Here is a 223169-nt window from a genome sequence, read left to right on the forward strand (position 1 = left end):
TTTCAGTTTGTGTTTTCTCCCCCACCAGACTGTAATCTCAAGGGCAAGGACAGTGTCTTTTATTTCTTCTTCCTCTCCTCCTCCTCTTCTTCTTCTTCTTCTCCTCCCCCCCTCCCCTTCTCCCTCCTCCTTCCCCTCTCTCTCTTCCTCCACCACCTTCCCCCCTTCTCCTCCTCCTTCTTCTTTCTCTTCTTCTATGTTAAATAATCTCTACACCCACCGTGGGACTCAAACTCACAACCCTGAGATCAGGAGTTGCATGCTCCACTGATTGAGCCAGCCAGGCACCCCTATTTCTTCTAATTATCCCCTCCTCTTGCTATCCTATTTGTTTTCCCTAATCACACATTTTACCTACTTGCATTTTTTTTTTTGCCATTTTTATTGTATATGTTGTTGTAAGGTACCTCCAAACATTTGCAGTGTAAAAAAAGTATTTCTTCTGTATCTGTCACAAGGATTGTTTTAGCTAAACACACGGTGGGTTGTGAGAACCCACTCAATAGAATAATATAATTGGTTTTGAAACATAGTGGGGCATAAGTGTATGAAATTCAGGCAAATAACAAATACATTTCAGCTCCTTGAGAATCTGAATGGAATTCAGATGGAATCATTGAAGTCTTCTTCCCCCTTTTGATTCAGCCGTGTTGTCTTTTATTATATCCCAGTACCCTGAAAATGACTTAATACAACTAAAACTAAGGAGAGAGAAAAGGCAACAACAACAACCCTCAATGGGTTTTCAGATGGGAATTTAAGAGGAGTAGTTAAGTATATGGAACATCACACCAGACACCAAGCTCCATCACCCAACACCTACTCTAAAGAGAGAGTGAGGGGTTGGGGGGACAGGGATAAACAGGCAGAGATGGAGACACAAGAAGAGAAACAGAGACAGTGAGGTAAGAGAGAAATAATCCAAACCATAGGATTTTTTTTTTTTTAAGAAAAGAAAATAAATGCATTCTCTGGCATAAAGAATTGTTCAGGATCAGAGGGCAAGATTCTGATTTTAAAAGTTTTGAGTCTGCTTTCTTCAGGCCTGAGCCACTGGGTGAATTTAAATGGTGGGAGAGATTATTACAGCTTTGCTTATGGGAAGCATTTCTTTTGAGATACCCTCTTGAAAGCTTCACCCACGTCAGTTTTCTTCCAGGGGCTGACTGATAACATGCCAATCCCACACATCTGTGTCAGTGGGTAAAGAAATCACAGGAAAAGAACAGTTTAGCGTGAAGGGTGACATTCCAGCCCAGCTTTGATTTCTGCACCCATCACCACATCATAGCAATCCCACAATTGCTACCCAGTACAACGTGCAGTGGCACTATATGGGGGACCGCCCTACTGCCATGGGGGCGGGAGCCAGAGCAAGCAGGCGGTTTGTCCTGTTTCCTCACATCTTCAAGAGCCCAGCTCTTCCTCTGCAGACAGGAACAGAGGAACGATTCCTTACTCCTTACCTCAGACTTGCGTCCTTGCAGGTGGCTATTGTATAAAGACTTGGCTGCTTGAGTACCACGGGAACAATATAATATATGAGCCTCCTTTGAGCACTGTGTCTCTTAAATTACCCTCTATGTCCATCTTTACTTACTGTCCACATGTTACGGATCTATCACAGCCCTTAACTCAGGAATTGAAGGGAAGCCCTGGTGCAGCGCGGGGGCTGACTGCTCCCTCCTGGGAATCCCCTTTGGGACAAGGGGCTAGGCAAATCGAGAGCACAGTTGGGTTTGCCAACACTCCTGCCGGACAAACTCAGATAAATTGGTCCCAGGAGAAGCCAATAACTCAAGAGAGGAGGGTTGGAAAAGAAAAGCGAGAAATTTACCTCAGGTGCCAGCAGTTAGGGGAGGTGACAGGCTCTGCCCACAAGATAGACACCTAGAGTTCTACAGGGAGAGATTGCGGGTGAGGGGTACATGCCGGAGAGCAGGCAGAGAACGTCTGATCGTGGGTGGGGGTCCGTATATGTTCAGCGTGTGATCATAGGCAGGGGAGGGGATGTGTGGGGTGTGATCTTACGGCATTCTGTTGTTATCAGAGGGCTTTTCTGGCCTGGCGGTTGGAATGTTCTAGTCACTACAAACACCTTTATCAATGCCACAGGAAAGTGCAATAAGAAATAAACACAGTATGTTGTATTTAGAGCATGCGTTAAGCAGTCTTATGTACTTCAGGTTTCAACTCTTGGGCTTCCTGGTTGAGGAAGAGGGCTTGCTGACACACAGAGGGCTTCAAGAACCAACGTGGCCTCATTCAATATGAAGTAATTTAAAGCCAGCAGCTGTTTCACACATGGGACCCACAAGACATGGTGATGCTGACGTCTGGTATCGTCCAGATACCCACAGAATCTCCCCTCCCCCCAGAACTAAGGTTCCCGATCCAGAATCAGTTCTTAACAGAACCTCTTACTAAACCTTTGTGAGAAAGGAAAAAAGACCAATCAAGACCGCAGGCTATGGCTGAATTAACTTGTATTAAGGAGTGAGCTGGCAGTGGGGCCTCAGTCTTCATGACTTTGTTTCTGCCTTTAGGGAGTTTATTGAATGTGCTTTTGTGATATAATTTATAAGGAAATTGGTTTTACTCAAAAGGACGTTTTTGCTTTATGCCTTGTAGCACCCTCGAGTGCTTAAAAAAAGGGAAAAGGTAATTCCATTAAGCTTTCAATTTTCTCTGGCAAAAGAAATGAACTAGATGTGATTGGAAAGATAAGGCACTGGCCTCCACTTAAACTGACCTTGCTCCAGGGCCTGGGGAATAAGAAGCATGGCCTTTGTTCCACAGGTGTCATTTCATGTTTAATTAGAGGGGCTACAATTCCATTTTTTTCCCCTCTATAAACCCCAACCTCAATCCGCTGAGAAAATGTTCATTAAGTTCCCAGTAGGCAGATCATCTGATCATCATCTTAGCAGCTTTGAGAGTCATGTGTTCATTCTGTGGCCCTTAGTGGGCTCAAGATCAAGGTGAATGTTAAAATCAAGACAGGCTTAGAGGAGACGAGGCCTGCCCTTTGAAGGATGACAGGATCTCTGCTTGTATCGAAGGCACTGGTCCTTTCTGCCACACCAAAAAGCTTCAGTAGGGGGGTGCCTGGGTGCCTAAGTTAGTTAAGCAACTGACTCTTGATTTCGGCTCAGGTCATGATCTCATGGTTCGTGGGATCGAGGCCCAAGCCAGGTTCTGCGCTGACAGCACAGAACCTGCTTGGATTCTCTCCCTTTCCTTCTACCCCTCCCCTGTTTGTGTGTGTGTATGTGTGCACAATAAATAAACATTAAAAAAAGAGTTTTAGTAGGATCTCCTAATTCTCTTCTTTAACTTCTTACTTCGTCTACTTTTTGGGGGGCAAAAGGGGGAAATAACTGATGAGGGACCATAAGGCAAGCTGAGGGTCAAGCCCTACCTAGCAACCCCCCTCCCCAGGTGGGATGTGTGTGATATTCCTCAGACACTCCCGGCTGCCCCAAAACAAAGGAAAGGACAGAAAATAAATGGTTAAACTGATAAAAGCCTCCATCAGTTTACAAATATCTTGGTAAAATTACAAGAAAAGGACAGTCTTATCAATAGCCTAATAATGTCCAGGAACTCCCTACTGTCTTAATGTTAATGCTTTGCTAGAGGGAAAAACAACCTCATCTTGACAATAGCTAGGCCTCCAGTAATCTGTGAGTCTTTAGCATATGGAAATCCCTTTAAGAAACCTCCTCAGGACTTTATTTCCCCTGACTTTAAGACTTTAAGCTTATAACTAATCACTCTTCACAACTCCAGTGTAGCTCTTTCTGCCCAGCGGTCCTGTGCTTGTGCTTTAATAAAATCACCTTTTTGCACCAGAGACATCTTCAAGAATTCTTTCTTTGCTATGGAACCTGGTCTGGATCACCAGGCGGAAGAACCAAGCAGCACTCGGAGATCTTGGAAGGCAGGAGGCTTGTTTCACACCGGCGGGCTCAGAGGAGATCAGTCTCCAGAGGTCTGAGCCCTGAGCGAGAGATCGAGCGAGTGAGTGTAAGCAGAGGGAAAAATTTATAGTGTGTTACTTCCGCATTCCGCATTAGTAATTTGGCCCGTGAGGCAAGCAGAGTAGGAAGAAGAACCTGGAAGGGAAGTCTTCTGTCGGGGGACTGGAATTTCCCTATCAGTCCTGTCAGCCATCTTATAACAGATTTTTCCCTATCATCTTGGCCATCAGCTCCGAACCCCCACCAGCCCAAAACCCCACCAGAAATTACTGAAAATTAAAAGAATAATCTCTATTGCCCAAAGTTAAGATGTTTTCACGTATCTTGGGAAAGTTTCTTTGTTAGAATCCAGTTCTGTGATCCTTAACTTATAAATTGGTGCCTCCAAATGAGAAGTCGGATACAGGATAGCAATGCCACATTGTTTGCTTTTACATTTTGTTTTTGGTCCGAACATTTAAAAATAGTTATTGTCTTAAACTGCACTGTCTAATATGGTAGCCACTAGCCACACGTGGCTACTTAAATTTAAATTTTAACTAGTTAAAATTAAATCAAATTAGAGATTCAATTCCTCACAGTAGCCACTTTTGAAGGGATCAATAGCCACAAGTGGCTAGTGGCTACCATATTGGACAGTGCAGATAAAAAACTGTAAAACTTTCCGTCACTTTCTGGAGCATAAGTTCTATTAGTGCGGATCTAGAAAATATATACTGATGAAGTTTATTATATATATTATATTATATATATTATATTATATATATAATATACATTATATATATATAATATATATAGTATATTATGTATATATATAAAATATATTCAGAACAGCCAAACACTTAAATAACAGTTCAAATGTAATTTTACAGCTGCCATTAGAAACATTTCAGCTATGAGGTCCTGTGATTTAATGGCCAGCTGGGTGTGGCAGACTGATCTCCTTCAATAATGGGTCTTTCAGAGGCTCCACCTTCAAAAAGAATTGAATTCCTTGAAAGGTAAAGTTGAAAATCTGCAGAAAGAGCTGGAGAAAACCTATATAGCTATAGTGTCAGCAAGGACTGTGAATCTTACATCTTGATCAAACACCTTCTGCTCTGGGAGGCAGGTCTTGGTGGGGCTTTTTTTGCTACTCATCCTCTTGCCGGTAGCAGCTCCTCTGAGAGGATTAAGGCTAGAGGCCTCTTGATTCTGCATGATCCAAGAGGAGTGGGTGAGGTCTGTGAGTTCAAGTTTGCCAAGCAGATAATCATTACTCTTGCTCTCTCATCTTGAACCACCTAGATGATGAGCGACATGTTGAATGTCTGAATCTATTTCCATTATGTGTAGGTAGTATGCCTGTCTAGAACTGCTAAGGACTCCTGTGAAAGTTTTCATACCAAGACCACCTGCCTTGTTTCAGACTTATCCTTAGAGGAGATCAAAGTCTGGAAGCCTGCACCATAGCATTTGTCTTTTGTTGAGACTTTCCCTTTGTTTTGCACCACAGCAAGTGTGCTAGTTCTATATCTTGGAAATACATGCGGAAACCCCAGTGGAATCTAATCAATGACTTAGTTGTATATCCAACTTATTTTGTTAGGTCTTTTTCATGGTATCCATTGTACCATAAAACAAGTCCACTGGTTCTCACTTTCTCAAAATAACAGCAGAGGAATAAAAGTCAGTTCTTTGTGGAAAATCAACCTCTGGGCTATACTGGGTTCTTAAAGACAATGTGCTCTGAACAGGAGTGGAATGTGGAATGGCTCTCTCTCGAGATAATTTTTCTGTCTGGTCTTGAACTCAGCAGTAACATGATGAATCATTCTCACTAAAGTGGGTATCCTTTTGCTTTCCAACTTAATTTCAAAGATCTCATTTTCCTAAAAAATTTTTAATGTTTGTCTCTGCCCTTCTTCATTCTCTTTTCCAAATACAGTTGACCCTGACCAACATAGGGGTTAGGTCACCGGTGCCCCATGCAGTCAAAAATTTTGGATCCCCCCAAACTTAAGTACTAAATAGCTTGTTGACCAGAGCCTTACTGATAATGTAGGTAATTAACACATACTTTGTATGTCATGTGTTATATATTGCATTCTTACAATAAAGTAAGCTAGAGAAAATGTTAAGAAAATCACAAGGAAGATGGGGCACCTGGGTGGCTCAGTTGGTTAAGTGGCTCAGTACAGCTCAGGTCAGGATCTCGTAGTTCGTGAGCTCGAACCCTGCGTAAAGCTCTGTGCTGACAGCTCAGAGCCTGGAGCTTGCTTCAGATTCTGTCTCCCTCTCTCTTTGCCCCTTCCCCACTTGCACTCTGTCTCTCTCTCTCTCTAAAAAATAAACATTAAAAAAATCATAAGGAAGAAAAATACGTTCATAGTATTATACTGTATTTATTGAGAAAAATCTGCGTATAAGTGGACGTGCACAGTTCCCACCTGTGTTGTTCAGGGTCAACTGTATATGGCTTCCACTGAAGACTGGAGTTTCAGTTTCTTGTATCTTTCTGAGAGACTTACTATAAGTTAGCATAAGTCCCATCTTCAATGGTGAAGGCAACCAACATTCTATTTCTTATACATCCTTCTAGAGAGCTATATATACACACTATCGATGTACTATATATAGTCTTTCCCCTACTGACTTTTTCCTAAACAGTAGCATACTCTACCTTATCTTTTTCATTTAATGGTATATCTCAGAGATGTTCCCATATCCATGTATAAAAGACTTCCCCATTCTTTTCATGGTTATGTAGTAGTCTGATATTATAGTAAATTTACTATAATTCAACAGTTTCCTATTGACGGACATTTAGGTTGTTTCCAATATTTTCCTATTGTAAATAATACTGCAATGAATATGGTACTGTCATTTTACACTTGATAAATAAATATACCAGAAGACAAATTCTTAGAAGTAGAATGAGTAAATGCATTTGCAATTTTGATATTTTCTAGATTGTTCTCCCTACACATTTTATCAAATTATATTCTCAATAGCAAAATACTAAGTGTTCCTCATTTTGCCAACACAGTGATTTCTAATTTTTTAAAGTTTCCAATTTTATAGGTGAAAAATACTTCACTGTTGTTAATGTGCATCTACATTAGGAATGAATGGAACCTTCATATATATTAGAATTTCTTTTTGATGACTGTCAATTTATGTTATTTACTTTTAAAGCAAGCTCTATACCCAGTGTGGGACCCGAAATCGAGTCACATACTATAGGGGTGTCTGGGTGGCTTAGCCAGTTAAGTGTCCGAATCTTGATTTCGGCTCAGATCATGATCTCATAGTTTGTGGGTTCAAGCCCACAACAGGCTCTGTGCTGACTGTGGAGCCTTCTTGAGATTCTCTCTCTCCCTCTCTCTGCACCGCACTCAAAATAAACTTTAAAAAAAGTCACATACTCTATCGACCAAGCCAGCCAGACCCCCCCAAAGTAGCAATTTATATTGGCATCAGTCATGTTGGTTAAGGGTAAGAGATCACACTTAGAGTGGCTTAAATTCAAGGGACTTAGTCTCACATAAGTTATCTCTGAAGATGGGTAGTTCAGGCTGGCATGAAGGCCACAAGTGTATCAGGGTCTCAAGCTCTTTTTTTTCCTCCTCTATCACATTAAAGTGTGGCTTCCACACTGGGTATTGTCTGTAAGTGATGAATCACGGGAATCTACCCTGAAAACCAAGAGCACACTGTATACACTGTATGTTAGCCACCTTGACAATAAATTGTATTAAAAATAAAATAAAATAAAATGTGGCTTCTATCTTAAAAGTTGAAACTTACGGTTCAACAGTTGCTAGAGTACCAGCCTTCAACTCTACATTGCAGGCTGGAAGAAGGAAAAGCAAAATGGCCAAAGGGTGTGTGCCCTTTTAGGAACTTACCAGAAGTTTCCTTTAACACTTGAACTTGTATTTCAACAACTTAGTCACATGGCTGCATCCACGAAAAACTGGTAATGTAGGTTTTGATTGAGTACATTGCCCAGATATCAGTTAATAAGGAAGAACTGAAAAATGAACATTGGGGGGCACCTGGGTGGCTCAGTAGGTTAAGCATCTGACTTCAGCTCAGGTCATGATCTCACAGTTTGTGGGTTCAAGCCTTGCATCGGGCTTTGTGCTGACAGCTCAGAACCTGGAGTCTGCTTCAGATTCTGTGTCTCCCTCTCTCTCTCTACCCCTCCCCCCGCTCATGCTCTGGCTCTTTCTCTCTCAAAAATGAATAAAGATTTAAAAAAAAAACTTAAAGAAAAATGAACATTGGGAGGTAATTGGCAGTCTCTGTCACAAATCCTTGGTCAATTTTACTTTTGGGCTTTTGTTCTTATTCTTATTGATTTGTGGGAGCTTTTTATATATAAAGGAAACTTTGCTATAGGAGTTACAAGTACCTTTTTTGTCTATTATTTCCTTTTGACTTTGGTTATGGTGTCTTTTTGTGTAGATATTTTTCTGTAGTTGAATGTATCAATGTTTCCTTTTTTATGGCTTCTGGTTTTTGAGTCATATTTAGGAAGGCCTTCTCACTCTGAAATGTCTGATGGTTTTTTCTAGTACTTTTACAAGGATTCAGACCTTGAAAGATTCAACTCAAGGTCAAAGCCTTCTGGAACCAAATTTCTTATTTAAGTTGGAAGCAATAGCAGTGACATCTGGCTCACTGATTACTGGTAGGGATAGTTTTGTTGTCTTTGGAGACTTAACAGTATCACTAAAGTAGTCTTACCATATAATAATAGTATTGAATGATGGCTCAAAGATTAATGTGAATCGCAGGTCCCTTCAACATGATTATTGAATGTCTGGATGACTGCAATGCAATAAGAATTTGCCCTGAATGAGACCAAGGTGGTGTTTCCAAAATGGAAATTGAAGTAGCCAAGCCAGAAAGTTATTAATAGGAAACACGAAAGAAATAAAAGAAACATTCATTTGTAAATCAGAGAGAGAGTCTTTTAAAACTGTCACAGTTCACATTGGCTGGTTACCACTCCAACAGCTTACTGTCTCTGATGATAATTACTCCCGGGAATAGAGCAAAGTCCCATTAGAAACATCCATATACACTGGAGCATATCCCATTATAGCCTGCAGTTCACAGGAGTTAGTGAAGGGCAAGGCCTTCTAAGCCTTGACATTGGCCAATCTCTTTTGTAAATGTTCTCTCCATTACTGTGGTAGCTTGGCAAATTCTTTTTCTTGGAAAGGAATAGTTTCAATAGGATGCTACCTCGATAAGGGCATAATTTAATTGGTTTCAGGTAACTTTAAATTTATTTATTCATGTTGAGAGAGAGAGAGAGAGGACAAGCAGGGCAGGGGCAGAGAGAAGGAGAGACAAAATCCCAAGCAAGCTCTATGCCATCAGCACAGAGCTTGATGCGGGGCTTGAACTCATGAACTATGAGATCATGACCTGGGCTGAGATCAGGAGTCAGATGCTTAACCGACTGTGCCATCCAGGCATCCTGATCCTAGTTAATTTTCTAAAATTCACATGGATACACACAACAACTTAGCCTAACATCTATTATAAGCATTTTCCAAACTTGAATTCTAATGTTGCTTAGAGCTCTGGATTGAAATATTCTGAACTTCTACAGGTATGAAAATTGTCCTATTCTCATCAGGAACAGGAAGTTAAATGCATAACAGCTGGAAACATCACCTTAATTTGCTCCTTCTAAATCTAATTAGACACAGTAAAGGCATTATATGCATGTACTCCAAGAGAATGAGATGAAATATTTGAAACCAGAGATGAAAATGCTGCCGTTTATTACAATAGCACTTTTCAAAACAGTGGCATAGTCTCCTTTGCTCCTCGCCTTCACTCAATGTGGCAGAGAGGGCAGTCACAGGAGGACACTAAGTAATAATTGACTTGCTCAGGTGGTTACAAAGGTAGATTTAGCAAAGCTATGATACAAACTGGAATTCCTGATTTTAATTCTGTTAAGTAATTTGATAATAACTAAGTTAGGTTAGGAAAATATTTTTTTAACATGACCAACACAGTCTCTTTAAACTTACAACTTGCTGGCATTCCATTAAAGTCATGAAGTCTAAAGATGATGTTCCCAAGCTCTGCTGAGACCTATTGGTTATCATATAGTTGGTTATAGGTTTAGTACCTCTTTCTATGGCTAAGATGTATCTTCTAGCAGTCACCAGAGATTTTAGTATCATGAAGGGGGAGAGGGGAGCAGATTATATAGTCCCTGGTAAATCTCCACAAGCTACTTCGTTTTTTAATGTTTATTTATTTATTTTGAGAGAGAGTGTGTGTGAGCAGGAAAGGGGCAGAGAGAGAGAGAACGAGAGAGACTCTCAAGGAGGCTCTGCACTGTCAACGCAGAGCCTGATGTAGGTCTGGATCTCACAACCGACAACTGTGAGATCATGACCTGAGCCGAAATCAAGACGCTTAACAGACCACCATCCAGGCGTCCCTCAACAAGCTGTTTTAAGAAGATTTTAAACTTCTTGGGGAACTAACCAAACAATGTTTGCTAGTTGGAGAGGTAAAATGCTTCATAACCACTGAATTGATTATTGTAGACATCTTCTGTTCGAGGTACATGGAAATAATTTTTATGAAATGAAATTATATATCAAATGTGTCTCAGGTTAAAAAAAGGAGAAAAAAGAAAAATTTTAAGAATTAACACAAGGGACATGTAACGGTTGACCATCAAATTTTAATCTTGAACCTTTTCTCCAGTCTTCAAATTATTAACACGAAGCGGAATGATAAATTGTAATTTTATCATTACCATATCGCTGTGTAACAAGCCCTTGTTACAAAATCTCCACCTACTGTCTCCAAAAAAAACCAATAGAAAACCCATACATTATATTATCTAAGTGATCTATTAACAGATGAAATTTTAACCAACTTCATACCAGGAAACTATTAACAGAGGTACTTCAATCACATAGCTTAAAATATGGAGAAAAGACAGGTAAAAAATTATCTTAAGCTGTAGTAGTCTTTTTACTTTTTAAAATTTTTATAAAATACACTAATTTCCCAAAATAAAGAATATTATGACACATTGGTGTCAACTTACACAGATGAAAGCTGATGTCAGCTTTTTTTCTAACTAAAATTCATTTCACCAAACCTTTATATATTACATGAATATCCAAGTAAAGTATTTTTTTAAAAATTCAACACACAGGAACATAATGTACAGTGTTTTATATATATATATATATATAAAAAAGGTTAATTTAGGAATGATTTCATTTTCAACCACATGATATATCTTTTTAAGACCATGAAACCTCTTGCTATCGCAAGAAGACTTTTCAGTTCATGTTTCCATTTCCCAGTTGTAATTCTTAAAAGTAAAAAATGAAAAAGGTTTTTTATTTGTTTTTCACAAAAAAACTGTAGCAACAATTTCATTCACTACCAGGATGTCTTCCCTCCTTTTGATTTTAGGACTACCCAGACCCATGACCGCTTGGTGCCGGAATGTAATGGGAAGAGGCCAATGACATCAAAGAATGGATATAAAAAGACGGGCTCAGCTGGATCCTGCCGCCGTTGTAAGGTGTGGGCACTTTCACTCGTGAAAGGCCTCCCAGAGCTGCAAGAGAACAGTCACAGGAGCAGTCTCCCGGCTCATCCTTTATATCCATCAGCTGGGAGGACATAAAGGAACATTTTCATTAATGACTTGTCTAATGGCTGATGGATTCCTTAGCCAGGGAGAGAGCGAGTATGCTCAGAGACCTCGGTCAGGAGCAAAAAGAATACTGTTTATTTTACACCTCCTGCATTGGTCACTTCTGAGCGCAAACCAACCTCAACAGGAAATTGCAATGAAATATACACACCATGCACAGTCCCTATTACTGTGGGAATCCAGTAACACATGCAGGATGGTGGGAAAAGAATCACAAGGGATGAATGTAAACTTTTCACAGTGTTTCTTATAGCCTTTGACTTTAGCACGAGTGCACCACTTACCACCACAATCTCACAAACGTTTTATTGTGTCCTGGGCATGCAGATCACTTGGGGTAAAATGGGCGATTACATTTCATAGCCATTCTCAGACAGGAGTACAACTTCAATTTTCCCAATTTCCAACCAATGAATCAGCTGCTTCTGTTATAAAACTAAATACATTTCCGAATACATTTTTGTTTGAGGTTGTGCTTTATTCTTATCACTTCACTGGCTTCATTCTAGGGAAATTAAAAACCCATAAAATTATACTGAAGACTAGGTCTTAAGGGTGATTCCTGACCAAACCAGAAAGACAGGGAATCACTAACTTCTCTTCTCTTGTTTCTGTCTGCCTACCCCAGGCCTTTATTGATATTGATTCAGTTATAGGTTTTAGTTTCCTAAAGAAGAAAACCAAATTAGAGAACTGGCATTTCTGTCTTAAAGAAGTAAAAAGTAACACCGGTGAGGGGAGAAAGGGGGATTCATTCTATGTCGAAAAAAAAAAAAAAATCTCTTGCTCTCAATAGGAGATAATCCAGCTTCTCCTTAGCTATTATTTCATAAATTAATAATTTCTTAAAATCATAATCCAAAGAATTTATCTATTACAAGAAAAATTCAAGTGTAAAAAAGGAAATAAATTAGTTAAGCCTTGTAAACAATTGTCCATTTTAGCTATATATCTTTTTAAAAAGGTTTCTCTGTATAGCAAATCAGACAGTACAAGGCACACCTTACACATCAGAACCCAGAATGATAAGACCCATACGCACGCCTTCTTCACACTGTTGGCTGGCCTAACTGTGCTGAGGGCACTGGGGTCACACACCCATCCTCTGCTCATCTCCTGACCATCTGGAAGTCCAAAATGTGCTCTTTCCATTAAATTGCTTTGTGCTATTTTGTTGTGTGATGTGACTTCAGCCTTCTCAATGTTAGCCTCCTCAGATGTTTTCCACAAAGCTTCCTGGGAAAAGGCCAGTTTTCCCATTACGTTGTAACGTGCCTTTGAACCAGCCATCTTCTCGCTTTTTATGGACAAACACGATATCTCCTTCTTTAAGTTCAAGTTCTGCCTCACTCTGAGGAGGATAGGAAACTACCACCCTGTGCCTAGAAAAGAGAGATATATTTTAGTTAAAGCCACTCAAAGTAGTGAAAAAAAAAAGGTACACTATTGGTCTACAGAGCATTAAACATAAACAGAATAGAAAATAACAGAAGTTTATAACATCTGTAAAACAACTCAAAATACAATGACTCTCTGCTTCGTAGAGACTTGATTTTAATAGAGTTGACATGTGTGTAACAGTCCATTATCGATGAGACTGGTTTATCTGAGTGACCTGTCCAGCAAAAGCTATTCTTGTCCCTTTCCATTGTTTGTATCTTGTCCATACAGAAAATTTTATTCCGTTTCCTAGGAGGAAATGCCCTGTCCTTCCCTCTTCTCCAAGAAGAAAGGAATGAATTCATTTGATTGGTGAGATTAGGAGAAGTGGTTGACTAGATGGATTCAGTCCTCTCTGAACTCCCTGCCTCTAGGCTGAGTGGCTTCTGCTCTGCTTCTGCTTGTAAGCACGGAATGGTCAAGGGCCAGGGGGGTCAGGCCTGCCTTCTAGAAGTGAGTCTGGAAGTCCATCTCTCTGTGTCCCTTACTTTGGGGCTCGACATGGATGAGGCAGCAATTCTAAGGCAGTTCATCTGCCTTACATACCCAAATTCTCCTTCAGGCAGGCTGTCCTACGGTCTAGACAAGGAGGGAAGGACAATGACCACAAATTCAATCCAACACCACCAGTAACGAGGCTGATACCCATTTGTCTGACAACTGTGTCTGTTTCTTTATTGGTTCTCAACTCAGATATTAGTAGGAAAAGGGATAATTATCAGTTAAAACCCCAAGAAGCCTTGTTGGTTTAATATTATCTTCCTTCTTCCTTTCCCCTAGTCTCCTTGTGCAAAATTATGATTAGCTGCCATGAAAGCCAGATGGAGGTTTTGAGCCCCATATTCTTTTATTTTTTCCAGCGTTACTTCACTCCTTTACTCTCTCTTGCCTTTTCCAACCAAGGCAGAGGAAGGGGGGAGGGTGGTATGTGGTAGTCAACCTCCAAGATGACCCCAGTGACCCTTGCCTCCTGGTATTCATACTCTTGTGTAGTCTTCCCCCACAATGCATGGGGATGATCTGTGTAACCAATAAAATACTGTGAAAGTAACTGCGTGATTTCTGAGTCTAGGTCATAAAAGGCCTTGTAGCTTCTACATTAGTTTCTCTTGGATCTCTGAAGAAAATGAGCTGCCGCATTGTGAGAAAACTCAGCATCCCTATAGAGAGGAGAACATGGTGAGTAACCAAAGTTTCTTTCTAAAAACCCAACTAGCCAACAGTGATGTCAGGAAGCCACCTTGGAAGGGACTCCTCTAGCCCTGGTCAAGCCTTTACAGGACTACAGCTGAGGCTGATATCTGGATTGCAACCTCAGGAAATATCCCAAGCCAGAACCACCCAGAAAACCCACTCCCAAGTTCCCAGCCCACAGAAGCTATGGGGAAATAAATGTTTATTGTTGTTTTAGGCCACTCAATTTTGGAGGTAATTTGTTACATAGCAACAGATAACTAAAAAAATGTGAACATATATTTTTCTCCATTTGCTGTTATGCAGTATTCAATCATAAAGGTGATTTTAAGTTTCTACTTTCGTTTGGTTCTTAAAGTCAGAAAATAAGTTCAGAGCCTCACAAGACCCACTCTTGACTGTAAGTAAAGAATGGTATGGCTTAAATAATGATAGTCATAACAAATTCTATAGAACTACCCCTAAACTATGAAACCCATCAGAGACTAGCCCTTTCAGAAGATTGCTAGCTTCATCAATCTCCTCTCATAAAAACTAGAATCCACTCTCATTAAGAAGGACCCCAGCAAGAGCCCCAGACTATTACTCTATAAAAAAAGGCATCTCTGCAAAAGTCAAATGGCTTCCCCAAACAATTCCTGAGCTACTCTGGGTACATGAACCAAATTATCCTCCAAGGTCTGAAACAAAGTATAGCATAGAGGCTAATTTATTTTTTCTTTTTCTTTCTTTCTTTCTTTCTTTCTTTCTTTCTTTCTTTCTTTTTCTTTTTCTTTTTCTTTCTTGTTTGTTTTTGAGAGAGAGAGTGATGGCCCAAGTGAATGAGTGAGGGGCAGAGAGAGAAAGGAGAGAAAGAGAGGGAGAGAGAGAGAGGAGAGAGAGAGAAGCAGGGCTCACCCGAAGGGGGACTTGAACTCATGAACCATGAGATCATGACCTGAGCCAAAGTCAGATGCTTAACTGACTGGGCCACCTTGGTGACTTATTATTTCTAAGAAACGTTCATTTAACTCAAACATGAGTTAACATGTTGAACCCACTGAACCCACCAGGTTCGGGGTTCAATCAAGCATGAACTGAGGGAGGAAGCACAGCCCTGTCCACACAGGTGCTGTGCACTAAGCTTGGGTCTAGGGGCTGACATAGACTTAAAGGTCATTTAGAGCAGTTTAACTTTGGGCTAATTATCTCTGCTCTCTCAGCCTCAGTTTCCTCATCTGTAGGAAAAGGTTGTAGTAACTTAAACAGGTATTACCATGTAATGGAGTAAGGTTATGAATGTGATGCTCTTAAGTGGTTTCTGTTACATAGTTTACACCCAAAATGCAAGCTACCATTGCGATCACGTGGCTCAGGCAATAGCAGGTGGGGGTCTGTGCTTCAAGGAGGTGAAGAATGGACCAGGAAGTCACTGGTCACCTCTATCCAGGAAACAGACTCAGGCCACAGTCTAAAGAACTGCCTGATAATGAGACATGACACTTTAGAATGATAAAGTTAGGTTTTAGAATCTCTTATCTGATATCATTAAAAGCAGGACAAATAATTTCATTATAGACTTATCTGAAGAAGGGTTTCAGATGAAAAGATTTCTCAAGTCTGATGCAAACATGTTAAAAATCCACGTGGAAAGCAATGTAATAAGTTGCCATTTGGGGGAAGTTAAAATTTGAGCAAAGCTTTGTAATTCTGGAAAAAGGCATACAGGTGACTCAAATCATATTCAGAGTAGATCTTTCATGAAATGTATTCCCCATCGGTTCTCTGGGAGATGCCTTAAAGGTGAAATGGAACAAAAATAGTTCTTGAAAAACTTGAAGTGAATTAGATTAATATTTGCATTTTATAAAATGCACTAAACCAATTTCGTCAAAAAATTTTTTGAACTACAACTGCTGCTGGGCTAAGAACATAATCTTCCTGCCAAGTTCCCAGTGGGAGCAAATTTTCATTGCGAAGTTATAAACCTCTGGGGGGCAGAATGAGAAACCCTGTGCATAATGGAAAGTGTGACACAGCCCTGATGTATGAAGGCTACCAGGTGCTGCGGTAACAGACTCTACTTAGAAATCTTCCAGCTCGGATCCTGGCCTCGAGCCTTGTAGTTTGCACACAGATTTCTAACATAGACTCCTAAGGCCAGATTCTGGGCACAAATGGCCAACTATGTCAGGCATGGAAAGTAGAATGTTTACAGACCAACAGACACATATAAGGCACAGCTGCAGAAGCCCTTCACATCTGTTCCTCCACCCTCCGCCTCGCTTGGATTATGCTTATCTGAGTAGGGCTTTTGGGAAATTCTGAACCTCAGGAATCAAAGACCCCTCTCCCATGACATCCATGGGACCTGCTAATAATCCCACTTTCAAAATCTGCACCCCATCTACTCCTCTTCATCGTCACTGCCGCCATCCTGGTGGACAAACTCATGACGTTCACCCGGTCAAATAATCTACCTGCCCTCCCTGCCTGTATTTCTTCCTGCCTCCATTCCATTCTACGCAGATCCAACAGACCCATTTTCTTAACTGGCAACTCTGCTTGTAGTTATCTATCCCTCAAAAATCGTAACTGGCTGCCAACGCCTGTGAGGAAGGTTAATCCTCAGCCTGGCATATAAAGCCCTCAATGATTTGACCCTCATCTCTCTACCTATTGCTGCTATTATCTCCACGAGTGTGCCAAATATGCCTCTACACCTGAATGTGCCCTCCAAATATGGCTTCTACCTCTCCGTTCCTTGGTTCATGTGGTTTCTTCCACTGGGAACTCCCCGTGATGACGCCTCTGCCCATCCACACCTGATTAGCCTCCCACAGCCTGGCTCTAGTTTGCCCCTGCAAAATCTTGTCTAGCCCGTGGCTGGAAGTAATTTCATGCTTGCTCAGGTCCCAGAGGCCTCATGTACATTTCTTACGGCACTTAGCACGGTTTACATTGCACTGTTACCATCTGCATCCCTGTCTCATTCATCTTCCCAGACCATACGCTGCTTGAGGGGGAGAAGATGGTAAATTCATTTTACGTGCCTCATACCACTTAGCATAATTCGTGATAATTCTTTTTTTTCCCATGGTAATTCTGAGTAAGTGTGCTGAATGACAAAAGAAAAGGCACAATGTATAGAAAACTATTTTTAAAAAGATGCAAAGCTCCTTAAAAGGAATGTAATTTGACAAATGCTACAACACGGATGGGCCTTGAGAACATCATGCTAAGTGAAATAAGCCACACACAATAGGACAAATATCATACAATTCCATGTACGAGGCACCCAGAAGAGTCAAACCCACTGAGACAGAAAAGTAGAGTGGTGGTTGTCATGTGCTGCCAGTAGAGGGAATGGGGACTTACTGTTTAACAGGCGCTGAGTTTCAGTTTGGAATAACGCAAAACTTTTGCAAATGCACAGTGGTGATGGTTATTCAACAATGTGAATGTCTTAATGTCACTGAATTTTACCTTAAAAAACGGTAAACTTTATGTATATTTTACCACAATTTTAAAATAAATGAATAGGGGCGCCTGGGTGGCTCAGTCAGTTGAGCGTCCGACTTCGGCTCAGGTCATGATCTCACGGTCTGTGAGTTCGAGCCCCACGTCAGGCTCTGTGCTGACAGCTCAGAGCCTGGAGCCTGCTTCAGATTCTGTGTCTCCCTCTCTCTCTGCCCCTCCCTTGCTCATGCTCTCTCTTTCTCTCTGTCAAAAATAAATAAACATTAAAAAAAATAAATGAATAAATGAGTGAATAAAAAATAATGGAAAGAGTAGGGGAAAATAAAAAGAAAAATGAAAAAACATGGAAAGCTGAGTGGTCACTTGGCTGTTGTAAAAGTATCCCTTTGAACAGAGACCCAGGGGACAGTGTGAGGTGTATAGCAGGGCTCACAGACTTGGCCACGAATGGGTCTCTGCCTGTTGGCAGCTTTGTGACCCTCACTGTCTGTGACAGTCACCAGAATTGAAGAAACAGGCTTGCTATACAAAGAAGCCCCATCCACATCCCACTGCCCATCTTCCCACCTCAGGCTATGGTGTTCCAGCTTCCACCTAAATGAGCACTTGCAATCTTTCATTTGTATAGATTTTCTATTTCCTTTATTTTTCTGGCCTCTCATGCATTCTCTGCAATTCATACATTTTTTGTTTGTTTCTAATCTCTCTTGGTATCAGCCCAAATTGGACCCCCTGTGGCTCTGGGAGGCACTCTATCCGTCACCCTAGTCTGGGTAAGTAACCTTCACTGCTTTCTGCCAGTTGCTACAGCAATCTAATATCCAATTAAGTATTTCACTGGCAAAACCACACTAGCTCGCTTTGTAGCTTTGCTTGAAGTCCAAGTAAATTATGTCCATTGCTTCACCCGGTGGGTTCATTGTCACTGACTCAAATTAATCATGCTGGTGAAACCCGACTGACTTTCTGTAAATCTATCTCTATCCAATTTGTGTGTTTCCAAGTGTTCTAGCTTAATCCCTGATCAAAGATCACAGGTTCTTTTCCAATTTAAGAGATGGGCTTATAGGTATGTGGTTATCAGTTTAATTCCTAAACTTCAAAATACACAGAGATGATGTGCCGTGTCTCCTTAAGCCCTTATCTGTCTATGCTGTTTTAGTAGAAAAAAAAAAAAAGAAAAGCCTGTCACATATACTTTCTTTTACTGCCATTCCTTCTGAAATATTTCTACTTCCTCTTTGCAATTTCCTAATTATTTTTTCTCCATTATCTAAAATAGAGCCAAAAATATCTGTTCTGTTATTTCTGCTGTCATCAATTATACATGTTCTGCCTCCAGGATGTAGCATTTCTTGCTTGTTTTCCTCAGCCTCTCTAACAACACAAAAGAATCCTTTTGTTCCTCAGAGAATTGTCTCAGCTGACACCACAGCCGTCAACACACCTCAAGGTTCATCCCTTCTTACTGTGAGATTGCTTAAGTCCTTGTATCACGTGAATGCTTCTTCCCATTGAAGGGCTGCCCTAGTCACATTCTTTTACTTTAGATTTATGGGACAGAGCCATGGTTTGAGGGGAAATTTTATGCTTGTTCTCGTTATACTCTGCTCTCATACAGCACCAATACAATGCAATGAGAACTACTTCTATGAAATTCTATCAGGAAAAATTCTACCAGAAGAACCCCAGGCTTCTGCACTTTGCCAGAGCAGGAGTTGTTGCTATTTAGGTTGTGAATCAAGGAATCTAAGATCCTGAAATACTTTCTGAATCATAGAGATGTTAAAGTTAATCTTCCCTCCATTTTTAGTACTAAGTACTTTTAATTGTGTTAAAAATTTTGAAATATCAAAACAGGTAATCCCTAAACGGCATACTTGGTAGTTTCCTACTAACCAAAAACTTTCATTCCCAGTGGATAATAGGATGTTTTCCTATACTGTTTCCACACCTTTTTCCTACTGTTTTTATAGCCAGTCGGACCTAAGAACACAAGTTAAATAAATACCATCACCATCAGTGTATGAAGGCAACAGGGTGGTGGAAAGTTGGTCAGGCTGGCTATTATATTTAATATTCTGTTGAACATATGGATTATAAAAATATAAACTTGAGCAGAAATCTTCTCCAAAGACCCCTTTTCTACTTGTAAAAATGGAAATGGTTATATGAAAAACCTGCCAGAGAATTCCAGAGTGCCCATGCCCATCTGTTCCATCATTAAATTCTCCATGTGCCCTATGTGATGTGCATCCCTGGCTCCCTGGACCACCATCACCTGTCTGCATTAGCGATTTCTCCCTTTCAGATGCACTGAACAGCAGGAGCCTGCTGTTAGAAACGAGCTCCTCTAAGAGGAAAGGGCAGGAATGCAGAAGCCACAGAGATTGAGGACATCTGGCAACTGAAAAGGAATGCATAATGGGGGAGGGAGGCAGCCGTGCCAGAGCCAGTGCCTAGGGAGAGGCTGGGCAAAATGAACGATCGCTCAGAACAGTCACACAAACACCACAAATGACAGGGAAAAGAGGAGAGAGACGCAGGGTATGAAGGAAAAACTGCAGATCGATGCCTGGGGGTGGGGACGAAAGAAGGAGCCTTTGTGACCAAAAGAAAGTAAACAAGTCCCTGGACTAACTCCAGGGACAGAAGCCCTATCCCTGGAAAGCGGAGTATTACTGCAGGAAAAAAGGCTGACTCTCAGAATAAAGGATTAAGTGAATGCAGGACAAAATTTCAAAGCTTTACTAAGAGCACAACAGATGAGGGGGAAAGATAGAATGATTTTATTTGTGGGGGAGGAACACTTTTCAGAGTACTGTCTCATTTCAAAACTGGTTTTATAAGGATTAGACCTATGTAAAGCTATTTCACCTCACTAGGAAAATATATAATAAATTGTGTACTTTGTACTTAGTGCACGTAGGCTGTTTAAAGTTTCTTCTTGTCCAGCTTATTTTTTGATAATTCAAATTATACGAATGAAGGCCTCAAATTTTGTGGGTACAGATGTCCATCTGAAATACAGATTTGTAAATTTAAGTCATTGGAATGTGTAACAGTTTATAGTAAGACTTCAAATCAGTAACTGAAAATGAGACCTATACTGCAACACCTCCACAAATCAGAAATTTGATTTATAAAATGCAGGTACAGAAGGAATAAAGCTTATAGAAACAATAAAACAGATGGCACTTTTAAAAACAAATGTTTATATATTTATGCATTATGTGAAAACAGTCCACTATTTTAGTGTGCTTCATGATGTTTTCCTGGCCAACCACCGGTGCTTCATTTCTAATTCATATAATCCTAGCAGATAGTTGTCTTGCTAAATATATAGTTTCTCCTAACATATTCCTAGAACCCCACTGGTTGTATCAAACAGAACTACTCCCATGTGTAATCATGATTCAAGGCCAGAATCAGTAACACAAGGCCCCTCATTCCGAGTGGAACCCAACCAACTCAGTGTCAGGAGGGGGAGTCAGGTCTCTCAGAACTTAGGCATACTCTCCTAGCTCAGGAAGAATAAAAAGAGAATTCTCTTGGTTGGCAGAATTCTCCAGCTGCTTTACAACCAGCAGGTACTTATGTAAATGTTTAATAAAAAAGGCAAAGGATGAAAGGAGGGAGCAAAAGCTGGCGATGGAAGAGAAGCAAGAAGGAAGTAGATGCAAACCAAGTTCCAGGGATTAACACATTTCATCTGGTTACAATTCTGGAGGGGATGTCTGGAGAAAATAAACAAAAAGAGGGCTGGAGGCCTAACCCATGTAAGGAGCACAGCAAATGGTACAAGAAGGCCAGTGCTTGCCTGTTACTACAAATTCAGTTAAAACGAATTTGGAGGATGTGGAAAAGTATCCTCATGTTGGAATAAATATTCCAGCACAAAGCTTGTTTGCATTTCTTCGTTTCTCCGGGAACGACAGCGAACTCACCTCTCACAAACCACAGGCCTAGACTCATTCATGACAGGGCCCAGGGATGAACATGGCTGACGAGGAGGTGGAGCGATGGGTACAGCGGAGTCCAGGGAGCTAGTCTTCCGATGAAGAGCGTCCTGGGCCACAGCAGCAGCCACGGCCACAGCGGGGGCCGGGCAGTCCCCATCGGCAGGGCAGGAGCCGGCCCTGCCGTGGGCGCCCCCTAGAGGCAGCTCAGGTCCCACTGCTCCCTGCAGAGGCAACTCCCCGCCACCCAGCTCCACTTCCAGGGTGGGTGAGGCTGGTGGAGATGCTCGGGGCTTACGTTTAGTGGACGCGCCAGAAAGCAACTTCAACAAACCCTTTTTCTCTTTCTAGGAAAAAAAAAAGTACATTAATTAGAGATGGATGGTACTGTTGTTATTGTAATCGATAGGGTGCTAGTTTTCTATTTTTGGTTTGACTTTTTTTTTTTTTAAGATTTGTATTTTTAAGTAATTTCTACACCCAACGGTGGGGCTCTACCTCACAACCCTGAGATGGGGAGACTCATGCTCTACCGACTGAGCCAGCCAGGTGCCACTGGTTTGGTCTTTTAAGATTCATTTCTATGGATATTTGGTTATTTATGATCTAGCTCCCAATTCCTTCCTGTATGATGTTAACCTGACATTTGGTTGTCTTTCCTCTCCCTTTCTGCCTGCATGTTTGTGCTTGTATGACACCCCACTGTTCATCTTCTACTGAGGCAGAAGAAGTAGATAAAAAAGTAAAGCAAAAAAAAAAAAAAAAACAACAACTCACCAAGTCACATCTCTGGCTTGGTGAAGACAGAAGTAGACATTTTAGGACAAAATGGAAATTTCTGATTATGGATTTAATTTCTTGAGATTATGCCTATACTGCCTCTAATTCTTATGTGCTGAACTAAACATTACTCTCCATCCATAGAGCATTTTACTCTCCATCCATAGACTTGATTCTTATCATTTATGGAGAGTAATGTCTTAATCAGGGTTAAGGACTAAAACAGTTCTCAGATGTCACCACCTTGAGGAAATTTAATAAGCCAATAATGACAGAAGTCAAACCATTTCTATTGTGCAAGAATATCTTGGATTAGAAAGCCAAAACAAAATTTTAAATAAAGCTGCAGTATAATCAAAAACATTTTTATGTCTCTTTGCAAGCAAAAGTAGGAAAAAAATTTTTCCCCAGCATCTTTCTCCACAAAAACCATCTCTAGAATCTCTTGTCTCTTTTGACACTCTTGTTCCTTGGACTGCTAGGAAAACCAGACCTAGAGCTAGGTTTTCTTCATTTCCAAACCCTGTGTCAATATTCTTTCTGACAACCAAGCATAGACAACAATCATTTCACGTTGTTTTACTAAGATGTCAATGACATCACCAAGTCATCTGAATGGAAACATTTCAGAGGGAAATAATTCTTCAGAAAACTATAGGCAATCTGGAATCACTAAGGTCCACTAATAGAGAAATAGAATTATGAGGGGCCCACATGGAGATAGAACCCTGAGGAATTTTTCTTGAGAATATGAGTTAGTTCATACTCCATAAAAATCCTTTGGGGAAAAGGGTCTGAATCCATAAAAACACAGATCCATTAGAGACAGAACGGCAGGAAAAAGGAAGAGACAAAAGTAATGATTTAGCCAGATGACGATAAAGCATTCCAGGGAAAAAGAATCCCAGGAAACTGCAGGCCCCATTTAGAGAATACTGTTCACAGTATGAACCAACCCATGGGTTGGAAATGGGGGACAGGGAAAGATGGTGGGAGCGCTGAAGTCATCTCTGTACAGCTCAACGCAGGCTGCAGATGAGCAGAGCCAGACATTGGATCCACACCCCCCCTTCTCCCCATCCCAGCCTGAGGAAGGTTCTTTGGCATTTTTCTTCAAGGCCTGGCCTTAACTCACCTTGCAGGTTTTTGCTTCATTTATTTAGCTTCTCATTTCCCAAGGGGCTACTAATACATTCCAATAAACGACCCTATAAACTTGGACTACCTGCTTGATGCCCGGACCCCATCCACCCAGTGCCTAATGCAAAGATGCATCTATTGAGCCAAGAGGCCAAGACTGAAAGAGACTGAGATGGGGGAGGAAGGGAGATGATTTAGTGAGCCCCAGGGCTAAAAGAGTAAGAGAGGACATTTTGTAATTCTCAAATCATACAATGTGCGGTGAAGTGGGCCGAACAAACACCTGCCAAAGCCACAGCTATACTTCTTTAAGAGAGCCTGAGGTCTGGAGGGCCGAAAAATGAGCTGAGAAAAAATAACGTCTACACTTCTATGGGGGCAGTCAGCCACAACTTCCAGCTATTCCTGCCATGATGGAAGAAAGCATGCTCTAATCCCTGGACCCCCACAGATCCACTGAGAACATCAAGTCCAGCGGTAAATTACAATCTCAGCAAGCCACAGCTACAGATGTTTCTTAAAAGCTCAGTTCTGGGCACTCAGAAAAATTCAGTTAACTGAATGGCGCTCAGGGAACAGCCTCTAAAGTGATTAAGAAGAAAGATGACTTGGTTCATCTAAAATGATTAAACACATTAAATACAGCTTGCTTTAATGACTTCTAAGAGATATGTTATCTTCATCAGCTGATGCCGACTACCCACTGAGCAGAAGGCAGAGGATTAGGTGTTGTGACAGGGTGTGGGGGTACGGGGTGGGGGTACTAACAAGGAAAAGATGCTGCCCTAGTTCCACCCAAGTGTGCTTTTAATACCATATTTTCATGTTTTCTATGTTAGCAGAACAGTGTGCTGCTGGAGAGAGATAATTCTGCAAACACAGACACTTACCATCTAAGGGTGCCTTTGTTTTATTCAGAATCCAACAGCAGAAATGAAAATTATAGATGAATTAATAAGGACTACACTTCAGCAATTTTTCAAATGTAGTGTTAGCATGCATGAAAAAGGGACATATCTTTGAACATGAACCTTAATAATTCTTCTCCTGTGGGTTTTTCAAGAAATTATTCCTAGATGGAATAATGTTTTTATACCCATAATCTTCTCTTCAGAAGATCAACTATTTGGTTCAGAAAATAATTGCCAGATGATGAGAAAGAGTAATTTCTACACGTAAAAATAATTTCTGAACATCACTAAATAGCTTTCCATTAGTCATATCATGGAGGATGAATACAAAATGGGAAACCTCGAGTTCTCCTTCTCAAGCAAAAATAAATTTGATTTGAACAACTCACGAAGCTGAAAACATTCTACCCACTGAATCTTCTTTATTCCTCTCCTTGCCTTCAGATGTACAAAGAAAGAAGCAAAAGATAAATACTCTTCTGGGACACTGTCATCAAATATCTACAGTCATATTCCCAACAATCAGTCACTATTCTTAGATAAGGCATCTCCAAAGCTTAATTCATATGATTGTCTAATAATAATCACTCACTCTTTCAACAAATATTAACTGAATGTCAAATATGAACCAACAACGTGTGAGGTTCTGGGAATACAAGAGTGAATAAGACAATAAGGGGTTCACATTCTCTAGCAGAGACATAGACATGGCTATAAAACAGGTGCTCTGCAGAAAAATAAAGCAGGGTAAGAGGAGAGTGAATGACCAGGGGTGCTGAGACAGGGAGCTCAGGAAGGGCTTTTAAATTTTTTTAATTTTTATTTTCAAATTATTATTATTTTTTAAGTAGGTACCACACCCAACATGGGGCTTGAACTCAAAACCCTGAGATCAAGTCACTTGCAGTACCGACTGAGCCAGCCAGGCACCCAGGAAAGCCTTCTTTAAAGAAGTGAATGGTGGGGCGCCTAGGTGGCTCAGTCGGTTAAGCATCTGACTCCAGCTCAGGTCATGATCTCGCAGTTTGTGAGTTCAAGCCCCGCATCGGGCTCTGTGCTGGAAGCTCAGAGTCTGGAGCCTGCTTCAGATTCTGTGTCTCCCTCTCTCTCTGCCCCTCCCCCACTCACACTCTGTCTCTCTCTCTCTCTCTCAAAAATAAATAAACATTAAAAAAATAATAAAGAAGTGAATGGAGACGGGGAAAGGCCATGTGAAATTTGATGATCAAACACCACTGGGTTCAAGAATCTTGTTAAATGCTTTTATAAAGATTTCCCCATTTATTCCTCACACTCACCTGATGCGACAGGAATCAGTAGTATTCCCATTGCCATGATTCTCTACACTTGCCTACAATCATACTGCTAGTAAGGGGTGGAAGTGGGATAATCCGGCCTTTGCTCTTCTCTTCTGAGAGTTCGGCACAGGCAACAACTCTAGAAGCACATCTACTCCATGGAGTGATAAGAGCAGATATGTTTGCTTACGGGTTGCACAACCTAAGAGTCACTCTGAAACTGTGTGCACATCTGCACTGTCCACAGCTGGTCTGGATCCCAGCTGCTGGCACGGGCAGGAATGTGACTCCGATCACTTAACATGGACAATAACTTCTCTGTGAGAAAATGAAATGGCAAAGCTCACAGACCAACTTGGTTTGGACAGTGAAATAAGAACTGGGAGGAAGGAAAATCATGCGAGCAAAGAAAGTGATCAGTAGGGACTTTAGGACAGTGTTCAGAACAGAAGAAAACAGGTATTTATTTATTTATTATTTTTTTAAGATTTTATTTTTAATCTCTATACCCAACATGGGGCTCCAACTTATAATCCTGAGATCAAGAATCACATGCTCTTCTGACTGAACCAGCCAGATGCCCCAAAAATGGCTACTGAAAAACTAGATGGGGATGCCTAGGTGGCTCAATTGGTTAAGTATCCAACTCTTAATTTCACCTCAGGTCATGATCTCTCTTCCTGAGATGGAGCCTGCCTCAGGCTCTGCGCTGGCAGCGCAGATCCTGCTTAGGATTCTCCCTCTCCCCTTCTCTTGCTCGCAAAATAAAAAAACTTAATAAAAATTAAAATATAAACTGGATGGACCCTCTGCTTAAAAAAACCAAGAATAAGAGCAAAGGTCCTCAAACAGCAAATTGTTTGAAGACCTGTGCTTGGCTCCTTAAGGAAAGGAGTCAGTAGGACTTTGGGGGTGGGATGTTTGTGGTACTAAACGTTGACCTTTTTGTGGCCCGCATGTAGAAATGTCACCTCTTAGGAACAAATCCAGAATATGGGAAAGGGCATGAGAACCAATACCTACTTCTGCTAATTGGTAAAGGAAATAAATGAATATGTCAGAGAAAACTTATACTATGAAGGTAGGGGAAGGAAATGGAAGCATGTGGGGGTATAAAGTGGTGCCTCAGAGATGGTTTCTTCTCTTTTACTATGTGATAGTTAAAATTGTAAAATTAATTAAACCATTAGAGATTTAATTAGAGGCCATTAGGACTGAGGTGATTCTAAAACCCTAGCAGCTCCCTTAGCAAACCAAACTCTAAGCCTGTAAACACCTCAAAACCTATAAAGACATCAAAACCTATAAGGACAACCAATCACAAACAGCCAACTGGGCTTTCCCCAAATAAGGCAACCACTTAAATTACAGCCAGTCAAATAACTTCCTTGCTCTGCTTTGTGTGTCATTTACATAATTTTTGCCCCTGGTTCCTTGATAGAGTGGGTGCTGCCTGATTTGAATATGTTTTTACTCAAACTCTTAGAATTTTTAGTATGTGTCAGTATATTTTCTTTTTTTTTTTTTTAATTTTTTTTTTCAACATTTATTTATTTTTTGGGACAGAGAGAGACAGAGCATGAACGGGGGAGGGGCAGACAGAGAGGGAGACACAGAATCAGAAACAGGCTCCAGGCTCCGAGCCATCAGCCCAGAGCCCGACGCGGGGCTCGAACTCACGGACCGCAAGATCGTGACCTGGCTGAAGTCGGACGCTTAACCGACTGCGCCACCCAGGCGCCCCTGTGTCAGTATATTTTCTAACAAAACTTAGAGAATATAAAATATAAGAACAACCAATAATTGGTGCTGGAAAAAAAGATTTTATTTTCTGGGTAGAAGCTTAATGTACCAAAATAATATTTACTGTATTTTGGTATATGAGGGCGAAAAAAGCATATATACACCATAGTATTAATGGCTACCTTTGAAATCTTAGATCATACTTAGGTCTTCTATTTGGATATTTAGACTTTCTCTCACTTTTAAATAAATATGTATTTTTTAACAATTTTATAATAAGAAAACACAATAAAACATTGTGTGTGTGTGCACGTATACATACATTCACATGAGCATCTCATAAGGATTGGGAAACACATCTGCCTGGAGACTAGCTACTCAAATAATGAAGCCTTTAAAGCGAATATGAAGTTAGAAAAATGTTCAGATAAAGCTGTTAAACTGATAACTGTAGAAGACATAGGGGATCTCATAGAAAGAAGAATAACAATGACAGAAAGGCCCAGGATTTCAAACAAGAAGTAACTGAGATGATGTTTGGAAATATATTATAGTTTCAGATGCTTATTTATCAAACCACAGAATGCAGTTACCAGACAAAAATGAGCCAGAGGGGGAAAAAAACACTTTTTTTTTTTAATTTTTTTTTTCTTTTTCAACTTTTTTATTTATTTTTGGGACAGAGAGAGACAGAGCATGAACGGGGGAGGGGCAGAGAGAGAGGGAGACACAGAATCGGAAACAGGCTCCAGGCTCCGAGCCATCAGCCCAGAGCCCGACGCGGGGCTCGAACTCACGGACCGCGAGATCGTGACCTGGCTGAAGTCGGACGCTTAACCGACTGCGCCACCCAGGCGCCCCAACACTTTTTTTTTTAAGTCAAGGACAAAATCACACTTCTGAGACTTTGTGAGATAAGAATTCCAAATAAAATACTGTTCAAAAGGAATAACTCAGTTAGGAGAGGGGCTGCAATAGTCCTGTGTGCACATCAAAAAGTTGTATGTCTCTGTGGAACATCAGTGGTAGGTAGCTCACTGCAGACGATTTACACATAGAGAAAAGGACAGGGAAATCGACAAGCTATCATTTGGCAGATATACCACACACTATCTCAAGAGTTTAAGTAAATGGATGATGCTGATCACAAAATGATGAAAGAAGATGGAGATAACAAGGGAACTGTCAAATATCTAGATAGTTGTTGTAAGTCTCAACAAAAACTAGGATCTCTATAAACTTAGAATCTCTGATAGACATTTTTCTTGACTTGTTCATAATTTAATCTCACATTGGATCTAATTCTGATCAACTGGGGGAACAGTAGAGACCAGGTAGGGAGTGGAGTGGTTCGGATGGTGGACAGAAATATTGAAAACTTCGAAGTAAGCACCCGAAGAGAAGTTGGCTATAGTCAGATTTGAACTCTAAAGTTTAAAAGAACTGATTTTAAAAGTTCAGAGAAAATATATGCATGACCTGAAACTCAAAAGGAAAGATACTTCAAGAGCAATGGGCGGGCTCTCCAGAATGATATTCTAACCATACAACTGTAAATTATCTGAGCAGATGAAAATGTGGAGACATCTAAAGGCACTAGTGTGATCTCCCAGAGAGCAGACTAATGGGCTCAAATTTTTAAAGGACTCAGTACAAAAAGATCAAGAGAAGTGACCATAAGAAAGAACATATCATGGCCCATAACAGCTTAAACTTGAAAAAAAAAGGGGGGGAGGTGGATAACCTTAAAGTTATGTTTGAAACAAGAACAGGAAAAATATAGACCTGCTGTTTGAGATGGATGGTGGTTCTCAGAAGGTATGAAGAAAGAGAAGGATAATCTTCAGACTAGAAAGAACAAATGCTGACAGGAGGGAAATGAGTGTAGATATTGGGGTTTAGAGATTTAATAATTATGTGCCAGGATGAATCACCCCAGCATACAGAGAAAATTCACAGCTGAAATGCAACTGTTCTTTTCATTAAATGCAAATAATCTTTGACAGGCTCCTGATGAGCCTGAGATCAGGTCAACTCAAAAGGTCAAGAAGGGCATGTGTAATCCTAATTTTCAAAAAGAATACAACAATGTTCTTTGCTGACTGTCTGGAAAATTCTAGAACAGTGTATTAAATGAAAGGAACACTGAGGAAGAGACTCCTGAGGAAGTCTCTGACACTGAGGAAGAGACTCCTCTAGGAGACCCTTGCTAACATGAGTAACAGCTGAAATGATGGGGAGACTGGGGAAAAGTTTGGATGGGAGAATGCAAAAGACCTCTGGATTTTGACAGGCATCTCATAAGTTCTCCCATGATATCCTTATAGACATGATGGAGGAGTATAGACTAAATGACACTTGAATCATGTTAATTATGGAATTATTGATTTTATATCAACCAAGAGAATTCTCCCTGGTGGATCCGGAACACTAAATGAGGTAGTAGATTTAGGAAGGAAAATTTATAATCTGTGACATAAGTAACAGTGACAAAAACTTCAGGAATGTAGCCTTAAAAAAATAAGATAATTCTTAAATAAGTCAAGGCATCATATAGAAAGGAGATCAATACTTTCTATGTAGCTCCTCAAAATAAAGAGAATGGCATGGCACACTTTTTAGCTAGGATACTCAAGGTCAAATAAGGTGTCCAAACAGAGACCAGTGGCCATTTGTCAAGGATAGGAACTCAGCAGAATAGCCCATTAGGTCCTGTATTAGTTGCTGCTATAACGAATTACCATAAACTTTGTGGTAAAAATCAAGTCTTAAAATTAAGGTGTCAGTAGGGCTGCATTCCTTATAGAAGCCCTACTGAAGAATCTGTTTCCTTGCCTTTTCCAGATTCTAGAAGCTTCTTGCATTTTTTGGCTTGTGGCTCCCTCCCTGAATCACTGATCTCTGCTTCTGATGCCACATTTCTTCTGGACCTGATCCCCCTGCCTCCCTTTCAGTAAGATCCATGTGATCTTATGGGGTTCACCCAGATAATGTAGAATAATCCCCTCATCTCAATTAAACCTTTAATTTAATCATATGTATAAAATCCCATTTGCCACACAAGAAAACACATTCTCAAAATTCAGGGATTAAGTTATGGATGTCTTTGGGGAGCCATTATTCTCTCTGGCACAGGTCCCTTTCAAGCCTCAGATTTAATGAATTCTTTCCTGGGAGGGCAGAAGCTGAAGAGTCTGTTAGTGACAAGGGCCCTGAGACACACTGTCCTAAAACCTTAAATTCTAAAGTACAAAACAATTCTTTAAAGATCTTGACAAAGTTGAACATGTCAGCTTGAGTACAAGTTTAATGTAGTTAATTATAAACACTGAACAGATACCAATCTTTTTCAAAAACGTTCATGTTAACCTAACAATTAAATATTAACTTTTTAGTAGGCTGTAAAGTTTATTTCCTTATAAACTCCTATTTACAGGCTTACCTAACCATTTAAATAGAGCGACATACAATACCACTGAACCAGGTGGCTCAGAGTTTATGATTAGCCTAGAGCTTCCCAGAACCTGGCTAGAGCTTTAGGAGAAAATGCATGAAATACTGAAGAAAATACAATATTTTCCTCAGGTTGTCACTTCATCTGATTATAGTTATATAATATATATATATAGGTTAGTCTTTCAAACACAGCTTTCCATTTATATTTTCTTTGCAATTCAGCCCCAAATGAGAGCTTTTTTAAACATCTATGGATTTAGAAAATAGCTTTTCACCCTTATTCCACGTCAAGAGAAAAACTATCCATGCTGATTATAATCTAATATGCTGTAGGAAAAATAAATCCACAAATAACATTTTTTGATCAATAATTTCAACTGCTTTGTATATTAAATACTTTTTTGCAGAACTGACTGAACAGGAAGAATTAAGGACAGCACAATGATGAAAGAATGAGTAACTAAAGGAGAAAGGAAACTCCTCCATAAGATGTAAGCTGCACAAAAGTGACTTAGTCTTATTCACTGTGGTCTCCCTAAACATCCAATATTAGGCTTGCAACTTAGTGGGTGTTTCAACGCAGAGAAACATGAATCTAGCAACGGGCGCAGTGTCTCACACATGGTGAGCACTTGAAGGACTCATTGTTCAACAACGAGTCCTTTCATTAGTTAGGATGGGACACAACATAAGCAGGGGAACAGGACGTTGGTCTTACTTTACTATCTTTATCTGGCTTGGTTGCTGAACTGTTCCCACAAGTCAATGATGCGCTGTCAGGAGAGGTGGGAAGTCCAGGAAGAATGCTCACTGTCCGACCACTGGGCTCAGTGTCCAGAGAGGCGGTGGTGATGCTCGGAGAGGTCAGTGAAGCAGTCGCAGCACAAGCCAGGGGGGCATTGACTCGACCCATATTGATGGCAGCTACGTGGGTGGCAGGGCCTGCCATTGGAGGTGGAAGTTGTGGGGAGGCCAAGGGATGATGAGGCAGGCCCACAGATGCAGGGCCCAGGCAGGCAGTGTTCTGTACCTGGATGGGCGTCACCGCTGCGGTAGGGCGTTCTTGGTTATGTGCTGCAACTAGTAGTGATGGGAGAGAAAACAGCAAAATTTGACCTTCTAATAAATGCTACTCACCAAACCATGAGTCATTTCACTGCATCAGACCATAATGAAAGGTTGCTATTGCACTTTTATAAGAAGTAATGGATGCACAGTGGTTTAAAAGCACTTAATCTTAGCTGGGTCCTTAGACACTGTTTTCCTTCCAGATCAGCCCTTGAGTCCACTGAGAGCCTGGAAGCTTAGCGATAACTCCAGGCTGTTCAGTTAAAAAGTCTTTCCACAGATTTATGGACACAGCCGGTCTTTGATGATACTCTACAGTGTCAGATTAGGTTGGCCTCCAGGCCTTTTGAAAATTATTCTCCATTTTCTTAAAACAAACAAACAAACAAGTAAATAAAATTATTCTTCCTTTTCTTATTAATCATCTTCCATCTTTTGGGTTTTCTGACAGAATTTACAAGTTTACCCTATCACCGTTACCCAAGACTCTTGGTAGGTTTTCAGTGCTATAAGAAGAAAAGTATTTAAGATCCCATTGGGTTTAAAACAAACTTGGAATTAGGTTCATCAGAAATCATCAGCACACTAGTTCATGGAGTATGATGCAGTGGTCACGCGGCTGGCATCAGGGACATTTGAGCTCGTATGGTCTTGAATGCAGAAGCCATATTTCCAAGTCTTATTGACATTCTCAGGATCAGCCTAATTTCTTTCAGATTTTCAATCTGTAGATCAGGCTTGAATTCATGTGGGGGACAGGCTTAGCCAAAATAAGCAGATGTGAAGTGTGCCACTGACTAGACTGTGCCTGCTTCTAATTCCTAATGTTATTCATGACTTTAACATTACATCTGCTCTTCTCAACATCTGTTATAAAGGATCTGGTACTAGGCAAGCAACCCTCTTCCTGATACTTTTCAGTCTGGTCTCCTCCTTACCTGTCCTCACAGCATTACGGGCCTGGTTGACTGTCATCTGCCCAGTCATGTGCAACAAGACCTTGGCCTGAGGACTTGTCTGGATATGAGCGGCTGACACAACGGCTGTGGGGACAACACTGGGACTCCCAGCCATACCATTTCCCTGGAGCTTCTGGGCAGGCCCTCCTGCAGTGGAAGGACTGACCATAGTCACCCCTCGACTGGTCTGACCAGCAGTAGACATAGGGACTTTAGCTTGGGAAGCATTTGTCACGGCCCTGCCAAGACAGAAACACAGACAGAAAGCCCAATCCATCAGCAAAATGGGAGAGGGAACAATTAAATGCAAGAAAAATGACTCAGGGCGTTAAGACAGAACATTTTAAAGAATGAATGGAATAATTTTTAGAAAATGTAAGAATCACAAATTCAAAGTAAAGATGGCCCTGAGGGAGAGAAAGGTCTTGAAATACATTCTTAGTCATAGAAAATTATACATTGCACGCTGCTCAAGAACATTCAGTTACTGGGTTCGGCTTTCCAGATCAAGGCTCAACACCTCTTGCCTGTAAGGTCCTGGATTCTTCTGCTTCAGCTCTCAAAGAAGCTGATTTGTTTGTTATTGCTGCTAGTAACATTAGCAGTTTTGTTACATTTGCATAGCTTTGCTCATGGTTTTTGCCCTTCTCCCTGCTTGTTCCTAGTTGTACATCACAGAAGTGTCTGTGTACGTGCATGTGTGTGTACATACACACATGCTCACACTCTTAGAATGTTCTCTCTGGCTACTCTTGACCTGTCTTAATCTCATGTATGTTTCAAGGTCCACAAATCCTGTCCTTTTAAGAAGCCTTGCCTAAGGCTTAGGCTTAAGACCTTATGTATGATTCTATTGTTTCATGTGAATTTCTTCCTTCTACGGCCCTTGATTATAAAATATGTCATTTTTAATATGTAAATTCTGTATTAAATACTCCTGATTCAGTAAAAGTTCCTTGAAAGTAGGCCCAGTGTGAAATGGTTCTTCCACATTCCTCCAGTTATCAGGATACAGCCAGCTCTAAACAAACATTTACAGGTTGAGTTAAATTAAATTAGTTCAATGTAGTTTTGTATAATGTATTTTTTTAATATTCTAAATTCGTTTAAATAACAATTCTACACATAGTAACTTTGTACTAAGTAGAAAACTTCATTAACTCAAACATCCTTATTTACTACGATAAATAACAGAGAATTTATTGCATCTCTTCAGAGACTGTTAATAATTTGTTTTTGAATGTTATGAAACTGCTTTCCTTCATTAATTTAGTCTTTTTTTGTGGTTTGGTTTGTTTTATTTCCTTTAGTTGTTGTGGTGGTGGTGGTTTATTGTTTGTTTTTTTCCTCGCCAGGGAAGGTCTATCTGCCATTTTCTGGATCCTGAATGTAGATTTTAACATATACAGAAAAGAAGGTTTATATTGATTAAAAATCTGCAAGTCAAATTAAAGCTAACATTCTGTCACCATCTGCAACAATAGTGATTTTCATTTGATTAGGCTGCTGGCCAACCTATAAATCAAGGCCAACAGCTGACAAACATGTCAGTTCATTAAGCCATTTATTTAAAATCAGGGTGTTTGAGGAATGATTTAACACAGTTAAACCTAGAGCATTTATTAAAAGCCCAGTGGCTAAAACTGGGGCTCCCTCAATGCCATTATAGGTCCTTCTATTCAGTTTCTAAGGCTACTTTCCTTAGTGACCAGAAGGTAGACTACCTTTAAATAAAGAAAATTTTGAAAAAAAGAAAGAAAATTTTGTATAATTAAAGCTCTTACTTCCTAGTATCCTATAACAGGGCTTCTCAACCTCAGGGACATTCTGGGTCAGATAATTCCTTTCAGCAGGAGGCTGTGCTGTGTAATACAGGACAGTTAGCAGCATCCTTGGCTTCTATGCACTACATGCCAATGGCAACCTCCTCCCACGTCCTCCACAGCAACAATCAGAACTGTGTTCAGACATTGCCAAATTCTCTTCAGGAGCAAAATCACCCTTAATTGAGAAGGATGAAGGATCAATGTCGTATTTCAGGAATTTTATTTCTAACTATATTATAGAAATTATTGTTGGACTTCCGAGGTAATCCCCAAGCTATTGGAATAAATACAGAGCCAGACGCATAGGCTTAAGCACTTCTTCACTGTGTGATCATAGACAAGTTATTTAACCTCTCCATGCCTCCATTTTCTCATCTATTAAGTGGGGATAATAATAGTGACTATATCGATGAGTTATTTAAGGACTCAGAATTAATATGTGTTATCCATTTAGAAATCTGCCTGCCTGGCATATAGTAAGCCTTATGTAAACATGTAAGTGTTAATAATATAGCTTTTGTTCATACTAAACATGATATTTTTTACTTTTGAACAGAAAAATATCGAAACTGGTTGGATCTTCTCACATACAACTTAAAACAAATAACTTAAACCCCAGTACATTTATTGGTAGAAAGCTACAATTTCACATATACCCATGTGAAAAGTAAGCTAAGAATTTGAGTTAGAAGAGACTTCAGCAAATATGGATAGGAGTTTTTAAAATGTTGGCTAGGTAACAGGCAATAATTATAGTGTGAGAAGGAAACTTGGATAGGCTGAAAACCATGGAAAAAAACAAAGCTTCTCTGTCTAGAACTTAGTAAGCCATTTACTCAGAACCATACCTTGTGACTGGTGCCACATAATTGCCAGGGAAAACCCCTATCTTGCTGGTATGCATCGATGTCCCTTTGAACCAGCCATCTTGGCAACGTTCAAATACTAAAAACATCTCCCCTTTTCTCAGCTCCAGCTCATCCTCTTTCCGGGGAGTGTATGGATATATAGCAACATACCTAGAATAGAAAAGAATATTTGATTTCAGGCTGAGTAACAGACAAACCCTGGCATGCTCAAAAACTCTTCCTTGGTACAAAGTCTTGAATATTTTGTACAGATATAAACAGAAAATATAACACTTAGCCTGTAAGTAGCATTGGTAACTGTCCATTGAAAGAGGTTTTGCTGCCTACATTTGAAAGACAGAGACCTTCCTGATTAAGAACTGCCCACCTGGTCCCCCCAGTGTGAAGGTGACTATCCCACCAAATGGTATTCTCAGGGTGTGAAAGAATTAATGCCACTTCCCAAAGTGCCTAACCTGCTGCTGGGGTTTAGGGACCCACTGGGAAACTTGAGCTCTTCAAACAGCACTGGTAAGACGTGGGAAGTAGCCCCACATGAGGACATATGGCACGAAATCCTGCTGGGAGGCACAACATGCTGCTTTCCACACACAAGCTGAACCTAGAGGCTTGGGTTGCACCTGCTTTTGTATGCTCAGCCAGGAAAAATACTGAATTTGAAAAAGTCAAAAGGGAAAAAAAAGTCCAGGTCATAGAGAGTGCAAAACCACCCCACAGTGCAAGGTGACTGTGCCACCAACATATGGAAACCAGGCAGGTAACGCTAACCAATAGTTTTTGCCAGGGTTCTAAACTGTTCCATGTATAAAATCACGCATGTAGGAGCCAAAATATCTAGCTGTATTCTGCCATTGGTAAATGTTAACAAGACAATTAGATTTTTCTGGATACTTATGGTTGGGTCTTATAGCTTTTCCAATGCATATTTGCACTAGATCTGATTTGTGTGGAAAATGCCTTCCTGTTCCTTAGTATCCTAATGTAAGGAATGAAAATGGAGACCAAAAGCTCAAACAGGAATTGTACAAAAAGATGGCACTATGTGCATATAATATTATGAAGAAGCAAACACTATGTTTCCCTAGACTGTAAAAGGCCTCCACTCAGCAGGATGGCTGCCTACTGAGCTCATGTATTGGGCCCATTTGGTTTCAGCAGTTTCCTAATTATATGCATGACTGGGTGTAAGTTTGCAGAACACAAACCACTTTGGTGAGCCATAAGCCTGTCACCAGCTCATATCAGAAAGGTGTTTCTCTACCTCTGCTGTTTGGGCTTAGTTTGAAATAAACTTTAAAGCAGTAATAAATGACACCCTCACTTACACACTGGGGCGAGTCTGAGGCCGTAAATGTGCAATCTGGTCAGTGGGTCCCACTGTGGGTCTCGGTCCCATTGCAGCAGCAGCAGCAGCAGCAGCAGCAGCAGCAGCAGCAGCAGCGCCCGGAGGTGTGGAGGCCAGTAGAGGGGGTGGGGGAAGAGGAGGATTCATAGTCTGGTATGACAAGACAGAGAGAGAGAAGAAAGAGAAGACAGGGAGAAAAAGAAAGAGAATAATAATGAATTATTTATTTACATCTTTCATGGAAGGTGGGAGGGAAAAAGGAATCAGGAATCCATAGGAAAAGACTTTAATGGAATCCACAGGGAGCAGAACCAGCAGGCTACTTTGTATGAAAGCCTCCTTTAAAAAAAAACAACAAAAAAACTCATCTCTTGTTCTGCTTTAAGATCTTAGAGCCACAGCAACTTTTTCAGCAAACAGGTACGTAATGACACTTGGAAAGAGGGAAAGAAAAAAAAAAAAAAAAAGAACAACTGCATGTAATTTTAAGATTAATGGCATTTTTAAGTATAGACTTGGATAAGAATCCAAACACCTTTGAAGAGGGCAGCTATAATGTCACACTGCTTGCTAAGACGTAATCTGTGATTGTTTCTGTAACTTGAAACTTAAACACAACACAAAACAATTTAGCTGCACTATATCTCAAACCATTCCCTCAGAAGAAAATTTCCTTTGATGCCTGGTTTCCAAACAGCCCAAACAATAGCAAGCCACAATCACTGGGAAATTGTTGCAACTTTCGCTTATTCTTTTCTTAACTTTGCCAGCTTTTGAAATTTAGTACTATCAAGCCTGGTAATCTTTAACAAGTAAACCAGTGAAAAGCTGCTGGTTCCTTTATGGGCACAGACTAATGGGGTTCTGCCTACAGGATTCCATGCCTTTTGAAAATCAATGGAGCAATTGTTACTTTCTGATCTATAAACCCCAGATGATTCTTTAGGGTCTGTATACTGAAACTCCTGGGAAAACAGGCACACAAAGACTTGCCTGAACCCCCACCTCGCCCTCCCCAAATCTTTGAACCACTAGACGTAAAAACTGAATTAAAAGAGAAATAAGGAGACTAAAGAATGCACCTAGGAAAGCATAAATGGCTTCTACATATCAGTGTATAAACACAAAAAAATCCAATGATTTCTAAACATCGTTCACAACAGTCACTTTGTTTCTATTTTTTTAAATAAAAATTCACATCTCATCAACATTTGCTTCCTTCATCTGCGGATTAGCCGATTAATGTACACAGTTCTGGAAACACAATAAAGTACGCAGAAAAAATTTCAGAATTCCTGACATATGTTGCAACTGTTTCACACATTGTAATTTAATTTTTTGCTGAAGTGACTTTCAGGAAGGATTTTTCCTGTACCGAAGCTGAAGGTGTTGTAGAACATTCAGTGCAGAAATAAATGAGGTGCAGCGCTGCTTACAGAGTGCTAACCTGGACAAGGCAGAGGGCAGTTCAAAAAGTTAGAACTGCATGAATGTTGCTCACATCGTCCATGCAAAACATGGCAGGCAGCCGTAAGATTTGTTACAACTCTGGAATTGCCTGTACTGGGGCTTAGATTCTTCAAAACCTTTAACCAGTAGAAGGTCAAGCATTCATTCCACTAGGTCTCCTCCCAGTGACAAAGTAGAGAGAAACAAAGATAATCCTGGTAAAACACTCAGTACATGTGACCCGGGCAGTTCACTGGTAATCACAACACATCAGTGGCTTGTCGAGCAGGATAACAAGTCTAGACTGTACTCAGGATAATATATGCAGACTGTAAAATTACCACTCAACCGATTTCCACTTAAATCTTCCTAAGCCCGATTTCTAAACAGCGTGGCTGTGGAAATGGGGAGACCAGTGCATGTGCTCAACACGGGGCCCAACACAAACTGCTCCTAGAAATTACTTAAAATACTACCCAAGGCACAGAACCAAAAAGCTCCATTTCACACTCTAAGTAGAATTCTATTTTCAAGAGGAAAGGAAATTAAAATTGTCTGTTATGGCTTAACATTATTAAAACAGAGGCTGTACTGGGGCGCCTGGGTGGCTCAGTCGGTTGGGCGTCCAACTTCAGCTCAGGTCATGATCTCGCGGTCCGTGAGTTCGAGCCCCGCGTCGGGCTCTGTGCTGACAGCTCAGAGCCTGGAGCCTGTTTCAGATTCTGTGTCTCCCTCTCTCTCTGACCTTTCCCCATTCATGCTCTGTCTCTCTCTCTGTCTCAAAAATGAATAAATGTTAATAAACAAACAAACAAACAAACAAACAAACAGAGGCTGAACTAAATTAACCCTAAGAAGAAAAAGGCAAAACAACATCTACGGACCTGACAAAAACATGTCACATTTTGTTAACAAAATGTAAAATAAGGTCACCTCTTGTAGTTAAAAAATACAGTAAACTAATGTTTCATGTACATTCCTTTCACGGAGAGTAAGTCAGAAGTCATTTGAGGTACAGCTTACAAGAGGATATTCTGAAAGACCCCAAAGGCTGTGCTTGAGAGAAAGTGTAGTTCTCTCTCTTTTTCTGTTGTTGGAACACAGACTGTCTTAATAAAATTGGGAAGATTTTCCCGCAGTGTTGGGCTACATATCTTTGGGGAAATAGGCATTTGTGTGTGCATGTGTACTTGGGATATATGCACACAAAGACCAAAGAGAGAAAGTCTGATTAAAATCAGACTCTTAGATGTTGTTCCACCCTGTGGGGTTGGTAAAATGATAGGGCTCTGGTGAGTCCAAGGCTGTGACAGACTAGGAAGTTCTGTGGGTTGCTTTATAAACAACTTAAACTGAAATAATCTGGTGATGTGGAAGTTCAAAAGGTAATCCACTGTGTGTTGTGCTTCAGGCAGTTTGCTATCCTGCAAGACCTGAAATTTCTACAGAGCAAACCACAGCCTTCCATTCACCCAGAGCTGACCTGGAGACCTGCTTATTATTTCACAGTCCGGGCCAGCCCAGGCCCCAGAGGCCAAGGCACACTCTGCACCAGCAGCAAAAAACATCTATGGACCTGCAAGAAGGATAGGTCACATTTTTCTAATAATATTTTGTTAACTTAATACTGTTCAGAACCAAATACCACACTTAAATGTCATTTTCACTAGACACTGCGTGCTAAATTAACAGGAACTTTGAAAAGCACTCATCACTTGTAGTTTTATTTTATGGAAATGCAGCAGGTCTATGTTATCAAAGTAAAGCTGTCTCTAGCTATAGGCTGGGCTGCAGAAATACTGGTGTAGAAAACTAGATGTTATTCTGATATCCATTAAAAATGAGCATCCTCCTTATGTTTCTTTAGATTCAGATCTTCTGTTTGTAGTATGTGGTAACGGTCTGAGGCAAGAATTACTATTTCTGAATAACAGTAAAAACAGGACAACAGTTCTGCTGATGTGAAATGACCATACTTTGCCATGTCCAGGTTCTCTGTTTCCCTGACCCACTGACCTTGAAAGCAGTAGAAGAAGCATGGGCTTTGGGGGCAGATAAACATAGAGTCCAATCCCGGCCCAGTGTCTTAGGGCAGTCCTCAATTTCCCTCCTACGTTAGAGTGAGCACCAGAAAAGAAGTGTCCTCTCCAAGTGGACTGGATTCTAGGCCAGATGAGCCTAATTCTAGTGAGCATTGTGAGTGAAAAGTTCAAGTGCATGGGTGTGATACCCTTCCTCTCTGGTGCTCTTTCCTCTTTGTGTCCTTTGATACAACCAAAGAGTGGTTAGGTCTGGGTCTGGCTAAAGACAGGTGACAAGATCCATTAGGTCTTAAGCTTGGGCCAAGGGCTGCAGGCCACCTTACCAGTAAAGTGCTTTGCATTGGAGTTTGGGCAACAAGTACAACTGACAATAAAGGATTCATTTTCTTTCCAACTGTTCTTTAAGTGTGCATTTCCCTCATATACATTTCTACCTCCCAGAGTAGAAAAGTGATGGGCAGGATAGACTCCGGGCATCTCTGGGTCCCCTGGGAAAATCCCACTGTAATACCCCCCCAATCCCAGCATCCTTTTTTTTCCTCACACCTGATTTCCAAACAACCCACCTTCAATCCTACACATCAACATCTCTAAACAGCCTGAGTACTGAACTCAGACGCATGTAGACAGGCTGGTGGAGGAACAGTTCAAGCTGCTGCATGATCATGCTTCCTCAAGTCGGGAGTGTTAGCAATTTCAGCAGCATTACCACCTGCATACAGCAGTGTTTGTGCAATTATGTGATTAGCTGGTTTTGTTTTATGACAATAAGCAGGAAGTAGAAAAGTGGAAGGACTGACACCAGCGATCAAAAAACAAAAACAAAAACAAAACAAAACAAAAAAACTTAGTGGTATCAGAATTCAATAAAATTAAGATAAAGATGGAAGGTCCCTAAGTCTTAAGTCTCAACTGGATGCTCATTGGAATTAAGCCAGTCAGTTGTGGGTACAGCTATGAAGAAAAAGGAATAAAATTTAAAAATATATTTAAAAAATACTAGAAATTGATGCTTAGATGATTATGTCTAAAGGGAAAGATATAATTAAGAATTTGGTAATTTTTAAAAATCTCTCCAGGAATGGAATTTCCCTCATAAATTATAGATTTATTGTTCTACATTTGATTTGTAAGAAGAGATACTTATGTTAGTTAACTAACTTTGTATCAATTACATAAGCTCTCTATGCCTCAATATACCAATCTGTGAGATGGAGCTGTAATTAGAAATAGTTTAGGTAAAGCTGCCTTTCCCAGTGCCCTGGAGCACAGCAGAAGCTCAATAAATAGAAGCTGTTGTTACGATTCATGAGACCATGAAGTCAGAAACTGTCTTACTCATCTTTGTATTACTGTCACCCAGCTCTGCAGACAGAAGTTAACAGACTCTCAATGAGTATTTCACAAATAAGAAAACATTCTGTGCTTCAACTTCCCTTAGGACAATATGATATGAATCAAGAGGTCTTGGTTCCTGAGATGCTAGAGTCCTTTTCTGTTGTTGCTATGAACATTCTGACCATATTCTATCCCTAATCCTGATTTACAGAACTCATACCAATTCCAAAGCCTCAACTTGTCCCTCTCAAACTATTGACATGGTAGTTTCATTCCCCTCTTTGCAGAGCCCGTCCCTGATCCCGTGGATCAGTAATTCCTGCTGAGCCTTCCATCATGGGCTCCAATGGACTAATTACATATTGGCTATCCTGAGAACCAGACATCATTTAATTTGCTTCTTTAAATATACACACAGACACACACTATGTGTGTTATGTGTACAATTTTTTTAGTCAGGGTTACATATTTTTGGAATGCAATCTGTTTATAAGTTGGCCACAGGCTGTATGGGCCTTTATTGACCTGCCTAATTCATGACATCTTGCAGCTAAACACCTCTCAGCTGGTACAGAGGATCAGGGATTATTAATCACTTATTTGAAAGTTTTTCTGCCCTTGTGCAGAAAATACAAGACTAACATAGATCCTCACCCTCCTCCCTTCCCAAAATTAGTTGTGGAAAAAGCCCTCACTACTATTAACATCCTGATGTCTGAATTAGATAGATGTAATGCCAGTTTTGCTCCTAATATTAGATATCTAACATTTTAACTGTTACATGTGAAATGTATAGGACAGTATGATCCTAAGTTCATTCTTCATGAAAGATTAGAAAGTCTCAATTCATAATAAAAATACTAGAAATAATTTTCATTTCCTATTCTAGTGTTCGCATTTATTACCTAATAAATCCACACCATGAAAAGCATAGTTTTCTCTCTACCAAGCTGCATACAATATTGCTGTGATGGTGCTCTATGTCTTAGAAAATATTTCAAACTTTAAATAAGATACTTGCCATGATTAATGTAAGATACAGAGGGTACATGCTACTGAGATTTTTTTCTCATTTAAACCTAACATATTAAATCCAAACATTACTGCCAACCTACCAGGGACTTTGAGATCTAGACATCTCCTGGGATGACAGACAGATCTGTTTATAATTAGTTTTTCATTAAATGGAATTGGCACAGTAGACATACTGTTTAATAAACCTTTCGCTTGCTTAACATGCAGGCTTTCTTATATAATCCTAGGATGAAATGGTTGAATGTAAATTAATTTTTGTATATTCATGCTCTCCTGTGACCCGTCCCATTGATTTGCCCTAGAGTTGCCTCCAGCTTAGAGCAACTGGCCATTTACTTACTACACTGTAAAATTTTCAGCCCATAAGGGATGAAATTCAGCCAGCTCTATGTCTTTTCCACTAATTAATTTTTCTAAGATCAGAAAAGGCAGTCTTTTTCCCTTAAGAAATTATGTTAGAATTTTTCCATGTGAAGTAGTCATCTGGAAAGGGAAATACCAAGTGGTTGTGTATGTATTGGGGTGAGAAGAGAAGGAGGGAAAGGAGAGAGTCTTCTCTGGAGATCATAGGGCAGGATGATTATGGAACTTGGCTCTGGTCAAAACACCCAGGGCTAACAGAATCTCATGGAAACCATATATCAATAAAAGTTAAATGAATTTCATCTTCTCCCCAGAAGAATCAGCACAATCTTTCCTGCACCAAGTAGTGGTGCTATCAAAGAAGCTGTAATCGTTCTGGGAACATTTAAAAAAAAAAATACAACTTTAACCTCTAACCAGAACATTATTAACTTCCATTTAAATACAAGAACGTGGTTAACTCTATAAAAAGTTTTCTAACGTCTAAGTCAAGCTAGGTAATAACTCCACGTTTATTTATATCCACCTTGTTTCAAAGCAAAATGAGGCAAAAGGAAAATGAGGACAATAAAACTGGATGGAGCAAACATCTTGACTAATGTACTAATATGTTGTGAGGTCTTTGTTGGAGGGGGGTACAGATTTGGCTCCAAGCATTCTAGCAGAAGGAAACATAATCTTTACAGCATATATAAAATCCACAACCTAAAAACAAACCAGCTGCCTAGAAGTCTCACTATTCCTGGTACAGAGAGCAGAGAAACCATAACCCAACAAACCAGGCCCTCCAAGGCATTCTGAGAACAAACCAGTGGCACATGCCACAGGCCTGCCTTGCAAGGGTCCTCAATAGAGACCAATAATGAGATCAATAACAGTCATCCCCTACTATAGTCTTGGCATGGTGTTAACTCTCCAAAGCAGAAAATAGTTGTTTCATTTTACAGGTAGGGACACTGAAGCTTAAAGACTTTGAGTAACTTTTCATGGTCATGTAAACAAAGAAGTGACTGAGCTGGGCTTCCAACCTAGGTCTGTGTCCCCACCATCGGGCCACACTGTTTCTCCAAGAGCATCACAACCAGTGAGACTCTGTAAAGCAATTTACGGGAGTGGGGCCCACTGGGGAGATCTGATTTAGTGATCTTTTCTATTCTCATTCAACTCAGCACTGGAAGAAAGAGTGTGAAAGCATAAGCCAAGGCACAGGACTGGATGAGAGATGACTCACAATTCCTGGTTCCTTGTAGTTCAATTGCCTGCAAGTTCAGGAAACAGGGATTTATACTATTGTGTTTCTGCTTTCTAAGGCTGAATTTGCTTGTTTCTTCCCTTTTAACTTTCTCTCCATAGTGTTCTTCTTTGTGTCTATCTCCCTTGGCTGCCCTCATTTCTCCTATTAATTTCTCTTGTGAGGATGTTTTAAAGCAATTAGTGTTTGGACTCTGTAGGATGCTAGGTGTTCAGAAGGAAAATCAACACAATCTGAGCGAGCCTTCCAAGACAGCAGTTACGTTCAGGCAGCCAGAGCGGCAGCTACTGCAGTGGAAGACAACCTACTAAAAGGTGAATCATAAATGGAGAGATTTGGAATTGACACACCATGTGACTCAAGGTAAACCATTTAGCCTTCGGGATCCTGGTTTCCTCAGTATTTCTATAAGCCTGTCTTTGTAGGAAATAAGTGAAGTCTTCTAGAAACTCAAAAGAAATGAAAAAGAAATTTTAGGTTAAGCCTTCAGGAAATCAGGCTGGACTTTAATGAAAATGGAAAGCATTTTATAGATCTCTTCTAATGCCTTCAGGCCACTGATCACTGTTAAACATTTTGCAGGCTGTAGGCAAGAGGCTTTCTAATTTTTTCTGTTAAGATCAGCAGAGATAATAGATGAAAGAGATCCACCTCCACCTAGCAAGTGTCAATGTAAACTGCAGGTGTTAGGAGGTGGGATGTGCCAGATTAACGTCACTAAATACTTGAGAGAGAGACAGAGATGGAGAAGCTGTACTCACTCCAAGGGCAGCTGGGTAGGGAACATCTGATGGGAAAGTGAACGAGGGGCCAGTTGTCACTGGGCTGCTGGGGGGTGGGGTCACAATTAACCCGGTGGTACTTATATGAACCTGCCAAGAAAAAGAAAAGTTAATTAAAAGACAACTACATTTAATACAACAGATTACTGGCTGAACCTTGGGGAGGCAAATCATAATTTTAAAAAAATCTGTAGTTTCGAGTATTTGGGGGAAGGCAGAATCTCTTGCAGCTTATTCAATCCACATTTACTGATTACCTAATTTGTATTCAGAACTGGGAGGTAATGTAATAATATTGGCCACTGCTGATTTACATACAGAATTCAACTGCTGCTGGCTTTCATAACTTGGGAGGCTACTGTGAACCAAACTGACCTTTCAGATGGTTAGTCGGCTGCTTGCTTAGCCCACTAGCAATTTCCCTGAAGATCCTATTAAGGTAGGTCATGGCTGAACACTCACCTGTCTATCAATATGTAAATCTATGTGAAGTGCTTAAGGTATTTTGTTATTCTCAGGATCATTTTTCATGACTTCTACTTTTCAGTGGGGATGCATAATTAAAATGCAGCTGCCTAGACATGCCTAGAGCAGGTAATTATTTATAAAACCTTTAAAGGAACAATGTCAAGCCAAATTAGCTGTTTTCAAAGGTGTCTTATCCATGATACTATCCAAGATTAATTTACTAGAAAGAAATTGAGTTATTCAGGTCATTTCATTGCCTGTGTTCAGTTACTCGATCAATTTCACTCAAGCTGCGTATCAGGTCCAACTGCAGAATGCAGGCAGGAGTAGGCGTGTGGGCCTGAACAAATGGGATGGTTTTCCTCCACTGTTAAAGGAATGTGGTTGGCTGGTACCTTGTTTCCCCCAAGGAAACGATACACCCAAAACGCTAGGCCTTTTGTAATAAAAACTTAATCCCAAACATACTTCCCTCAATTCCCATATGTTGAGAAAAAGATTATCAGGACAAAGAAAAGCTCAGAGATTAGTTCCCAGAGGGCCTGAAGGAAATTTTGAGTTTCCTGCTTAGGTTAGGCCCTGCCAAGGCCAGGGATAAACAGCATCACAGCATACAATTTATTTTCACCAATAAATCTGTGTTATATATGGAATCCACATCCTTGTAAAATCACATCTGTGCCTGTTAGCTCACACATTGATCAAACTGGAGGCTTAAACTTAGCAGATCTAAGGGATGCCCTAACAAGAGTTTCTCCCCAAACCCTTCTTTTGTCTCTCCTGTGAACCAAAGTCTATTATCAATCAATTTCTAATGGGAAGCACACTGATTTTCATTCTAGGATAAATCCAATGGTCTTTAGCTGTTTTAACCAATAAATCTGTTTATATACATAACCCAAGGACATTTGTAAGTTGGCACTACATAAGAGTCTTTCTGAGAAGATACAATGAAGCTCACTTCAAAGTGCATGCCATTATCATGGAATCAAAATACAGCTTCCTGGGCCCGACCCTACAAATATCTAAGAAAGATCTCATGACTGACCAATGTTTCTCTAAGAGCTGCAGACTGGGAGTCAAGATAATTAACTGCTAATGAGCTCATGGTCTTAGACAAGACACTTCACCCCCCTATATGAGCTGGACCAGAGCCTCCCTAATGTGTCCACCGTCATAGTCATGGAAGTGAAGCACTAAACATTGAGACTCCTGCAAGCACCAGCAAACACAGGGCCACTCCTAGTATTTGAGTAAAGGAAGAGATAAAAGTCACCAAAGAATGATTAAAAGCAGAAGCAACAGAAGTAAATTGCCTGAAGGTGAGCATGCCCAGAATAAATGTCCTGAATAGGGACAGACTGACTTTCTGCTGTTCTTTTCCTCATGGAACTGCAAATTAGTTGGGCTCCTCTACAAGAAGGGGCTCTGTGAAGGGGGGGAAAGAGGTGGGGTAAGCAAATGCAAATGAGTGGGTGCATCTCTGGCTTCCCCTGAAGCCACTGACAATACAAATATGCCACAAAACCACTTAATATCATGAATCATTCCTCCAGCTGGCAGAGGCCAAAAAATATCTTGAGTGTGGCCAGAGAAAGATAAAATGTCTTAGTTGCTTGTAGCATCATGTGCTTTTACAGATGTCAATCACAGATATCTGTGCACATCTGTTCTGGTGACCCACCTAGACAGCACAGTTTATAAATAATCTTCTAGTTTATGTATTTGAAAGTTCAGCCTTCACTCAATAGTCACCATATATAATAGCAAGCCAGCCCTTTACTCCTTTCTTCTATTTCCCCATCCTGTTGCCTGGAACTTGGGATGTCCTGGTGAGATCTCTAAATTCCGTATAGAAACAGGAGGATAAGGTTCTACCCATATGGTGGAAAGGTAAGCTGAAAAGCACATCACACCAGCACTGACTGCCTATATGTGTATTCTATTCAGGTGAGAGAAAAATGAACGCTCACTTCTTAGGCTCCTTCCTTTAGATTTTCTAAGTGCAACCAAACCTAATTAAGGAAAAGCAAGACAAAAAGTGGACCAAGATGTTAAAACATCCTTTTCCTCAGCTCTGTAAAAAAGGAAAAGAAAAAGGAAAAGAAAAAGGAAAAGAAAAAGGAAAAGAAAAAGAAAAAGAAATGGGCCATAGCAGGAGGAGTCACATCTCCTGATCGGTCCTTTGCAAGGCAGAGGAAAAGGACAGTCCTATTTCAAAGAGTCTCACATGAGCCATCTTCCCATATCCGCTGATCTCCACAGTCAGGAGAGTGTTTGCCTGTCACACACTCCTGCTATGCTACACACACCCATTGCTTTATTATAGACTGTAGTTCCCTCCAATGCACACACTATGCTAGACAAGTAGTGTTTTCTGTAAACCTGAGCCGGAGAAGCCAGGCAGCACTTGAAACATCTCCCATCGTCTTCTTGAAATCACTTCTCCCTGAGGAAACATATTACCACTGAAAACAGAACGAATTAGAATATGGGAGGAGGGGTGGAATGGTTGAAGGGGAAACTGTTTTAATGGAACACAGAAAGAGCCTTGTTTCCTAAGCTACTCCAACCAAAACAAAAATAGCTCTACTTTTATAGTCTTCATTCCCAGCTCTGGTGTGGCACCGTCAGACATGCTCACACCTGACTGCCGAGTTCTCTACAAAAGATATAAACTCGAGCTTTATCCTCCCTTTCTCTTTTAATTTTGTCTAGTGCCAAAAGATTACTGTCTATTTTTTTAAAGCTATTCCTATTCTGAGTTGCCACTATTCTTACCAGAAACTTATCTTTTTTTTTTTTTTTAAACAAAACATCATTGTACAAATGTTGCTAGGTCACAAAATAAAAAACGCAGTCAAATGATCCAATTTTCTTTTAGTGAATGGCCAGCTTTACTAGACCCCTCTGTCAGAACCTTATTCAAAAATCTTTTGAACCTTTCCAGAGTAATCTCACTTGGTACTTCTTACTCCAATCTATAATCCATGTCTATTTTTCACATGGATATAATTAGTTATATGTAAAGTAACATAGCTCTCCTCTCTACCCATTTTCAAGGGACGCCTCATTCAATAAATATTTATTGAGTGTTTACTGTATGTCTGACATTTGGAATACATCGGTGACCACAACAAAGATGTCTGTCCTCATCATACTCATGTTCTAGTAGGCTTTGTCTGTGTGTGTGTGTACTAGTTCCCTCAAAAGATCAAAAGTTTCATGGCCCCACCACCTAAAAACCACCAGTGAACCACAATCCCATTCAGAAAGTGAATGCATTTAACTCGCAACATGCAGGATGAATCTAAAGGAGTGAGGTCAAATAAATGAGGCCGAGAGAACATAATTTTTAATAAAATTGGCAAGGAATACCAGAAACCATGTTGTAAATTTTTATTCTGTGGCTCACAACAGGCACTTATTAAACTGTAAACTTTCTGAGGACCAGGACCCTGTGTGTACGTGTTTCTTTGTTTAAAGGAAAATAATTTAGTTTTGTATTTTTTGAAAAACACTACAGCTATATTATAAAGTAGAACGTAACATCTGCATGAATTTTAACAACTAAATATGAGATTTGAAAGAAATTTCTCCTACTTGTGACAGGCTACTTTGGACCGGGCTCTCTGACCTTTGAGGTGAGGAAAATATAGTGGTCATCTAACTGGATAATTACAGCAGCCCTGTGAATTAGGCAGGTAACAGTTAGGCTCATTTTGCAGTCCAGAATTAAGGCCTAACAAAGAAGTATACATGGTGCCTAGAAGGTTCTAAAAATAAGGCACTCAATAAATGCCTGCTGAATGAATGAATGTTTCCAATCATCTTGTGTATTTTTATTAACACAAGAATAATGTGCAGCAATTTCTTAAGATAGTCCAAAGCCTTGATGAACTAATAAGCTTTTTAAAAAAGCTAGGCCAATTTCTAACTTAAATTAAACGCTTTTTCATGTCCTTTCTTTTTTCTCTATAGCTCTTACTGGGAAGCCTGAATGTCGGGGTAAATTAGATGGATGCAGGCAACTGTCAACTATGGGTTTCAACCACAGCATCTTTAGTTTGGATGAAGATAAAGTTTTAGTTGGCAAGATCTCCCAGAGCAGCCTTGTGAGGAAGTTCTATAAAACTGAGCAGTTGCTTGAAACTAAGTATGTAAATCATTTTGTAATTTCTGATCCTTCCTTTGAAAATGACTAAGTTCAGGTTAATACACTCAAGTTAGTTTTCTCTTCTCCATTTTTCTACCTACAGAATGGAGAAAAGCTTTATTACATCTCAGGAAAGCTACTATCTTCTGAAGGCAAAAATAAGCAGTCTTGTTTAGCTAGTGAACAAACATGTTTGTGAATAGATCATTTTGTACCTGAGCTCTGTTCACGTCTTTTGGATGATTTACCTGAGAAGGGGCACTGCAGGAAAGGCCAGAGAGTTCACTGATCCGCGCGGCAGCCGTAGGGTTACTGGAGCTGATGAGGACAGGAGGGCTGATCTCCATGGAGTGGCGGTTCTGGGATGCCTGGGAGGATTTGCTGGCCATGGTGAGGGAAGTAAAGGAGTGCCGCTTTTTGGTGTTCTTCTTGGTGTCAGAGTGCTTTGGGGCATTGCTGCTCTGGGCTGCTGCCAAGGTACATTCTCCAGCATCAACTCCTGGCCCAGGAGGCTTATCCCATTCTATCAGCTGCTTAGCTGCCGAGTTAAACTGCAAACCAAGAAATCGACACAAGACAGTTACACAGTTCTCAAGGATTCACTGAGATTTCTTTTCAACCAGCTTTATCTAAAATTTAATGTCATCACTTTAGAGTTTGCATTTGCAAGCCTCTTTATATTTTTTCCATGTGGATATCTTTTCTCTCAATAGTGGCATTTCATTAGATCTGTCATTAATAGATGTTAAATCAAGAATAAACAATTCTAGGGGCAGCCGGGTGGCTCAGTTGGTTGAGCATCTGACTTCGGCTCAGGTCATGATCTCATGGTTCGCGAGTTCGAGCCCCGCGTAGGGCTCTGTGCTGACAGCTCAGAGCCTGGAGTCTGCTTCGGATTTTGTGCCTCCCTCTCTCTCTGCCCCTCCCTCGCTTGCACTCGGTCTCTCTCTACCTCTCTCAAAAATAAATAAACATTAAAAAAAAATAAAAAAAAAAGAATAAACAATTCTAATTCAACACCAACAAGGTAAAAAAAGTTTTCTCCAAGAATATTCAGAATATCTAATTTTAAAACTTGCCGGTAACAAATGAAGATTCAATTTCAGTTCACTGATGAAATTTAAATCAGAACAATTAAAAGGGTCCATTTGTCTACCTGAATACTCTGTTGTCCAATAATGGCTAGGTGTTTCCTCAGAGCACAAGTGAACACTGAAGGGGCAACTTTTGGGTCTGGTAAAAAACAAGCGAGATGACAAAGAACGAAACCATTACACGTTAACTAATATACTTCTACATAAATTAATCTCCCACTTCTGTATATTTTGGGAAAACTTCACAAAAAAGTTGGTAGACATTGTTTTTTATTTTTTAAATGTTTATTTATATTTGAGAGAGAGCAAGAAGAGCGAGAGAGAGCAAGAACACATGTGTGAATGGGGGAGGGTCAGAGAGACGGGGAGACAGAAGATCTGAAGTGGGCTCTGCCCTGAGAGCAGAGAGCCTGAAGTGGGGCTCAATCTCACAAACCATGAGATCATGACCTAAGCTGAAGTTGAACGCTTAACCGAGTGGGCCACCCAGGAGCCCCAACATCCTTGATTATCTGTCATGTCACTGCATCAATTCTTCTCATATGTACTTACAGTTTAAATCATAAGGGGGTAAAACATGAAATTCAAGTCCTTTGGCAAGCTAACTTGTCTCTTTGAAAAATTCTCTATTAAGGGTACAAAGGGTCAAAGGCTGTGCACTGGGCTGATAGCACCAGCAAGAAAGGAAAGAGCATGAAATTTGTTTTTCCTGAGGTAGAATAAAACGTTTCCACAAAACTTCCATGATAATAAGCTGTATATAACTTACCAAGATATTACAGTAATAGGAAATCATTGAGCACATAGTTTAACCTCGCATAAAAAAACATTAAGATAAAAAATAATGGACTTTTTAAAGGTAAATTTAGGTAAATATTAAGGATAATAGGGATTTTCTTATCTCAGCTTTGCATGCTCAGCACTTTACAAACAACCTTAGATAAAATATCACCATCAAATGTTATTTTCCATCTACCTCAATGGTTAGGACCATGTCTCCTTGCCCTGTTGATGAGAATGTCCTATTAGAAGAATGGAAATCCTGTCAGTCAATATGTAACAAAGTGAACTTGCTTTGGAACAACTGGCTGCTCACAAAGCTGTACTAATTGCAGCTCAGTAGCCAGTGCTTCCATAGATGACTGCAAATTGATTAACAATTTGTTCCTGTGGCTCCCCAGGGCCTTGAATTCACCCGGCCTGTCTGATCTACAGTTAGTAGGATACATCTTTTTCAAACACGAGCATGCCTCTCCTTCAGACTTCAAGGATTTTTTCCACATGATAAACTTTCAAGAATAATAGGCAGTGATGCTACCATTAACACCTATCAATGCCTGAAGTATCAATGGCAGGAGAGAGAGGAGACAGACAATCATAAGGACTCTGTGTTACGTGTTTAGGAATGAAGAAATGAGGTACTATTAAAGGGTGGCCTTAATATAACATTACACGAGCATTTGGCCAGGAGATCCAGTACTTACAAATCCTACCTTGGCCTAGCCATCTCACCGTCTGGTGGTCTCTAAGAAAATCAGATGCCGGAAGGAAGAAATGTAATGTTTAATTATTATGGTGGGAGTGGCCCAAACCTCAACAATACCAGAAGAAGAAAAGGAGTCACAAAATGCCTTCTTCTACTATAAGCTCATTTAGATCCCAAGGCACAAATCCTCAAAAGCATGACTTAATCCACATGCTGGTATCTGACCAATTAACTCAGCACTCATGTTGCATTGAGTAAGAAATAAGGGAAAGAACTGAGAAGATTTCCTTCCCATTAAGGCCAAAAATACGAATTGAAAAAACTATTGCATCTACTTGATATCAAAGTTAAATTTATTCTGGGATCAAACCATAGCTTCCATTAGCAATGTCTGCTTTGAAATAGTCTGAAATATTACCATGGTCCTGTTCATACCCAGCCAAGTGTTGCTTTAGTTAAAATGAATTAAAATTTCAGGTTTCTGTATGCCGTGCTCTGGAATAGACATAAGAAATATATTTCCTACATATATTCCCTATATTTCCTGCTGTTTTTCTCATTATAAAAATACAGGGTGCTTTCCCTGTACCTCTTCCTATATTTTCCATTAAATAAATGCATACTGATCTTTCCACTAAAATAAATACACATCGATCATTTGTTACATGATGGATGATGTGCTAGGAGCTGGAGATCTATACATGCAGACAAATGGTTCCTGCCCTCAAGGAGCTTACAAACAGACTTATAAATAACACACTCTTTATATTTTCCTGAGTTTTACTTCTTTCAGTCAACAATACACTTTTTGAGACTTATCCATATGGCCTATGAATCGGTCATTTTTTTAAAGTGCTATATAATATTCCATTGTGCAGATACACTACAATTTATGCATTCTATTGTTGATTGATATTTGGGTTCCCTTTACCTCTCCTCCTGTCCCTTCTCCTTCTCTTTCTGAAGACTTCCTCCTTCCTATAAATTTTGGCTATTAAGAACAACGCGGCCATGAATAATCTTGTGCATATTTCTTGGTGGACTAAGCACTCATCTGGATGTTTGGTATATGCCTAGGAGAGGAATGACTGGGCTACACAACTGGCATGTTTAGAAAAATAAAGTCTACATGCAGAAGTATGTGCATACAGGCAGACCCATCGCGGTGTGGTGGAACCAGCGAATTGCAGAGAGAAGACCACAGTTCTGGTCTTTTGCCTCTCTTAGCTCTCACATGTGTAATGCATTATGTCACTTAAACAGATATAATTCATTTTTCTATTTCACATCTTTCATTTTTATTTCTCTAAATCACCTATTATATTTTTCCTGCACTTCATTTTTACACACAGGCAGTCATATTTGTTACTAGAATGCTGCCATACTTTAAAATAACGTTAGGCATCTTCTGAAGCAGCAGAGGTTAGTACTTAAAAATGCTATTTGCTGCCTTTGTAAGTTCCAAGGAAAAGCACAAAGTTAAGACTATTTGGTAGAGGCTTTAAGTAAATCAGGCAGAAACTTAAAGAGGCTTTTATTGTAAGTGCACCTTAACATTCAGCAACAACAGGAGAGCAAGGATCTGACAGCTTTTAGTGGAATTTTGATAATGTTCACTTATGAATGTTTGTTTGAGCTCACTAGTGTAAACTTTCTGTGACATTTATCTAACCATGACCTTTTAGTTTAGGAGTACACTTATCACCTACGAAATAAATTTGTATCCTAAAATACCTTCTTTCCAGCATTTGGTAAGGAGTATCTGATGAGACCTGGTTGCCTACAAGGTAAAATTCAGTACATTGGAGCTAAAGTAGGGACAAATGAGATTTGTTAATCTTAAAACTGCAATGTCTTTTTTTTTTGGAAAATCTAAAATTTAGATGGAATATTATCAGAAAGATAAAGAAGTATGAGAAAGGAAATACAGACAAAATATTGATAATACTAACAACAGCAACAAGACAGCTGAAGAAGTATCAAATAATCTGTGGCTGAAGCTGTCTTCGCTAAAGAGACTATGATTTTTTGAAAAAATTTTTAACGTTTATTTATTTTTGAGAGAGAGATGGAACATGAGCAGAGGAGGGGCAGAGAGAGAGGGAGACACAGAATCCAAAGTAGCTCCAGGCTCTGAGCTGTCAGCATAGAGCCCGACGCAGGGCTTGAACCCACAAGCTGTGAGATCATGCCCTGAGCCGAAGTTGGATGCTCAACCGACTGAGCCACCCAGGCGCCCCTAGAGATTATGACCTTTTTAAAAGATGGAACTTACATTTTTTAAAAAGAAGGAAAAAAATTTTAATGAAAATGAAACTGAGTAGTCACTATTTGATATGAAGCTTTGCAGATGTATCTGTTAGTTTTTGAGCACCAGAGAATACAAACAGTAGGTCTGATGGAGGAGCCTATACTAATTCACAACCCACTAGAGTATCCCTTGAACGTAATAGGTCTTTTACGACAAATAAAAACTTTAGAAAAACATATTATAAAAGTAAGATATGTTCATGATTTTTAAAAAGGAAATACTATAGAATAATATGAAGTAATAAGTGAAAGGCCTTGGCCAGTTTCCACATGTCTCCCCCTAACTCATTTCCCAGATGTATCTAAGTTTAACAGTTTAGAACATATCCCTCCATATATTTTCTATGTAGATATTGTTAAATATGTAAAATATGTATTTATTAATTTTTAACACAAATGAAACCAACTGGTATATACTATTCTCTCCTATAACAATATCTCATCTTTCTGCATCAATAGAGACAGCATGGTATTTCATTGTACAGAGATGTCTCATTTAATATATCTTGGCATGTTTGTGCAGGCATATCTGCAGGGCAAACTCCTAAAAATGAAATTGTTAGATCGAAGTATAAGCTTAAAACACTTTTTTGAAGGATATTACCAAATTGCTCTCCAAAAAGTGGTCAATTTTCATCACCTCCGATGGTGTATTTTTTATTGCAATATATTTAACATACTACATTGCGTAAATTTTAGCTGTACCTCCAGTAGACTATTAAGAAGTCTCTGTTTTGAGGTGCTTGGGTGGCTTAGTCAGTTAAGCGGCTGACTCTTGATTTCAGCTCAGGTCATGATCTCATAGTTGGTGAGATACAGCCCCACAGGCTCTGCCTTGACAAGGTGGAGACTGCTTGGGATTCTCTCTCTCCCTCTCTCTCTCTGCTCTTCTCCTGCTCACACACAATCTCTCTCAAAATAAATAAATAAACTTTAAAAACAAAAATGTATCTGTTTCTCCACATTGTTAACGGTATTGGGTATTGTCAATCATTTAAAAAATATTATTTGGAGAGGTAACAAACTATATTATACTGTTTTAATTTGTATTTCTCTATTTGTTGAGATCAAACATCTGTGTTTTTTGGATTTGCATATTATCACACTTTATCCATTTTTCTATTGGGTTGTTTGTATTCTTCTTATAGATCTATGACTGTTCTTCATATATTGTCTAAGTCATTCTTTAATATAACATGTATGCATGTATATATATGTGTGTGTATATATTCACCAAGTTACAAATATTACTCCAATTTGTTTTTTAACTTGTTATGTTTGTTATATATACCTTTTTATTTTATGTGCCAAATTTATCTTTTCCACTAATGGCATCTTAATTTATCATGCTTTAAAAGTCTTATTCTATAATTATTTTTAAAAAGAAAACCATTTTTTTCCTACTATTTTGGTGGCTCCTTCCACCCTTTTTTTTCTTTCTTTACATCTCAATCTTTGAACAATGTGCACATTTGCATAAAGAATAAGGTGAGGGGACGCCTGGGTGGCTCAGTCGGTTAAGCGTCCAGCTTCAGCTCAGGTCATGATCTCACAGTTTGTGGGTTCGAGCTCCGTGTCGGACTCTGTGCTGACAGCTCAGAGCCTGGAGCCTGCTTCAGATTCTGTGTCTCCCTTTCTTTCTGCCCCTCCCCAGCTCGCACTCTGTCTCTCTCTCTCTCTCTCAAAAATAAATAAACATTAAAAAAAAAATTTTTTTTTAAAGAATAAGGTGAGGATTGTGCTATGTTTTTTTCCACGTGGCTCAGGAGCTGGTCCATCACTGTTTATCTAATAGTCCACTTTTTCCTCATTGGCTTGAAATGCACCTTCACAAAGCTATGCTTTAAAAGAACTTCAGTGTTCTGCTACATCACAAGGTCCAGTGTTCCTTCCCCAGAGAGTTAGACACTTTGAATACCAGTGAATGAATGTTACAGGATGTAAATTCATGCCATTTACCTCCTCTTAGCAGAAACAAAAATATTTTGCCTCACATTACAGTCCTTTGCAAAATCTTTTCACATAGTAGCAATGAGGAATTTGTATTTCCATTAGTCTTGTATTCTTCCCTGCAATTTAGGTAACAAGATTTTTGTTTTTGTATGATTGAAATACAAAAGCAAGCTCAGTCTTCATTTATAATACAAGACTCCCCCACAGAAAAGGAATACTTATAAAGACTGAAGGGATTACTCAGAAGTCTTTTAAAATTGATCTGAAAGCCTCCCTCAGGTAGCAACTCCATTTAGGGCTCGGTAAATATTTGTTGAGTAAATAAAAATGTCAGTCTCTTAGAACTATTAAGGGAAGGAGGGGCTCCCTCTAGACCAGCACTGTCCAACTGAAGTATAATATGAGTCACATGTGTAATTTAAAACTTTTAATAACCACATTTAAGAAGATAACAGGTAAAGTTAATTTAATATATCTTATTCAGTCCAATTTATCCATTATCACTCAACACGTAATCAACATAAAAAAATTATTGAAACAGTTACATTCTATTTTTTGAAATCCAGTGTGTATTGTATACTTATGTCACATCTCAACCTGGAATAGGCATATTTCAAGTTCTCAGTAGCTACACATATTGAAGAGTACAGCTCTGGACTCTCAGGAGTTGATGAAGGGGAGAGGAACTACACCCAAGATGGCTGTCTCCTGAGGCTCACTAAGCACAACAGATTTGCCAAACAGAGAAAGAACAACTGAAACTACTCCCCTGACCTCCCCTGGCCCACGTTTGTGAAGCCTTGTGAGCCCTGAAGTTGTTCACTGGTAATGAGGGTTACTCCTTTACCCAGCAGGGCAGTGAGGAACACAGACTCAGTACAGCCTTCATGACATCCTACGGGGAAAAGGATTTTCAAAGTAACTGCCCCAATGCACTAAGTTAGGAAGGTGAGAAACATCAGTTATTTAGCTCCTCGCTTACCTTTTTTAAGTGTTTATTTTGGCAGAGAAAGACAGAACATGAGTGGGGGAGGACTTGAACCCATGAACCGTGAGATCATGACCTGAGCCAAAATCAAGAGTTGGATGGTTAAATGACTGAACCACCCAGGTGCTCCTGGCTTAATTATCCTCACCTCTGTTGGCCCCAGCTGTTAAAAAATAAACAAACCAGAATTTTCTTTTTCAGGTTGCTGATTCTGAAATATAAGGGACAAAGGGAGTGTTCACTTCATTGAAAGCCTAAACAGAATTTTAGCTGCGGGAGCTGTATAAAAGATTGTTGAAGAAAACCACAGGAATTGAGGCGCCTGGGTGGCTCAGTCGGTTAAGCGGCCGACTTCGGCTCAGGTCATGATCTCGCGGTCCGTGAGTTCGAGCCCCGCGTCGGGCTCTGTGCTGACAGCTCAGAGCCTGGAGCCTGTTTCAGATTCTGTGTCTCCCTCTCTCTGACCCTCCCCCATTCATGCTCTGTCTCTCTCTGTGTCAAAAATAAATAAACGTTAAAAAAAAAAAATTAAAAAAAAAAACACAGGAAAAGCTCTGAACATAAAGTTGAAAGGTCTGGGTTGGAGTTAAGTCTCTCCTCATTGGCCAAGTACTCTTGGGGAGACCATTTAAATTCCATGGCTTCAGTTTCCTTTGCTGTATAAAACAGGGAAGGTAATATCAATTCTGTATACCCCAGGTAAAAATGAGTACAGGTTAAAGTGCTCTGTAACCCATAAAGCTCTATATGAATATGAGTTATTCTCACTGTTCCCAGAGAGATCCCAGCTGGTCCTTCACATGCTCCATTGCCCTGGGCAAGTCACTTTTTTGTATGTGTGTCTCCTATTTGTCATATGTAACATGAAGTTGGACTTAATGATCTGTAAAGTTTTATTCCTATGTAAAGTAGTGGTGATACCTTTTCTCAACCCAAATCAAAAACATCCCATTCAAAATACTCAGAGGCAGAGACCTCTTTGTCAAGTATAAAGCCCTCAGGCCCAAGGTGACCAGAATCAAACATAAAGACTTTCACTCATTCAAGTGTTTTTTGAGTGACTATTATAAGCCAGGCACAGTACTGTGTGGGGTAAAGGGGACCAGAGAAACAACCCCACCCCCGACTTGTGAAAAAAGAAACCTAGAAAATAGCACGATGGATTTCTAACATTGGGTAGGAGGTGCAAATTCACCTGTCAGCAGAGCTCATTCAATGAGACCAACAGGGAACAGTGGACTGTATGGTACATTGGCAAGTGTCTGTCCTCTCTCAAGAGGCAACTGCTTGCTGGTGTCAGCTGATTTTTTTTTTTTTTAAGGAAAGCTAGAAATTTAGGCTTATGTAAAATCTCCTGATTTTTCCATCTTAACAATGAATTAAAACGAACCCACTCTGTAAGCCAAGCATAAAATTCATATGGAGTCATTGTCTAACTAGGGAAGAAAAAGTACACAAGATAGCAGAAGCAGGAGGGAAAAGCAAAAAGGCACTCAGAATTTCAGGTTACAGGGGCACCTGGGTGGCTCAGTTGGGTAAGTGTCCGACTCTTGGTTTGGCTCAGGTCATGATTTCATGGTTCATGAGCACATACTCTCGCTCTTTCCCAAAAATAAATAAATAAACTTTTTATTAAAAAGTTAAAAAAAAAAAAGAATTTAGGGCTACAGAAAGGCCTTGCAAAGTTTCCCAGACCAACCAACCAATATGCCAGAAATGAAAAAGGCAAGTAGTTACAGGGAGATCAAGAATAGTGGTTGTGATGGTTAATATTATGGGGGAAAAAGAAAAAATCGTGGTAGATGTCCCGGGGAGAATAAAACAACAAAATGAGAGCTACGAAAAGGCAGTTCGTTGGCAGCCAGGAGGGCAGTTTCTGGGACTGAAGTAGCCAAAGCCTAACAGTAGGTAATCGGAAAACAGAGGCACTGAGCAGGTATAAGTGATTCTTATGAGAATTTTGGCAGGGAAAGGAAGGAAAGAGGTAGAATCATAACGTGAAGGGAGTGCAGTCAAGGAAAATAGTTTTGAGGTGAGCAAAAAGCTGCTCATTTCCCTACATAAAGGGGAAGCCAGGAGGAAAGCAAATAACTGAACTGCAGAACAGAAAAGATACATATGATGTGACCAAGTTCCTGGAGAATGAAAGGTTTGGGAGGAGGAGACAGAAACTAAAAGGAAAAGAAACACTTCATCCATCAAGATGACAGGGAGACTGTGAGCAGCAAATATGCAGAAGAATTCAGAGAGAGAGAGAGGAAAGCTCTACCCTGACGGTTAAAGCTAAAGAGTCAGTCATACCTGTTACTTCTGAAACAACAGGTCTACAATCTTACTATGGTGTCAAGGACTGAGACCAATGGTTATTTAGAAGTTGGGCTCAGTTCAGTTCTCTGTGCCCACTGACTCTAATACTCTAGGTTTTGTGTGGGTCTCTTTTGGTGTGGTATTCGTTCACCAAATGCACACCACAAATAAGAAATGTCTATAAACCAAAAGGATACATTCCACTCATACATTTTATTTTCAAGGACCTCATTACCAGATGTAGCAATACTACATCTGGAATAGGTATCTCAGGAGGTTAAGAGTATGCAATTGCCATTAAATTCTAAGTAATAATTTGTCAGTGTGAAATGACACACTGACAGAAATTCCACAGTGATACATAATCAGTTAATAAACTAGCGAATGACTATTTCTCCTGCCCTAGTACCTAATGTGTGTTTGTGTGTGTGTGTGCGAGTGTGTGAGAGACAGAGAGAGAGAGAGAGAAAGAGAGAGAAGGGGTGGAAGGTTGTAAGGCACAGGGAGGAAAGCTAATCACCAAGAAGGAATCTGATACAGAAAAATACTGAGAATAATGACTATCATGAATTTGCACTTTTGTTTAAGATCTTCCTTCTCCTCAGCCTGTAGAGAAAGTTTTGCTCCACACACATGTGAAACCTAATAGGCACACTGCCACTAAACACTATTTTAAAAGACAATGCTGTTTTACAACACTTAGGAAAAATTTTCCAGAAATACATTCAATTTCATTTTAGAGAAGCATGTTCCTCAGTGGTTTAATAATCAAGATGCTTCTGTTTATGCCATTTATATGCCACGTATGTGCACAAATGTGCAGAATAAAGTAGAATATCCATTCAACCTTCTTCAGGATACAAGACAGAACTTAACCTGTGTTAATTAAAATGAATCTAATTTGTTTCTTAAAGCCTAGTTACCACCAAATTTAGGATGTATACCAAAATATAATAATATTTTTAAATATCAATAAAATTGAAAAGGTCTTATAATGGTTTTAATTAATTTGTGATTTTTCTCTTAAAAAAAGGCAACCTCAGATATTTGAAATTGTGGAATAAAGAGTCATTTCTGAAAATTAACCTTTTAAGTGTTAGAATTTAAAAAGCTATCATTATTCTTGCTGAAAAATCAAAATGTCCTACATACTTTTTAAGCAAAGCTTGCTAATAACAGTGACTCTATACCAGTATTTGGAACTCTAGTATTCCATGTGCTGTAAGGCTAGCACAGGGCAGAAATGTGGGGCATCAATGGACTGCAGAATGGAGACCACAGTTTGCTTTTCAATTACTGGCTGTGTGTCCCTAAACAAGACACTTAACTTGTTTAAAAGATGGGGGAAAAAAATTAACTAAATTATGATTTAGCTACCAGAATGTTTATTATGTAGTAAAAACCCTGATGATTAGTAGTATTATAATAACATAGAGAATGGCAAAATCATGTGTTAAAGCATAAGGGAAAAGAATGGAAAGATATTTATCAAAATCATGTGTGATAGGACTAAGGGTTATTTGTTTCCTCTCCAACTTTTCCACAATGTGATTATATTACTGAAATAAAATCATTAAAAATATTCTTTATGTAAGATGTGGCTCCCAAGGAACACAGGAAAACATTAAATCATCTACACACATAATTATATTCTTAGCATGTGCCAGATCTAAAATGGTACAAACTGAGTATCATAGATGTTCGAAGCAAGGAGGAAGCTGTTTGTTCTGTTTTGTTTCTGCACAGGAGAATTAGGAAAGAAGGACTTCATGAAAAATGACAGTATTCACCTGGACCTTGAAGAAAGAGTAAACTTTCTACAGATAGTTGGACAAAGAAATATCCCAGATGAGCTGTAAAGGCAACAATTCCAAACCATGTTTTCCAGGAACAATCAGTAGATCAACTTAGTGAGGGCCCTGGTTATGTACAGGGGGATACAGCCAGGCTAAGTAATTTGAGGGTTCCTTGGGGAATCATTGTGGATGTTAGACACCAGTTGGTCATTATCCTCAGTCTCTGATGAAGGCACCACAGGAGACCTGCATTTTTATGTTCTCCAAAGCTACTCAGAGTACTGGAAACTGCCCATTCATGCAGTGAGAATTCAATAAACATTAACTGATCTTTAGAATCTCAGCTCCCAGAGCGTTTTCTTGATAGGAAACTTTTAAATTAGAAAGGGTTACTGAATAATAGATGGAGTGCAAACTGCCTTAAATAAAGTTCCTTACCTAATTTAAAGGCCTCCTTGTCAGATTGAATCTAGTCAAGTTGCCTCGAGCCATATGTATTAAGCAGTTGTTCCTGCAGTCCAGAGGAGACCTGCCTCTGCCCTTAGAAATTCAGAAACCAGTGCTCATTTTTCCTTCTGTCATTGTGGCAGAACGAAAAGGCAACAATTACTTGTATCAAGCTAATAACATTCAGAAGATAACAAAACATGCACTATGAGATGGAGCCCACTGTGCTAAGGAAAAAAAAAAAGCTACTTCAATGTATCCAGTTATTAGAATTAAAAATGGCAGTATGAAAGAAACATCAAAATGAAGTAGGTATAGCTAGGAGAACTATTTAAAAAGAAGCCAGGAAGCCATTAAGGAAGTAAGGCTTATGCATGTCCTCACCTGAAAGAAAAGATGAACTTCAAAATATAGGTCACTGCCAAACCACAAGCATCCTGGAGCACTAGCTGCAACTCTGCCATTTCAAGAGAAATGAACTTTTTTCTTTTACTTAGGAATGGACTTTTTGCTTAGTGATAGCCCTTAGCAACCAATCATGTACAGGTAAGAATAGCTTCAGTTTTTCAGAATCAATCATATTACTTGACAATTTTTATAGCTTTATTGTAAATTCCCCCTTTGCCTTTAAAAGTCCTCTTCTTTTCTCCCCACTTCAGAACATATTTTCAATTCCTGCTCGAATCTGTGTCACTAGAATTGCAATTCTCAGACCCCAGATAAAAGCCTTTGGTTTGCCCTTCAGTCTTGCTGCATTTCTCATTTGATATTACGTGGTGTCAGAAGTGGGATCCAAAGCAGCTGACCTTCACCTCCACCTCTGCTGCTGTTGTGGATTCAAGTAAGGTGCCTACAAGAGTTCAGTGCACTCTGTTGCCTCCTGTGTTTTGGGTTACAGTAGTAGTCCTCTTGTTCCTGAACCTCCCAACTCAGTCAAGGTTCAGGCTCTGTTTTGGTGTCCTGTGTTGCCAGCCTTTGCTAACAGAAGATTTTCTGTTATGTCTCTGGTAAGTACACACTCTTTGTTAAAATAGGTAGTTCACTGTCTAAAGAGGAGGCTACTAATCAGTCCCCTCTGTAATTCCCGCTGGCTTTATGTATAAAAACTATGGACCTTTGTCCTACAAATGTTTGTCATGCTGAATGATGATTACTCAGGATAACTTACAATTGAACTGGCTCACTTGGGGCTCTTTTGAAATTCCTAAATTGGTTTATCTGTGCAGCCGATTGAAAGAGGTTGTAAGACAAAACAGCCTGAGTGGGAAGCCTATTTTCATTGGCATTTCAAGGGCTCTAAATGCATAAATACTTCCAAAAGTGCTTCCCTCCAGAATGCTAACTTGAAATTAACCAGGGCTAATTCTGAGCTGTTTCAGAGACTTACTAAATTGGAGGAGTCTTCCAAAGGCTCCTCTGATATCTCTGCTCATATTCCCTTTGCTCCTCCTCCTGCTTGCTCACCACCTCTCTATCCTTCACTAGCTGAACTTCCTTACTCTAATGACTCAGATCCTGAGCCACCAGCCTTTGCCACTCCCTTTATGGTTAAACCTAATATAAGTGGTTCAGGGATCCCCCTCCATGATCTCTACTCTTTGGACAAAAATGGAACTCTGGGCTATTACTAAAGAGTTCCCAGATCCTAAATATAATCCTGTAAGTTTTGCAAAGGAATTTAATCTAGTGGTCCATGCTGAAGATTCAGCTCTTCTGAAGGAAGAGCTAAAGAATGCATACAGTAAATTAGAAAAATCCTTTCGAGAATTTCAGTAAGTGGAGAGCAACTGACCAATTGAATATTCTCAAACTAGCAAAAAAAAAAAATACTTTATAGTGATTCCTAAACTTTTTCCTAAAATTATTGATTGGGAAAATACCCAACACTTCACTCAAAACCTGAGGAAGTTATGATTAATCACCTTGAAAGAATCTAAAACAAATATTGTCTAGATTCAATTAATTATGAAATGCTCACCTATTTATCTATCTATCTATCTATTTAATTTTTTAACATTTACTTATTTTTGAGAGACAGAGAAAGACAGAGCATGAGCAGGGGAGGGGCAGAGAGAGAGGGAGACACAGAATCCGAAGCAGGCTCCAGGCTCTGAGCTGTCAGCACAGAGCCCGATGCGGGGCTCAAACCCACAGGCAGCGAGATCATGACCTGAGCCGAAGTCAGTGGCTTAACCGACTGAGCCACCCAGGCGCCCCAATGCTGACCCTGTTTAACTCAACCTTCCTGAACAGGTTAAATGAAGAACTAAGCACATTTGTTTAACCTAAGCAACTTAACTGGGCCATTATGGATATTTATAACCTAGTCAACTTGCCTGAACTAGCCAAAGGATCCAAAGAAAAAATTGAAAAGTCATTCAAATTTTAAGTATCCATATTCAAGCTACCCAAATAATGAGCTTACAAATGCAACATTTAACAACCAAATCTATCTTCCAAAATCCACCAGTCAAGCCATCCATCCTTAAAGGGGTTTGCCACTACTGTAAAAAGCCCAGACACCAAGAAAAGTTTTGTTTACAAGTGAAAGTCTCCTATAAGACCAATAGCCTCAGAAACTATGATTTCTCCCAGGAATTCCAACCTAAATACTCCCAACAGTAGAGATGCCCTGAGGATTGAAAGAGGATTTTTCCCTATGCTTTTGACTACCTGGGGAAAACAGACTTACCCATTGGGAATGAGGTAACTAAGGCTCTAACAGACACTAAAGCCATATACTCAGTCCTCATCTCCACTAGCCTCACCTTTCCCCTTTCTTAGAGTACTAAAACTACACAAATGGTGGGTGTTTCTAGTCAACCCATGACCATTTCAAAATTCCTTTTCTTTCAACACAAGCCCAATGAAGGAACTCATCAATTCTTTTTAGTTCCCTCTGCCTCTATTCACCTCCTAGGACGAGATATCCCTGAGGCATAAAAAGCTCACATTTTTTTTTCTCAAAAGACAGTTTTTACATCTCCAATTGACAATCCTCAAGAAGACTTGTCCATAGCTATCACAGTCTTCTCAGGCACTATAATTGAACCAAATCCCTTCCTAGATTCCATTCCACCTGAAATATGGTCTAAAATCAAAACAGAGGGGGCACCTGGGTGGCTCAGTCAGTTAAGTGGATGACTCTTGATCTTAGCTCAGGTTGTCTCAGGGTTATGAGTTCAGACCCTGCGTTGGGCTCCATGCTGTGTGTGAAGCCTACTTAAAAATAAATAAATAGATAGATAGATAGATAGATAGATGAAATGCAACTGACATAGGGTACATTCATTATATACTACCAATACAAATATAAATTGAGGAAAATAAGCCCCTGCTTAATATTCACCAATACCCTTTAAATGCAGATGCTACTCAAGGAATTGAGCCCATTATTGAGGAATACATTAAGCAAGGTCTCACAGTTCCTCATACAAGTTCTTGAAATACTCCTATCTTGTCCAAAAACCTCTTGGAAGGGAATGGAGGTTTGTCCAAGATCTGAAAGCAATAAACAACACAGTTATACCTCAGCACCCAGTCGTGTCTAATCCTCACAACTTTCTTTAAGTCATATGACCAGAAAGTAAATTCTTTGGAGTCATGTATCTGTGTAGTGCCTTTTTCAGTATTCCCATCAATTCTAGAAGGTAGATCCTATTTGCTTTCACTTGGGAAGGACAAGTACCCTTGGACAGTAATGTCTCAGGGATACACTGAGAGTCCAACCTATTTTTCTACAATCTTTATCATCAATAAAGAGTTTCGATTGGGGCGCCTGGGTGGCGCAGTCGGTTAAGCGTCCGACTTCAGCCAGGTCACGATCTCGCGGTCCGTGAGTTCGAGCGCCGCGTCAGGCTCTGGGCTGATGGCTCAGAGCCTGGAGCCTGTTTCCGATTCTGTCTCTCCCTCTCTCTCTGCCCCTCCCCCGTTCATGCTCTGTCTCTCTCTGTCCCAAAAATAAATAAACGTTGAAAAAAAAAATTAAAAAAAAAAAAAGAGTTTCGATATAAGTCCTCCCTTCTATAATATGTAGATGACCCCCGTGTTCAACTTCTGGAGAGGCATTTCTCAAAAACAAATTCCATCTCCTTCAAGAACTAGCAAAAAGGAGACACAAAGTATCTAAAGAAAAACTTCAATCCTATAAATCCCAAGTTAAATATCTGGGACATTTGATCACTGACCATGGCCTTCTCTGGATCCCAAAAGATTTCAAGGTATCTCGTGCCTTCCTGCCCCTAAAACCAAAAGACAATTCAGAGGGTTTTTAGGGTTGGCAGGATGTTGTAGAAATTATACCCTAAATTTCTCTACCATGGCTTAGCCCTTCTATTCCCTTCTTACACTGACCAAACAGAGACCTTTACATGGGCAGAAGGATCTCAGGAAGCCTTTAATAAGATAAAGCACAGAGCCTATATAACCTTCCTGCCCTGAGGCACCCTATTGATTACCTTTTTCCCTTTTGTTCATGAGAGAGAAATGTAACTGTTGACTCCTAACTGATTTACAGGAACCCCTCTTGAAAATATTGAATTAATTTGGTTTGCTGATGGATCTTACCTAAAAGAATAAACAAGTCAATATCAGGCTGGTTACAAAATTGTATCCTTAAATGGAACAACTGAAGCTGACTCAATGCCCCAAGCAACTTCTACCCAACAGGCAGAACTTCATGCATTAAGTCAAGCTTGCATCTTATCCAAAAATAAAACTGCCAATATTTATACTGACAGCCAATATGCCTTTGGTGTTGTCCATGACGTTGTATTATTTTGAAAACAAAAGGTTTTCTGACCTCCTCTGGACAGAAGATTAAAAAAAAAAAAAAAATAGCACTTATGTTTTAAACCTTTTAGGAGCCATTCAACTACCTAAATCTCTAACCTACAAAAACCAAAAACTCCAACACACTCTATGACAAACAAGAGAAAAGCATTTGGCTGATGCATCTGCCAGGAGAGCAGCCCTAAATTTAGCCCCTAAGATAATCAGGGCATCCTTAACCTTGGCTGAGTCCTTTATCAATATGAAGGACCAACTTCTAACAGCATATTTGGCTGCACAACAAAGTAAGAAAAAATGTGTTGAACAAGAATGCAAATTTAAACCAAAAAGAAATTTATGGGTAGGTCCAAGTGGATGGCCAGTCTTCCCTGACTGTCTGCAGAGAAACAAGTATTAACAATAAATGTATATCATGACTTTTAACGATTGGAACACTGACAAAATGATCTTATGGGGAAATCAGTACTACTGGAAGCTGTCTCTCAAAGTCGGTTCCCATGTATACCAGAAATAACAAATTTGTTCAAAATAAACCCCTAAAAACCCATTCATACCTCTATGGAATATTTTCCCTATCTTAGGTCCCTTTGTTATGTGGCAAATGGATCTCATCCAGTTGCAGCCTTCTTAGGGATACAAATTTGTATTGGTAATGATCCGTATGCTTTCTCACTGGGTAGAAGCATTTCCATACCACAGAGCCACAGCCTCATCAGTGAGCAAAATACTATTGGGAAAAAAATATTCTCATTTGTAGAATTCCCTCAGAACTCCCTAATGACAGAGGTTTCCATTTCACTGGTCAGGTAATTCAATCTGTAAAATCTGGCACATCCTACATTTTCATTGTGTTTACCATCCCCAGTACTCAGGACTGGTGGAATGCACCAACAGGATTATCAAAAATCAATTGGCAAAACCCATAGAATCCTTTAAAGTGCTTAGGCCCAGAGTTCTGCCCTTGGTGTCGCTCAACAGGAAAAAGCAGGTTGTCACCCTTTGAACTAATCACTGGCAGACCTATGAGGCTAGATGGAAGGAATATATGAACCAGCTTTCCGAAAAGGAGACCTTTTAATCTACTGCAAGGAACTCATAAACGCCCTCAAAACTAACTTATAGCTCATAGAGCAACCTTTTCACAGCATGCTCCCAGAAGACAAAGACATACATTACCATGACCTGTAACCTGGTGATAATGTTTATTGGAAACGTCATCTCCAGGAAGATACCTCACAGCCAAAGGACCATACCAAGCATTATTAACCAATCTCTGTGCTGCTAAACTCAAGGGTACTGATGCATAGATTCATTTTAAAAGTGCATCAGCTCCTGAATGGTCATCTGAAGCCTCTGGGGACCTTACATTTAAAGGCTCCAGACAGCCCAGGACCATCTTGAAGACTACTCAGCCAGGATTAGAAGCATATGACACCTGATACAGACCGCTTCCCAAGAATCTGGACCAGGCCTGTATATTAAACCCTTTAGCCAATAAACATTCATGTAATATTTGGTATCCTACTCCTTGTTACAGCAATAACTGTACTCCACTTGATTCTTCTTTTTCCTCCTGGTTTCAATTGTTTAACTCTGTTTAAAGGGTTCTGATTTTACTATACCCAAGGATGATTCCCCTGATCCTATTCATTCTGTCCTTAGTCCACAGGGAAACTTGGCATAAAAATACCCTTATTTGGTTATCCCAGTCTATGGCCAAAATAGGAGACTTATCTAATTGTTGGGCATATCATCATAAGCCCCTTACCAACTCTATGGTAACTTTGTTATACCTGTCAATAATTTTTCATCCCTTCTGAATTGTACCACAAATCAAACAACCCCTTCAAGCTCCACTTACTGTGTCAAGATAGTTTTGCTGCCAGGCAAAACATACCCCATGATTTTGGGTCCCCCTGTCTAACGGAGTACCAACGATATCCATGAGCCCTCCTTTATCAATGGCTTGAATCAAAAATAGATATCCTTCCGTATATCTTGCCCTGACCCTCTATGTAACACCTTCTAACAACTAGAAATGAGATCTATAGGCTGGGCAAACAAGCCACTCAATTCCTGAAAAAATAATTACGCTAAACTACATACAGATCTCTCGTTTGATCATAAACCCTCTTCCATACTGGTAAACAAATCTATAAATAACCATACACTAGCAGGTGTACTCTGTGTACCCTCAGGACACATTTGTCTGTGCATATAAAAATAAACCACAGACATTCAATTGTTTAGACAGACTCCTCGGAAAATGTCTCCTGGGTTGTATAATAACTCCATTCACAATTCTTAAATTAATAACTCAAGGTTCCCAGAAACCAGGAAGACAAAAGAGAGTCCTTAATATAATTAAAGGTTAACCTGATGAAAATCCCTCTGAATGAGGACAACAGGTGTGGCCACTCCCAAAACCGTCAACCTAGTTTGGAGGTCAACTCTTTAGAAACAGCCTAGTTTGGGAAAATTTTTAGTTCCTGGCCTGGGATAGTACCTGCATGGAACAAATACATGATACGAAACCTATCCCAAACTATAAACAGAATGGCCAGATCAACTTCCAGAGCCATTAGAGCTCAAAAGAAATCTTTAGATTTTCCCTCCTGTGTGGTCCTTGACAACAACATAGCTTTAGACTACCTGTTGGATGCCCAAGGAGGGATGTGTGCTGTCACAAATACTTCCTGTTGCACCTGGGTTAATGCATCCAGCCAGGTGGAATGGGAAACAACTAAGCTTTTCAAACCCACCAAACCCCTAAAAGGAACTCCCTCCCCTGGAATAACAAGCTTGTTTAACCTTAGATTTCCATATTTATTCAGCTGGCTTCCAATTGGGATGGGGACCATCCTAAGAATGGGGCCACAAATAATATTACTCACTGTTTTATTAATCTCGTTGTCTTAATGCAACTATTAACTCTGCATTTCTCAGTGTTGTACAACTCAGGAAACCAAAATCATTGCTCAAAGGCTTCAAATGATACGCCAAGCCTACTCATGTGGACTTCCTCATGTTCCCATCATAAATTTGATAAACTGCTCAAGTGAAGACAGTGCCTAAGCTTTGTCTCCTGAAAACCTCCCTGTTGCATAATTGTGGTCACAAGCTCTCCTCAAACAGACCAAACACCCTGCCTCTAGTTTCCCTCCTCTGTGGGATGTGACTTTCTAAAAACTAGCCTTCCTAGTGCAGAGGACACCTATACCAATGTTGGATGACCTATTAGTTGAGGAAAGATTTTGATCAAAGGGGGAGAAATGTGAAAGAAGCATCAAAATGGAGTCAGTCTTGCCAGGAGAGCTATTTAAAATGGAGCTGGGAGGCCATTAAGGACATTTATGCATGTTCCCACCTGAAAGAAAAGATGAACTTCAAAATATAGGTCACTGCCAAACCACAAGCATCCTGGAGCACCAGCTGCAACTCTGCCATTTCAAGAGAAATGAGCTTTTTTCTTTTACTTAGAAATGGACTTTTTGCTTCATGATAGCCCTTAGCAACCAATCATGGCCAGATAAGAATAGCTTCAACCTGTCAGCACCAATCATAATACTTGACAAACAATTTATGTGGCTTTACTGGAAATCCCCTCTTGCGTTTAAAAGCCCTCCTCTTTTCTCCCAACTTTGGAACACATTTTCAATTCCTGCTCAAATCTGTGTCTCTTGAATTATAATTCTCAGACCCCAAATAAAAACTTTTGGTTTGCCCTTCAGTCTTGCTGTATTTCTCAATCGACAAAAGTACGATGCCAAGCATCAGAGTAATTCTCCCTTACTGATTTCTCAACAATATCTCTAAATTTCATTTGTAAAAATTAATTTATTTCAGAATTGAAGGAAGAAGTGTGGTAAGCAACACAGTAATTCTGCCCTTCTGACTTTCCAACAATTTCTCTAAATTTCTTTTATAAAAATTAATTTACTTCGGAATAGAAGGGGAAGTTTGAATGCCAAGCAGTATAGTTATTCTCTCCAACTTCCCCCTAACTTTCCTGCATTTCTTTTTTACAAAATGATTTCAATTAACTGAACAATTTATTTTGTAATTTTAAAGAAAAAGAATACACTCAAAAATACAGATGATAGAATATCTTTTTATACTGCTCAAGCAACTCTCTCTGATATTAAATCAAGAACTATTATTTTGGTCTTTTGATCTCATTATTCTCTAGAGGAAAGGCTTTAGGTTAAGAAAGAAAGTTATTGCTATTCTGAGCTCCTCCAAGGGTCAGTCACCTTGGCAACTTCAAACTATGTATCTAAACCTCTACTTCTTCCTGGAGCACAGATGAGATTTCCCAATTCCCCAACTCTGTAGAGGAGGAAGCTAGCATTCCTTAAGGCCACTTGTGCCCTCTGAGACCTGCACATATGATTTTCCACTGTTAAGGCTGATAACACTTCATTCTATTCCCTAGCCACAGAAACATGTCCCAAGATTCGCCTATGGGTTGCTTCTAAAAGTTGAACACAACAAATAACACCTCATCAAGTTATATACTTGAAATATGTGCAGTTTACTGTATGTCACTTATAACTCAAAAAAGTTATTTTAAAAAAATGAGGATCTTTGACAACAAGACCACCCTAACTCTGCTCAAAGTAAGCCAAAGGAATAATCCCAAGCAGGTGAAAATTCATCCAGAAAGTATTCGGGGATCTTCTGTATGTTAAAGATAAATAATTAGTAGAGGCTTCAAAATCTAACCCACAGAATATGGCTACTATTATTTGGTCTGGAAAAATGCTAGACACAACCAAACCCTCACCTAGCCTCATTAAAAAAAAGATCTCACTAAGGTAACACAACAAACCTTTCAGTTTTGAGAAACAGAACTTCCTAAAATAACACTAAGATAAATCAATGATGAAATATATGAAATGTATGCCTAGGTTGTATAAATGAGCAACTAACAACCAATAGTTATTGAGAGTCTACTATGGGCAGATGCTGTACAAGGACCTCAGGAGACCAAGGTAAACCAGAATGAAGACAAGGTGCTGCTGTCAGGAGCTCACTTTCTACTGGGAGCAGGCAGAGTTAGGAGACAGTAACCACATGAACAAATAAATTATTAAAGGAATAATAACAATGGTGTAATAATCACAGCTATCACTTATACAGCTCTTAATAGGTGCTAAGGCACTGCTTGGAAGTATCATTGGAATGAAACCACCCTAGGAAGTGGTTCTATTTTACAAATTAAAGAAAAGGCCCAAAGTCAGTTAGTGGTAGAGTGAAAACTTGATTCCAGTCATCTGGATTCAGGGCACAAGTTTTTCTCCACAATCATACCACCAAATGTGTGAGGTAAAGCAAGCAGATGAAAAGGAACTACTGTAGATAAGGTAGTGAGGAAAAGTTTGTCAGAAGAAGTGACATTTGATCACAGATCTAAAAAACAAGAAACATAGCCCTTAATTCTGATAGTGACTTAAGAGTAAAAATAGTTGCCTATTGGGCATACCTACTTCATGCCATCTGCACAAAAGGAATGCTTATTTTTATATTATATCTATGGCAGAGGCACAGGTTACTAAATAATTAAATATTTTGGTTGCTGTTAAAAAAACTGGACAATTGATATTCAAATGAATGACTAAGAACCAACATAAAATGATAAACTTAATAAAATTTATAGTTCACCAGAGTCTACAATACACAATGGTTGAAAAACATCCCAAATCCCACATTTAGCAGTTACTTCATTCAAACTTTTTTGCTTGCTAAGAATCATGTCATACTTGTTCAAATGACTGCTAAACTTGAATGAGTCAGCTCTGAATTAAAGACATTGTTAAAGTCTTCCATCCTATCTTACAGAAGACTGGTATTTTTTAACAAATAAAGAAAAAAGCTACTGGTTTCTTTTTTTAAGCTGCATTCAGTCCTTGACAAATATACCCTTTATACATATTCTGGCATGGTGTCTTCAAGAATTCCCCAGATTTCCCTAAGAGACCCCTACCCCTCATGACTTTCCAGCTTGCTCAAGTCTAGGCAGATCCTATTTAAGCAGAATAGAATCCACAACCTCTATGACTCAACCCCAATCTTAGGAGCTTAAACAAAGGCTCCAAGTGATAAATTCAAGGCCCTTTACAGAGCCATTTTTTGCCCTACTCATTCCCCTCAACCAGAGGCTCCTTCTCTGTTCAAAACTTGAAGAATTTTGTACTTTAATAAGGGGCCATTTGCTTGCAAGTTGCTATACCATTTTATCACCTTATTCTAATACAGATACAGACTGTAGTACACAGTTATGGGATGTGGAGGGAGAAGAGAAAGGACAACTGAAGACAAAAAGGGAAGGCAAACTATTCCAACAGCATTTCTATTTCTATCTCAATCCTCCCACTCAATTCTCTTTACCGACCTCTAGTGCTCAGCTCCTTTCAATTTACCCTACCCTCTAATTCCACAGCTGAACCTCTGACCCCATGGTTCTACTCCAGGTCCACAATCCTATCCTCAGGCCCATCCTGTTTAGAGTTTCTGCCGCAACCAAGTTCCTTGAACATTTCCATTATCAAAGCCAACCAGCTAGGAGTTGAGGGGGAGTTCCAGCTTTTGCTGAGATCAAAGATGTCACTCTGGGACTCAGAATTCAATTGTGAACTCATTTCTCTCATTATATGTGGTGGTGAGATTCTTTTATTTGATCATACTATACTCTGGCATATTCTGGATTACAGACTAATCTGAGCTCCAAACCACTATGCATAAAACACAGCATGCCAGACCCTTCAAAATATGTTATATATGTGATCCTCCCAGAACTTCTTGGGGGGTAACAGTTTTTGGAGCACTGTGGAAAAAGCAAAATCACTTAACAACCATGGAGACTTAAATGTATATTTATAAGAGATAAGAAAATTATTTACAAATGGATTTTTATAACACAGCCTGTTTTTATACTGGGGACAGTCTGGACCCTGAAGTGGTTTACAGCGCAAGAGAAAGGCCATTATTCAGGAAAAAGGCTCTGTTTTTGATTCCTTATAACTGGCTTTACCCCATCTAAGATTGTCTTGTAAGACAGTCTATACTTTATTTAAATAGTTGAATTTTGGTAAGTTCCTATTGAAATCTGCCTCCCCTCAATTCCCCTAAAGGCTAAACCAGGTGTTACTAATCCCCAGATGCTCTGCTCCTACCAGAGACTTCAATCTGATGGCCTGACATCAAAGAACTGTTCATAGTCTCTTAGAGATAGATGATTTGTTTACCGTGTCTCAAATGGCAAAATTCTGGTTCAAATGAGAAAAATACTCATTTGAAAGAAAGAAGGCAGAAGAATGAAAAAACCTTCCACTGGGTAGATGTTTATCTTTCCAACTTAAGTTAGAATAAATAATTCTAATGACCCGAGTGACTCACAGTGACTCTGGATTTGCCGGGGGTGGATCTTTTACGCCTATCTGCACAATTCTACACCTGCTCAGTAACAAAAGTATAGCAATCCTTTTTCATGCATCACAAACCAAGTATTGGCATGTAATATTGATAATACCTAACAAGTAAAGACAGGCTTTCATTACTAATCTTGTGCTTACCCATGCTTTTCAGTGTAACTATTCAAATACTTGGAAATGCTTATAATTTTCCACGACCCACAGCTAGAATATATATAAATAATGTACAGAAAGGATTGCCTGAGATGTAAGAATTTTTTCCCTGTTGTTTACTTTCAAAGGAGAAAAAAATATTTCAATAAATAGGAACATTTGAAGGGTATGGATAAAATTCAAGGCTCATACATGGTTTGAATTATTTTTCCATGGGTATACAGTAGTCAAACTGATTTTTAATGAAATCTTTGGCAATCTTACTGTCTATGGGAAAAATTGAGTGCTAACTACAATGACACAATTTGTCATTTTAGTTTTCAAAATCATGCCAAAACAAACGCCTCAGATAAAAAGATGAGAAAATAAGTGCTGGTGGTTTTTCCTTCTCATATGCTTCAGATACATGCTTTGATATCTTAAGCAACAGAATTACTTTCAGTTCCCCCAAACAATCGGTGTTCTCTCTTACTTTTTGGCTATTGCACATTCCAGTCTTCCTGCATGGATGTTCTTCCTGCCATAAAAATGTTCTTCTTCCATTCCTCTTGGTTAACCCTTATTTATCCATCACACAGATATGCGTTAAGAATTCCCATCTTCCAGAATCCTTCTGTGACCTCAGCTAACCCTTTATGGTTGTTTGGGCTGTGTCTCATTCTTTAAAAATGCCTTCAATTTTCAGCAAGAAATTCTTATAACTAAAGGACATGAATGCTTATGATACATGATGTAGGCCTCTTGTAAACTGTCACATCCTATTTCATTTTTAATTTGTGCTATTCTTTAAAATAATAGAACCGTGTTACTTTATAGATACTGTCTATAAAGATTTCACTGAGTCAGGCTGGCCATAACCTTTCTGGGTAAAGCTGATTAAAAAGGGAGAAGGGACTAAGGTGTTGCTGGGATGACATGGGGGAAGATTCATTCACTTACTTCATGTTTATTAGAGGCCTACTCTGCAAATCACCATTCTGGTTCTGATGACATGGCAGATAAGCAAAGAAATAGGTACACAGATACACTCACTTCCCACCTCACTCAGAACGTTATCAACCAAAGCTGGCAAACAGAATAGAACACCTGCAAACAATATAGGTACTGACAGGAAGCATACAGTAACATTTAACAAGACACAGGAATGCTTTTGGCAGGGGGATAAGGTAAAGAGTTTCAAACATTTCATAGTCTTCAGTAACTGTAGGTGGATGGAGGAATTCTTCCTAATCCATCCAGTGATCTGGAACAGGGCATTCCTGATGTTTTGTGTTGTGAAGACGATGATTTCTTCTCCTTCCCCATTTCCTCCTTCTCCTTCTAGGTTTTTGTCTTTCTTTTTTTACCCCAGTTTTACTGTGATATAGTTGACATATAATACTGTATTCCTTTAAGGTGCACAACCTAAGAATTTGCTGTGTGTACATATTGCAAAATGACTGTTAAGGATTTTGTAATACCCAAATTGCATAATTAAGATTTGTTTACTAAGCTGAATACTAACATGTTTGAATTTTCTACAGATTAACTTACCTCAACATATGAAATTGGAAATATTCCTATTTTGTCTGCCAGCATTCCTTCAGCCCAGTTTTCATCCACTCTGCGGATCACAGTCAGAACATCATCCTGAAGAAACAGCAAACATTAGTCTCTTTGATCCCATTAAGTTCATCACTTAATTTCCCTTTTCAATAAAGGAGCTCAAGTTTCAAGAGTAAATGAATCAAAATGCCATGACCTATCTTTAGTACATGAATCCAATGTTGCCACAAACTAAGTGGCCACTACAACCTGTTGGTTCTTTCAGACCGTTGTAAAACTATAAACTCCTTCTATACAGGGGTTGGCTGCTCATTATGTTAAGATCCACAAATTACAACCTTAAATGCTACTCACCCCAGCCTCTTGAACTTCCGTTTTAGACTGGCTTTCAGGCTCTTCTCACATTCTCTCTGATAATACACCAAATACCCACCTTTAAATGCATATCCTACTGCTTTTCTTTATAAAAAACACTATTGTGTTTATCTACTTAAAATTTTAAAGGATTTTATCAATTCAGTGGATATACTCCTGTGTGCTTTCAGCAAAGAAATTTATGTATAAAATAAGGAAGTAATGATGTTTCATTTTGTTATTCATAATTCAGTAAGCTAAAATCCCTGAGTGGCACACATACCGTGTAAAGTGGCTTAGAATTAAATTTAGGCTATAAATATGAAAATGATACCACACAGACTATCAAACAAAATTATCTTTCATATAAGAATGGTCTAGTTTTAGGGGCGCCTGGGTGGCTCAGCCGGTTGAGCATCCTACTTCAGCTCAGGTCATGATCTCACAGTGTGTGAGTTCGAGCCCCGCGTCGGGCTCTGTGCCTACAACTCGGAGGCTGGAGCCTGGAGCCTGGAGCCTGGAGCCTGGAGCTGGCTTGGCATTCTGTGTCTCCCTCTCTCTCTGCCCCTCCCCCACTCATGCTTCCTCTGTCTCTCTCTCTCTCTCTCTCTCTCTGTCAGAAATAAATAAACATTTGGGGCGCCTGGGTGGCGCAGTCGGTTAAGCGTCCGACTTCAGCCAGGTCACGATCTCGCGGTCCGTGAGTTCGAGCCCCGCGTCAGGCTCTGGGCTGATGGCTCGGAGCCTGGAGCCTGTTTCTGATTCTGTGTCTCCCTCTCTCTCTCTGCCCCTCCCCCGTTCATGCTCTGTCTCTCTCTGTCCCAAAAAAATAAATAAACGTTGAAAAAAAAAAATTAAAAAAAAAAAAGAAAGAAATAAACATTAAAAAAAAATTAAAAAAAAAAAAGAATGGTCTAGTTTTTTGTGACTTTAAGAAAACTGCTTCCAGGTATTTTTAAAAGCATGGGTATTTTTAAAAACTATTTTATCTTTTTGTGAAAGAAAATATAAGCCATATTCCTGTGTATCTGGGTCCACAGAAAGAGTTGGCAAACAGAAAATCTCATTCTAAATTTACCTTTGCAAACGGAAGGCAATCTTTGTCTGCTTCCTTGTCTTTCACTTCAAAGTCATAAAGTGCTTTGCACTGAGGTGGGGGCTGAGGTAACGGCTTGATGATCTGCACAAAATTGGTGGGAAAAAAGCCATGGATCCCGTTGACTTCCCCATGGTACCAATTTTCATCCACTTGTCGCCGCAAAATGATGATGTCACCTTTGCTGAATTTAAGGTCTCCAGGCTCTTTCCCTTCGTAGTTGTATAACGCTTTGGCACAAGGTAACTGAGGTATACCCTTAGGGAAAGAGATGAGTTTTAATTAAAGAATGATCCAAAAGCGTCTAAAAATTTAACTGTATTATTATTTTTAGTCAAGGTCAACTCAACACAGAGTGCAGGTCTCTGGAGTTTAGCAGATGGGAAAATGAAACACTTCCTGGAGGAAGTGACACATAAGCCAAGTCTTCAAGGATACATAGGAGTTAGCCAGGCAAAGCTGGAGTAAAAGATAAAAGTAAGGCATTCTCACCAGAGGGCACAGCACCAGCAAAGACATGGAGCAGCACACTGTGCAGAGGGACTGAGTTTTATAAAGAATGCAGGAATTATGGAATATAAAGTGTAGGAGAAGTAGACAGAAGCTAACTCATGGAAGATCTTGAATGACATGTTAAAGAGGTTCAATCGCTGTGTCCTTCAGGCAAAGACAAGCCCTCACAGGTTTGAAATACAGATGGCCATGGTAAGAAGCATGTGTCAGTCAGGCAGATGAGGCTGGCATGAGAGTGGAAAATGGACAGGAAGTGGGCAGGCGGACAGATAGCTATGTGTTAAGCACAAGCTTTAACTAGTTGAATTTTTTCTTTTTTTACAGCTTAATCTTTGTAATGAATAGGAAGAAGCATTACTCACAGTACTGCCCTCTCCCTGTGCTCCTCCATCTCCCCGCTCCCCAAAAAAGTGGATCACAGTTTAATACTCTTGAGGCAACAGAACTTCGTAATACACTTTTTAAAAATTACTTTGGTTTCTGGTCAGAGAGTTAGAGTCTGGCTTGCTCCTAAGCCAAATTTCTTTTGTTAAATATTTTTGTTTGGCTTAAGAGGAATAGCCAATTCTTGGCTCTCAAAATGCTATTGGCAGTCATCTTGTGTTGGCTTGATCCATGTGATGTGTTTGGTTAATGAGAGCTGCTCTAGAGGCCAATATCCTGAGAAGACAGGAGCTGAGCCTTCCAGAAGTTCTGAAACCCTCATGTGCCCTCTGACTTTTGGACCCTGACCTGAGATCCTGCCTATGACTTCTGTTATCTGACCGTGACCTAATCTCATAAACAATTCTGCTGTGCCCCTTGGTTTCTGCAGAAGGAAAATGCCCATCAGGAAGGAACTCTGGAGCCTCACAATCCTGTGAACTTTAGTCATATTCCCCTTCAGTGTCGAATGCTAAGGAAGGACTCTAATTTTTGTCTACTCTCACAGAGATGCCTCACTGCATTCTCTACTTTATTGTATATTTATTGAAGTCTGGTTATCAAAATATAACAGTATTTCCCAAGGCAGGCTTGAGGAAATAATAGTAAATAAACATAGAAATGAATATTATTATGAAACAGTGCAAGAGTGATGGAGTCAAAGACAGAGAACTGACAAGTCCTGTAATAAACCAACTCTTGGAACACAGCTGTATGGGACCACAATAAGGCAGTTTTACGTAAGGGTTGGAAACATAAACTCCAGAGCCAGAATGTCTACGTTTGAATCCCAGCTCAGCCACTTACTAGCTGTGTGCCTCAATTTCTTCATTTGGGTTGCTGAGAGGATTTGGTGAGTTAATGTATGTAAACCGCTACAAAAGACCCAGCAGTTAGTAACTGCTGTCGCACCCATGAACTATTATCATCATTGTCACTGCCCAGTATGAAAAGCCTTGTTCACCAGTGAAACACAGCACCTGAAAATGTATTTGTCTCTATGCAGCTGGATGCTATTCCTTTTTGGACGAATTCACATAGCAATTACATTTTTAATACATATTCACTGTATAGCAATGCAAAGAATGTTCCTCCAAGGAAGTGCTGGAATCTTGAAATGTGCGTTTCTGAAGCACACATTTGTTTTCTAAGTGGAATCCATTCATCTTCTGGTTGAACAGAAGAAATTACAAATTCACTGACATGCACGGTTTAATAGGGGATGGCATTTTAGATGTGGCTGTAGTTCATCTTGACAGGGCTAATGTAAGGCATTGGAAGCCTGCATGAATTAATTGAAAATCCTATTACAAACTCGGTGACAAATAACTCTATTCACCATTATGGCCTGTTCTCTCGATTTTTTCCCCACCTCAATTAGCTCTGTTTGGCCTACTCTGTCCAAATCCATGCCAGCCAAATCCATGCACCAAGATACAGATTTAGCACTCTGAGAAACCATTCTGAATTGCTTCTTGAAGAGATCTGTAAAATTCCCAAAAAAACCACAGTATGGTTCTTTTGTGATATGCTCACGTGGAAACTGAAGGAATTTATTTCTTCACAGATCACTTCCACACACCAGTGGCCCAATGGACTTATTAACTTTTCCACCAAAGCAAATCTATTAAGTACCCCTAAAATCATCACACATACTTAATACAATGAATGGTAAGGATAAAACTCATGATATCAGTGATATCCATTATGGTTAGCCTAGTTACATCCCTGTGACTGCAACCTAAAATTCATTAATTCACACTGTTTTGCTAAATCTTGACTGCTAAGGCTATTTCAGTGATCAATAACCACAGAAAAAAGAATCATAAAGCTTACGGCAATCTAATCCACAAGCAGATATTTGCGCATCTGGCTGTGTTTTTCTATGGTGTTCTTTTTCAATTAAATTCTAAGAGGCTAAAAAGCCAGTTTGTGTCAAGTTTCTCAAAAGAAGGTTTCCCACATTAAATAAAATGAATTCTACTCTGATTTCAAATCAAGCAAAGTTCAGTGATCTTTAAAAGACTTATTCCCACACAGACTGCAGATGATTAAGGATAAATGGTTACACGACTTGGAAGGGCAATAAAAGAATGAATTTTCCTTTTGCAACATCTGAAGGATAAAGTCAAAACAATTGGTTTGATAGCCTCAGACTACTCTTGTGGGTAAAATACGTCCGGGGCCCACGGAGGCACTGCCTTCTCATTCATCTCCTTTGAAAGGTCTGGGAGTCATGTCATCACCCAGGCCCTTTGCCCCCTGTGCCTTCGGCAGGCTTTCCAAACTGCTGCCTTTCTTCTGTATCCTCTCATCAGGCCAAGGCCCCTGAGGATCTGTAGAGCTTACATTTCACTTGGCTACACATGAAAGGGAGGCTTAAAAGGAGAGAAAGCCAGAGAGAAACGGACTCTGCAGTCTAACCTTGAGTTTGCAGCTGTCATTCATGCTGCCAGCTTTATCAAAAACCTTGGCAATTTAGACAGGTGAGCTATTATAACGATTCTTAATCTGGAATACATTTCAATAAACAGTGACTATTTTGTTCATATAGAAAGAAATAAATATGACAGTGGGCTAGTTTTACTCTTAAAGTAATTTTTGCTTCTACATTATGTATACAGATATTTTACATGACATTAAAATCCTTATGAGACCCACACACAAATATTTTTGATGAAATACTCTACACTCCATTTTTGTATCATCAAGTGTATTCCAATATATCTAGCAAAGCAGTACTTGATGATGTAGCTGAGATTCTAATGGGTAAATAAAACATTCACTGCCAATTTATTTTATAGACTCTAAATGCCAATGCCCAGATATACATGCAAGACAGCCTCTTTAAATTCAAATTCCTTCATGCATTTCTTACTGCTCCATAAAGTAAAAAAGATTCAATGACCTACTAAAAAGAATATCTGGAAGATACTCTTGCCATAGGAACAGCACCATGGTGTATATAATTTAAGAATTTAGTTAAATCTAAATGGGCATGAACTATGGCTGATTTCAACTTGACTTTCAAAAACTTTCCAGAAAGAACTGAAGCATAAAGAAATTACAGTAATAGAAAGTAATACATACAGAGTAACAAGTAGCAAAATGGTTCAGGAAAGGATTTTTTTAAATGCCCTTTGGACAACAAAATACATGTTGGCTTTTCCCTACAAAGTGAAAATCTATCGGAATATACCAATAGTATTTCGCAAAAATATTCTTCAATAGTTAAAAAAGTCTTACGTACTGATATCAAGATGTCTAGGTTGGATTATTATTCAAATATTATTTGACCATCCCTTGAAATGTTTCAACCTCAATATAACAAACATCTAAAATAAGTATTACAAGTTATTTTTCCAAAGCAGTATCAGAAAGGACTAAGAATCCCATAATTCCATAATAATCCTTTTTTTTTTAATTTTTTAAATGTTTATTTTTGAGAGAGAGACAAGGTGTGAGTGGGGGACGGGCAGAGAGAGAGGGAGACACAGAATCTGAAGCAGGTTCCAGGCTCTGAGCTGTCAGCAGAGCGTGATGTGGGGCTCAAACCCACAGACCACGAGATCATGACCTGAGCTCCATGCTGACAGCAGAGAGCCTGATGTGGGGCTTGAACTCACAAACCACAAAATCATGACCTGAGCTGAAATCATACACTTAACTGACTGAGCCACCCAGGCACTCCCATAATAGTCCATTTGTTCTTTCCTTTAATATTTATTTCTGGACAGCACTGTGCTGAGACATTTTCTCTGATGATCACTCTCTTAAGCTACCATCTGCTATCCACCCCACGTTTGTCACATAAAATTTTCTCATCAGACTAATCATATCTACCAGCACTTTGAGGATGGCAGTTGTGAATAGACAGAAATGAAGAAAAACATGTTTTCTTCATTCACATTTATTCGTTTTTTGGTCCTTATTTTACTATTTCACTGCCATCTTTTCTTGCATGCTCATTTTCTTCAGCATTCTCTTTAAGCAGACTCTTTCCAGGTTGCCTATCTTTCTCTTCCACTCCAGACATGGTGCCTCAAGAAAGTGGGCTGAAGCTGGCTTTGCACTGCTTTAGTGCCCTGTGCACTTAAGCTCCTGCTCACACTGCATACACTCTATCCACTCCTCCTCACCCTCAGCTTCTACAACCCAACCCATAAGCCCTTAGGGAGTTTCTATCCCAACCCATGACTAAATAGCAATCAGCCAGTTATTGCTTTCAACCTCGTTGTTTTAGTGATATTAACGGCTTAGGGAAAGGGTGGAGAGAGGGAAAAAAACAAAAAACAAAAAAACCCAAGGTTAAAAGGACAGGAGACAAAGTAGCAGATTTCTCACCAATTTCCCTGGACAGTATTCTCACTGCTATTTAATCAAATGATAATACATAGCCATTTATTCGGTCAATACTTAATCAAATACGTAACCAAATGCAAATACAGAATGAAGTAAGTTGAGGTTATAAGATTATGTTCAGGGGCACCTGGGTGGCAAAGATCATGATCTCACAGTTGGTCAGTTTGAGCTCAGAGCCTGCTGAGAATTCTCTCCCTCTCTCTCTGCCCCTACCCCACTCGCATGCACCCACACTCTCTCTCTCAAAATAAATACAGTTAAAAAAAAAAAAAGATTATGTTCAATCATCCAGAAAGAGAACAAACAGCAGAATTTTCCAAACTTAAGAAAAAAATTATATGAGACTCTTACATCTTTTCCTAGGAACTGCAGTATAGAGAATAGATAAATACATCTGTGTAGGGTAGAATCGGAGCCTGATGTGGGCCTTGATCTCACAACCATGAGTTTATGACCTGAACCAAAACCAAGAGTTGGAATGCTTAACTGACTGAGCAGGCACCAGACATGAATCAGAAAGGGCGCCTTCACCAGAATGAGGCTGTGCTGACACACTGTGAAAAATAATTTCTATTGTTTATAAGCTAACCAGTCTGTGGTATTAGAGCAGCCCAAATGGACTAAGATACTCCTTCACCAAAATCCAAGAGCAGCCCATCTCTCCATCTTCCTACATTGAGAGTCCCCAGCACATATCTTGATACAGCTGCAGTTGATAATTACATGCTTTTATTTCACTTCTATTTTTATTTTCTCTAGCATGACTACTTCTGTTGCTTGGAATCAGATGTAAATAAGGCTAAGATCAGAGACTGATTCCGGTGCAGGTCAGCAGGACAGACTCTGTTTTCCAGATGTAGTGGCCATTGCCTCCTTGGGAAGATTCTCCCAAGCCTGCCTCACCCAAATCTGGAGAAAGTGCTTCTCTTATGCTCGCTCATCCAACATGTCTTATGCATACTGTTACTATGGCTTTCATCTTACTCAGTTTACAGCCTGTTTCCCCTACCAGACTGTAACCTCCTGCAGATTGGGACTATGTGTTATCCATCTTTATATCATGAGCACTTACCTCAGTGTCTGTGAATAAATTCTTGCTGGAAAAATAAACAAAAAAAATGAATTTATCTAGGTGGCTGAGGTCTATGACGTGGATGACTAAGTGTAAAAATACCATATCCAAAGGAAAAACAAAAGACAATTCTGTGGACAGTCGCGCTCATTGGCTTTAAATGTATTGCACAGTATATGTACGCACATATTTCTGTGCCTCTGATACTCCTCATGAATGACAGATCGCGAACCCATCTTTTTGAAACTGTCTTCAGTGCCTTCTATGGAACACAGTATATGGTGGGCACTTGACACTGAGACACAGGAGGAGCAGGAATACGGAGGAAAGAATTTCATTCCTCATTCCAAACCTGTAGCACATGAAAGTGCCAGAGAAAAACAGGGAAATGTGAGCTAATCTGCTAACTGGTGTCTACTTCAATGTGCTCTGGAAACAAGACTAAAAACATGATCTGTTCTGGAAATGGGCAGTTCAGTTTGTACTAAGCAAACTGCTGGCATTTGAAAAATGTAAAGCAAATTACATAGCAAACCATACAAACAAATATTTTCCTTTTAAACTCCTCTGGTGGTTATGAGGAAATAGTCACGTAGATGATATATAGCTTTTTTTCTTGGCTGGCCTTAAAAAGGGAGTATCCATCTGACAGACAAATCATTAAAGAAAACAAATCTTATTGAATTTCTCTAAGGGAAGATAGCTATTGAGAATGCAGTCACGGAAATAAAATGCAGGAAATTTATGTCACTCATTGCCCTGAATATTAGTTTTCTGTTTCATCACATGTTTAATAATTACAATAGTATTTTGCAAAGGGGAGGAAAAGTTATTGGGAAAATTTTCTGCAGTAACTTGAGCTATGATCTTGGGGACTCATGGCAGGATGAGGGATGTTTCCTGGTAAAAGGTCAAGTTTCTGTCTATTTGAAAAACAGCTTGATTCCTGGCAAGGAATCTGCCCCTGCCCTTTCCTAAACCTCCCACCTGCCCATGGGGGCGTGGGACTAGATGGAAAAGAACGATTGTGTATGAGGAACTCTGCGTGGTCTTTGCCTAATCCTTACAGAAACCCAGAAGGGTAAGGAGAGTCAAAAATACAAAGGAAGAGGGGTGTGTGGGAGCAGGTTTTCATATTAAATAGAAAGGTCAGGTAAGGCCTCAATCTAATTCAACTGCCTCGTTTTAGACTTTTTTTGGTCCAGTGTTTTCATTAATATCCCAGAGAGATATGCTCATGTAATTTAGACGTGACATTATATGTGAAAGAAAAGTTCAGAGTTTCAGACTTAAAACACCACTGGAATGAACCCACATGTATATGGGCAATTAGACAATAGTGCCAAGGCAATTCAATTTAGGAAAACAAAGTCTTTTCAACAGATGGTTCTGGGATAATTAGAAGCCCATATGGGGAAAAATGAGTCTTAACTCCTACCTCACATCATATACAAAAATTAATTTGAGATGAATCCCCAAAACAAACGTAAAAGTTAAAACTGTTTTTTAGAAGAAAACACAGGAGATTATCTTAGGGATTAGGTGGGTCAAAAACAAAAACAAAACCCAAAACCCTAACTAACCATAAAAATGTATAAACTGTAGTTCATCAAAATTGAAAAATTCTGTTCATCAAAATGCAATTAAGAAAATAAAAATGCAAGCCACACAAAGAGGAAAATATTTGCAATACATATATCTGACAAAGGATTTGAATCCAGAAATACAAAGAACTTCTACAAATCAACAACAAACAGTGCAATTTAAAAACAGACAAGATTTCGGGCACCTGGGTGGCTTAGTTGGTTAAGTGTCTGACTCTTGGTTTTGGCTCAGGTCATGATCTCATAGTTTGTGGGGTTGAGTCCCACGTCAAGCTCTGTGAAGACAACATGGAGCCTACTTGGAATTCTCTCTCTCTCTCTCTCTCTCTCTCTCTCTCTCTCTCTCTCTCTCTGCCCCTTCCCCACTCTCTCAAAATAAATAAATACATTATAAAAAAAAAAAACAGAAAGATTTGAAGATATAATTCAAGAAGGAAGTTATTATATAGCCATGTAAAGGTACTCAACATCATTAGTCACCAGGGAAATGCAAAATAAAACTATAATGAGATATGCTTTCACAACCATTAAAATGATTAAAATTAAAAAAACTGACAACAGAAAATGTTGTGAAAGATACAAAGCAAATAGAACTCAGATATGTTGCTAGTGGGGGTCTAGAATGGTTCAACCGCTTTGGAAAAACGTTTGACAATTTCTTGTAAAATTATTCATACACTTACTCTATGACCTAACATTCTAATCCCAGGTATTAACTGAGAAATGAAGACATATGATCATACAAAGACTTGTCACAGAAATGCTTACTGCAGCACTATTCATAACACAAAAGTCCATGAACAAGAGACTAGACAAAAAATGGAATCCTTAGTTATATATAAAAAAAGAATCACTAATACACGTGAGTGAAAAAAATCAAAATTGATACTATACAATCACACTTCTTTGACTTCAAGAATAGGCGAAAACAATCTACTGTAATAGAAATCAGAATAGTAGTTGTCTATCAGAGGTGGAGTTGTTTGGCCTGATGAAAATTTCTGAGATTAGAGACAGAGTCTATATTTTGAATAGGATGTTGATTATCCAGGTATACAAATGTGTTAAAATGTATTAGATCGTACCCTTTTTAAAAAGTTTTATTTACTTAAATAATCTCTACACCTGATGTGGCTGAACCACAATCCCAAGATTAAGAGTTGTGCACCTGTCTGACTGAGCCAGCCAGGCACACCTAGATTGTACACTTAAGAACTGTAATTCACATATGTAAATTTTATCTTAATATTAAAATATATAAAAAATAAACCAGTAGCAGCACTTAGAAAAAAAATGAGAAATAACCACATATGCCAAATATGTGACTCTACATGCACATGGAAGAAAAGATACAAAAGCATCACAATGAATAACAACTTACGCTGGCAATCAAGAGAATGGCAAACCTGGCAAAACAAGAAATCTGAAGTCCAGAGGTATGGAGATTAGTGCCTAGAAAGACGGCTATTTTTTGAAAAGGAAATCCATCACCAATGTGCAGAGTATACATAGTATATAGGGTCTCTACTATAATCAGACCCTACACTTAGCACTAGTCAGCCTCTCACTAGATGTCCGGGTTAACATTCTGAATTCCACAAGCAAAATGAACAGAGAACTGCAGTGTGTTCAGTGGGGAGAGGAACAGATGATAAAAGTGTTGGAAAGTATTATGATGGAGAAGCTGCAGAAACTTGAGATGTATCAGTGGGGCAGTATTAAAGTGAATATTCAAATATAGTGAAAAGGTCTTACACAGGGAAAGTTAAGTCGGCTTCATATTCACTGAAGAAAAAATAAAGGCTTAAACTGATACATGCATTATTTAAGTTGGATAAAAGAATTTCCTGACAGTGAGGGTTGTTAAATATTGCAACGGATTATGGTATCTCTTTCACTGGAGACTTTTAAAAATAGGACAGCCTCACAAGTTTGGTTCTGCCCAAAGGCAAAGGAACAAAGATTATGACACGTGATCTCTAGCAATGCTGTGATTTCTTTGGCAATCAGACCATTTGAAAGAATAATTTTATTCTTGATGATTTTGTGATTTGTTTCTTTTTTAGGAGTACAATCCCAAGAAGTGCTAAGGTATGGGAGAGTGAGCTGTGAGGGGACATTTAGAAAAAAAACAAAGTGACAGTATGAATTAGCTTGTAGAAATCAAATTATGCCAGCCTTACTACTCCAAAGTCTATCACAACCTGTTACAATATTATCAGCAAAAGTAGAGGCAAGCTGAGCCGTGGTCAGGCACACCAAGTTGTCTTTTACCTCATTATTTTTATTTATATCAAAAAGTAATATGTAATATGTGTGTATTTCTGTTATGATTCTCCAAAGGAGTGTTCTGCCAGTTAATTAATATGAAGTTTACATAGTGAAGATTGAGTAATTACTACAGGATAATATTCTCTTACTTTGAAACAAATCCATTACCAGGATATAAAACCAATCCTGTGAAACCCATAGGGTAGAATCAAGATCTTTAAAACATAATTAAGTCTTCATTGAAAAAAAAATCTATCTATATGCATATGCTTTAGAAGTCTGGCTTTCAAAAAAATTCTAAAGTATGAATTGAATGTAGAGACAATCTTATAGTTCTTTCAACAAAGCTCTTTTACCTTTGATTAAGTCTGTTGTAAAATGATACTATAAAAATACCTGTAAATATTCTATGACACTTAAATGAGTGTTATTAGAATACACGAATTGTTTTTACTATCTACTTTCTTTATTATATGACTGCACAAGACATGCTACTATAAAGGAAAAAAATTTGCAATGAATAATTTTACCAATTGATAATTATTTTAAAATAATTATTTTAAATTAATTTAAATAAATAAAATTAATTTAAATAAATAAAATAATTTAAATTAATTTAAAATAATTAATTTAAAATAAGTAGTTTATTGAAGTTCCCCTTTAAAAAAAAAAGGTATTCCAATTGAAGTATATCGATCACTAAAAATATGAAATAAAGAAGAGAAACTTAAGGGGGAAATATTTAGTAATTAATCCAACAATGATTCTATTTTCCCATAAATAATTCAACAGTAAGATATTAATTACAGGTATTTTCAACCAAAATGAACCATCATATAAAAATGATGTGTTGTGGGGCTCCTAGGTGGCTCAGTCAGTTAAGCATCCAACTTTGGCTCAGGTAATGATTTCATGGTTCGTGGGTTCGAGTCCCGCATCAGGCTCTGTGCTGACAGCTCAGAGCCTGGATCCTGCTTTGGATTCTGTGTCTCCCCCCTCTCCCCCCCCCACCTCAAAAACAAATAAACATTAAAAAAAATTTTTTTTAAATGATGTGTCATTTTTTACATTTCTAGGTGATTAAATATATAGCAAAGAATATAAAAATTAAGTGCAGAGTCCACATGTGTGCATCTGAGACTACTTTCATTAAGCATTTAATACATATTGCACAAAGAAGATAAAAGATCATTCTAGCTATATTTGTAGTAATAGAAAATTTGAGATAATTAGAAATTGATCATCTGAAATAGCCACTGGCAAATTAAGTTACAGTTTTAAAATATCTATTAATATAAAATACATTTGTATGTTTTTAAAAATTGTTTAAATGTTTTTTTGGGTAAAGCAACTAGTTTTTCATGGGCACCAGGCTGTGACTGACTTGAGGGCAGGCTCTGGATCTCATTCATCTTTGTATCCTGACAGCACAATACAAGGCACAGAATCAATCTGTTAGAGGACTGCTTTCTGGCTGCCTCTTCATTTCACCCTAAAGAAACCTGCCAGATTCATCTTCTTAAAATACAGCTTTTACCAAATCATCTGTCTGATTGGGCTTTTTCTAATTCCATTTCTAGCAAATTTAGCTCAAATCCTTCTCTCTGGCACTTAAGATGCCCACAGTCTGACCCCGAACTGTTTTCTCAAATACTTCACACTCCTCTCCAACAAGTATCCAATATTCTAACCAAACTAGATTCCCTCTAGTTCTCCTAATATGGTCCTTCCCCCCCCCCCCAACTCTGGGTCTTTTCTCTGTTATTTGCTCCACCCTAAGAGCCCTCTTCCCCAGACTACATGTCCACTTGTCAGAAGTCCATCCAGCCTTTAAGACACAATTTAAACATCATATTTTCTAAGACCCTTATTCTCCAACACAGATATATATTCTCCTTTTGAACCTCAGAAGGTTTTGTTTGCAGTTCTCTGTTGGCTTTATTATACCTTTTATTATATATATTTGAGTACTTTAATAACGCTACCAGACTAAAAACACTTTGACGGCAGAGATGGTCTCTCATCCTTTCTTGAAATCACTTGCAGAGTCTAATAACATATCTTGCATATAGTAAACATATTTTACTGAAATGAACTGGATCAGTGTCTCCCTCTAGGCAATTCTTCTTCCCACCAACTACACAATTCTAAGAAAGAGAAGGAAGCTTCTCAACTCCTATCTTGTACCTTCTATTCACTTCTCTAAGGAATTCTGCTTGGGAAATTAGCAGAGTGACCCACATGGAACTGCCTGTATGTACCAATCAAGCAGAAGGGCAGGGCACTGACATGGGTGTCTGCTTGTATTTTTGTTATTTTATCTGACCTAAGCAAGGAAATAAAAGAAAGAGACTTACATCAAGGCAGAATTTAGCAGTGGTGGGCTAAACACATGCATTTAATTGCTTGAGTGACCTCCTTTCCTAAGGTCATAGTGAAATAACAAAAAGTATTTAAAAAAAAAAAAAAAACCACAGCAGTTCTAGAAAATAGGGAAAACAACCATTAGCATACCAGAAAATTCTAGGAATTTCTAAAATGAAAGGAGGTGGAATCAAAAAAATCTCAATCAGTGGTGGGATTAAAAAATATAGGGCCAAAGACCAAGGTCATAACCATCATCATGAAGTCAAGTAATTATCCCAAAACACAGGGAAAAAAGGTAAGAGATGAAAAATAATAAAAAAAATTAAGATATATGAAAGATAGCTCTAAAAAAGTCTAATATCAATCTAAAGTGAGACTCATAAAGAAAAAACACAATAAGGGGGAGAAGAATCATGAACGAAATTACAATAATGAAAGAAAAGTTTCATGAACTAAAGACACCCAAGATCTGAGCTATAACAATCTCATTAAGAACCAAGCAGGGTTAATAAGGGAAAAAAATATATCCATATTCAGACATATTTCATTACACTGCAAAATTCCAAAGATAAGGAAAAAATTCTGAAAGATTTAGGGCAGAAGAGTTTACCATAATGGAACTAGAATCTGACTTCCTGGCAGCAACAGTGGATTAAAAGAGAATGCCTTTGAATTTCTAAGGGAACATGATTTAAAAAAATATAGTCAACTAAATTGTTAAATATGTGTGTGGACAAAATTAAGATATTAATGAATATATAAAATCTCAGAAAGTTTATCCCCCATGCATAAAATAAATAAAAAATAAGTCAAATCAAATTTAAAAAAAAGTTCCAGGAGGTATCTCCCATCCTACATCCCCCAAACCCATAGAAAACTCCTAGAGAGAGGATATGTGATACAAGAAACATGTATGACTAAATATGATCTAGAAGACATGAAGAAAATGGGAAAGAAATTTAAGGAGAATCCATTGGACTTAAAAGCTGGATTCATCCCACTTGCAGTGAGGCAGGATCTGGTGACACAGGTTATGTTTCCTTTTTAATCAACCCAACCACACTACAGTGAATGTTTATATAATCACAATACCACAAATGGTGTTTTTAAGGGGTCTTGATTTATAGAATCAATCTCCAGGGGCACCTGGGTGGCGCAGTCGGTTGAGTATCCGACTCTTGACTTCAGCTCAGGTTATGATCCCAAAGTCATAGGATCGAGGCCTGCTTCAGGTTCTGCAGTGAGCATGGAGCCTGCTTGAGATTCTAGCCTCTTTCTGTCTCCAAAATAAAAATTAAAAAAAAAGAAAAAAAAAAAAGACATAGATCGTGTTCACAATCATGCTCCCTACTTCTGTAAGACCTGGTGATTTAACTAATCAATGTGATTTCAACTTGAGAGTTTGTATCTAGGAGCTGGTGATCCTGATATGCCGTAGATCATGGGGCCTGGAGAGTTAAGCATGTTAGCTTTGGAGAAAATAAAAGCATAACACCTACTCTAAGTTCAAAAGGGGTTAGTTTACTTAACTTGTGAAATACACGAAAGTCACTTGACATGTCATCTTCAAAAATACCTATTTCTCATGCAAACTTAAGAGGTCAATGTATAATCCTAAGTTATCTCATCATTTACAAGCTGCTTTTAAAGGCAGAGGGGTAGCAAGTTGGTAGTATATGAATTCTTAGAACCATAGTTGAAAAACTTAATCACAGACAAGATTTTGAAATGTTTAAAATAAAGTCATTTCTCTCTTTGTCACGAAGTCTTTTAGAAATATATGGAGTGCCTGGGTGGCTCAGTTGGTTAAGTGTCCAACTTCGGCTCAGGTCATGATTTCACAGTGAGTTTGAGCCCCGCGTTGGGCTCTGTGTTGACAGCTCAGAATCTAGAGCCTGCTTCAGATTCTGTGTCTCCCTCTCTCTCTGCCTCTCCCTTGTTCATGCTCCATCTCTCTCTCTCTCTCTCTCAAAATAAATAAGTATTTTTAAAAAAATTTTTAAAGATATATAAGGGCAGTTTCCACCACCAACACCTTTAAGGATACAGCATTATATTTCCATTTTAATTTTCCCTGAGGGAGAGAAGTGAACCGGTGACTGGATTCATACTTAGTGCAAGGCCTATCCTGGTTACACAATAAAAACAGGTGCTTTTCAAACTTTATTTATTTTCAAGCTTATGAGTCATTGGGTGTTCCCACTGCAAGCAATTCTGATTCAGTAGTTCTGGGTAGGGCTAGAGAGTCTGCATTTCTAAACAGTTCCCAGGTGACAGCAATGGTGATGCTGCTGGTCCGGGAACCATACTTTGAGCAGCATGGGAATCAGGGATCAGTCACCTTCCGTATTTCTTTGCTCATTCTTCTTCCTCGGTAGCCCCAGGGTTCAATCTTCTGACAGTTTCTCTTTTCTAAGTTCACTCCCAAGCTGATTTCATCTATTCCCTTCTTTTAAAGCCATTTATGCCAGCTATTACCAACCCTGGCTGCATATTAGGATCAACTCGGGAGTTTTTCTTCTTCTTTTAAAGTTATGTAAGGCCCCACCCCAAACCAATTAAATAAAAATTTCTAGGGTTGGGTCAGAAGTATAGGTTTTTAAAAAGCTCCTTAATGGTTCTATAAAAGGTTAAGACCTGTTCTCTACGCACTGATGTCTCCCAGACCTGATCTCAGCTACAACTTTTCCCCCGAACTCAAGTGTCTACTGCACATCTCCTGTTGAATGTATAATAGTTGACTTGTCTAAAATAGACCTCTTGAGGGGCGCCTGGGTGGCGCAGTCGGTTAAGCGTCCGACTTCAGCCAGGTCACGATCTCGCGGTCCGTGAGTTCGAGCCCCGCATCAGGCTCTGGGCTGATGGCTCAGAGCCTGGAGCCTGTTTCCGATTCTGTGTCTCCCTCTCTCTCTGCCCCTCCCCCGTTCATGCTCTGTCTCTCTCTGTCCCAAAAATAAATAAACGTTAAAAAAAAATTTTTTTTAAATAGACCTCTTGACTTCCACCTGCCCTCACCAAAACCTGATCCTCTACCACCTTTTCCCATCTTGGTAAATGGCCCCATCATTCATGTAGCTGCTCTGGCCCAAAGACTGAGCTTCACCATGATGCCTCTGTTGTCATTCTTTCTAATCTTATATCCAATTCATCAGCAATCCTCCTGGATCTACCTTCAAAATACATCCTAAACCATTGCATTTCTTACAACTTCCACTACTACCAGCCTAAGCCAAGATGATACTACCTCCATATTGCTACTCCTGAACCCCTAGAGTTTGATGTCCACACTCTCTTGCCTATAAATTTCCCACTGGCTTTCTTATCCACTTACAATAAAATACAAACTCCTTCCCATGGCCCCAAGGCTTTGCATCATCTAGCCCCTACTTTAACCAACTTCTTTCACTCCTTTACCTCCAGCTCCTACTAACCTCCAACTCCTAACCTTGTTGCTGCTCATGACCACTATACCTCTTTTCTGCCTCAGGATCTTTCTCTTATTTTTTCTTATGCCTACAATAATCTTTACAGGCTTATGTCTGCACAGTGGTCAGGTCTCTATTCCAATGTCACCTCAGAAAAGCCTTCCCAGACCATCCCCAAATAACCTCACACACAACCAGCACTTATCATAATGTGCTTACCCTAGTCTTTCTACCATGCTTATTTTCATGGCATTCATCACCACCTGAAGTTATATTACTCATTCCTTTGTTGGTGTGTTTATTGTCTCCCCGTGACCCACCCTAAAACACTAGAACATAAGCTCTAAAACACACTTTGTCTTGTCAAGGTAGGATCATAGGCCTATGTCCATACCTAGCAAGCTGTAGGCACTCTAATGCATGTTGGTTGTTATGAACAGAAAGTTTATGTCCTCCCCAAAATTCATGTGTGAAAGCCCTAATATCCAACGTGATGGTATTTGGAGGAGGGGCCTTTGGGAGGTAATTAGGTTTAGATGAGGTCATGAGGATAGAGCTCTCCTTGTGGGATTAGTGCTCTTAAAAGAGGAGACGCCAGGGTGCCTGGGAGGCTCAATTGGCTGAGAGTCTGACTTTGGCTCAGGTCATGATCTCAAGATTCGTGAGTTCGAGCCCCACATCAGGCTCTGTGCTGACAGCTCAGAGCCTGAAGCCTGCTTTGAATTCTGTGTCTTCCTCTCTCTCTGCCCCTCCCCCACTCACACTCTGTCTCTCTCTCTCGAAAATAAACATTAAAGAAGAAGAAGCAGAAGCAGAAGCAGAAGCAGAAGCAGAAGAAGAAGAAGAAGAAGAAGAAGAAGAAGAAGAAAAGACACCAGGGGCACTTGGATGGTTCAGTCGGCTGAACGTTCAACTTCAGCTCAGGTCATGATCTCACGGTTTGTGAGTTCAACATCGGGCTTGCTGCTGTGAGAGCAGAGCCAGCTTCAGATCTTCTGTCCCTTTCTCTCTGCCCCTCCCCCACTTGCACTCTCTCAAAAATAAAAATAAATAAACAAAAGAGGAGACATCAGAGTTTCCTTTCTCTTCCTCTCTCTGTGCACAAAGGAAAGGCCATGTGAACCCACAGCAAAAAAGTGGCCATTTACAACCGAGAAAGTAGGCCCTTACCAAGAAACAAATATGCCAGAACCTTGACCTTGGACTTCCCAGCCTCCAACATTATGGGAAATAAATGTCTGTTGTTTAAACCTCACAGTATTTTGTTAAAGTAACCTGACACCAGTAAAATGAATAAATGAGTCACAGAATTCTGTAAATGAGTTACAGAAAGTAACCTGGATATAGGGCTCTGTGATGTGCCCCAAAGGTTTGTAACTATCTATCCTTTGGGATGTCCAGGCTTTTTAACAAGAATTTGAATGAAAGTATTTAGGGCACAATTAATTTTCCAGGGACACAAACCTAGAAGGGACCTAGCTAGCTAATATGATGAATGACAGAAATGTGATTTTGAAAATTTTTCACCAATGATAAAATATGGACCAAACAACAAAGCAAGCATTGGGGGAATGAACATTCACTGTGTATCTCATTGCTTAAAACCACTTGCACAGATATAGGAAACTACAAAAGACCTGCTCCAATAACAGATTGAATGAAAAAGACTCAAGGGCTTTTGCTATCTACAAGTTCAATATAAGCCACAAGTAACACAGCCACTGTCAAAATTTTAGGCACATTAGCCTGCATAAATGAGATGTCAGTGGCAATCAGAGAAATGGACAGACCTTTCATGTACTGACTGATCAACAACATCTACAGAATCTTGTTCATTTGTGTGTATCCCAATTTAAGAGGAATATTAGTAAAATGATCTTTAGAAAGATGAATGGTCTAGAAATCATGTTAGAGAACATTTGTCTGAAGGACTTAGAAGACTTGAAAAAAAAAAATGAAGGTAGTAACAGTTGGTTTTTGCTGAGCATTCTCAATGTCCCATCATACATTCACACACATGATACATCTGTGGGGTAGGCTATCGTTATATACAGGCTGCAGAAAACGAGGCCCAGCAAGGTTGTGTAACCTACTCAATGTTACACATTGGGTAAGTGGTAGGGTTTGATTCCAGAGCACACACTTACCATCAGGAGGTAGTCTTTAAACACTCAAAGGGTTGACATATGGAACGATATTATACTTATTCTCTATAGTTCTAGAGCGTAAAACTAGAACAACAGAGGAAAGTTACAATGGGCCAAGCACATTCTCAATGTAAAGAAGCGTTTTTTCTAATGATGAGCTCCTTCCTGGTCAACAGCAAGTATTCATATGGAGAAAGGCTAACACTGTCAGTATGCTGCCCAGAGGACAGCCAATTTGGGTGAGGGCTCAGAGGTTCCTTCTTCCTCTCAGCACTATTCTTCAACAATACATGTTTCTTTTTCCATCTAAGTACAGCAACGAACACGGAATGGAAATGTTAACAACTCTTCAAAGCAGGGTTAGCTAGTTACATTTGAAGGAATGATAAGCCATCTTGTAAGTACAGCTGAACACAAAGTAGATGCAAGCATATTCACCATTAGGGTTTTGCTTACTCTTTGTCCTCCAATTTTAAATTCTTTCAGAAAACAGAGATCTTTTCCTAAAGATTTCCTCAGCTTGTACCCTAGAGATCTTTACTTTATAAATACCCACTTGTACCAAAGGAGACATTTTTCATCCTCTAATTAGTAAGACATCAACTAAATAAAGGACAACACTTACAAGGTCAGAAACACAGAGAAGTTACAAAATTAAGCACTGAAAGATCCCCACACTGATTTTAATAAACATACTATCTGTATTTGCAATGAAAGTTTAATAAACAAGAAAGAACATTCATAATCCATTCTATATGTCCATATCACTAAAAGAATTAGTCTAGTAAAGCTATCTTCTATATCAATAATTTTACAATGAGCCACATTTTAACTATGTGTTAATCGTGTTATCTACCATTTTAAATTTTAAACTAAACACTGAAATGTTTTAAAAGATCTCCATATTATAAAGTTGCTTATATATATGTAAACAGGTTTCCATGGAGTTAAGGGGTTAAAAGAGAAAAGATCCAATATGTAGTTCATACATATAGTTTCCAGTATATTTGAATAGAAAACATCACATATGTGTATGTATAATGTGAACACACATACAGATAGATATTCACTTACAAAGCTGACAGATAAAGGTGCTAAGGCCTTGATTCTCACAGATGACATCTTAGAGAGTTGGAAAAAAAAAAACAAAAAACTGGAAATTATGAACCTAATCCTATTTTGAAGGAAATAACCAAAGGATATTGGGGCTGAAAGGGGCCTGAAAGATTATTTAGCCCAGCCTCCACACATCAGGATAGGAAGGTGAACTGAATGACCAAAGTCACACAGCTAGTAAGTGGCAAAACCAAGACCCTAAAACTTGAGAAGATGTACTTTGAAGTTGAAAGGAACTTTGCAAATGTGATGAAGAACCTTGAGATGGGCACGTTATCCTTGATTATCTAGGTGGGCTGAAAGTAATCATCGGGTCCTTAAAATCAGAGAACACTCCCAGCTGAATTCAGAGTCAGAGGCAGATGTGACTACGAAGAACAGTGCTGGCTATGAACGTTGATGCAGACAGATGCATCATTGCTGGCTATAAAGATGGAGGAAGCCCACAAGCCAAGGAGCGTGTGTAGCCTCTAGACAGTAAGAAGGCAAGGGAACAGATTCACTCCTAGAGCATCCAGAAAGCAAAACAGCCTTGACTGCACCTTGATTTCAGCCCAGTGAGACCTGTGTTAGACTTTTGACCTACAAAACTTTAAGATAATAAAGTCGTGTTGCTTTAAGTCACTAAATTTGTGGTAATTTGTTATAGCCAAAATAAACGAATTCACTATGTGAATCCATATCCAGCATTCTCATCCCTCGGCCAGGTGGATGTCCAAGACCACATGGGGCAGACCTCACGCCTCTCTTTGAGGAACTTCCCACACTCCTCAGGTTATACAAGGATAAGTTGAGTAGAATGGAGCACAGCTTGACAACAGAAGAGAAAGCTGCTGAAAGCCCTACACAAAGAAAACACCGCACGAACTTTGAGTAAGTTAAATTTCACTGTTTACTTTAGCCCATTCTTTGAACTACATTTGCTTCCAAGCGAAATAAAATTGACTTTGAATAAATTTTATAGTGTTCTGCTTGAAACAGCTGGTTGGGACTCTTCAAAAAGCATATTGTTATAATTACATATTTTTTTCCTAAGACATATTCCACCCACTAAGTCATAGCAGCAGCCTTGTTAATCACGGTAGATTACAGTGTGAATGCAAATCCCTTAGATTTCCATTCCGCAATAAGCTTCTTACAGGAAGGTGTGAATATATAAAATACCTTAAATTTAACGCAAAGGAAACCTGAATAAATCTTGGCCACATCCACTGCATGGAGGGAAAAACAGAATGAAAAGGAAAACTTGTAGTTCTAGTGCTGAACAACCGATGCCAAGGCCATCTGCATAACAGCAAAGGCAAAAGAAGCAAATGCAGCAAAATGAGGCCCAAGCCTTAACTGATTCTTTCCTTTCCAATTTCCAACTTAATGTGTCTTGATTTGGGAAGGGATTATCCATGAAGAATTAAGTAGTGTGGGAAAGAAAAAGAGGAGTTAAACTGAAAACCTGGAGATGAGAAAAATGAGCCCAAACCAGAGAGGCTAAAGGCTCGTGTTCCAAGTCCCGCTTGTATAAATACTGATCCTCCACCTCATTGAATTGTTGACATGACATAATTAGCCAGTTACAATAATAACACTACAGCTTAACACACTGCCACAACCAGAGGAATTTTAACTAGTTTAGTGAATTGCCCGTCACCAGCTACATTTGTGCTGAGCTTCAAAGCAAAAACGGAAAAAGAAAAGGGATGAACGTTTAGTATGCAGACTAACACAGAGTAATAAACAAGAGGAGTCTAGTTCATCCAGGATTTGGGTTCCTGGTCCCCTCCCCAGCCCCGTTTGTTTTTGGTTTCATTTAACTGGTTCAGCCTTTAGTTGTTGCCTAGTTAAGTAAGATTCAGTAAAAGCACCACATATACACTGTGATATAGTAAAAAATATATATGTATTAATTTACATCATATTAGTGTATACATGAAACTCAAGATACTTTTATTCTTCAACTTTATAAACTTTAACATAACTCCCCCCCAAAAAACCCATGGCTTAAACCCAATACTTTCAGTTTCATTCTTCAACTTTTTAAACTCTAACCTAAACAAGCAAAAAAAAATACTTTAAAAATATTCTCAGATGTCTTGGGCACCTATTAGCATTCCCCTCACTAGCCACAGAAAAAGTTTCACCCGCCAGTGACCCTTTCTTTTCTCTTTAATCACACATTCACTCTAGGAAATGAAGGGTGCTGTATTCCTTCTTAGTAAAGTAAATTAAATATGAAATGCAGCCCAACTCAGGATGTACTCAGGAAATGCAGGTACTCAGGAAAATCACATATAGTATTCCAAACATTCTTAGATATACTGTACAGAAATGCTCAATCCTTTGAATTGAATGCCAAGTATTTTTCCTTAAAATTATTTAAGATCACAGGCCTAGGAACTATTAAATCTGGAAGGTTCAGTTTAGAAATCATCTATTCCACTTCTCTTGTTTTACAGAAGAAACAGAATTGCAGTATCTTTTCTCCCCTGTTGCAATGAAACCACAAAACCTTGCTAGCTAAGCATTCCACAGTGGGTCAATTCCTCCTGCCACTGCTGGAGGGTAAGGCCAAAAGGAGAGGACTGAGGCTCATGTTTCATCCAGGGAGCCATATTGAAAATAATGACCCTTCCATGTAATTTGTCATGTTCTTTCCTCCCTTATTTGGTTGGTGCCTAATCTTCATGTCATCTCTCCCAACCTATGTCCCACATCCAAAATACTTTTAGGAAACACTTTGGGAAACCCTTGTAAAAGAAGTCTCCTAAAGATTAATAAGATCATTTAGATATCAAAGAAATGAAAATAATGGTGAAATCCGAGGCATTCTGAGGATATTTGAGTGTGTAAAAGTCCCACCAGGACTCTTCTATCTATATTATGTGGGCAAACTATTACTACGTTCATATAAATTTAACTCCTTATCTTGTCCAATTTTTGTTTTATTTTTTGTTGTACTTATTGTGGTAGGAACTCTTAATAAGAAACCTACCCTCTTATATTTTAAAGGGTACATTACAGTATTGCTATCAGTAGGCACAATCTTATGCAGCAGACCTCTTACTCAGCTTGCATAATTGAAACTTTCTACACCCAAAATCCAGCATCTCATCCACTCTGTCCTTTTGAAACTGCTATTCTTGTCCTTTGCATTCTTCTAAGATCATGGTGACAAAGAGTGGAATGCAGACCAGCACGAGGCCATGACACTTGTGGTTTCCAACCTCTTCAGCTCTTGGATTTGAAAATGAAGTTGTCTCCAAGCTGGTCATTCCTGCAGGTGGTCTCCGGCACTTGAATGAATTCTCCTCTCCCTTCAGGGTTTCACCAACCCTACTGCAAAAAGCCACTGCCTGACCATCATCTTCGTGACTAAATTTTCAAAGTAAAAATTAAGATGCATGGTCTGACAAAAATGGTCTGATATTTCTGTTCCCACCACTCTCTAAATCCCCTTACTCAGCTTCATTTTTCTTTATGGTGTTTATAGTCCAATTCATATCTATCCATGCACTTATATATGATGTTCTATTAGGTATCTATTTTTTTGCTGTATACTCTTCTATTAAAGTGAAGAGAGGGACCATATTTGTTTTATTTATTGCTGTATCCTCAGGATCTAAGAATGTGCCTGGCATAATGTAAGTACTTATATAATTTTTGTTAAATGAATAAATAAGGCTTTTGTTGCTTATGTGGGAGAATGGAATAGAATATCTGAAATAGAGATTAATCTGGAAAACTCAAATATGCGTTTTCATACTTACACTCTACAACCTTGATTCAATATAGAGTCAACTTAATAATTATAAAGTTATTTGTATCTTACTCTAACTCAATAAATAAAAAAAAACATATTATAACTTACTTGTTAGAAATGTTGACTTTCATAACCAAATCATTAATGATTATATAAAACACAATCATTTCCAAAAGATGATGACCAAAAAAGATCATTTACTGAGCAACTGCTTGTACATGAGAACATAGCATAGAATGTATACATGTTTCAGCACATGTAGCATTAAGAATACCAAAATATTTTCTCTCTTCAAAGTATTCTTAATTTTCTAACATTATCTAAAAAATTCAAAACTCCTCAAAAATATTATATGAAGGCTTTGAGAGTATGGAAACTAATATAACATAAAAACTAATCTCTACAGTTTAAAATAAAAGAGACAATTTACTAACCTCTATCATAAAGTAATTTGGGGATTTTTAAATCCAATCTTGCTCTAATGTGACAAAGGGCTTATGGAAAATGTTTTTTTCTGAACATGAATGATCAATCAGTTCAGCACCCTGTTAATGACCATCATTCCCTTCTCACCTCTTTTCATAGTAGGTTCTACTGCAAAAGGACTGTTTAAAAAAAAAAAAAAAAGACAACAGGCCCAAAATACAGTCATTATGTCACTGAAACAAGACCTAACACCTAACCTAACTGCAGCTTCAACCTCTCCCAGGAATTTACCTTTTCACCAAGCAAACTGGAATTCCCTGATCAGCACCAGTGAGGTAATCCATCCAAGACTCCTCCTAGTCCCCACCTTAGGAGGGTGACTTTGCCTGAAACAATGCATTCTTGGCTAATAATTTCCTTTTTTGCCCCAATTTAAACTCAAAAGTCTTTCCTTCTCCTTCTCCGTAGCTCAGCAGGGCTCCTTTCTATTTGCTAGGTGGGATGCTGCTTGATCCATGAATCACTGAATAAAACCAACTTGATCTTTAAATGTACTCAGCTGTATTTTTGTTTTGTAACAGATTTGGTGGCAATGGTGAGATCTGAAGTGAACTTCTGACAGCATTCAGGGACAAGGAAAAATGTGCAAAACATAGTCATGATACTCTGCAAACCCTTTTGGGGTCAGTCTTTCCTCACCCTACTCTCTTTGCTTTGAGCTCCCAATCTAATTAGCTTCCCAAGTCAGGGCTTAGTTGGTCAGTCTGAGCTGGCAGACAGTTCCATCCAGAACCCCAGTCCTTGTCCTTGGTTCTGTTGGATAGAAGCTAGACCTGAGCAGTGGAAGGAACGCACCCATGCAGAGTCTCAAGTCTTTGAAGGGGAATGATAGAGACATGAGCTGGAGGCAAGGACAGTGATAAATAAGCCACACATTAAAAACCCAGGAGCACAACATCCTGACCTTGTGGCTTCCAAGATTGTGGGCCTGACAGATCAAGAGCCACGGGTGCAGAGCATATACTCTCTTCTTCCCCTTCTGCCCCAGAGTAACTCCTAAACACATTATAATGCATTTGCATTGCAGTTATACACCCCCGGATGGAGAGAGGCTGCCATGATGGCTCCAGTACAAAACTCCCCCTCCCAATTTGTGGGAAGAGTCCCCCAAATGACTGGAAACACACCCCATTAAAGAGCACCCCACTGTAGGTCACAGCTCCTCTCAGCCCAGAGAGAAGGAACAAATATCCTATCCCTAAACAACCTAGGGACTGGTTTCACCTCCCAGAACCTGTCCACTCTCCCACCTGGAGAGTGTACTTTTGTTTTAATAAACTGCTTTGTGCTTGCCACTTTCCTTCTGGCTGTCTTTATTCTAGCACATATCTCCACATAAATCTTTTTTTTTAATGTTTATTTTTGAGAAACAGAGTGTGAGCGGGGGAGGGGCAGAGAGAGAGAGGTAGACACAGAATCTGAAGCAGGGTCAGGCTCTGAGCTGTCAGCACAGAGCCTGATGCAGGGCTGGAACCCACAAACTGTGAGAGAATGATCTGAGCCAAATTCAGATGCTTAACCAACTGAGCCACCTAGGCACCACCCCGCTCCCCCTCCCCATACATCTACTTGTGGGGAATCCAAGGACCAAGACTTCATTCACACAATGCTTTACCACCTGTAATACTTCAGTCAGCAATTGTCCAGTTGTTTGGAATCACTTTGTCCAGTTCCACAGTCCCCACTTACTGGAGTTTGCCGATTTAATCCACCCTGGGAATTGCTAGTGGTGTGCACCGCCTTGTCTTGGCCAGTATGCAATAATATCTCTTGGTTATCGGTGGTGTGTTAAGATGCACATGTTTTGTGTAGACAAAGGCTAATGGCTAATGGGAATCTTGGAAGTCAAAAAGCCATAAAGTTAGATGGCACAGGCAAGCACTTTTTAAAGGCTGATAGAACCCTTGCCACCTATTTCAAAAACTCCCACGTTAGGGTAAGTTGGTCATGGGACAAGTTAAATTGATACTAGGTTACCTGCTAAGGTCAAGAAAATTTCCGTTCAACAAGATATACTGTAAAGCATCACAACATCCCAAAACCCAGGGCATATCCCTTGTAGCTATTAATTTGGCTCAGAGAGACCTAAAGGCCTAGCTAAAATAATGATAGTAGTAGTAATATTTATTATAGTAATGGTAATAAGGATGAGATCCTCAAATTCCAGTTAAAAATACCACCTTCTTGGGGCACCTGGGTGGCTCAGTTGGTTAAGCGTCTGACTTCAGCTCAGGTCATGATCTCATGTTTTGTGAGTTCGAGCCCCAGGTTGGGCTCTGTGCTGACAGCTCAGAGCCTGGAGCCTGCTTCTGATTCTGTGTCTTCCTCTCTCTCTGCCCCTCCCCCGCTCATGCTCTGTCTCTCTCTCTCAAATATAAATAAAACGTTAAAAAAATTTAAAAAAAAATACCACCTTCTAGGGGTGCCTGGGTGGCTCAGTCAGTTGGGCAACCAACTTAAACTCAGGTCATGATCTTAAGGTTCATGAGTTCAAGCCCCACATTGGGCTATTGAGCTCTGTGCTTACAGCTCAGAGCCTGGAGCCTGCTTCGAATTCTGTGTCTCCCTCTCTCTCTCTCTGCCCCTCCCCTGCTCATGAGGTTTCTCTCTCTCTCTCTAAAAAATATACATTAAAAAAAAATTTTTTTAACGGCCACCTTCTGACACACCTGTTTATTTTATGTCTAACAACTGCAGTCCCAGAAGCTATAAATAGCTACGAAAATGACAAAATCCTACTAAAGCCAACCTAGAATTACAATGGCCATTATGGGAGACATTCCAATTAGACAAGATCAACTTAAGATGGTTACTTGAAATTAAGGGTTCTCTTATCAAATAAATAGAATGGCATACCTATTTCCATTGGTATGTAGAAGCTTTCAAAAGGCTTTAAGATTCCAAAATAGCTTTACTAAAATATTCACCGCAGAAAGCTAATGAAAATCTAAAGACACAAGATCATAAACAAAAGCTTGACAAACCATTAGCTTTATAGCTACAACAGTTCAGGGGTGCCTGAGTAGCTCAGTCAGTGAAGCATCACCTCTTGATTTTGGCTCAGAACATGATCTCACGGTTCGCGAGATGGATCCCCGCATCAGGCCTGTTTGGGGTTCTCTCTCTCTCTCTCTCTCTCTCTCTCTCTCACACACACACACACACACACACACACATATATCTTGGTTCAGATGAGAGACAGAGAGAGAGAGAGAGAAAGAGAGAGAGAGGAGGAAGGAAGGAAGGAAGCAAGCAAGCAAGCAAGCAAACAGTTTTATAGGTATGTAAGGCCAGGGATTGATGTCTCACCGGTACAATGGCCCAAGGATCAATGTCTCAGTTGTAATCAGCTAGGAAGGAGATTGTCCTGAAGGGCCTATGCAAATTTTTCAACATCAACGCCAAAGTCTTCGTATCTACCCTCAAAGGAGCCCATATAGCATCCCCCTCCTCTTCACTCAGAGTTGATGAGACTCTGAGGGATTTTCTGGGAAACTGCTATGTTATTCCCTTAACCAGCAAAGAGAAACTAAAAATTAATGAAAACCCTTGCCAAATTCTGGACACCGGAGCCACACCCCCTTTAAACCCCACTCAGAGCCTGCAAACAGAATCCTAGGAAAACTAGCAGAAGCTGGCTAAGGGTAAGAATTCTTACCAGCCTCAGATTTTCTGGATCTCTGCTGTACTACTCAGGAGAAAGAGGAAAATAAAATATCTCTTGCACCCTCTCTGGGAATGTGTCTTGAGTCCAAGGGGTTATTCAATACTGCCAAAAATATTTACTGTTTGCCCCAGCTAAAAAAACTACAAAGTAGTTCTGTGGTGAGGAATTGGACAATTGCAGAACCTGACAGAAAAATACTTTAAAGCCTTCTCTCCTAAGTTAAAATAAAACTATGTACCCAGAGCAAAAGAAAATCTTCCCAAAGCCCTTGTGAAATGATTTATGGGTGGATCAACCTATTAGGTCAATTAGGTTGCAACCCCATTCCTTGAGGAATAAAGAACAACTGTCTTTATCTCACAAATCTTTGCACAGCTACAAATGCAACTCCAGAGGCAATTCAAATTTCACTGATTCCTTTTTACTAATCCCTAAATCTTCCTTATTTATCTTAAAATTCTTGTAACCTGCATTCTTCCCTGTGCCTTTGAGATGTAAATATTAAAGTACAAACCTGCGGTGGGGGGGGGAGGGAGTCATTTGGAACTGGGGCTAGTGGGAAATCTGAAGTGTTCCAAAACTATAAGGTTTCTGATTGTATCTGTCTGTATGTTTATGTGTGTTTACATATGTGTTACAGATGGGTGACATTTTCTACCTCTGGATGCTACTGCCAAAATTAATTTGTAAAAGACCTCTATATAAGTGTCTTAAAGAAAAACAAATGCTTGTATAAATTAAGTATTCATAAAAATTCTCAACACTACAATAGAAACGAACCTAACTACTTTTTAGTTTCATTAATGCAGGTTAATATCTGATACATAAAAGCTAGTTTGAGTTTGGTTTAATTAAAATAGGCATGTCTTCCAAGTTACTAGCATTAAATATAATACAGACATACAATTTCTATTCTACCTGGGGTTACTAATCAAGTAAATTCACTTTATCTCTTAAGAATTTGTCAGCAAGACAAACAGCTTGGCATGTGGCTGATTTTGTCTGTCTCATCAAGTTTTTGTGGACAGTCTAAATGTAATTGTTAAGAAACAGTAAATTAAATAGATATTAAGTGGAACAAAAATGGTTTTAAGCAAACTTTTTTTTTAATGTTTATTTATTTTTGAGACAGAGAGAGACAGAGCATGAATGGGGGAGGGTCAGAGAGAGGGAGACACAGAATCTGAAGCAGGCTCCAGTCTCCGAGCTGTCAGCACAGAGCCCGACATGGGGCTCAAACTCACGGACTGTGAGATCATGACCTGAGCTGAAGTCGGACACTTAACAGACTGAGCCACCCAAGCGCCCCTTAAGCAAACTTTTTAAATACTTTCCCCTAATTTTTTTTTTTGGTAACCAAAAAACCTCAAAGTTTTGCTAAATTAAGTTAAATGATGAGTTAAGTTAAACTCATTAAATATCAAGATCATTTCCAAATAAGAGAAAATACTGAAACATCAATTACTGAACACAGGCTTATCTACCTTTTGTTTCCTTTTACAGAGGAACTAAAAATATTTGGGTCTATTAGTAAACATGTTTTGTGCCATGTTGAAAAATTTACTGTTAGAAAACATGCATTTTTAGAAATTATAAAAAGTATTTATAAATTTGTCAAGCCACAGAAAGCTAATTTAGAACAGAGTCCATAATTGTGTACTTCTTTATTTTCACTAACAAGGTTCTTAAGGGTTAAAAATTCTAACATATGTAATTAAAGCCACTAGAAATAAGGAAAATATCTCCAAATGCAAGAAAAGTAAGATGTGTGTTTTCACTAAAAGAAGGTATGAGGAACAAAAATGCATTTTTGTTGAAGGGAAATAAAGCAATTTTATTCTAAAGAGAAGCTAATTATTTCAAAATGGTAAAGAGGAAAAACATAAGGCAAAATGTTAAATGTAAAAAAGAAAGTTGTAGGTTTATGGAAAAGAAATCTGTGGAAAGAAATTTTAATGTGTGGTCAAGCTGGCTAAGATTAGAATAAAATTAATTAAGTTAAATGAATTTTAATATCAAAAGCCAGCCACTGAAAAATCAGAATTTGTTTTTTTCTACTCTTGACAAGAGATTATAAAAGGTTTTTCTTTACCTTTTAAGTTATCTGCCTGGAAAATAAAGACTTTGGAGAACCTTGGTGGCTCATTCGGTTAAGCATCCAACTCTTGATTTTGCCTCAGGTCACGATCTCATCGTTTGAGACACACATTGGGCTCTGTGCTGATTGCACTGAGCCTCCTTGGGATTCTCTCTCCCTCTCTCTGCCCTTCCCCCACTAATGCATGTGCTCATGCTCGCTCTCTCGCTCTCGCTCTCTCTCTCTCTCTCTCTCAAAAATAAATATACTTAAAATAAGAGAAAAGAAAAAAATTTGTGTCTTGTGAAAATAATTTTATCAGGTCTTTGATTACTTAGGAAGGCTGAGTCTTCTGGGGTGCCTAGGTGGCTCAGTCAGTTGAGCGTCACCTTCGGCCCAGGTCATGATCCCACCCTTTGTGGGTTCAAGCCCCGCATCAGTCTCTGTGCTGACAGTACAGAGCCCGGAGCCTGCTTCAGACTCTGTGCCTCCCTCTCTCTTTGCCCCTCTCCCACTCTCTCTGTCTCCCAAAAATAAATAAGCATTAAAAAAAAAAAAAGGAAGACTGAGTCTTCTCTATTAAAAGAGCTAAGGTTTTTTGAAACTAACTTTCTGTATTTGCCTTCAAAGTCTTTAATTGTCACTGCAGTTAAATGGATAACTAAGTATTGTTTTACAGTGACCTATGATCCTATTTGATCAAGTGTTTTAAAACTTTTTGATATTTTTGACAAACTTCCCCCCAAATCAAATTCATCTTTTTGACCTCAAATTAACTTTAGGATTTTGCAGAAGATCTCTGTAATGTCTCAAAAGATTTGTTCTCTTTCCTTGTAACAAAACTGATGTTACAGGTATTAGGCTTATTGGGTCTGTTAATTATATGGGAAGCATTGTCAAATAAGCGATACCAAACCTTCTTAGGTTATATTTGTGTGGATATGTTATTAATATGTGTTTCAGAAATTGTATGAAACTGATATCACTTGTAATCCTAGTTCTTATCTTGAAATGTTACCAGTGTTATCACTGAAACAACCAAACTTCTTTATCAACTGCACTGGAATGAACTTTCATCAGATCTTTAATCATACCCATTCTCAAGGTTTTTCTCATTGACTGACAGTTACTGTTTCACTCTAATGCTTTTGCAGAAGTGTTTCATCTTCAAGGACATTCATGGAAAGCCTAGAACATGGCTTCTGATAACTTTAAGATCATAAAACTGAACTGGATAAGAATTTCCAAAACTAATGAAAAAACTTGATTTAAGCCAAACAAGTATTAATTCCATGAGACTAAATAAACTGAGGAGGAGGAACATCATTTTAAGACTTATTGTTTGAAACACTGCTGACTCTTTAATATTTTGTTTTTCCAGATTTTAGGAAACTTTTTTTCTTCTCTCTTAAGCTATCAACAATTTAGTAAAAGATGCCTTTGTGAACAAAGATGAAATACTTACTTTTTCTCCCTGAGCCCTCTAGAATTCAGAAATTCAGAAATAACACTACTGTTATTTGCATAAGTTCAATAAGAATCTGTTCTTCTTGTAATAACTCAGTTGGAAATATTGCTTAGATCACCAAGGCTTTAACTAGAATGTCGTATTTGAGAGAAGTATGTGTAGACTCAGATATGACTAGACAGTTTTAAAGAACCAAGACTGACTACAGAATAAAGCCCCTTGAAAAACTTGGCCTGGTACTTGCTTACAAGGTTCTTGCCTACAAAGCAATCATAAAAGGAGCTTATATGGTCAATTACTATTCTTGCTGCACTTGTGTAAATAACCACGTCAAGTCTAATGCAAACAAATTAGTTTTACTGTGATTATCCTAGGGTGAAAAATGGGATAACTGTAAAGGAAAATTATGTTTGTGTCTTTGTCTATATTAGACTCTAATCCTGTTGTCTTTGAGGTTTTGTTATATACCTGTAAACTGGACTGGATCCTGAATCCTTCTAGTTTCCTCAAATACCTGGCTATAACTTACCAAACTAATGTTTTCAATTCTCTCTCCCCCTCGGATTTGGAATCACTAAGAACTAAGGCTGCCCTTTAATCACCTTTGGACTATACCAGATCCTCCTCATTACCCAGATGGAAGCCAAACTTCAGGCACTTAAACCTTGGGTACATACTTCACAGAAGAAGAAGGCTCCATCTGACATCTGGTCAGGTACAAGGCTGGAGACCTCCAAAACAAACTGACTACGAAGAGAAGCAGCTGACGGTGAGGTAGACTGCTTCCTCCCAAAACATCAGATCAAAACTTCATACTTTAAACATAAAACCCCTTCTTTTCTGTCTTTCCTTTACTCTGACACTGGCCTAGAATGATAACACCACCATGAGTATTTCCTAGGCCATTGCTGGGGGCAGGGCAGGGGGACGACTTTGCCTTTCAGACTGCTGGATTTATCACCAAAAACTCCAATATTCCATTAAAAGTACCACCTTAATGGGAGTGGTTTGTGCCTTCACAGGATTTATCCTGGTCTCCAGTGATTATTATTCTCCTTGGGCCTATGAATGACTCAGACAGCTGGCATACAACTGAGCAATGCCTCTTAGGTTATCAAACTGTGCTAATTCAAACTGTGTATAATTCAGCTAATTATACACAGCTAATACAAACTGTGTATAATTCAGGATTCACTTCCTTTGGTAAAGCCCTATAGCCCTGGTTAGGAGTAAATGTAAATGAGGCTATGATTAGAAACCTCTCCTTAACTCTTGAAAATACTGCAGAATCCACTGCTAAGACAATAGCTGCCTGATAAAAACCACTAGACTCTCAGACCAAAGTTGTTCTTGATAATAGAATAGCTCTTGCCTATTTTTTAGCTGAGCAAAGAGGCGTCTGTGTTGTGCTCCACCTGGATTAACACTTCTGGAGAAACTGAAACTCAGTCACATAAGATCACTGAGCAAGCAAGCGCTTGGCTTAAAAGGGTGACTCCTTCAATGAGGTCTTCCTGTGACTTATTTGATTTTGACTGATTTGGGTCTTGGGGACCATGGAATTATCCTGCTTCTAATAATCATAGTAAACTCCCTGGTGCATTGTATTCTCTCAAAACCTTGCAATGCGTGTTCACAGCTGCTGTCAAGCAAATGATCTCCCTAAGACTGGAATTTCAGAAAAAAAATGAATAACCAACTTAAACATTGTGAACCCAAAATCATGGCCTATCACAGAGATTAAGCAAAAAATGTCATGACCTGTGAATACCACACAAAGGATCAACAAATGTTACCAAAACTACAGAGCAGCAGCTGAGAGTGGTGCTAATGCCTTAAATTTTGATCACATCTCTCAGTAAAGCTGAGTCTGATCAAAAGGGGGCATTTTTTTTAAAAAGAGACAAGAGGCCCAAAATGGAGTCATGTGTACTAAGCACCACATCAGCAAACCAAGATTTAATACCTAACCTAATTGCAGCTTCAACCTCTCCCAGAAATGTAACCTTTAACCAGTCAATCTGGAATTTTGTGCACAGTACCAGCGAAGTAATCTTCCCCAAAGACCTCTTCAATCCCCCTTAGGAGGATGCGTGACCCTGCCCAAAATACTGCACTCTTTGCTAATAATTTTCTTTTTCCACCCTCTTTCTGCCTTTACAAACTTTTCCTTTTCTATAGCCTGGTGGAACTTCTACTTACTACAGGGGATGCTGCTCAACTCATGAATCCTTAAATAAAGCCAATTTGAACTTTAAATTTACTCAGCTGAATTTTTGTTTAATAGGACTCCAAGGAGGCAAAGTGGTCAAGTGTAAAGAATAACAAATCACCGTCCAGATATTAGGATGCTTACTCCGTTTCCTTAAAGAAAGTACACTATAAAGCAGTATGTAAATAACTGCCTTTTTCTATCATAAAAGAAAGCTGGCTTTTAGTGGATTTTTTAAGACTTTTTAATAATTGCTGAAGTTTTTTTTAAAAAATGCCAACAAGAAACAAATGAGTTAGGACATGACTGCCTGTTGGAAGCCTTTGCTAAGATAATAGGAATGTAGGAAAGAGACTTGTTACTTCTATAAAATCATGAAGTTTATGAAACTACAAAGGTAGAGCTGACAGACTGTCTCCATTAGCAAGACTAACAAGACAGTTTGCTTGTTTTTAAAAGCAATAATAGCTTATGTCACTTTCTGCCTAAATCTGTTACCTGGGATATAGTAGTAAAGAGGCTGGAGAGCATTAACAATCCTTGGTGGCAACAGAAATTCACTCACAAAAGGTACCAGACCTCAAGGGCACCCCATCAGCAGGCTGTGAACCTATATCCTCTACCTCTGAAATCCATTTGATACAGCAGGATCTCCTGCAGGATGTCTATATTTTCAAGGCAAATTATCTCCTGAATGCTTTCCAGGCAACACACTTTGTTCAACTCTAAATTTTAAGGTGTTTCTAGCTCTATCAGTAATAACAGGGCACATCACACATGCCCATATCAAAAAATAGATTTGGCCTTCCACGCTTGATGATTCTAAAAAAACAAATGGCGAGGCCATGGAGCAGTGCGTAACCAGCATGGGCGGTGAAATCCGTCAGACCTGGGCTTGAATCCAGGCTGCTTCACTTCATCACAACTTAGTTCACTTTCCCGAGCCTCACGAAGACAGCTATTCTTTCCCTTTTGAGCCATTCAAGTCAAACAATGTAATAATATTCCAAAGAGAGCCTTGTGACCTTTACATGCAATCCACAGCAACCACTAATTAACTATGAGCCACTGAAAAGAAGATGCCTATCTCTGGATGATGAAGGCTGGTGGAGAAAAGATTCCTAACTTCCCAATCATCTGAGGTAAGAGAGTTTTGTTATTTTTTTGCAAACTGGCTATGTGTAGAATATGCCAAGACAAAGTCTGTGCCCTAGGGTGTACAATCTAAATTATGCTTGAATAGCATCACCTAAAACTAAACTGGGACTCAGCAGTGGAAAACGGACAACAGTGGACAAGATTATACATGTGAAGGCTTATCTACAAGACAAAGAGCTTACTTTCCTGACTCAAATTCTTTATGCCTCATTTTAGATTTCAAATAATTATATTACAAGACCACCAGGAAAAAAGCGTTCTTATTGCAAATGTCTTACAAGTAAGTTTGTGTTATCTGCTTCCTAGGATGAAGTTTTAGGCGAAAGGAACAAGTCTTTCTTTTAAGTTAGTGGCTCTCTCTTTTTCTAAAAAAATGTATTCATTTTGAGAGAGACAGAAAGAGAGAGCATGCACGTGCAAGCAGGGGAGGGGCAGAGAGAGAGAGGGAGAGAGAGAATCCCAAGCAGGCTCCACACTATCAGCACAAAGCCCACCCGACGCAGGGCTCAGCCCCACTAACAATAAGATCATGACCTGAGCCGAGATCAACAGTCGGACACAACCAACTGAGCCACTCAGGCGCCTTCAAGGGATAAGTCTTAACAGAAGACTTATTTTCTCTTTTCAGAAAATGATTCTCTTTGGTATTTCTTATTAGGGCTACTAGCAACTACTTCTCTAGTTTATGGTTAAAAGCTTTAAATGAGTTTGTTTCATATTGTTCTACTTTTTTTTTTTTTACAACAAATCTCTCTCCCAGTCTGCAAGCAACTTGTTTAAGTTTTTCCCCTTTCTCACAAGAGCAGTATTGAGGTACAACAAAGTAGTCAAAGGTCTTATTAAAAACACTAATCATCTATAAATTAAAAAAAACTTTAAGCAAGTTAATACCAGATATAAACAAATGAAGTAAATATGTTTTGAAACAAATGAGGGGTATCTGTACAGACATACCTTGGAGACATTGCAGCTTAGGTTCCAGCCCACCCCATAAAGCAAGTATTGCAATAAAACCAGTCAAACGAACCTTTTGGTTTTAGTGCATATAAAAGTTTTATTTACATTATACTGTAGCCTATTAATCATGCAATAGCATGTCTAAAACATAATGCACATACCTTAATTAAAAGCTACTTTATTGCTAAAAACTGCTAACCATCACCTAAGTTTTCAGTGAGTCTTAATCCCTTTGCTGAGAAGAGGGTCCTGCCTCGATGTTGATGGCTGCTGACTGATCAGGGTGGCGGTTGCTGACAGCTGGGGTGGCTGTGGCAGTTTGTTAAAATAAAACAATGAAGTCTGCTACAACAATTGACTCCTTCCATGAATGATTTCTTTGCAGCATGCAGTGCTATTTGATAGCGTTTTACTCACAGAACTCTCCAAATTGGAGTCGATCCTCTCAAACCCTGCCACTGCTTTACCAACTAAGTTTATGTCACAATCTAAATCCTTTGTTGTCATTTCAACAGTCTTCACAGCATCTTCACCAGGAGTAGTTTCCATCCCAAGGAACCACTTTCTTTGCTCATCCATGAGAAGCAACTCCCCAACCTTTAAGTTTTATCATGAGTTTGAAGCAATTCAAATATAATAATGAAAAAGTTTGGAATATTGTTGAGAATTACCAAAAATGTGATACAGACGTGAAGTGAGCAAATGCTGTTGGAAAAATGCTGCCAACAGCCTTGCTCAACACAGGGCTCCCACAAACCTTCAATTTATAAAAAGTGCACTATCTGTGAAGTGCAACAAAATGAAGTGCAAAATGAGGTATGCCTGTATTGGGTTAAAAAGTCCAAAATTCATGTCCACCTGCAACCTCAGAATGTGACCTTATTTGGAAATAGGATTTCTACTTATGTAAATTGTTAAAACGAAGTCATCCTGGATTCTTGTGGGCTCTAAGTTCAATGGCAGTTGCATTTCTATGAAGGCCATGTGAAGATATAGCAAGACATACACAGAGGGAGGCTATGTGACATCAGAAGCTGACTTGGGAGTGATGGGGATACAAGTCAAAGAATACCAAAGATTGCTGGCAATCACCAGAATCTAGGAAGACAGAAGAGATCCTTCCCAAGAGCCATACTCACGGACCTGCCAACACACTGATTTCAGACTTCTTACCTCCACAACTGTGAGAAGATAAAGTTGTTGTTTTTCTTTTAATATTTTAATGTTTTTTATTTATTTTTGAGAGAGAGACAGAGTGTGAGTAGGGGAGGGGCAGAGAGAGGGAGACACAGAATTTGAAGAAGGCTCCAGGTTCTGAGCTGTCAGCATGTAGCTGGATTGGGGTCTTGAACTCACGAACCACAAGATCATGACCTGAGCCAAAGTCGGACACTTAACCGAGTGAGCCACCCAGGCGCCCCTAAAGTTCTGTTGGTTTAAGCTACCCAGTTTGTGGGAACTTGTTGCAGTAGCCCTAGGAAATTAATATAACATCTTTGGCTGAAAAGTATGCTTAGATAGAGAAAAGTAGCTTTCCCACAACCATTCATTCTCTTTTTTTTTTTTTTAACATTTATTTATTTTTTGAGAGACAGAGAGACAGAGCATGAGCAGGGGAGGGGCAGAGAGAGAGAGGGAGTCACAGAATCCGAAAAGGCTCCAAGCTGTGAGCTGTCAGCACAGAGCCTGACGTGGGGATGGAACTCACCAGCTGTGAGATCATGACCTGAGCTGAAGTCGGACGCTTAACCGACTGAGCCATCCAGGCGCCCCTTCACTACCATTCATTCTTAAAGTGAAATACTAATGCATCAAAGATAGATAACATTGAGGCAAATTCCTACTCAGTATTTACAACACAATCTTTACACTTCCTACATCACCCTCACTGTAGACACCGGTGTTCGTACATTCAAGCAGCTCTTTGCCCTTCGATTGCTGCAAGGTAAGAGCAAAACCCAACCACAAACATGAAAGGCGGTGTAAAAGTCTGTTATTCTAACAGTATGACCACTGAGGAACGATACATTGCTTTTCTCTAATCATTTCTGAAAACCTTTCCCATATTTACAGTACAAAAGATAATGAAAATGTAGTTGGCAATCATTATAACTCACTGAAAATCTGACAGAAAAAAAGCCCACATCTAAAAGCATCAACATACTCAAAATCTTTAAAGCTTTTCTGGCTTATTTAATAATTTCAACCTGCCTACCACAGTTCAATAAATTTTAAATGAAAAACTTTGTGCAGAAGTGGACAAAATTGGCAAAATAATTTCTTCCATACTCCCTATCTCCATTTTTTGTATGTGCTTCAAGCTTTCAGCAAGGAGTGTTAAACACATGCTCTTTTCTTCTCCAATATTCTGGTGGCTGCATCACTAAGGAAATAGTTCATCAATGTACTAGTTGTAACTGACTTTTTCAATGAAATTATGTAATCACCTTGACATTTTCAAGAAGTTAGCTACAGTGGAAAAGAATACACACACACACAGGCACACATGTATGTATATACACACACTAAAAATGAAAATTTTTAAATTTTAAAATTTAAAAATGAAAATACAAATAATGGTCTCATTCTAGTAAAGATAGCTTTGGCTTACACAGTTACTGTGAAGAGAGTTTTGCCAGTTTAAGTAGAAACTTTTCTAAATGTCTAAGATGAACACATTGTGGTTTTCACCTTTCTATTTTCATTGATGGTACATTCAAGTGCCCCCAGAACAAAGCAAACATGTATCACAACAGAGAACAAAGTACCTTTCCCAAACCTTTTACATCAATTCAGAAATGACCCTCTGCAATTAGTCAAATAAATCATCAAGCAGTAAAGTCATCAGCATCTGCTGATATTTTGCTGCTATTTTGGTCCTATTAAAACACTCTGTTACAAAGATCTGGTAATCCATTTCGACGGGTGCCATGTGGGGCCAAACAGAGCAAAAGTCATGGTGAATTAGCATGAATTTTCTTAACTCCTCAGCACTGCTCTGGACATGAAAATCCAAACAAGGTCAGCATTAGGGCAGGGAAAAAACAGGGAAAAGAACTTCCAGAGACTCTTCTACAGATTTTCACAAATTTTCTGTTTCAAGAAACAGGCCATTAGTGCATCACCCTAAGTTAAAAATAAAATCAGTGTTTCCCTACACCGGTAAAGACAGTAGGGTGTACGGGAAAAGAACAAGCTTTGGGACCTGCTCCACCACGGTTGGTAGCTACTTACTCATAGGGAAGCTGCTTCCCTGAAGTTCACTTTCTTGGTTCGAGTCCTGTGGGGCTAAGAGGTGGGGTGGGTGGTTGGGAAGCGTGCAAAGCACCTAAGACTGCAGAGGTCCGCTACACTCAGTGTATGGCAGGCCCCTCTCCCTCTTCTCCCCTTCCCCCAACTAAGTTTAGGTTTGTTTTAAGTTTCAGCAGAACGCTGCAGATGTGTCAGCCTCCAACAAAGTGCAAGGACTCCACCCCCGGAGAGTTATTTGGGGCATATTTTTTCTTTTAAACATAAATAAATGCCTGTAGCTATTCCAGGGCCGTTATGTTCTACTTCAGTATATACAGATATTAAGTCTGCAAGTTAAAACTGTCATTCCGAAATTGTTCCCTCTGGGACAAATAAGGAGACTTTGCCCTGTTACTAAGGATGCTTGGCTCACCACATGGCTGAGTAATTATTACAGCGTAAGCCCTGCCACGGAACGCATCACTCCATCAATACAATAAGGAAGGAGGTCTCACCACATAGCCCTGCCAGTCACCTGAAGAATAGGTCCCTTGGCCTGGGAACTGGAACAGAGTATGAGATCTCTATTTAGAAGTTAACAGACACTCTTTCAGCGATGGAAAAGGACAGAGTCTATGAGCCTTGGGAATAAATTAGCTGTTGTTAGATTCAAAATCTGAACAAAAGAGACTGTAAGATTTATATTCCTTTGTTGTTATTGGTACTTTTTCTGCCTTTTCTTCCTTGGATATTTGGTTACAATCTTTCATGCAGCTGTGCTAACAGTGAGAGGGGATTTTGTTCATATTTGGGACTAAGGGGTGGGGTCTGTGTTCATATTTGGGCCAGAGTTGTAAAAAGGGACTAGCATGCTCCTGGTGGCTAGCATGAGAGCTGCTAAAAAACTGTACCAAGAGAACCTCCAAAATATGTGTTCAAACAGAGACAAAGACACAGACACACACACCTAGATAATAAAAAGTCAAAATAGTTCTTCATCTAAAACTTCTTCTGTATGGTTTGAAAATTATATGAGTATGCATTTTAACATTTTTGTTATGAAATATTCACAGTAACATGCACAAAACAAGATGCGCCGTTCAAAGATTTATCACAAAGGAAAAACACGTAACCATTACGAGGGTCAAGAAATAGAACTTGCCAGAACCTAGAGGCCTCCCTCCTGATCCTACTAATAACTAGCCCCTCCCTTTCCCAAAAGGCAACCATCATCCTTTTTACCTTAGCACGCATCCTCAGACACTATGGTTCCATTCTGTCTTTTTAAGATGTAGTTTAAGTGAATCATGCAGTCTTGCTTTATGTCCAGCTTCTTTCGCTCCATATTATGTTTGTGAAATTTATCCAGGTAGCTACATGTCGTTGTCAGTTCATTTCTTTTCACTGATGTATAGTCTACAGTACAAATATACAATTTGCCCACCTAATCTTGGTGCACAGTGGAGTTCTTTTCAGGTTTTAGTTATTCTGAATGGTTCTGTTATGAACATTCTTTAATGTGCTCTCACCTAACTTCCAAGATTCAAATTATAAGTGTGTCAAGACTTCTTACCACATCCTTTATGTCTCTTAGCCTCTCTTCTGTATTTTTCATCCTTTTGCTCTGTGTTTTATTTTGCATATTTTCTTTCACCTATTTTGTTAATTCCGTCCTTGGTTATATCTAATCTGTTGTTAAATCTATCCTCTGAGTTGTTCATTTTGGTCATCGTAACTTATAGTTCTAGAATTCCCATTTGGTTCTTATTTATACTTAGCAGTTTTCTTGAATTCTTATCTTTCCTTGAAAACAGTAAACAATAATTTTAACATCTGATTCTAGTAACACCAATATATAAAACTTCTATGCATTTTTCTATTGCTCCTGTTTTTCTAGGTTTTGCTAATGTTTGTCTTTCTTCCTGATGAGGTTATTTTTATTGTCACTCTTTTTGCAAAATTGTTAGTAAAAATAATTTGAGGACTAGGATGTTATATTCTTATTCAGGGGATTTAAGCCTGTTTCTGCCAGATATCTGTGGGACTAGTACTCTGGAATCACCTTAATCTAATTTCAGGAAATGAGATGATTAGAAGCTGGGCCTCTTTTCTCCCTGATCCGGAGTCATAACTCATCACTATCTTACAATCTCCCCAATGCCTCCAAGCAGAATTTTTTCTTAAAGACTTCTTTTTTTAGAGCAATTTTAAGTTCACAACATAATTGAGAGGAAGGTACAACAATTTTCCATATGTCCCCCCCTAATTCCACACATGCAAAACCTCCCCCATTATGAACATCCTCCACCAGAGGGGTACATTTACAACAACTGAAAACCTACATTTACATATCATAATCACCCAGAGTCCATAGTTTACATTACAATGCACCCTTGGTGTTGCTCATTCCATAGGTTTGGACAAATATACAAGGACATGTATCAGCCATTACAGTGTCATACAGAGTATTTTCACAGCCTTAAATATCCTCAATGCTCTGCCCATTCATCCTCCCCTACCACTCTCCACTCTCTGACAACCAATAATCTTTTTACTTCTCTCTAATTTTGCCTTTTCTAGAATGTCATATAGTTGAGTAGCCTTTTAAGGTAAGATTCTTTCACTTTGCAATATACATATAAGACTCCCCAAGTCTTTGCGTGGCTTGAGAACCTGTTTCTTTTTAGCAATGAATAATATTCTAATGCTTAGATGTATCAGAGTCTAATTTTTATCCACGTATCTATTGAAAGATATCTTGGTTGGTCCAAGAAAACTTTTTTATATTTTAACTTGCTTCTCCAGTCTTCTTCAGCAAGGTTACCCTAAATTACCTAGTCCACTACCCCGGCCCTGTGTTTTACTTTAACAAGCTGTTCCTTTACTGTATCTCCTCAAAGCCTACCTATATAACTAACCTATGAATTTGTCTACTATTGCTTTGGTTTTATCCCACAAAATATGTTATTCTCTAGTTTTTAAGCCCTTTAAATACTTTTGACTATTTTACTTAAAACATACTAAGAAACCCTCAAAATGAAACAAAACAAAACAACATTCAAGTAAAAGAAGACACAGAGGGAAGACCAAGTGAAGGCACCCTAAGTCAGCCAACTATAAGCCAAGGAGAGAGGCCCTCAGAAGAAACCAACTCTACTAACACCTTGGTCTTGTACTTCTTGTTTCCAGAACTATGTGGAATTAAATTTTCATTGTTCAGGGGGAAAAAAAAGGTAAAAGAAAAAAATCTGTAATTCTATCAGTTCTATTTTTAACTATACAAAGTTAAAAGGCCTCTACCCTAGAATAACTACACTTGCTGTATTATGTTTTATAAAACAAACTGCATCTGGAATAGTGGGAAAGGGAATAATCTTTTCAATAATAATAAAATTATTAACATTCTATATTAAAATCAGAAATTAAACAGACCTACTACTCTTATAACTAATAAATGATAACATTTCTCTAGCACCTTTTGGTTAAAATAATATTATATCCTTTTAAAATATGACTGGAGTGCCTGGGTGGCTTGGTCAGTTAAGCATCTGACTCTTGATTTTGGCTCAGGTCATGAATTCACAGTTCGTCAGTTTGAGCCCCACATCAGGCTCTGCACTCACAGCATGGAGCCTGCTTGGGATTCTCTCTTTCTCCCTTTCTCTCTCTCTCTCTCTCTCTCTCTGCCCCTCCCCCCACTCTCTCAAATAAATAAACTTTTACAAAATAAAAATAAAATAAAATAAAATAAAATAAAATAAAATAAAATAAAATAAAATATGACTAAAAGTTGGCACTTGACTACAGGACACTAATCAATAGAAAATATTAAAAGTTTCAACTGTTGTCTCTGTTGTATAAGAAAAAACAATTGATACACACGAGTAGAATGTTAAATACAAAGTGACCCTTAAAATCAGAATGTTCTCCCTTGAAGGAAGAAATGAAAAAGTCTTATAATAGTGCTTTAGCGAAATCACTTGGTATAAAATTATTGCATCTAATAAGATTTTCCACCCTTTCTGTCAATATTTTTGTGCTGGAGCAAAAGATAAATTACATTATGGAAAGGTCCACAACAAGGTCTTCTGTCTCTACCTTTCATTTGCTTTCTGTAATCAGAAATTGTCAGGTTACCATAGCTTTCAACACTTTAAACCACCAATAAAGTCCTAACTCTTAGAATACAAGCAAATGAATATTTTTAACATTCTTGATTATATTAATATTAGTGTTCTCCTTCTGCATTGCATATGGTCTACATAGAGAAGAATGTTGTCACCAGGTTCTTAACTTTTTATGTGCTATAATTTTTCACAGGACTGGTCAATATAAATCTGTACTTGACATTATACACCTTTGTAAGTATAGAAAATAAATAAATTTTAAAAATATATTTTTCTCCTACTTTTTATATCATGTTCAATATAATATATACATACCAACACATGAATTTTGATTTGTATATTTGAAAATAAATTTGTTAAAAATAATGCACTCTCTCTGGAAATAAATCAAATGATTGACCTTTTTTAGATCATCCAATTTGTCCAAATCTTTGAAAAGTATAAATAAATACATTAAGCAAAATGAATACTAAAGAGGATAAATAAAAAGAAATCACACCTAGATACATTATAATCAAATTGCAGAACATCAAGCACAAAGATAAGACTATAAAAAGAGAAAAAAAAGAGAGCATCTAGCAAAGGAATGACAATTAGACTGAAAACAGATTTCAACAGAAATAAAGGCCAAAGTTCATGACAATATCTTTGAAGTGTTTACATAAAATAGCCATCAACCTAGACTTAAAAGAACAAGAGAAAAATAAAGACACATTCAGACAAGTAAAAACTGAGAGGATTTATTACCAGTAGAGTTTTGCCCACTAGAACTTCTAAAGTATATACTTCAAGAAGGAAAATGACTCTAGGAAACAAGTCTGAGTGACAAGAAAAGAAGGCAGGAAATAAATCGGTAAAATGGAGGCAAAGCAAAACAATAATAATGCCTAGGGTTTAAAAAAAAAAAAAGAAGAACATGTAAGATAAGAGGGACACAATTGGAGGTGTGTTCTAAGATCCTTGTATTATGGGAGATGGGTTTAAAATCAGATTTCACTTTAGACTCTGCTAGTTATACATGGACAAGAGGATCACTAAAAAGAAGAAAAACAGTGTACAATTTCTACATTACTCAAGAAAATACCATCTACTATAACAAACCCCCTGGATTTCAGTGGCTTAACACAGTATTTCTCAAAACAGTCTAATGTTTGGTTGGCAAGCGGTTCTCCTCCACATAGAGATTCAAGGTCTCAGGTTCTTTCCATTGTGTGGCTCTACCAATCCTTAGAGTATCATTGTGATACTTGTGAGTTAGAGCCCCACACTGGGTGTAGAGATTACTTTGGTAAGTAAGTAATTTAAAAAAAAAAAAAAAAAGGAAGAAGAAGAAGAGGAGGAGGAGGAGGAAGAGGAGGAGAAGGACATAAGTTTAGGATCTCAGCTGAGAGACTTGTTATAATTTCCAAACCAGAGGTATAGTATAGTGGAATAAGAAAACAAGCAAGGGGTGCGTGGTGACTCAGTCCGGTAAGCATCCAACTTGAGTCCAGTTCAGGTCATGCAAGATCTCCTGGTCATGAGATGGAGCCCCCAAGTCGGCTCTGTACTGGGTGTGGAGACTACTTAAGATTCACTCTCCCTCTGCCCCTCCCCCACTTGCCAATTGTGCACTGGCTCTCTCTCAAAAAAAGAAAAGAAAAAAAACAAACAAAATTCAACCAATTAAAAAAGGGAAATAAAAGAGAAAAAAGAAAGACTAAAAAGTGAGACAAATAGAAAGTATAAGATGAAACATATCAGCAATCATAATAAATGTAAATTAATCTGCCAGTTAAATATTAGAGATTGTTATGATGTATTTTAAAACAGTAATAAAATCCAGCAATACAAGAGATATACCTAAAACATAAAGACATGGAAAAACGCAAAGAAAACATGGAAAAAATATACCAAATATTAACCTAAACAAATGATGTTAAAATGCATTAATATCATTTAAAAAATGAACTTCAAAACAAAAATATTAAAGAAATAAATAGAGCATATACATAATGATAAAAATTTAACTTAACAGGAAGGTATAACAATTCTCTCTCTACATATATTAAAATAGCCTTAAATATGTATAAAGCAAAATTTAATAAAAACATAGAAGGGGGGGTGCCTGGGTGGCTCAGTCAGTTAAGTGTTGAACTCTTGATTTTGGTTCAGGTCATGATCTCACAGTGGTGAGACTGAGCCCCACATCAAGCTCCACACTGAGCCTAGAGCCTGCTTGGGATTCTCTCCCTGTCTCTCTGCCCCTCCCCTGGTTGCTTTCGCTCAAAATAAATAAACCTTTAAAAAAAAAAAAACACACAGGAGACATTAATAAACCTTTAATACAGTAGGAAATTCCAAAAAATGTTCAATATAGTAGACACATGCAGTATACCAAATAATCAGAGTATAGTTTTCACATACCCATTTCAAAAATTTTGTTTTGCTAAGCCACAATACAAGTATCAATGGATTTCCAAGAATAGATATTATATAGACCATGTCCGGAATCACAAAGCAATTAAGTTAGAAATCAATAATATAAAAATAAATTTAAAATCCCCATATATTGGGGAAACTTTTAAACATTTCTAAATAAGCCACAAGTCAAAGTAAAGACTGGAAAAGAAATGTATACATCAGTAAGAATGAACCACAGCTCACACCAACATGGGTGAATAAGCACAATACTGAACCAAAAAAACCGAATTGCTAAGCTGATGTGCTATTTCTTCAAAACTACTTGTACTTATGTGGTAAACTACACAACTCTCTTTTTACAAAACAAGTGAATGTTAAACCCAAATTGGAAGAGGAACAGGACAGTGAATGAACATACAAATAGCTTTGCTGGTACTGGTAATGTTCTGAATCTTAAGTTGGGTGCTAGGTTTACCAGTTTATAGGTAAGTTTCACAACACATAGATACCTCACATAGTCTTTCATATATGTCCAGTATTACTGTCACCTGATACACTGGCAATTAATCTGTGACCAATTCAGCTACGTGTTCCTTTTACCACTTTTAAATTCCCTTTCATTGAAAAGAAACCTCCATTTATTCACTATTCTCTTCCTAATCATAGGGTAGGAAAATACTTCAGATCCCAGAATTGACTAGGAAGAGAGATATTTTGGATCCCAGAGTAATCAGTGGTACTAACTGAAATAAGTAAACTGACACATTTCTAGAGCTTAAGGGGCCAGAACAACTATGAAATTCCTGTCTAGAACTGTTAGCCCTTTCAAAGCAAAAGGACAGTAATAACAGAAGTCTTCAGTGTGCCCTGGAGCAAGTCAGACACAATGTTAGCTAAATAAATAAAAACACTAGAGGATTCCAAATATAAAGAAATTAAGACGATGAGCAATAATATAGCACTGTCACCACTTCCAATTTTCTTTGACAAGGTTTACAGTATATGACCAATGTTTTTTAAACAAGCATTTTCTTGGAAAGAATTGCATTTACTGAACAGATATAGAAACGATGATTTTGGAATTAAATTTGCTATGGAAAAAATAACACTGTTTTTCACTATACCGTACCCTCCATCTGACTGCCAGAGTTGGCTTTAACAATTAACAAATACCAGTGCTAACATACTTTACAGGGAATGTGTTGATGCAAAGACCAGGAAACGGTTTATCTCTACTGGGAATATCTTGAAGGAGGAATTAGAGGAGTATAGGCAGTGAGGATCAGAAAAAAAACAACAACAAAAATATTTGCTAAACTAAAAACACATATGCACACATGGGAATTATTTTACTTTCAACAAGTTCTGAAAGTAGTAACAAAACCAGGGAGAGTTAAAAGAATAATTTAACACTGATGTTTCGGGAATGCTAAGAGGGACTAGGCATTTAGACTTCATGTTGCTAAATTTGTTCATCGAAAATCTGAAAGGCACTGTCATGACAACAACTTTGCTATTTCTCAGCATTTTGTCTCCGTAGGCAGCTTATTTCCCACTCAAGGTTATAATTCTGTATTCATAATACCATAATCATTTCCATGGTAACTTCCTGTGATGTCACAGGGAAAACATTACTGACTTCCCCTGCAGCTCCTATTTCCCAGTCAGAATCATACATTGATTTTATTCTTTCCAATGTAAATAAAAGATTTAACTATTAAAATTCTGGGAATAAGAACCAAAATCCCCTGGGGCGCCTGGGTGGCTCAGTCGGTTGAGCGCCCAACTTCCGCTCAGGTCACGATCTCATGGTTCGTGAGTTCGAGCCCCACATTGGGCTCTGTGCTGATGGCTCAGAGCCTGGATCTTCCTTTAGATTCTGTGTCTCCCTCACTGTGTCCCTCCCCTGCTCATGCTTTGTCTCCCTCTCTCTCAAAAAATAAATAAACATTAAAAAATTAAAAAAAAAAAAAAAGAACCAAAATCCCATCTCTCATCACTACAGAGGCAAGCAGAGAAACCTGGTAGCACAGGACGCTGGTTAAAACTGCAAGCACCAGCATCAGCCTACTTGGATTCACTCTAGGCTTCACTAGTCACGAAATAAGGGTCTTTGGGCACAGTATCTAGCATTCTCAAACTTCAGTTTACACATCTGTAAAATGGAAAAGTACCTCATTCAGGTGTTTTAAGGATAAGATGAGACATTGTATATAAAACATGTAAGCACAAAACCTATCAAACTGTCAACCTAAAAAAGAAAATATCTTGAGTTCCCCAGAACTCAGTTATCTCTGACCTCAGGATTCAGAATTAAAGAGGAAGTTACTGTTTTAGTTATTCGGCAAATATTTATTGATATTTTGTGTTACACAGTGTTTGAGTGCTGGAAGATAAAGGACAGTGTTTGTTCTACGGCCCTAACAAAAACTGTTTCTTTACTCTGCTCCTTCATTTTAATGCTTACTTCCCTCTGTAGGAGGCTGGTTCCTGGTATGAGATCAACCTTGAGTCTCAGCCCTCTCTATTTTCTCTTGTGCCCACACATGTAGGCAAATAGAGTACACATTTAACAAACTCAAACAGTGAGTCTCTGTGTAGATGAAAAATGGAGTCCGGGGTGGGCAGAACTATTTCAATTTACCAACTCATCTGAAGGAGGGATGTGGTTCTTTTTAAAGGGTAATTTAAAATGAATAAAAGTCTTCATCTTGCCGCCAGCTTATAATTATTATTTGGGTTTAAAGCATGGTGACAATTGTCTGAGCCTCTGAAAACACAATGGTAGTAAATACCTACCTTCAAAAACCAAAGTATCAGTTAATTCCAGGCCTGTGTAAGTGCCTATTTCTAAAGAAATAACATAATAATTTTACCTAGCAACTTAATGACAAGCAGAGAAGCAGTCTATGACAAATGAGTTCCTTGGAGTTCTTTACATATATTGTTGTCATTAGATATTTAATCTTTGTACCTAAAGTTTAATATGTGTACCATTAGAAATGCTGAGGTCTTCAATAAAAGAACCTTAAAAGACCCAATTATGAGCTTTCTGAGCATGAAAGAAAAAAAAAAAGGTAAAAGAGGAGGACATAGCATTCTATATCTAGGTAGTACTGTGAAGTTCTCCTGAACACTATTTGGGCTAGACAGATGATAGAAAAAAAGTTTGGGGCACCTGGTGGCTTAGGTGCCTAGGCGCCTGACTCTTGATTTTGGCTCACATCATGATCTCATGGTTCGTGAGTTTAAGTCCTGAGTTGGGCTCTGTGCTGACAGTGTGGAGCCTGCTTGAGAGTCTCTATCTCTCTGCCCCTCCCCAGCTCTCGTGAGTGTGTGTGCGTGCACACACACACACACACTCTCTCTCTCTCTCTCTCTCTCTCTCAAAATAAATAAACTTTAAAAAGGAGAAAAGTTTGGGAAATACTGTGCAAAATTAACAATGCATATTAGCATATGAAGGGCTCTATGAAGTTCTGCAGTAAAGAAATCTCTTTATACTTAAGCACACATTTTCCAAAATGACTTAACAAAATACTCTAGAGAACACACCTAAAGAAATGCTGTTATTTAGTACTTTTCAATTATGCCGCATACTAACACAGTTGCTAGAGATATGAAGTGCATCAGAGAATATTAACTCACAACTCAAAACATTTTGATGTAGGGGCACCTGGGTAGCTCAGCTGGTTAAGCATCTGCCTTCAGCTCAGGTCATGATCTTGCAGTTTGTGGGTTCGAGCCCTGCATCAGGCTCTATGCTGACAGCTCAGAGCCTGGAGCCTGCTTTGGATTCTGTGTCTCCCTCTCTCTCTGCCCCTCCCCTGCTCACACTCTGTCTCTCCCTCTCTCTCTTTCTCTCAAAGATAAATAAACATTAAAAAAATTGTAGTTCCTCCAAAATGAAGATACCTTGGAGTTGTTCTAACTGCTCAACAATCCCTACCAGAAATAAGAGTTCTCTTTTATAAATGTATAAATTATAGCTACATGATGTAAAAAAAAATGTAAGCTATTTTGCCTATTTGGTTGAAGGTACATCTAGAACAGTATCTGGCATGTGACAATATTTGCTAAAAGAATAATTAAATAATCTGCATTTTTCCCTTCAATTCTAGTCAATAGATAACTCTTGTGATCTGCTCTTCCAGACTCCCTAAGAGGTACCAGCCAGCAATCTGTGATTCTATGAAATCATACATTTAGAAGCACATTGCATAAATACATATATACATACACACATACATCCATACATCCATCCATACATACATACATACATAAAGGGGTGGCTCAGAGGGTTGAGCATCTGACTTTTGGTTTCAGCTCAGGTCATGATCCCAGGGTCGTGGGATTGAGCCCTGCATCAGGCTCCACGCTGAGCATGGAGCCTGTTTAAGATTCTCTCTCCCTCTCCTCTTGCCCTTCTTCCCACACCCCTGCTCGCTCGCGCTCTCTCTCTCTCTCTCTCTCTCAAACAACAGGAAAAAAAAGCACATTACAGAAGAAAGAATACAGAGCTTGGTGCTAAACTAACAGCGTTTAACTAGGTGTGTGCTCTTGAACAGTTACTTTTTGCAAAACAAGAATTTAATCTGTTTTTATCCCCAAAAGACTACTGTGAAGAAAGTGTCTAGCATAATCTTGGCACTTAGAGGGATTCAAAAGTTAACAGTAATCTCTTTCTCTCCCTCATTCTAATTTACTCTTCCATATTTAAACCCTGACGAAAAAGGAACTCAAGGGATAAGTAAAACTTCATGATAGCGTATTAAATAAGATGAAATAAGGCAAAACAAATCCCACACTGAATATGATAAAATAGAGAATTGGTTTCTAAAGAATCACATTCTAAAGAATGTGATACTATTTTCCATCTGTTTCCCTAAAGGTCCTGAATACTGTAGTTTCTTTTAATTTTGAGGGATATATCTTCTTTGAATCAAACTAATTCAACAAAACTTCCAGCACATAATTTCATTAAATTACCTTATTCCCTGTCAGAGGCTTTATCATCCTCAAAATTAAAACAGTGTATTTCTACAATAAAATAATATATTGCCTATCCAATAACCTTCAAACATAAAATTTCCTGAAGTATACCAAGTTTAAGGCTTTTCATATGCTAAAAACAATTAGAGTATGACGTTGGGTATTTAACATACACCTAAGTGACACAAATAAGACCAAACCCTGTCTGTCTAGCTATCACAGATAGCAACTTCTTCCCTTTGAAGAGTCTGGGCTCATATCCTGTTTCTGGAATTTGAACCAATTTAAAACATTAAGAAGTCGATTTGTTAATTAAAAGATTTTATAAGAAGGCTGAATTTCCTTTCTCTGTCTCAATCAGTCATTAGTGAATGAAAGATAGGAATCATATATTAAAATGGAAATTTACCAGCAACGTGAAGTTGCCTCATATGCTGACAGAACAACAAGGGATTCAAGAGAAATAGCTTCATTAAATACGCTATTTATGTTCCAGTAAATCCAGTGTTTTAAAATTTTGACATTTGTTTTGAAACCAGATTCAAATTTAGTACGTAGTATTTCTTTGTTGGCAAGAGCTGCAAGAAAGTTAATGCCAATAAGTCTAGCTATTTTACACACACTTTTTGTGTGTTAGGGTATCAGAGGACCTATGAATCAGGTCAAAATTAACACCACATGTATGGGTTTGGAGAAACAGAAATGACTTGTCAGACTTCTATGATGAAAACTAATTTATATTTTTGTAATACCACTGATAAGGCAATAATAAGCATGGCAAAGTCTCCCATGCACTCTCTTTTATATTTAATAACTCTGTCTTTGTAAAAATAAGATCAAATCACCTAAAAATGCAGGCCAATCTTCAGGCATGTCAAATATACTACCCTAAACTGAGGGACATAGTGCAACACTGAGCATATCCTTCTTGAGTTATTTTTAAGCCATCTGATCTCATTAAGGTGTTGACAAATACTCACCTGTCAGAAAAATCTCCCAGCACATTTTTTCACTTAGTAATATAGGCAGTAACTCTGAGAGGAGCCTTTAACCAGACATAACGACATCCTTAACTGGACTAATAAATTTCTATCTTTCCCTTTCTTGAAATTTGCCAACATACCATACCAACGCTGAATGAAATTTTCCTAACTCAAGAAAAGGAAAGAGAACATCAAGGATATTTGAAATATTTCTTAACAACACACACATACACACACAGAGGGGAAAAACCCATATCCTGACTTAAGAAAACAAGCAAACCATGTCCAAAGGAGTTCTCAGATCCCCTTTGGCAAGCCGCCTCATTCCAGCTCATTAGGGACATTTACATTTTAACTAGGCTTAGAATCTGGAGCATTTTATAATTGGTTATTCCCCTCTTCACCACCACAAGAATAATAAATACATTTTTAAGTTAATATCTTTTTCTTAAGTTTGTTTTTTAAGTAATCTGCACACCCAATGTGGAGCTCGAACTCATGACCCCCAAGATCAAAAGTCACTTGCTCCTCCAACTGAGCCAGCTAGGTGCCCCTTAATTAATGTCTTTAAATGGGAAAAAACAGTAATGGAATTCTGGAATGCAGCAAACGCAGCAACCTGAGAAGCATACAGAGCACCTACCGTCTATGAGATCAGTAATTTCAAGGAATTAAGAACACTGGTTCTAAAGAGCACTCTTAAATATATCAGAACACTTCAAGAGAACGTTGAGAAAGAATGATGAAATGTATGAAATATTTACTACTATAAATGACATAGTACTTCCAACTATTTGAAAATGATACCTTTGTGTGCCATACATGATTCTGGTTACAGGGGATGCTTGAAGTTCCACTGGATTCGTGACCTCTTGCAACCAGTCCTCACCAGGGATGTGCCAACACTGCCCTGATGTCTAACATACAAAAAACACTGCTCATAGGATTCAAATTAAGTAAATGGGTCAAGCACTCACCATATGCAAAGCTCCACAAAGTTGCTATAAAGATAAGTTACACAGGCATCCCCTGCATTTGAACATTCACCTTATACCTCTTTGCTTTTACAAAAGACCTACATTACTACCTGTTTTTGCTAACCAAAAGAATTCTGAGGAGGATTCACTTTTACACAATGGTAACTGCTTCTTCACTATAAGCCATTTTTACTTATAAAAGGTTTCATAGAACCCTCTACCTTTGGATACAAGGGAAAACCTGTATCTGTTCCAGGTAACCTGAAAGAAATCCCAGAAGGAATTTTGCTATTATGAAAAAGGCAAAGAGCAAAAACAGCATTCATCATTTGTTTTGCAACCAGTCGTTACAGACGCGGTACGCACCTCGTGCAGCCAGAGGGGCATCACCAAGCTCCTTTTTCCTGAAGCAGACTCAGCATCTCAGCGCCAAGCTCCATAGCTTTGAACTGTGTCTGTGAACATCTGTGCTTTATCTCTATTTATTTTGTGCATCCATTAGGAAGACATGTCCTAAGGTATCAGAAAAGCCTACAAGAGGTTATTTTTGGGGCCTGGAAATGCTCAAAAACTTTTCCACATAAATTGATACTATTTGCTTCTTCCCTTTGCACCATTTTGGCTTACGAAAGGTTGCAAAGGAACACTCTACTTTTGGATAGCAGGGGAAACCTGTACTGAAAATTTCAGCTTCAAGCTCTCAGGATACCCTGGGAATATCGAGGGTCCAGTCTTTACAGGGTGTGCAGCAGAAGATACGCAAAGCCGTGGAAAATGTAAGAAAATTACATTTAGAACTGTTGCCATTGTACCAATGGGAAATGAATAAACAGGTTAGGGACAAAGTAGAATAGGCAGTAATCTAAAAAGAAATGAGATCTGCTAACTTCCGGATATTATACCATCTGCTAAACCAAAATTCTTACGTTTTAAAATAACTCACCACAATACACTAAAGCCCTTTAGGATTTAGACTCTGGCCTCTATCCCAGAAAGAACTTTTAAAAAGCTCAGAGTTCTGTCTATATATGTGGTCAGCTCCACAGTGGTCTGCACTTTTGAAGCTCAGCCCTCCAGGTTCTGGCTGCTGTGAGCTCGGCTGGGAAGATAAACCTAACAGAAGACTGAGATGATTAGTCCAGTTCCAGCAGATCTACCTCTGTGGAGGACACTTGTTTAGAAAGCCCCCTTTTCCTCAACTGCTTGTGTACTGTGTCAGAAACCACCAAGATACAACACAGGACAAGGGGAGATGCGGCTGTTTATACAGGTGCCACTTTCCAAAGGGCACTCACAGGAGCAGCTCTCCCTGCAGAGCTGGACTCAAATCACAGGCCTAAAGACAACACCATTGGGGTGTGAGGGGGGTGAGCAGATTCTACTTAAAGAGAGGAGCAGGGTCTGGGGGTGGGGAACCCAAACAAAACTGGGTAAGTACCGCCTCTACTCTGCTTTGCCAGGTTATTCCTGTCTGTGGGTACGCAAGGCATACAACGAAACATACTAAAATAATGGAACTTTATTTAAAAATGTAAAGATTTAGCTTAGACTCACTTAAGACCTCCAGTTTTGTTTTGTTTTTTTCCTAAAAGGAAACTACATTCCTTCACTAACCCTCCTTCATCCACATCCCTGCTGTCTGACCCCAAGTATTAGCAGTTTCTGCCCAGAGTTTAAATGACCTTTGCCCTTCCACCCACTTTATCTTCTACAGGAATTCCATTCATCCTTTTGTTACTCACTGAAACCCATTGTGCTCTCATTTTCCCTCTCACTTTTATTTATATTCCTAAAGAAACTCTTAATAAAGGAAATAGTCACTGAGTAGGCAAAAGAAAAAGATGAAAAATAAATTTTAATACCACAAAGCTATACTTTTTTAGTAAGACAGACACAAAAGTTTCTTAATAATATACATGTGTGCGTACACACACACACACAAAAATCTATTTTACGTTAGATTTTTTTTAAAAACTTGAACAATTGCTATCAAGTCAAATGTTTCTTTCCTAATGGTTTAGTAAATAACTCTTTTCATTCCATTAAATCAAATACACATAACCTAGAAGGCCAATAAATGCCTCCTGGCCATCTTAGTTAAACAAATTTTACCCTGTCCTTGCACCCCCAAGGACAAAATGAGCTGGTACAGAGTTCTGAATCAAACATCATACATCTACCCTGAAGTTGCATTAGGTTTGCCTTATCTTATCTCCTTCATTCAGGTCCTGCTCCTACAAAGTTTCCCAGCATTATTCCAAGTCATTTGTAACCCAAGGGACAAAGCCAAGAAACAGGCTGTGAGCCTCAATCATGCATGAATCCCCAGGCATGAATAAAGATATGAAAATTTTTCTCAAAAGTTGCATTTCTATGGCTCAAAAATAAGCAAGGGATTGAACAAAAAAAAAAATAGAAATGAGGAAAAAGATGAAAAACAGACTTAAAAAAAAAAAAGAGGTAGTTTGTTACAGGAGAGGAGAGTGGTCATTGTCAACTTGTCCTTCAGTTCTCAAACAACTATTCACTTTATCCAGGAAGCTCTCCCTGACACCAAGTCAGCGTGAGGTGTTTTCACCCTGAATTCTCCTACTACATTCCACTATCTATAGTACTTATCACCTGCATTGTACTTGTATAGTTACTCATCCACTTGTCCCACTGCAATTTAAGCTGTATGAGGGCAGGGATCATATCTACCTTATAATTATAGTATTCTCAGTATCGAGCTTGGCCTACGATGAGGGTCAGTAAATATTACTAGAAAAATTAAGTAATATGAGTTCAAACCCTGGTTCTACCATTAACTCACACTGTAATATAAGATACTCAAGTTTTCTGGGGCATCTGAGTGGCTCAGTTGGTTAAGCATCCAGCCTTTGATTTCAGCTCAGGTCACGATCTCGTGGTTCGTGACACTGAGCCCCACGATGGGCTTCAGACTGACAGTGCAGAACCTACTCAGGATTCTCTCTCTCCCCCTCTCTCTGCCCATCCCATGAGCACCTGCACATGTGCAAGAGTGCTCTCTCAAAATAAATAAACTTCAGGAAAAAAAAAGATGCTCAATTTTTCTAACCTACAAAATGGAGATAATAAGATAGATAATACTGTAATATACCAGTATATGCTAGCACAATTCACGGCATTCAACATATGTTAAATGTTTACCTTTCTTCATGCCTTTTCATCAGTCCTCAAATCTCTACATTCTGATGGGTCCCTTCCTGCCTTCTCCCCTCACTAAATACCTTTCCCTCTCACCTTCATCTTCTATGAGTCTTTCTCCCATTGTATCCTTTACCTCCCTCTTGCTTTCCCTTCCTGCTCCTCTTTCTAATTTGCCTTGCTGTTTATTTTCATCTGTTAACCATAAAGGATCATTTGCATTTGAAAACTGCAAACTTTACCTTCTAATTCACATCAAGATAAAACATTTTCTGTGACTGTATGGCTCATATTCTAGATATGTTTTAACCTATGACTATTTATAGTGATGCAAAAACTGAAGCAAATGTTTTTTGGGTTTTTTTTTTTTAATGTTTTATTTATTTTTGAGACGGAGACAGAGCATGAGCAGGGGAGGGGCAGAGAGAAAGGGAGACACAGAATCTGAAGCAGGTTCCAGGCTCTGAGCTGTCAGCACAGAGCCCAACGTGGGGCTCAAACCCACAAACTGTGAGATCATGACCTGAGCCTAAGTCAGAGGCTTAACCAACTGAGCCACCCAGGAGCCACAAAGCAAATGTTAATTTCACAAAGTATACTGAAACAGTATGCAGATTTCAGTTTTTTTCCAAAAGAGGTCTAAGCCTAATGGGATGTTTAAAATAATAATTTTTAAAACCCTACTGAAACAAAATTACAATTACTTAGTTCATAAAAACTATTTCTTTTCATAATAGCACACACAACTTTGCATAATTATTTTTTTGGTGATGCTGCTTCAATGTAACGTGCTCAAAAAAACCCTCGAAACAGTTCTTTATTTTCACAGGTCACTGTAAATAAGAACAAAGGACAAAACACTTAAACTCTTAAATCAAAAGTTCCATTAAAAGTCTCAATTCTATTGTCCATTAGTAAACAGGTTTTGGTATTTTGACCCACTCTCTAAGGAACTAAATCCAACATCACCATGCTGTAACCATTCACTGCAGAACTTAGAATAAGCAGGTTATTCCATCAGCACTGTCTACCCTGAATGAGGAACTACGTCAAACTGTTCTTAGTGAGTTCCTTCAGTTTGAATGAAGGCCTTGCACGCTTGTACAGTGTTTTTCATAATTAAAGGAAGAAAGCTCCATGAACAAAGCCTAGATAACAAATGTATGTGTGTTGGTGGATGACAGCTTTCATAAGTTTTATTTCCATGTATACCAGATGTCAATAAAACTGGCATAAAATCGTGCTGATGCCATCCCAAGTCACCATTTACTTGGCTACCACTCCTGACTCTCCTCTCATAGAGAAGGCCTCTCAAAGTGATATTAATTTATGATCTGCTTTATGTCCTAATACCAAAAGTATAAGAAAAATTGGGGGCTCCTGGCTGGCTCAGTCAGCAAAGCATGCAGCTCTTGATCTCGGGGTTGGGAATTTGAGCCCCAAATTGGGTATAGAGATTACTTAAAAATAATTTTTTAATTCAAAAATATATGAAAAATTACAGAACTCAATTTTAGATAATTCTGCCCAAACATGGCTAATTTTTCTACTTTTCATATCACTACTTAGGCTTTCATGAGTAGTGTTAAAGAGAAATAAATGTTTCTGTTGTGATTTCTTAGTCATCTAGTTTCTAAAATATTCTCTGAAATATTTAACCATTAGTAAAGACAAAGTAAAAATTTCTAGCTTGAAGCAATAAACTAACACAATAACCTCAGGGCTCTTTTTAATACTAAGTAAATATATATATATATATTTGTTTTTCATAATTTCCTTCCATTTTTTCCTTTTAAATAGAATTTACTTTTTAGAGCACATTTAGATTCACTGAAAATATTGAATAGAAAGTATAAGGAAATTCCCATATATCCCCTATACCCCCCACACATGCACAGCTTCCCCCACTGTCAACATCCCCCACCAGAATCGTACATTTGTTACAAACAGTAAACCTACACTGACATATTTATCACCTAAAGTCCAAAGTTCACATTAGGGTTCACTCTTGATGTTGTACATTCTATGGGTTCTGACAAATGTAAAATGGCATTCTACCATTTTAGTATCATACAGAATATAGTTTCAGTGATACAAAATTTCTCCAGCCTTGCCCCATAACTCCTGACAACCACTGACTACGGTTTGCTGTCTCCACAATTTGCTGTGGTTTACTGTCTCCATAGCTGGCCTTTTCCTTGTCATATAGTTGGAATCATACAGCATTCAGCTTTTTCACATTGGCTTCTTTCACTTCGTAATATGCATTTAAGATTCCTCTGTGTCTTTTCATAGCTTGATAGTTCACTTCTTTTTAGTGCTAGAGAATATCCCATTGTCCAGATATGCCAGTTTATTTATCCATTCACCTACTGAAAGACATCTTGGTTGCTTCCAAGTTTTGGCAATTATGAATAAATATCTGCTATAAGCATCTGTGTGAACATAAGTAAATATCAAGGAACACAATTGTCAGATTATGTGCTAAGAATATGTTTAGTTTTGTAAGCAACTGCTAAACCGTCTTCCAAAATAGCTGTAATATTTTGCATTCTACCAGCAATGAATGAGAGTTCCTGTTGCTCCACATCCTCATCAGCATATGATGTTGTCAGTGTTGTGCATTTTGGCCATTCCAAAAGATGTGTAGTATCTCATTGTTGTTTTACTTTGCATTTCCCAGATAACGTATGATGTGAAACATTTTTCCATATGCTTATTTGCCATCTGTGTATATTCCTGGGTAAGATACCTGTTCAGGTCTTTTGCCCCATTTTAATAGGGTTGCTTGCTTTCTTATTGTTGAATTTTAAAAGTTCTTATAGATTTTAGATAACAGTCCTTTATCACATATATCTTTTGCAAATAGTTTCTCCCAGTCTATGACTTGTCATAGTCTCTTGACTGTCTTTTGTATGGCAAACTTTTAATTTTAATGAAGTCCAGCCTATCAGTTTTTCCTTCATGGATCATGACTTCGGTGTTGTACCTAAAAAGTCATCATCATAGCCAAGGTCACCTAGATTTTCTCTTAAGTTATCTTCTAGGAGTTTTATACTTTAGTATTTTTATATTTAGGTCTATAATCCATTTTGAGTTAATTTTTTTGATAGATATAAGGTCTCTTTCTTGGTTCATTTTACTGTATGTTGATGTCCAGATAAAAAGACTACCTTTTCTCTACTATACTGCCTTTGCTCCCATGTCAAAGATCAGTTGACTATATTTACATGGATCTATTTCTGAGCCTTTTGTTCTGCTCCATGAATCTATTTGTCTATTCCTTTGCCAGTCCACCCTGTCTTGACTACTCTAGCATTATATTAAGCAAGTTAGAGGGCATCATTCCTCCAACTTTATTATTCTCCTACTATATTGTATGGACTATTCTGGGTCTTTTGCCTCTCATATAGACTTTGCAATCAGTTTGTTTATATTCTCAAAATAACTTGCTGGTATTTTTGAATGGGACTGCACTGTATTTAGAGATCAGGTTGTGAAGAACCGGTATCCTGGCACTATTGAGTTTTTCCATCCATTAACATAAAATATCTCTCTATTTATTCAGTTCTTCTTTGATATATTTCATCACAGTTTTGTAGTTGTCTTCACACAGATCTTGTACATATTTTGTTAAGTTTACATAGAATTTTTTAATTTTTGGAGACCCTAATGTAAATAGTATTGTTTGTTTATTTATTTATTTATTTATTTGGGGGGGGTGTGGGGAAGAGGGACAGAAACAGAGAGAGAGAGAGAGAGACAATATATTTTTTAAAATTTTTTAAGTTTACTTATCTATTTTGAGAAAAAGAGAGAAAGCACTAGCCTGAGCAGGGGAGAGGTAGAGAGAAGGGGAGAGAAAGAATCCCAAGCAGGCTCCATGTTGTCAGAGCAGAGGCTGATGTGGGCCTCAAACTCATGAACCATGAGATCATGACCTGAGCTGAAACCAAGAGTCAGACATGTAACTGACTGAACCACCCAGGAGCCCCAATAGGAATGTTTTTAATTTTGAATTCCATTTGTTTGTTGCTGGTATAAAGGAAAGCAATTGATTTTTGCATATTAATCTGATAGTCTTAGCAATTAATCTTGCTATAATTGCTTATTAGTTCTAGGAGTTTTTTGTCAATTCTTTAGGATTTTCTAAATAGACAATTGTGTCATCTGGTGAACAAAGACACTTACATTACTTCCTTCCCAATATGTACACATTGTATTTCGTTTTCTTGTCTTATTGCATTAGCTAGGACTTCCAGGATAATGTTGAAAAGGGGTAGTGAGAGGAGATATCCTTGCCTTGTACCAGTTTCTCACCATTAAGTATAATGTTAGCAATAAGGTTTTGTAGATGTTATTTAACAAGTTGAGAAAGTTCCTTCTATTCCTAGTTCAATGAGAGGTTTGTAAGAAATGGGTATTGGATTGTATCAAATGTTTTTTCTGCATATATTGATAGTCATGTGACTTTTTTAAGCTTGTTGATGTGATGAATTACATTAATTCATTTTTGAATGTTGAACCAGACAGACTTGCATACCTAGGATAAATTCCCCTTGGTCATGGTGTATAATTCTTTTTATACATTATTGGGTTCAATTTGCTAATATTGTGTTGAGGATTTTTGCATCTATGTTCATGAGAGATTATTAGTCTACAGTTTTCTTTTCTTGTAATGTCTTTATCTGATTTTGGTATTAGGGTAATCTTGACCTATAGAATGAGTTAGAAAGTATCTCTTCAATTTCTATCTTCTTAAAGAGAATGTAGAGAGTTGATATAATTTCTTCCTAAATGCTTGACAGAATTTATCAGTGAATACATTTGAGCCTGGTGCTTTCTGTTTTAGACGGTTATTAATTATTGATTCAATTTCTTTAATAGATTTAGCTTTATTCAGATTTCCTACTTAATTACATCCTTTAAGAAAGTTGCATTTTATGGCACAAAAACAGACACACAGACCAATGGAATAGAATAGAAACCCCAGAACTAGACCCACAAACGTATGGCCAACTCATCTTTGACAAAGCAGGAAAGAACATCCAATGGAAAAAAGACAGCCTCTTTAACAAATGGTGCTGGGAGAACTGGACAGCAACATGCAGAAGGTTGAAACTAGACCACTTTCTCACACCATTTACAAAAATAAACTCAAAATGGATAAAGGACCTAAATGTGAGACAGGAAACCATCAAAACCTTAGAGGAGAAAGCAGGAAAAGACCTCTCTGACCTCAGCCATAGCAATCTCTTACTCGACACATCCCCAAAGGCAAGGGAATTAAAAGCAAAAGTGAATTACTGGGACCTTATGAAGATAAAAAGCTTCTGCACAGCAAAGGAAACAACCAACAAAACTAAAAGACAACCAACAAAACTAAAAGGCAACCAACGGAATGGGAAAAGATATTTGCAAATGACATATCAGACAAAGGGCTAGTATCTAAAATCTATAAAGAGCTCACCAAACTCCACACCCGAAAAACAAATAACCCAGTGAAGAAATGGGCAGAAAACATGAATAGACACTTCTCTAAAGAAGACATCCAGATGGCCAACAGGCACATGAAAAGATGTTCAGCGTCACTCCTTATCAGGGAAATACAAATCAAAACCACACTCAGGTATCACCTCACACCAGTCAGAGTGGCCAAAATGAACAAATCAGGAGACTACAGATGCTGGAGAGGATGTGGAGAAACGGGAACCCTCTTGCACTGTTGGTGGGAATGCAAATTGGTGCAGCCGCTCTGGAAAGCAGTGTGGAGGTTCCTCAGAAAATTAAAAATAGACCTACCCTATGACCCAGCAATAGCACTGCTAGGAATCTACCCAAGGGATACAGGAGTACTGATGCATAGGGGCACTTGTACCCCAATGTTCATAGCAGCACTCTCAACAATAGCCAAATTATGGAAGGAGCCTAAATGTCCATCAACTGATGAATGGATAAAGAAATTGTGGTTTATATACACAATGGAATACTACGTGGCAATGAGAAAAAATGAAATATGGCCTTTTGTAGCAACGTGGATGGAAGTGGAGAGTGTGATGCTAAGTGAAATAAGCCATACAGAGAAAGCCAGATACCATATGGTTTCACTCTTATGTGGATCCTGAGAAACTTAACAGGAACCCATGGGGGAGGGGAAGGAAAAAAAAAAAAAAAAAGACGTTAGAGTGGGAGAGAGCCAAAGCATAAGAGACTCTTAAAAACTGAGAACAAACTGAGGGTTGATGGGGGGTGGGAGGGAGGGGAGGGTGGGTGATGGGTATTGAGGAGGGCACCTTTTGGGATGAGCACTGGGTGTTGTATGGAAACCAATTTGTCAATAAATTTCATATATATATATATAAAAAAAAAAGAAAGTTGCATTTTATTTCTCTCAGAAACACGAAATTCACAGATTTTATTATCTCTGAATATGCAGTATATTCACGTGTTTTCTAATAGTCAAGAAATGTAGTATATGTGGTATATATTAGCTGTATGTCTGACTCACTATTTCTAAGCGAGGCTAATAATAAAGAATCTTTAAAAGTCCATATTCTGTAAAAGGTTTAGGACAATTAGAAATTATACTGTTTAAAATGAAGAAGTTTGATCATTAAAAAAAATTAATTTAGCATTTATCTTCATGACTCCTGAATTTAAGATACCCACGTATCTTTCATTGTTTCCCACCAGTATTTGAAATCTTTTATTTTTTAGGTAAAATTTCCTGTAACTGCCTTTACATACTGTCATTATTGTTAATATATAAATAAGAACTATGCAATGACTACTGTGAAGCATAAAAATGTTCAGAAACAAGAAATGTTTTCTCTTCATGTTTTTATATCAAAAACTCATGCTACACTCTAATATCAAGGAATAGCTCATGAGGGCAATTCATTTAAAAATTTTATCTACATGTGCAATACAGTGTAACTGCCTACTTACTTCAAGCAAAAATTCTATTCTCTAGGTTTTCTAGAGAATATAAATATATACACACACACATAAATTATATATAACAATTAAACAATTACTTAGGTGTATTTAACTATTTATTTAAAAGAGTTAACAGTAGGTTCCCCTTAGTGGTTCAGTCAGTTAAGTGTCCAACTCTTGGTTTCTCGCTCAGGTCATGATCTCATGGTTTGTGGGTTCAAGCCCCGCATTAGGCTTTGTGCTCACAGTGCAGAGCCTGTTTGGGATTCTCTTTCTCTCTCTGCCTTTCCCCCACTTGCACTCTCTCAAAATAAATATACTTAAAAAAAATAAATAAGTTAACAGTAAACTAAATCAAATTAGGAAAAAAGTTCAAAAAATATTAGAATGTAAAGTAAATAAAAATCATCTTGGCATACTGTCACCATGTAAAGAATTTGGACCAGAGTGAGAGACTATGTAGAGAAAGGCCAAAGCAGTATCTGCTGAGGGTGAAGCCATCTTGGATGTTCCAGCCCCAGTCACAGATCCCCAGTAGATAGCACATGGAACAGAATAGAACAACTGCACAATTAAGCCTAACCAACCTAAGAATTAGAAGATCTAATAAATTGTTTTAAGACATCAAATTCAGTGATGGTTTGTTACACAACAATAAATAGCAACACAACAACATAGGAAAATATCTTCATAACTTGAGTTAATACATATTTCTTAGATTTATTAATGGGAATTATTCTTCCATTCTTTTTTATATTATCCATTAATAGCTAACTGATAAATAATTTCTACAAAGCTAGTTAACAGTCTTCAGTATTTTCCTGATATTTACATTCTTGGTAAATGAAATACATTTGATGTTTCTTTTTTCATGTTACATGTCATGATAAAGTAAAATACCATTTAGTACCTTGTATAGATTTCCAATGGTCTTCAATGCAAGAAGCTAGTTTAGCCTCTATTGTTTCTTACAAGGTCCCACAAGGCTTGGTTAACCACCATGGGTAGGGCAGGCTGGACAGGACCAAGGCAAGTAAAGGCAGTTGTAGGAAGAACAGAACAACCTGGGAGAAAGACTAGAAGCCAGCAGGCAAAACATCAAAGCCAACAGGTGAGCAAGAAAAAAAATGACCCAATAAAGCTGTTGCCATCAAGAATGTCTATTACCAGTCAATAAATCAGAGAAACAGGAAATCAGGGTAGGTAATGGCTAATAAAGTCAGACAAAGTCAGTCAGCAAAAGGGCCCAGGATACTAGTCCAGAGCTCAGTGACAGTTGAAAGGGGAGGAAGTACTAGAGACAGAAAGGCAAAGCTCAAACCTGAAGGGCTTACTAAACCCTTACTAAACCAGGGGTTCCAGACAAACCTGAAGGGCTTACTAAACCCTTACTAAACCAGGGGTTCCAGACAAAGGGTAAAACCACATGTCTCAACTAGATGAACATTAGATCTAACTTGATAGTGAGGAATAAAACATTAGCCTGTCTCATGTGTACAGGGTTTCAGCTGAAGAAAATGAAAAGTTACGTAGATGGATATACAACAATATAAATGTACTTAATGCCATAAAACTGTGTATTTTAGTAAATTTTGTTATATGTATTTTATCACAATAAAAAGAAAATTTTCAAAAATATGGGGAAAATGTTTAGTAGCACCATTGATCAAAATCACTGGGTCTCAGGGTGTCTAGGTGGCTCATTTGGCTAAGTTTCTGACTCTTGATATTGACTCAGGGCATGATCTCGTGGTTCATGAGTTTGAGCCCCACATCAGACTCTGTGCCAACAGTGTGGAGAGTCTGCTTGCAATTCTCTCTCTCTCTCTTTCTCTCTTTGCTCCTCCCCCACTCTCTCTCTCAAAATAAATAAATAAACAAACTTAAAAAAAAATACTGGATCTCTTCAATTTCCCTAAAAAACCTCATATGACCCTGAGGCGCCTGGGTATCTCAGTTGGTTAAACATCCAACCCTTGGTTTCAGCTCAGGTGATGATCTCACAGTTCATAAGTTCAAGCGCTACATCAAGCTACGCACTAACAGCACAAAGCTTATTTGAGATTCTCTCTCTCTCCCTCTATCTCTGCCCCTCCCTGCTCGTGTTCTCTGTAAATAAATAAATAATAAATTAAAAAAAAAAAAACACTTCCTATGATCCTCCAAATCACCACTGTACAAAAAATAGTCTATAGACTGAACTGCAGCAAGAAATTACAGCTGACCCTAGAACAACGGCGGGGATGAGGCACTGACCACCATGCAGTTGAAAACCTGCATGTAAGTTTTAACTCCCCCAAAACTTAACTGTTAATGGCCTACTTTTGACCAGATGCCTCACCAATAATGTCAATTAACATATATTTTGTACGCTATACATATTATATACTGTATTTTTATTAATAAAGTAAGCTTAGACAAAACAAAATGTTCTTTAGAAAATTCATAAAATACATTGACAGTGCTCTACTGTATTTATTGACAAAAATTTACATGTAAGTGGGCCTGCATAGTTCAAACCCACATTGCTCAAGGGCCAACTGTAATTCAAATGTGAATGCATTTATCCATAGCAAGAACAAGCAGTAACCTGGGTCTGCATCAGAATCGTTTGATACAGCCATGTTTAACTATGTGTATACATAAACATACATATATACATATACATAAATATATACATATACACATTTAGGGAGCAAAGATTTTATTATTTAAAATATTTAAGTAAAATATTTTACCCTCCCCTGCATCATAAAAGTCTCTGGCCTGAACTGAACTGCTTTTACCCTTTCCTTGAAGCTGGGACCAGGAGTCTGAATATAGGGGATTAGCCCCTCTCACCATAGGGAGGGAGGGCTGCAGAGCAGGGACCAAAAGACAATACCACCACTCTTGATACAAAATGCAGAAAAAGTCAGTCATTTTATCATTAATATAAGAACCAGAACCACATTAGTTATAGCTGGCTGAAGCTAACATGGAAATGCATTTGTGGGTCCACAAAGTAGGTAGTGTTGTGCCTAATAAATATAGAAGTTAATTAATTTATGGGAGGAAGCATCTAAGAATAAAAAATGTTAAGTAAAGGTCACCTAGAAGTAAAATTTTGCTTCAGGTAATTAGGAGTTCTTTCAAGGTGCTTTAAAAACTTAGTAATTTACTGCTAGGAATGTACCCAAGGGATACAGGAGCACTGATGCATAGGGGCACTTGTACCCCAATGTTTATAGCAGCACTCTCAACAATAGCCAAATTACGGAAAGAGCCTAAATGTTCATCAACTGATGAATGAATAAAGAAATTGTGGTTTATATACACAATGGAGTACTACGTGGCAATGAAAAAGAATGAAATGTGGCTCTTTGTAGCAACGTGGATGGAACTGGAGAGTGTGATGCTAAGTGAAATAAGCCATACAGAGAAAGACAGATACTATATGTTTTCACTTTTATGTGGATCCTGAGAAGCTTAACAGAAACCCATGGGGGAGAGGAAGAAAAAAAAAAAAGAGGTCAGAGTGGGAGAGAGCAAAAGCATAAGAGACTCTTAAAAACTGAGAACTGAGGGTTGATGGGGGGTGGGAGGGAGGGGAGGGTGGGTGATGGGTATTGAAGAGGGCATCTTTTGGGATGAGCACTGGGTGTTGTATGGAAACCAATGTGACAATAAATTTCATATATTAAAAAAAAACTTAGTAATTTATAGTATTTAAAAGTCAAACTTTTGACAGATCCACCCTCTAAAACATAGCCACTGAGCACAGAAGCATGATTACACCACGCAGATACAACTTGCCACAAAGCTTCTATACACAAACTCCTTAATAACCCTTCCTTACATAACCGAGACTTCACAGTAAACCTAGCTATCTAATTTCTCAATTTACAAGGAGTAGCTGACAGAGGCAAGCGTAACAATATGGAAGAGGTGATAACTGACATCTACAAAAGACAGAAAACGAAACAGACTCTGGACTGTGTTGAGGCACAGTGCAACAATGAATGTATATAATGGTAATCCTAACCCTTCAGAAAAGGGTTAATCTATGCTGTGCAGCCTTTGTTCAATCAACATAGGGAGCACTACGGAAAGACTTCATAAAAATTATAAGAAAAGAAAAAAGGTTCTGGGAATTCACATAATAAATTCCAGTTAGATTAAATATTCATCCATGAGAACACCTTATTTCCTAACCAATGTCAAATAAAGGAGCCACTGCTTTATTTTTAAGTTTTTCTTCCTAAAAGAAACTATTTCAATGCTATCAAAATTGCCTACTAAAAAATTAATGTACTCTCCTCTGAAATCCCTTACCAAATATTTGAAGGATGTGTTTAAGGGGCAGCTTGTGTTTGTTCTTCTTTGTCTACTGTTTTCTGTTTCCTTTAGGCCTATTTGCAGGCAAAGAGCCAGTAGACAGCTGCTCTAATTACTCAAAGAGCCCAAACTCAAGAACCCTGTTCGTGCATTCCTGCTGTTGAAACCAGGGGTTTACAAACTTTGAATTTGAGACTATTTCTTCACGTGTGCCCCTCTACTATTTTTCTTTATCAAGCAATCATCAGAATCAATTACTTACTTGTCATCCTGTGTAAAATCATTTTATTCACTTATATGTTACGCTTTTTATGCCCAGATCTATATTTTGTCTCAGCTGACTAAAACGATACATGAATAGGCAGTTTGTTATTAAAAATCAACATCCATGCAATCAATTCAAATTAGCCTGTGGTAACCTAAATTAGGGGAAAGGCAGAAGGGAGGAAAGAAGAAAAGAGAAAGGAGAAACTTTTGGTTTATGCTTCAAAGAAATACTAAAATTACTTCAAATCAGCCAAAGTGAATCATCTGTCTACCAGCATGCCTCATATTACATGGCCTATTTATAACTAAGAGAAAAGTAACTAATGCAGGAAATAGTTTTGTGTTATAAACTGTGCATAATTTTACTGTTTTAATAATGAAATTAAAACTGACATAATTTTCTTTCTTTCCTATGAACTTCTTATAATTATAACTGGAAGAGAAATGTCAAGTGGTGTCCACAGATAGCTGGCTCTTCACAAGAAGACTGATGGAGAATATATTTCATTTTAAATACATGTCATTTCACAAGTTCTATGATTAAATATTTACACTAGCTTTCCTCAGTCAAAAAAATAAATGAACCGACTGAACTTCTGTTTGATCCTCTCTTCCACAGGATAAATTTCTCTTTTTCTAGTACTTTTAGAGTACATATTTTGGCAAGGGTGGGTTGAGGAGTGGGGCAGGTGCTGGGGATGGGGAACAGTTGCTTTGTTCCAAGAGCAGCCATCTTCTGGCCTTTGGTGATTTTAGCAATCCACGGTCTTGCGCACCCTCCAGAAATCTGGAAAGTCTGGGCACCTGAGCACCTAGCTCCAGTGCTCCAGCTTTCACTACACTGGACTCAAGCAACTGACCCACAAAGCCCTAGAGTTCACCATCATGCAACATAAAACTTGAATGTACTAACAACCACTTATTATTTATTGGTAAGTAATGCACAAAGGAACTTGAGTTAACATGAAGATGCAATCTGGAATAAGAATCCACAAATCCATACATTTATGAGGTTAGTATTTATAATTTTCAAGACCAAAGTCATTGCAGAGGTTTTGATTATTATTAAAATTAATGAGATTGAAGGTCCAGTCACAGGTAAAATTTGCCTTAAAAGCAGAAGTTTGACAAATAATTCTGGTTCAGTCTTAAAAGTATTTTGAGCATTATGTGCCAAACAGTTTGAACACAACTTTAAAACCAAAAGGTCTCAAGTGGTTAATCAGAAATGAGAGGCACACACTGCATTTTATACTGCTTTCAGTCTGCTGACACAACATCATTCTGTGCTCTCTAGTGAGCAAGAGTAATCCTCTATGGCATTAAGATGAGAGGTTGAGCATGAAACCATGGGTAAGTCAAGTAATGATTTTATTCTTTTTGTCATTTTTCTTTCAAGTGGAAGATTCCTAACACTCTCTGCTGACAATGTTTATAAACAGAACTCTGAGAAGCATTTGAATGCAAAAAAAATAAAATAAAATAGCTCTTTCCTACAAAGTGTGATAGACAGTCAACCAGCTGAGTTCTCATTCTGCAGACACGGATTTGGAAGCACTTTTAAGAACTAGTTTCGACAAAAATAAAATTCAAAAATTGCCCAAATTGCTACTTTTAATCTCCATCAAAGAAAAATAATGTTTAACTTAAGATTTGCCATAGGGGCGCCTGGGTGGCTCAGTCAGTTAAATGTCCAACTCTTTATTTCAGCTCAGGTTGTGATCTCACAGTTCATGAGTTCGAGCCCTGCATCGGGCTCCACACTAAAAGTGCAGGACCTACTTGGGATCCTCTCTCCCCCTCTCACTGTCCCTCCCCCACTCATGCTGTCTCTCATTCTCTCTCTCTCTCTCTCTCTCTCTCTCAAAATAAATAAACTTAAAAAAAAAAGATTTACCATAATTAGCTATACTAACAACTCTGTTCTGGGAAAATTTAGAAAACATTAACACTGGGAAAACAGGGTTCAATCAGATATATACATTAGGATAAGAGCTGTGTCATGGTAGCATTTCATTTTAACAAACCAACCCTCTACTCCTTATACCTTGTAATCTACAATTAAAGGCAGTACCTTTTATGGCTTATAATAAAGGAATCTAGCTGTTAGATTCAGGATGACCCAACACTTCATCTATCACTCCCTAAAATTTGTCATGAATTTTAAAATTCTTCTTTCACATGGTATCTGCATTCTACATTTCTGATAGCCTTTCTGAGAAGGATCCTAAGTCTCTGACAGTGAACTGCTAAGCTAAAGCATAACCTTAGTGTTTAGTGGATGATCGGACTTCAATAAGAGGAACTATATAGTGCATCCTTCTAAAAGTAAAGTCTGCCTCCCCTCATCCACTGAAAAACTACAACTAATTTTTCTTGTAAGAGCATCGAGTGTAGATGTCTACTATGTGATAGTAACATACATTCGATCCATGTACTTGCTTTTTTAAGGTTGACTTGTTTTCCTCCCAAAGCAAAACATACTGCACTGCAAAATCAGTGATGTTGCAATTATTAAATTACCAATCATTGCCTGTTCTGTACATTTTGACACCTTTTTAACAGGGATTTAAGATAATAGAATCTAACTCCAAATTAACATTGTTAGATAAACACCATAACAAAATAATAATAAACTCTGCTTCCATAAAAGTGGAATTGTAATCTGAGGACACATTTCAGTCAGTTTACTGCTTCCCTTGTTAATCTTTCACCTTCTAAAATGCATTTTACAACTAAAAGTGAGAACGAACGTACATTAACAACTCTCTACTTTGTGACACTTAACTTTTATAGAACATATTTATTCCCCATATTCTGCCCTGCTCCCCACAACACCTCTAATACAGGAGATCAGCTGAGAAAATTGTGTCTAAAATGGGAAGCTCTGGAGCGCTTGGGTGGCTCAGTCGGTTAAGCATCCGACTCTTGGTTTTGACTCAGGTCATGATCTCACCATTTGTGAGCTTGAGCTCTGCACTGAGAGTGTGGAGGCTGCTTGGGATACTCTCTCTCCCTCTCTCTCTCTCTGCGCCCCTCCCCACATACGCATTCACACACATGTGCACTCTCCCTCTCTCAAAATAAATAAATATTTTTAAAAGTAAATAAATTTTAAAAAATAAAATGGGAAGCTCTGAGCTGACTATGAAGCCAAACGGGCTGGTGCCTCTGCCTGTGTAGACGGCATCTGTGAATTTTTAAGAGGTGCAGTGTCATGCTTCACGTGGCTTGCTCAACTGCAGCTCTTCACAAAGATGAAGCACACACAATACTGCCTCCACTTTTCTTCCCAATCGTGTCAGTCCTCCAACATGCAGACTCCTTTATGGCATTCCTCCAGGGCCATAAAATGTCAAGGGGGACCCTTTCTCCCAGGAAGACACAAAAGGACACCTATTCAACTGACAGGTAATAGATACCCAATGCAAGGTGTCATGCTCAGCACACAGAGATGGTAGGTTGTAATGGACACTGAGCATGGCTGAGCAAGGGAGACAGAAACATAAACAAATAACAGAAGTCAGTCCACATAATAAGAGCTATAAAGTTCTATGAGAGTTCTAAAGAGCTGGTAAGATCAGAGAAGCGACTATGAAGAGGTGACAGCTCAAGGGGCCCTCAGAGAATGGGTAGGAATCGGAGATACAAATAAAGTACACTCTGAATAGGTGAGCAAAAGGAGACAGCACAGCATGAAGCTGGCAGGTGTATAACATCTGCTCACTCTTCCTATTTGTATCCCAAACTTATTCTACTCCATATCCTAAAGTGATTCATATCTAAAAATCACTGCCAACAAATGTTTACTCAAGATTACACTGTCACAGGCACTGTTCTAGGTGTTGAGGATACACTCTGAATGAGACAGGCAAAATCACTGCTCTCGTTGAGCTTATTTTGCAGCGGAGGAGATGAACAAACAGATCCACAAAAAATATAAAAGTTAATGTCAAACAGTGATAAGTACAAAGAAGAAAAGTAAAACAGGGTAAGGGCACAGTGATTTAGGGGAATTTCTGTAAGAGTAAACAATGAGGTGGTATGTGAGCAGACCTGAACCAAGTGAGAAAATAAATTATTCAAACAGAGGAAAGATGGGGAAAGAGTGTACAAAGGCCCTGAGGCAGAACAGTTTGGCATTTTCTAAGACTAGCAAGAAGTCCAGTGTGGCTAGAATGCAAGTGAAGCAGAAAAAGGTAAGAAATGCTCTGGAAAGGCAAGTGAAGTGAGAATAAGTATTTCTCAATAAGAGCACTATTGTCATTTGGGACAGGATAATGTAGTCTTGTTTCCATTCAGTATCATGGTCCTTTGAGGCATCGAATGCCAATAACACTATCCTTATAATGACTGAAGAAACCATCACTTATTTCTAAACACTCCTATAGGTGACAAAAAGGGAGCAGTACCTCCCACTGAGAACCACTGAGCCAGATGCTGTGTGGCTTTGTTGTTATAGTTGATATAATGATGTTGAGTGTAAGGGAGAAGCCACTAGCGACCTGAGGACATATGAAACGTTGTCTCTTTTTGTAGAGCTATGATCTGAATTTCATCTTTAAAAGATGTTTCTGTCTACTTTATGAAAAATTGAGTCTAGGAGATCAGAGTAGCCCCAGGATAACCAGGTACAAGGCTCCTGCCATCATCCAGGAGATTATGACAGCTTGGACTGGGGTAGTTATAGTGGAGATGCTGAAAAGTACCAACATCAGGGGCATTTTGTTGACAGAGCCATCAGAATCTACCTAACGTGTCTTCATCCAGTTGAAGCAGAGTATTGAAAAGGGAAAGCCAAAGACGAAGTTGGGGTGGGAAACTGACACAAGACTGCTGAGGACCTAGAGAGCTAGCCTAAGATATGTAGTCTCGTTCTGTGGGCAACAGGGTGCCGAAGAATGCTCCGTGCTTCTGGCAGAGTAATCCAATAACAGCCTACAGACTACATGGCAAAAGGAGAGACTTAAAACAGAGAGACCAGTCAGACAGAGGGTGAGGCCAGTTACAGCATCCTTCGGGGTAAAGGAAGCAGGCTCCCTGATGAATCCAAAAGACATCACAGAGACAAAGGCAGTGCCAGTTATGACTGGCTGACCCTGATATTCCACTCTGGGTGACAGAGGGATCACAGGGCCATGAACAAAGCTGGGCATTATGGAGAAAGGGGCAGTTTCAGAAGAATAATACTATGTCCAGCATCAGCTTCAGATATGTTGGGTTTGAATGCCAGCCAACCTCACAAGTAGGAAAGTCAGCCAAATACGTGGGACCAGAGCTCAAGCACCAGTTAGGGCTGCAGATCATTGTTTGGGAGTCATCAGCAAGATGATGACTGTAAAAGCCACACATGTGAAATAGTACCACCACCAGAGAAGTCAGAAGAGAAAGCTGTGGATACAGAATGTGGCGACAGAAGAGAAGGAAGAGGCGGTTTTAAGAACACAGTTATGTGCGACAAGGTCAAATGCATGGATGTAAAGGGGGATAAAGACTGAGAAAAGGCCAATTTTTCTTGTGACTAGAAAGAGTTAAGAACTGCCCAAAGTGCAGTTTCATCAAGAGACAGAGAAAGGTGACTGCAAAGTGCTAAGGGAAGCGAATCAGTCTTGGAAACATAGGTGACAGTACACTATTTGTCAAGGTGTGGTTATAAAAGGAAGGACATAAAAGAGTTGGAAGCTTGGGCAGAGTTGTGAGGAGGTTGTGTGAGTGCATGTGAGTGTATGTGTCTCAGGAATGAGAATTAACTTAGGGAGCTTAATGAGAAGAATTCCAGTGCAAAGGGGGAAACTAAAATTGCAGGATGACACCACATACTAACAAAATAACAGGAGAGGAGAAGGGATGCTTCTTCCTCTGTCAAACAAAGGAAGATGGTCAGGCCTGGGACCCATGGTGGCTGCCATGTTGCTGACAGGCCCTCTGCACATCGCAGACTGGCATCGACAGCATGTGAAACGCTGAGGTGACAAGACAAGGAATAAAGCTGCAGACAGCAACGCACTTCCGACAATCACTTTAGAAGAAACAATATTCTGACTAATGCCTAACGTTATTCTAGTCAATGTCGTGACATCAGAACAACCAAATGTTGTGACTCACAGTTTGGCGCTTTTGTTTAGTGCACTTGATGTGAATGAAAGAGGTGGGTGGTTAAGTATCTTTGGTAAGTGAATAAAGAATAACCTTCCAGACAAGGCTCAGCTTGCTATATATAAAACGGTATATTTTGTTTCTGAAATTCATTTAAACTCCTATTTGGTTTGTCTTTGTCAATCACTTGACATTTATAATTCAGTTTCAAATTCATAAATCAAAAGGATTCCGCTTTTTACCATAGCTGTCGTGTCTACATATCAAGTTTTTTCCTGGTCACCACAATATCACCATGCCATAGCACTGAAAAGCAAAATATACAGAGTGCTATAATGAGAAAAAAAAATTGATGGAGCTTGATTAAAAAAAAAAAAAGAGCAGGAAAGAACAAAATACAAAGATGAGCTAAGTAATTAATGACATAATCAATCATAGCTCATACTAACCTCATTTAACTATCCCTCCCCCAAAAAAGGAAATTACAGAAAAAACATGAGCCAGGAGCAAAGGCCTTTAAAACAGGAGCTTCTGAAGTAATTGGCCATGATGCACCATCAATGTTATAAGAAACTTCTAGAGATGATGAAAATTATCTTTGTAAATATATTTTACAGTTTGCCAAAATTACCAGCAAAGCTAAAGTCTTAAAATAACTATGAATGGGTGATACCCTGAATAAGCTAAAACAGCATTAGTTACCCCAATTCTAAACCTAAGTTGTACCATCTCAACTACCAAACTAGTTTTTAAAACACATAAAAGTGGGGCACCAGGGTGGCTCGGTCGGTTAAGCATCTGACTTCAGCTCAGGTCATGATCTCACTGTTCATGAGTTGGAGCCCTGCATCGGGCTCTGTGCTGGCAGCTCAGAGCCTGGAGCCTGCATAGGATTCTGTGTCTCCCTCTCTCTCTGCCCCTCCCCTGGTGTGTGTGTGTCTCTCTCTCTCTCAAAAATACATAAATATTTTTTTTTAACTATAAAGGAATTGAGAGTTCATTTAATTCCAATCATAAAATAATAGGAAAAAATAAAAAATTCACTAGATAATAGGAAAAAATTTACAAGTTCACTGTCATCTATCAGTAACCCATTTTCAAAGAACTCTTAATTTATTAAACACTGAAAATACTTGAATGGCAAATGATGAACAAATAACTATTACCTATTTCACATATTTTAAAAAAAATATTCCTGTTGAAAAAACTGTATCTGTCACCAAATATTTCATCTTTCACTGATAGGTACATGGCAAAATGATTCATGGAAACCATCCATGGCTACAAAAATGTGTGGTTTTCTTAACAGGTGTCAGGTATCAAGTTGGAATTTAGGCTTTGCAACTTGTAATGGAGCCCAGAGCAGCAAAATGTTTCTTTTAAAATCTGAATTAGTATTTTATATTCTGAAACAACATTTGGCAGGGGTAGCTGAGATCCCTGGGTGTTCCATAACATCCATGCATTATTTATTTTACTATCCTACCATATTAATCTATAATTACTCTGTGTGCCTTTCTCCACCAGTGGACTGGAAACAAGAGTAGAGAGACCATTTCCCCAGGAAGCAGAACAGTGTCACTGAGATAAACCCAGCCAATTTTAAGAGGAATGTCAAAGGGCAACAGGATAACTACAATACAATTTCTCACAGGAAACATACCATCTCTGGATACTTGAGCAGAATCTAATTGCATCCCCGAACACTTCATCTCAGAAAATTCATAAGGAAAACTTTTAAAAAATAATGCCACAAGAATGAATGAAGGGAACTCCATAAATTCTGGAGTCATAAAGTGATTCTGAATCCCAAATGCCTGGTCTGAACTTTATTAAGGATTTTATTTCCTATAAAAGTAACATAATACATTTTCAATTTTAATCTTTCTTCAATAAGTTATTTCACTATTCTACTTTTTCAAACTATTTCCATGAGCAGTAAGATCATCATCAAATATACATTCTAAATGTGTATGTTCTAAAAATCTGCACTAGAAAATACAGGCTATAAAATTAAGTGTTCTTCAAATACAGGGAGCCATCTAAACATATTATAGTATGCATGTGCATTAGTTTCCTATGATTGCCATAACAAATTAAATTATTAAAATAACACAAATTTATTATGTTATAGTTCTGGAGGTACAAAGTCTTAAATGAGTCTCGGAATGCCTGGGTGGCTCAGTCAGCTGAGAGTCCAACTTTAGCTCAGGTCAAGCTCTCACAGTTCATGAGTTCAAGCCCCACATCAGACTCGCTATTATCAACACAGAACCCACTTCTGATCCTCTGTCACCCTGCCTTTGCCCCTCCCCCACTTGCACTCTCCCAAAAATAAATGAACATTTTTTTGAAAATAGGTCTCACTGGGCTAAAATCAAGGTGTCAGCGGGCTGCATTCCTTTCTAGAGGCTCTAGGGAAGACTCCGTTTTCTTGCCTGTATCAGCTTATAGAGGTTGCCTTCATTCTTTGGCTCATAGCTCCTTCTTTCATCTTCAAAGCCAACAGCAGCACCTTGAGTTTTCTTCACCTAGCATTAACTCTGCTTCCCTCTCCCACTTCTAAAGGCCCTTACAATTACATTGGACCCATCTGGATAATCTAAGATCTTCTCATCTCAGAGTAGGCTGATTAACAAATTTAATTCTATCTGCAATCTTAATTTCCCTTTCCCATATAACAACATATTCACAGGTTCCAAGGGTTAGGAGTGGACATCTTTGGGAGAAAGGGGCATTATCCTGCCTGCCACAATTTGTAATCACCTATTAGTACACTGACCATTTTATTTTTTCATACAGATACACAGACATACGCCATAGCCACACACACACAATTCTTTAGGTTTCTCTGTTTTACTTTATGAATTCTAGACTAACTCTGCTGAATAGTTCCATAAACATCTCCTATAACTTTATAGTGTTAAATTTTTATTTAAAAAAAAATCTGTTCTTGAAAGAAATTCCAGATGGTTCAAAGAGTGTAAACCAGAAAATATTTTACTTTGGTTAAAAAATATGCTAATAGGGGCACCTAGCTAGCTCAGTCGGTAGATCTCGGGGTTGTAGGTTCAAGCCCCACATTTGGTATAGAGATTACTTAAAAATAAAATCTTAAAAATATATATGATAATAAAAACACAATAACTCCAATGAATAACTCTTTTAGGATCTCATTTTAGGCTTATTCTCGAAAAGGTCCTAAGTCTCTTGTTCATAGTTACAATTCATTCTGCTATAGGCAGGTTGACCTTACGGCTACATTTTTGTTAATTTTACATTATCTCAAAAGAGTGAGTTTTTCCAGAAATTCTCAAGGTCTCCATTCAGTTAACCAAGGATATCTGAACTCTGTCTCAACTGTCAGTGCTTTCCAGTAAAAATAAATCATGACACTTTAACTCCAACTTTAGTTGTGGGAAACTGGACTCATCTTTACAATTCTTTTCTTATTAAGTGAAGAGACTTACATAAAATAAAGTATTTGAATTTAATTTAGAATGGTTCTTTTGTCACATTCAAATCAATTCTCTAATACTTCTGCTGGCTACTTTACTTTTTTTTAATTTTTATTATTGAAGTACAGCTGACATACAATGTTATATCAGTTTCAGGAACATAACGTAGCCACTTTCTTTAAATGATGATCAAAGAAACAATTTCTGAAACTTCAAAACAGCAATTTAAATAGTAATGGTCTATTCTCAAATACATGACTTTGTTCCCCAAAGTGTGTTGTGTGAACACTTGGTAATGTAAATTAGTATACCTCTAAAAAACAACAAAACAAAAACCCCGATTCTGTGGTCATATATATCTAGAAAAGGATGTACATTATGCCCCCCTTTTGGAGGATCACAATGCACATTAACTTTTTAAAACTCTTAACAAGTCCCAAAACACTGAAACCTCTAAGTTTTTTCAACCTCACTCACTGTTTTCCAAACACGGCTATAAATATCCTGGGCTGAAGCAGGAAAGTGAGAAGAGAATACTGATGTAGAGAATATCTCCATAGAGTATTACTTATTGAGCACTCAGAGCATTCTCAACAGACCTGGGAATAAAACCAATCCCAGTTTAGCTCATGAGAGTTTATGAAACATATTTACAAATGTCAAATGTAGAATCAATGCCAAATTGCAACTATGATTAAAATTTACTTGAAACAACACAAACATGAAAATGTACTGCGGCCTCTAATTGTATTTATATGGATGGGTCTTCTAAAATAAATGTTTAACTCAAGAGGACTTTAAATGATCCAAGTCTAAACAAACCATACCATCTATATAAATAGTCAAAATGTATCTCATTCAAAATGTTGGCCCTCAAATAGAGCTATGGATGTCCCATCTACTACATATAAGCAACAGATTCATAAAAAGCATTTCAAAGGTTGTTTTCCTTCATTCACTGAATAAAAATATTTAATTAAAATAAACTGAAGTTAATTTTAAAGGGATAGGAAATTTCTTTCAAATGGTTCTCACCTTGTTTTTCAATAAAATTCTAGAAATATTTCAATCTAAATTTAAAAATTTAACTTTAATCTTAAAATGTTAAGTATTAACTATTCAAATAAAACTGACTCCTCCTTTTTAAAAATTCTACAAAAATGAGATCTACAGTGCACTAGGCTCAATACATTTAAAAGCAATGTCTTTGATCACTGAGTGTCCCGCTCCTGTGAGATGATAAAACACAGCATGAAGACCACACACTCTGGGGTCTGGGGTGGGATCTAAACACTGCCTCGCAGCAGCTGTGTGCCCTAGGCTTACTTAGCTTCTCAGTGCCCACACTGCTTCATTTATATAAGGGAGAGGGTAATAACCTCTACCCCGTGGGGCTGTTGTGAGAACTAAGGGAGTTAAAATATGCCAAGCAGTTAGAATAGTGCTGGCACATAGCATTCAACAAATGTGTCCTGTTACTACCATACTATTGTTATTTTTACTACCCTCTACCCATGTTTGTTGCCCTAAATTGTTATTCATAAATGAAAAGGAAAATAAATTTCTCCAAATTCTACCTAAATTGCCTACATTAGTTTCTGCCCAAAGCTGTGATAGGATACTTACACCTTCACCAACTACCCATGACCACCAATTACCCATTCTGTTCCCATCAGAGTCCTGAACAATCAATGCCTTTGTCTACTTCTGCTTGAACCATCTCTCTTCAATTATTGATTCATTCAATTATATTCAAATCTACTGCATGTTGACCACTGTTCTGCACGTTAGAAATATAAAGATATGTAAGTATCAGGTCCTGTCTTTAAAAACCTGTTAGTCCAGAAGAAAAGCAAAAGAAAATATTTCAACAGTTTAAAAAATTCCAGAATGGAAATATATCTAAGACATAGTATTGACAAACAGAAAGGCCTGACACCCTTGCTGAGGGGAGAGAGTGCCAGGCCAGGGAGCTGGTCAGGGGAGAAAGGGGAGAAAGGCACTGCAGGGGAGGGGACAGCTTGCCCAAAGGCAGACAGGCAGGAACGGCTCAGAGTAGTCTATACACTGGATAGCGAATGAGGGCACTTACAAGGTCCTATGAGGTGAGAGAGTAAGTGGATGTCAGACCCAGCACGCTCTTGTAGACCATGCTAACATTTTTGGACTTTATTCTCTATTCAGTAGAGGGCTCTAAAGAGATTTAAACAGGTAAACAGGGGAGCTGGTGGTTCAGATCCATATTTTGAAAAGATGACTGCAGCAATGTGTAGAATAAAATAATAGAAGTAGACACTACAACAAACAGGTAGGTCAAGTCAATAGGCTTCATGATTTTTCCCAGTACCTTCAAATTTAGAACACTCTTACAAAAACGTTGTGTGGAGTGAGCTTTATTACCCTCATATTCAATGTCAGACACTGAGCTTCAAGAATATCAAAAGACTTGCTTAGGGTCACATAATGATGAGGAAGTAACAGCCAAGAGGGTCCCTTGAATCCAGGTTTTCTCATTCCACTGAACCTCTCTCCTCAACCCTCTGAAATTAAAATAAAAGGCAAACTTTTGGTCACAGCACATCCCAGAGTTGTAGTCAACCTGGGTTAACTGAGACAAATGAATTGAATTTGACTAATCAGATAACTTTCTTTTTTATTTAACTTTTAATGTTTACTTATTTCTGAGAGAGACAGAGAGTGAGCAGGGGAGGGGCAGAGAGAGAGGGAGACAGAATCCAAAGCACACTTTAGGCTCTGAGCTGTAAGCACACAGCCTGATGCAGGGCTCGAACTCACGAACCGTGAGATCATGACCTGAGCTGAAGTCGGACGCTTCAACCAACTGAGCCATCCAGGCACCCCTAATCAGATAACTTTCTGATTGAAATGGCATAGTACATGTCATAGCTACGTAAAATGAAGTTGATTCAGTAAGTTTTTATAAACTTTAGTCCTGAAAGTTGGCTGCTACTAGATATTTTTTACCCTTCTTCCGTGATGTGCATAAACCCCCAAATAAGATTCATGCCCATCAAACAACTAAGCAGAAATTTAGTTGAATCCATAAACTGTGAACATCATATAATCTACAACTCAGATCAATGGTGGAAACTGCCTGGTTGTAAATATTAAGTCTTACTATGTATCAGATTATTAAAAAACTCTGATTTCCTCACAATAGTCGGTAAATGTAATGTTCTCGTTAATTTACTATTCTGATTATCTGGAAGGTAACACATAGGCTATGTATCACAGAAAAATTACCAACTTTCAAAGAATTATTATAATAAAATAATTTAGAATTAAAACTATACTGAATATGATAATTCACGGTCTTCATTTGAACACCTGATGATAACCAACATTACTGAAAGGTTACCATGGGACGACAGGTACTCTTCTAAGTGTCTTATATCTAGTAACTCACTGCATTACATTTTATCTCATCAACTTGTTGATAAATAAGAATTGTCACTGTAAGTCATGAAAAACAAACCCAGTTACTTAGGTTCTTTTGGGGGGAAGGGGGTGGTTTGGCTTCTGGAAAAATAAAAGTTATATTTCACCACAGTAATTCACTGACTGATTTTCTTCATAGCCTCCAGATAATGAGCAACTTAATCAGAAAACCACCTCCCTCTACCCCATTATTTCACAGAACCATTACTCTTTCATACTTGTCAGCTCTGCCCTTACAAGCTGACATTTCATTAAGGGACATAATTGAAAATCTAGCTTTCAGGTAAGTCTGAGGGTCTTCCTTCCCCTTCGATTTCTCTATTTTGATCCCTGCCCCAAAGCAGCTATAAAACATTTTCTGTCCCTGCTAGTTACCATCTGCTTCCTGATCCTGTACTCTGAAATCTTCTTCAATTATCATTCTGATTCTCTATATATCCCTAAAGCTGAAACGTACTCCTGGTTTACTGGGTTTTTTTTTTTTTTTTCCATTCCTACCTTACTCTGCTAAACCTGTCCATTCAATCAACCTGAACACTCCTGAGAAAGCAGTGTCCTCGTCCCAATTACTCTAGAACAGAGATTCTTCAGTAGGCGCATCCCGGTCCACTCCCCCACCAGGGAACATTTGGCAATTCCAAACTGTTTATTGTCCCCACTGGTCAGATGGAGGGGATTGGGAGGAGTATGCTACTGGCATCTAGTGGATGGATTTCAGGGATGCTACTAAATATCCTACAATGTACAAAACAAACCCCACAAAAAAGGATTATCTAGCCCCAAATGTCCATGGTTCAAGGCTGGGAAACCCTGATCTAGAATATGATCTCAGTCTAAGTACCACAATCTTCCAGTTCTCCCAAGAAGCATATTAACATAAAACTCTTCAAATATACTGCCATGGTGGTTAAAGAATATCAGTTTTGGTGAAGAACATTTACTACATCTAAATTAGAGACGTCTTAATAGCTGCTTTCATAGGGATTAATTAACACATTTCTAAGACTAGACTTCTTATTTAATAGACATTGCTATACCTCACAGCACACCTTTTTAGAATGAACTGCTTGGCAGTGTTTGGAAATAGCCTTACACTTCCAATAGGTCACTTGAGCATTTCAATGGTATTTAGCACAAGAGGAATCTACCTGCACTCTAAGGATTCTTTCTATTTAAGGCAATCCATGGTAAATTGATTTGTTTCCAGGTCAGCGTTTCTCAACCTTGCCACTATTGACATTTGGGCCTGATAATTCTTGGTTGGAAAGGGTGGCTGTCCTGTGCATTGTAGGATGTTTATCAGTATCTCTGGCCTCGACTCAGCAGATGCCAGTAGTAATGCCTTTGCCAGTCCGATATGACTAATGTCTCCAGATATTGCCAAATGTCCTCTAGGGAGCAAAATCACTCCCTTGCCCCCACTGACAACCACTGTTCTAGAGCTTTAAAAACAAAAGCCAGCTTTCCAACCTGGGCCTGGCAGAATGGCTCTTGCAAGGAAGGGTGGTAAGAAGATAAGCCATCCTTCCGTCAAGGAAGCAGTGACCAGAGAACACACCGTCAACACTCACAAGCACATCCAAGGAATGTGTTTCAGGAAGCATGCCACTCGGGCCTTCAAAGAGATTCAGAAATCTGCCATGAAGCAAAAAGGAACTCCATATGTACACTTTGACACCAGGCTCAGCAAAGCTGTCTGGGCCAAAGGAGGAAGTAAGATCTCATGCCATATCCAAGTGCAGCTGTCCAGGAAATATAATGAAGATGAAGAGTCACCAAATAAACTCTATACATTGATTATCTACATGCCTGTCACCACATTCAAAGTCTACAGACCGTTAATGTGGATGAGAACCAACCACTGAGTTTCAAATAAAACCGCCACACACACATTCACATACACACAAAACCACCTCTAATTTAAGTTTTCTATACCTACATTTTCACATATTAAGTTTGCTGGGCACAGATATTTTTAATAATTAAATCAACAAGTTCTTTTATGTTGATATTCTTAAAATAGGATTCCACCTATAATCCTACTGTGGAAATAAGACTCAGTAAAACACTGCTCTAATTCTTAATAAATATAAATGAAAACATATAATTATTAAACAGTACCAAAACACTATGATAATCTGGCTTACATTAACACAGTGGTATCCTTACAGATGAACCTAGTCATCAAACTATTTTGTTTACAGTTAAGTTTTTAGAGATGTCATTTATTCTGTAGCATGACAAAATTCATAACAAAAAAGTGTAGGTAGCATCTTTTCAACATTTATTACGTATTCCATACTTCTTATTCTAACAGCACCACATGCACAATTTTAAAAATCCCTTTCAATGATACAATAACTCTGTATGATAGGTGCTACTATTTTTCCCATTTAAATATGAGGCAATTAAACAGAGAGATTAACCTAGTAACCTACCCAAGGTCACACAGGTATCTGTGACAGAGCTGGCATTGCAATCCAAGCAGCCTAACTCAGAATTCGTGTTCTCACCTATTATGCTATATTGCATCTCATACACTAGCATGTCCTGTTAATAATTGTAAATCATATAATAATGAGCATATTACAGGGTATTTTACTTAATTTCTTTCAATGCTACTTCCTCTTCAGCCTAAGTGACAAAACTGTTCTGGACAATGTATGTCTCAGTTATGGTCACTGTGCTATAATAATGTAACAGCCTCTGTAGCCTGACTGCCTGGTTTCCAGTCCTGGCTCCACCATTGTGATCATTGTTAGGGCTGTTCACAAACACTCCAGTTCTCTTCTTCCTCTGGGTACATGGCAGGACCACACTTCCCTACCTCCTTTAAATGAAGCCATGGCCTAGTGACTTTGTTTGAACAATGAAATGTGAGCAGAAGTAAAATGTGTCACTTCAGGTAACTTTAAGAGCCAGAGCTTGCCTCACCATTCCTTTCCTAGAAGAAGGAGTTTAGATGGAGCCGTTGTCAGGCTGGATCTCTGAGTAACTATAATGAGGAGAGCCCCCTGTGACCCCACACTGGCCATTTATCATGAGTGAAAAATAAGTCTTTACTGTGTTGAACCTCTCAAATTTAAGGGTTGTCTATTATTACACCAAGGCTTAACCTATTCTAAATAATACACTTACTTTTAGATATGTGACCTTAAACAAGTTACTTAACCTTTCTGTGTCTATTACCTCATCTGTAAAATGGAGATAATAATGGCAACTACCTTATAGTGTTGATGTAAGAATTAAAAAAGGGCCCAGAACATTGTTTAGCATACTGTAAGTACCCACTATTTACCCTAGATACTCTCAGGCAAGCTAACTCATCACTATGGTCACAAGTCTTTATGAGAAATGGATATGTAAATGCATATATTGTTTCTTATTACTCTAATAATAAAACGCTAAATACACAGACCCAAAAGCTAACCAAATAATTGGTCAGACCCAAATAATTGACTGACAGGCATAAAAACTGAATAATAAAACCCATGATCCCCTTGCTACAAAATGATGAAGTAAGGAAAATAGAGGAAAGATGATTATATTTAATCAGCCCAACTTTTGCTTCTGCCCCATCCTCTGCCAGTAATACACATTTAAACAAAGACAAATAAATACACACACACACACACACACACACACACTCTTCTCAATGAAGAGATTTAAGTTGCCAGCCAACTAGAAAGATATTCATCAGAAGGAGCCAAAAATGTAGTGCCAACTGGCCGTGTGACATGCACAGTAATGTCTACTAATGAACCAGTACCTGACGTCACGTAGCTAGGGATGGAAAAAGCGGATAGAAAAGGAGTGATGTGATGTGGAAAATCAACTTGGAATTTTCCTAGACACACAGTAAAGGTGACTTGATTAGGAAGAGGATCATGCTTAGAATCAAGAAACATTTTTAAAGAGCACAATCACCAAAGACAATTTTCATCAGGCGCTTTTTTATTTACTCAGGAGATAATTAAAACTGACTTCAAGAGGGGAAATGGTTGTAGCTGTCCATAAGATGGCTGTCCATATCAACGACTAGCATACTACAACTACGAGATTCTAAAGTCTTTAGTAGACATTTTGGTGAAGGAAGCAAAGAAAGACTTTCTTAAAGTTAAAGAAGAACCACAATTACATATTGAAAAAAACATCCTACTCTACTGAAAAATAACCTAGTCTGGGGCTGCTATAATAAAATGTGTATGTAGAGTTTTACATATTTTTAAATGCAGATATGAATTATAAGGCTGTGAAAGTGGCTAATGGAAGGGAATGATACATCCAGCTAAGTCACATGTAGAGTGATGAAATCCAAGCTTGGTGTGGCAAGTTATAGATTTTTAAAAACTTAAGAAAGAGTGCCCTGAGACCCAAAAGGTCAGCAAGAGGACACAAAATAGTGAAGGTGAATTAGTAATAAGACTGCAGAGAGAGAATACCCTATAGTCTTAATCAGGAAATTAGAAATAAGCTTATTAGACATCTGTGGTTCTTAACATTTTAGAGTTACAGAGCCCTAGGAAAATCTGAGGAAAGTATATGGATCCTCTTTCCAGAAAAAAAAAATTTTGTTTTCATGTACACACAGAATGTTCATAAACTCAGAAGAAAGAAAATAGAAAAAGGTCAGAGATTTCTGGATACTCTACACAGATGTCAAAGGTCATGGGGAATAAATGAGGAAGTAGCAGAAACTTCCCCTTCCAGGAACTAGAAGATGGGAAGCTAAAACAACAGTCTGACAAAAGACTGAATATCAGAACAGGAAGATAAGCCAAAAGAATGACACAAACTTTACAAGCACTTGGCTGCCATTCCAGGATGCCTCTAGAAAAACGCTCAAATACTACAATTGTTTCTACAATGTGAATGGTGAGGAATGAAAATACTGAGACTGGAACTCAAAAAAGAAAAGAAAAAAAAAAAGTTGAGACTAGAGTGTTGTCTCCAAACTTGTCCAGAATTGGGACAGCAGCCCAAATCCAACCCGCAGAGGCAGAATCCATCACATCAGGGGGAAAGGAACCTGGCAGGTGTTCTGGTATGGAAGGTTGTGGGGAACTCTGGCCCTGACCAAATGGTGCAGCCCAGAAGCCATCTTTGCCATTGGGAAAGAGACAGAATATTAAGCTCCCATAGATTCTCTGCTGCCTTCCCATTTTACCAATACCATGAATCTATGGGACTCCTCGGTTGCAAACATACAGTACATTCTTACAGATCTGTCCTTATAGACGCCTGTGAGGGAGAAGAGGCTGAGAATTATGGACTGTTGTCTATCAGGGTGAAATGACCTTCTCAAGATCCACAGAAAGACCAAGAATCAGTTCTGTGTTCCTTTCACAAGAAACAAGCCACTGCCTCCTTTATTCTGGCACAACTCAGCCAACTATGCTGCCAGGGTTCATTCCTCCCATCATCTAACTGCTAAATAAAAATTCTTTTAGGCTTGTTGGTTTAGGGAATGTGAGAAGCAAGGAAGATGATTCATTTTCAGAAATACCAAATAAAAGCTGTGCTGTCTAATTAACAATAGGTTTACAACCTATTGGAAATATGTACAAACTCCCCCCACCATGGAGTCCCAAACCTTTAGGCACTTCACTTTCTGGTTCTTCTTCCCCCTAGGCATTTCTCAGGCTTATTTTCAAGGGCTTTGTAATGAGCATGGCCAAAGAACAAAGGGAGAAGGGAATGAAAGTCTCAGTATCATTTCAAGGTATGTACATTTGTTCTAATCAGACTTCTTCCTTTACATGGGCATAGGCAACATCCAGCTAAGGCTGCAACCTCTGTAGTACTCACCCAATGAGGAACCGGGGGAGGGACTTGCATTGCTAGGAGATAAACTGTCTGCTATAACTGCCCTGAGTGTACCTGTCCATCAGACACCCCCTCTTGCAAGAACATTGATTAAAGTCTCCCCTCATGGTGCTCCAAGTCTCCACATCCCTCCTTTGATTGGGTCAATGGACTGATTTCTAACAGGGAATATTCACTTCCATTCTGAAAATGCTTTGGCTGTGGTAATAGAGTGCTGTAAAGAACTCTTTTATCACACCATCTTCCTTCTACTCCTGCCTGCCTCACATTTAGTTCTGCCTCCCATCACTTCCAAGGCAGCATTTAAGTTTCTCCATTCGTATCTTCCTATTTGATTTCTAGATTATTTAACTATTTCAGGCACAAAAATTGACAAATAATTTCCAAGCTAGGTCTGTCTTTGTTTTCCTCCCTTCCACTTTTCTGGTTTCAAGATACCATATGGGTCTTTCATGCATTCTCACAAGACAGTTTAACTGCTCAGCCACTGGCCTTGGTCAATTCTTATACTAGAATATATTAGATACATTTGGCTTACTTAAGTAATGCTTCACTGATCTTTTTTCTTTCTTACCTCCCTTTTCTACATGGAATTTTGGCCTTTTGACAGTCATATGTGGGTTGCTGTTTTAGCCAAGACTGCACCAATAAGAAAGGTTTTAAAACTACTTACTTTGTATAAAGGGGATATTTTTGTTACCATCACATATCTCTGTCAAACCATGAAGGATATAATGCAGGCCGAGTGCACAAGCAGCATGCAGAAAAAAGCTGACATTCAAGAAGTCAAGCATAGAGGGAAATAATGAGAGGTTAATGAAGTGAGCTCTGAGTCACAAGTGTTATTCAGAAAACAAAACAGACATCTGTAAGGATCAACCTTGGAACTAGTCATTGCACCTTAATCAATGTGTGTATATGCGTTTTTATTAAATGACTGTTCAAAGACTTTCAAATAAAAGTCTAAGTTTTAAAACTTTTAACCATTCAAGCTTTAACAATGTCCACCTCATTATCAAACATTCCTATATGAATGAAATGAGTACATTATTTGAGGAAAGTACTCAGACTAACTGCCATTAATTAATTGCAAATTATAACACAAAACCTATCAATAAAAACTTTTCTTTAAAAATCATTAAGGTCTATGGTAAGATTTATAAAGCACAAACTCAAAGTAGACACTGAAATACCTAAGAGTGGAATCCTAAGAAAAGCAACTTTTTCAAAGTCAATTAAAACTTCTCAAGGTGTTTTATAATAAACTCAATTCCACTTAAGAAAGCATAAGAAATTGTGTTCAACTCAGGACACTACCCTGCTTTATTCATTACTCAACTTACTGGGCTTATACAACAGGCCCTCATTCAGTACAATGATCATGTGCTTACAAGACCTAATTGAACTTTATCCAAGCATCCTTCTCATTGCAGGGAGGTCTTCTTAAAAAGAGTGAAGCCTTCTCTTTAAAGGTTTAGTAGAGGCTAAAAAATTTAAATCAATGCCATAGCTCAAGTCTATGAAATGGACCAACTTTAAACATTCAAATTAACATAAGGAAATACATGTTAGATACCATTTAGAAGGAATTTGAATATATTTTCTTCAACAAATTCACCCTTCAGCAAATAAACAGCTGAACTTCACCCCCAATTCTATATAGAACTGTTGACCTGATTTTGTGAGGGTTCTGTCTGTATTTTAAATTACCCAACTAAAGTAATGGCCTTAGGGGTAGAGAAGGGTTGGAATGCATGTGACCATGTGAGATGTGCTTTGGCACAGGCTCACCACCAACATGGGCACACCTGAGCTCCCCCTGGGTAGACCTGAGAAAACCAGCATGTCTTCCAAGTTCAGCTGCTCCAAAAATGTCAAAAGGAAAATGTGGCTATCTTCCTAAAAGGAAACGTCAAAAACCCAGACTGTCATCCTGCTGAAATGTCATTTGGGCAACCTGACCAGGTAGTGTAGTTATTGAATACATTACTGCACTTCTTGGGATACAGGAGCTAGTTCCCTCCTACAAGGCCCTCTGACCCCTACTAAAGTCAATGTGGGCTTCTCTGGCCCTTATGGTTCAAGACCCTAAGTCTACTCTCTGTAGTTAAACAACAGAAAGCATAGTATCAAAAAATGTTTTTAGGGCTGCCTGGATCGTTCAGTGGGTTAAGAGTCTAACTTGGGCTCAGGTCATGATCTCATGGTTGGGTTCACGGGTTCCAGCCCCATATCGGGTTCCACACTGACAGTGTGGAGCCTGCATGGGATTCCTTCTCTCTCTCTCTCAAAATAAATAAACTTAAAAAAAATCTGTTTTTAAAAAATAAGAGATAAAGTTTATGAACAATAATGCTTAAATGCCAAAAAAATTAGAAATTGGATTCTTTGGTAGGAAATGAGAGATTTGATTCTTTTTTTTTTAATTTTTTTTTAGGCTTTATTTATTTTTGAGAGAGACAGAGACAGAGACAGAGCGTGAGTGGGGGAAGAACAGAGAGAGGGAGACACAGAATCTGAAGCAGGCTCCAGGCTCCGAGCTGTCACCACAGAGCCTGACATGGGCTCGAACTCACAAATCACGAGATCATGACCCAAGCCAAAGTCAGATACCCAACCGACTGAGCCACCCAGGTGCCCCAAGAGATTTGATTCTTAATCAAATATTTTTCTATTTCAATTAGAATACTTTTTTCCTTAAGTTTATTCATTGATTTAGAGAGAGAGAGAGAGAGCAGGGGAGGAGCAGAGAGAGAATCCCAAGCAGGTTCCACACAGAGCCCAACATGGGCCCTGATCCCACAAACCCTGAGATCATGACCTGAGTGAAACTCAAGAGTCAAAGGCTCAACCGACTGAGCCACCCAGGCACCCCAGAATACTTTTTTTTTTAACAGAAGAGTAAAAATTATAGTGCTAAATGATTCTGCCACTCCCCAAAGGGGAAATACTCCTAAAACCATTTCAATCATTAATCTGATGTGTGATTTAACCACAAACATAAAACTGCTTGCCATGAAAACTTTTCTCCCCACACAGGCACCTCACTTACACAGTGGCCCAAATTCTAGCATCTATGTAATCTTTTTCTATTAAGCAGTATCTGTAGGATGAAATACCATTTCTAAAATTATACTCAGAGGAAAGAGATTTGAAACATTAAATCTGTGTGGCTTAATAGCTAAGATTTGCATTTGATTTTGGAAGTATTTTCCATCAAACATTAAGTGTGCACAAGAACTTATTCAAAATACAGATTCCTGCATCTCAGCACCAGGAAATGAAAATCAGTGGTCTAGGCTGGGACTAGGAATCTGCATTTTAAATAAGCACCCTGGTGTTTCTGATGCAGGTGGTCTAGAAAAATAGCACTGCAGGGAAGGTAATTCATTTCCATTATAGCTGTCCAGTCTTCAAGCCTCTTCTCCCAACTCCATGATTTTTTTTTCATTTGACACTTTTTAAACAATCCTTAGTTGGATTAGTGTTTTTCAAGGAAAACCTTTGAAATGTCATTTTCACTGCAACTACAGAATAACAATAATGCCAGAAAGTAAGACATAGCAGAAATGGTTGAGAGAAAGGTGAAAAGCTCACTTGCTCTAAGGAATCGCTTAAAATTAGAACTGGATGGGATCTTGATCATTCCAGGCTAACTCTCTCATTTTAATCTTTAAACAATATTTTAAGCACTCCCCTGACTATTAATTTTGTTATCTATGTTCTCCAGTTACCTCATTCATGCTACTAAGTGAGATGATGCCTGAAATTTAAATCAGTCTCAACAGCTCTTACACTGGGTTTTCAATAAGTCTTGCTTTCACTTACTGTGTTTTCCTATCTGAACTTTTTAGAATCAGAATTGTTTATTTGATCCATTTACTTCACTATTCTCCATAAGATGATTTAGAACCTTCTGGAAATTCCCACCCAACCACAAATGTAATTGGTTGCACTGACTACAGTAAACTTATATTTTTAAGTCAGAAATTCAGATTTTCACTTAAATAACTGCAGACATGGCAGGCTACCCTGGAGTTGCCAAAGTCAATATGTTAAGTCTGTCTCTAGGGCAACAGACTAAAGAGTAGTAAATGAGGTTTTGAACTGCATTCCTGTTCATTTCTGATTTAGCAACAGGCTTCTACATGCTCCCATTATGCTCTGGCCATCCCTTTGTCTGATCTCAAAATTACATGGAATGACTTTTTGGTTGTTGTTCTACTTTTTTTTTTTTTAAAAGACATTCTATTTCAATTTTTCTTGCTGTTTCCACATACATTGTTTTGTTTTTTTTTTTTCTAATTTTCACTATCAAGTCATTACAAGCAGCTCCTCTACACAAACACAGGAACGTACACGCGCCTCACCACCATTTTAAAATTTTTCCATGTGAATTGAGGACTGTAAGTATTCAGTGGCTTAATTAGAAATCTGCAAACCCCTCCACACAATGGACCAGTGCTGATTCAGTAAGTACTTCCTGCTGCTTTTGTAAAAGCTCTTCCCAGTTTTGTTTTGTTTTTTTTTAAGCCACTAGACAGATGATCTCTTTCTACCCAATTCTAGAGTTTCACAATACATCTTTTTTGTGGACTCAAGAATATACTATACTGCTAATGCCAGAATGTCAATCAATCTAAATTTTCCTAGACTATAAGTTAATAAATTTAAATTCATCTCACTATAACCAGCATCACTTGACGGAGGAAAATACATAAAATACAGTGCCCTAACTACCCAAAATGCATGTGGAAATATTTAAGATAAACTGATTTGTACACGAAGGATATCTAATAAAATAATATATAGGACAGAACAATGATTTTTTCTGAGTTGCACAAATTTAACCAAGACACAATGACAACCCTGTAGCACTAAGCTTTTCCAAACTTAATCAATGGTTTTCAGTTCTGTTGTTATACTCTCCTAATCCCTCTAATATCCTTAAATTGTACTATCATTTAACATCTAATTAATAAGAACAAAGAGGGTGGTATATAACACTCAGCATGAAGAGGGATACTGAAACTATAACAAACCAAAAAACGTGAGTCATCCAGTTTTTAGTAAAGGTTATGCAAAAAACACGGGTTACATTCTTAGATAAATCACAACACACAGAGGTAAATATACTAAACATACCCATATTGTGTAAGCAGATATTCCATCATAATGATAGCATAACTAGCATCAAATAGTTGCTAAAATAATACATTTATCTTTTGCTGTATTGTAAACCAAATTCCTACACTGGTGTAAATTTTAAAACAATTTGCTTATGTTTACCATAGTAAGAAGAGTAGTCTGTATCAAAGACTAAAGGAAGAATAAACTTCTCAACACAGCTTTAACTACCAATTTTCACAGGGTAATCTCAAAAGATGAACTAAAATGGCACCGTCACCTCTGACCAAATCTACTTAGGTTTAGGCCTGTGTCTATGTATGAAGTGTGAACGGAAGGCCCTGATGATGGTGCGTACTCAAGTTAGAGCACAAGCCATATTAACCAATAATCTACATATTCAGATGTCTGTGTTTCAAATCTCCATCTAAATTTGTCTTCATTCACCTAAATCCATTATATTTTGATAGCCACAGATTAAGTAGACTATGTTCTCACACCAGGATTAGCGAAAACAGTCCAGAAAGCAAAACTCCCAACTGGCCTAACATCACTAAGCTATCTACCCTCAAGATCCTGTTTGCGCCTACATGGAGAAAACCACATAATCCAGTTATAAATATAGCAATGATAGTAAACCTCAGTTTCTGCTACAAATAATATGGCCAGAAATACAGCAAAAGCAGCTGAAAGAAAAAGCAAAATCACTGTGGTAGGTTGGTAATAAAGACTGTAGTCTTGTAACTGCAGGATATCCTATAAAATGAAAATGTAATTTATAAATCATTTTTAATGCTACCAGAAACCAAAGGAAGGGCAATAGGGGAGTATTTATACAAGACCACCTTCAATAGATTCTTCCAATAAAAGTGAATCTACTGAAGAGAAAAAGGGTCACATTAGTTTTTAATGAAAGGCAAGAAAAACATCTCTGTTCATTCACCTGTACAAATATCAATTGCTTAAGTTGAAAAGAAAAATAGTTTGTCAAAGGTGTCACATCCACTGTAAACTGCAGCAGTTGAAGACCTTGATGGGATGAAACTACTTCCCCAGATGACACTTTTCCTGGCCCCTCCACCTTGCCTATAACTGAGTCATGCAAATGGTATGCTGGTAGGCAAGGTGCTATTTATTCAAGTTTTACTCTGAAACTCAAATTATTTCATAACATTCAGAATAGGACTCAACCATAGTTTACTCCAAATTGGGGTATGAAAAAAAGATTTCAAAAAGAGACCTCAGCTTTGCAAAAAATAAGATTTGGAAGTGGTCCCTAGTATATTTTAATCTTTCTATCTAGGTGTGTGTAGGTATTATCACCGAAGTATCAAATTGTGAGCCAGGAGAATGTGTGATCCTGCTCATCTGCATTCTGTCACTCTGTTCTGCTCCATAGACACTGCTGAGGTCATGCTTAATGGCCAAAAAATTCACTACGTGCCTAAAGGAGAAAGTAGAAAAAGACAGGCAGGCCTGAGGGTGTGATTATCTATTTAAGCATGCAACTGTATTTTAAACATAATTAGACTAATTGCCTCCCAATCTTAGCTGATGCATCTGCACATGCAATTAATTAGAACTGATTTTAAAAGCTCTGTTTGGAATCCTTTGTTCCCCACTTCCTACAAATCAAATTATCAAGGAACAAATTTAATTTTTCAACTTTTATTTTAAGACAGACACAAACTTATGTTAACTAGGTCTGATAGACAAATGTAAGTCACTTAACTAGCAATTATTTTACTCGGAAACTAAAGGCCAGTTCAAATTTTTTCATCTATAAAATAGATGGTAAATACATCAATCCTGCAAGACTGCTGTAGAAAAACTGAAATAATCTCATAGGTCTTCATCTAAAATGGGAAGGTACAAAGAGATAAAGTTCCATTTTGCAGAAAAATTGAGAAGTATACTATTAATGCCACTTTTTACCATGTGCTTTATTCTCCACTGCTTTTTCTACCATAAGTCAAATGCAGTTAAGGAATTTTTAAAAGGACACTAAGACATATGATGTGCTCACTGGGAAAAGGATAAGGACTATAACACAAAGACTCAGACACTGAAACTGGAGATGGGGCTGGGAGCAGGTAACTGGGAGGGATAAAAAGAGACAAACAAAAAAGTGAAGGGCCAAAAAAAAAAAAAAAAAGCAACTTTGATAGTTTGGACAGCCTGCAGTACGTACAGAAGAGGTGGTCAAACTAGCTCAGGATCTTCTCCCAAGTAAATATTTACTGACTGAATGAACAGTGGATAATCCACAGCAACATTAGGGGTGTGTACCTGATCCAGGGGACAGCAATTAACAGGTCATACAGCCTGGTTAATGTAAGGCAAGACTGAAGTTGGGAGCCAGAGCCTGGAGAATGGGCCTATTTACAGTGACCTTGTAGAATGGCCCCAGAATCATTAATGGATGGAGGAAACGTCCTCTAATTCTACATGGAAAGCAGACTGAGTACCAACACATGATAAAACACAGAATTACCTGTTGGCGAAAAAAATACGAAGATCCATTCCCTTACTGGATGCACACAGGCTAACAATGGGAAAAAATTTACAGCAAGCTGACTCCTTGTCAGTAAGCTAAAACACATGCAGGTTTAAGGATAGTAATTGGTGAAACATGTGACTGTGACATGTTTCTATGTGCCTACACAGAGACCCTTAAGTGAATTTTACATGTAATGTATGTAGCAATGATTAGATTAGAAAACATCCATTTCTGATATTAACCAACAGGCTCAGGACATTCAACAGAATCAACCCACAATTCGGTAGTATTATTTTGCAATGGAAAAAAAAACGATATCTGAAGGCTAATTTGAATCTACACTACATCCTATGAGGAAATATTCTCAAGTCACGACACAGCCAAGATTAATAGGTGTTTCCACCCACTCCTTAAACAGTTTTAGGTACAGAAAACAATGTCACTTCTCTTCCAAAGAATATGTTAAGTATAGGAGTTTGCAGAAATATATGAAAAAGACAGGGCTCCTTTCCATGCTCTCATTATCTGGTGTTCTGGGTACCTTTAAAAATATGAGTACTCAAACACACTGACACTATCAGTTATAAAGGGTGTGTATTCATTTCCAAAAGCAAAAAACAGAGATGCCGCTATAATTTGAAATCATGTTGCTCATCTCTTGCACTGGGAAAAAAAACTGCTTATAGCAAGATTATTTTTTAAATCATTCTACATTTATATTCGTAAAACCAAACAAATATGCAAATATGATACTTTAATATACTCATCTATAAAAATTTTTAGTTCCAACTTAAACATCTGAACAATTGACATTTTCCCATTTGCCATATTTTTTCAACATGAGGTTTGCAGAGTTAAGACCAAGATACATCAAGTAACTGATTCACTGATTTGTTAATTAAACAAATTCTTACTGAGGGCCTACTTTGTACCAGGTAGTGTTCTAGCTGCTGGGTATACTGACAGGGATAAATTTAGAGAAAGTCCTGTCCCTCATAGAGCTTCCTGTCTACTGGGCAGTGGGGGGAGGGAACAAAGCAAACAAATTTTTAATTTTAAATGGACATAAGTGGCATAAGCGCTACAAGGAAAAATAAACCTATCAGACTAGAAGATTGGATATGGTGGTCAGAGAAGACCCTCCCAAGGAAGGGACACTTGAGAAGAAATCAAACTGAAATAAAGAAGCCAGCCATGTTGAACTCTGGGTAAAAGCAGACCTTCCTTCCAGGCTTCACAAAAAGCAGGTACAAAAGGCCCCAGGTCTGAGTGGTTTGATGAAGAACAAGAAAACTTGTATGGCTGAAGTAAAATGCATAAGCTTAAAAGATAAAGTGGAGGAAAAGATATGGCTTGGTTATACTGTTTCAATTTAATGGACCATTATCTAAGTTTGAGCAAGAGTGTGTCACATCACACATCACACACATCACACCACACATCTCTAGGAGACACAGGTGGAAGAGGAAGATTAGTTAGGAGACCATTTCAATAGTTAGCTTCAATAGCTTAATCTCATACTCTGTAAGTGCTTTAACCTGTTAGGTTTTGTGGGGGTTGAGGAGCTACTTCTTAAATTTAATTCTATCTAAAGAAACAGACATAAAGACGTTTGTACATTTTATACTATACATTCCTCTCAGTGACTTTATTAGTTTGAATAAATGAAAACTATTGTTTCAGATAATCTCAGTCGAACAGCCTTAAAATTATGCACAAAACAAGATGACCATCCTCCTATCTTTTATTATAACTACATGAAAGTCATGTAGGAGTGAATAGTTCTTTTGTCCTTAAACAGGCTATTTGAAAAACAGAAGCATACTGTCTTTTATTGTCAATTCATGGTTCACAAAGCTTGTGAGGTTGGCTTTCGTCCTTCAAAAGCTTTTAATGGACAGGTACATTTAAGCCTTATTTTATGGACTGTGAGAAATGGAATGCACTGGGAGCGGTCCACATCTCCCTTTTATGAAAGGAAAAAGATATCAGCAATGCAGAGTGACCTCACCTATAAAGAATGCATCAGTGACATGGAACAAAGGTGGCTTCCTTCGTAAGGAAACACAATCTGTTTCAGAAAACTGCTTCATTACTTTTGAATGATTTAGGGCTGCACAGTCTACTAGAAACAGTTCCAATCCTTAACCCCTATTTATTTTATTAACAAAACTGTTTGTGATACCATTCTTTGTTCAAACCTTAAGGAAAAGTCTAGTGTATTCATTAATCAAACCTGTATACTGTTCAGATTACCTTTGATCCTATGTGTTTGTGCCAAATAAGTATATTTATCAATTGAAGACTGTAAATGATAAATTGCATATCTACGGAACTAAGGACTCTGGTATGGTGTCCAGAGACTCAAGAACTTGATCAGATGTGGAAAATAAAGGCAATTAACCAATGTTTCAGTATACAAAAGGAAGCCCAGCATTTTCACATTTTAAGGCGTGTTGCATTTTCCAGCTTATGAAATTCATTATAGCTTACTTTTTCAAACAATGATATCAATGCAAAGCAAGTTATTTGACAAAAGAATGAATTCATTCATCGCTAACCTAGGTGCAACAAACAGAACACTCACTAAAATAGTAGCTGACTCAAATTCATTAGTTTACTCAAGATCACAAAACATCTTGCTACATATTTTCCCTCAAGGTCAGATAGTGAAGAATTTATTTTCTTGAATCAGACATACGTTATTCCATATGATCAGCTCTTACAATGATTTCATGCCCATTTAAAAGTGATTTTGCGGGGCGCCTGGGTGGCGCAGTCGGTTGGGCGTCCGACTTCAGCCAGGTCACGATCTCGCGGTCCGTGAGTTCGAGCCCCGCGTCGGGCTCTGGGCTGATGGCTCAGAGCCTGGAGCCTGTTTCCGATTCTGTGTCTCCCTCTCTCTCTGCCCCTCCCCCGTTCATGCTCTGTCTCTCTCTGTCCCAAAAATAAATAAAAACGTTGGAAAAAAAAATTTTTAAAAAATAAAAGTGATTTTGCTGTCAAACTAAAACTGCTACTATTTTCATCCTAAAGCTAAACATACATAGTTGTGATCTAATTACTCCCCACCTGTGCAGACTGTATCATCCAGTACATGGCTGCAAACTTGTCAGATGACACTCAACTGACTAGGAAAATTGATATTAAGTGTCAAACCATAAATCAATTTTGGCCTCTATCTTTAACCCACCTATTCTATTCTTTAGCTTAAGTATATCTATTCTTTAGCTATTCTATTCTTTAGCTTACCAGTATATCTGGTAAGAGTGCCAAGAAACGGTGACCCTTCATTTCAGACACAGAGAAGAAATGTGTACTGAATGACTGATACATGCATGCACTGAACACAATCTCTATTTTCATACATTCTTAATTTCAACATATATCACTAAACATGAGGCATGTTAAATAAATCCTAAACTGGTCACGTTAAATAAATCCTAAACAGGTCCAAAAAAACCCAGTTTCAGAAGGGCTGGGTGGCTTACACCATGGCTGTACTTAGACAAACAAGACACTAGCTAATTGCTAATGATGCCCAGATACTGACCTGACACCACCAAACTAGAAGGAGAAAAAAGCCACCAGTGGGGGCTGACAAATTTACATATCAGGTAAATGTGAAAAATAAACTTGCCACTCAGTCCAGGAAATAAAGAAAGCTGGGATCACAAAGAAGAAACTTACACAAACCCAGCAACACACACAAATTTACATAATAAGTATTCACTTAGCATTCTTACCCCTTCCACACAAAGCTGTTCATTCATTGCATACCTAAAAACCACAGCGTGACACATTTCTAAAGTTACCAAGCCTTCCTGACGTGCTGTTCCCCAAGATAAACCATTCTCTTTCATCTATAATGAAATGTTAGGTGGACCTACTGTTCCTTATTTGTAGGTATCACGTAGCTTAGTCTCCTGAGAGAAGTAATAATAACTGGAGGTATTTCCATGCATTTTAGTTAAATATTTGATACATTAACAATCACAGAAAATCAGCCTTGCAGGTATCTGAACTAAAGAGCCTGCAGTTCTTGTCATGTTTCGTATCATAGCTGGCTGGCTTATAATTCAGGAATTGGAAAGAGTCCCTTGGGGCTAATTTATTCTTCTAACTGCCCTTTTTTCTTTTTTCCCTTTCCACTTCATTCTCGAAATTTTAATTTTATTTTGAATGTGCATGTTGCCTCTTATGGGAATTAGAATGTGGAGGTGCTATTGCAAACCACATCATTACCTGTGCTTCCTATCATCCACAGGATTACCTATCCCACAGGAATTACTTGTATACAGATAATCTGCATCAAAACAGAGGCCTTTAGGGGCGCCTGGGTGGCTCAGTCGGTTAAGCGTCTGACTTCGGCTCAGGTCACGATCTCACGGTCTGTGAGTTCGAGCCCGCGTCGGGCTCTGGGCTGATGATGGCTCAGAGCCTGGAGCCTGCTTCCGATTCTGTGTCTCCCTCTCTCTCTGCCCATCCCCCGTTCATGTTCTGTCTCTCTCTGTCTCAAAAATAAATAAACGTTAAAAAAAAATTAAAAAAAAAACAGAGGCCTTTATTACATGTAATAGTTGCATTCCTAAAGTAAATATGCAAGCAGAGAAATCACAAGATGTTTGGTAAAGATCAACATGACTGTTGGACAGCTAATTCCTATTAGATCCATTTCATTTTCCTCTTTGTCAGAACGATGATGTGCCTAGGGGAAAGGAGATAACAGATCACATATTTTAACTTTTGTAAGGCTTTTGATTCAATTCGGTAGAACATTCTTTCTAATAAAACTAGGAAAATATGATTTCCAGACCACCATAGTGGATGCAACACAAATGTTTCAAGGGCCACCCTCAAGTGAACTGTTATTCAGGATCCAATTACAGCCAAGTTTCATGAGGGTTTACCCAGCGTTTGGGTAATACTTTCATTGCGGACTTAAATAATGGAGAAATGAGGATGATTAAGTGCACCAAAAATATACATGTGGTTAAGCACTCTCTCTTAGGAAGATGTGAATGTGTTCAAATGAACTTTGAGATTCTGGAATGTGAAGAATCTATCATTCCCATCAACATGTGCTTATTGAACTGAACATCTAGTTTTCAACAGTAAAGAACAGAAAAGACCTACAACACGAGAGTCCCTGCTCTCGAGTTACTTATAACTTGGTGCAGGAGACAAAACTAAAACACAATTACTTAGAGAACAATCAAATACCAAATGGGGGGCAGAGGATACTCAAAATAAATATGATAAACAGGTTATATATGTGTTTAAGATCAAACCGATATAATTACAAGTATCTACTAAAGAGATAGCATTTGGGATGGACATTTTTCAGTTTCCATTGATAGCTGCAAATTGCTGACACCACGATAAGGATTATAGAAACAACAGGAGGCAGTTTAACTAGAAAGGTAGTAAAAACTAACCACTCAAATAAGAGAAGGAAAACAAATTTATATAAAAGAAACTCTGAGGGGGGGAGCCTGGGTGGCTCAGTCCGTTAAGCAGCCGACTTCAGCTCAGGTCATAATCTCGCAGTTAGGGGTTCAAGCCCTGTGTCAGGCTCTGTGTTGGTAGCTCAGAGCCTGGAGCCTGCTTCTGATTCTCCCTCTCTCTCTGCTCTTCCCCCACTTGTGCTCTTTCTCTCTCTCAAAAAATAAACATTAAAAATAATAATAAAGAAACTGAGGGTCTAGGCAAAGTATGAATCAGCAATGTAGTGAGTTATTTTTAGACACACAGCATCAAGAAGTAAAGACAAGCAGCGCGCTCAGGAGGATCATGTGATAGCCTTCCACAGAATGATGATCTATTCAGAACTTTATTACCATGCTAAGAGCTATTCTGGACTTGAACCCGAGCAAGATGAGAAGTTGGAGTGCGTCCAAAATGATTAAAATGTTAGGAAATGAGTCCTAAGAGGACATGTAAAGGAAATGCAGTTATTAGGGCCAGATAAAAGATGGCTAGGGAGGAGGTCTGGCTACATGAAGGCCTGCAAGGTTATGAAGGAGAGCCTACAAGGGAGCACTTCTTTTCCATTAAGGACAGGACTAGAAGAATGTGATTAAATTGCAAGGACAGGGATTTGTATTTGATACAAAAGAAAGAACTTCCTGGCTATGAAGCTTGCAAGGCACAGGAATAAGTTACCAACGAGCTTTTGAAATGTCCTTTTCAAGAGACTTTTTAAATACAGTAGATGATCATCTTCATAAAATCTTCACTCAGTGTCCTTTTTTACCCTTCAAACTCAGGAAGTGAATATTTTAACTATAAATAGAAGCTCCATAAAAAAAAAATAAAAATATATATATATATATATATATATATATATATATATATACATACAAACTTGCTGAAAGTTGGAACACAGCGAGGCTCTTCACTGTTGTGGCATTTCAAAATTCTACAGAAAGTTATCAGTTACATAAATGCATTTATTTAGCCTGAGATGGCTCTAATCACATAAAAATAACAATTAGTTGCTCTAGATAGGAGATATAAAAATAACCAAAACATGGTTAAATTGACCAGTAATATCTACTTAAGGAACATAATCTTGATGCTGTATTGACAGAGGGGCAGGAAAGGGAGGAAATGGTAAAAATCAGCCACAAAGGAATAAAACACACACATGTATTCTATATCCAACATGGCATTAAAGGACCCATGTGATGGCATAAAAATCCTTCCTAACATTAATTTTTAAAAATGAGAACTGCACTACAAAGCACATCTAGTTTCCCTTACAGAAGTTTTAGAGATCTAAGTCTTTTTAATACTACACCAAAGAACAAAATCAAAGACCAGTATTTTAAATCATTTGAACTATTAGTTTCCCATATCCACAATGAAGGAAGGGAAGAAGGCAGGCAGGCAACGAAAACAGTCACAGATGGTCTAATATATAATGAACCCCGCTGGCTGGGTCTCTTATAGGATGAGAGAACAGAAAGAGGTATGAGAGATCATGTTGCTCACCATCTCCTCTCACAGATGAGGCCCAGAGAAGCACATCACACCACAGTTAGTGACAGAACCAGGACTTAAACCGAATAGTTAGCATCATGTGCAGTCACTAAGTGACGATCAGCTTGTCTGCCTAAAGTCTGTTTAAAAGAGAACAAAATCTCCTGTGGCATTAACCTTGTAAACTTGACTGATTAAATTACCAGACTACACACGCCCGCATGCACGTGCACAAACACACACAGTTTATTTTACAATATAACCGATACAAGGTACTAAAAGTTCTAATTTCTGGGAAGAGAGAAAAACAGAAGTACTAACATGTATTGAATATCTAACTAGGTCCTAGGCATTTAACATTCTTTATCTCATACAATCCTCACAACCCTGGAAAGCAGATCCTCACCATTTTACAAATGAAGAAATTAGGCTAATGAACTAACATGCCCAGGAGCCACACAGATAACAAAGAATAGAGGAAGATCTGCCTATTGCTAAATCCCCTGCCTTTCCTACTACATCACATTTTCTCTCCAGCAAAAACCACAGAGCCCACAGAAAGAAGCATTCAGAGGAAGAAATCAATTCCCTTGCATTTCCCCTGAAAATGTTTGAAAGAGCTTCTGTGTTCATTGGCATCTTCCCCATACTGGATGAAACTTTCTTCTATTTCCTGGGCTCACTCACACTGCCCTCAGCTAGGGTGACCATATGGCCTTGTTTGCCCCAGACAGACCCAGTTTACCCCTGTTGACTCTGCAAAATTATCAAAAGCATCCCTTCAAGCTCAAAAGTGTAGACAATAAGTTACATGGTCACCCCACTTAAGCCCCTTACTGCACTCTTTACCCAGGCTTGTCTGACCCCAAAGAAGCTCACTTACCACCATCTTCCCCTTTTAGCATGAAGAATACTGTCCATCAGAACAGGTGTTCTCCAAGTCAGTAAGAATGGGAAAAGCAACATGTTTAGATGATTCCATACCCTTCCAGAGAGCAGAGAACATTTTAAAACATCGACCATCTCTGTCAGGATTTTAGGCAGTGTAACAACTACATGAAGATAATATTCAGGCAGAATACAGGTAGATCAGTCCAGGGAGAAGAGGCCCATCAAGCATACTGCCCTCCTTGGAGCTTGACACCAAGTCACTCTCACTAAACTGTCCTTGCTTTTCTTCTCTGCCTCACATCTAAACTGCCAGATTATCCAACAGTTCCTCTGAAGGCTCCTGTGGCAGAAATAGTGTGGGCTCCTCAGGGATATTAGGGTCTGGTGTCCATGGGTGACTGTAAGAGGCACATTTCACCTCATTGCACCAAGGTGATATGCAGACACCAACCTCAGTTTGCTCTGCATGTTCAATGTCAAAGTGGCCTTTGCTAGCGTAATTATTTCAAAAAATGTCAGGGAAGCAAAGGAACTCAAGCAGTCAAGCCCTCATTTTACAAAAGGAAACTATAGCCTATAGAAGAGAAATCACCAGTGTATAAAGTCAGTCATACAACCAGGACTAGAAACCAGGTCTCCATCATTCTTGCCACCATGTAAGTGATCCCCAACTTCTACACAGCATACGTATTCATGCTCACATATTGAGACCCAATACTTTCTGATATCAGAGTTGGACTTTCTTGGAATATGTAAACATTTCAAGCTGTCACATGATGATGTCTTTCAATCAACACTTGAGTTTCAGCAACATCACTGTCTTTATACAGGTGACCTTTATAGACCTAAGGTTATACAAGTGACCTTTATAGACCTATATAAAGACCTAGGCTCTTTATAGACCTAAGGTTGTTAATATCATCTAATATTCTATACTTGTTTATAAAAATGAAGAGAGAAAAAATGAAAGTAGTAATACCAGCACATAGCATCATCTACAATGAAATACAGAATGAAAATAATTAGGCAAAAATTAGCAAAAATATCTAGCCTATAGACTTAAGCTCTTTAGCTGTGTTCAACTGTGGAGGAAAAAAGTAAAACCACATGAAATACTAGAAATAATGAAAAGTGTGCTTAAAACATGAGTTTAACAACAGAAAAACTAAGAGATTTGCTAACTAAATGTCACTTTGAATAAGCTGAGCAGATAAAAATGTGTTTGAAATATAATTTCACCAACATATAATACTTAATCTATCCATTAAAGAACTTTTAAAATTCTTTAAATGGTAAGCTGTTATGTAATTAGGAGTGTACATATGTTTTTAGCTCTACAGGAATTGTATCTCTTTTTAACAAATCAAATGTTCAACTCTTAAATATTAGTCTTCAAATACTTCTAAAAATTTTAGACAGATGCCAGGGGTACTGGTACCCCACACTGATATTCTTACTCTATTTTGGGGGCGGGGGGAGGCATCCCTCACATAAATTAAAATTAGATCTGGAACACACAGTAAACTTTAATTTTACTTCTGTATAAATATTTTTCATTGTTTAGGAACACTCACTACATCTTAAAATAATGAAAACCCACTCCTGTTTATTCATTCCAACATTATAAACAATAAACATACATTGTTTCAAAAGGATTTTTTCCTTGCAAAAAATAAGGACTTCTTTATTTCCTCGGGCTAACAGAAAAATGTTCAAACGTGACAGTCCTTGCCTTTCTGCACTATTTTCAACGTAACTTGAAAATTCATTTGCACAGTCTTCTGCTCCCTTTTATCCATGTTTCACAGCTCAGAGAGTCTACTACTTAACTGCCTACTGTCAACCATTTGAAATGGCACCTCCATTCCCTTCCCTGTTACCCCGGAAGAGCCCACTCACACATTTATCTTTAAGATGGCTGTGTTTACAGCTACCCATATGTCACCATTCATGAAGCAATTGCTGCCATCCTCTTGACTAAGCATTGGCAGGCACATACGCTGCAGAGGACTGCAGGACCACAGGAAGGGTGACTGAGGCTCAGAATTTTTCTTTTTAAGGTTACTACTTTCAAAAGACTCTGAGATTTAAAAAAAAAAAAAAGTGGAGAGATGTACACACTCTTTGTGATAAAAGCTTTGGGAGGCTGAGGGGTCTAAGGTTCCACAGTGAGAGGGCCTTACTAGCAAAGGTGTTGCCAAGGGTACTATTTCTATCACAAGTACACCTCACTACGCTAGGTTGCTGTGTAAAAGAGGCTTGCCTGACATGGTATCTGATTTGACATCTGAGTTCCTCACTATACTATGTTGCTATACACAATATTTCTATCACAAGTATGCTCACTATACTGTACTATGCATACTACGTCACTCTGCTAGGGTGGACCCTCATAAAGAATCCTGCTAGAAAGTGAATTACAAAGTCATTTGCCTCTTGACCTTAAAATAAAACATGCTTTTTCATTTTTTGTCTCAGGGTTACTTAAGCCATATTAATGCAATGGAGGGGTGCTTGCTTGGGTGGCTCAGTCAGTTAAGCCTCTGACTCCGGTCATCAGCTTTCGGCTAAGGTCATGATCTTGCAATTCATGAGTTCAAGGCCTGCATGGCGCTCTGTGCTGACAGCTTAGAGTCTGGAGCCTGCTTCGGATTCTGTGTCTCCCTCTCTCTCTGCTGCTCCCCCACTAAGCATTCTATCTCTCTCTCAAAAATAAATAAACGTTAAAAAAATTTTTTTAATATATTAATACAATGGACTGGAGAGAGTATGGATTAATAAACAGTGAGTGTCTGACTGTGGTGGGGAAAAGCAGGCATTCTTAGGGGCAGATGAGGAGAGTTAAGGAATGGAGGCATGCAAAGCAGAGCCAGGGACTCTTGGAATGATGAAGTCAAGGTCAGAAATGACAGACTGCCCCCACCTTTTTTGGACCTATGTTTAACCTTCCACTATTTCTTCCATTTCCCCCTTCCTAGCCACTTGGAAAATGCAGACCATGGTTGTATGAAAGGACAATGCAAGGTGGCTAGAAGGCAGAAGAGTGAACCACAGAAGTTCCATACCAGCAGATGCTAGAACCTGGGGGGTGGGGGATGGAGGCTGAAGCCAGAGAACCAGCAGCAGAGGTGGGGCTTTTCAGAGAGCAGGAAGAATGGCAAGGGCTTGTGACTAAAGCAAAAGTAGACTCTCTCATTCATTGTCTTCCCTTTCTCTGTCTAGCCAGCAACAATAGAATAATCTCGCCTTCTCTCCCTCTCTTTCAGTCACCCACAGGAGAAATAAGGGCTGAGGGAAGAGTAATAAAAATGGGGGAAATGGGGAAAGAAACTCCAAGTGGTAGCCAAAGAGAATGAACATTCATCAGGTTATTTCTCACAGGTAAGGGACCAAAATTACTGAGCCCATGTCCTCATTTTATGTAGTTCTACATCCATTTTTGTGATCTTTTCAATTTCTTCTCAGTTATTTGGTTCTTGTTACCCCGAACAGAAATGGTATCACATTCCTTGTGAGGAAGACTGATAATTCTTACAGTAATGATACTAATAATAATATATCCGTTCACATTGATGTTATAATTTTCAAAATGTTTGCACATCAATTCTTGCATTTATCCACAAGGCAACCTATTTATAGGTAGAGAAAGTGTTAACCCGTTTTTACAGATGGTGAGGAGACAGCACGAAGAAAGGGGTTAAGTATAAACTGTTGAGAGAATGGACAGCCAAGAATTCTTAGAAGGTGACTTGAATGCACATCACTCAACCATTCATTCATGCATCCATTCATTCTGTTATGGATTGAATTGCATCCCCTAAAAAGGTATGTTTAAGTTTTAACCCCCAGTACCTGTGAATGTGACCTTACTTGGAACTAGAGTCTAGCCGATATAATCAAGTTAAAATGAGGTCATGCTAGTTTAGGGCAAGTCCTAATCCAAAGACTGGTGTCTTCGTAAAAAGAGGGAAATTTGGACACAGACACACAGGGAAGAAATGTGAAGATGTAGGCAGAGACTGGAGTGAAGCATCTACAAGCCAAGTAACACCCAGGGCTGCCAGAACCACCGGAAGCTGGGAAGAGGCAAGGAAGGATTCTCCCCTGAAAGTTTCAGAAAGAGCATGACTCTGCCAATATCCTGATTTCAGACTCTGGCCTCCAGAACTGTGAGAAAATAAACTTCTGTTGTTCTAAGCCACCCAGTTTGGGGTGATTTGCTATCGCAGCCCTAGAAAACTAAAAACATTCATTCAACAAACCTCGTTTTGAGTGCATACTATGTGCCAGACACTACAAAGCATTCTGAAAAGCGTAAGATGAACCAAACTCGGCAATCCTTGTCCCCCCACTCCCTGCATGGAGCTTAGGGACCTAAGGTTGCGCGGTCCTGTGCTGAAACAATAAAGCCCAGAGAAGCCAAGCAGCTGGTTGATGGCAGTGTTGGAAGTAGAGGCTACAACCTCTGACCTCCAAACCACACTCCTCCCATGCACCAAGCTAACGGTCTGGTTTCCTGGCCCACTGTCACTGTAAAGGAGCTTCATCTGTCCCTTCAGAGCAACAACCACAATGCACACAGCAAGGACAGTGAGGAGACAAGAACCCCCACTTCAAAGCTTTCCCTGCCACCAACCAGGACCCAGGAAGAATGTCTGTCACTTAAGTAGAGTGTGGGTAAGGGAAGGAAGCTCTTGGGACCTGACAGGCCTAAGGTGGAATCTTGTCTCTATCATTTTCAAGCTAGGAGATCCAGAACAAGTTATTCAGCCTCTGTCAGCCATCCTTTCCACATCCATAAAATGAGAATGATAGTACATAATGCCTTCTTATACATCAGTGAGAGTAGATATGGAAAGCTATGAAACATACATCATCAAACAGAAAACCTCAAATTGCAGAACAGCACATATAATATGATCCTATTTCTATTAATTTTTTTTCTGGGAAAACACACACACACACACACACACACACACACACACACACACACACAAACCTCTTCTCAATCGTCACTCTTGGAGATTAAGAATAGAGAGATTAGAAACTTTGTCTCCGTTACATCCTTTTCTACCATTAAGTTTTTTTACTATGAACATGTCTGACCTTAATTTTTAAAACAGGGAGAAAAATACTAGTCATTTACAAAGAACGAAGCATGGTATTTCAATGAGTTGCTCACTTAAGATAGGTGCACTTCTCTGTGTACATATTAAACCTCAATAAAGAGGTGTGATGTTTTTAATGAGGCAGACAGATGTGCTCAGATATGAAGAGGTTTCCCAGACAAAATAATGAACTATCAAGTCATCATACACACAAAACATGAAATACCATTTATGTAAAAAAGCAAAAAAAAAAAAAACTATATGCATACACATACAATTGCATATGAAGAGGTGGAATAATATACACATTTCATAACATTATACATGTACATTGTTGAGTTGTTTTACCACCAGAACTCCCTTTAAAATTCACATTCTTTTTGGGGCGCCTGGGTGGCTTGGTGGGTTGAGCGTCCAACTTCAGCTCAGGTCTTGATCTCACCGTTCATGAGTTCAAGCCCCACATGGGGCTCTCTGCTGACAGCTCAGAGCCTGGAGCCTGCTTCCGATTCTGTCTGTCTGTCTGTCTCTCTCTCTCTCTCTCTCCCCCCTCTGCCCCTCCCCCACTTGCAGTCTGCCTCTCTCCCTCTCTCTCTCTCAAAAAATAAACATTAAAAAAAATTTTAATTCACATTCTTTTTAAAGACTTTATTTTTTTCTATTTTTATTTTAATTTTTAATTTTTTTAATGTTTTATTTATTTTCGAGACAGACAGAGACAGTGCATGAGCAGGAAAGGGCAGAGAGAAAGGGAGACACAGAATCTGAAGCAGGCTCCAGGCTCCGAGCTGTCAACACAGACCTGATGTGGGGCTCGAACCCAGGAACCGTGAGATCATGACCTGAGCCGAAGTTGGACGCTCAACTGACTGAGCCACCCAAGTGCCCCTTTTTTTATTTTTAAAATGTTTTATTTATTCTTGAGAGACAGAGAGCACGCGTGAGCGACAGAACACGAGTGGGAGAGGGGCAGATAGTGGGCAACACAGAAGCTGAAGCAGGCTCGGGACTCTGAGCTCTCAGCAGAGAGACCCATGCGGGGCTCGAACTCATGAACCATCAGATCAAGACCTGAAGCTTAACCAACTGAGCCACCCAGAGGCCCCAGAGACTTTTTAAATAAGAATAGTACTTAACCTCAGAGGGTTGCTGTGAGATTTACATGATAATGGTCACATGATACTTTGTGTGATATAAAAAAAAAAGTCACTAAGCATTTCTTTTTTTAATTATCAATCAGTATGCACCGCAGACTCCTTCTCCATCCCTGCCTTCTATCTCTGTCCCAAATCTGAGCCTTGAGCCCCAGCCATTGAGCCTAATTTGGGAATAAAGTCAAGTCAGGAACAGGATGAACATGAGAACTGAAGCAGGGGTCAAGAATGAAATGATAAATAAAATAAGCCAAAAACATCTGGAATACACATTGTTTGGCAAAAACAAACACATTTTCTATTTTAACTCAGCCATTCAGAAATATCCTAACGTCTCCCTCATCCAATCCCCCGCATGAAGGAAGGCATCAATTCTTGTGTCACTGGTAGGCTGCCTACTCTAATCCACACTCACTCTGCTCTTTGATCAGACAGTTAATCCAGGGGCCATGAAACAGGAACTTTACTATAGAGACTTATTCTATTTCTTATCCCAAGGTTTGATGCTTTACAATATGCTGCCTTGTTGGCTGTTTCTTGTGTTTTACCTCCCCATAATGTAAACTCTTTTCCAAGAGGAACATGCATTAATGCCACCTCTGTCCTAGGACAGATCATAGCCTAGAATGGAGCTGAAAAAAACTCTCCACAGGTACCTGTTCACTGACTGCAGGTCAAAGATGGCCAATAAGGCAATTCATAGCACTAGCTTCCCAAACCCTAGCTGGAGCCACACTGTAGTCCTTCCTGTCTTTCTCCCCTACCCTTCCTTCAATTCCTTTTCTGGCCTTTGGGTCATGCCTCAACATGCAGTAACATGCACCCTCTCCAGACTCCACTTCCAGAAGAACCTGTAGATAAGCAAGTAGTAATAGTTCTCTCCTCCTGACACTTCCTTCTCTCAACTCTAAAACTTTCTGCGTATCTGGTTTATTGTCACATAAACCTCCTGTCTATTTTGTAAAACTATGCCGGGCCACTTGTGCAGCTGAGGAGGGCAGTAGGTACTAAACAACCTCTCAAACTTATTGCACCTTGGAGTAAAGAGCACAGAAGGATTAGACCACTGCAGATCTTTGGGGAAGCCAGGACTGAAGGGCAGTGGACTGAGGCCACTCAAGGGGCTGACCTTTACGAATACATCCACAGTTAGTATATTAGTTTTTGCTAGGGCCGCCATAACAAAGTAATACAGATTGGCTGGCTGTAACAGACACTTATTCCCTCAGTTCTGGAGGCTAAAAGACTAAGATCCAGGTGTCAGCAAGGCTGGATTCTTCTGGAAGCCTCTCTCCTTAGCTTGCAGATACCCATTTTCTTTGTGTGTTTTCACATGTCTTCCCTCTGTCTCACTCTGGGTCCTAATCCCCTCTTCTTATAAGAATACCAGTAAATGTTTAAAAAAAATTTTTTTTTTTTTTTTGAAAAAGGGATTACCTGGGTGGCTCAGTTAAGCGACCGACTTCAGCTCAGGTCATGATCTCACAGTCTGTGAGTTTGAGCCCCACATCAGGCTCTGTGTTGACAGCTCGGAGCCTGAAGCCTGTTTTGGATTCTGTGTCTCCGTCTCTCTCTCTCTGTCCCTCCCCCTCTTAAGCTCTGTCTCTCTCTCCCTCCCTCTCTCTCTCTCTCTCTCTCTCAAAAATAAATAAACATTAAAAAAAAAAGAAGAATCATATTGTGGATTAGGGCCCACCCATATTTTACTTTATTAGGGCCCACTCATTTGACCTTAATTACCTCCTTAAAGTTGCTATTTCCCAAACACAGTCAGATTCTGAGATATTAGGGGATAGGACTTCATCTTATGAATTTGGAGGGGACACAATTCAGCCCATAATAGTCAACAATAAGGGAGAGAAAGGAGTTGTGAGTATAGCTATGGAGAAATGAAAGCATACTCTACACACTTGCAGAAGAAATTTCACCTGTTTCCCCCAAATCTAGAATTCCCTTTCTTCTCTCTCAGTCCTTTGACACCAAGCTCCTATTTCTGTTCTCAGCCCTGATGATCATCTCAGTCCTAATGATTCATTTTCCTAATCTCACATGCAGAGCACTTACTAGCTATACCACTCATCTGGCCCTTGACCCCAGATGGCCTGTGGTGCCTCTTGATGCCTTGTACATTACTATACTTGAGGCCTCATCTCAGTCACTGTCTCTGTCCCTTGCTTAGTTCACACTCAGCTTATATCGGTTCCTCCCAGGAGCCATATAGTGGGCTGTAGATCAAGGACACTGGAATACTCCTCCCAACCCCTCTTCACCTGCCCAGCCCTCTCTCAACTAATTAACATCATTTTATCCTTAAGATCTCAGCTCAAATGCCTCTTCCTCAAGGAAGCTTTTGAAGACCACACACACACACACACACACACACACACACACACACAATATTTATCCTGACACTAAATACAGATCCTTCTCCTACCCTCTCCCCTCACTTTGTCATAACACTCACCAAGTTTAATTCCATACTTGCATTGTTATTATGTCATTAATGTGTGTCATTCAGATTGATACATACTCATAAATTTGTAAGCAGGACTCTATCTGGTTTATCCATCATTTTCTACTGAGCAGCTAGACCAGTGCCTGGCACACAGTAAGTGCTCAATAAATATTTGTTAGCTAAAGGAAAGAGTAAGTGAAGTGTAAATTAGTGTAAATCACTGATTATGTGTTCTATTTTTACTAAATAAATTCACTTTGAAATAGAGGCAGTGTGAAATCATTAAGTAGTAATTCCTAGACAGATAGAAAGGTGCACAGATATTAATAGATCTTGAATGAATGGAACCACACATAGAAAGAAAGGAGAAATCTAACTGTTCCATTATGTGATAATTCTGCAGAAATTACTTAAACATGTTTTCCGTATGTAATTTTCCATAGACATTTATATATTATTTCTCTTCTGCAGGTATTTTTTAGTCCATTTGAACAGATATCTGCAGTCACCCTCTCCCTATGGCTCATTCCACTGCTTGACTTTGGCCTAAAACCAAGAAGAATTCTTTACTTGTGCTAAAGAACTGACAGATTCCCATGGTGACTCCAATCCAACACTTTTTCATTTTCTCCTTCATATTAGGCAGGAAACACTAAAATTCTGGGAACAAGATTTGTGTCACACATTGGAAATGTTCGTATCTGCTGATAACACTCCATCTACCTCGGCTAAACGCATGAGGAAGCCACATGGTCACAATCTAATGGAACATAGAACATAACTAATAAACTGAAGCAACATTCCACATGTTATCACTTTCAGCTTTGCGCAACATGTGGAAACAGGCTCATGCACCACTCGGTTGTGTCAGAACATCTAAGAGAGTAGAATGCTTGCTTGGGATTTATTATGGTCACTCACCTCAGGAAAGTGTCCAAAAGAGTGCATTACAACCTCCACATGTCTGTACCTTACTGATTTCTTTTTTTAAAAGGAGTGTTTTCTGAGATGTATTTATCTTTCAGGTATTTGGACTATTTATGTAGCCCTGATTCTTTTGAATACTCGAAAGCAAAAGCTACCAGTAACTGCTAATGAGAATTTTAGACTAGAAAAATAAAACTGTTCTTTTTATAAGAATTGCAACAGTTGCATGAACCCAGGTTACTGAATAACTTTGTTTCTTGTTTTGTCCTCTACTTTCTATGCCTCCCCACCCCACAACGAAACAGACATCATCTTCTGTTTTATTGACTTCAACTATTTTTTATCCAAGGTGCAAGGCTCAAGTTGAGCAGGGCTTCTTGGTGAATAATTTTTCTCATGCTAAAGAAGAAACATGAAGCAAATTAGGAAATCATAGAAGCCAGAAAAATAACAGCAACATCATCAAAATCTGAAAAAAAAGTGAAGCTCAATATGGGAATTTAGCAGTTGAACTAAATGAACATTACAGCATTACATAGTCAATCTCCATTATTAGAAAGAAAACTTAAAATGCAAAGCATGTTAAGTTAAATGCTTGAGCCCTTTTCTTAAATTCCTTTTTATCAGTAACCAAACATTCAGTGCATTCCTCACAACAGGTAAGGCAATGTGTCAACAACTAAGATGCTTCCACCCATAGCCAGAAGCTACAATCTCTCCAGTCCAATTAAGAAGGAAACAAAATCTCTCCAAAAGAAGCAAATCCACTCTCTCATTAAGCTGAGCAGACCTGGGTCAGGTGTCTCAGAAATAATCAACTTGATCACTGGTTCTGAGGCTAAAATATTAATGACCATATACATTAACCAATGCACCAGGAAACTCCATAAAATAAAGGAAATCTAAGAAAAGTACTATAAGCAGACCAAGTTCACAACACACAGTCTTCTAACCCAAAGTTCTCACGATCTTCAAAAAAAAAAAAAATTAAATATAAATCAAAAGAAGCTGGATAGCCTAGTAATGAAACTGTTTCCTAGTAATTAAGACACTTTCCTATTTTACATCTAGTGATAGAAACACGTTGTATCATTTTAAAAGATGAGCCTGAGAAGAAAGTGACGGAATGGTTATAGCTGTCTGACACTCACATCTGTGAATTAATACCGTCTAACGCCATCCCAATAGGCTGTTCCAACACTAAATGAGTCAGTTTTGAGTGTTTACCAAGAATACTTGAGAAAGAAATATATATTCTCATCCAAATTAACTGTTCTTTAAAAATATATTTTATCAGTTTGGCCAATCATTAGAATTGTTTCTTCCGACAAAAATGAAATTGTTTTAATTATCTGATGCCCATAACGACTTTTTATTTTTACAAAAATGAGAAAAACATGTCTTACTTGGAATGCCATTACCCATAACATAATATAGATTTATTCAGAATACCTTACGTTCTAGGAATTTAAAATGTGGTAACTGTCCAAATATTTACCTTCATTTAAAATTATTTCAGCCCAAACCCAAAACCCCAAGAAAAATCATTCTGATGGAAACATTTCTTTTCACTCCCTATGAAACCCAACATAAAGCTAGATTCTCTGTTACACTGTAGTCCTAAATGACATTTCGTTGCTACAGCAACAAAACTCTGCTACCTGTGGCCATGATTTGTTAAGAATTCCTCCAACCAGTAAATTCTGTGCTGTGCATTCATAAAACCAAAAGAATGGCTCGAATGGCTCAATGCAACATACAAATTAAGGTTTAATTTCCTATTATGATCCACCCACACACATATTTACAACATATATCATATATGTATACATCCATACATGATTATGGTTTCCCCAACTCCATGAAAAAGGAAAAATCATACCAAATTTCCATTTTAACGTGAGCACCAAAAAAACTGCTTTGTTTTAGGTTTCCGTGAATAATTGCTACCTGTTTCCCAAAATTTATCTTAAAAGGTAATAGCGGCTATCTGGAGAGAATTTAAAAAACAAAAATTTGTTATCTGTACCCACTCTCATTCCAAAAGGAAAAAAAAAAAATCCCGAGGCACAATTTCCTATCTGTTCCAGTAAGTGTGGCTTCCTTAGCAGTGAACTGATGTATGATGTAGCAAATCTCAAGCTGAAGCATAAAGAAAGAAAATGCAGCTGTCACCACCTTGATTCACCCAAACTGCTTCTGCAGGCTACTCACCCTCACCGGGGGGCTCCAGGCTTGCACCCGTGGCTGCTGTCCGCCCTGGGAGCTCTGCAAATCTTTTGAGCTACAATTAGCCACCGTGCTGCTCTGAGCCCTTAATGCATTTGTGCAGTTGGTCCCACTGCCCCCACCAGGGCCAGGTTTCCAAGGCCTCTGCTTGATGCCATCCAGAAGTCTGACCAGCAGGATGTTACTTGGAAGCTCCTCAACACCCGAGCCAACAAGAGTCCTGCACTCTGGACATCTGAGTTCATTTCGGGAACCTACAATCCCCAGCAAACATCGTTTGCAAAACGTGTGCTGGCAAGGCAAGACCTTTGCGGAAGCATCAAGCCGCTCTAGACACACAGGACACTCCAGAAGATCCAACAAGGCAGATTCATCCATCTTTATCTCGTCTACTGAGAAAAGGCTTCAGAAATGTTCACAGTCGTGCGCATCCCTGAAAGTGATTCATGTAACATCCATTTCAGACTTCGCTCTGGAGTAACGGGGGAGGGGCAGGAGAGAAGACGGAAAATTAGTATTGTTACTTGGAGAGACGTTTCACAGCGGAGCCCCGAGAACCAAAAAAGTACACAAAAGTGCTTCCTCTGAATAGTGCAGCTTTGCTTTGGAATGTGGTTCCTGAACTCCAAAGTCAACAGTTAAACACAAAGTGGGCTTTTTAAACAATTCGAAACGAATCCCTAAAGATATCTAGGAGTTCACTGGGCAGAAACGGCTGTATCAAGCACTATATGGGATTCCTGTAATGCAACGGGATTTAGGAAATGCAACAAACAGCGTAACTTCTTCAGCTCTCAAAGCGATACCGGCTGCCTTAATAAAGTCGTCCTCAACTCATACGAGAAGCTGAACAGAAGCAACTCAAAGTTTCCTCTACCTGAAAGTATCTTTAAAGCCAACAAACTTCCCAATCTTGAAGCCACTTTAGTGCTTAAGAAACCATGCCTCATGTGATCGCCTGTGGTAAATGATCCCAATATTAAATACATATGTTTCTTCATCGGCCTTAAAAATAGAACTGCTTAATCTTGCCCAACCAAAATGAGCCGAAGGTTGACAATTCTGAGGGACACAACTCGCTTGCAATTCGCTTGCAAGCAGCTGAACTAGAAAAAGCACCCTTCGGGGGCAGCGGTTGACAAACTCCGAAACGGATCTCTGGCCAGCCCGTCCTAACCCCATTCAGAAAAAGCTGGCAAAATTATCACCAAAAGAATCTGACAATGGAATGCCGGGCTGAAAACTGTGAGCGTCATAGGAAAATGGGGCCATTCGGGGGGAAAAAAAGCATTTAAAGCGGTGCCTGCGCCGCTCCCCCCCCCCCCACCTCCGAAGTAAGTGCAAATGGGAGCGCCTGGGAGAAAGAGGGCAACAAGATGTGGATGTTCTTGACGGAGTCGGGGGAGCGGGGAGCCCCTGAGCCCCTCTCCCACGCCGCCGAGCACAGGTACTCCGCGACCCGCAGGGAGGCGCGGCGGCCGCTCGCCGCGGACACACCCCGGAGCCAGGTGTCGCCGACCCGCGGCAGGGGAGGGTCCCGCGCTGGGGCTGCGGCCCGGCGGGTGCCGGAACGGGGATCTCCTTCAGCAGCCTCCTCTCCGCCACCCTTCGGGTCAGGCCGGGCACACAAATCCCCCCCGAACGACTGCTGGAAGTTTTCAAGGACTTAAAAATACATTCGAAGCCTTAAGTTGCGAAAGTCAGCCCCACAAAGTGCCACCGGGAAACGTCTGTGACGCCGCACGGATGAGGCGGGAGTCCCCAGAGAGACCGAGCCTCCGGGAGGGCAGGGAGTGCTGGGCTGCGCCCCCCGGGAGACCGCGGCACCGAGCCCGGGCAGCTTCCTGCCGGGAGAAGGCGGCGAGGCCGCGCCGCCGTCCCGGCTCCGGGGCGGAGGGGCAGACGGACAGCCCAGCTTCCCGACCACCGCCTCCTCGGCCGCGAGCGTCTGCCCGCGCCGGCTCCCCCGCGCGGCTCCGCGCCCTACCTCGCGCCTCGGCTCCTCCTCTTTGTTCGCGGCCCCGCAGCGGCGGCGGAGACCGATGCAGATGCGGCCCCGCCGCGCGCAGTGTCTCTGACGCCGCGGCGGCACCCGGAGACTCCTCTCTGCCGCCCCCCTCACGCGCGCACACACACGCACACACGCACACACACACACACACACACACACACACACGCCGCCGCCTCCCACTTTCCCAGCCAAGGAGGGCGGAGGAAGAGGAGGAGGAGGAGGCCGAGCCGCAGCGAGCGCCCGGGGCGCGAGGGGGCGGCCCCGCACCACAGCGCCTCCCCCCGGAGCGGGCGCGGCACCTCCGGGAACCGCGGGGCCGGCGCAGCCTCCCTCCCGGCGCTGAGGTACCTGCGCGCGGTCCCCGCCCGCCCCCGGGGGCGCGATGGGGGCGGCGGCCTGAGGGGGCGCTGCGAGGGCCGCGAGTCCAGGAAGCGGGGTCCCCGAGCGCGAGTGAGAGGGATGGTTCAGGGGCACGCGCCTTTCCCTGAGGAAAACACGCCCGAGAAGATGAAGCAGCCGGAGGGGGAGAGCTTTGGGAGTGGCGACGGAGTGGAGAAGGAAGGCGCCACGGGGCAGGGACCGGCCGCGTCCTCCTCCTGCCCAGCGGTGCCCGGCGGCCCGGGACGGACGACTCGGGGCGGGACCCGCCGGGGCGCGGGAGGGGCCGGGGCCGGGGCCGCGGAAAGGGCGGGAGCGGCCCTGGCGGGAACTGATCCCACTTTTCCTCTGCGTCTGTTCTCCCGGCCCTCCGGACACACTTGGGAGAGTGAGAGCGAAGTGCTGTTACCCCCGAGGTCCGAGAGGGGCAAGTCGGATCAGCGCGGGGACAGTCCCGGGGCAGCTGTCCGCCCGCCCATTCTCGGGCCGCCGCCGCCGCCGCCGCAGCCCGGCCTTGCTCCCCGGTCTGCCCGCACCCAGGCATCACGCCGCCTCCCCGGGGCACAGACCCGAGCCGGCTGGGAGGATTGCTGACCCAGGAGCTCAAAATGGGAGGGGAGAGAGGCGAGGAAAACAGTTGTGGGGGGTTTACTGTCAGACCTGCCCTAAACGGGGAAAATTCAAAGTCTGACCCCAGGTGAGCTGGCACCGTAAAGCTAGCTGAGAGGCGCCTCTTTTATCTGAGCCTAGGAGGCAGCCATAATCACCACTGTAATCTTTGTTTCGGTTGCCCCAGGCGCACACCTGTAAACTGAAATGTAGTTTTGAAAAACACGTCCACAGGTTTTGAGGTTTGTTTTGCAGACTCGGTTGAGAGGGGGAAACAAGTTGAAATGTTGTCAGTATCTCAAAGTTGCCGTAATTGTATTTGCATTTACCGTCAGCTTAAAAGAGGTATCCCAAATACCCTTCCTCAAAGGTAGGCAGACACTAGGCGAACATAAGAAGGGTTAACGCATATTGTGCAAGAAACCCCTGCCTGGCCAGCGACCACAGTGACCTGCTGAAGGGAAGTCAGATTATTCTCTCGTCTTCACCCAGGCCACGCTCAACTCTTCGAGACAAATGAGATCACCTAAGTGAGAAAGAAAGTATAACAGTTAATAATTATTGATCATACATTGCATGTGCTAAACATTCTACACCCATTAATTCAATCCTTACTGCAATCTGATACTCATCCCTCCTCAGCTTTGTTTTAAATAGATTAATATGCTGAGAATCATCTTGTGTGAACACCAGAAACAGCCCCCTTCCCCCTCCGTTAGAAGTGAGCAAATACACATGGATTTGAGCTGAGAAGGCAAGGGAAGGAATGAACAGAATGAAGTGGTTTGTTTTTTTTTTAATATTTATTTATTTTAGGGAGAGAGCAAGCAGGGGAGGGGCAGAGAGAGGAGGATAGAGGATCAGAAGGGGCGGGGGTTGTGCTGACAGCAGCCAGCTCCCATGTGGGGCTTGAACTTAGGAACTGTGAGATCATGACCTGAGCCAAAGTCCATCATCTTTCAACCAACCGAGCCACCCAAGTGTCCCCAGAATGGAGAATTTTTAATCTGATAATCTAGAAACAAGGCACTCTGAAAGTGACTACTTAGCCTATGTACTTCCGTATCTGGAACTGTGCAGATGAAGGTGAGGCTGACTGGAAGAGTACGGTCAGTAAGCACAAATATTAGTATATGCAGTTCACAGTTTTTAATGTTTCTTTTTTAATTTATTTTTGAGAGACAGAGCATGAGTGAGGGAGGAGCAGAGAGAGAGGGAGAAAGAATCTGAAGCAGGATCCAGGCTCAGAGCCTGACAGCTCAGAGCCCAACACGGGGCTCAAACTCATGGACCGTGAGATCATGACCTGAGCCGAAGTTGGACGCTTAACCGACTGAGCCACCGAGACGCCCCTGCAGCTCACAGTTTTTGAAAGCAAAGTTCAAATAGGTTCATTTCAACCCTAGGTCACAAAATCACAAGACAACCTCAGGTCTCTAGATTCTAAGTACCCTCTCTTAACATTCCGCCTCAGGCAAAACCAAGTGTACTATGTCTGCTCCCGAGGGAAAGAAGACACTGTTCATCATGTAATTACTTTGGAGAGCAAGGGACAATTTCTGTTTTGTTTGTTCTTATTTTGGTTTTTTGTTTGTTTTTACAGAGAACAGTATATAAAGTCATGGGTGGAATGGTGCAGCTCTTGAAACTAGGCAAGAAAATCAGTCACGCCCATTATCAAAGAACTAGAGACAGTGTGCCCAAGACTGCAGTGATCAAAAAAGCACCCCCATACATCCCATGAATGTTATTGTCTGGCATATAGCTGCAGTTCCTTGAATGCCCCTGGTGCTACTTCACTGTATTTGGTAGAACACAACTCTTCTATTAGCCTTAATTACTCTAGCTGTAAAATGAAATTTTAGGCGAATTACTTTAAACTCTTGAGCCATCTTTCTTCCATCAAATGGTGAAATAGATCATCCCTTTCTTAGAGTGTTCTTGGAAGAGTCAATGAAATCATGTGCTGGTTCTTTGTAATCTGTACATCTCTATTAAAGAAAGATGTCATTATCGTTATCTGCTGAAAATTACCCAGGCAGAGGTACATTGGGCAAAATCCTTCCTTCCCACGGTCTTTGAAAAGTTTGAGAAAACACTTACAATTGCAAAATCCTGTCAAAAGAATACTATAGCAGAAGGGACAGTTGGGTAAAGAGAAGCATGTTCATCTCACCATTTCTGGGAACTGAACTTGAAGAATGTAAACATGATATACTTATGGCCCCTGTGACTTTGAGTAGATACATGAAAATATAAACACACCCTGTACACAATAATGATAGCTTGGCTTAATACCGTACAGATCCTCCCAAGACTTCAAAGTACTTTTATATATGTTGTCTCATTTATCTTCTAAGCATCCCTCTGAAGCAGTAAAGACAGATATAATCATCCGCATGTGTAGATGGGAAAAAACGAGGTGTAAAGCAGTTATTGCTTTTAGTGACAATGTTATGACACAAATCGGGCTTTTAAATTCCAGGCCAAACCACTCTTCTATATAAGCTTTGGTATCATACTCACACATACATGTATCTGGTCATCGTTTTCCTTCAAAACTTACCCTGCCTCCAGTTGCTGGCGACACTGGGAACTGGAAGCACTGTTTACCCAATTGCGTAACTAGAAATGTAGAGGTCATCTTTGATTTCTCCCTCTTCCTCTCCAACCTTCTCCATCAGCAAGCCTGCCAGCTGCTCTCAGAATATATTTCAATTTCTACTGCTTCCCTTTGATTGACTGAATCTTTATTCAAGCCACCATTGATCGCTCTTTGCTTCTGGCCCTCCTAACCAGCTTCTCTGCTCCCACTCCTGTCCCACAGTCTTGTCCTGAATGTAGTGACACCCAGAGCAAGATACAAAAAATGCATAACAGATCATGTCACTCCCTTTCTCAAAACTCACCAATTTCTTTCTATCATACTTAGAATAAAAATCAAGCACCTTCCACATCTTAGGAGCCTTTGTGTCACTTGGACCCTACACCATCATGTTCTACCACAGCACCTTGTTTATCTTCTTTATGGTACTCTTCAGAGTCTACCTTTCTGATACCTTGTTTATTGCCTATCTCCCTTGCCTGAATATAAGCTCCCTGAAGGCATCAGGTCTGTCTTCTTCACTACTGTAGCCTGGACAGTCAACCCATGGTGGGTACCAGTGAATGATTCTCAAATAAAAAATGAGTCAAGTGTAGAATTATATTTATCACCATCCTAAGGCTACAAATATACTTAGTGCTTTGCTGATCTACAGATAGGAAATCAGGCAATGTTCCAAATTCCATTGAGAATCTTTCTTAGAATCTATCAGTCACTAAGTTTTATGCAGAAGAGGACACATGATTCTTTCTCTTCACAGTTAAGCTGCAGAAAAAGCTAAATTCCAGCTACATAACACAGAATGCCAGTTTGTCTTCATTCTAGGTCTTAGTCATCATCTACTTAGTTCTCCAAGCAAGAAAATTCAGTTAGTCTCTCCTTTTCCCTCTTCTCCCTGATAAATCTTCTCCCAGATAAATGATCCAAAGATCATCAGAAGTGCTTTTTATTTTATTTTTAAAACAATTTTTTAATGTTTGTTTTTGAGAGAGACAGACACAGAGCGTGAGTGGGGGAGGGGCAGAGAGAGAGGGAGACACAGAATCCAAAGCAGATTCCAGGCTCCGGAGCTGTCAGCACAGAGCCCAATGTGGGGCTCAAACCCACCAACTGTGAGATCATGACCTGAGCTGATCTTGACACTTAACCGACTGAGCCACCCAGGCACCCCAGAAGTGCTTTTTAAATCTGCCCCTTCTCCCAATCCTTATTTCAGGACTCTTTATCTTCTATTTGAACAGCTAATATTTTCCCTGCTTTCAGTCTTTCCAGAGTACCTGACTCAGGAAAGAGCTTTGGAATCAAAGCCTTCTCCATCTACTAACTGGGTGAACTTCAGGCAAGTTTCTAGCCTCCTATGTCTAAATTTCCCCCATAAATGGGCATAAAATTAATATTGTGGAGATTTTATATAAGTTAATAAAAAAAGAATACTTGGAACTATGTCCTACACATGGTAAGTACTTAATAAATGATAGTTAATATTATTTTGATTAGAATCTAAATTCAATCCTGGATCCACTACCTGTTAACTAAATGGCTTTGCAAATTTCTTTAATTTTTCTGAGTTTCAAATTCCTTATCTGTTCAAATGAATATAATGTTCTCTATTTTGAAAACTTATTGTAAAAAATTAATGACAGAACTCACTGAAAAATCTAGCTCAGTGCCTTTATGGCGCATAGTAGGGACTCAATAAAATGTTTGTTCCCAGTCTCCTTTTCTGTATACATCGGCATCTGTTTCCACATAATTAGAGGGTGGATTGGATTATCTCTGAGGTTCTTTCCAGCATTAAAATTTTATCTCCATGCTAATTGCATAAAGGACATCTAAGGGCAATGGATTCCTCTTGTAAAAACCCAAGTGGTCTTGAAGCACCCTAGTTGTCAGGAAGAGGGGTTCTTATCAGTTAGAATCAGGCAAGCCCAGAGAAGTTATTTCAGTCTACAGTAGTGGGAAGGTGGTGCAAACTTCACTGTCTGGCAGAAAATCTGAGCAGATGGAGTATTTATAGACACTCCCCGAAGATTTCAGTTCAATCAGGATGGATGCTAGGGAGAAAGACTGATGAGTAGGAGGAACCGAACTGAATCTTCCTCCAGCCTTCTTGAAACAGGTCTGAACATTTGAGGAGCAATTTGACAGCGGAGTACTTGGCGAGGGCCGGAGTGCTCTCAGCTGACTCTGATTCTAAGCTGGCCTTCAGAGAGTGGTTCTTGAAGTTCAGCGTAGTCCAAATCACTTACAAAACTTATTTAAAATGCAGACATCCTAGCTTCATTGGTACAGATTCTTACTTAGTAGGTCTAGTACAGATTCAAGAATCAGGTGATTCTAATGTAGGTGTTGCTGGGACCACAATTTGAGAAATGCTAACCTACAGTCACCCAGAGGCACATTAAAAGGGAGGTACCCTGGGCACTGATCAAGGAAGCTCATCTCTAATGGGCCTCCAGGGCTTTGATTTTGCCGAGAAGGGTATGCGAGCTTGGAGCCATTCCTGGTTTTCTGGAGACAACAGAAGAGCCATTGAGTGTTTCACCCTCATTCATTCTAGTCTGTCCCCCTTTTTGCTGCCCACTTCACCATGCAGTGCTGTTTCTCCTCTTAATAAATACTGGACAGATTTTTAAAGAATATGTGTTTAAAGGGAAGCAAAAATATTAGTCTGCCCAGAGAAACACACATGGCTGACCCCAATTTACCCCAGGACTCCAAATATGAGGGTCACCCACATCACGCCTCAGAAGGTCCTGTTGCTCAATACTGTTAAACTTCAGTGAAAAAATGCTTGAAAACCAGATGCCTCTAAGATATTTCTGACCCAAGTACAAAAAAAATTTAACCTATATGAGGAAAATATAATAGGATTTCTTCCTTTCTATTAAAAATACTTTCTCTTGTCAAATTCCATTATCATTTTAAAAGTTTAAGCCTTGAAGTGGTCTTTTTGCTTCTAAGCAAACTTTACCTAACCCAACTATTAGAGAGTAGATAAATATCCATCACTTTATCTAACCATCTTCGGGAAATGAAATTCCATAATCTTTCTTGGTAACCCATCTTTATATATTAAAGATTGTTTATCAATTTTCAGACTTCTTTTTTTTCTGATCAAATATAAGGATAAAGGTTGACTTTTCTAATGCATTTAAGTAGGCCAGCTTAAACATGAGCGTGCACACACACACACACACACACACGGACATGAGCGAGAATTTACTAGAGGTTCATAATACGTGACCCAGGTTTCTTTTTTTATTATAAGACTGCAAAAGATGTGAGTCTTTCTCAATTTATCCAAACCAATTCACATGTGTACTCAAATACAAGCCTATATTCTGTGATTTCATAACGACTAGAAATGATCCCATAACATTTTCATTCATCTGTAGTCAGCGCTTCACCTCTCTCTTCCTTGCTTCTAAATAAAGTGTGTTTATTCATGTTTTTAAAAGCATAACTATAGGGCGCCTGGGTGGCACAGTCGGTTAGGCGTCCGACTTCAGCCAGGTCACGATCTCGCGGTCCGTGAGTTCGAGCCCCGCGTCGGGCTCTGGGCTGATGGCTAAGAGCCTGGAGCCTGTTTCCGATTCTGTGTCTCCCTCTCTCTCTGCCCCTCCCCCGTTCATGCTCTGTCTCTCTCTGTCCCAAAAATAAATAAACGTTGAAAAAAAAAATTTAAAAAAATAAATAAATAAAAGCATAACTATATGCGGGTGCCTGGGTGGCTCAGTCGGTTAAGCATCTGACTTCAGCTCTGGTCATGATCTCGTGGTCCATGAGTTCAAGCCCCACATTGGGCTCTGTGCTGACAGCTCAGAGGCTGAACCTGTGTCTCCCTTTCTCTGACCCTCCCCTGTTCCTGCCCTCTCTCTGTCTCAAAAATAAATAAACGTTAAAAAAAATTAAAAAAAAAAGTATTTAATAACTCATCAAAAAATGTATTAACAGTTGGGGTACCTGGCTGGCTCAGTTGGTTAAACATCTGACTTCGGCTCAGGTCATGATCTCACAGCTTGTGAGTTCGAGCCCTGTGTCAAGTCCTATGTCAAAACCCATGTCGAACCTTTCGTCAAGCCTTGCTTCAGGCTCTGCACTTACAGCTCAGAGCCTGGAGCCTGCTTTGGAGTCTGTGTCTCCCTCTCTCTCTTTCTGCCCCTCCCCCACGTGTGTGTGTGTGTGTGTGTGTGTGTGTGTGTGTGTGCCTGCGCGCTCGCCCCCCCTTGCACGCGCGCACTCTCTCAAAATAAAATGCATTGATATTTGATGTTAATGAATTAGACCTCAGCATAGCAATATAGAAGTTAATGTTTTTAATCATCTCATTCAAAACAATCTCTTTTCTCCGTAATTCAAAATGAATGGTTATAGGGGCACTTGGGTGGCTCAGTCAGTTCAGCAACCAAATCTTGATTTTGGCTCAGGTCCTGATCCCAGGGTCATGGAATCAAGCCCTGAGACAGGCTCTGTGCTGAGAGTGGAGCCTGCTTAAAATTCTCTCCCCCCGCCCCTGCCCCTCTCCCCAGCTCTTGCATGCTCTCTCTCTCTCTCCTCTCTCTCTCTATAAAAAAAGAAAAAAAAAAAAGAAAAGAAGAAAAGAACAAAGAAAAAAAATGAGTGGCTATTGAGTTTTTTAAAAATAGGAAACCAAGATGGTATCAGTCCAGTTGACATATTTCCCTTTGACAAGATTGTGGAAGACTAAAGATTAAGATAATTTCCTTGTTTTCCATGATGCTTTTATGCAAAACTGATAATTTGCATAATTTCTTTTCAGTCTCAATTGAATTTCTGAAGCTATTTTCCAAGCAAACTTCCACATGTCTCCAGTGTACACCATCTGTCTCATCTCTCTCTCTCTCTCTCTTTTTTTAAGTATTACAATTATCTTGTAACAGGAGCTGTCAAATCTTTATTCCCCAAGGATTCTTTCTTTTGATAAATGAAAAAGAACTGTATACATTGTTATGTGCAGTTGTATGAACGTGACGGGGGTTAAGGAAAGGTTAGATGTTCAAAGCAGTTATGGCTAAGTTGACATATTGGAGGAAATGTGATCAGGTAACGCTGGCTACAGTTTTTAAATCAGATTCTTCACTCCAGGAAAATGAAGGAATGTGTAGTCAAAAGGTCAGGAGGTCTTAAAGCAAAGAAGAATTCACAAATAGCCTTACTAAGGATTCTGTGGCCCATATTACAAGCATCGGAGACAATATGGGAAAAAAAGAAGATGACCTTACTCACAGGCTGCAAATTGCTTATAAAGCCTATTGGCATTTACAAATGGTTGATGCTTTTACTGGGGGAATCAAGTTTTATGTTTACATAGTAAGTTTATACTCAGTAGGAACTTCAGGAAATCATATGGATTGCCAAGAAAAAGCCCATATTGAAGTATTTTTTAGAAAAAATCCTGCCAAAAACATTTCAAGGGTTTTTTTTTTTAATGAAGTTTGCAAGGAAATGCAATAGATAAAATTTATGTAGTAATCCAAATTTACAACCAATATATTTTATAGCATTTCATAAAAATTTTATTTGCAACGCAATTTCAATCAATTTATAGAGCTATAATTACTGAAATCTAGTAAGAAGCTGTGAAGTACAGTTAAAGCTTCAGCTATCCAGAATCCTTGAAGAGTGGGTCACTCTGGAAAACCAAGTTTTATCTGGCTGAAAACATTTGAAGTATAGTTTAAGTTTCGCTGATTTTTGAAATGAAAGGCACAGAAGGGGCTCCTGGGTGGCTCAGTTGGTTAAGCATCCAGCTTCAACTCAGGTCATGATCTTGCAGTTTGTGAGTTCAAGTCCCACGTCAGGCTCTGTGCTGATAGCTCAAAGCCTGGAGCTTGCTTCAGATTTTGTGTCTCCCTCTTTCTGCCTCTCCCCAACTCGCACTCTGTCTCTGTCTCTCTCTCTTTCAAAAATAAATAAACATTAAAATTTTTTTTTCTTTAAAAGGAAATTAAAAGCACAGGAAATTAACATTTCCGGATGACTCCAGGCCATCATTAAAAATATCAGTTTTTCTACAAACAGAATAATTAATACTATAGAGGCAGACAGGCTTGGGTTTGAGTCTTGGCTCTGGGAATTTTTACTTATGTGACTTTAAGAAAGTTATCTAACCTGTGTCAGCCTTAGTTTCCTCACGTTTAAAATGGAGATCAGGGTACCTACCTCACAGGTTGTTGTGAAGCTTAGAAGAGAGTGCACTTGAAATTTATTTTTAAGTTGGCTCTGTGCCCTACATAGAGCCTAACACGAGGCTTGAACTCCCCACCCTAGGACTGAGATGTGAGCTGAGATCAAGACTCGGACGCTCAACCACCTGAGCCACCCAGGTGCCCCCACCTGAATATTTTACACTGAAGTGTTAAGGAGCCTTTTCTCTTAGCAGCAGAATTCTCTATTTCAAAATCTTGTGTTTTCATTTTTTCTTTGTTTGTTTTTGTCTTTCTTCCCTTCCTATCGGCACCAGGAGCTGCCCAAATCTTTTACTGGTGGGAATTTGTAAGTGCCATGCGGGAGGAAGAGCAGAAGGGCCGACCCAACCAACCTGCTCTGTCAGCACTTTCACTTCTCTGAACTATCGTTAAGTTCCAGACCCATGTTCATCTTCCACTTATGTGATTCTAACCATTAGACTGTGATCCTAAGTCTTTACACATTCGTGGCCTGCAATGTCATCTGGTGCTTGACTCTCGTGCTGGGAATCTTCCTCTGCTCACCACCTCCCACTGCCTTTGATAAATAATCATCACCTGTGGACTTCATCTTACATTTCTCTTGGCCCTCCATTCTCACAAATTTTTTGCTGAGCATGTTAGTCACTTGTCTTGCTTCCAACTGCTGATTTTTTTCAGATTCCAGCTTTCTTAGTTGGGGCCTGACAATAGATTTACAGACTACGCTCACTATTTTCATGGTAGCAATCTTTTGCAATTAATTTACCCAAATGGCTAGCATCTCAGTAATCGATTAACCCAGCTGATAAGACTTGTCTATAGAGCAATAGAAATTAGTCAAAACAAGGCAATACCATCAGAGTTCATCTCCTCCTTCCTATTTGTATCCACCCCTCCTCCCAAACCAATATATGGTATGTACGTGGGTATGTTTCCATATCTTTCTACATGCTAATATAATCATATATAAAATATATGGACATATACTGGGAAGTTCACTTTGTTTAAAAAATAGGGTGTCTTATATATTTTCTCTGCATCTTGCTTTTTCTCTCTAAAAAATATAATGTAGGAATCCCTTTCAGTCAACAGGCATAGAGCTAACATTCTTTATATTGCATAGTTTTCCTTGGAATGGTTGTGTCCCAATCATTTTCCTATTAATCATTCACTGTTTAAAAATATTAGTAATAATTCACTATTAATTCACTATTTTCTCTTTTGTAATTAGAAACAAAGCTGCAATAAACATTCTTGTTTCTGTGTCATTCTATAGAGAATGGGTTCCCTAGGATGGAATTTCTGGGTCAAGGGGCATGTACTTTCAAATTTTGGGGGCAAGGGGGAGCGCCTGGGTGGCTCAGTTGGTTAAGCGTCCGACTTTAGCTCAGGTCATGATCTCGCAGTTTGTGAGTCTGAGCCCTGCATTGGGCTCTGCGCTGACAGCTCGGAGCCTGAAGCCTGTTTCGGATTCTGTGTCCCCCTCTCTCTCTGCCCCTCCCCTGCTTGCACTCTGTCTCTTTCTCTCTCAAAAATAAATAGACATTTTGAAAAAATTGTTTTTAATTTTTATTGAGATATAATCACCATATAGCATCATGTAAGTTTGAGGTATTGGTTTGACACATTTATATATTGCAATATGATTACTACAGTAGCATTAGCTAACATCTTTATCAGTCACATAATTGTCGTGTTTTTTTTGTGTGTTTCGAATAGTTAAGATCTGGTCTCAGATCTAGTAACTTTGAAGTTTGTAATACGGTATTGTTGACTATAATCACTATGTTGTGCATTAAATCTGCAGAACTTATTTATCTACTAGTTGCAGTGGAATGCTTTTTTTAATGCTTATTTTACTTTTGAGAGAGAGAGAGAGGGAGGGAGGGGCAAAGAGAGAGGGAGACAGAGAATCCCAAGCAGGCTCCCCACAGTCAGCCCAGAGCCCTACTTAGGGCTTGATCTCACAAGCCTGAGTTGAAATCAAGAGACCCACACTTTCTTTTTTAATTTTTTTTTTAACATTTATTTATTTTTGAGACAGAGAGAGACAGAGCACGAATGGGGGAGGGTCAGAGAGAGAGGGAGACACAGAATCTGAAACAGGCTCCAGGCTCTGAGCAGTCAGCACAGAGCCCGATGGGGGGCTCTAACTCACGGAGCGTGAGATCGTGACCTGAGCCGAAGTCGGACGCTTAACCGACTGAGCCACCCAGGCGCCCCATGAATGCCTATTTTTTTTTTTAATTTTTTTTTTTCTTCAACGTTTTTTTTATTTATTTTTGGGACAGAGAGAGACAGAGCATGAACGGGGGAGGGGCAGAGAGAGAGTGAGACACAGAATCGGAAACAGGCTCCAGGCTCCGAGCCATCAGCCCAGAGCCTGACGCGGGGCTCGAACTCACGGACCGCGAGATCGTGACCTGGCTGAAGTCGGACGCTTAACCGACTGTGCCACCCAGGCGCCCCATGAATGCCTATTTTTTAAACAGATATTGTCAGATTCATTCCACAAACATTTAACAGTTTAGGTTACTACCATCAGAGCATGACAGTACTCATTCCACATCCTCAACTCACCCTTTCTGGCTGCCACTTCTAAAAATTTGTATCATTTTTCTCACGGTTTGTGAGTTGAGCCCCTCTGTGGTGACAGTGCAGAACCTGCTTGGGATTCTCTCTCTCTCTCTGTCTCTGCTCCTCCTCTGCTCACTTTCTCAAAATAAATAAATAAACTGTAAAAAATTTTTAAAAAGCCATTGTATCATTTTAATAGGTGCCTTATGATATTCAGTTAGTATTTAACTTAATTTTTAAATTTTTTTTAATGTTCATTTATTTTTTGAGAGACAGAGACAGAGCATGAGTGGGGGAGGGGCAGAGAGAGAGGGAGTCACAGATTCCAAATCAGGCTCCAGGCGCTGAGCTGTCAGCATAGAGCCTGATGTGGGGTTCGAACTCACAAACCTTGAGATCATGACCTGAGCTGAAGACGGACACTTAACCGACTGAGCCACACAGGTGCCCTTCAATTAGTATTTTAAATTTCATGTCCCTGACAACTACTGAGGTAACTTCTTTTTATTTGTTTATCGTTCACTTCTCATTTCGATTTTCTCTTATTTGAGTTTGTTAGTCTATCTTGTCAGTTTAATAAGAGTCCTTTGTATGTTAATGATATTGGCCACTTCTCTGACATTGACATTGCTAGTATTTTTCCAGTTGGTAGTCTTTTCACTTTCTCCATAACTTTAAATTTAGAAGAAGAAAAAAAATTTTGAAACACCGGCACCTGGGTAGCTCAGCTGGCGCGCCTCTGACTCTTAATTTCAGTTCAGGGTCATGATCCCAGTGTTGTCGAATCAAGCCCTGCATCCAGCTCCATGCTGAGCATGGAGCCTGCTTGGGATTCTGTCTCTCTCCCTCTGCCCTTCTCCCTGACTCATGCATGCTCTCTCTAAGATAATCAGTCAATTAATTGATTAATTAATTAATTAATTAAAAGTTTTAAAACAATCTCAAATTTACAGAAGAGTTGCAAGTAAGCATATCAAGAACTTTCATTTTCCTGAACCATCTGAGAGGAAGTTGCCAACATGATGCCCATCACCTCATGGTCATTCTCCTGTGTAACCACAACACAACCATCAAAATTGGGACAATGACAATCATACATTCCCACCAGTAAGTTTTGTCAATAACAGCAACACAATCCCCAATAATATCCTTCAGAGCAAAAATCCATCCAGTTCAGAATCCCACATTCCACTGAACTATCATGACTCTTTAATCTCCTTCAACTTGGAAATAACTTCTCATTCTTGGATTCTTTTGAAGATTATAGGCTAGATGTTTTGTACAATTTGGGTTTGAAACTATCCCTTATTATTAGATTCAGGGTATGCACCTCTGAAAAAAAAAAACCCTCCACAGAAGTGATGCTGTGTTCCTCTCATGGCATCTTATCGTATAGCACATGATTTGGCTTCAGTATTGTCCAATTTGATAACTTGTTTAAGCTAGTGTCTTCCAGTCTTCTGTACTGTAGAGTCACATTTTCTCTCTGTAGCATTTTCTTAGAGAGTATTTTGAGGTTAAGTAAATATTCAACGTACTCATATATGTATATGAATAAGTATATATATTCCCATAGTTTGCAATTTCATTCAAAGGATTATTTGTATTTCTATCATTAGCTAGCTGTTTTGGTGCTTAATCTGTTCCACATTTGTGGGCTTCTCCTTAGGCTGGCTTCTGTATCTTTTTGCTATATCCCCAAATTCTTTCAGCATCTCCTTGCTTATGCTCCAGGTTCCTTTTTTTTTTTTTAAGATTTTGAGAAAGAGAGAGAGAAAGAGACCATGAATGGGAGAGGGATGAGGCAGGGGGGTGGGGGGAGAGAATCCCAAGCAGGCTCCACACCATCATTGCAGAGTCCAATGTGGGGCTTGAACTCATGAACCACAAGATGATGACCTGAGCCAAAGTTGGACACTTAACTGAGCCACCTAGGTGCCAACCCCCCTTTATTTTAATTTTTTTAAGGTTTATTTAGTTTTGAGAGACAGAGGGAGACAGAGCATGAGCAGGGGAGGGGCAGAGAAAGAGGGAGACACAGAATCTGAAGCAGGCTCCAGGCTCTGAGCTGTCAGCACAGAGTCCAACATGGGGCTTGGAACCCACGAACTGTGAGATCATGACCTGAGCTGAAGTTGGACACTCAACTGACTGAGGCATCAACCCAGGCGCCCACCCCCACCCTTTTTTTTTAAAGTTTATTTCCTTATTTTGAGAAACAGAGAGCATGCGTGCATACATAAGGGAGGGGCAGAGAGAGAGAATTCCAAGCAGGCTCTGCACTGTCAGTACGGAGCCCTATATGCAGCTTGATCTCAGGGACCATAAGATCATGATGATCATGACCTGAGCCAAAGTCGGATGCTTAACGGACTGAGCCACCCAGGTGCCCCTCCAGGTTCCTATTGACCTTACTCTGCCCCAGTCCTCGCATCTCTTTTCTCTGAGGAGTTCTGGCCTTTTAATGGAGAATGGTTTCCAGAAATCAAGATCCTCGAACAACTGTGCTCATTGCTTTTGGAGTAACTTTGCCTTGGACCTTCTCAGTGGGTTGATAAGGAATACACACACACACACATTTGCATCTATATGTATTTCTGTAGTTATATATATTGAAGTCCCTGATCTCAAGATACTTCCAATTTCAATCAATACCACAGGGCTGATTCTGGTCTCTCTCTTTCCATATTTATAATTCCCTCAACCTGATCCCCATTTCCCCTCAGTATTATTTACTTCTTTGATCAATCCTCTTGTACATAGGCAATCTCCCATAACTGTATGCTGGCCCTTCCTCCTTGAAAAAAACTCTCTCACCCCACCTGTGCTCTGCCATGCTGCTCCCCACACGGGATGCCCTCCCTACCTAGTTTAGGTTCAGCAGGGCCAGGCCAGATCCCTGTGAGGGCAACTTCCACACCCCAAACATTCTCTTATACCCTGCACTATGACGTCCTTCTATACAGAGCCCCTCCTGGCCTTGCTTGGGCCCTGGCATCCTATGCTGGGACCCCTCCCAGTGTGAATCCTCCCATTCAGACACACTATTTACCCTGCTTGATTTCTGACAATTCACACCTGGCCACCCCTTCATGGGGACACCTTCTTTATACTGCCCAGGTTCTGAACCCAGGTTATACACCTTCTTCTATACTGCCCTTTCTGGACTGCTCTCCTACACAGAGACCCCTCATCCCATTAGATCTCTTCTACTATGGCAGGAGATTATCCCATATGGAAGGTAATGCAGCATCACTTACTTCAATGTACTCCTCCAGCTGATGAGACAGAAAACTAAAAATTCAAAAGTGGGATTGAAGAGAATCAGCTGGGCGGAAGTTGCTAGCCTGGATAGGAATGCGGAGGAATGCATTCATTTCCTTCCCTTCCCATCACAAACCAAGTGAGGCAAGCTTTAAGAAATATAGTTGTAGGGGAAAAAAAGAAATATATTTGTAAGAATGGATGTTTGATAGAAAGGAGGCAGGCATTTCTCTCCCTGGCTGTGGGGCAAGGGCAGAACACAAGAGGAGTGTCAGGAGAGCATGACTTGTGTCTCCTGATGTGTGAGGCTCACTTGTAAATATAACACTAGAGCTTCTCTCTTTCCTAGAGGGGTCTGGAGGAGGTATATGGCCTGGAGCAGTCCCTACAACAAGGCAGGGAGACAGAGTTGCTATGGAATGGGTGTATCTCCACCATCTGACAGCAAAAGGATGCTTATGTTTTTTTCATGGTACCATTAAGTAATAGGGCTTGGGTCATCTTGAAATGAATCCTAGAAAGAGGGCTGCTTGCCAGGGTGAATTGAATTCCAACCCCTCCCCCCCCCAACCTACAAAAACAAAAGGCGGAGGGCAGGGCTAGGGATGCCTGGAGTGTTGCAGAAGTCAGCTGGCAAGTGCATCAGCTGCTCCATGGAAAACGAGTGCAGGTGAGGAGGTCTCCGAGAGAAATCTCCCAAGGTCATGTGCTGCACACCATGGAAGAAACAGAATTTGAAAATAAGTGATGAGGGAGGGCTTGTGACCAACAAAAGAAATAGTATAAATGGTGCAGGCTGGTCCTTTCCCTCCACACACTCCCCTTCCCAACTCTGGAGGAGGCTTGTGGGGAGTGGGCATAGATAAAATGGGCACTTACATCCCTTCCTCACCTTGGTTTACAAAGCGGGGAATCAGACAGACCTGAGCTGGGAAAACAGGAAAAGCACTGAACTGGAAGACATACCGAGGTTTTCATTTAGACTGGATTAAACTTCAAAATATCTGAACATGGGACTGTTTTTAGACTCAAAAGTGGGTGAAAAGCCATAGGCTCTACTGGAAATGTCAACAAGAGCATGGAAATATTTCTGAGAAAAGAAATGTATGAGGCGGTGGTGGGAGAAAACAAAACTGTTTCCTGACCACTCCCTGGTAAGCCTGGCCACTTCAATAAGCCTGTTGTTACACCATTGTTCCTTGGCTTCTTGCATTTTTCTTCATCAGGCTGGGACTTTTTCTATTTAGAGGAATCTTTCATAAGAATCTGCTTTGAGATATACTTACTTATCTTTTCTACTTTATTTGTTTTCCATTCATTATTTTCCATCTTCATTCTCTCTTTCAAGTTTTTCTTTGGTTCATTTTGCTGTTCTGATTTCTTAGACTGACCTCTAAATTTCTTTCTCTTTTTTCTTTAATAATAAAGCTTTTAAGGCTGTAAATTCCCAAGAGGAATAGTTTGAGCCGTGTCATGTATGTTTGGGTATGAAATTTTCTCCATTATTGCTTCATAGGTGGTTTGTAATTTCTGTTTTATTTGTATTTTATTTATTTATATTTATGTTAAACCATATATACAGTTATTATAGTTTTATATTTTATTCATATTTATTTATATTTTAATGGTATTTATATTTTAATGGTTATTTGGGATGCTGGTTCTCAATTTCTGAGTAATTAGAAGGGTTTCTTGGGGGTTATCCCCTTTTCATTATTTATCCCTTCCCCCCCTGCCCTTAGATTACAGCCAGGGAATGTGGCCTATAAAATCTCTACTTCTGTGAATCAGTTATTGGATATCCTACATATTATCTGAACCAAAGACAAGACTAACTTTTGTAAATGTTCCTTTAAAATAAAAAAGAAACTTGATAATGAGATGTAATGTTCCATACATCTTTTAGGTCAAATTTGTTGGGTTTTATTCTATTCCCTCTTCCTATATTTTTTCTGCTAGATTTGTCAGATTCTTTTCCTTTTTTTTTTTAAATCCAAGTTAGTTAACATATAGTGTAATAATGGTTTCAGGAGTAAAGTTTAGTGATTTATCACTTACATACAACACCCAGTGCTCATCCCAACGAGTGTCCTCCTTAATGTCCATCACCCATTTAGTCCATCCCCCTCAACCCAACACCCCTCCGGCAACCGTCAGTTTGTTCTCTGTATCTAAGAGTCTCTTAAGGTTTGCCTCCCTCTCTGTGTTTATCTTATTTTTCCTTCCCTTCCCTTTCTTAAATTCCACAAATGAGTGAAATCATATGATATCTGTCTTTTCTGACTTTCACTTAGCATAATACAGCCACTTGGTTGCAAATGGTAAGATTTCATTCTTTTTCACTGTTGAGTAATATTTCATTGTATATATACAATACACTACATCTTCTTTATCCATTCATCAGTCAATGGACATTTGGGCTCTCTCCATAATTTGGCTGATGTTGATAGTGCTGCTATAAACATTGAGGTGCACTTTGAATTATCATTTTTATAGCTTTTGGGTAAATTCCTGGTAGTACAATTGCTGGGTCATAGGGTGCCTCTATTTTAATTTTTTGGGAAACCTCCATACTGTTTTCCAGAGCTGCACCAGTTTGCATTCCCACCAGCAGTGCAAAAGTGTTCCCCTTTCTTTGCATCCTCGCCAACATCTGTTGTTGCCTGAGTTGTTAATTTTAGCCATTCTGACAGGTGTGAGGTGGTATCTCATTGTGGTTTTTATATGCATTCCCCTGATGATGGGTCTCATGTGTCTGTTAGCCATCTGGTTGTCTTCTTGGGAAAAGTGTCTGTTCATATCTTTTGCCCATTTCCTCACTGGATTATTTGGTTTTGGGGCATTGAGTTTGACAAGTTCTTTAGAGATTTTGGATGCTAATCCTTTATCTGATATGTCATTTGCAAATATCTTCTCCCATTCTGTCAGTTGCCTATTAGTTTTGTTGACACTTGTCTGATTATGAAAAAGGAACATTAAAATCCTGTATTATAATTTTATTTTTACTACATTCTTTTAATGTTTTTGCTTTATATATTTAGCTTCTGTATTAACTGATGAGTATGGTTTATGGTTGTGATACCTATCGATAAATTTGCCTTTTATCATTACATAATATCAATATTCATCTTGCTTATTCTAACATTGCTATTGCCAAACTTGGCTTCTTTATATTTTATTTTATTTTATTTTATTTTATTTTATTTTATTTTATTTTATTTCATTTATTTTTTTTTTAAATTTTTTTTTTCAACGTTTATTTATTTTTGGGACAGAGAGAGACAGAGCATGAACGGGGGAGGGGCAGAGAGAGAGGGAGACACAGAATCGGAAACAGGCTCCAGGCTCTGAGCCATCAGCCCAGAGCCCGACGTGGGGCTCGAACCCACGGACCGCGAGATCGTGACCTGGCTGAAGCCGGACGCTTAACCGACTGCGCCACCCAGGCGCCCCTTATTTCATTTATTTTGAGAGAGAGAGAACATGTGCAGGGCAAGGCAGAGAAAAAGGGAGACAGAGAGAATCCCAAGCACATTGTCAGTGCAGAGCTTGATCTCATGAACAGGGAGATCATGACCTGAGCTGAAATCAAGAGTCAGATACTTAACCAACTGAGCCACCCAGGCTCCCCCTGGACTTGGCTTCTTTTGATTTATTTACCTGATGATATCTCTTCACATCCTCTGAATTTCACCTTCCACCACTTTGTTTAAAGTGGATTTTTTCACGAACACGTGGATGGGTTTTGCTTTACAAATTGTTTTTGATGTTTATTTATTTATTTTGAGAGAGAGAGAGAGAGCACGTGCATATGCAAGTGGGGGAGGGGCAGAGAGAAGGAGAGACAGAATCCCAAGCAGGCTCTATGTAATCAGCATGGAGCCCGATGCAGGCTGGAACTCACAAACTGTGAGATCATGACCCCAGCTAAGATCAACAGTCAGATACTTAACCAACTGAGCCACCCAGGCACCCCAGTTGGGTTTTGCTTTTTTAATCCACATTGATAGTTGTCAGCAGATATGATTGTACTGTCTTCTGATTTCAGAGAGAGAAATCTGAAGGCAGTCTGGTTCTTTTTCTGTGTCAATAACCTGTCCTTCCTGTCTGGAAGACTGTAGAACTTTGTCATTATCCTTGGAATTAGCACAGTTTACTGGAATCTGTCTTGTATACTCCCTATTTGTAGCTCCTTCCTTGAAACTCAAAGATTCCTTTCTATCTGAATGGTTTCTTTAGCTCTGCAAGATGTTCTTCACCTATTTGTTTAAATATCGCCTCTCCATTCTTTATTGCTATTTCTCTTTCTGAAATTCCTATTTATTTACACATTACAACTTATGGGTCTATCTTCTGGTTCTCAGATTTGCTCTGATGGCTTCTGTCTTTAAATTTGTGCTGTTTTGAGAGATTTTTTTCCACTTGTTCTTCCAGGCCTCTGTTCACTTCTCAGCAATTGCCATACTCTTTTTCAATACATCTGCTGTATTTTTAAACTTAAAAACATGTTCCTGAGTTCCAGTTCTAGCAGTTTAATGCTGTAATTGGAGCCCCTTGATTGCACTAATTGCTTTTTTTGGTTCAAGTTGCCCTGCACTTCTCCAGCCATTAGACTTTGCTGGCCACTGCCCATCCAGGGTTCTCTCTGCATTCTTTCCCTCTCTGGCTTTGTTGTTACTTTGCCTACCTGCAGTATTATTCAACCTGGGCCAAAGTCTTAAGCAATCCCATGGGTTATTGAGGGCTCAGTGCTCTCTGCCCCTGTGAACAGACAAGGTATCAGCTGGAAAAGCCTCAGGTCTTCATTCAGGATTTTCTGCACCCTAGTTTCCTCAGCTACAAAAGTTAGTGTCCTGGCCTCCAAGACGCAGAGGCTTTAGCTCATCTGTTAAGTCACCAGCCACTCTTTAGGGCCAGAAAGACCAGTAGGTCCTTCCAAGGACAACTGCGTCAGCTGTAGAGTTGCCAGATAAAATATATTACATGGGACATACTTGTACTAAAACAATTATTCATTGTTTATATCAAATTCAAATTTAACTGTATTTCCATCTCTCTCTCTCTCTCTGTCTCTCCCTCTCCTCTGTTCAATCTGCCCATCCTAGTCAGTTGGGTTGTTTTCCCTCTCATCTTTCCTCTTATCTGCAGATCTGATAAGCCAACCTCTCTCCAATAACTTTGGAACTCTGATCCTTGCCTTCAGGCACCTTTCTGAGGCCCCAAACTCTCTCTGGTCTGGAGGATGCCAAGGTCCACGTCCAGTACATGCTTTCTCCATACTGGATCCCCACAGCACAGAAGGCCCTGCATATTCCTCCCCACCTCCAGGGCGCCACTCAAGAAGGTATTCACACTTACACTTAGTTGGGAGAGCAGAGGATGCTGCTGAGGTACACATTTAGCCAGCTCTCATAGAATATATGAAGAAAAGAATCCTTATCCTAGAGCTCTGCAGCCAACCAATCTATCAATTACATAGAATACAGGCAAAAATAGTTTCAGAACTGCAACTGCTCAGAAAGATTATCCCTCAATATTTTTCTGTTTCCTTTTTTGGTTTGTTTTAGAGAGAGAGAGAGAGAGTGCATGAGTGGGGGAGAGGGGCTGAGGGAGGAGAGAGAGAATCTTAAGCAGGCTCCATGCTCCACACAGAGCCAGACACGGGGCTCAATCCCATGACCATAAGATCATGACCTGAGATGAAATCAAGAGTCAGAGACTCAACCGACTGAGCCACCCAGCTGCCCCTCTCAACTATTTTTCAGAAGAAGTAATGGGAAGACGTGCTCAAGCAAACAAGAGAGTAAAACAAGAAACAAGAAGACATGGGATCTGAAAAGGAGTGGGTCCAACCGAGGAGCACAGTGAAGGGAATTACAGAGTGCAGTTGGCAGCTGGCCTGGAGAGGAATCAGGCCAAATTGGAATAGAAGGACAGAACTGCAGAAGGGCGATATGCATACAATAAATACCGTGTAGAAGATAATGGAAGAAAGTAACGACTTGATAAAAGAGAGACAATCCAGGTCCTTCCAGTCATTTTTTTTTCCTCCAGTCAATTTTTATTTGAGATGGTATCAGACTACTTAGAGCTTCTCCCATCAGGGATCTAACTCAGAGTTGGTCCTATTCAGATTCACACCCCCAGGGGCAGACTGAAATTACACCAATCCCTGAAGAATGAGATCGAAATATGTTAAAGGCTAATAAATGCAATAACTTCTGCCCAAATTCAGACCTCTGGAATTTTCAAGATAATTCATTTCAACACTTGAGTTCCTACTTTTTTTTCTGCCTCCACTCATTCCAGCTGATGAAAACTAAACTAAGAAATCCACTTTGGGTTCTGGTCTGGCATGGAAGGAGCTTGGAAGTTGTCACTCCATTCTAACAACAAGTAGAAAGCTGAGCTGAACAAACTGAAAAATTAACAACTCTACTTAGATCTGTCAGAGAAGTAAGGGAACAGGGCACATCACTGCCTCCAAAATTGGAGAGACTGACAGATGGCTACAGAGAATCACAACTTACTAGAGCAGCAATCCACAGCTAAAGCCTCCACAGAAACTAGTACCAAAGTAGGAAAACCTGAACTGTACAGGCAGGCTTCATTTTATTGCACCTCGCTTTACTGTGCTTCACAGATACTGTATTTTTCACAAATGGAAGGTTTGTAGCAACCCCGTTTTAAGCAAGTCTATCGGCGCCATTTTTCCAACACCATTTGCTCACTTCATGTCTGTGTCGCATTTTGGTATTTCTCACAATATTTCAAACGTTTTCATTATTACTATGTTTGCTATGGTGACCTGTGATCATGGATCTTTAATGTTACTATTGTAATTGCTTTGGGGCTCCAAGAACCACACCTATATAAGATGGTAAATCTGTGTGTGCTCTGATTGCTTCACTGACCAGCCTTTGCCCCATTGTTCTCCCACTCCTTGGGCCTCCCTATTCCCTGAGACACAACATAATTGAAATTAGACCAATTAATAACCCTACCATGGGTTCTAAGTGTTCTTGCATATCTCTCATTTTAGATCAAAAACTAGAAATGATTAAGCTTAGTGAGGAAGGCATATGGAAAGCTGAGATACACTGAAAACTAGGCCTTTTGCACCAGTTAGTCAAATTGTGAGTGCAAAGGAAAAGTTCTTAAAGGAAATTAAATGTGCTACTCCAGTGAACACACAAGTGCTAAGAAAGTGAAACATTCTTATTGCTGATATGGAGAAAGTTTTAGTGGTCTGGACAGAAGACCAAACCAGCCACAACATTCCCCTAAGCCAAAGCCTGATCCAGAGCAGGGCCTTAACTCTCTCCAATTCTATGAGGGCTAGGAGAAGTAAGGAAGCTTCAGAAGAAGAGTTGGAAGCTAGCAGGGGTTGGTTCATGAGGTTTAAGAAAAAAGGCTAGCTCCCTAGCATTAAAGTCAAGGTGAAGCAGCAAGTGCTGATATAGAAGCTGCAGCAAGTTTTCCAGAAGATCTTAGCTCAGAAGATTAATGAAGGTGGTTACACTAACCAACAGATTTTCAATGTAGATGAAACAGCCTTCTATTGGAAGAAGATGCCATCTAGGACTTTCATAGCTGTAGAGAAGTCAATGCCTGCCTTCAAAGCTTCAAAGCACAGGCTGATTCTCTTGCTAGGGGCTAATGAAGCTGGTGACTTTAAGTTAAAGCCAATGCTCATTTACCATTCTGAAAATCTTAGGGCCTTTAAGAATTATGAGAAATCCATTCTATCTGTGCTCTGTAAATTGACCAACAAAACCTGGACAGCACATCAGTTTACTACAGATTATAAGCCCACTGAATATTATAAGCCCACTGTTGCGACCTACTGCTCCAATAAATAATAAATAAATAAATAAATAAATAAATAAATAAATAAATAAATAAATGATTCCTTTGAAAATATGACTCCTCCCTGGCAATGCACCTGTACCTGGTCATCCAAGAGCTCTGATAGAGATGGAAAACAAGATTAATGTTATTTTCATACCAACTAGCACATCTAATTTGCAGATCAAGGAGTTATTTTGACTTTCAAGTCCTATTAGTATTATTTATTCAAGTCCTATATTTACAAAATAAATATATTTTGTAAGGCTATAGCTGCCACAAATAGTGATTCCTCTGATGGATCTGGGCAAAGTCCGTTGAAAATCTTCTGGAAAAATTCACCATTCTAGATGCCATTAAGAACATCCATGATTCATAGGAAGAAGTCAAAATATCAATGTTCAAAACAGTTTGAAAGAAGTTGATTCCAGCCCTCATGGATGACTTTGAGGGGTTCAAGATTTGAGGAAGTAGCTGCAGATGTGGTGGAAATAGCAATGAAACAAAAAATAACTAGAATTAGAAGTGGAGCCTGAAGATGTGACTAAATTGCTATAATCTCATGATAAAACTTGAACAGATGAGGACTTACTTCTTACGGATAAGCAAAGACAGTGGTTCCTTGAGATAGAAATTACTCCTGGTAAAGATGCTCTGAAAATTGTTGAAATGAAATGATTTAGAATGTTACATAAACTTAGTTGATAAAGCAACAGTGGGGTTTGAGGGGATTGACTGCAACTTTTAAAGTTCTGTGGGTAAAATGGCATCAAACAGTACACGTGCTACAGAGAAATCATTCATGAAAGGGAAAGTCAATCAATGCAGCAAACTTCACTGTTGTCTTATTTTAAGAAATTCCCACAGCCATCCCAGCCTTCAACAACCGCCACCCTGATCATTAGCAGCCAAAAACTTTGAGGTAAGACTCTCCACCAGCAAAGAGATTATGACTTGCTTAAAGCTCAGATGATGATTAGCATATTTTAGCAATAAAGTATTTTTAAATTAAGATACATTCATTGTTTTTTAGACATAATGCTCTTGCACACTTAATAGACCACAGTATAGGGTAAGCATAACTTTTATATGTACTGGGAAACCAAAAAAAAAAATTCATTTGACTTGCTTTATTGTGATATTTGCTTTATTGTGGTGGTCTGGAACCAAACCTGCAACATGTCTGATCTATGCCAATAACTGACAAATTGCTGATGGCTCAGTGTGGTTAAGGTTGGCAGCGGGATGAGAGGGCAATGGAAGGTTGGGCGGGGGGAGCAAGTCACAGTTTTGTGAGTTTTACCTCCTGGAGCTCTATTAGGTTCTCATGAAATAGAGAAAATCTGCCCTGTTTCTGGCAGAAAAATGAGAAAAAGAAGCATTTTGAAATATTCCAGAGCATTCTGTTCTTAAGAAAGTCTGCCCTCAGCAGAAACTATTTAAACAGAGCCTAATCTGCTGGGTTTTATCAGAGGCTAACTGACCTGTAGGAAGGGAAATACTCAATTCCAGCCCACTCTAGCCACCCTGTACCACTTAAGGGATGGTGAGGGGGCAACCAAGAAGCACATATGAAGTTCACAGCTACAGGCACAATCTCATGAAAGACTGAGACCTAATGATAGTACTGTCAAATTCTTCCCCTTCCCCCACACCTCACCACCACATTGTTAAAAGCCCATTTACAGTGGTTTCTTTTTCCCATTACATCATGCCCAGCTATCAAAAAGTTAAGACATACAAAAGGAAAACATTTAAGGAAGAAATACCAATTCCTTACAATCTCTTTCAGAGCACAGAAGCAGAAGGAATATTTTCTAACTCATTCTATGAGTCCAGCATTACCCTAGTATCAAAACATGTTCAGATCTGTATGAGGAAAAATTCATAGAAATCAAAGAAGATGAAATCAAAGAAGAACAAAACAATTGAAGAGATATTCTATGTTCATGGATAGGAAGACTCAATTTTGTCAAGGTGTCATTCTGCCCAACTTGGTCTAAAGATTCAATACAACCCAAATCAAAAGCCCAGCAAGTTATTCTGTGGATATTGAAAAACTGATTCTAAAGTTTGTGTGGAGAAGCAAAAGACCCAGAATAGCTGATACAACATGAAGGAAAAGAACAAAGTCAGAGGACTGACTTGAGGACCCCATCCTCAAGACTTACTATAAAGTTATAGTAATTAAGACAGTGAGGTATTGGTGGAAGAATAGGTTCCAATAGATCAATGGAATAGAATAAAAAGCCCAGAAATTGACCTCCTTAAATATAGGTATCTGATGATCTTTGATATGAGAATAAAGGCATTACAATGGAGCAAAGGTAGTCTTTTCCACACAAAAAATTTATCTAGATACAGACTTTACACTCTTCACAAAAATTAACTGGATCAGAGACCTAATGGTACAATGCAAAACTTCAAAAGTCCTAGAAGATAAGATAACAAAGGAGAATATTCAAATGACCTTAGGTTTGGTGATGATTTTGAGCTATAACAACACCCAGAATGACCCATGAGAGAAAGACTTGATAAGATGGATCTCATTAAAATAAACAGTTCTTTTCTTTGAAAGATACTGTTAAGAGAATGAGAGATAAGCTACAGACTGGGAGAAAATATTTACAAAACACATATCTGATAAAGGACTGTTATGAAAAATATAGAAAGAATTCTTAAAGCACGACAATAAGAAAATAAACAACTCAATTAAAAAATGAGCCAAACACTTTAGCACACACTTCACCAAAGAAGATATACAGATGGCAAATAAGCATATGAAAAGATGCTTCACGTCATGTGTCATCAGGGAAATGCAAATTAAAACAACAATGAAATACCACTACATACCTATCAGAATAGCCAAAAACCAGAACACTGAAAACACCAAATGCTGTCAAGGGTGTGAAACAACAGGGACTGTCAATCACTGCTGGTGGGAATGCAAAATGGGACAGCCTCTTTGGAAGACAGTTTGGTGGTTTCTTACAAAACTAAACAAACTCTTTCCACATGATCCAGCAATTGTACTCCTTGGTATTTACCCAAAGGTGTTAAAATGCATGTCCACACAAAATCCTGCACATGTGATTTATAGCAGCTTTGTTCATGATTGTCAAAACTGGGAAGCAAGCAAAGTGTTTTTCAGTAGGGAAGTAAATGGATAAATAAACTTTACTACATCCAGACAATAAAATATTATTCAACGCTAAAAAGAGAAATGAGCCATCAAGCCACGATAAGGCATGAAGAACCCTAAATGGATATTACCAGGTGAAAGAAGCTCATCCAAAAAGGCTACATACTGTATAATTCCAATGATATGGTATTCTAGAAAAGGCAAAACTATGCAGACAATAAAAAGATCAGTGGTTGGCAGGGGTTGGGGTGTGGGAACAATGAATAGGCACAGCATGGAGGATTTTTAGGGCAGTGAAACTGTTCTGTGTGATACTATAATGGTGGACACATGGCATTATCCAAACCCACAGAAATGACAACACCAAGAGTGAACCCTAATGTAAACTGTGACCTCTGGGTTATAATGTGTTAAAGTAGGTTCCTCAGTGACAGCAAATATACCACTCTGATGAGGAATGTTGATAATGGGGAGGGAGTCTAGCATGTATGGGAGGAGGGATATATGGGAAATAAGCTCTAATACACACACACATACACACACACTTTTGGCTAGCGAGGAAAAAATAGAGTGAGTGTGTGTGTGTGTAACAGACTATATCCCCATCTCTTGATATAAAAACATAATAGATTCCAAAATTTTACTTGCCTTGGTCTCCTCATCAGTCAAGTGAAGTTTATAATAGCAAGTACTTGAAAGTAATGTGGGGAGGGGCGCCTGGGTGGCTCAGTCCGTTGAGTGTTGGATTTCAGCTCAGGTCATGATCTCGCAGTTTGTGAGTTCCAGCCCCGCGTCGGGCTCTGTGCTGACAGCTCGGAGCCTGGAGCCTGCTTCGGATTCTGTGTCTCCCTCTCTCTCTGCCCCTCCCCTGCCACGCTCTGTCTCTCTCTGTCACAAAAATAAATAAAACATTAAAAAAAAAATTAAAAAAAAAGAAAGTAACGTGGGGAGGATTGAATGAGCTAAGTATAGAAACAGTGCCTGGCACATGGTAAGCTCCATGTAAATGTCAGCTCATATAATTAATGAATGACAGGAATGTCTTGTATTATGGGGAAAGTGAGCTCAAGAATCAAATTGGCAATAAGAATGATGTCAGTTTGCAATTATTATAGAAAACTATATCACCACATGAATAAAATGCAAGAACAAAAATTCCTTTGGCTACTGAGACTCTGTAGTAGCTCTAACCATGTTTGCTACGTTGACATACCTACTTGCAGATGGGGCAAGTTGGTGGAAACTAAGAAGTAAAATAGTGTATTTGGAGTCATTTTTTTACAAAATAGGACAATACTTTCCAATAGGGCACTGTATGTCACTGCAAAATCTAAGGAAATGTAGGAGCAAGTTGAATATAAATTTATGCCAAACAAATACTAAGGAAAACTTGGTGCTGACAGAATGTGATGTCACCTGCTTCTCGGTAAGCACTCACAAGGCCCCGAAACCCTCTGAGCATGAAAAGTGTGCCTGGATGACAAGATTGTCACTGTGACCTCATCTTGGCTCAAAGCTGCTTGTTTATTTCTGGTTTTCAGTTATGCTCTGGACATAGTTGAAATGCTCAAGAACATTTATCATCCCTGTTCATGTTTCCAAAGAGGACAGGATTTGCTGTTCCCTGCATGGAGCAAGAACACCTGCTGTCCTTCCCAGGATGGGGAGGGGATGGCTCATATGATGAGTGAGCGCCTGGCATTCCCTGGGCTCCACCTTACTAGAATTCAGGATTCCGTGTTCCAGGCCCCAGGTGCCCAGCCTGTGGCTCTGTTGGGCCTGCTGGCCATCAAGCAGCCTGTAACCTCCCTTTCACTTCCAGTTCCCAGTGTTTAAAGGGCTCCTCCTCTCCTTCCTCTCCTTTTTGTCCATTGGGAAGATGAGGCCAGTTTCAGGGTCCTGGCAGCTGCTCTGTAAGTGGACTGAGTGAGCCCCAGAAGTCTAGATTTTGGGAGGAAGCTGAACACCCCAAGAGGCTTCAGTGCTAAGCCTCATTCTTCAACACTGTTTCCCAGAAATCCCACTCAGCCATTTATTAATATAAAACCACTTTATATTAAAACCATCAATTAACATAAATGTTATGCTCTGACCCACATTCAATTGGTGATTCTTTTTTTTTCTTTAATTTTTTTTTTTAACGTTTATTTATTTTTGAGACAGAGACAGAGCATGAACGGGGGAGGGGCAGAGAGAGAGGGAGACACAGAATCGGAAACAGGCTCCAGGCTCCGAGCCATCAGCCCAGAGCCCGACGCGGGGCTCGAACTCACGGACCGCGAGATCGTGACCTGAGCCGAAGTCGGACGCTTAACCGACTGCGCCACCCAGGCGCCCCTCAACTGGTGATTCTTACAATCTACCCTTTCCATTTGTGAAAGCCCTGGAGAAACAAAGGGAAACAAATGGGAGAATCTAGAGCCTAATACTTCATTCGAGTAAAACCTTACAGGAAACATTTGTACAGCAAGCACTAAACACCTATGCATCTACACACATAAAAACACTAATTTGGGGGGACTGGGTGGCTCAGTCAGTGAATCGTCTGACACTTGATTTTGGCTCACATCATTCATGATCCCATGGTTCGTGAGTTTGAGCCCCGTGTCGGGTTTTGTACTGACAGTGCAGAGCCTGCTTGGGATTCTCACTCTCTCTGTGCCCCTTCCCACTCACATGCTCACTCTCTCTCTCTCTCAAAATAAATAAACTTTAAAAAAAAACAGATTTTTTAAAAAAATGTTTATTTATTTTTGAGACAGAGAGAGCGAGAGCATGAGCGGGGGAGGGGCAGAGAGAGAGAGGACACAGAATCTGAAGCAGGCTTCAGGCTCTGAGCTGTCAGCACAGAGCCTAACGCAGGGCTTGAATTCACAAACGGTGAGATCATGACCTGAGCTGAAGTCGGACATTTAACCAACAGAGCCACCCAGGCGCCCTAAAACCTGGTCTCAGATCTGAATTCTGTTTGTGCCATGTACTAAGTACATGACCTCAAGCAAATTGCCAACCATCCTGAGCCTCAGTTTTCTGATCTATCAGAAGTTCTATCATGTGGGGGGAGCCTGGGTGGCTCAATCGGTTAAGCGTCCAACTCTCGATTTTGGCTCAGATCATGATTTCATGGTTGTAGGATTGAGCCCTATGTCGGGCTCTGTGCTGACAGCTCTGAACCTGTTTGGGATTCTCTCTTTCTGTCTCTCTCTCTCTCTCTCTCTCTCTCTCTTTCTGCCCCTCTCCCTCTCAAAAATAAGTAAATAATAAATAAATAAATAGTCATCTGATCTGATCTATGATCTGATCTATCATCAGGTTCAAGGAACTAATATGTAAAGGACCTAGTGGCAGATATGGCAAAATAACAAAAAAGGGGGGGCACCCAAGTGTTTAACTCACATCCACATTTCCCCTTTGAGATGCAGAGCAGATGGGTCTACAGGCAATCCCCACCTCTGAGGATCCTGTGCCACTTCCTGGTAGCTTTCAGGAGTTCTGTCTGCTCTATAATGAGCCAAATTCAGTTGAATATTTCCAAGCTTATCAAAGATCAATCCACGGACATTGTGGGCTCACTATTTTATAGGAAGACCAGAGCCATGCCCTATTTACAAAGTCTTTGAAATAGTCATGACAACTTAGAAAAATGGTTATAGCATTAGAACCACCCCATATCACCTTTGACAAGACCTACCCCTCTTGGGATAGTCTCATGTATGCCAGGGGAGACTCTGCCTTAAGACTGCCCCAGTAGCCTTGTCAGTAAAGACCCAGGAGAACCTCAAAGCAGGTGCCGTAAAAATACAAACCATTGGGTTAAACTAGCAGATTGACCTCAAAAGCAGCCAAACTGAATGTACATTTTAAACTTGGTAAAAACATGCAAGCATGAAAACAAACTGAGACCATAATCTCCTCAAATTAAATAATAAAGCCAACCTTTTATATAAGCCAAATCACAATTAAAAGCTACTCTTCATTGTCAGGGTAAGATAATGTTGCACATGGGAAACCTATAGTAAGAAGTATGAAGTAACAGAATTGTTCTATGATGGTTTAAAGTATCTTTGAGCC

At 39.2% G+C, this 223169-nt stretch overlaps 1 protein-coding gene across 1 annotated transcript; it reads right to left on the reverse strand.

Moving 5' to 3' along the window:
* Positions 1-12660: 12660 nt before the first annotated feature.
* On the reverse strand, positions 12661-190911 carry SH3RF1 (SH3 domain containing ring finger 1). The gene is made up of 11 exons (XM_047091838.1): positions 190456-190911; positions 77756-78031; positions 76312-76407; positions 50269-50571; positions 45376-45486; positions 37116-37285; positions 35770-35940; positions 33075-33334; positions 31787-32148; positions 21729-22087; positions 12661-13070 (listed from the first exon to the last, which is right to left on the reverse strand). The coding sequence occupies exons 1-11, from the start codon at positions 190846-190848 to the stop codon at positions 12902-12904; spliced, it is 2670 nt and encodes an 889-aa protein (XP_046947794.1). The 5' UTR covers positions 190849-190911; the 3' UTR covers positions 12661-12901.
* Positions 190912-223169: the final 32258 nt, after the last annotated feature.

The sequence above is a fragment of the Lynx rufus genome, unplaced genomic scaffold (genome assembly GCF_022079265.1).
Source record: "Lynx rufus isolate CCGP_SWC_20201006 ecotype Redwood Valley unplaced genomic scaffold, mLynRuf1.p SCAF_3, whole genome shotgun sequence".
NCBI lineage: Eukaryota > Metazoa > Chordata > Mammalia > Carnivora > Felidae > Lynx > Lynx rufus.

What these genes read in the sequence shown, in the direction of transcription:
- SH3RF1 (XM_047091838.1), bottom strand. Translation starts at nt 190,848, where the DNA reads ATGGATGAATCTGCCTTGTTGGATCTTCTGGAGTGTCCTGTGTGTCTA. An exon ending in TATGTGGCACCAGTCACAAG is followed by an intron (nt 33,335 to 35,769) that starts GTATGGTTCTGA and finishes CTGTCTTGGCAG; the next exon opens with GGCCGTGACAAATGCTTCCC. An exon ending in AGCCAGATAAAGATAGTAAA is followed by an intron (nt 22,088 to 31,786) that starts GTAAGACCAACG and finishes TTTTTTTCCTAG; the next exon opens with AAAGAGAAAAAGGGTTTGTT.